General features: G+C 42.0%; 2 protein-coding genes and 1 pseudogene across 16 annotated transcripts in view; 2 read left to right on the plus strand and 1 right to left on the minus strand.

The window, feature by feature from the left end:
* Positions 1-41,884: 41,884 nt before the first annotated feature.
* On the minus strand, positions 41,885-168,636 carry mrpl23 (mitochondrial ribosomal protein L23). The gene is made up of 5 exons (XM_021564139.3): positions 168,496-168,636; positions 141,233-141,355; positions 128,045-128,127; positions 120,260-120,333; positions 41,885-42,728 (listed from the first exon to the last, which is right to left on the minus strand). The coding sequence occupies exons 1-5, from the start codon at positions 168,510-168,512 to the stop codon at positions 42,564-42,566; spliced, it is 462 nt and encodes a 153-aa protein (XP_021419814.1). The 5' UTR covers positions 168,513-168,636; the 3' UTR covers positions 41,885-42,563.
* LOC149985123 (uncharacterized) lies at positions 150,812-152,701 on the plus strand (annotated as a pseudogene). Its single transcript, XR_016483571.1, has one exon. The product of XR_016483571.1 is annotated as an uncharacterized LOC149985123 (transcript).
* A 24,949-nt stretch (positions 168,637-193,585) lies between the features above and the next one.
* The window catches only part of osbpl5 (oxysterol binding protein-like 5), a 107,563-nt gene continuing 12,790 nt past the window's right edge, over positions 193,586-288,358 (plus strand). For 2 of the 14 annotated variants that reach the window (XM_090201202.1, XM_090201268.1), the window contains exons 1-16: positions 193,620-193,869; positions 193,979-194,086; positions 201,877-202,085; positions 249,762-249,926; positions 250,448-250,521; positions 261,627-261,707; positions 262,323-262,424; positions 262,563-262,766; positions 263,862-263,946; positions 264,132-264,294; positions 275,161-275,356; positions 275,698-275,882; positions 276,174-276,255; positions 278,963-279,061; positions 285,065-285,161; positions 285,336-285,434. In XM_090201202.1, coding sequence (XP_090057328.1) covers positions 249,785-249,926; positions 250,448-250,521; positions 261,627-261,707; positions 262,323-262,424; positions 262,563-262,766; positions 263,862-263,946; positions 264,132-264,294; positions 275,161-275,356; positions 275,698-275,882; positions 276,174-276,255; positions 278,963-279,061; positions 285,065-285,161; positions 285,336-285,434 — 1,609 coding nt within the window. In that variant the 5' untranslated portion in view covers positions 193,620-193,869; positions 193,979-194,086; positions 201,877-202,085; positions 249,762-249,784. Of the gene's footprint in view, positions 193,870-193,912; positions 194,087-201,876; positions 202,086-209,588; positions 209,651-233,164; positions 233,442-248,058; positions 248,647-249,761; positions 249,927-250,447; positions 250,522-261,626; positions 261,708-262,322; positions 262,425-262,562; positions 262,767-263,861; positions 263,947-264,131; positions 264,295-273,288; positions 273,743-275,160; positions 275,357-275,697; positions 275,883-276,173; positions 276,256-278,962; positions 279,062-285,064; positions 285,162-285,335; positions 285,435-288,358 lie in introns of those variants that run through there. The other 12 variants (XM_090201181.1, XM_090201252.1, XM_090201226.1 and 9 more) reach the window with 9 other exon arrangements.

The raw sequence follows: 288,358 nt of genomic DNA on the forward strand, positions 1-288,358 counted from the left end.
TTGTTAAGTTTTACCACATTTACTGTAATGGTGATGCTATTTCTATCAAGTAGATCCAAGTCAGGTTAAAATAAGAGGAGAGGGAAGGAAACCACTCTCTGGAATGAGGCAACCCTATAATATTCTATATAATATGAATAATAAAATAATGTCCAACCACAGATCGAGTTGATGGTCAGTGTCACTGTCTCCAGTGACTGTAACTCCTTTTCGACTTTCTTTCAGATGTGGAAGGGTACATGTTGGCTGGACTTGTGCAGTTTTAGCTGGAAACATGCCTGTTGCTTGGATTTCAGATAACTCCAGTGATCTTCCATGATCAAGAAGGGTGGTTAAAGTCATGTCAGGTTGTCTCAGTGCTCTCCTGCGCAGCCTGCATGAGGTACAGCTTTGTATCAATTGTGCTTTGATCTCCATGTCAATATCTGCAAACTCACAGTTCTTTCCCAACATGCGAAGTCTGGAGTGGTAAGTATCTAGGTTCTGAGTGGCTTTTCTGAATATATACAATTGAAGTCGGAAGTTTACATACACTTTGGTTGGAGTCATAAAAAACTGTTTTTCAACTACTCCACAAATTTCTTGTTAACAAACTATAGTTTTGGCAAATTGGTTAGGACATCTACTGTGTGCATGACACAAGTACCTTTTCCAACAATTGTTTACAGAGAGATTATTTCACTTATAATTCACTGTATCACAATTCCAGTGGGTCAGAAGTTTACATACACTAAGTTGACTGTGCCTTTAAACAGCTTGGAAAATTCCAGAAAATGATGTCATGGCTTTAGAAGCTTCTGATAGGCTAATTGCCATATTTTGAGTCATTTGGAGGTGTGCCTGTGGATGTATTTCAAGGCCTACCTTCAAACTCAGTGCCTCTTTGCTTGACATCATGGGAAAATCAAAAGAAGTCAGCCAAGACCTCGAAAAAAAAATGTAGACCTCCACAAGTCTGGTTCATCCTTGGGAGCAATTTCCAAACCCCTGAAGGTACCACGTTCATCTGTACAAACAATAGTATGCAAGTATAAACACCATGGGACCACACAGCCGTCATACCGCTCAGGAAGGAGATGCGTTCTGTCTCCTAGAGATTAACGTACTTTGGTGTGAAAAGTGTAAATCAATCCCAGAACAACAGCAAAGGACCTTGTGAAGATGCTGGAGGAAACAGGTACAAAAGTATCTATATCCACAGTTAAACAAGTCCTATATCGAAACCACCATAAAAAAAGCCAGGCTACGGTTTGCAATTGCACATGGGGACAAAGATCGTACTTTTTGGAGAAATGTCCTCTTGTCTGATGAAATAAAAATAGAACTGTTTGGCCATAATGACCATCGCTATGTTTGGAGGAAAAAGGGGGAGGCTTGCAAGCCGCAGAACACCATCCCAACCGTGAAGCACGTGGGTGGCAGCATCATGTTGTGGGGGTGCTTTGCTGCACGAGGGACTGGTGTACTTCACAAAATAGATGGCATCATGAGGTAGGAACATTATGTGGATATATTGAAGCAACATCACAGGGCATCAGTCAGGAAGTTAAAGCTTGGTCGCAAATGGGTCTTCCAAATGGACAATGACGCAAAAGCGTACTTCCAAAGTTGCGGCAAAATGGCTTAAGGACAATAAAGTCAAGGTATTGGAGTGGCCATCACAAAGCCCTGACCTCAATCCCATAGAACATTTGTGGGCAGAACTGATCAAGTGTGTGGGAGCAAGGAGGCCTACAAACCTGATTCAGTTACACCAGCTCTGTCAAGAGGAATGGGCCAAAATTCACCCAACTTATTATGGGAAGCTTGTGGAAGGCTACTCAAATTTTAAAGGCAATGCTACCAAATACTAATTGAGAGTGTGTAAACTTCTGACCCACTGGGAATGTGATGAAAGAAATAAAAGCTGAAATAAATCATTCTCTCTACTATTATTCTGACAATTCACATTCTTAAAATAAAGTGGTGATCCTAACTGACCTAAGACAGGGAATTTTTACTAGAATTAAATGTCAGGAATTGTGAAAAAACGAGTTTGAATGTATTTGGCTAAGGTGTATGTAAACTTCCGACTTCAACTGTATACTTGGTAATGAATGTTATTTTGAAGCAAGGTTTTGTTTTGTGTCTGCATGATTTTCTGCCTCTACCTTGAGCTTGTTATAACTGTTGTGCACTTGTTCTCATGCTAGGTGCAACAACAGTGCTTTAAGCCTGAGCTAGGGTCACTCTCAGTATCAAAACGGTGCGATTGCTACATTGCCAACTGACGCCATTTCAATGTCCTTTTAGCTAGCTTCCAGCTTGTTAGCTTGCTAGCGGTAGCTTTCTACTCACAAGTGACAATCCTTTCCTTGACTTGTAGAAAAATCTGTCAAATGGTCGTTTTCTTGTTTTAATCTAGTTTGTAATCCTCGTCGCCACTGTAATATTCTCTATGTTCAATTTGAATAGTAAAATAATGTCCAGACAGATCGTGTTGATGGTCATTTATCTAGAAGCATTTCATGGCTCACACACACACACACACACACACACACACTTTCAGTGGTTGACTGACTACCACGAACTGTGGGACTAGGGATCCACCATGAGGTGCTGTATTCGTTAAGTGTTGTCATAAACAATTATCAGTCTTACTGCACTGTCGTGCCTAAGCATTACAAGCCCAACATTTTCTCTCTCTCTCTCTCTCTCTCTCTCTTTCTCTCTCTCTCTCTCTCTCTCTCTCTCTCTCTCTCTCTCACCACACAATATGTTTTGCAATGTTAAATCAACACTTAATTTAATTTGTTTTTAAATCTCAGAATACATATGGTCCCATGTGGCCCCACTTTTTACACAGAGTGTAAAAAGTACTCTGATTATAGTGTTACATTTTGAGATGTAACACACCTTAGTGAAATAAATACCACTGCATTATACTTGAGTGTCACATTGTTCATTTTATTTCACAATATTGTTGATCTAGAGTTAACTCCTTTTAGTGTTAAACAAAAACAGTTTTACAGTAAGTCATTTTGGGTGTTCTTTTAACACTGCATGGTGTAAAGCCCAATTTGCACATTTCCAATGGTGTCTTTTCTTTTCACTGAATTGTTACCAGCCATTACTGTATTCATTAATGACATAAACTTGGTTGTTGAATTATTTCCTTTTAAAAGCATGTGGCTTTCACCCAATGAGTACCTAGGTGAAAATTATCATACAAATTTTACTTTATGACAACACATGACATAATATAGTCCTTACAGTGGTGTTAGGAAACACATGGTTTACAAGCCACATCAGGCCTGCAAGTCATATCATGCTGGCTTAACCAGGAGAGAGAGGAGAGAGGTCACATTTCAGAGCATTCTCACCAACTTGAACAAAAGGACAAACTTTACACATTACTTACTATGCTACTTTATGATTTATAATGGCACACCGAATGTTTATAAATAGTGACACAGTGTGGATATTTAGGCACTGTCAGGAGGGAAAGACAGAATGAAAAAAAAATGAGAGAAAAAGACAGGCAACAGACTGAATCCGTCTGGAACTGAAAGATATTTGAAGCCAAAAATAATAATTCTACAAGGAGCTGTTACAACTGCAGGAGAATAGCTTCAAAAGCTTTGTCCAAATACTGGTAGATTCAAATATCAAAGAATGGACAATCTGACTAGAGATGTCCAGGACTTGAAGAACAGTCTGCATTTCTTCTCTAGTTGAAAAAGGACTGAAGCAACATGACAACTGTAAATCCATAAGAAACGACATCAGCACTGTCTGTGAATGTATTTAACAAAGTAAAAAAGTAAATCAAGGCACAATAACATCACTGTGGATGGAATTCCAGAGTCTCCACATGAATCCTGATCTGAGTCTGAGGAGAAAGTGAGGAAAATTATTGATGATAAGCTGCAGATGGATCATAATAAGATTGAGGTGGAGTGAGCCCACAGGACTGGAAAACGGCCCAGGTGACAGACCCCGGTCAATTGTAGGGCTGTTGCAGTGGCCATATTACCAGCACACCGGCAGTCATGAGTCATGAATGCAGTTGACTCACGGTAATCTCCTCAATGCGCTGATATGTTGGTAGTCCCCAACTCGCTAACATATGTCAGGTCACTAATGGCAGGTAGCCTGGCGGGTAGGAGCGTTGGGCAAGTAACCGAAAGGTTGCTGGATCGAATCCCTGACCTGACAAGGTAAAAATCTATCATTCTGCCCCTGAGCAAGGCAGTTGACCCACTGTGGATGTCGATTAAGTCAGCCCCTTGACTACTTTAAACATGTTGTTCTCCAGAACTGCTAGACCGATCAGCAACAAATTTGGCATATTGCATTCATGGATGCACATCTTCAAATGCAATATTTTCCAAGACTTGCTCAAACCAAATTGTCACAATAAGCCTATTTTTTAAGCTACTTTAATAACCAGAGCTGATAAAGCAGAAGAGGAGAAAGAGGTGCTGCTCTAGCAGGATGAGAGGGGCTGTACTGTGAGCGAGTGACACAGGGAGGAGGGAGAGAGAGACAGAGACACAACCAACCAAGCTGACTCGCTCTACAGTTGACTGATAGCTGCCATAGCTAGGTTATTTATTATCCAATATGATTATGTACTGTCTGTCTTGACTGCATCAAACCGGGAGAAGCTAGTTAAGCTAGGCTAATTGAGGCTGCAACACATACAGCCACCTTTTCATCCTACAAGTAACAACAACTCCATTCAGAATATTCAGTAGCAGCCTACCTGTTGACTCTTGGTCATTGGTCATCCTTTTAATTCCATCATTTAAATCCATCTTCCATTGATTAGATAGACAGTACCAGTCAAAATCTTGGACACACCTACTCATTCAAGGGTTCTTCTTTATTTTTTTTGTAGAATAATAGTGAAGACATCAAAACTATTGAATAACACATATGGAATTGTGTATTAATGAGAAAAGTGTTAAACAAATCAATATATATTTTGTTTTTAGATTATTCAAAGTAGCCACCCTTTGTCTTGATAACAGCTTTCCACACTCTTGGCATTGTCTGAACCAGCTTCACCTGGAATTATTTTCCAACAGTCTTGAAGGAGTTCCCACAAATGCTGATTATTTGTTGGCTGCTTTTCCTTCACTCTGAGGTCCAACTCATCCCAAACTATCACAATTGGGTTGAGGTTGGGTGATTATGGAGGCAAGGTCATCTGATTCAGCACTCCATCAGCCTATTTCTTGGTCAAATAGCCCTTTTGAACGGTACCCGATGTCACAGGAAGGTCAAAAAGATCATCAAGGACAACAACCAACCGAGCCACTGCCTGTTCACCCCGCTATCATCCAGAAGGCGAGGTCAGTACAGGTGCATCAAAGCAGGGACCGAGAGACTGAAAAACAGCTTCTATCTCAAGGCCAATTAGACTGTCAAACTGCCACCACTAACATTGAGTGGCTGTTGCCAACATACAGACTCAACTCCAGCCACTTTAATAATGGAAAAATTGATGTAATAAATAAATTGATGTAATAAATAATCATTAGCCACTTTAAACAATGCCACTTCATATCATGTTTACATACCCTACATTACTTATCTCATATGTATATATTGTACTCTATACCATCTACTGCATCTTGCCATCTTGATGTAATGTATCACTAGCCACTTTATTAAACAATGCCACTTTTATATGTTTACATACCCTACATTACTCATCTCATATGTATATACTGTACTCTATACCATCCACTGCATCTTGCCTATGCCGTTCTATACCATCACTCATTCATATATATATATATATTTTTTATGTATATTCATTCCTGTGTATAAGGTAGTTGTTGTGAAATTGTTAGGTTAGATTACTCGTTGCTGCATTGTCGGAACTAGAAGCACAAGAATTTCGCTACACTCGCATTAACATCTGCTAACCATGTTTATGTGACAAATAAAATTTGATTTGAAATCCACACATTTACTGGCAGCCTTTCTCCCTGAAACCGGAGACTCAAATACCTTTCTCACTTCTGCCATGAATTCCTCCAGATGACCACAAATGGCAGATTGTTGCTCCCAAACTGCCATAGCCCAGGAGAATGCCCTTCACGACATTAGCGTAATAATAGACTAATCTCCGATCTGTTTGAAGGAAACGAAGACGGCTGTAGCTCAAAAATAAGCGAGCACTGAGAAAGAAAACCCCCAGCAGGTACTAGGATTCCCCGAATATCGCTCCGGAGGAGCCGGGATAGGCTGTACAAACTCAACACACATAGGGGAAAAAGTACTGGGTGATTGGGGTTTTTCAGAGGTGGCAGGCAGCCTCTGAGCTAACTCCCTGATTTGCTCCATAATAGCCTTTAACCCATGGTCGTGGCATTCCGTCAAGGAACTGAGCCCTTCCAAAAACTCCCCATGTCTCCTAATGGTGGCTCCCTGCATGGAGACAGCGTGGCGGAGCTGTTCCAAGTCTGCTTGGTCTGTCATGGCCAGTTCCTACTATCAGGACACAAGGTGAGACCCAGATGCAGACACAGGAGGCAGATGGTTGGAGTCTTATAATGTTTAATAATCCAAAAGGGTAGGCAAGAGAATGGTCGTGGACAGGCAAAAAGGTCAAAACCAGATCAGAGTCCAGGAGGTACAGAGTGGCAGACCGGCTCATGGTCAAGGCAGGCAGAATGGTCAGGCAGGCAGGTACAAAGTCTAGAAATAGGCAAGGGTCAAAACCAGGAGGACTAAAACAAGGAGAATGCAAAAAGCAGGAGAACGTGAAAACCACTGGTTGACTTAGAAACATACAAGACAAACTGGCACAGAGAGACAGGAAACAGAGGGATAAATACACTGGGGAAAATAAGCGACATCAGGAGGGGGTGGAGAAAATAACAGGAACAGGTGAAACAGATCAGGGTGTGACAGACGTTCCTGTAAAACGCTAACACCACAACCATGTCTTACCAGGAGACTTACAGTACCAGAAAATATTTTGCAAAAGGACCAAACAGTTGGTGGTTAAGAAGCCCTGCATCACTTTCGGCAGTGTCTTATCCAGCTGGCCGTTCACCGCAGTCAGGACAAGGGTCTCAGCTTTCCCAGCCCACCATGCCGAACACCATTGCCAGTGTATTGAAACTGGATAAAAGACTAAGGCTGCGTTTTCACTGGCAGCCCAATTCTGATATTCTTTTGACCAATCATATCAGTTCTGAAAAATATGTGACGTGATTAAGACCAATTAGTGGGGGAAATATCAGAATTGGGCTGCCTGTGTAAACACAGCTAGTGTGGCTCAACAGTCTCCAACCCAGTTCCTGGAGTGCTGTTTTTTTGCGCCAACCCTAGTTGTAACTAATCTGGTTCAGTTTATCAACCAGCTAATTATTAGAATCAGGAGTGCTAAATTAGGGTTGGAGTGAAAACTTACATATGGTAAAAGTAACATACAAAACAATGTGTATGAACAGTATAGTACAGTTCAGTGTCTGAGTGTGTTTGAGGTGTAGATACACACAAGTGCAGAGAACTGTAGCTACAGATTGATACACCAGATAATGTGATCTCCCCAATGACTTTTTGTGATATCTTGTCTATATTAAGTCTTCTCTCATTGATCGAGACATGTGGGTGTCCACCCCAAAGTGCTGAATGTCATGACAGAGAAGTGCCTCGATCAATGAGAGAAGACCTGAAGTAGACAAGATGGCAGCCGGCTGATCAGGCTCCCATGTTCCGGTGGGATCAGCAGGCTTTCATGCCTCAGCTGGATTGTCAGGCTCCTATGCCTCAACAGGCTCGCCAGGCTCCCACACCTCTGCCGTTTCGTCGGGATTTTACCCACAAACGGCTTGTCCTGCGCCCGTTCCTGGGCCGGCCCATCAGGCTCGCCCAGGTGGGATGCCGGGTGGCGCCCCTAGGGGGGTGGGGCACTGTCACACCTGCTCCCGCTCTTCCCCCCTGGCGCTTGAGGGCGCCGGGCTCCACAGCATTACGTGCTCCTGACACCATCATTACGCACACCTGCTTCCCTCGTCACGCACATCAGCAATCATTTGGACTCACCTGGAATCAATCACCTGTTATTTCTTTCCCTATATCTGTCTCCCCACCTCTGTTCCCCGCTTCCGCATGAACTTTCGTATGTTGTTTTGTTACCCGTGTGCATACTCTGTTTCTGTCTTGTTCCTTGTCTGCTCCACATTAAATGTTTGACTCCCCATACCTGCTTCTCGACTTCAGCGTTGGTCCTTAAACCTGTATTTGGGGAGTTTCTCCCATTCTTCTCTGGAGATCCTCTCAAGCTCTGTCAGGTTGGATGGGGAGCGTTGTTGCACAGCTATTTTAAGGTCTCTCCAGAGATGTTTGATCCGGTGCAAGTCCGGGATCTGGCTGGGCCACTCAAGGACATTCAGAGACTTGTCCCGAAGCCACTCCTGCGTTGTCTTGGCTGTGTGCTTAGGGTTGTTGTCCTGTTGGAAGGCAAACTTTCTCCCAAGTCCTGAGTGCTATGGAGCAGATTTTCATAAAGGATCTCTCTATACTTTGTTCTGTTCATCTTTGCCTTGATCTTGACTAATCTTCCAGTCCCTCCAACTGAAAAACAACCCTACAGCATGATGCTGTAGGGTTTAACTAGGCAAGTCAGTTAAGAACAAATTCTTATTTTCAATGACGGCCTAGGAACAGTGGGTTAACTGCCTTGTTCAGTGGCAGAATGACAGATTTGTACCTTGTCAGCGTGGGGATTTGAACTTGCAACCTTTCGCTTACTAGCCCAACGCTCTAACCACTAAGCTACCCATGCTTCACTGTAGGGATAGTGCCAGGTTTCCTCCAGACGTAATGCTTGGCATTCAGGCCAAAGAGTTCAATATTGGTTTCATCAGACCAAAGAATCTTGTTTCTCATGGTTAGAGTCTTTAGGTGCCTTTTGGCAAACTCCAAGCGGGCTGTCATGTGCCTTTTTGTAATCTGGTGCGTGCTGATGGCAGGGAAGTCAGGAGCAGGAGAACAAACTTGGTATAAACGGAGTATTTAATGAAAACTCACAAACTCCAAAAACCAACGTATACAAAATAAAGAAAAGTGGGTAAATAAAACCCGTCGCACACCATAACAGACATAGCACCTATACATACAAAGAACAATGAACATGAGGTAAAACAGAGGGTTAAATACACAACATGCAATGATGGGATTGATTGATTGATTGATGTGAGACAAGATAAAACCAATGGAAAATTAATAATGGATCAGCGATGGCTAGAAGGTCAGTGACGTCGACCACCGCCCGAACAAGGAGAGGGACAAGTCGTGACAGTTCCGTGACAGCTCCGGCCGCGAGGCGCAGGGCGATCCGGATGGAGACGGTGGAAGTCTCGTAACATCGAAGGATCCAACATGTCCTCCACCGGAACCCAGCATCTCTCCTCCAGACCATACCCCTCTCAGTACATGAGGTGCTGAAGGTCCCTCGCCCATCATCTCGAATCCAGTATGGAAACCTGCCCACATCCTGGTTAACTCTCTCCACTTGCCTGTTACTCTCGGGGTGAAAACGTTCCATGAACGCCCTCCAGATCCTCGACGTGAACTGGGGACCCTGATCAGACACTATATCGTCAGTCAACCTGTAGTGCCGGAAGACGTGAGTAAACAGGGCCTCCGCAGTCTGTAGGGCCATAGGGAGACCGGGCAAAGGGAGGAGACGACAGGACTTAGAAAAACGATCCACAAAGACCAGGATCGTGGTGTTACCCTGTGATGGAGGAAGCTCCGTTTGGAAATCCACCGACAGGTGTGACCACGTCGGTTGTGGAACGGGTAAGGGTTGCCCACCTCTGGGCAGGTGCCTAGGAACCTTACATCGGGCGTACACCGAGCAGGAGGACACATCCCTCACGTCCTTAGCCAAAGTGGGCCACCAGTACTTCCCACTAAGACTATGACCGATCCCAGGATGACCAGAGGAGGGTGTCGTGTGTGCCCAATAGATCAGCCGGTCGCGGACAGGGGACGGAATGTACAGGCGGCCAGCTGGACACTGGAGGAGAGCGGGCTCTGTGAGTGACGCACACTCAATGTCCGCGTCAGGCTCCCACACTACCAGCGCCAACAGGCAAGAGGCGGGGAGTATGGCAGTGGGATCCATGGGCTGCTCCTCTTTGTCATACAGCCGGGACAATGCGTCTGCCTTAACGTTCTGGGAGCCTGTACTGTAAGAAAGGGTAAACACAAAACGGGTGAAAAACATGACCCACCTTGCCTGGGTTCAGTCTCCTCGCCTCCCGGATGTACTCCAGATTGAGGTGGTCAGTCCAGATGTGAAAAGGGTGTCTAGCCCCCTCAAGCCAATGTCTCCACGCCTTCAATGCTTTGACGACAGCCAACAGCTCCCGGTCCCCCACATCATAGTTTCGCTCCGCCGGGCTGAGCTTCTTTGTGGCGTACCCGAGCGCAGAGAGAGCACAACTCCTATCCCAGCCTCGGACGCGTCCACCTCCACTATGAACGCCAAAGAGGGATCCGGATGGGCCAACACAGGAACCGAGGTAAACAGAGCCCTCAGGTGCGTAAAAGCCCTGTCCGCCTCAGCCGACGACTGCAAACGCACCACAAAATTAAAAGGGCCTATTTACATAACAAATGTGAATTTGGAGGGCAAAAATGATTAAATATTAAATCATTATAGACCTCTCACTAAAGGCATCAGTCATACAAAAGTTAAACATAAATCTGAAATGGTTCTCTCGTAAAGTACTAACCCCATGTTCAAGAATGGCCTTTTTCCCTTTATTCGGATTACAACTGCTCACTTTCAGTTATTTGAAAACAAAATCATCTCCAAAATATTGTTATTTTTTATACAAGCCTTAGAAAGTTGGTTGCAATTTCAGTTTAATCCACCTGAAAAGACAGAACAAATAATACAACTAATATTGTGGTTAAACTCAAATAAACAAATGGATTCAAAAAAACATTTTTTTCGATAATCAAAAATAAAATAACAAGTATATCCTTTGTAAATTATATCATAGATAGGACTGGTGAAGTTATGTCACACATGCAGCTAACACAGCCATATGGAAATGTCAGCTCTACCCAAATTACAACCAACTAATTGCGGCATTACCACAAAAATGGAAGAGGCATGTGGAAGAAGGAAAAAGTAAGGAAATTGTCTTTCAGCCCTGCATTAAAGACCAAAAATAGTTAAAGAAAATTGTGATAAATAAATATATATACCAAATTCATTTGAGGACCAAAAAATTGACAGCTATGCCATATAAATTGCAAAATAGTTGGGAAGAGATTTTCGACGAACCGATTCCATGGCACATGGTTTATGAATTGACACGCAAAACAACGCCGTATTCAAATCTTCAAACTTTTCAATTTAAATTATTATACAAAATTCTTGCAACCAATAGAATGTTATATATATGGGGGATACAATCTTCCCAGCTCTGCAGATTTTGCTGCGAGGAGGAAGAGTCATTAGATAATTTTTTTGGTACTGTCCATATGTGGCTCATTTTTGGTCACAGGTCCAGGAATGGCTGAAGAATTGCAACATTTACCTAGAACTAGCACTGCAGATAGCAATATTGGGTGATTTGAAAAGCCATAGTCAATCAATCAATAATATGATAATTGTTTTATAAAAAATGTTTATCTTTAATTTACAATCTGTAGAAGCTATGAGAATAGAAAGGTTCAGTACTTTTGTGAAGCGTCACAGCACAGTTGAAAAATATATGGCAAATAGAAATCCAAAATGTATGATGTTGAGAGATAGATGGGAGGGGTTGAATGGAGCTGAAGGGTGGGACTAATAACAACAAGATAACAAATTTAAAACATACGGGGTCTGTAAAATGCATTTAGGTTAAAAAATGTTGTGATTTTTTTCAACTGTTCTGCCTGCGGCTATGGAACCCTGACCTGTTCACTGGACATGCTACCTGTCCCAGACCTGCTGCTTTCAACTCTCTAGAGACAGCAGGAGCGGTAGAGATACTCTCAATGATCGGCTATGAAAAGCCAAATGACATTTACTCCTGAGGTGCTGACCTGTTGCACCCTTGACAACTACTGTGATTATTATTATTTGACCATGCTGGTCATTTATGAACATCTTGGCCATGTTCTGTTATAAATCTCCACCCGGCACAGCCAGAAGAGGACTGGCCACCCCTTATAGCCTGGTTCCTCTCTAGGCTTCTTCCTAGGTTTTGGCCTTTCTAGGGAGTTTTTCCTAGCCACCTGCATTTCTTGCTGTTTGGGGTTTTAGGGCTTTTTGGGGTTTTAGGCTGGGTTTCTGTACAGCACTTTGAGATATCAGCTGATCTAAGAAGGGCTATATAAATAACTTTGATTTGATTTGAATAAATACTTGCAAAGTTATTTGTAATTCCAATTGGAATCCAGACAGATTTAGGATACAGTTGGATTTTTTATTCAACCGCAATCTGCATTCAGAATGACTGTCAGGGTTAGGTAACCTGATGGGACTTTGTTTGCTCTCCACAGTGTAAAACAATAACTCTGGTTATTAACAATAACAACTGGGGGTTCCTTTACACCATTAAATGTTAATTTCTCTCTTACAGAGTGAATTTAACTCCTGAATCAACACTATACATTTTACACTTAAAAATCCATGTTGGCCAATTTGCTGTGCAGTCTTTATTGGTACAGGGGAGCACCAACAACAAACGTCTGTAGACAATCAACAACCAATTTGCTAATGGGCGGGATGGGAGCTCAGCCAGACACTGTTCTTTTCCTTAATCTATCCTTGGCTCTGAACTTCTGCCTTTCGTACCACGTCTGTACATCTCATCACTTCTTCTCCCTCATCTCCTCCGCTATGGCTGAACGGAACAGCCAGGGTTCTGGATAATTTGATGGCCTAATAGTTGGGGGCGTATGGACAGGTAGTGGAACCATGTCGCCTTGCTATCTATTTAACACTATTCAACACCCAAACCCCCTCCCCCCAACAACAACAAGAACCACTTCTCTGTTTACTGTTGTGTAGTGGCCTCAATCCCAAATCTATCACTCAGTTTGTACAATGTGCAGATGTTTGTCATGAAGTTAGGGAGGTTTTGGGAATATGAGGCATCATTCCTGTAATGGGATAGGTTCTGTGAATGCGATCTATGGGCTCCCAGTGGTCAAAACACACTTGATATTTCTTCAATGCGCTTTCTGTAAATGCCCAACATTCTCTATTAAAGTCGTTAAATGGCAAATATCTAGCAACTTTGACATTAGAAAAGGTTAGGTGAACAGTAATGCAAAGATTAGAGTCTGTACACTAAAGAATTTCAGTTTAACTGTAAAAAACACCACCCCTCAAAGGGCTAACTATGGATTTTCTGTTGTGGAAAATAATAAATGATGAGATGGGGGGGTGGGTACTAGTAGAGTCCCTCCCAGCCCAACTGATATACAACCAGTACTAATATACAACCGGTACTAATCCTCCTTTTACACGAGCAGAGTGCAAATACAGTACGCATTTACTGGAAGAAAGTAAGGAAAGAAGGGAAGGAGAGAGGGAGATGAAAACATGTTTTTTGTGTGTATGTATGTATGTATGTGTGTGTGTGTGTGTGTGTGTGTTTAGTTCCAGAAGAAATGCTGTTCAAAAATGTGTCTGTGTATGTTCTTCAACAACTGCAGAGGATCCATTAGTGTATGTGGTCTTAAGACCAGTTTCCCGGACTAAACTATGTCTGTAAAACTGGCCCATCAAATTCTACAACAACAGCAGGGGTTCCATTTGTGTATGTGGTCTTAAGACCAGTTTCCCGGACTAAACTATGTCTGTAAAACTGGCCCATCAAATTCTACAACAACAGCAGAGGATCCATTAGTGTATGTGGTTTTAAGACCAGTTTCCTGGACTAAACTATGTCTGTAAAACTGGCCCATCAAATTCTACAACAACTGTAGCTGTAATAGTGCATTCTCTGTTCCTGAACAACATCAGCTCCAGAGCTAATGGCACCCTATTCCCTACAATAGGGTGACATTTGGGATGCACACCAGAACGGCCTAATGTTTCTGATCTCCATGAGGTGTGGCCACAGCAGCAGGCTTCCCGCACTGTGCTCTACCAGCTGAACCAACCTGGGCCCAATCCTGCTGCACCTACTGCCCATCCGGTATCCATTGTCTGCAATTAGTACTAAGGCTTTTCATTCCACTATAGAATATTGTGAAACAGCATATATACTGTGTGTATATATGTGTGTGTGTGTGTGTGTGTGTGTGTGTGTGTGTGTGTGTGTGTGTGTGTGTGTGTGTGTGTGTGTGTGTGTGTGTTCAGTGCCTTCAGAAAGTATTCACACCCCTGGACATTTTGTTGTGTGACAACGTGGGATTAAAACGACTGGGTCACGTCCATAGATACAGAACAAAAAGACTTAATGACTGGGTCGTATCCATCTCTGGCAACCAAACCAGCCAACTTGGGTAGCGACCCTAGATTTGTGTTGGGACTATATCTCGTGGAAGGATGAAATAGTATGAAGAAATTAATCTAAATAAAATGTTCTATGAAAATATGTCAATCATTATTTGAACATGTTGGTTACCCGTTGTATAAAAGTAAAAATGCCCTCGAAGACCGTGTTTGGAGGATATATTGACACAGTTTGACACCCGTGCCAATATACTGTATCCTCCAAACACCGGCTTCTTAAGTTTGAGGTTATTGTCCTGCTGAAAGGTGAATTCATCTCCCAGTGTCTGGTGGAAAGCAGACTGAACCAGGTTTTCCTCTAGGATTTTGCCTGTGCTCAGCTCCATTCCGTTTCTTTTTTATCCTGAAAAACTCCCCAATCCTTAATGATTACAAGCATACTCATAACATGATGCAGCCACCACTATACTTGAAAATATGGAAAGTGGTACTCAGTAATGTGTTGGATTTGCTGCAATACATAGCACTTTGTATATAGGACCAAAAAATGAATTGCTTTGCCACATCTTTGGCAGTATTGTTTCAGTGCCTTATTGTAAACAGGATGCATGTTTTGTAATATTTTTGTTCTGTGCAGGCTCCCTTCTTTTCACTCCATCATTTAGGTTAGTATTGTGGAGTAACTACAATGTTGTTGATCCATCTTCAGTTTTCTCCTATCACAGCCATTAAACTCTGTAACTGTTTAAAGTCACCATTGACCTCACGGTAAAATCCCTGAGCGGTTTCTGACAACTGAGTTTGTAGTGACTGGGTGTATTAATTAAAAGTGTAAAAAATAACTTCATCATGCTCAAAGGGATATTTAATGTCTGTTTATTTGTATTTTTACTCATCTGATCTCTGAGGCATTGGAAAACCTCCATGGTCTTTGTGGTTGATTCTGTGTTTGAAATTCACTGCTCGACTGAGGGAACTTATACATAATTGTATGTGTGGGGTACAGAGATGAGGTAGTCATTATCATTTGACATTATGGGGTATAGTGTGGAGACACTGTACATGTATATAGGTGTGTGCGTGTATGTCTGTATGCCACAGGAGGTTTGTGGCACCGTAATTGGTGAGGATGGGCTCGTGGTAATGGCTGGAGTGGAATTGGTGGAATGGTATCAAATACATCAAACACATGGTTTCATTATGTTTGATGCCATTCCATTTGCTCCGTTCCAGACATTATTTTGAGCTGTCCTCCACTCAGCAGCCTCCACTGCTGTACACGTGTGTGTGCATGTTTTTGTGAATTCTCCCCTTTTCAACACAGTACTTCATTTTATCTTTCTTTCTCTTTCTTGAGTGTAGAGCATCAGCACAAACCCATATGGCAGACCAGGGAACCATGAAAACAGTCCCCCCTTCGAACAGCACCAAATATTAAGAACAATCTGTCAAGATGCAGAGTAAGTCTTGGAGCAAACCTCAGCAGAAGAAGAAAATAAAAAACTGAAAAGAAAGAAAGAAAGAACGAAATAAAGGAAGAAAGAAATGTGGTTCTAACAGGGAGGGAGAGCAAAATCCCTCTGCTTGTGTCTGCCAACTTTCTTTGGTAGTGCGGAAATGAGAGCGTGCTAGATTCTCCCCTCCTGAGAAAAACACTAACCCCTCAAAGCGCAAATCAAACATACAATCCACGTCACAGGAAACCATTCTGAAGCGTAAAACCTCCCAATGGGAGCTACATTTAAATGCTGCGGGTATGGGCTGCCTTGCTCGCCCACTGCACCTCTCTCTCTCTCACCAGGCACCAACCGCAATCTGAACCATACCACATCACCTTTCAGAAACTCTCCTTCTCTCACACTCTCCTCTCTCTCACTCCCAAGGCACCAACCGCAACCCGAACCATACCATAGCACCATTCAGATGACACTCTCCTCTCTCTCTCCCTCATTCTCTTGGTTACTATCAACTGCACTGATTGTGTCTTTAACAATGGGATATTAAAGCAGCATATTACAATGAGAGAGAGGGAGGCTGCTGATTAGAGAGAGAGAGTGATTGGAATAGCTGACTCTGTGTCTGCCACCCATGCCCACCCAGCACTGAGCTACAGGGGCAGTAGCTGATGTACACACACACAAACACACTCACTCTCAAATGTAGATATGCACGCACACACACACACACACGCACACACGCACACACACACACACACACACACACACACACACACACGCACGCACGCATGCACACACACCACACACACACACACATATACCCATACACACATGCATAGACGCACACCTATGCATACTTCCTCTCTCTAACTCTCTCTCACACACACACTCACAGCTTAATCAGATTCTTGAGCCAGCCTTTACATAAGAACTCAAGTGAACCCCAACCATCCCCCTTATCCCCCCTATTCCAACCACATCCCTTCTACTCCCAGCCCCTCGCCTCTTCCTTCACCTCCTTTACCTTCCCTCTCCCCCGACATTAGAAAGACTGGGGGTCAGAAGGCCAGATCCCATGTAATCAAAGAGGTTTGTTTTGGCCCTCCAACCACTTCACCCCCCCTAACGTAAGGGCTGTGGAGAGGCTCTGCTGCCCCCTCGCCTGCCTCTCTGGGAAACCAAAACTTTCTTAAACACCTCTGAGGCCCTATCTGCCCTCCCAGGCCACACTAGTTGTGCCCCATATGGTATTGTGTCAGATCACCACGATAATGAGAGCTCAAAATGTACAGTATTTCCGTCTTAATGTACATTATTTAATGTCAGTTGAACATATGGATTCTTTAGTCATAGTAATAAAAAAAAATGCATGCTGAAAATAATAGTCTCTTTACTACACGAGCCCCGATAGGCTAAATGAGCTCTGGCCATACTAGTTGGGCCCCATTAGTTGAAATCAAGTCAAATTGGTCCAGTTCTGTTAGTTTAACTGTGTCTGTCTGTCTGTCTGCCTTTCTGTCTTGGATGTAAGTCAATGGACCTCCAAGCCTTAGACCTGCCCCAGATCCGTCAAAATCGGATGAGGATGGAGAGCATTTGCAGCTTTATCCGCCATTTTTATGTCGACAAGTGTTGAACTTTTAAATATAGTTAGTATACTAATCATCCGTTAGCTGTCCAATAGCCAATTATAAATGGTGAACACGTTCCTTGCCATTTTCCCAATATGGACAAACAAATCAATTTGTGTTGTATAGCTTCCCAAAGCAACCCATCCCACATTCTAAATGGATATAAAATGCACAGAGACGCATGCAGATGCATTTTTTCATATATTTTCATCCATCTCTTGAAAATGTAGAGCTTTCACCCAGGTCTCAAGTCACAAACATGCTGAAACACATACACACTTAAACATGTACGGTACACACAGTGAGAGGAAATGAAATCATCCATCCCTTGAGCCACATTGGTGATTTAATGTGCTTTTATTGTGCACCTTCACTGTATTGCTGAACTGTGTTGAGGTCAGGGTGACCGCGGAGGCAGACAGAGGTTGCGTCACAAAGTACACCCTATTCCCTACATAATTGGGTGTGAATTGGGATGCAGCCCAGAAAGGAGAGAGAGAACTCTCCCCTCCAATAGCTGACCGTTACCACGACGACCTCACTGTGGAGCCGTGAAGCAGTGCCGTGTGAGGTGAGCGGCAGCAGGTACACAGACTACACACAGAGACACACAACCACAACCACACACAGACACACACACACACACAGCAACAGGGATCAGCAAGTTATTGACTTGGCACAGCCTCAAACCAGCCTCTATGTTTCCACAGACCAGTGTGTGTGTATTTTTGTGTGCCTCATATTCTATCCAGACCAGCATCACACTGTAACCATTTGCATACAGTATCCCTTGGGCCAGATGGGTGGCCAGTCTCTAGTTGATTTCTGTTATAGCAATTGAACTCATTTAAGTTAATTTAACCAGCCTGTTTAACCAGCCTGCCAGTCCGTTGGTTATTCTCCTGCACATCAAAACAACCCCGTACTCCATAAGTTCCTCTCTCCCTCCATCCATCCTTTCCTCTCTCTCTCCGTCCTGCTCTTCTTAAGCATAATGATTAGTATTAGCATGTTTACCCTGCAAATGTATGTGTTGAGCAGCTGGCAGGGGTGGAGATCACCAAGTGTGTAAAAAGCATTGTTGATGGCAGATAAGTAGTGGTAGTAATATAGTGGTGGTGGTGGGGGAAACTCTCTACCTTTCGGCAAGAACGGCAGTGGGTGAACCTCACGTTGACCGTGGTAATTCATCCTACTTAAGTGACGTCACGACTCATGGAGGGCATAGGGTTAACGGAGTAGAACATATGTTTAACGCGGGACATCTCCAATGTATGCAGGGATGAAATACAACTCCACTTTGACTGCACAGTACAGTACTGAAGTGAGTTCAGCCCAGATCAAGGGACGTTATATCCAATATTGCATTAAGCTTCAATAATTCATTAGATGTTCCTTTCCACAAGGACTTAAAGGAAGTGCATGCAATAAGAGGCATATCATGTTACTTCTATTAGCTTGTACTATAGAGCTATATCTACGCATTGGGGAGCGTATGCAGATAGATACTCAGAATGCATATTCTCCACATACAGTACCATTCAAAAGTTTGGACACACCTACTCATTCAAGGGTTTTTCTTTGTTTTTGCTATTTTCTACATTGTAGAATAATAGTAAAGATACTAAAACTATGAAATAACACATAGTTATTGTGGGAACTCCTTCAAGACTGTTGGAAAAGCATTCTTCATGAAGCTGGTTGAGAGAATGCTAAGAGTGTGCAAAGCTGTCATCAAGGCAGCAAAGGGTGGCTACTTTGAAGAATCTCTCTATATTTTTATTTGTGAAACACTTTTTTGGTTACTATATAATTCCATATGTGTTATTTCATTGTTTTGATGTCTTCACTATTATTCTACAGTGCAGAAAATATAAAAAATAAAGAAAAACCCTGGAAAGACTAGATGTGTACAAACTTTTGACTGGTACTATATGTGGAGAATATGCATTCTGAGTATCTATCTGCATAAGCTCCCCAGTGTGTAGTGTGTAGATATGGTTGACCGAGAAGTGAAAACAAGTTCACTTTTACAGCGTGGACATGAGGAAGAGAGAAGAGGGTCGTTTCATTTGATTTCAATCACATTTTGACTGCACCCATTTTGATTTGTATGAATCTTTCAACACATAAGTGACCCGATTCAGGAAACTAGGCGTATGTCGCAAGTCACAACTTCACAGGAGAGCTGTTTGAACGTAAACAGTTTTTAAAAATCAAAATGCAGTTTTTGGCAGAAATGCCTTCTTGAACTTGTGAACTTTCATGTGCCTTAATATCAAACTTGCATGCCATCTGTAAATACGAATACAATTGTTAAATTACGAGCCTAGTTGGTTTAGCCACAGAAAAAGAGCAACCTTCCCGCTAGCCATGATTGGCTGAGATAATGGGCTGGACATACCAAGAGATGAGTTTGAATTGGTCTACCATATAGCACGTGTCTGTCTATTGGAGCTGGTCAGTATGTCAAGGTAATCGTATCAAACGCGACTTTTTGAACAACGTATCGTGTAGTAAAACTGCATAAACCGAATGTCAATTTAAAGTGTACTGTTAGCGAGCTAACGTTAGCTGGCTGGCTCACTAGCTAACATTATGTGTATGCTCTCCACTTTCTGGAGGATCGAGTTTTGAAATCAGTGGAATTCGAGTATGACAGCTAAGGAGATGGAGAAAACACCAGTCTAGATTACATCGTCAAACTAAGGCAACCATGCATGGCATCAGACAGGAGACGTGTCCAACTATAATGTATACTGGTAAGATAGTCTAGCTAGCTACCTTTTCAGATATTTCACGTTGGTTTCATTGGTTTCATTTCAAGTGTACTGTTAGCTAGCTAACGTTAGCTGGCTGGGTCGCTAGCTAATGTTATGATCTTACTCTCCGTATCTCAGAGACATTTGCTTGACTAACGTTAGTTATAGCCATAGTACATGGTTGGTAGTAACATAATTCATTGTGATTATAGTTAATTGTTTAGCTAGCTACATGTCTTAACAACAGACTGCACTCAAATTTTGACAAAGTATTTTCCTTTCAAGTGTACTCTTAGCTAGCTAACTAACGTTACGTCATGTGTTGGGATTCATTGTTTACCTAGCTAGCTACATTTCTTAACAAAATACTCTCGTTTTAGGGTGCCAGAGCGCAGAATAACTGAAGAATTTTTGAACGCTCAACACTCGTTGAATATGTCTGGTGTCAGTAAACGTCGGCAACCAAGCTTAATTCAATTGTTGCCAGCAGCACTGTTACAGTCACCAACACTCTGGATAACATGGAAACAGCCTAACCAGCTCTGCTAGGGTGAGTAAAATGGTCAGAGTGGGGTGTTCTCTCATTATGTGTCTGGAAGTAGCTAGCCAATGTTAGCCAGTTAGCTTGGGTGCTTGACTGTTGTTGTGAGGTCAGAGCTTTCGGAACAACCCCACTTATTGGCCAGAGCGTCTGAATTTACAAACGGACAATCTGACAGCCCAGTTGCAGTCACCAACTCTCTGGATAACATAACAGCCTAACCAGCTCTGCTAGGGAGAGAAATGTTCAGTGAACTGTTCTCTCTCTCTTAGAGTTCTGGAAGTAGCTGGCAAGTTAGTACAAAATGCACAGATCAACCCTTAAAGAGATGGGTGGAGCTAAGGCTTAAGAGGGTGTGAACAATCCTGAATGGGTGTAAACAAAGAAGGGCTCTCCAATAGTAGAACCAACACATTGAAAGATGTTTTTCTCAAAGTGAGTTTACAAATGGATCAACTTTCAAAGCAGAATTAATTTCCCATTGTTTCCTCAAATGCAGTGTATGATGTACCATTTTGAGTCTCTACTTTTATCCAATGTAAAAAACAGAAATTAAAATGTTGCTACATAAGACCGAATCCAGGTGGTGAGTCACATATTTGCCCATGGCAAAAGTGGTCAGAAAGTAACTTTTTGAACTTGAATGCCAAAACATTTAGGAGATGGAGGTGCTCGAGTTTGCATACCCCAACCTACCATGGAAAATATGAATGATTGAGGTTGATATAATTTAAAAGCTTAAAAAAAGAGTCATCTAACTATTTAATAATTTCTTGAAACAAGCATTTTTAATAATTAAAATCTACGGGATTGGTGTCCCTAAACCAAGACAGTTGTTGCTCAATATATGTGATAATGTGACTAGATTGAAGTTGTAAACGACAGCCAACTTTACGGGACATAGACATGTCTTATATGGGCAGAAAGCTTAAATTCGTATTAATCTAACTGCACTGTCGAATTTACAGTAGCTATTACAGCAACAACAACAAAAATCACACATTCACCTCTGAAGGTAAATAATGTTTGTCATCCTGAGAGTCCTAGAGATAAAATGTAGCATAGTTTTGTTTGATAAAATACATTTTTATATTCAAATGTAGGAACTGGATTCTACAGTTTGACTCCACTGCTGTCTCTGGCTCCACACCCACCCTGCTCGGCCATCTAGATGTGTGAAGGTTAGTGTACTTTCTGTAGGGAAGCTAATGATCCATCATGTATGACATTCCTGGGAGTGTGTAAACTTATATTTTTTATTACCATAGCATTTCTGTATGCTCTTTATAGTTATGTATAGAGGCAGCAGGTAGCCTAGTAGTTAGAGCATTGAGCCAGTAACCGAAAGGTTGCTGGATCGAATCCCCGAGCTGACAAGGTATAAATATGTCGTTCTGCCCCTGAACAAGGCAGTTAACCCAATGTTCCCTGGTAGGCCATCATTGTAAATAAGAATTTGTTCTTAACTGACTTGCCAAAGGTTGAATAAAAAAGTTTACTTGAAATTGTATAAATTGGTACACACCGCTCAACAACCACATCACACCAGTCATCTAACAGACTTCCATCCAGAGCGACGCACAGAAGCAACCAGGGTCAACATCCTGCTCAAGGGCACGTCGACAGATCTCCCACAAGGTCAAAAATGGGGATCCGAACCAGAAATCAATCAGCCATTGGCCCAAGCTTCCAACCGCCAGGCCATCAGCCCTCCAAGATTCCCCCCACAGTTCCCCAAGAGCTCCCCCTCAACCATTAAATACATTTAAAAAAAAACATTCCCCACCCCCAAGACCCCCACCAACAACCAACGAAATGAACAAAAGAGAGAAAGACAAAGGAAAACAGAAAACAACAATGCAAAAAACAAAAAGACAACAAAAATCATAACTATTTACACGTGTGTGTCCGTGTATATGCACGTGTGCATTTGAATGAGAGTGTGTGTATATGCATGTGTACAAACACCGGCACGGCATCAGCCTCAGGCAAACCGGCATTAGCTGTAACAACACTGCCCCTCAGTGTCATTCAAACTTACTATTTGTTAGGTTTTATTTTTGTAACTTCTATCTTTGACCCTCATTCTATTCTATCCCGCGCCCAGCAACTCCACTCCCACTTCTCTCCACTTCCACCTTCTTCGGGTTTCTACACACCGTCTATCTTTCAACTGTGCTGTGATGTTTAACATGACATTTTAATATATCTAATCTAATAGAATCCACAGATGGCGAGTTGAAGAAAAATACTTTCACTAAGAGTATTAGTATATTAGGAATTGACTGACCCTATCTCTCCAGATCTCCCAACAGTACTACTTCAAGGGTTAATTTTAGATCAATGTTCTGCATTTTCAGCCATTCCTGAACCTGAGACCAGAAACAGGCTACCTGAGGGCAATACCAAAATATATGGTCTATTGATTCTGTATCCTCACAACAACATCTGCAGAGCTTGTATTATCTTTTAACAGATCTAATGTGTTATATTATCCTACACTAATTTCACATTTCCACAAACTTCAAATGGTATCAAGAATATGCATATCCTTGCTTCAGGTCCTGAGCTACAGGCAGTAAGATTTGGGTATGTCATTTTAGGCAGAAATTGAAAAAAAGGGTTTGATCCTTAAGATCCTTAAATAAAAACTCTGATTATGTTCAATTTCGCATAGGTTGTAGCTTTGACCATATTTTACATCATCTGAAACAAATCAAATTGCATTTGTCACAATGCACCGAATACAACAGGTAGACCTTACCGTGAAATGCTTACTTACAAGCCCTTAACCAACAACACAGTTTTATGAAAAATAAGAGTTAAGAAAAATATGTACTAAATTAGCTACAGTAAAAAATAAAAGAGCAACAATAAAATAACAATAACGAGGCTATATACAGGGGGTACCGGTACCGAGTCAATGTGTGGGAGGTGTTTGTGTTGTGCCCGCCATCCGTTTAGACATGTTTTGGCTGATAAATGTACTAATATGTGGATAAGATTCAAATGTATACATTCAAACTGTTGAATGGGAATATCAGTTGTTTTAAATGATACTGTCAATCCTCCATAGGAAACTTATTGAAATCATAGAAATATAGATGAAGATAACGGAATAGACTTTCCCATTTAAGTAGGCATTCGACAGTGGGTGGACCAATGAACATCTTTGTGGTAGTAATTGGAAGTAAACATTTGAATTCAATTACATTCCAATGATGTACTAGCTAAATTGCAGTGGTCTGAAGCATGGGTTGGAACCCCAGAAAATTCCGAATCACTTCACTCTGAACAGAACCATACTTTTTTTTAACATTTCCATTCCACTGCTCCGACCAGCAAAAAAAGTTCTGAACCGGATCGAACAAAATAATTAACGGTTTATGTTGTTCCTTTCTATTCCTTTTTAAACCTCTGAAATCATTTTTTTTTTCTACATTTAGCTCGACATTAAATTACTTCACCAATAGATAGAGCAGCTTGCTATTGAGCGGTCAAGCTATGTACATGCATTGGTGTAGGGTGCGACATGTGACTGAAATTTTGCAGGTAAGGAAAGCGCTGGGCATCTTGTTGTTATGACATGCATTATCTGAATTAGGCCCAAATAACTATACCTATGGAGGAGCAACTGATATCAAGGAACTTTGAGTGTCTTTGAACTTCAGAGTTGACTTAACTAACGTTGGACCAGAGTTAGGCCTTGATCATGACTCTCAGTTCCATTACATTACACATAACGCCTAGAGTTTTCAAGAGCTAGGCCAGAGCTAGCTAACACGCTAGCTAGCCAACAAGCTTGTGTGTGCAGAGCTGCACCAGAATTTCTACCTTTTTGTAGTTAATAAATCGAATGTGAAATGTGATAACTATAGTATCCTTAACTAGCATTGAACAAGTTACTCCATTGTTCTCTAATAAAAAATATCTCTTCCTAATTTATGAATCACGCCTGTAATGTCAGTAGCTACAGTAGACTATACATACTTTGGAGGGAGGGGCATGTAGCCTATACACACACACAGGCAAAGATTTTCAGCTGGCAGGCAGGCAGACACTGGAATACGTTTCTGAGTGACAGTGAGTGCTTTGCATTGGCGCTTTGTTGCGTTTTTTTGTGGTTCTACTGCTTTTAAAATAATGTTTCTGTTCCCGGAACAGTATAGATCACTTTCTTCCTCAGTTCTAGTTCTGTTCTGGGAAAGGTTTTGTTATTTTCCGGTTTGCGGTTCTGTTCCCTGAACCGGTTACAACCCCTGGTCTGAAGGGATATGTCCATTCAATGAATTGTATTTTTATGATTGAAATGGCACCCATCCTGTATTCAAACGTATGCTGTGTCTTAATCAATGAATGGCACAACACAAACGCCTCAGATTATGTAAAATAGAGTCTAAACAGATGCTAAAATATTTTGTATTATTTTACGTTAAAGGTTAAAGGACGTATATATAAAAAAATATATATAATAGTTCAAGAAATGATAAAATACTTTGATTAACCCTGTTTGTAAGCTTTTAAGTGATGTCAAACTCAACCTGTTTTCCAGTGATGAAGACATGGATGTCTCATGGTAGGGTGGGTGGGGTGCTGTACGCAAAATGGGTCAACTTTGAGCACCTTTATTCCCTAAATGTTCTGGCATTCTGGTCTAAAAGTCACTTTCAGACCACTTCTGCCATAGGCAAATACATATGGAAAGTTTTGTTCAAATCTAAAGGGTGGAGGAAACTTTACAATAGAAAAATACTATGTTAAATGTTTAATTGGTTTGTCTTACAGTGTGGTCCAGAGCGTGCCTTCAGATTCAGTGTGAGGCTGATTAGGTTAGCATCAGGATACGGGGGACTAGGGGTGGCCCACTCTCTAGTAACGCTCCTTGAGCCTCCTCACAGTCCCAAAGTGTGCACATGTGAGAGAGCGAGAGAGAGCGAGAGAGAGAGAGCGAGAGCGAGAGAGAGAGAGACAGAGAGAGAGAGAGAAAGAGAGAGAGAGAGAGAGGGTGGGTGGGTAGGTAGGTGGGTAGGTGGGTGGGGAACTGACGGTACAGAAAACAGGATGCAGAGAAAGAATTTGGAGACAGTGCGATAGTATATGTACAGTAGAAGCATGCTTGTGTCCTGTGGGGCCATGCAGGTGTAGGTTACACACACAAACATGAACCAACATGCACGAACGAAAGAACTGCACGCACACAAACATGAACCAACATGCACGAACGAAAGAACTGCACGCACACAAACATGAACCAACATGCACGAACGAAAGAACTTCACGCACACAAACATGAACCAACATGCACGAACGAAAGAACTGCACGCACACAAACATGAGCCAACATGCATGAACGAAATAACTACACGAACGAAAGAACTGCACGCACACAAACATGCATGAATGAAGGAATGTGCACACACACACGCTTGTGTAAAGGAACATATGCACACACACACACACACACAAACTTGCGGGGTGACAGAGTGCACTGGCTGAGCTGAACCAATGGCAACCTGGGGGAAGCAGGAATGTGTATGGCCCTGGTCCAAGAGAGGCCAGCGGAATCCACAGCAGGCCACCGCCGTTGTCTTAGTGAACACTACTGACACACTCTAACCCAGTCTGTGTGTGTGTGTCTGTATGTGTGTGTGTGTGTGTGTGAGAGAGAGCGATCGAGAGATAAAGAAAGAGGGCTAGGGGGAGAGGGAGAGGAATTGTAACAGAATGTGCATGCTCCTTCAGTAGGCTTATGCACAATAGTCTGCGTGTCAGTGTTTGAGTGTGCGAGTTTCCCTTGACTGTGTGTCAGCGAGTGCAATTGTATAAGTCTGCATCTGCAAGTGAGTGTGTGTGTTTGTGTGCATGTGTGTGTTTGTGAGAGTCTGAGTAGACGATTGTGTGTGGGAGGCCCATGGTCTTTCTTAAGATTCGCCATGCAGCTAATAGCTATTAATAGTGGGGTAGTCCTCCGTGGCTGGCCAACACCCAACAGGCTGGGTCTCCTCTTACTGCCAGGATCCCACACCGCCTTGTCTCGAACACAAACACCCCATAGCCAGTACTAGGGCCAGGAGGGTTTTCCGATGGCCTTTACCTGGGTCATGTTCATTAGGGAATGCAATGTTGTATATGTTTTGCAATGGAACATGGACGTAGTCCCTCCATTTTTCTGTCCATTTTCTTACATTTGGTGCCAAATGAATAGGACCCTGGGCTCATGCTTGTGTGCAGCAATTTGGGGCATGACCATTGCTACACCCACATACACTGAGTGTAAAAAAAATTAGGAACACCTGCTCTTTCCATGGCATAGACTGACCAGGTGAAAGCTATGATCCCTTATTAAATCCACTTCAATCATTGTAGAAATTTGAAATAAGTATTTTTAAGCTTTGAAACAATTAAAACATGGGATTGTGTATTTGTGTCTTTCAAAGTGTGAATGGGCAAGACAAAATATTTAAGTGCCTTTGAACGGGGTATGATAGTAGGTGCCAGGCACATCGGTTTGAATGTGTCAAGAACTGCAACTCTGCTGTGGGAAGCATTGGAGTCAACATGGGCCAGCATCCCTGTGGAATGCATTTGACACCATGTTTTATTTATTTTTTATTTCACCTTTATTTAACCAGGTAGGCAAGTTGAGAACAAGTTCTCATTTACAATTGCGACCAGGCCAAGATAAATATGTAGAGTCCATGCCCGTGCCCTGACGAATTGAGGCGGTTCTGATGGGTAAATGGGGTGCAACTCAACATTAGGAAGGTGTTCCTAATGTTTTTCACACTCACTATACACACCCACACACACAAACACACTACCAATAGTCGTCAAAAGTAACAGTTGGACAATGGATGAACATACTCCAAAGATTTTTAATTGTATCAAATCCATCTAAATCACGGGTTACACATCTGTCACGCAGTCTTATGAACATTCTTGTGACTTCTCAGCCACATTGACTCCCAAAAGTTGAGTGATGACCGCAGTCATTCTTAATAGGGACTAATGATTGTTTTGTCTAAACTTTCTCTGTCTAGGCTACCTCTAATCATGTGCTGTCTAGACTGCCTCATTAATGAATAGATGATAAAGCAAACCTGACGAAACCCTACTGTATATGTTGATGTTGCTGGTCATTATTAGGGGTTCAAGCAGCGAAGCTGGCAAAACCCTACTGTATATGTTGATGTTGCTGGTCATTATTAGGGGTTCAAGCAGCGAAGCTGGCGAAACCCTACTGTATATGTTGATGTTGCTGGTCATTATTAGGGGTTCAAGCAGCGAACTAGGCGAAACCCTACTGTATATGTTGATGTTGCTGGTCATTATTAGGGGTTAAAGCAGTGAAGCTGGCGAAACCCTACTGTATATGTTGATGTTGCTGGTCATTATTAGGGGTTCAAGCAGCGAAGCTGGCGAAACCCTATGGTACACTACATGACCAAAAGTATGTGGACACATGCTTGTTTGAAACATCTCATTCCAAAAATCATGGGCATTAATATGGAGTTGGTCCCCCTTTGCTTCTGTAATAGCCTCCACTCAACTCTGGGAAGGTTTTCCATTAGATGTTGGAACATTGCTGCAGGGACATGCTTCCATTCAGCCACAAGAGCATTAATGAGGTCGGGCACTGATGTTGGGTGATTAGGCCTGGCTAGCAGTCAGTGTTCCAATTCATCCCAAAGATGTTTGATGGGGTTGAGGTCAGGGCTCTGTGCGGGCCAGTCAAGTTCCACACCAATCTCGACAAACAATTTCTGTATGGACCTCACTTTGTGCACGGGGGCATTGTCATGCTGAAACAGGAAACTGTTACCACAAATTTGGAAGCACAGAATCATCTATCAATCAATCAATCAAATTAATTTATAAAGCCCTTCTTACAACATCTGATGTCACAAAGTACTGTACAGAAACACAGCCTAAAACCCCAAACAGCAAGCAATGCAGGTGTAGAAGCTCGGTGGCTAGGAAAAACTTCCTAGAAAGGTCCGAACCTAGGAAGAAACCTAGAGAGGAAGTAGGCTATGAGGGGTGTCCAGTCCTCCTCTGGCTGTGCCGGGTGGAGATTATAACAGAACATAGCCAAGATGTTCAAATGTTCATAGATGACCAGCAGGGTCAAATAATAATAATCACAGTGGTTGTCGAGGGTGCAACCTCAGGAGTAAATTTCAGTTGGCTTTTCATAGCCAATCATTCAGAGTATCTCTCCCAGACCTGCTGTTTTCAACTCTCTAGAGATGGTAAAGGTAGCATGTCCTGAACAGGTCAGGGTTCCATAGCTGCAGGCGGAACAGTTGAAACTGGAGCAGCAGCATGACCAGGTGGACTGGTGAACGGACTGGCATGGTCCTAGGACTCAGGTCCACCGGGAGAGAGAAAGAGAGAGAGAAAAAAGAGAAAAAGAGAGAGAGAATCAGAGAGAGCATACTTAAATTCACAAAGGACACCAGATAAGACAGGAGAAATACTCCAGACGTAACAGACTGACCCTAGCCCCCCGACACAAACTTCTGCAGCATAAATATTGAAGGCTGAGACAGGAGGGGTCAGGAGACACTGTGGCCCTGTCCGACGATACCCCTGGACAGGGCCAAACAGGAAAGATATAACCCCACCCACTTTGCCAAAGCACAGCCCCCACACCACTAGAGGGATATCTTCAACCACCAACTTACCATTATTAGACAAGGCTGAGTATAGCCCACAAAGATCTCCCCCCCGGCACAACCCAAGGGGGGGCACCAAGCCGGACAGGGAGACCACGTCAGTGACTCAATCCACTCAAGTGACGCACCCCTCCTAGGGACAGCATGGAAGAGCATCAGTAGGCCAGTGACTCAGCCCCTGTAATAGGGTTAGAGGCAGAGAATCCCAGTGGAGAAAAGTGAACCAGCCAGGCAGAGACAGAAAGGGTGGTTCGTTGCTCCAGTGCCTTTCCGTTCACCTTCACACTCCTGGGCCAGACTATACTCAATCATAGGACCTACTGAAGAGATGAGTCTTCAATAAAGACATAAAGGTTGAGACCGAGTCTGCGTCTCTCACATGGATAGGCAGACTTTTCCATAAAAATGGAGCACTATAGGAGAAAGCCCTGCCTCCAGCGGGTTTGCTTAGAAATTCGAGGGACGGTTAGGAGACCTGCGTCTTGTGAACGTAGCGTACGTGTAGGTATGTACGGCAGGACCAAATCGGAAAGATAGGTAGGCGCAAGCCCATGTAATGCTTTGTAGGTTAGCAGTAAAACCTTGAAATCAGCCCTAGCCTTAACAAGAAGCCAGTGTAGAGGCTAGCACTGGAGTAATATGATCACATTTTTTGGTTCTAGTCAGGATTCTAGCAGCCGTATTTAGCAATAACTGAGGTTTATTTAGTGCTTTATCAGGGTAGCCGGAAAGTAGAGCATTGCAGCAGTCTAACCTAGAAGTGACAAAAGCATGGATTCCTTTTTCTGCATAATTCTTGGACAGAAAGCTTCAGATTTTTGCAATGTTACGTAGATGGAAAAAAGCTGCCCTTGAAACAGTCTTGACATGTTCGTCAAAAGAGAGATCAGGGTCCAGAGTAATGCCGAGGTCCTTCACAGTTTTATTTGAGACAACTGTACAACCACCAGATTAATTGTCAGATTCAACAGAAAATCGCTTTGTTTCTTGGTACCTAGAACTAGCATCTCTGTTTTGTCCGAGTTTAAAAGTAGAACATTTGCAGCCATCCACTTCCTTATATCTGAAACACAGGCTTCCAGGGAGGGCAATTTTGAGGCTTCACCACATTTCATTGAAATGTACAGCTGTGTGTCGTCCGCATAGCAGTGAAAGTTAACATTATGTTTCCGAATTACATCAACAAGAGGTAAAATATATAGTGAAAACAATAGTGGTCCTAAAACGGAGCCTTGAGGAACACCGAAATTTACCGTTGATTTGTCAGAGGACAAACCATCCACAGAGGTAAGATCTAAACCAGGCTAGAACTTGTCCGTGTAGACCAATTTTGGTTTCCAATCTCTCCAAAAGAATGTGGTGGTCAATGGTATCAAAAGCAGAACTAAGGTCTAGGAACACAAGGACAGATGCAGAGCCTCGGTCTGATGCCATTAAAAGGTAATTTACCACCTTCACAAGTGTAGTGTCAGTGCTATGATGAGGTCTAAAACCAGACGGAAGAATTTCGTATACATTGTTTGTCTTCAGGAAGGCAGTGACAGCTTTTTACATTATTTCGAGAGGAATTGGAGATTCGATATAGGCCGATAGTTTTTTTTATAGTTTCTGGGTCAAGGTTTGGCTTTTTCGAGAGAACCTTTTAGTGAGTTTTGTACACATCTGGTGGATAGAGAGACATTTATTATGGTCAACATAGGAGGGCCAAGCACAGGAAGCAGCTCTTTCAGTAGTTTAGTTGGAATAGGGGTCCAGTATGCAGCTTGAAGGTTTAGAGGCCATGATTATTTTCATCAATGTGTCAAGAGATATAGTGTTAAAAAACTTGAGTCTCTCCTTTGATCCAAGGTCCTGGCAGAGTTGTGCAGCCTCAGGACAACTGAGCTTTGGAGGACTACGCATATTACAAGAGGAGTCCATAATTTGCTTTCTAATGATCATGATCTTTTCCTCAAAGAAGTTCATGAATATATCACTGCTGAAGTGAAAGCCATCCTCTCTTGGGGAATGCTGCTTTTTAGTTAGCTTTGCGACAGTTTCAAATGTTTTTTGGGGATTGTTCTTATTTTCCTCAATTAAGTTGGAAAAATAGGATGATCGAGCAGCAGCGAGGGCTCTTCGATACTGCATGGCACTGTCTTTCCTAGCTAGTCAGAAGACTTCCAGTTTGGTGTAGCGCCATTTCCGTTCCAATTTTCTGTTTGCTTCAGAGCTCGGGTATGTTCTGTATACCAGGGAGCAAGTTTCTTATGACAAATGTTTTTAGGGGTGCAACTGCATCTAGGGTATTGTGCAAGGTTAAATTTAGTTCCTCAGTTAGGTGGTTAACTGATTTTTGTACTCTGACATCCTTGGGTAGGTGCAGGGAGTCTGGAAAGGCATTTAGGAATCTTTGGGTTGTCTGAGAATTTATAGCACGGCTTTTGTGTAAATAGGGGCGCTACTTTGTCACAATATGTTTAACACAATTATATGGGAAAGCCATCCATTCCTGGTGCTTCTCTCCATGCAAATGTTTTAAAAGCATTTCATATTTATTTTCGTGGGATCTCTATTTTAGTGATAATTTTTTGCCTGCGGATAATTTCTTCAGGGTTGTTGGGTCTAAGAAGGCTATATGATCCGTCCAACTGTTTAAATCTGATTTATATACATTTTCATAGCTTTTAAAATAGTCATTAATCACATTGTTGTTTCTAATTACTGCATTTGTATCTTTATCTTTTAAAATTATAATTGACTTGGCATGTGTTCGTTTTGTGAGAGCTGTGAGATATTTACCTGGTTTGTTTGCCATTAAGTAGTATGCTTTATTTGAGTTTAACCTGTAGTTTTGTTTTGTTGTCTCTCTTCAGAAGTAAAATATCATTATTTTGACCCATTTTTCTCCCCGTGATATCAAATTGGTAGTTACAGTCTAGTCCTTCGCTGCAACTCCACTACGGACTCGGGACAGGCAAAGATCGAGAGCCATGCGTCCTCCGAAACACGACCTTGTCAAGCCGCACTGCTTCTTGACACACTGCTTGCTTAAACCAAAAGCCAAGCTGCATCAATGTGTCGGAGGAAACACCAGCCTGCTGGCAACCCGAAGTCAGCTTGCAGGCGCCGAGCCCGCAACAAGGAGTCGCTAGAGCCCGATGGGACAAGGAAATCCCGGCCGGCCAAACCCTCCTAACCCGGGTGATGCTGGACCAATTCTGCGCCGCCTCATCGGTCTCCCGGTCACGGTCGGCTGTGACACAGCCTGGTGTTTCTAATATTTAGAATTTTGTGAAAAACACTTAAAACATTACTTCTTTGGCAGAGAACAACCGATCTTCACAAACCTTGATACGTGGCATCAATGGGCTAATGTCTCCCACTGCAACATTTTCAAGGCTAGTATGTTAAACAACATACTGGCCAAAAAACATTCACGTGGGAGTGGTCTGGCACACAAATGCCTATAGATCAGACAAGGATAATCGTATTTTAACAAAAATTGCTACACATGTTCCAAACCCTGTCAAGTCTCAACATATGTAAGCACATTTAGATTGACCACACGGAGGTGGTATACCCGGGCAGATGTTTATATCTCTTGATCTGTTCGACTGAGAGTGATGAAATGTGGCACACACTCAGCGAGGTGTCTAGCTAACCTGTAGAATATGTTTGAGTTTGGCCGCATGGTGGCGCTGTTGGACAGGACAAAACTTTCATGCAAGTTCATTAGCTCATAGAGGCCATGTTGTTTTAGCTAGACTCTTGGAAAATGCTATACAGTTGAAGTCGGAAGTTTACATACCCTTAGGTTGGCGTCATTAAAACTACTTTTTCAACCACTCCACACATTTCTTGTTGACAAACTATAGTTTGGCAAGTTGGTTAGGACATCTACTTTGTGCATGACACAAGTAATTTTTCCAACATTGTTTACAGACAGATTATTTCACGTATAATTCACTGTATCACAATTCCAGTGGGTCAGAAGTGTACATACACTAAGTTGACTGTGCCTTTAAACAGCTTGGAAAATTCCAGAAAATGATGTCATGGCTTTAGAAGCATCTGATAGGCTAATTGACATAATTTGAGTCAATTGGAGGTGTACCTGTGGATGTATTTCAAGGCCTACCTTCAAACTCAGTGCCTCTTTGCTTGACATCATGGGAAAATCAAAAGAAATCAGCCAAGACCTCAGAAAAAAATTGTGGACCTCCACAAGTCTGGTTCATCCTTGGGAGCAATTTCAAAATGCCTGAAGGTACCATGTTCATCTGTACAAACAATAGTAAGCAAGTATAAACACCATGGGACCACGCAGCTGTCATACCGCTCAGGAAGGAGACGCGTTCTGTCTCCTAGAGATTAACGTACTTTGGTGTGAAAAGTGCAAATCAATCCCAGAACAAAAGCAAAGGACCTTGTGAAGATGCTGGAGGAAACAGGTACAAAAGTATCCATATCCACAGTAAAACGAGTTCTATATCGACATAACCTGAAAGGCTGCTCAGCAAGGAAGAAGCCACTGCACCAAAACTGCCATAAAAAAGCCAGACTACGGTTTGCAACTGCACACGGGGAAAAAGAACGTACTTTTTGGAGAAATGTCCTCTGGTCTGATGAAACAAAAAAAGAACTGTTTGGCCATAATGAACATTAAGTTATGTTTGGAGGAAAAAGGGAGAGGCTTGCAAGCCGAAGAACACCATCCCAACCATGAAGCACGGGGTGGCAGCATCATGTTGTGGGGTGCTCTGCTGCAGGAGGGACTGGTGCACTTCACAAAATAGATGGCGTCATGTTATGTGGATATATTGAAACAACATCTCAAGACATCAGGCAGGCAGTTAACTTATTTGGGCTAGGGGGCAGTATTCGGAAGTTTGGATGAATGAGATGCCCAAAGTAAACTGCCTGTTACTCAGGTCCAGAAGCTAGGATATGCATATACACTCTAATGTTTCCCAAACTGTTAAAATAATGTCTGTGAGTATAACAGAACTGATATGGCAGGCGAAAACCCGAGGACAATCCATCCAGAATTTTTTCCTCCCAGCTCACCATTGATTACAATGGCTGGGAATGGGAATATAAAAGGAAGACCTCCCAAATTGCAGTTCCTAGGGTTTCCACTAGATGTCAACAGTCTTTAGAAAGAGTTTCAGGCTTGTTTTTTGAAAAATGAGCTAGAATTTGTAGTTTTGGTAAGTGGCTCCCATTTTGGCTGTAGTGTTTGTTGCGCATTCCGGTGAGGGCATGCACTTTGTTATTTATGTCGGGTAATGGTCTCCGGTATTCTTTGTCTTAAATTTTATAATTTATTTACATATTATGGTACCTGAGGATTGATTAGGAACGTTGTTTGATATGTTTGGAATAAGTTTATTGGTAACTTACGGGATTCATTTGTATGCATTTTGAACGAGGGAAACCGGTGGAGTACTGAGTCAAGCGCGCTATTGAAACATACTTTTTTGGTATATAAAGACGTACTTTATCGAACAAAAGGACCATTTGTTATGTAGCTGGGACCCTTGTGATTGCAACCAGATGAAGATCTTCATAGGTAAGTGATTTATTTTATCGCTATGTCTGACTTTCTCTGCTTGGTTGGAAAATGTATGTAATGCTCGTGTGCGGGGCGCTGTCCTCAGATAATCACATGGTGTGCTTTCGCCGTAAAGCATTTTTGAAATCTGACAAAGCGTATTAACAAGAAGTTAAGCTTTTAAATGATGTATGGCACTTGTATTTTCATGAACGTTTAATATTACGATTTCTGTTATTTGAATTTGGCTTTCTGCAATTTCCCTGGATGTTGTCGAGATGTGACGCTAGCGTCCCAAGAAGTCAAAGCTTGGTCGCAAATGGGTCTTCCAAATTGACAATAACCCCAAGCATATTTCCAAAGTTCTGGCAAAATGGCTTAAGGACAACCAAGTCAAGGTATTGGAGTGGCCATCACAAAACCCTGACCTCAATCACATAGAACATTTGTGGGCAGAACTGAAAAAGCGTGTGTGAGCAAGGTGGCCTACAAACCTGACTCTATTACACCAGCTCTGTCAGGAGGAATGGGCCAACATTCACCCAACTTATTGTGGGAAGCTTGTGGAAGGCTACCCAAAATGTTTGACCCAAGCTAAACAATTTAAAGGCAATGCTACCAAATACTAATTGAGTGTATGTAAACTTCTGACCCACTGGGAATGTGATGAAATAAATAAAGCTGAAATAAATAATTCTCTCTACTATTATTCTGACATTTCACATTCTTAAAACTTGTTAAAGATATTGGTTCCCATTTGGGAATCAACCCTCCCACGTTCAGCTGAAACGGTGGCGCATGGAACGCAAAAATATTCCTCAGAAATATTTAACCTCCACACATTAACAAGTCCAATAGCTCAAATGAAAGATAAACACCTTGTTCATCTAGCCAGCAAGTCAGATTTCTAAAATGTTTTACGGCGAAAACATAGCACATATATATGTCAAACCACCACCAGACACAGTTCATTTGAATAGCCAAAACATGCAATCAACAAACGCAGGATTAAAAAATAAATTGTTCACTAACCTTTTGAAAATCTTCATCAGATGACAGTAATAGGACATGTTACACAGTACATTTTTTTTTTCAATAATATGCCATTTATATCCATAAATGTCCATTTACATTGAGTTCACGTTCAGAAATTACTCAAAAATGTCCGCAGGAAATCTAGGTAGCGCGGCAAGATAACGTAAATAGACATCATAAACTTTGACTAAATATACATGTTCTACATATAGTTAGAAAGATACACTGCTTCTTTATGCAACCGCTTTGTTAGATTTATTTTTAACGTTACAGAAATCGCACACTATTCAATATGCTGAGACGGCGCTCAGATACAAGCTACATTTCTCCGTAATGTTGGAGTCAACAGAAACACAGATTTCAGCATAAATATTCCCTTACCTTCGATGGTCTTCGTTCAGAATGTTCTGGAAGGCTTCATACTTACCCAATACATCGTTTGGTTTCAAGTCTTGCGTCTTTGTCTTAGCTACTGCTAATAACATCAGCTGAAATGCACCCAAAATGTCCTCTGGTCCGGAAAAGTTGTGCATTAAAACTTCAAAATTACATATTATATGTCGACTAAACAGGTCAAACTAAGTGCAGAAGCAAGCTTTATGATGTTTTAAACACACAAAACAAACTTCAATTCAATCGGTCATCGTCTGTCCTTCTCTTGAGTGCTGGAACAAAGGAATGGCTGGGACCAATTCGCGCCACAACGCACAACATATTTTCTCATGGCACGCACTAATTTCACTCCCATAGGGCCAATTCTCGCGGGATTTGAACGATTTAAAGCTCTACTGAATGAGGACATCTAGTGGAAGACATATAAAGTCTCCCCAGAATCATAACTGGTTGGGAAGGGTGGGGGCGATGGCGTCAAAGTTGCTCCAACTTTCATGACCACAAAAACTAGTTTGGAAGAATGCCTGCCCTGTGAGTTCTGCTATACTTACAGACATAATTCCAACGGTTTTAGAAGCTTTAGAGTATATACATATATTAGCAATTTTTGACAGATTTTGTTTTCAGTTTACTAGGGGTACCCAATCTCTCCAAAGGGGGCATATGTCTGCCATATCCTTAACATAAAGTGTTGATCCTAACTGACCTAAGTCAGGGAATTTTTACTATGATTAAATGTCAGGAATTGTGAAAAACTGAGTTTACCATAATTTCTGGACTATTAAGTGCACCTGAATATAAGCCGCACCCACTGAATTTAAAAAAAAATATGTATTTTGTACATAAATAAGCCGCACATGTCTATAAGCCGCAGTTGCCTACCGGTACATTGAAACAAATGAACTTTACACAGCCTTTAAACAAAACACGGCTTGTAACAAAAATAAATAGGCTTTAACGAAACATGGCTTGTTACAAAAATTAATAGGCCTTTAAACGAAACACGGCTTGTAAACAAAAATAAATAGGCTTTTAAACGAAACATGGCTTGTTACAAAAATTAATAGGACTTTAAACGAAACACGGCTTGTAACAAAAATAAATAGGCTTTTAAACGAAACACGGCTTGTTACAAAAATAAATAGGCTTTAACGAAACACGGCTTGTAACAAAAATAAATAGGCTTTTAAACGAAACACAGCTTGTAACAAAAATAAATAGGCTTTTAAACGAAACACAGTTTGTAACAAAAATAAATAGGCTTTAACGAAACACGGCTTGTAACAAAAATAAATAGGCTTTTCAACTAAACACGGCTTGTAACAAAAATAAATAGGCTTTAACAAAAAAAAAAAAATAGCAGTAAACAGTAGCCTACCAAGAAAGTCATTGGTCACTATCTTCCTCCTCCTGTGCACTGAAACCACTGAAGTCATCTCCTTCGGTGTCGGAGTTGAATAGCCTCAGAATTGCTTCATCCGATGTTGGATCGTTTTCATTGTCGCTCTCGTCACTTTCATCCGGAGGCAAATTCCCCGCTGAGCTCATGCTGCCCTCTTCAACACGCAGCAGTCCAGCCTTTCGAAACCCGTTGATGATAGTGGATTTTTTGACAATGCTCCACGCTGTCAGGTCCCACTGGCAGACTTGACCATATTTCTCCCCATTTGTCATCCAAGCCTCCCACTGAACACGGAGCGCCACCTTAAATGCACGATTTACACTGATGTCGAGTGGCTGCAAATACTTTGTTGTGCCCCCCGGAATCACAGCTGGAATTGAGTTTGTCCTCTTCATGGCTTCTTTCACAGAATCTGTTATGTGGGCCCTCATGCTGTCCAACACGAGCAATGCCTTGTTCTTGTGAAAGAATCCTCCCGCTCGCTTGCCGTAACACTCCGTATGCCATTCATGCATTAGGCCTTCCGTCATCCATCTTTTCTTGCTGACTTTCACAACAATTCCTCTCGGGAATTTTTCTTTTGGCATCGTCATGCGTTTAAAAATCAACATCGGTGGAAGCTTTTCTCCCAATGCCGTGCAGCTCAGAACACAGGTGAAGTGCGTTTTTTCATGCCCAGTTGTTTTCAGCGTGACGGATGATTCGCCTTTCCTGTTGACAGTCCCAGTGAGAGGCAGGTCAAACGTCAGAGGAACCTCATCCATATTTATGATGTCGTGCTGGCCGATGGAATGCTCTGCTATCTTTGCATCGGTGAATTTGCGGAAGTTTTAAACTTTTTCCTCATAGTCGGGAGGGAGCTGCTGACACAGACTCGTACGTACCCTGATGGACAGGCCTTTACGTCTCATACATCTTAGACACCACGATGGTCCACCTCTAAAATTCTCAAACTTCATTGCGGTGGCGATTGTTTTGGCTTTCAATTGGATCTGCACAGTTGAAACACCTCGATAAAGTCCTTCTTTATATCCAAAAAAGTCATTGATTTCAGTAATCCACTCGTTCAACATGCATACAAACTAATCCAAAACGTTACCAGTACAGTTCGTCCAAACAAGTCAAACGATGTTTCTAATTTATCCTCAGGTACTCTAATATATAAATAAACTATAATATTTAAGACGGAGAATAGTATGTTCAATAGGGAAGATAAATAACAAAGCGCGTGCACCTCATTCACACGCCAACAAGACTACATTTCTAATGAGGGACACCTTGGAAAAACTACAGCTACTTGTTCGTTTTTCAAGAAACAAGCCTGAAACCCTTTATAAAGACTGGTGGAAGCCATAGGAACTGCAAACTGGGTCCTTTTTTTGTATATCCCATAGGCTAGCATTGAAAAGGCCTGTGAACCTCCAAAAGAATAATTCCGGATGGATCTTCCTCAGGTTTTTGCCTGCCATATCAGTTATGTTATACTCACATACATTATTTTAACAGGTTTAGAAACGTCAGAGTGTTTTCTATCCAATGCTACCAATTATATGCATATCCTAGCTTCTAGGCCTGAGTAAAAGGCAGTTTACATTGGGCACATCAGTCATCCGAAAATTCAGGATGCTGCCCCTAGCCCGAAGAGGTTTTAAACCTCTGCAACGCTGCTTTCAGCTTTAATTAACTGCTATTGTTGTCACGTTTTCTTGCATAATTCAACAAGTGTGTCATGCGAAGGATACCCAACCGATTTAAAATCAACACACCTTGCTCTAGATTACACCTATCGATACAAACTTTACATTTTTTGCAAAATCATTTTTGTAAGAGGCCTTCATTTAAGCGCATCTAATTTGTAAACATTTCTACTGTATTAAATTATAACTTCTTTATATATATAAAAAAAAGAACACTCACCAAAATAAAGTTCTATGTTTTGGTGATGTAAGTGTCGAGACGGTGCGTTAAATTCCTGACCAAGAGTCGGCTTGGTTATAGATGCAACGTAAAACCAATGTTTTCCATTGAGCCCATTCCAGCCATTACCAGGGTGTTTGACACGTCATTACAAGCCTCGTCAAAGTCGTAACTTAATAGGACAAAAACAAACGGCTCCAAAAGCAATTATAGTTTTATTACAAAGGCATAAGAACAGTTTAATGGTAAGTGTCACTGAGAATGCTAACAGTAACATATGACTAGTAAGTGTCGAAAGGAAACTAAATATCTCAAACCTGCCTTCTTGAATCAAATGCAGCCAAGGTAGGTTGAAAATCATGTTAGTTTGTATTCTGAGCAAGATGGTATTGTGTGTGTTTGAAACAAGAACACTTACACTCAGATGAACAAAGAGGTTTGAAGTTGTGTTTACTAAGCATCCAACTTGCTGTTTGCAAGGTTGCTTTCAATTACTCTGCAGTATTTTCAGGTATCACAAAATGAATTGCGGTTTTCAACCTTTCCAGTGGCATGTCGAAAGAGTCATACAGTAGCTGAGCGTCACAACTTATCTGTACAAAATATAATTGGTTAATTTATTTGACTTGATTATGTACACCTGGGACAATGGACATTCAGAATGGACATTTACAAAATGTTCAGATATAATGTATTGTGTAGATTAGACAAAGTATCATTCCAAAATGCTATAAATAGATTTTGAGAAATGTTGGTAAATGAGCTTTTATTGTTTAAAGAACTTATGAAAGAGATGTGTTTTTTTACCATCTAATCATGAAACGGGGTTGTACAAAGACATGTATTAATTTGAAATATATCACTTGATGGTTTCATTTCAGAGAAACAAATAATCATGTGTAGTTGCAAAACGCAACAACAGTTTAACTCAAAAAGCCTCTCTCAGTATCCTCCTCCCTCTCTTTCTCAAACACTATCCTCATTCCTCTGGCTTCCTCTTCCACTATACTCCATCTCTCTTTCTCTCTACTCCATCCTCCTATCTCATTCACACTGTTCTCTCTCTCTCACTCAGTATCAGGACTACCACGTCTTATGTGAAGGGGAGGGAAGAGAACATCAAACCCTCTACATGGCCCCACCCCCCCTAGCCTCCTGACAGGCAGGGAGAACACTATGTGAACAAACAGGGAAAGTAGTATTGCTGCAGACACTGCTGCACTGCTGCGGGAAATGCATTGTGCTCCCAGTGTTTTATTGGGTATGGGGAGGGAGGGGAGGAGGGAGGGAGACATAGTTGCTTGGCAAACACCAGAGCTAGATTTCCCAACTTTCATGTGGGGTCTCTTCAGGAGGTGAGGAGAGCAGAGGGGAATTTGGGCTTGCTCTCTCTTTCCCTCTCCAGCTGCTTCTCTGGACGACCAGGGAGGGATGAGGTGGAAGAAAAAGCGTGACAGAGAGAGAAAGAGATGGAGAAAGTTTTGTGAGGGCTTGTTTAGTTCTAAATCAAATAGTTTTATAGCTACGCAGGGGGTGTGTGGTTCCAGGCACAACACAATGGCCAACAGGATCAATATTGACATTCTCCCTGGCGATAGTCCGGTTGGCTCGGTGTGGTCAGAGGACTGAGGTATGAAGGACTGGAACCCACATGGACACGCTGCCATTTTGTGGTCACGGCTGGAGGACAGTTTCAGTAAGGTCCTGGGTTTATCCCACAATGGCAGTTCTTAGACAGCCTTGGGAGAGTATACCCCGGCTCTGTCCCAAACGGTATCCACCTCCTTATATAGTGCACTCATCTTGACCAGAGCCTTATGGGTGCACTACATGGAAAATAGGGTGCCGTTTGGGACGCAACCCTGACCCTCCCTTAAGGACCCTATTAAGGCCCTATTACCGTAAGTCGGCTTTCATCCTTCTGGTCCGTTGCCAGCTCGTAGCACAGCTCATTACTTTATCACAATAACTGGACCACTTTGGCACCACCGTGCTGTATGGGGCTGTGTGTGTGTGGAGCGTGGTACTGGAAGTGCCCAGTCCAAGGAAAAACACAGCAGTGGTAGACTAAAGAGAGTAAAGAGTAAATGTAACAGTAAGCAGAGGGTTGACAAGTTACTTTTTATTAGCTTTTCCTTGTACAGTAGTTCACAGTAAAACACTCACACAGACATATTGCGGTGAACTGAAAACACATTCCCACACAGTAGCCTTCTCCGTCAGGGAGAGGTGGACAACCCTCCTGTTTGAAAACTACTGGGGGTGCAGGGTTTTGTTCTAGCTCTGCTCTGACACAACTGATTTGACAGTTAATCAGCAGGATTCAGCTACTCTCATCAAAAGAGTGGCTTGTTGAATCGGGTGTGTTAGAGCAGGTTCAGAGCAAAATCCTGGATACCCATCAGTTCTCCAGGCCGAGGGTCGGTCAACACTGGTATAAGTGGTGTTACCTGACAATAGAGAACGTCTCAAATGTTGAAAAACTGTATTTTAATTATTTTCTGTTTTATTTCACCAATTAATATTATGTCTGAACAGCTATTGGTCACATGTTCCATTCTTACAATGACAGTAGCTAGGTTTCCATCCAATTGGCGACAGATTTTCATACGAATATTCTAAAATCTGCATAAAGAAAATATGCAAATTTACCCATCTGTGGTGTTTCCACCAAACGCACTTGTTGCAGATAAAAATCTGTACATGATGACACACAATATTAACACTCTCTCACAAACAAACCCACACACCAGCAGTGCATATCTCCTAACACACAAACTCTCTCTCTAGAGCCCGAACCACTCTGTGACCCCTCCCCTGCGAAGGTCCGGTTTCTGCCTCTGTTTCTCATCCTCCATGAACTTCTCCTGCATCTCCTCCACCGAGCCCTCGGCTGACTTCACATCCTTCTCTGTGAAGATGTCAGGGAACTCAAATGTCTGCTGCTGCGCCTGGAGACACAGAGGGAGAGAGTTAGAGACAGATTCACCTAGGGTGAATCTGAAATGGCAACTCGCCACCAACCCCTTTTCCCCTAAGCCCTTGGTCTCCACTCACTTAGCCGACAAGACACAAATGTTTGCGTGCTATAGACTGTAGACAGACTTTATCCAACTCCTTTCTCTATCACAAAAGCTATCGCTTATCTCTCCCTCACAGAAAGTCTCTCTCTCTCCCAGACACAGACAGTCTCTCTCTCCCAGACACAGACAGTCTCTCTCTCCCAGACACAGACAGTCTCTCTCTCTCCCAGACACAGACAGTCTCTCTCTCTCCCAGACACAGAGAGTCTCTCTCTCTCCCAGACAGTCTCTCTCTCACACACAGACAGTCTCTCTCTCTCTCTCTCTCTCTCTCTCTCTCTCCCAGACACAGACAGTCTCTCTCTCTCCCAGACACAGACAGTCTCTCTCTCTCCCAGACACAGACAGTCTCTCTCTCTCCCAGACACAGACAGCCTCTCTCTCTCCCAGACACAGACAGTCTATCTCACTCCAAGACACAGACAGTCTCTCTCTCTCCCAGACAGACAGTCTCTCTCTCTCCCAGACACAGACACTCTCCCTCCCAGACACAGACAGTCTCTCTCTCTCCCAGACACAGACAGTCTCTCTCACTCCAAGACACAGACAGTCTCTCTCTCTCCCAGACAGTCTCTCTCTCTCCCAGACACAGACAGTCTCTCTCTCTCCCAGACACAGACAGTCTCTCTCTCTCACAGACACAGACAGTCACTCTCTCTCTCAGACATCTCTCTCTCTCCCAGACACAGTCTCTCTCTCCCAGACAGTCTCACTCTCCCAGACACAGACAGTCTCTCTCTCTCCCAGACACAGACAGTCTCTCTCTCTCCCAGACACAGACAGTCTCTCTCTCTCCCAGACACAGACATCTCTCTCTCTCCCAGACACAGACAGTCTCTCTCTCTCCCAGACACAGACAGTCTCTCTCTCTCCCAGACACAGACAGTCTCTCTCTCTCCCAGACACAGACAGTCTCTCTCTCTCCCAGACACAGACAGTCTCTCTCTCTCCCAGACACAGACATCTCTCTCTCTCCGACACAGTCTCTCTCTCCCAGACAGTCTCACTCTCTCCCAGACACAGACAGTCTCTCTCTCTCCCAGACACAGACAGTCTCTCTCTCTCCCAGACACAGACAGTCTCTCTCTCTCCCAGACACAGACAGTCTCTCTCTCTCCCAGACACAGACAGTCTCTCTCTCTCCCAGACACAGACAGTCTCTCTCTCTCCCAGACACAGACAGTCTCTCTCTCTCACAGACACAGACAGTCACTCTCTCTCTCAGACATCTCTCTCTCTCCCAGACACAGTCTCTCTCTCCCAGACAGTCTCACTCTCTCCCAGACACAGACAGTCTCTCTCTCTCCCAGACACAGACAGTCTCTCTCTCTCCCAGACACAGACATCTCTCTCTCTCCCAGACACAGTCTCTCTCTCCCAGACAGTCTCTCTCTCTCCCAGACACAGACAGTCTCTCTCTCTCCCAGACACAGACAGTCTCTCTCTCTCACAGACACAGACAGTCACTCTCTCTCTCAGACATCTCTCTCTCTCCCAGACACAGTCTCTCTCTCCCAGACAGTCTCACTCTCTCCCAGACACAGACAGCCTCTCTCTCTCCCAGACACAGACAGTCTCTCTCTCTCCCAGACACAGACAGTCTCTCTCTCTCCCAGACACAGACAGTCTCTCTCCCAGACACAGACAGTCTCTCTCTCTCACAGACACAGACAGTCACTCTCTCTCTCAGACATCTCTCTCTCTCCCAGATAGTTTCTCTCTCCCAGACAGTTTCGCTCTCCCAGACAGTTTCTCTCTCACTCTCTCTCTGACAGTCTGTCTCTCAGACAGTCTCTCTCAGACAGTCTCTCTCTCATCTCTCTCTCACAGACAGTCTCTCTCTCTCACAGACATCTCTCTCTCTCTCACAGACAGTCTCTCTCTCACAGACAGTCTCTCTCACAGACAGTCAATTCAATTCTCTTTATTGGCATGACGCAAAAATGTACATATTGCCAAAGCTTACTTTGGATATTTACAATAAGATTCAAAATTGTCAACGGGACAACAGTAACAACAATAACCAAGGGTCAAAATAACCATACATTGAACAGTAACAATAAGCATACAGTAGGTGAAGGTTGATTGGTCTGTCAGACACTGTCCCTTACAGTGCCTTGCGAAAGTATTCGGCCCCCTTGAACTTTGCGACCTTTTGCCACATTTCAGGCTTCAAACATAAAGATATAAAACTGTATTTTTTTGTGAAGAATCAACAACAAGTGGGACACAATCATGAAGTGGAACGACATTTATTGGATATTTCAAACTTTTTTAACAAATCAAAAACTGAAAAATTGGGAGTGCAAAATTATTCAGCCCCTTTACTTTCAGTGCAGCAAACTCTCTCCAGAAGTTCAGTGAGGATCTCTGAATGATCCAATGTTGACCTAAATGACTAATGATGATAAATACAATCCACCTGTGTGTAATCAAGTCTCCGTATAAATGCACCTGCACTGTGATAGTCTCAGAGGTCCGTTAAAAGCGCAGAGAGCATCATGAAGAACAAGGAACACACCAGGCAGGTCCGAGATACTGTTGTGAAGAAGTTTAAAGCCGGATTTGGATACAAAAAGATTTCCCAAGCTTTAAACATTCCAAGGAGCACTGTGCAAGCGATAATATTGAAATGGAAGGAGTATCAGACCACTGCAAATCTACCAAAACCTGGCCGTCCCTCTAAACTTTCAGCTCATACAAGGAGAAGACTGATCAGAGATGCAGCCAAGAGGCCCATGATCACTCTGGATGAACTGCAGAGATCTACAGCTGAGGTGGGAGACTCTGTCCATAGGACAACAATCAGTCGTATATTGCACAAATCTGGCCTTTATGGAAGAGTGGCAAGAAGAAAGCCATTTCTTAAAGATATCCATAAAAAGTGTCATTTAAAGTTTGCCACAAGCCACCTGGGAGACACACCAAACATGTGGAAGAAGGTGCTCTGGTCAGATGAAACCAAAATTGAACTTTTTGGCAACAATGCAAAACGTTATGTTTGGCGTAAAAGCAACACAGCTCATCACCCTGAACACACCATCACCACTGTCAAACATGGTGGTGGCAGCATCATGGTTTGGGCCTGCTTTTCTTCAGCAGGGACAGGGAAGATGGTTAAAATTGATGGGAAGATGGATGGAGCCAAATACAGGACCATTCTGGAAGAAAACCTGATGGAGTCTGCAAAAGACCTGAGACTGGGACGGAGATTTGTCTTCCAACAAGACAATGATCCAAAACATAAAGCAAAATCTACAATGGAATGGTTCAAAAATAAACATATCCAGGTGTTAGAATGGCCAAAGTCAAAGTCCAGACCTGAATCCAATCGAGAATCTGTGGAAAGAACTGAAAACTGCTGTTCACAAATGCTCTCCATCCAACCTCACTGAGCTCGAGCTGTTTTGCAAGGAGGAATGTGAAAAATGTTCAGTCTCTCGATGTGCAAAACTGATAGAGACATACCCCAAGCGACTTACAGCTGTAATCGCAGCAAAAGGTGGCGCTACAAAGTATTAACTTAAGGGGGCTGAATAATTTTGCACGCCCAATTTTTCAGTTTTTGATTTGTTAAAAAAGTTTGAAATATCCAATAAATGTCGTTCCACTTCATGATTGTGTCCCACTTGTTGTTGATTCTTCACAAAAAAATACAGTTTTATATCTTTATGTTTGAAGCCTGAAATGTGGCAAAAGGTTGCATTTTGCTTTATGCTTGTGTTTCCCAATAAGTCAGACAGTATCTCTCTCTCTCTCTCTCTCTCTCTCTCTCTCGACAGTCTCTCTCTCCCACGACAGTCTCTCTCTCTCACGACAGACTCTCTCTCTCTCTCCCACGACAGTCTCTCTCCCACAGTCATCCTCTCTCTCCCACAGTCATCCTCTCTCTCCCACAGACATCCTCTCTCTCTCACAGACACCCTCTCTCTCACAAAATATATATATATATATATTATATAAATAAATGGTGGGACCAACAGCAATAATAATAGTAGTAGTGGACATGGGATTACCATTAACAACATCAATATTAATGAAAATAACAATACATTATGTCCACTACTATATAGTTTCAAATTCTTTGTATTGAATTATAATTTTGAGAAAGAAATATTCTCTTAGGTCTGAGTATTTGTCACAGTGTAATAGGAAATGCAGCTCTGTCTCTACCTCTCCCCTGGAGCAGAGTGAGCACAGCCTGTCCTCTCTGGGCAGCCAGGTTTGTCTGTGACGACCGGTGTCTATAGCCAGACTGTGCTCACTGAGTCTGTACCTAGTCAATGTTTTCCTCAGTTTTCTATCAGTCACAGTGGTCAGATAGTCTGCCACCATGTACTGTCTGTTTAGAGCCAAATAGCATTGAAGTTCACTTTGATTTTTTTGTTGTGTCTTTCCAATTGGTGATATATTTTTATTTTTATTTTGTGATGATTTGGTTGGGCCAGATTTTCTGAGTGCTGTCCTGAGGCTCTATGGGGTTGGTTTGGGTTGGTGAACTGAGCCTCAGAACCAGCTGGCTGAGGGGAATCTTCTCTTGTTTCATCTCTTGACATTGTAGAGTTGTGTGATGGAATGTTTTGGGGTCACTTGTTTTTAGATGGTTGTAAAATTGGCTCTTTTTTCTATTCGAATGAGGAGGGGGTATTGGCCCAATTCTGCTCTACATGCGTTATTTTGAGTTTTTCTTTGCACCTGCAATACAGTCTTGCAAAACTCAGCATGCAGTATTTCGATTGGATGTTTGTCCCATTTGGTAAATTCATTATTAGAGATTGGACCCCATACTACACTGCCATATAGAGCAATTGGTTCTATAACTGATTAAATTTTTTTTAGCCAGATTCTAATTGGGATTTTGATGTTCCTTTTAATGGCATAGAATGCTCTTCGTGCTTTGTCTCTCAGGTCATTCAACACCCATGTGAAAGCTACCTGTGTTGCTGATATTTAGTCCTACATATGTGTAGTTTTTGGTGTGTTCTAATAGAACTGTGTCCAAATATAATTTAGATTTGTCATCCTTATTTCCGGACCTTTTTTGGAATATCATTATATTTGTTGTTTTTTAGGTTAACGGTCAGAGCCCAGGTCTGACAGAACTTGTGAAGACGATCTAGGTGCTGCTGTAACTCCTCTTTAGTGGGAGAGAGAAGAAGTCTGTTTGCTTGTTGCCAATTTTAACCGCATATTTGTTTTTAGTGTACATTGATTTAATAAAATCATATGTTTCCCCCCCTATACCACTTTCTATTAGTTTATAAAAAATACCTTTGTGCCAAATTGAATCAAATAAGTAGATTTTGCCTTTGTTTTGGTTTACTTGTTGATCAATTAGAGTGTGGAGGGTGTAAATGTGGTCTGTTGTACAATCATTTTTTAGAAATCCAATCTGGCTTCTGCTCAGGACGTTGTGTTCGTCAAGAAAATGATGTAGTCTGCTATTTATAATACTGCAGAGAATTTTCCCCAAGTTGCTGTTAAAGCAAATTCCTCTGTAATTATTTGGGTCAAATTTGTCTCCATTTTTATAGATTGGTGTGATCAATCCCTGGTTCCAAATATCGGGGAAAATACCTGCAGTGAGGATAATGTTGAAGAGTTTGGGTATAGCCAATATGAATTTGTGGTCTGTATATTTGATCATTTCATTTAAAATACCATCAGCACCACAGGCTTTTTTGGGTTGGAGAGTGCATCGTTTTTCCAATAATTCTTCTTCTGTAATTGGGGTATCCACAGGATTCGGATAGTCTTTGACTGCTGATTCAAGGATTTGTTCTTGCATATCTTTTTGTTCTGGGCTCTTTGTTATATTGCTGTAGAGGTTTGCAAAGTGATTTCTCCACATATCCCCATTTTGGATAGCCAATTCCTCATGATGAGGTTAGTTTAATTTATTCCAATTCTCCCAGAAGTGTTTTGATTCTATGGATTCTTCAATTCCATCCAGCTGATTTCTAATGTGCTGTTCCTTTTTTGTTCTTAGGGTGTGTTTGTATTGCTTCAGACAGTCTCTCTCTCTCTGACAGTCTCTCTCTCTCACACACACACAGTCTCTCTCACACACAAAGTCTCACAGTCTCTCTCTCTCACACATACACACCCACAGAGAGTCCCTCTCTCACACACACACAGAGAGTCTCTCTCTCACACACACAGTCTCTCTCTTACACACAGTCTCCCTCTCACACACACACAGCCTCTCACACACACACACACACAGTCCCCCTCTCTCACACACACACACAGTCCCCCTCTCTCACACACACACACAGTCCCCCTCTCACACACACACACACAGTCCCCCTCTCACACACACACAGTCCCCCTCTCACACACACACAGTCCCCCTCTCACACACACACAGTCCCCCTCTCACACACACACAGTCTCCCTCTCACACACACACAGTCTCCCTCTCACACACACACACACAGTCTCCCTCTCACACACACACACACAGTCCCCCTCTCACACACACACACACACAGTCCCCCTCTCACACACACACACACAGTCCCCCTCTCACACACACACAGTCCCCCTCTCACACACACACAGTCTCCCTCTCTCACACACACAGTCCCCCTCTCACACACACACACAGTCTCCCTCTCACACCATCTCCCTCTCTCTCTCTCAGGGGCAGAGGGGGTTATATATTATTTAGTTGGTACGCTACACCAGCCCATCTCTGGTCCAGGATGCATTAGGCTGCAGGGCAGTCTGTTACATCTGTTACAGCTTAAAGTATCTAGCTTACCACACCTGCCTACCTGTGTGCCTGCAGTTAGGGCTGGGCAATATGGCCTACAAATCATAACATGTATGTGGCCAAATTTGTGGATTTGGCAATTTCAGCCACACCAGTTGCTGACAGGTGTATAGAATCAAGCACACAGAATGCAATCTCCATAGACAAACATTGGCAGCAGAATGGCCTTGCTGAAGAGCTCAGAGACTTTCAACCTGGCACCGTCATAGGATGCCACCTTTCCAACAAGTAATTTTGTCAAATTTATATTGTGAAGTGGAAACGTCTAGGAGCAACAACGGCAGGCCGCGAAGTGGTAGGCCACACAAGCTCACAGAATGGAACCGACGAGTGTTGAAACGCGTCCTTGGTTGCAACACTCACTACCGAGTTCCAAACTACCTCTGGAAGCAACGTCAGCACAATAACTGCTTATCGGCTGGAGTGGTGTCAAGCTCGCCGCCATTGGACTGGAGCAGTGGAAACGCGTTCTCTGGAGGGATGAAGTACGCTTCACCATCTGGCAGTCCAATGGATGAAACTGGGTTTGGCGGATGCCAGGAAAACACTACCTGCCCCAATGCAGAGTGCCAACAGTGAAGTTTGGTGGAGGACTAATGGCCTTAGTTCCAGTGAAGGGAAACCTTTACGCTGCAGCATACAATGACATTGTAGACAATTCTGTGCTTACAACTTTGTGACAACAGATTGGGGAAGGCCCTTTCCTGTTTCAGCATGACAATGCCCCTGTGCACAAAGCGAGGTCCACACAGAAATGGTTTGTTGAGATCGGTGTGGAAGAACTTGACTGGCCTGCACAGAGCCCTGACCTCAACTCCAGCTAACAACTTTGGGATGAATTGGAACGCCGACTGCGAGCCTGGCCTAATCGCCTAATATCAGTGCCCGACCTCACTAACGCTCGTGGCTGAATGGAAGCAAGTCCCTGCAGCAATGTTCCAACATCTAGCGAAGCCTTCCCAGAAGAGGCTGTTATAGCAGCAAAGGGGGGACCAACTCGATATTAATGCCCATGATTTTGGAATGAGACGTTTGACATGAAGGTGTCCACATACTTTTGGTGTTGTAGTGTATATCTCAATTTTGTTTACATTTTCTCAAAATAAGCCTTGTTTCACAATTTAAGGTTAATACACTGCATTTCAAAGAGTCAGGAATAACATAATGAATTCAGGACTTGCAAAATTATACGTAGGCTAAATATAAGCCTTCCACTACTAAAAAGTACTAGGGCCAAGTGAAGAGATTTTTTTTTTTTGCCAATATTTTGAGAATAAAGTCGAAATCAATTTCCTGAATAAAGTGGCAATATTCTGAGAATAACAACAAAGTTAATTTTGAGAGTAAAGTCAACATTTTCAGAATAAAGTCGCAGTTATATTTCAAGATTAAAGTATGGAATTTGCTTAACTGCATGTGCCTCCCTGCGCGCGCCACCATTGAAATGTCTGCAGTTAGATGACCTGGTGAAATTATACTTTAGAATTGGCTTTAGTAACAAAACCTCGCTCTTTTAGCACATAATAACCATATTATTATAAGTAGGCATATTAGGACCTGGAAGAGGTGGTGCCACAGATTATTTTCATAAAGAGGAACCACACGGACTCGGATTAGGTATTTCATCCAAGTCTGTGTGGTTACATACATAGGTAGACAGGTGGGTTGTGTGTGTATGTAGGTGTGTGTGTGTGTGGGGGAGGGGGGGGGGGGGGGGTCTAATACACTCGTTCAAACAGAAGTCACATGGTGTCCCCAAAGCAATACCATTGTAACGGCCATGGTGCGTTTTAAAACTGTGAAGAGAGATGGAGTTGGGTGCATCAGTTCCTGTCATGGTGCCCTTCGAATTCGCTACAATGGTATCCTCAATCCCCTGTGTACGCCAACACCTTGCAAAGTATATTTTAAAGAGTAACAGTTAGGCCAGCAGCCTATATGCCAAAACGAAAACTTACACATTTGTGCATAATGGCATGTTGTTTTATGTAAGGGAGGTGACCAAGGTGACCAAGAACCCGATGGTCACTCTGACAGAGCTCCAGAGTTCCTCTGTGGAGATGGGAGAACCTTCCAGAAAGACAAACATCTTTGCAGCACTCCACCAAATCGGGCCTTTATGGCAGAGTGGCCAGACGGAAGCCACCACTTAGTAAAAGGAACATGACAGCCCGCTTGGAGTTTGTGAAAAGGCACCTAAAGACTCTCAGACTATGAGAAACAAGATTCTCTGGTTTGATGAAACCAAGATTGAACCCTTTGGCCTGAATGCCAAGCTTCATGTTTGGAGGAAACCTGCCACCATCCCTACGGTGAAGCATGGTGGTGGCATCATCATGCTGTGGGGATGTTTTTCAGCAGCAGGGACTGAGAAACTAGTCAGGATCGAGGCAAAGATGAATGGAGCAAAGTACAGAGAAATCCTTGATGAAAATCTGCTCCAGAGCGCTCAGGACCTCAGACTGGGGCAAATCTCAATGTCCTTGAGTGGCCCAGACAGAGCCCAGACTTGGACCCGATCAAACATCTCTGGAGAGACCCGAAAACCTGACAGAGCTTGAGAGGATCTGCAGAGAAAAATTTGAGAAACTCCCCAAAATACAGGTGTGCCAAGCTTGTAGCATCATACTCAAGAAGACTCGAGACTGCAATATTTGCCAAAGGTGCTTCAAAAAAGTATTGAATAAAGGGTCTGAATACGTACGTAAATGTGATCAGTTTATTTATTTTTTATAAATTGGTAAAATGGGTATTGTGTTTAAATTGATGAGAAAAAACTATTTAATCCATTTCAGAATAAGGCGGCAATGTAACAAAATGTGGAAAAAGTAAAGGGGTCTGAAAACTGCACTTTAACTAAGCATTTACAGGCAATCCGTGTTGCCTTACAAGTGCTCTTTCACTACGAAAGGGATGAGAGCGCAGCTTAAATGCACTAAACATATTAAGCACTGAATGTCAGGATTACAGAGTGTATTATGCATCTATAAGCCAGAAACTGACACATCAAGTCCAAAATGGAAGGTATGGTGGAAATGATAAGATTGTTATAATGCTGTAATTGCAACAGAATAAGGGGTTGTTAGTATGTTCATCTGTGTGTTCTACTGAGGATGGGCATCTGGAAAATTGATGGTCTTTGGGATACCGCATTCCAGAGCATGAGTTAATGTTTCTGTTCTTTACGGTATCAGGGAGAGATGGCTCCGGTATGAAGTTGGGGGGACAGACACTGGTCTCTACACAATGAGTTCTCATGTTTTTACAGCAGATACTTATGATTCATAGCAGACAGTATCTTTCATGCAAATCTTAACCCTGTGACCCATTCCATACAACTGTTGTTTGTCATGAACATCCAGGAGGATGGACTTTGCTATAAAATGCTGTGGCTCAAACCAGCTGGTTGAGTTCTCAGTGATCACCTCCAGGGGTGGTTACTGACCAGCTCCATTACTGCAGTAAACCAGCTGGTTGAGTTCTCAGTGATCACCTCCAGGGGTGATTACCGACCAGCTGGTTGAAATCTCAGTGGTCACCTCCAGGGGTGGTTACCGACCAGCTGGTTGAGTTCTCAGTCGTCACGTCCAGGGGTGGTTACCGACCAGCTCCATTACTGCAATAAACCAGCTGGTTGAGTTCTCAGTGGTCACCTCCAGGGGTGGTTACCGACCAGCTCCATTACTGCAGTAAACCAGCTGGTTGAGTTCTCAGTGATCACCTCCAGGGGGGATTACTGACCAGCTCCATTACTGTAGTAAACCAGCTGGTTGAGTTCTCAGTGATCACCTCCAGGGGTGGTTACCGACCAGCTCCATTACTGTAGTAAACCAGCTGGTTGAGTTCTCAGTGATCACCTCCAGGGGGGATTACTGACCAGCTCCATTACTGCAGTAAACCAGCTGGTTGAGTTCTCAGTGATCATCTCCAGGGGTGGTTGCAATAATTCCACCACAATTTTGTCAACGAGGATGGGATGATGAACTTCATTTTTCCGCTTGTTCACAGTGAAATCCAGGTTAACCATGCACGGGGAGTTGCATTAGATGCAACCAGGGGAAAGCCACTCTCCACTATTTGGAGCAGATTGAATCCTCATCAGCTGAATGGATACATCATTTGGAACAGAATTAGATTAAGGGTGAGACTGGTTTCTTTCAATAATTGAACTTGAAAGTGCACAGAATTCATAGTACTAATTAGACATTAACTGAACATTTAAGGGAATGAAAGGCATGAAAAAAGAAAAATAATATACAAAACAACAAAAAAGCCCCTGTTGAGGGTACACTCAGAGCGAGGTCTTCCTTAAGAGGGCCACAACAGCTGGGGTAACTAGCAGGACTGAGTTGAGTTGATAAGTGTACTTAAGTGAGGTATCCTTGGACATGATTGTTAATTATCCAGTTGCGGGTTACCAAAAGTCCAAATCCATAGTACTGGTTTGATCAAGAGTAGGATTGGTGAGGTTAATGTGTTGAAAGAGGAACTACAGTGCAGGTGACGCCTTGCGAGGGCCTCCGACTTTGAAGTTCAAATTTTTAAGTGTATATAATTGATTTTAAAAAAATTACATGAGGTAAACAGGTATGCCCTGGGTTACTATTGTTAGGTGTAATTGTGCATGTTTTTAATATTCCTGGTATTTAGAAAATACGAGGTAAGATAGGATTTTTTGGGGCCATGTTACAAAGTTAGGTAAGAGACATGGGTACTCTGTAGGTAGTTTTGCACATTTGGATAGACAGACACTGGATATCCCAGTGTGGATAAAACAACCGGTTTTGGGACCACAAATTAGGCAATATTTTGATAATGGTATGGGTTTCCCTGTTCATACAGACATGGTTTGAAACCCTGTGTGGGTGATCATGAAGGCTCTGTGTGAGCCTGAGGTAAATAATAATTAGTAGATAAGTTAATGATATGCAATAGTTTAAAATAGTTAGGTACATATGTGAAAGCTATATACCAAAACCACCTATAGAAGTAAGAAAATATTCCTGCAGGTTATAAAAATATTGGATTTAGTGTGTTTGGGAACAGTACTGTGTGAATGTGATATGAGAGTTGTGTGAGTGTGTAAATAAGATAAACATTTGCATAATAAGATTATTGAAATTTGGTTAATAAATATTGATTTAATGATATTTTGAGGTTCAGTCCATCACTGGCCATCATAGAATATCTCGGGGTGGTATTGAGAGCGAGATGTTAGCAGCAAGTCTATTGTTTCTGGGAGCCTAGACTTTGCCGTAGTTTCTGGGAGGTTAGAGAACTGTTGAGGATCCCATGACTGGTCGGTCATTGTCCGGGAAACAAGATCATTTTTTTGGTCCTGGTGGTAGTATGTTTGGAGAGCTGCTTAGTAGCTGTGGAGGGTCCGTGAAAACGCCAATGGAATGGTTGATGTGAGTACAAAACAATTTCTTACGTTTTATATGGATTCTGTGAAGATATGAAAATATGATGAATTGTATGTGTGTATTATCTATTACTAGAGATTTGATAAAGTAATACTAGGAATATGAGATGCAACTTAAACAACCCATTCGTAGACATACGTAGGTTTTGAGTTGGTATCTTTAATGGATATTTTGATAAAACCGTCTACAAAGTCTGGGAAATTGTCACAGAAACTGATTGGAGTGTGTCCACTTTTGGTCAAAAGTTGGTTCTTCCCAGTTGTTGCTAGATTTATTTAATAAACCATTTTCCATAGAGTATATGTTGGAGGTTTAAATGGGAGACAGTGCTAAATGTCTTGGGAGGAGGAAGAGCCAGTGCTATAGCAGCCGGTCAAGTGGAGGAACCCATGCAATGAGTTATTGCTTTTATGCTTCTTGTTTTATGAAGAATGTATGCATTTTCTATGTGATTTAATGTTCTTCAATCTTGTAATTTTTTTAAAATTGAGAGAATTCTCAAAATGGGGGATTATGGTGGAAATTACAAGATTATGTTAAAATGCTGTTGCATCAAATGGTTGTTTTATGCAACAGAATAAGGGGTTGTTAGAATGCTCACCTGTGTGTTTTCTACTGGGGATGGGGCTCTGGAAGATTTACAATGTCTTTGGGGATTCCGCATTCCAGCGCATGAGTTAATGTTTCAGTTATGTTCAATACCGGGAGAGATGGCTCCAGTATGGAGTTGGGGGGCCAGACACTGGTTTCTACACAATGCGTTCTCATGTTTTTACATAATTAGTATCTTTCATGCAAATCTTAACCTTGTGACCCATTCCATACATCTGTTGTGTGTCATGTAGACTGAAGGAGGATGGACTTTGCTATAAAATGCTGTGGCTCAAACCAGCTCGTTGCGTTCTCAGTGATCACCTCCAGGGGTGATTACCGACCAGCTCTATTACTGCAGTAATTAAATATTAAAGTTGGATTGTTTTGGAGAAATCTAAAAGTCCCCCCTTTTGATCACAAAGGTTTAGCCCCAAAAAGGTTTAGCCCCCGCATAATTTGCAGTCTTTGTCTCATTGAAGACAATGACATCCTGTTTTATCAATTCTTTTACATTTAACATTTCAGTAATTTAACAGATGCTCTTATCCAGAGCGACTTACAGTAAGTGCATTCATCTCAATCTTAAGGTAGCTAGTTGAGACAACCACATCAATCATAGTAAGTAAAACTTCTTCAACTGCCTCAAAAAATCAACTATCTGCAAAGTAAGTACTATTAAGAAAAGACCTGCTTTCATTCTGCTGTCAAGAGGCAAGGATATGCAGCGTACCACATGCACAGAAATGCGCACGCTCGTACACACACTCCTCTCAATTATGTGTATCCTGGGACTGATAGTGAGGCAGAGTGAGGGGATGTGGTTAAATTGTGAGGTTCTTTAGAGGCACTCTGTACCTCTTCTCAAACTATCCTCTACACACATTCCAGTCTTTCCACACACAAACACGCACGCACACACTTACATACATGCTCCACTTTGCGCACAGAACCCAACAACCCAGGGCTCTACAGTGTGACCATTTAATTTGCATATGCACCTAAATACACTGCTCAAAAAAATAAAATAAAATAATAAAATAACACATCCTAGATCTGAATGAATGAAATATTCTTATTAAATACTTTTTTTTTTACATAGTTGAATGTGCTGACAACAAAATCACACACAAATCATCAATGGAAATCAAATGTATCAACCCATGGAGGTCTGGATTTGGAGTCACACTCAAAGTTAAAGTGGAAAACCACACTACAGGCTGATCCAACGTTGATGTAATGTCCTTAAAACAAGTCAAAATGAGGCTCAGTAGTGTGTGTGGCCTCCACGTGCCTGTATGACCTCCCTACAACGCCTGGGCATGCTCCTGATGAGGTGGTGGATGGTCTCCTGAGGGATCTCCTCCCAGACCTGGACTAAAGAATCCTCCAACTCCTGGACAGTCTGTGGTGCAACGTGGCGTTGGTGGATGGAGCGAGACATGATGCCTCATTTCCTGTCACAACTTGCAGACTTGTTTTCGAGTTGCTGTGCGTTTTGTTGCCAACCTGTTTTGCTACCTGACAAATTTACGGTTTTTACTTTTTAATTACCGTTTATATTTTTGTTTTTTCCTCCTCAACTTTTTCACTCCGGACGCTTTATCTGGACACGATTCGTCAGGACCTCCAACAGCCGAAGCTAAGAAGTAACATTAACATGATGCCTTCTAATTGCAGTCGCTGTACTCGCCTTACGGCGAGGATAGCTGTGCTACAAGCCCAGCTTCAGACGCAATCGCTAGGCAAGGGTAATTTCAGTGTAGGAAAGGATGAAACAGCGTCTGTGCCACCAGTAAGTTCAGATAGTAGTATACAGTGCCTTGCGAAAGTATTCGGCCCCCTTGAACTTTGCGACCTTTTGCCACATTTCAGGCTTCAAACATAAAGATACAAAACTGTATTTTTTTGTGAAGAATCAACAACAAGTGGGACACAATCATGAAGTGGAACGACATTTATTGGATATTTCAAACTTTTTTAACAAATCAAAAACTGAAAAATTGGGTGTGCAAAATTATTCAGCCCCCTTAAGTTAATACTTTGTAGCGCCACCTTTTGCTGCGATTACAGCTGTAAGTCGCTTGGGATATGTCTCTATCAGTTTTGCACATCGAGAGACTGACATTTTTTCCCATTCCTCCTTGCAAAACAGCTCGAGCTCAGTGAGGTTGGATGGAGAGCATTTGTGAACAGCAGTTTTCAGTTCTTTCCACAGATTCTCGATTGGATTTAGGTCTGGACATTCTAACACCTGGATATGATAATTTTTGAACCATTCCATTGTAGATTTTGCTTTATGTTTTGGATCATTGTCTTGTTGGAAGACAAATCTCCGTCCCAGTCTCAGGTCTTTTGCAGACTCCATCAGGTTTTCTTCCAGAATGGTCCTGTATTTGGCTCCATCCATCTTCCCATCAATTTTAACCATCTTCCCTGTCCCTGCTGAAGAAAAGCAGGCCCAAACCATGATGCTGCCACCACCATGTTTGACAGTGGGGATGGTGTGTTCAGGGTGATGAGCTGTTTACGCCAAACATAACATTTTGCAATGTTGCCAAAAAGTTCAATTTTGGTTTCATCTGACCAGAGCACCTTCTTCCACATGTTTGGTGTGTCTCCCAGGTGGCTTGTGGCAAACTTTAAACAACACTTTTTATGGATATCTTTAAGAAATGGCTTTCTTCTTGCCACTCTTCCATAAAGGCCAGATTTGTGCAATATACGACTGATTGTTGTCCTATGGACAGAGTCTCCCACCTCAGCTGTAGATCTCTGTAGTTCATCCAGAGTGATCATGGGCCTCTTGGCTGCATCTCTGATCAGTCTTCTCCTTGTATGAGCTGAAAGTTTAGAGGGACGGCCAGGTCTTGGTAGATTTGTAGTGGTCTGATACTCCTTCCATTTCAATATTATCGCTTGCACAGTGCTCCTTGGGATGTTTAAAGCTTGGGAAATCTTTTTGTATCCAAATCCGGCTTTAAACTTCTTCACAACAGTATCTCGGACCTGCCTGGTGTGTTCCTTGTTCTTCATGATGCTCTCTGCGCTTTTAACGGACCTCTGAGACTATCACAGTGCAGGTGCATTTATACGGAGACTTGATTACACACTGGTGGATTGTATTTATCATCATTTGTCATTTAGGTCAACATTGGATCATTCAGAGATCCTCACTGAACTTCTGGAGAGAGTTTGCTGCACTGAAAGTAAAGGGGCTGAATAATTTTGCACGCCCAATTTTTCAGTTTTTGATTTGTTAAAAAAGTTTGAAATATCCAATAAATGTCGTTCCACTTCATGATTGTGTCCCACTTGTTGTTGATTCTTCACAAAAAAAAATACAGTTTTATATCTTTATGTTTGAAGCCTGAAATGTGGCAAAAGGTCGCAAAGTTCAAGGGGGCCGAATACTTTCGCAAGGCACTGTAAATCCCCTGGCACAGTCCCCGCAGCCGGACAACTTTCTCACAGTTTCTGGAAGGAAATGCTGTAGGAACGCTCAACCGGTGTCGCTCATTCAGCCGACAGAAACTTTCAACCGGTTTTCCCCATTAAGCAGCGGGTCGGAGTCAGAGGCCGAGTCTTCTCTGGTCTCTGCTCCTCCCGTTACGGGGTCTGAGACGCCGAAGATTCCCACCATTAGCTCTGACAAATTGAAAACTCTAGTCATTGGCGACTCCATTACCTGCAGTATTAGACTTAAAACGAACCATCCAGCGATCATACACTGTTTACCGGGGGGCAGGGCTACCGACGTTAAGGCTAATCTGAAGATGGTGCTGGCTAAAGCTAAAACTGGCGAGTGTAGAGTGTATAGAGATAATGTTATCCACGTCGGCACCAACGATGTTAGGATGAAACAGTCAGAGATCACCAAGCGCAACATAGCTTCTGCGTGTAAATCAGCTAGAAAGATGTGTCGGCATCGAGTAATTGTCTCTGGCCCCCTCCCAGTTAGGGGGAGTGATGAGCTCTACAGCAGAGTCTCACAACTCAATCGCTGGTTGAAAACTGTTTTCTGCCCCTCCCAAAAGATAGAATTTGTAGATAATTGGCCCTCTTTCTGGGACCAAGCCTGACCTGCTGAGGAGTGACGGACTCCATCCTAGCTGGAGGGGTGCTCTCATTTTATCTACCAACATAGACAGGGCTCTAACTCCTCTAGCTCCACAATGAAATAGGGTGCAGGCCAGGCAGCAGGCTGTTAGCCAGCCTGCCAGCATAGTGGAGTCTGCCACTAGCACAGTCAGTGTAGTCAGCTCAGCTATCACCATTGAGACCGTGTCTGTGCCTCGACCTAGGTTGGGCAAAACTAAACATGGCGGTGTTCGCCTTAGCAATCTCACTAGGATAAAGACCACCTCCATTCCTGTCATTATTGAAAGAGATCATGATACCTCACTTCTCAAAATAGGGCTACTTAATGTTAGATCCCTTACTTCAAAGGCAATTATAGTCAATGAACTAATCACTGATCATAATCTTGATGTGATTGGCCTGACTGAAACATGGCTTAAGCCTGATGAATTTACTGTGTTAAATGAGGCCTCACCTCCTGGCTACACTAGTGACCATACCCCCCGTGCATCCCGCAAAGGCGGAGGTGTTGCTAACATTTACGATAGCAAATTTCAATTTACAAAAAAAAAATATGACGTTTTCGTCTTTTGAGCTTCTAGTCATGAAATCTATGCAGCCTACTCAATCACTTTTTATAGCTACTGTTTACAGGCCTCCTGGGCCATATACAGCGTTCCTCACTGAGTTCCCTGAATTCCTATCGGACCTTGTAGTCATAGCGGATAATATTCTAATCTTTGGTGACTTTAATATTCACATGGAAAAGTCCACAGACCCACTCCAAAAGGCTTTCGGAGCCATCATCGACTCAGTGGGTTTTGTCCAACATGTCTCTGGACCCACTCACTGTCACAGTCATACGCTGGACCTAGTTTTGTCCCATGGAATAAATGTTGTGGATCTTAATGTTTTTCCTCATAATCCTGGACTATCGGACAACCATTTTATTACGTTTGCAATTGCAACAAATAATCTGCTCAGACCCCAACCAAGGATCATCAAAAGTCGTGCTATAAATTCACAGACAACACAAAGATTCCTTGATGTCCTTCCAGATTCCCTCTGTCTACCCAAGGACGCCAGAGGACAAAAATCAGTTAACCACCTAACTGAGAAACTCAATTTAACCTTGCGCAATACCCTAGATGCAGTTGCACCCCTAAAAACTAAAAACATTTCTCATAAGAAACTAGCTCCCTGGTACACAGAAAATACCCGAGCTCTGAAGCAAGCTTCCAGAAAATTGGAACGGAAATGGCGCCACACCAAACTGGAAGTCTTCCGACTAGCTTGGAAAGACAGTACCGTGCAGTACCGAAGAGCCCTTACTGCTGCTCGATCATCCTATTTTTCTAACTTAATTGAGGAAAATAAGAACAATCCGAAATTCCTTTTTGATACTGTGGCAAAGCTAACTAAAAAGCAGCATTCCCCAAGAGAGGATGACGTTCACTTTAGCAGTGATAAATTCATGAACTTCTTTGAGGAAAAGATTATGATTATTTGATTATTAGAAAGCAAAGTTCGGACTCCTCCTTAAATCTGCGTATTCCTTCAAAACTCAGTTGTCCTGAGTCTGCACAACTCTTCCAGGACCTAGGATCAAGAGAGACGCTCAAGTGTTTTAGTACTATATCTCTTGACACAATGATGAAAATAATCATGGCCTCTAAACCTTCAAGCTGCATACTGGACCCTATTCCAACTAAACTACTGAAAGAGCTGCTTCCTGTGCTTGGACCTCCTATGTTGAACATAATAAACGGCTCTCTATCCACCGGATGTGTACCAAACTCACTAAAAGTGGCAGTAATAAAGCCTCTCTTGAAAAAGCCAGATGACACACAGCTGTACATTTCAATGAAACATGGTGAAGCCCCAAAATTGCCCTTGCTAGAAGAATGTGTTTCAGACATAAGGAAGTGGATGGCTGCAAACTTTCTACTTTTAAACTCGGACAAAACAGAGATGCTTGTTCTAGGTACCAAGAAACAAATAGATCTTCTGTTGAATCTGACAATTAATCTTAATGGTTGTACAGTCATCTCAAATAAAACTGTGAAGGACCTCGGCGTTACTCTGGACCCTGATCTCTCTTTTGAAGAACATATCAAGACTGTTTCAAGGACAGCTTTTTTCCATCTACGTAACATTGCAAAAATCAGAAACTTTCTGTCCAAAAATGATGCAGAAAAATGTATCCATGCTTTTGTCACTTCTAGGTTAGACTACTGCAATGCTCTACTTTCTGGCTACCCGGATAAAGCACTAAATAAACTTCAGATAGTGCTAAATACGGCTGCTAGAATCCTGACTAGAACCAAAAAATGTGATCATATTAATCCAGTGCTAGCCTCTCTACACTGGCTTCCTGTCAAAGCAAGGGCTGATTTCAAGGTTTTACTGCTAACCTACAAAGCATTACATGGGCTTGCTCCTACCTATCTCTCTGATTTGGTCCTGCCGTACATACCTACACGTACGCTACGGTCACAAGACGCAGGCCTCCTAATTGTCCCTAGAATTTCTAAGCAAACAGCTGGAGGCAGGGCTTTCTCCTATAGAGCTCCATTTTTATGGAACGGTCTGCCTACCCATGTCAGAGACGCAAACTCGGTCTCAGCCTTTAAGTCTTTACTGAAGACTCTTCAGTGGGTCATATGATTGAGTGTAGTCTGGCCCAGGAGTGGGAGGGTGAACGGAAAGGCTCTGGAGCAACGAACCGCCCTTGCTGTCTCTGCCTGGCCGGTTCCCCTCTTTCCACTGGGATTCTCTGCCTCTAACCCTATTACAGGGGCTGAGTCAGCCCTAGGACCATGCCCCAGGAATACCTGACATGATGACTCCTTGCTGTCCCCAGTCCACCTGACTGTGCTGCTGCTCCAGTTTCAACTGTTCTGCCTTAGTATTATTCGACCATGCTGGTCATTTATGAACATTTGAACATCTTGGCCATGTTCTGTTATAATCTCCACCCGGCACAGCCAGAAGAGGACTGGCCATCCCACATAGCCTGGTTCCTCTTTAGGTTTCTTCCTAGGTTTTGGCCTTTCTAGGGAGTTTTTCCTAGCCACCGTGTTTCTACACCTGCATTGCTTGCTGTTTGGGGTTTTAGGCTGGGTTTCTGTACAGCACTTTGAGATATCAGCTGATGTACGAAGGGCTATATAAAAAATAAAAAAAATTGATTTGATTTGATGTCCCAGATGTGCTCAATTGGATTCAGGTCTGGGGAACGGGCGGGCTAGGCCATAGCATCAATGCCTTCCTCTTGCAGGAACTGCTGACACACTCCAGCCACATGAGGTTGTCTTGCATTGTCTTGCATTAGGAGGAACCCAGGGCCAACCGCACCAGCATATGGTCTCACAAGGGTTCTGAGGATCTCATCTCGGTACCTAATGGCAGTCAGGCTACTTCTGGTGAGCACATGGAGGGCTGTGCGGCCCCCCAAAGAAATGCCACCCCACACCATGACTGACCCACCGCCAAACCGGTCATGGATGTTGCAGGCAGCAGAACGTTCTCCACGGCGTCTCCAGACTCTGTCACATGTGCTCAGTGTGAACCTGCTTTCATCTGTGAAGAGCACATCAGAGGGGAAATGGAGCATTTACATAGTACATTAACAGTACTTATACATATCCTCCTGAAAGGCAACAACACAGAATATTTTTATTTTATTTTAATTTTTGTATTAAGTTAACCTTTATTTAACTAGGCAAGTCAGTTAAGAACAAATTCTTATTTACAATGACAGCATACCCTGGCCAAACCCGGACGACGCTGGGCCAATTGCGCGCCACCCTATGGGACTCACAATCACGTCCTGATGTGATACAGCCTGGAATCGAACCAGGAACTGTAGTGACGGGTCTTGCACTGAGATGCAGTGCCTTAGACCGCAGCACCACTCGGGAGCCCATGTGAAGTATGTTGGTGGTGATCAGTGTGTATGTGTGTTTGGTACATCCTCTCTGAGAATGTTGGTCTCTCTGTCTCCAACCCCAAAATAGTGTGAAAAATGCATATATCACCACATTGTATGGGGTTTACTCCCAACGGGAGGACAACTGACCACTCATGTAGTCCAGGAAGGGAATTGACTTGCACCAAAACTCCCTGTATGTGTGTTCTTCATGAGAGCATAACACAAACCCAGCAATATATGACAACAAAAAACAGCAACATTAACCAAACAACCACAAAAAAAAGCATCCAGAACAGGGCAAAGGTATGGCTTCTGGCAATTGCCTGAGAGAAACAAGGACTGGCTGCAAATTCAGGAAGGAATTCGTGTGGTGAAGTTCTCACTCACGTAACAGTGAGTGAGCTGGTTAACAACCAAACAGACTAAATATCTGACCTGAATATCTAACTAACTAACTACTAAACATCATCACAGTCCACAGGGTTGTGTTTGTTAGGCAATAAATGGAAGAAAACAGACTGAAAAAGGGAGGGACTACCTGGATATTTTCTGTTTTTATCTGTTGTTTTTGTTGCGTGTCAACATGTCCCTGGTCTTCACAATATAACAAAACCATTGTAATATCTTTCAGACAGAAAACCAAGCGTCAAATAGCCTAGAAAAGAGAGCACAAACTAACAATGAGAGGCACCAAGCATACATCATTCACAACCTTAAAAAAAACAATGAGTATGACTGGAGAGGAACTGAGTGTTACCTTAAATCAACTTTCAAAAAACATTGCTTGAAGCTCCGGCCAACAACCTTTACGCATTGCATTCTTGTAACTATGCTAATATGGACTGGACTTGTAATTAGGATTGGATGGTATCCAGATTTTCATAACGTCATACCGTCCCTTCACTAATCCCGGGATTTACGTATTACCAGCATAGTACACAAGGGGCCACCAAAAACGCAAAAAAGCCCACTGGGCATCTATTACCAGAACACGAACAAAATTTGCACAAGCAATAGCGTATTTCCATGGAGGCTGCTAGCTAAAAATGCTTACGAACACAAACAAAAATAAATTGCCAAGACAGGCAAACCAGCACACTGAGTTCTTCATATAATGTCATTTTTGGTAAGTTAGAACATTTACAATCGAATGTGAATGAGAGACATTGTGCAAATAAACAACGCTTTGATGTATGCTTGTCTGAAGGAACAACAGCACTGGCTCTAGAGTTGCATTTGTACATGCCTAGATGCTCTGCTCGGAGAAGAAGGGGGAGCAGACATGCAGAGACTGATGAGAAAAAAAACTAAAGGAAATCAAGATAGTAGTGCATTCGTAAATCAAGGCCTTTCTTGAGTTGGGCTCTGGGATGGTGCAACTGATGAGAATCTGAGTCCATGGTTGTTGTTGGGGAAAGGGGTTGAGTGTGTATGTGTGTGTGGGTATCCCACAACTGTTGCGAGGGAGTAAAATATGTTAGGGACAATATAGGATGATTCACAATAATTGTTTGCTAATATAATATTTGCTTGCCATAATGTAATTTTGGTAACGGCAAGACTGGCGAGAGGTAAAAATCCTTTGCATAAATTGCCTACATTACAACAAATATTAATAGCTAATTATATATAATAAAAAATCGAGGTGAGGGCGATGGAAATGCATTTGGCTGATTGGTTAATCTGCTTCTGTTCTGTGGGTGGAACTGTGTGCTATTTTCGAAGGATGGGTCCTGGTCTCTCTGGGGCTATGGGATCCGGGTGGTCTGCCAGGCATTGGGATGACAACCACACACGGGACGAGGAGGGCTTTAAGCGGGTGGAATAGGGGGGGACCAATTGGAGGCTTACTTAATAGCAATGCAAATATCATGGTACAGCTATATAGACACTCAATCATCATGTTACTTTTTACTGGTACGTTTACAAACATATATTTTGGTAAATAGAATTGAAACTAGGTGGTCGACCGATTAATCGGAATGGCCGATTAATTAGGGTATTTTTGGGTGCAGATTTGCCGATTTTTAATTTAAATATTTGTTTTGTTTTGTTTTTAGACCTTTATTTAACTAGGCAAGTCAGTTAAGAACACATTCTTATTTTCAATGATGGCCTAGAAACGGTGGGTTAACTGCCTCGTTCAGGGGCAGAACAACAGATTTTCACATTGTCAGCTCGGGGGATCCAATCTTGCAACCTTACAGTTAATTAGTCCAACGCAAAAACGACCTGCCTCTCTCTCGTTGCACTCCACAAGGAGACTGCCTGTTACGCGAATGCAGTAAGCCAAGGTAAGTTGCTAGCTAGCATTAAACTTATCTTATAAAAAACAATCAATCATAATCACTAGTTATGGTTGATGAAGCAGGTACGTAAACATTCATTCAAACAGCACTTTCGTGTGTTTTGCCAGCAACTCTTCGTTGTGCGTCAAGCATTGCGCTGTTTATGACTTCAAGCCTATCAACTCCCGAGATGAGGCTGGTGTAACCGAAGTGAAATGGCTAGCTAGTTAGCGCTCGCAAATAGCGTTTCAAACGTCACTCTCTGAGCCTTCTAGTAGTTGTTCCCCTTGCTCTGCATGGGTAAAGCTGCTTCAATGGTGGTTGTTGTCGTTGTGTTGCTGGTTCGAGCCCAGGGAGGAGCGAGGAGAGGTACGGAAGCTATACTGTTACACTGTTATTAATAAAGTGCCTATAAGAACATCCAATAGTCAAAGGTTAATGAAATACAAATGGTATAGAGGGAAATAGTCCTATAATTCCTATAATAACTACAACCTAAAATTTCTTACCTGGGAATATTGAAGACTCATGTTAAAAGGAACCACCAGCTTTCATATGTTCTCATGTTCTGAGCAAGGAACTGAAACGTTAGCTTTCTTACATAGCACATATTGCACTTTTACTTTCTTCTCCAATTCTTTGTATTTGCATGATTTAAACCAAATTTAACATAATTAATTATTTACTTGAGGCTAAATTGATTTTATTGATGTATTATATTAAGTTAAAATAAGTGTTCATTCAGTATTGTTGTAACAGTAATTATTACAAATTTAAAACAAATCGGCCGAATAATCGGTATTGGCTTTTCTGGTCCTCCGATAATCGGTATTGGCGTTGAAAAATCATAATCGGTCGACCTCTAATTGAAACCTGTCTCATTATGGTAAGTGTAAACAGATCCTCAAGGTAGATGGATGATTTTAAATATGTTATTGGACAATAAACATATATGGCTTATTAACCTTTATGGTCCAAATAATGATGATCCAAGCATCTTTGAAAATATATATAAGAATTTATCAACTCTACAGGCAACACTGGACTCTATTATTATGGTGGGGGTACCTCTATGGACCGGAAAGGAAATCACACTACAAACTATCACCCTCAGGCACTTAAGAAATTAAGAATGTCATGGATATATTGGAATTGGTGGATAAAATACCCTGACCTAGTGAGATATACATGGCTGGGGCTTAATCAAGCTAGTCGTCTTGATTACTTTCTTATGCCATTCTCTCTGGCACCAAAAGTTTAAAAAGTGTTGATAGGGGACAGAATGCAGTCGGACCATCACATAATTGGCATATATATTACTATTACAGAATTTCCACGTGGGCGAGGAAATTGGAAATGTATCCAAGCCTACTGGGTGATTCCTTGTTTATAACAAGGACAGAATAATTTATAACTGACCTTTTCCCGACATAAAATACGTACAGCAGATCCCCCTATTGTATGGGACAGTTCTAATTGTGCCTTTAGAGGCCATGCAATTCAGTACTCATCTATAAAACTAAAGCAATTTAGATCAAGAGAGTCCATATTAACAAAGGAAATTGAAGGACTAACGGTACAGTTAGATAGCAATAAAAACTGTACCATAGAGGCAATAAGTTAAGAGGAAAAACAAAAAGAAATGGAGGAACTTATTCAAGAAAGATCCAGTGTATTATATATTATAGAAAATAAAGCGAACTGGATGGAATATGGGGAAAAATGCACCAAATTATTTTTCAATCTTCAACATAGAAATGGTACCAACATTTGTTTATTGAAACTTTTTACAAATTATGGAATCACACATGATTCACAAAATTATATTTTGAAAGAAGAAGTAAAGTACTTTAAGAATGTTTTCTTTTCAGTCTCCTCCATCTCCACTAACCGAAGCTAATTGATGGATTTTTTTTCTTCTATTGATAATGTAAAATTAACATCTGTACAGAAAGACTCATGTGAAGGTCAAATCACAGAGGAACTTCTTGATGCAATTAAAGCCTATGTTGGGAAAACTCCAGGGATGGATGGCATACCAGTGGAAGTACTTTTTTTTTATACTCAGAGGACCATTATTAGCATGTTTTAACCACTCCTATATAAACGGTAGATTATCAGACACGCAACAAGAAGGTCTGATTTCATTATTACTGAAACAGGATCCAAGTGGTATATATCAAATCCAAAATGGGAGGCCTCTTAAACTTCAGTGTTGTGATGCAAACATTCTAACTAAATGCTTGGCGCATAAAATTAAAAAGGCATTGTCAGATATTATTCATCCTAATCAGTTTTTTTTACATGGACGATACCTTGGAGATAATAGAATACTATGAAATATCGGGGAAACCAGGCCTGGTTTTCATAGCTAATTTTGAAAAGGTTTTTGATAAACTTACGACTGGAGTTTTATATCAATGCCTAGTTTATATATCAATGCCTATTTCAAGTCTGGAGAATCTCTTATAAAATGGGTTAAAGTTATGTATAGTAACCCTAGGTGTAAAATAGTAAATAACGGCTACATCTCAGAAAGTTGTAAAAACTGTCAAGAGGAGTAAAACAAGGTTGTCCACTATCAACATACCTATTTATTATTGCCATCAAAATGTTAGCTGTTAAAATTAAATCCAACAATAATATTAATGGATTAGAAATCCGTGGCTTAAAAACAAAGGTGTCATTGTACGCTGATGATTCACGTTTTCTTTTAAAACCACAATTAGAATCGCTACACAGCCACATAGAGGGTCTAGATACTTTTGGATTAAAAACCAATTATGATAAGTGTACTTACTATATTACGTATTAGATCACAAAAAATGCAACTTTACATTATCATGTAGTTTACCAATAAAATGGTTTGACGGGGATGTGGACATAATCAGTATAGAAATCCCGAACAAAATAAACGATCTCACTATAATACATTTTTATAGAAAGTTAGCAAAAATATATAAGATCTTGCTACCGTGGAAAGATCACCCAGATTAACTCTTTAGTCATATCACAGTTTACCTATTTGCTCATGGTTTTGCCTACACCTAGTGACCTGCTTTTCAAATTATATGAACAAAAAATATTCCATTTCATTTGGAATGGCAAGCCAAACAAAATTAAAAGGGCCTATTTATATAATGAATATGAATTCAGGGAGCAGAAATTATTAAATATTAAAGCATTAGACCTTTAACTGAAAGGCTTCAGTCATACAAAAGTTATACTTAAATCCAAACTGGTTCTCTAGTAAATTGGTAAGAATGTCTCTCCCCATGTTCAAGAAAGGCCCTTTTCCCTTTATTCAGATTACAACTGCTCACTTTCGGGTTGTTTGAAAATAAAATAATCTCCAAAATATCGTTATTTTTTAAACAAGCTTTAGAAAGTTAGTTGCAAATTTCAGTTTAATCCACCTGAAAAGACAGAACAAATAATACAACTAATATTGTGGTTAAACTCAAATATTGATTAAAAAAGGACATTTTTCAATAACATTTTTTTTAAGGTATAATTTTTGTAAATTATATCATAAATAGGACTGGTGGAGTTGTGTGATACATGCAGCTAACACAGACATATGGAAATGTCTGCTCTACCTAAAATTACAACCAACTAATTGCAGCATTACCAAAAAACCGGAAGAGGCAAGTAGAAGGGGGAAAAAGTAAGAAACTTGTCTGTCTGCCCTGCATTAAAGACCATAAATGGCTAAAGAAAATTGTGATGAATAAAAACATATACCAATTTCATTTAAGGACCAAAAAATTGGGACTAACAAGATAACCAATGTAAAACATACAGGGTTTGTAAAATGTATATAGGTTCAGACATTTTGTGAAATAGCACAGTTACAAATAGAAATCAAACTGGACGGACATCAGAAATAGAGGAAGGACAAAAAACAAACAAAATATAACTATTGTAAAATGTGTATAATATGTATAAACTGAAGATAGAAGCGTAAGTTATTGTTTATTCGTTTACTCCATTTGGGGAGGGGTGGTAGGGTTTGCGGGGAATAATAAAGGTATATTCAAAAAAAAAGTGTGTGTGTGTGTATATATATATAGTGGGGCAAAAAAGTATTTAGTCAGCCACCAATTGTGCAAGTTCTCCCACTGAAAAAGATGAGGCCTGTAATTTTCATCATAGGTACACTTCAACTATGACAGACAAATCAGATGTTTTTCCTACCAGAAAATCACACTGTAGGACGTTTAATGAATTTATTTGCAAATTATGGTGGAAAATAAGTATTTGGTCAATAACAAAAGGTTATCTCAATCATTTCTTATACACCCTTTGTTGGCAATGACAGAGGTCAAATGTTTTCTGTAAGTCTTCACAAGGTTTTCATACACTGTTGCTGGTATTTTGGCCCATTCCTCCATGCAGATCTCCTCTAGAGCAGTGATGTTTTGGGGCTGTTGCTGGGCAACACGGACTTTCAACTCCCTCCAAAGATTTTCTATGGGGTTGAGATCTGGAGACTGGCTAGGCCACTCCAGGACCTTGAAATGGTCCTTACGAAGCCACTCCTTTGTTGCCCGGGCGGTGTGTTTGGGATCATTGTCATGCTGAAAGACCCAGCCACGTTTCATCTTCAATGCCCTTGCATTGCCCCATTCATTCTTTCCTTTACACGGATCAGTCGTCCTGGTCCCTTTGCAGATAAACAGACCCAAAGCATGATGTTTCCACCCCCATGCTTCACAGTAGGTATGGTGTTCTTTGGATGCAACTCAGCATTCTTTGTCCTCCAAACACAACGAGTTGAGTTTTTACCAAAAAGTTATATTTTGGTTTCATCTGAAAATATGACATTCTCCCAATCTTCTTCTGGATCATCCAAATGGTCTCTAGCAAACTTCCAAAGGGTCTGGACATGTACTGGCTTAAGCAGGGGGACACATCTGGCACTGCAGGATTTGAGCCCCTGGCGGTGGTAGTGTGTTACTGATGGTAGGCTTTGTTACTTTGGTCCCAGCTCTCTGCAGGTCATTCACTAGGTCCCCCCGTGTGGTTCTGGGATTTTTGCTCACCGTTCCTTGTGATCATTTTGACCCCACGGGGTGAGATCTTGCGTGGAGCCCCAGATCAAGGGAGATTATCAGTGGTCTTGTATGTCTTCCATTTCTTAATAATTGCTCCCACAGTTGATTTCTTCAAACCAAGCTGCTTACCTATTGCAGATTCAGTCTTCCCAGCCTGGTGCAGGTCTACAATTTTGTTTCTGGTGTCCCTTGACAGCTCTTTGGTCTTGGCCATAGTGGAGTTTGGAGTGTGACTGTTTGAGGTTGTGGACAGGTGTCTTTTATACTGATAACAAGTTCAAACAGGTGCCATTAATACAGGTAACGAGTGGAGGACAGAGGAGCCTCTTAAAGAAGAAGTTACAGGTCTGTGAGAGCCAGAAATCTTGCTTGTTTGTAGGTGACCAAATACTTATTTTCCACCATAATTTTCCACCATGCATGTTTAATGCTTTTCGACCTGTCCCCAAATTAATGTCATTGGTTCAGAGTTTTTTTAAATATTTTAACCTGCGTGTCGTGATCGCGTTTGGTGTGGGGGGACAAAATACATATATGCACGATGGCACACACGCGCAGCCGGTTTGGGTTCCGTGCAAGAAATATCTTGCTTTGTTTTGTAAACGCAAATCTAAAATGCTTCTTATTTTAATTCCTGCTCGGCATCTTACTAATTTTTTGCTTTAGTTGCACTTCTCCACTCGGATGAGAATTCACAAAAAGGGCATTCTGTCAGCAGAAAGTCCTCAGACTAATGTGTATTTACTTTTCTCCGGTACTTTTCAGTGTAGCCTAATTTTCTCCGGTAAAATAAATTAACTTTAAAGAAAAACATTAGGAAATGTAGCTGGCTACATTCTTTCTATGATAAACATTAGAAATATGATGGCCAATTTGCAGAATACATTGATTTAATTTATGTGTGTGGCTGCCAGCGTTGCACTTCTGTTGTCATTTGATGAAAATGAAGCAATTGTCTTTTCTGTAAGGGAAAACTACAGTAGAATGACTTTCAAAATAAAATGCAATCCCTGTCAATATACAGCTGGACTCACTTGCTCCCTCCCATTTCTCCCGCTGTGCTATTTACATACAAACACGTGAATGAATCAACTGTTCTGGGGAACTACAGCAAGTTTCAAAAATGTGTAGTTCCTCATAATGTATAGTTCCTCAGCCATCTAGGAACTTAAAAACCTGCTGTGATTGTTGATACAGAATAAAATCTCTCTCTCGGTCTTTCACAGAGAGACAAGAAACACAGAGACAAATGACTCAGGACTGCACGGCCAGGCACGACTCCAAAACCATCATTAAGTTTGCCGATGACACAAAGTGGTAGGCCTGATCACCAACAACGAGACCGCATATAGGGAGGAAGTCAGAGACCTTGCCTTGTGGTGCCAGGACAACAACCTCTCCCTCAACGGGATCAAGACTAAGGAGAAGATTGTGGACTACAGGAAAAGGAGGGCCGAGCACGCCCCCATTCTCATCGACGGGGCTGTAGTGGAGCAGGTTGAGAGCTTTAAGTTCCTTGGTGTCCCCACATTACCAACAAACTAACATGGTCCAAGCACACCAAGACAGTCGTGAAGGGGGCACGACAAAACCTATTCCCCCTCAAGAGACTGAAAAGATTTGTCATGGGTCCTCAGATCCTCAAAAGGTTCTATAGCTGCAACAGTGCCTGGTATGGCAACTGCTCGGCCTCCAACCGCAAGTCACAACAGTACATTACTGGGGCCAAGCTTCCTGCCATCCAGGACTTCTATACCAGGCGATGTCAGAGGAAGTCCCAAAAAATTGTCAAAGACTCCAGCCACCGAGTCATAGAATGTTCTCTCTGCTACCGCACGGCAAGCGGTACCGGAGCGCCAGGTCTAGGTCCAAGAGGCTTCTAAACAGCTTCTACCCCCAAGCCATAAGACTACTGAACATCTAATCAAACGGCTACCCAGACTACTTACATTGTCCTCCGCCCCCTTTTTTACGCTGCTGATACTCTGTTATTATCTATGTAAAAGTCACTCTAATAACTCTACCTACATGTATATATTACCTCAATTACCTCGACTGACCGGTGCCCCGCACATTGACTCTGTACCGGTACCCCCTGTATATAGCCTCGCTATTGTTATTTACTGCTGCTCTTTAATTATTTGTTACTTTATTTCTTTAGGAATTTTTCTTAAAACTACATTGTTGGTTAAGGCTAGTGAATAAGCATTTCACTGTAAAGCCTAACCTGTTGTATACAGAGCATGTGACAAATAAAATTGATTTGATTTGACAGAGACTTTCCTTAAATTCTTGCTTTCTTTCTCTTTCAACTTAATCGTATTGATTTATGGATGACTTGACTTCAAAAACTGTGTGCGATTGTGCACACGCACACTGTCACTGAATGCACACTATTGGAAGGAACAGAACAATGCATTCAATGAGAGTTTAATAAAGACACACACCTTACAACAGTACTGGGCTTCCCTTCTCAATGGAAGGCAGAAAGGAAAGTCAAGCAGGGAACGCAAACGTTGTCAATGGGTTAATCCCAACCCTTCTCCCTTTCCTTACTTTTGTGTGTGTATGTGTCTTTATTAAACTCACATAGAATGCATTGTTCTGTTCCAGTAGTGTACATTCAGTGACAGTGTGTGTGTGTACGCACATATGCAGTCTGTTGGAGCCGAGTCATCCATGAATCAATGCGATGAAGTCGAAAGAGAGAGCACGCAAGAATTTAAGGACAAGAGAGAGAGGGAACAAATGAGAGAAAGTGAGAATCAGAGGGTGCTTCTCAGTATGCATACTACTGTGCTCGGAGTGCATTCTCTCAAGAAAACTCTTCCTGGCACCAGAGTGTGGAGAACGCATACATTTTACATTTGAGAAGCACTGCGCACTCCTGTGCTACGACATTACTTTTGACCTTTTAAAGTAAATTGAGTCATCAACATGTCAGCGGGGAAAATTATTATGTAACTGGCCTGATTCAAGACTGCAACAGCGGGACGATGCAATGAAAGCTGCTGTCGTGGCACTTTCTGTCAGTGGGTCTAACCAATGACTACAGGTGATCAGTTGTGGTTTGCTGATATTATCACGCAGTCAGCACTGGTCTCCGTATACACCGTCAGATTTTCTTTTTTGTAAGTGAGAGGGCGAGAATCTACCAATTCTTTGTGGCTAGCTATCTAGCCAGTTAGCCCTAATAACTTACTATAGAGTTGCGATCTACACACATTACAGTTGGTATTGTAGGCAGGTAAACATGCCACATGCCAGATAAACAGACTACTTATTAACGTATAAAATGTTATAGTCAGGCAACGTATAGCCACCACTGATTTAAAGCCATTTTTCGTAGTTGCGTCATATTTCTGTCCATTCTTTCATTGAAGCTTGCATCGATGCACGCCTCCAAAGGTGTACAAGTGGAGTACGCATCCGAGAAGTGCCCTCCGTGCTCCATTTTGCATACTTTGATTTGGATTCATTGCTCCAACTTGCGTGCTCAGAGCATGGAAGAATACATATTGAGAAACACCCAGTGTATCCGATTGACCTTTGGTTCTGCCCTGAGAAAAAATGCTGAACATGCAGACAGCCGGTCTTCAAAAACAGCAGCAGGAAGGGAATGGGGGGGAGAAAAGGAACAAATTCCTCGTTATGAACTGTAAAAGAATGTGTATCCAGCAGGCTTGGAATGCATGTTAAATCAATAAGTACCCAAAATGAAAGAGATAGCTGTTCTGGGGTGATGTGTTAAAGTTCCTTCGATGAAAACAGGAAAAGGTACTTATTGCACTGTAGGTTTGGGAGATGTCAACCTTTGTCCTATCGTGATTATGTATCCATAAAACATTGTGATACGATGCTATCGCCCCTATTTTTTTAATTCACATTATAACAAAAAAAACGCTGTTAAAATTACAGTTGGGCTATAGAGCAAAATGGAATGCAACTGGAGGAATCGTGACGAAAGAGAATGTTGTTGAAAGCCTGGGTAGAGGCTAAGTGCAGGAATTGGTCAATCTTTTCTACAATTCCATTCTTGTGGAGGAGCAGAACAGGTTTGTATGTGTGTCCGTCAGTCTGTGTGGTGCACACATTAATGGAGCAGTGACTGTCTGATGAGGAACGGGCTGCCTTACCGTAGTGTGCAAGGTTATAGGTTTACATCATGGGCTGGATAGAAGCAGTCTTCAGAACTGGATAATAATTGGTTAATTTGCCTCATAAAATTGAACAAATAAATATATATATCTCATTTAGCTGTGACTAAGCTTATGCTAGAGACTTTCATTCTTGTTATTATTTGAAAGCCTCAATTTTAGGACACCATCATTTGCAAATAAATTCATTAAAAATCCTACAATGTGATTTTCTGGATTTTTTTTTCTCATTTTGTCTGTCATAGTTGAAGTGTACCTATGATGGAAATTACAGGCCTCGCTCATCTTTTTAAGTGGGAGAACTTGCACAATTGGTGGCTGACTAAATACTTTTTTGCCCCACTGTACAAATATTGAACTATGTCACTTTTTTCCAGTGTCGGCGTCTGTTTTTTGTTTGTCTATACGAAACTAGTCTATCAAAAGTCGCTAGATCATTTAAAACGTCTCAAGCTAAATACACACTGCAATTCCAACGGCAAAAAGTCTTAGCTTTGATTTCAAACATCAAAATACAACAACTTGCCTAGCTAATAACTAAATGTTTGTTTCTGACTTTGGACTATGGACTTTTTTATGCTATGTTCAACAACAAATCAATGACCACGCAAAAAATCCAGCTGCATATTAAATGATGAGATTGGCCAGTCTGTTGGGTAATGGCACGGAGTACAAGGGGTGAAAGGTTAACCCCGGTAATGTTACAGATACAACAGACGAGACAGTTTAATGTAGTTTTAGAACAAAGTTTGCTTGATCGAAACAGGCTAGTTTTAGAATGTTTCATGTTGGCTGCTGGAGTTCTCAAAATTCAACAACTAAAATCTTAGCTGAAGACTTGCGATGAGACAGATCTGTGTAGCCAATCATATAACAGTGCACTGATGTTCTGTGTTTAGCTAAGCAGTTAGCTAGCTAGCCAAGCAGACAGCCCAACCCAAGAATAACCAAACTTCAATCTGACACCCACAGACAAGCTCAAAGCTAGCTAGCCAGTTAATATTCTCCAAAGGATTTGGTACCCTTGATAAAGATCAGAAAAAAAGGTAATGAAATAAATACAAATATTGAGCTATATTGTATGCTCCAAACAATACTTTATACTAATACAACTGCTCAGATAGAGATTTTTGATGAACAAGATATACCTTCTTACTCCAAAAAAAGATGGAATCAAAATGATTGTCACCCGTTTTCAATACCTTTCAATACACATCATTGCGATGATAACGGCACTGATTCTTCTTCTAAAATGTTTTATAAGATTGGAGAACATATTGGAAGGGATATTAGACCATTCCTCCATACATAATCTTTGCAGATTCTTGATATCCTTTGTCTGTCCTTTTGGACTGCCCTCATCAATTCTAACCACAGGTTTTCAATGGTGTTCCAAGTCTGGAGACAAATGTTGATTTTGTGGTCAATTAACTTTTTCTTTGATATTTGATATGTGCTTGAGGTTATTGTCTTGCAGGAAGATGCACTTGCAGCCAAGTTTCAGCTTCCTGGCAAAGGCAACCAGGTTTATGGCTGAAATGTCCTGGTACTGGGTAAAGTTCATGACGCCATTTGCCTTAACAATGCCCCAGGAGCAATGGAAGCCACATAGCTCATGCAATTAGTTTTGCATGTGTGCTTTTTTTGCCTGTTACTATGTGTATCCTTTGTGTTTCCTCTGTACATACTTCACACAAACATACAGTAACAGTCAAAAGTTTGAACACATCTACTCATTCAAGGGTTTTTCTTGAATGAGTAGATGTGTCCAAACTTTTGACTGTTACTGTATGTTTGTGTGAAGTGTGAAGCTATGTGGCTTCCATTGCTTTCTTTATTTGTACTATTCTCTACATTTTAGAATAATAGTGAAGACATCAAAACTATGAAACAACACATGAAATCATGTAGTAATCAAAAAAGTGTTAAACAAATCAAATGTTATATTTGACATTCTTCAAAGTAGCCACCCTTTGCCTTGATGACAGCTTTGCACACTCTTGGCATTCTCTCAAACAGCTTCATGAGGTAGTCTGAATGCATTTACATTAACAGGTGGTCCGACCGCAATCTGTCCCCTATCAAAACTTCTTTAAACTTTTGGTGCCAGAGATAATGACATAAGAAAGTACTCAAAATGACTAGCTTGATTGAGGTGCTGGTGTTTGTACAGTTAAAGTCGGAAGTTTACATACACTTAGGTTAGAGTCATTAAAACTCGTTTTTCAACCACTCCACAAATTTCTTCAAAACAAACTTTAGTCTTGGCAAGTCGGTTAGGACATCTACTTTGTGCATGATACAATACATTTATCCAACAAATTTTTACAGACAGATTATTTCACTGACAACTCCAGTTGGTCAGAAGTTCACATACACTAAGTTGACTGTCCCTTTAAACAGCTTGAAAAATTCACCCGGTTCAGGAGACGTCTTCACCATTTGGACAGCCTGTGTCCTATTAAAGCCAACCCAATCGTCCTAGATCCTCACCATGCAGTGTCGAAGCTCCTCATCAAGGATGTTGAGGAGCGCCTCCTACACCAAGGACCAGACAGAGTCTATGTAGAATTCCGCAGCCAGCACTGGGTCTTGCATGGGAGATGTTAAACACCATCAAATAATTTGTGTTGAGTGCCAGAAGTGGAGAGTACAGCCTATAGTGCCAATAATGGCTGACTTACCTCCCGCCCCACCTACGGTTGTACCAGACTCCTCTCTTCTCCATTCCTTGCTTTGAGCCTTCCTGGTATAGATAGGCCATCACCATGAGAAGCGCTGGAGAGTCATATTCAAGTGTCTCACGACCAGATGCATCCACTTGGATCTCCTGAATAGCTTGGATGTGGACACATTCCTCCTTGCCCTTAGACGGTATATCACACGCAGAAGGACTCCATCCAAATTTTCACTCGGACCAAGGGATGACCTTTCGTGGCGCCTTGAAAGAAGGAGCCACAGCTACAGAAGCACCGGAAGGACCATCAGTTCAAGCCTCCGAACGCTCCCCACCTTATTGGCATCTGAGAGCACGGATTCCAGTCTGTGGGATATTTCTCATCAGATGTGGCAGATCCAGACCCCATAAGACCGAACATGCTCCTCATGGGGCGGGGGGATGCCTCCTTACCACAAGCTACCTAAGCCTCTGAAACAATCAACAAACGTTGTTGGCGCCACACCCAAGTGTTAACAGATCACTTCTGGTCTCAGTTAATTCGTCACTACTTCCTGACCCTGCAAGCACGTCGACAGTGGAAGAGACCTACTAAAGATCTAGCCCAAGACACCGTGGTGATAATTGTAGATACACAGTTGCCATGGCAACCTGGCCAGTCAGATAAGTGTCTAAATTGATTCCCAGTGCAGATGGATGCATCAAGTCTGCTGAAGGTCAAGAACAATACTTACCTGACAATACTTACTGACCTGTTGCCCGCCTCATAGAGCTGCCAGCCATCCCGGATGAAAACAGCCAAAAGCAGCCAAGAAAGCATTGGGAATTCATGGGGTTGTACATTTTGGCCCTACTAAGGGGGCTGCTGAACAGAATTTCTTGATCGGTGGACACCTTCTACCTACCTCTATGGTCACGTGATGACAGACGGCACTCATGGCAGTGCCCTCTGTCAAACTCTATAGCCAGGTATTTAAACGGGCAGGTTGGAGGGTGCCTCCTTTCAATCCGTGCCTTTCAGACAAAGTTAAGGAGTTGAGCACGCCAACACCTCTCACAACAACAACCAGTATGTCATTGAATATGAGTACCAACTTCCTTTACTGCATACAAGAGGATTAAAAAAGAGGTCTTCCTCACCCCTCTACATGCTAATGGCCAAGCCAAGCAGCCATTATCATGTATCTGTTTCTTTGCTACATGTAGTTGGTAACTGACTTATATATGTTTGTTGTTTGCACATTTTGTGCAGTTGCATTATGATGTTAATTAGGCCTGCTTTATGGCTATGCTTGCTACTTTTATAGTATATATTGTTTGCTGCCACATGCCATGCTACATAGACACTGTTCATGTAGCCTGCTCTAGCTTTGGCCTACCATGCAGCATGCTATCGTAACCCCTCCTAACATTTGTTGTTAACTGCTGCTATACCCATTCATGCTTATCGCATTTGTAAATTGATATTGCCATTTGTACTCATCTAAGAGCACGGTTACACGTACACAATAATACTAATACTAGATTAGATTAATATAATAGTTAGTTTAAAAAGTTGACATGCTTTGCAAGAAGAAAGATTTCCCTAAATAATCCTGTTTACATGGAAACATCTGAAATCAGGCTACCTGATGGAACTTAATGCCGAAAATCACCAAACGAAACCGTTATTTTTGGGGTTTGGATACATAACATTATGTGAAAAATATTTCTAAGATGCATACTTTCAGTTTTTCCAAACTCACACTCTTGAATAAGTGGGATGCTTGCGTTACCGGTGCTGGCACATGTGCAGATCAAATACACCGCTGGAACGCCGATTAAGCAGTTTACATGTCCTAATAATTTGAAAGACTGCTCAGAAAATCTGGTGTTTCTGACATTACGCCGATTAAGGTAAGGTGTTTACATGACTATTTCCATACTCGGCCTACTGCCAATCAGTTTCATACCGAATTATTAGTGTGCATGTAAACATACTCTGTTATACAAATTAACAGCCAATTAATGATGCACGGTTGCTTTTATTGCCTGTTCTTATTTGGATCCTTTGTCTCTGTAAGAAAACCATACTGCATACAAACATACTCTACAGAGCCCCCACCTGATCCATCCCATTCAAGACACTTTCATGTCCACTGTCTGTAAACCCTTCCACGCCATGTCTCCATTACATGAAAAAAATATATAAAGACTCTTAAACTGAACTGCATCTCTGACTCTGCCTGCTCTCTAATCACCATAACCCTCACTGAAACCTTCATTCATATTTTACAGTAGTGACAGAGTTCTTTTCTGCTTAAGCAACCTTATTTTGCAGCCAAACCACCACAGGTGGGCGTGGCCAAAGAGCTCTATTTTCATGTCATGCAACAAATGTAAACGCCTGGCGTTTGAGAAACGGCATTGGAACTTGGGATTGTAAACCGGTGCCTTGGTCAGGTGACATGAAAAAGAGCCCTTTAAAGATATTGACACTGTGGTGAAACCAAACATGAGCTTGTTAAGAGAGATCAGTGTTTCACAGTGTGGTCGACCCCATTCTGCCCACCACTTGACGGTGAGTTTCGGTGTGTGAGAGAGACTGGCAGAGACTTAAAGGCAGGTTCCAAGGATTTAGTACAGAGGGTAGCTAAATACCCCCACAGTTAGCGGCAACGACACACACCCAGACACAGATGCACGCATGTGCATAGTTTCTGCAATGTGTGTAGCAGGGTTTCCTGCTTTTTGAGAAATGAGAAGCCAATAAATTACATTTGCACCGGACAATTGTCTGAAAAAAAGAATCCCTTTGCGAAATAATGCTTATTAGCCTATTCATTGATGGAAAAACCAGTCAATGTAAATAGATTTGACCGGTCATGCTTATCGGTCAATAGGTTCATTTGCATAATTTAATGACATTTTTTTTCCGTTAGTCATTATGATGCGAGAGCTGCTACTACAGCGCCTGTTGCTGCTGCAGTGAAACATAAGCCCAATAATTGTGCAACAATTCTAAATGCAATTACGTGTTAGACTGCTTAGATGGCCACGATTAAAAATAGCTACTTTTTGTATTTCTCAACTGGTAATTGAAGTGCGCTTCCCATTCAAGTACAGGTTTCAGCGCATCACACACCATTTTGCAATGTGAGGTGGCGGCAGTATGCATTGTGAAAACATATACTTAATTGTGTGAAACCTTCACATTTTACTTCATATGGTGAGGCATGTCTTACCTTGCTTCAAAGTAGCAAAGCCAAAAAACATTTATAGAAATATGGAGGCAATTATTTTAGACTTCTATAGGCCATTGAAACATGTAGCCTATTCATCTCATGTTATTTTGGTTTTCAAATCAACTTTCTTTCATTGTCCAGTAGCTAAAGGGCACACCACTAATCACATGAGCAACCAATGCTAGTTGTTGCATCTTTAGATCTCCCATCTTTCTGTATTTCTAATGGATATTTTCATATCTGTCATATGAAACCGATCGCATGTGCCTAATTGCATTACTGTCTGCCAAGTGCGCATTGCTGTGCGGCTATAATGTAAAGAAATAATAGTTATTTATGCTAAACATTCTGATCTGTTGCATCAGCCTTGATGCTTTTTAAAGTTATTTTGATGTACTGGTTGTATGAATTTGGGATCTATCGTCCCACAAATGTCCCAAAGTCTGTTTGAAATAGGCTCTTTCTTTCTCACACAGAATGAAAATGGTAGGGGGGGTCTGTTTGCGTAACATTGGAAGTCTATTAACAAGTTCTTTAACAGGCGAGGCAGAGGGAATGAGAGGAGAGGAAATGCAGGCAACTGATTGTAAACAGCTCTTGCTGCAAACCCCCTGGGTGGGCCTCACACACACTTCTCTTCCCTCAGATGCCTGACCAGAGCTTCTGACGCAAACGATTGCAGAGACAGTCCAGGAGAGAAAGGAGGAGAAAGAGAGGGGGAGGGTGAGAGAAGTGAGAAATTAATTGAGGGGTTGTGGGGGAGAAGTGAGGGGTAAAGGAAAAACAATTAGGAAGGACTGAGGAAAAAAATAATTGAGACAGAGAGAGAATTTTGAAAGGGAGGGGGGCAGAATAGAAATGGAGAGAAAGAAGCGTGGTAAGAAAAGAAAAGGACCGACCAGGAAAGAGAGTCCCAGATAAGGGAACAGAGATGTAGGGAGCAGCTAGACAGCGAGAAAATAGAGCGAAGATTTCAGTTTCAAGTTAATATCACATGCACATTGAAATGCCTTTCTCACAAGCTCTAAGGAGGAGACCATTGTTAGGGACCTATAAAATGTGCGTTGTGGAGCACGTGGACAGAATCCAGACAAAAATATTCAAAAATGTATTTAATTTAGTAGGAAATCAACTAAATGCACTGAACTTATTAGAAAAGTAATTAATTTGCCCTACATTATGATGAAGACGTGATTCATATTTTCCTTAAACTTTCTGAAGAGGCAACGCAACAGGAATGCCCGTCTGTGTGTGTGCGTTTGTCGACCACTGTGTAGCCGTTAGCGATTATGCAAATTTTATGACAACGGTATATGGCTTTCCCAAAAACCTTCTCAATTGAATGTTAAAGGCCACTTTTCAACCGTGTTTTCATTATCTCCAGCACAATGCCAGTGTCAACATACCGTGCCGTCAGAAAGTACTCACACCCCTTTTTCCACATTTTGTTGTTACAAAGTGGGACTGAAATGGATTTACACAATCCTCTGTAATGTCAAAGTGGAAGAAAATGTATATACTGAACAAAAAATATAAACGCAACATGTAAAGTGTTGGTCCCACATTTCATGAGCTGAACTAAAAGATCCCAGGAATGTTCAATACGCATAACAAATATATTTCTCTCAAATTCTGTTCACAAATTTGATTACTTCCCTGTTGTAGTCCCGTGTAGCTCAGTTGGTAGAGTATAGGCTTACAGCAGCAGGGTTGTGGGTTCGTTTCCCACTGGGGACCAGTAATAAAAAAGTATTCAAAATGTCTGCACTACTGTAAGTCACTCTGGATGAGATTGTCTGCGAAATGACTAAAATGTAATGACTAAAATACAAATGTTAGTGAGCAATTCTCCTTTACCAAGATAATCCGTCCACCTAACAGGTGTGGCATATCAAGAAGCCGATTAAAACACATGGTCATTACACAGGTGCACCTAGTGCTGGGGACAATGAAAGTCTACTCTAATGAGCAGTTTTGTCACACAACACAATGCCACAGATGTCTGAAGTTGAGGGCATGTGCAATTGGTATGCTGTTGTCAGATAATTTAATGTTCATTTCTCTACCATAAGCCACCTCTCCATCGTCATTTTTGAGAATTTGGCAGTACGTCCAACTGGCCTCACAACCGCAGACCACGTGTAACCACGCCAGCTCAGGACCTCCACATCTGGCTTGCAGGATCGCCTGACAGCTGATGAAATTGTGGGTTTGCACAACTGAAGAATCTCTGCACACACGGTCAGAAACTGTCTCAGGGAAGAGTATCAGCGTACTCGTCGTCCTCACCAGGGTCTTGACCTGACTGCAGTTTGGTGATGTAAAAGGCTTCAGTGGGCAAATGCTATGCTTCAACGGCCACTGGCATGCTGGAAAAGTCTGCTCTTCACAGATGGATCCCGGTTTCAACTGTACCAGGCAGGTGGCAGACAGCGTGTATGGCGTCGTGTGGGTGCGAGCAGTTTGCAAATGCCAACGTTATGAAGAGTGTCCCATGATGGTGCATTTTAACGATTTGAATGCACAGAGATACCGTGACAAGATCCTGAGGTCTATTGTCGTGCTATTCATCCGCCGCCATCACCTCATGTTTCAGCATGATAATGCACAGCCCTTATGTCTCAAGGATCTAAAAATGTCAGCTCTTCCATGGCCTGCATACTCACCAGACATGTCACCCATTGAGCATGTTTGGAATGATCTGGATCGACGTGTACGACAGAGTGTTCCAGTTCCCGCCAATATCCAGCAACTTGACCCAGCCATTGAAGAAGAGTGGGACAACATTCCACAGGTCACAATCAACAGCCTGATCAACTGTTCAACCAAATGGTGGTCACACCAGATACTGACTGTTTTTTTGATCCACTCCCTTACCATATTTTTAAGGTATCTATGACCAACAGATGCATACCTGTATTCCCAGTCATGTGAAATCCATAGATTAGGGCCTGCTGCATTTATTTCATTTGACAGATTTCCTTATATAACTCATAACAAAGAAGGGGTTGAATACTTATTGAGTCAAGACATTTCAGCTTTTAATTTTCTATTCATTTATTTAAAAAAAAAACATAATTCCACTTCAACATTATTGGCTATTGTGTGTAGGCCAGTGATACAACAATCCATTTATTCCATTTTAAAATTCAGACTAACAACAATATGCGGAAAAATTTAAGGGGTGTGAATACTTCCTGAAGGCACTGTAGTTCTGTCAGAGTGTTCATTGGGTTCTTGGTCACCTCCCTGACCAAGGTCCTTCTTGCCCGGTTGCTCGGACAGCAAGCTCTATGCAGTCTTGGTAGTTCCATATTTTTTCTATTTCCAAATGATGAAGACCCCTGTGCTCTTAGAAACTTTCAACACTCTAAAAATGGTTTTATACCCCTCCCCAGATATATGCCTCATCACATCTCAGAGACCTACGAACAGTTCCTTTGACTTTAGGGTATAGTTTCTGCTCTGACATGAACTGTCGACTGTAGGACCTTACATAGACAAGGTACGTCTCTTTCTAAATCATGTCCAAATAATTGAATTGGCAACAGGTGGACTCCAATCAAGTTGGAGTGACACCAAGGATGATCAAAGTAAATTGGATGCACCTGAGCTCAATTTGTAGTGTCATTGCAAAGGGCTGTGAATGCGTATGAAAATGTCATCTTCTGTAATTCATTTTCAATAAATTATCAGAAAAAAAGGTGAGAAAAAAAAATCGACTTCATCCATTTTGAATCCAGGCTGTAACAACAACATGGGAAATAGATCAAGGGGTATGAACACTTTCTGATGGCACTGTATGCCTAGCTGGCAGTGTAATATCATGATTATTTGCATCAATCCAGTGGGCTTCTGTTTTGGAAACTCTGCAATCACATGGGACAGAAACATCACTAACCAAACAGCAGCCTCTGGCTGGTGCGCAGTTGAATTAAAGGGTAACTACACCAATTTTTTTTTAAATAAATTCAGTTGTTTTTCTGTTAAAACATTTTTTATTTTGAGAACGAAAACCTGAACTGGGAAAAATGGAAAACAAAACAGACAATTTAATTTGTGGATTTTTTTTTTAATCAGGCAAAAAATAAAACATTTTATAGGCCCTAAATTGTGATAAAAATTGGATTGATGATATCAGATCTCTGTGTGAGTCAGATAGCATGAACTCAGTCATACAGGGGTAGAGAGAAGCGGTAGAAAAAAAAGTATGGGAGAGAGGACAGACTGACTATCTGGAGAGGGGGAGGGTGAAAGGTGAGAAGAGAGGGAGGGACCTTTATTTTACCAGGGGAGTCATACTGACACCAAAGTCTCCATTACAGAAGAGCCCTGAATTACAAAAATAAGTCAGTCATAAAAACACACATTCATAAGGTCCTCAAATCAGGTCTAATCTAAAACTATCACTTCATAAAATGAGAGGGAAAGACACACGGCGAGAGCAGACTACTAGCATCCGGCGTGCTGTAGACCTATTCAGGTCATGACCTTGTGCTGCCACACACACACACACAAATTACGCTCAATTTCTTTGATTGGCTGCCAATCGCTACCGCGGCCTCCAAACAAATCTGGTTTGCATTGGCCAGCATGTGCATGCATGTGTATTGGCGCATGTGTGTGTGTGAAGAGCATATACATGTGTATCTTGACATGACACCAAATAAGGCAGTCCAGAAAAAGGGAACATTTGCTGGCCAAACAACAGAGGTGCCCCTAAACAACCGTAGCACGGACTTCAACTGAACCTGGGCTTACAGATGACTCAGCAAAAATAACAGGATTGCCAGATGATTGAAGAAAAAAAACATTACAAAAGTTAGGAGGTAGCTCAAACTTTTTGCTTGTGGACACAAGTTGCTGGTGGGGTCCCAATAGTTGGCTTATTCAGGGGGTATTCAACCGGGGATCCGGTACCACAGGGGGTCCTCAAAAATATATTTTGAATGCAAAAAAAGGTTTTGGCCCATTTAGTGACATCTCCAGGTAGTAAATTAATTAATAGCAGGGATACATAACACACTGTCGTTGTTAGAATCTTAATATCACATACAGAACTGGAGTTACAACCCTTTTTTTTTAATGGATTCCCCCCGGCAGCCCCTCCTTCCAACAGTAGGGCCTGCTCCGCTCCTTCTCCCAACATGGTGTTGTGCCCAGTTGATAATCACCCCAATAATTGCCTCGAAACTGAACCTAAACTATACCGAAATTAATTTCACACGTAAAAAAGCAAACTATTCATAATTATGTAATCACCTAATGTGGATGAACAGGGCAGGCTTTTCTACTGTATTGATCTATTCCAATTATAATCTAAAAATGTTATGTACCTATATCAGTCCATCGAAGGGGTCTTATTAGTCTACTCTACAAATCCAATCCTATTTTATTAGGTCACATGCTTCATAAACAAGTGTAGACTAACAGTGAAATGCTTACTTACAGGCCCTTCCCAACAACGCAGAGAGAAAGAAAATAGAAAAGTAAAAAGTACAAGTACCCGACCTCAACCAAATTGAGATGGTTTGAGATGAGTCGGACCGCAGAGTGAAGGAAAAGCAGCCAACAAGTGTTCAACATATGTAGGAACTCCTTCAAGATCACGGGAAAAGTATTCCAGGTGAAGCTGGTTGAGAGAATGCCAAGAGTGTGAAAAGCTGTCATCAAGGCAAAGGGTGGCTATTTGAAGAATGTGTTTAACAGGTTTTTGGTTACTACATGATTCCATATGTGTTATTTCATAGTTGTGATGTCTTCACTATTATTCTATAATGTAGAAAATAGTACAAATAAAGAAAAACCCTTGAATGAGTAGGTGTTCTAAAATGTTTGACTGGTAGTGTGCGTGCGCACACACATATATATTTAAAAAAAGTTATATTTCCCTTTATTACCCTCCACCCCTCTTCCAATTGGAGCAAACCAGTGAACAACAACGCTTAGGCCTGTATTTCCAGCTTATACATACTATATACATTTTTACTCCTGTTCTTCCTCTACCCTCAACCTCTCCCATCTATTTCTGATGTCCGTCCGGTTTGATTTACATTTGCCATATCTTTCAAACTGTGCTCTTTCACAAAAGTTCTTAACCTATGTACATTTACATTAGTTATCTTGTTATTAGTCTTGCAAATTCAGTAAAGCAGGGCCTATCTTCAATGAATAGGCTAGGATATTCTACACGCAACAGAACAAAGACTGAACACACTCGCATCATTAGCGAGGGATCCCAATTTCGTAAAAGGCATTTACGAAACATTTGTGGGAAAGGATCCCTTTCTTGCCTTTGTACTGTGTCCAATTATGTTTTACCATGTTATATGCTGCTATGATGTTGTGCTATTGCCATGTTGTTGACACGTGGCGTTGCTACCATGCTGTGTTGTCTTAGGTCTCTCTTTATGTAGTGTATTGGACCTGCATTGGACCTGCATTGCCCCTCGCTGTTACACACACAACCAGCTTCCATTTCCTCATTCAAAAGGGGATTTATGGCTGATTTAAGATGAAATCGTCAACAATCTTATTTTATTTGGCACTTAATACTACACAAATTGTTTTACTTCTTAAGATGGGAAAACATGTTTTTTTAATAAGTTGATCATGTGTTCTTTATGACAGAATGTTTAAATTTTGTGAAATGAAACGTAGATACACATCTCAAAAGGCACCGAATCGGTGGAACGACCCAATTACAGTCATTGGAGTATCTGCTATAGCACCCGTGAATAGGTCACCATTGCGACAAGTGGCGCTGCCTGTTGGTAAGCTTTTTTGACTTGCACATTAATATTTGCCTAAACATGGCTAACCTTTGTTTAACCTCTCTTGGGTAGGGGGCAGTATTTTCACCCCCGGATGAAAAGCGTGTCCAAAGTAAACTGCCTGTTACTCAGGCCCAGAAGCTAGGATATGCATATAAATGGTTGTTTTGAATAGAAAAAAACTCTAAAAAGTTGCTAAAACTGTTAAAATAATGTCTGTGAGTATAACAGAACTGATATGGCAGGCGAAACCCCGAAGACAAACCATCCAGGGGAGAAAAGAAAATTGAGGTCATAGGATTTTTCAATAGTTTTCTATGGAATGCCCTTATTATTAGGAACCTGGTTGCAGTTTCTATGGCTTCCACTAGATGTCAACAGTCTTTAGAAATTGTTCGATGTTTCTCTTTTGAGAAATGAAGAATTAGTCCTATTCATTGTAAGTGTCACTTCAGGTGGACTCTACTGTTTTGGTGCGCGTGAACTGGAGCGCACTTCATGTTGTTTTTATCCGGTATTAGAAACAGTTTATTCCATCGTAAATTTTATCAATTATTTATGTTTTAGGGTACCTGAGGTTGGATTAGGAACGTTGTTTGAAATGTTTGGACCAAGTTTACAGGTAACTTATTAGATACTTTGTAGGCATGTTGGGCGAAACAGGTGTATTTCTGAATCAAACGCGCCAAATAAATGGACATTTTTGGGACATAAATAAGGACATCATCGAACAAAAGGACCATTTGTGATGTTTCTGAGACATTTTGGAGTGCAAACAGAAGAAGATTTTCAAAAGGTAAGGTCTTTTTTATATCGCTATTTCTGACTTTTGTGGCGCACCTACCTGGTTGAAATATGATTTTCATGTGTTTGTATGCGGGGCGCTGTCCTCAGATAATCGCATGGTTTGCTTTTGCCGTAAAGCCTTTTTGAAATTTGACACAGCGGCTGGATTAAGAAAAAGTTCAGCTTTAATTTGATGTATAACACATATTTTCAAGAATGTTAAATATTTGAATATGGTATTTTTTTTATTTCGCGCTCTGCAGGATGTTGGCCAGGTGGGACGGTCCATAAGAAGTTAACCTGCTAAACAGTTGCTATTAGCATAAATATGTTTAGTTACCTTTCTAGCTAAAAGGCTGTTATAGTTTACAATTCCTCTTCCAATTATAATGTGGAGAGTAGGGATTCATATTTTAAGTTACACGTTTTAAAGTTTCCTCCACATTGCCAGCACCACTGTGTAAAGATTTCACAGCAAGTGAAACTGATATTTAGTAATGATTGCCTAAGTTTTATCGGCAATGACGTGGTGAATTGCGAAACAGGCCGCTCATAAGTTCCAAGCGTTGTCATGTTCCTCAATTAATTCAGGCCTCGGCTTTCTCAACACAGAGCGCATTCTGTATGCAGAGAGCACACTGCAAGTAAGCTATAGCGTTGTCGAATCATACAGACTTTGTAACGGCAGTCAAACAAAAGTCAAATGACCAAAGTTGTTAAACTTGCTAGATAACCTCCAATGAATGACAGAATATCTCCTATTTGGCAAAATGACATTGATGATTATGCAGGTCAGCTCATGAACAACGGGGAGATGGAGAGGAAATATTTAAATATCAAGGTATCTTAACAGGGTCCATTGTTACATTTTTTTAATATATGTTTTAAATGTATCTATATCTACGCTCATACTGTTTGTTGATCACACATTCTCTACCGAATCGCTAATATGGGCAGCAATATGAGACAGCGCAGCGGGGGAAATGTTCTAGTGGTATTTCGACATGCATAGGCAAGAAGACATGGTTTGATAATGCAACCTATGTATTACAGAATAAAATGTGGATTTTTCATGCGAGACAGGAGTCAGGGTTTTGGGTTTAGTGGGATTGGGACAATGGGAAATAAGCCTCTATATAAGGCTATATAACGTGAGTCAATAGAGAAATAAGCAAACTAATAAATTAGCTACCACTTCCACCTGTCCAGCCAGAGATCAATTAGCCAAATATATAGACCGATTCAGTGAAACAAAATTTAATTGATTGATTATCAGACAGGCTTTTGGTTGTGAGTCGGACAGGCTACTATGCGAGTGAAGTGCAAGCAGACTTGTATAAAAGCCTAGCAAAATGTTTTGATTAGCGAATATATGAGGAAACTAGAATAAATATGATAATTAGCACTCACCTCAATTTCGCTAACATTTCCCCAGTCTAAATTGTTACCAAATATCCAAACGGAGATTCAGTGTAAACAAAAATCTGACATTGATTGATTCATCTAGATAAGTCCCCCACGCTTGTGCTGAAATGATAATCTAGGTGACCAGGCAAGACTATTGCTTTCATTTAGTACAACGGTTCGATATAACTATGGGAGAGTCAGTATAAGCAAGAATTTGATGCATGCCTTCAATTGCATTAGCCTACTTTATTCCAATATTCTTGTCATTCAGTTGATCATAACTAAAAGGTGAGTTTCTCTCTGCGCTTTTTATAGGCCCAATGACTGTATTACTCATCTCCTTACTCTGCTGCCGCCTGCCTATACCGCGTTGTTCTCAACACCAGTTTAAAAAAAAAAAATGGGGGTTTAATTTATGTGATGTCAGACCAGGCCTGGGCTCGCACTTCAGCTCACCGGGCTTGGGTCAGCCCGGGATAGGATTGTCAGTTCTGATGAGAATTCTAAGCTGCATTCGGGTCTCATATGCAGTCTGACAGTGTCAATTATGCGTGTGCTTTGAATTTATGATGACTTTGTGTGAATTAAATATGCTAGGCTAAAGGCTTCCATGTGACAACCTGTTTGGATAATGTGCTATTTAAGTTTTTGCTTATCTGCTGTGGAATTGCATTAGTGCGACATTGGTGGAAAAAGTTGTAGTTTCCCAGGTCTTGCATTCAATTTTTGCGGGAAATGTGAAGTGGTCCCAGGACAGTGTTATAGTGGTTCTGGTTACTAGTGTTAATCACAAGTGAGGTCAAAATAATGAACAACTATCTAACCAATTCATTTTAAAATGTTGATTACTTCACTTTGCCATTATCATTCACCTGATGATAAGAGATGATAAGAGAAGGCGTGTTAATTCATAATTTTTTGGGGTGTGGGTTCCTGGGTGTTGGTTTGCCTGGGAGGGGTCCTCCTGGGCAAGAAAAGGACCCAGGTCAAGTTCACACAGCTGTTGTCAAGTTACCTTTAGGGACTGCTCAGCCTCACCAAATCCTGAACTTAACCATGAAGGGGAAAAATAACTAACCTTAGATCAGTGTCATGGGGTGACTGACTGCCTGAGACAAAGCTAAGATCAGGAGCAGTTCTGGAGATCTGCTGGCTCAGACAATCTGACATCATTCTATAGTCACACACACACACAGAGTACCCCCCTCCAACACAAACCTCAACTACTTCGCAGATAGAGTTCAGTGTGTAAAATCGGAGGGCCTGTTGTCCGGACCTCTGGCAGTCTCTATGGGGGTACCACAGGGTTCAGGCCAACTCTTTTCTCTGTATATATCAAGGATGTCGCTCTTGCTGCTGGTGTTTCTTTGATCCACCTCTACACAGACGACACCATTCTGTATACTTCTGGACCTTCTTTGGACACTGTGTTAACTAACCTCCAAACGAGCTTCAATGCCATACAACACTCCTTCGTGGCCTCAAACTGCTCTTAAACGCTAGCAAAACAAAATGCATGCTTTCAACCGTTCGCTGCCCGCACCCGCCCACCCGACTCTGGACGGTTCTGACCTAGAATACGTGGACAACTACAAATACCTAGGTGTCTGGCTAGACTGTAAACTCTCCTTCCAGACTCATATCAAACAGCTCCAATCCAAAGTTAAATCTAGAATCAGCTTTCTATTTCGCTACAAAGCCTCCTTCACTCGCTGCCAAACTTACCTTAGTAAAACTGCCTATCCTACCGATCCTCGACTTTGGCGACGTCATCTACAAAATAGCCTCCAATACTCTACTCAGCAAACTTGATGCAGTCTATCACAGTGCCATCCTTTTTGGTACGAAAGCGCCTAGTCGGCTGGCCCTCGCTACATATTCATCGCCAGACCCACTGGCTCCAGGTCCTCTATAAATCTATGCTAGGTAAATCTCAGCTCACTGATCATGATAACAACACCCACCCGTAGCACACGTTCCAGCTGGTATATCTTTTTTATTTTTTTTATTCTTTTTTTTTTACCTTTATTTAACCAGGCAAGTCAGTTAAGAACAAATTCTTATTTTCAATGACGGCCTAGGAACAGGGGATTTGAACTTGCAACCTTCCGGTTACTAGTCCAATGCTCTAACCACTAGGCTAACCTGCCGCCCCATATCTCACTGGTCATCCCCAAAGCCAACACCCCCTTTGGCCGCCTTTCCTTCGAGTTCTCTGCTGCCAAAGACTGGAACGAATTGCAAAAATCGCTGAAGCTGGAGACTTACATTTCCCTCACTAACTTTAAACATCAGCTATCTGAGTAAATAGCCCACCCAATCTACCTACCTCATCCCCATATTGTTTTTATTTACTTTGCTGCTCTTTGCACACCAATATCACCACTTACACACCATCATCTGCACATCTATCACTCCAGTGTTAATCTGCTAAATTGTAATTACTTTGCAACTGTGGCCTATTTATTGCCATACCTCCTCACGCCATTTGCACACAATGTATATAGACTTTCTTTTTTTTCTATTGTGTTATTCACTGTATGCTTGTTTATTCCATGTAACTCTGTGTTGTTGTTTCTGTCGCACTGCTTTGCTTTATCTTGGCAAGGTCGCAATTGTAAATGAGAACTTGTTCTCAACTAGCCTACCTGGTTAAATAAAGGTGACATAAAAATAAAAAAAATAAATGGTCCCCCTCCCATGCACACACAAATACACACACGTCTCACGTACAATCACTTCCTGGTCTTTCTGCCTAGTGACAGACGACAGGCAGAGCTGTGGGCATGTCTGAGCATGTCTAAGCCCCTGGCTAAGCCTGAGCTGTATATGACTATTTCTGGAGACTGCTACTGGAACCCGTTAACAGAGAACACAGAGGCTCATCACAGTATAAAAGACACACACAATCTCTGCCTATCCTGTCCTACCATATGACTGGACCACAGTAGAGGAGAAAACCAACAAAACATGACGCCACCCTGCCACTCTACAACCAGGACCTCCATTTGAATGCTGTGTCTGAGGATGACCTGCAGCATCATCAAGGACCCCACACACACCCCAGCCACGAGCTGTTCTCTCACTTACTGTCGAGCAGACAGTATCGGAGCATGAGGTCTGATGCAAATAGGAGTTTCTATCTACAAGCAGTTTCTATTTACAAGTCATCAGACTGCTGAACACTTGAACTGGACTGACCACCTGCTCTGATTCTACACACCTTAGATCACATGCACACACACCCTCACAGACATGCTGTACACCCCCCCACACACACACACACACACATACACACTCATGCTGCACACACACAATCACACACGTGCTGCTATTAGACACTTATTATACTGCTCAGTTTATACACTGCCCCCCCATCCCCAAAACATGTGTAAATATTGGACTATAAATTGTGTCTTCCTGTATTATACTTATGCTAAAATGTCTATTCCATTCTACTGAGCCATTTCATTTCTTAGTCTCATCTTTTATTATTTCTTATTATTGTTGCATTGTCGAGAAGGAACCTGCAAGTAAGCATTTGGTTGGACGATGCATACCAACGTGTATACCATACATACCACTAATGAAACACGAAACTAACCTTCACCCCGTCTAGCACTGATCGGGGGTGAAATTTCATACGTTCGGCTTCCCCTCCCACAATCCTAACCTTACCGATTATTAGGGAAAATGCTAAACTGACCCAAGATCAGCGTCTAAGTGAAACTTAACCCTACTCGTCTAGCCCCAGCCGCACACCTAGTTCCCCATTCCTCCTTTTACTCCTCCGACCCCCCTCTGCCCTCCACCTCTTCACAGAGGAATGCAGGGACCAGCTGCTTGGAAAAAAGGAAGCTTCACCAAAACAGGAAATGCATCAGCGGTCCTATCAGAGAGCTTTATCAGGGACACTGCCGTCCCAATGTAAACACACACACGCACACACACACACTGGGTGGCGCCTGCTGGTTATTGGCTCTGCAGTGTCATTGGGGGTCAAGAGGTCAGACACAATCAGGGGTTTATGGTAGGGAGTCGTTGTCATGGTTATCTAAACGAAGGGGATGTGGAGGAAATGGGGGAGGAAACGAGGGAGGAGAAAGAGGGGAATCAGAGGAGACATGGAGGGAGGATCAATCGGGCTGTACGGTACATGAGTGTGTGTCGCTTGGCGTGTGTGTTTACCCAAATGCGCGCGCGTGTGTGTGTGTACGTATGCTGATGTTTGAGGGTTTTTGTGCATGTATGTGTTACTGTGTAGTATGTGAGATTCAAACCAGATGCCAGAGACCCTGTTCTGTTCTCCATAATTCATGTTCTGCTCTCCTGAGCTCATATGAAACCCGCAGCTCCACATTCATAGCCTTGGCAGGAAGACGGATTTCGACTAAATAGACACACACAGAAAGTTTCTCCCTTTACCAGGCCCATTTCATATAGAAACAAACATGTGTATGAAGCCTGTATCTAGCATGCCAACACATCCAGTAACATGCCCATGCATACCAACACATGTAGGCCTGCAAACAGTATACACCTAAAGGAGTTAGAGCATGGAGTGTATGGGGGTGCAGAGAAATAAGAGAAAATAAGAGGTAAAAACAAAAAAAAATCAAAATCTGAATTATTGCTGATTTGGGGGAGAGAAAGAGGGAGGCAGAGAGGAGGGCAGAGGGCAGAGAAAGAGAAACAGAGAAGGAAGGAAGGCCAAAAACCTGCATTTGTCTGACAAGGTGAAATGGAGGAAGAGAGGGCGGCTTGGCGAGGAGTGGATACAAATAGTCTAACATAATAAAATTCCAAAGATAAGCAGGATTTCCCCTTCGCCCAGAACCCCTGAATCAGCACCTCCGCTTCCAGAGAGCCAGTGCCTGGTCCCACAGTGGAGAGCAGGAATGAAGGGGGGGGGGGGGGGGGGGGGGGGGGGATTCGTCCAGAGAGCCAGTGCCTGGTGCCACAGTGGAGAGCAGGAATGAAGGGGGGGGATTCGTCCAGAGAGCCAGTGCCTGGTCCCACAATGGAGAGCAGGAATGAAGAAGGGGGGGATTCGTCCAGAGAGCCAGTGCCTGGTCCCACAGTGGAGAGCAGGAATGAAGGGGGGAGGGTTCATCCAGAGAGCCAGTGCCTGGTCCCACAGTGGAGAGCAGGAATGAAGGGGGGGATTCGTCCAGAGAGCCAGTACCTGGTCCCACACAGTGGAGAGCAGGAATGAAGGGGGGGAGATTCGTCCAAAGAGCCAGTGCCTGGTCCCACAGTGGAGAGCAGCAATGAAGGGGGGGGAGGGATTCGTCCAGAGAGCCAGTGCCTGGTTCCACAGTGGAGAGCAGGAATGAAAGGGGGGATTCGTCCAGAGAGCCAGTGCCTGGTGCCACAGTGGAGAGCAGGAATGAAGGGGGGGGGATTCGTCCAGAGAGCCAGTGCCTGGTCCCACAATGGAGAGCAGGAATGAAGAAGGGGGGGATTCGTCCAGAGAGCCAGTGCCTGGTCCCACAGTGGAGAGCAGGAATGAAGGGGGGAGGGTTCATCCAGAGAGCCAGTGCCTGGTCCCACAGTGGAGAGCAGGAATGAAGGGGGGGATTCGTCCAGAGAGCCAGTACCTGGTCCCACACAGTGGAGAGCAGGAATGAAGGGGGGGAGATTCGTCCAAAGAGCCAGTGCCTGGTCCCACAGTGGAGAGCAGCAATGAAGGGGGGGGAGGGATTCGTCCAGAGAGCCAGTGCCTGGTTCCACAGTGGAGAGCAGGAATGAAAGGGGGGATTCGTCCAGAGAGCCAGTGCCTGGTCCCACAGTGGAGAGCAGGAATGAAGGTAGGGATTCGTCCAGAGAGCAAGTGCCTGGTCCCACAGTGGAGAGCAGGAATGAAGGTAGGGATTCGTCCAGAGAGCCAGTGCCTGGTCCCACAGTGGAGAGCAGGAATGAAGGGGGGGATTCGTCAAGAGAGCCAGTGCCTGGTCCCACAGTGGAGAGCAGGAATGAAGGAGGGGATACGTCCAGAGAGCAAGTGCCTGGTCCCACAGTGGAGAGCAGGAATGAAGGGGGGGGATTCGTCCAGAGAGCCAGTGCTTGGTCCCACAGTGGAGAGCAGGAATGAAGGGGGGGATTCTTCCTGATTTGGGCTGGACAGGGGGAGAATCTTAATTGCATAATCCTCTCTCTTCACCTCCTTCTTAAAACAAAGAAGAAGAAAAATTCAGAGGGGAGGGACCTCTGGCTTTCTCATCCAATGGGTTTTGAGAAGGAGGTGAGGAGAGAGGACGCGAGGAGTATGCAATTGAGATTCTCCCAGGGACAGATGGGGAAAATGCTGCCCCCTCCTGCACCCCTCACTCTCTCTTACACACATACAGACACACATAAACACGTACAGACACACATACAGAAACACACACACACGTACAGACACACACGTAGAGAAGCTGGGGCTCATGTTGAGCAACAGGCAGTCAATAACAGGACTGGAGGGGATAAGCCAGAGAGTTACAGCAACTTGGACAAGAGCTAGAGAGAGGGAGGAAGGGCCAGCAGCACAGCAAAACGTTGCCATCTAGTGTCGATCAGATAAGAGTCTGTCTCTTTGTGTGTGTGTGTCTGTCTCTGTGTGCGTGTCTCTGTGTGTGTGTGTGTGTGTCTGTCTGTCTCTCTGTGTGTGTATGTGTGTCTCTGTGTATGTGTCTGTCTGTCTGTGTGTGTGTCTCTCTCTCTCTATGTGTGTGTGTGTGTGTGTGTGTGTGTGTGTGTGTGTGTCTCTCTCTCTCTGTGTGTAAGTGCGTCTCCATCTCTCTCTGTGTGTGTCTCTATCTGTGTGTCTGTGTGTGTGTGTGTGTGTGGCTCTCTTTGTGTACGTGTCTCTGTGTGTGCGGGTGTCTCTTTGTGTCTGTGTGTCTCCATCTGTGTGTGTGTGTGTGCATATGTCTCTCTCTGTGTCTCTCTGTGTGTAAGTGTGTCTCTCTTTGTGTGTGTCTCTCTCTCTGTGTGTGTGTTTCTCTCTCGGTGTGTCTCCCTCTGTGTGTGTAAGCGTGTATCTCTCGGTCTGTGTGTGTCTATCTGTGTGTGTTTCTTTCTGTGTGTGTGTGTGAGTGTTTCTTTCTCTGTGTGTGTGTGTTTCTTTCTCTCTCTGTGTGTGTGTTTTTCTCTCTGTGTGTGTTTCTTTCTCTCTGTATGTGTTTTTCTCTCTGTGTGTGTGTTTCCTTCTCTCTGTGTGTGTTTCTTTCTCTCTGTGTGTGTGTTTCTGTGTCCCTGTGTGTCTCTCTGCCTGTGTGTGTGTTTCTTTCTCTCTGTGTGGGTGTTTGTGTGTGTCAAGGTGTGTTTGTGTGTGTCTCTCTCTCTCTCTCTCTCTCGCTCTCTCTCTCTCTCTGTGTGTGTCTCTCTTTGTGTATGTGTCTCTTTGTGTCTGTGTGTGTGTCTCTCTGTGTGTGTGTGTGTGTGTCTCCATCTCTGTGTGTGTCTATCTGTTTGTGTCTGTGTGTGTATCTCTCTCAGTGTGTGTGTGTCTCTCTGTGTGTGTGTCTGTGTTTCTCTCTCGGTGTGTCCCCCTCTCTGTGTGTGTGTGTGTGTGTGTGTTTGTCTCTCTCAGTGTGTGTGTGTGTATCTCTGTGTGTGTAAGTGTGTATCTGTGTGTGTGTGTCTGTGTTTCTATCTCAGTGTGTCCCCCTCTGTGTGTGTGTGTGTCTGTGTTTCTATCTCAGTGTGTCCCCCCCTGTGTGTGTGTGTGTGTGTCTCTCTGTGTGTGTGCCTGTGTGTTTGTGTGTGTGTGTGTGTTTCTTTCTCTGTGTGTGTGTTTCTGTGTTTATTTCTGTGTGTGTGTGTGTGTCTCCATCTCTGTGTGTGTCTATCTGTTTGTGTCTGTGTGTGTGTCTCTCTGTGTGCGTGTGTGTGTATCTCTCTCAGTGTGTGTGTGTCTCTCTGTGTGTGTGTCTGTGTTTCTCTCTCGGTGTGTCCCCCTCTCTGTGTGTGTGTGTGTGTTTGTCTCTCTCAGTGTGTGTGTGTATCTCTGTGTGTGTAAGTGTGTGTGTATGTGTGTGTGCCTGTGTCCCTGTGTGTTTGTGTGTGTGTGTGTGTCTGTGTCTCTCTGTATGTGTGTGTGTTGTTTTCTCTGTGTGTGTGTTTCTTTCTCTCTGTGTGTGTTTCTTTCTCTCTGTGTGTGTTTCTGTGTTTATTTCTGTGTGTGTGTGTGTTTCTTTCTCTCTGTGTATGTGTTTTTCTCTCTATGTGTGTGTTTCCTTCTCTCTGTGTGTGTGTTTCTTTCTCTCTGTGTGTGTGTTTCTTTCTCTCTGTGTGTGTGTTTCTTTCTCTGTGTGTGTGTTTCTTTCTCTGTGTGTGTGTGTTTCTTTCTCTCTGTGTGTGTGTTTCTTTCTCTGTGTGTGTGTGTTTCTTTCTCTCTGTGTGTGTGTTTCTTTCTCTGTGTGAGTGTTTCTTTCTCTCTCTCTCTGTGTGAGTGTTTCTTTCTCTCTCTCTGTGTGTGTTTCTTTCTCTCTGTGTGTTTCTTTCTCTCTCTCTGTGTGTTTCTTTCTCTCTCTCTGTGTGCTTCTTCCTCTCTCTCTGTGTGCTTCTTTCTCTCTCTGTGTGTGTTTCTTTCTCTCTCTCTGTGTGTTTCTTTCTCTCTCTCTCTGTGTTTCTTTCTCTCTCTCTGTGTGTTTCTTTCTCTCTCTCTGTGTGTTTCTTTCTCTCTCTCTGTGTGTTTCTCTCTCTCTCTGTGTTTTTTTCTCTCTCTCTCTGTGTGTTTTTTTCTCTCTGTATGTGTCTTTCTCTGTGTGTGTGTTTCTTTCTCTCTGTGTGTGTTTCTCTCTCTCTGTGTGTGTGTGTTTCTCTCTCTCTGTGTTTCTCTCTCTGTGTTTCTCTCTCTGTGTTTCTCTCTCTCTCTGTGTGTTTCTCTCTCTCTCTGTGTGTTTCTCTCTCTGTGTGTGTGTGTTCCTCTCTCTCTCTGTGTGTGTGTTTCTCTCTCTCTCTGTGTGTTTCTCTCTCTCTCTGTGTGTGTTTCTCTCTCTCTGTGTGTGTGTTTCTCTCTCTCTGTGTTTCTCTCTCTCTGTGTTTCTCTCTCTCTCTGTGTGTTTCTCTCTCTCTCTGTGTGTTTCTCTCTGTGTGTGTGTGTGTTCCTCTATCTCTCTGTGTGTGTGTTTCTCTCTCTCTCTGTGTGTTTCTCTCTCTCTCTCTCTGTGTTTCTCTCTCTCTCTGTGTGTTTCTCTCTCTCTCTGTGTGTTTCTCTCTCTCTCTGTGTGTGTTTCTTTCTCTGTGTGTGTGTGTGTTTCTCTCTGTGTGTGTGTTTCTCTCTGTGTGTGTGTTTCTCTCTCTCTCTCTGTGTGTGTTTCTCTCTCTCTGTGTGTGTGTTTATCTCTCTCTCTGTGTCTGTGTCCCTGTGTGTTTGTGTGACTCTCTCTCTCTGTGTGTGTATGTATCTTTCTATGTGTGTGTGTGTGTGTTTCTCTCTCTCTCTCTGTGTGTGTTTCTCTCTCTCTCTCTGTGTGTGTTTCTCTCTGTGTGTGTTTCTCTCTCTCTCTGTGTCTGTGTCCCTGTGTGTTTGTGTGCCTCTCTCTCTGTGTGTGTATGTATCTTTCTATGTGTGTGTGTGTGTGTGTTTCTCTCTCTCTCTCTGTGTGTGTGTTTCTCTCTCTCTCTGTGTTTCTCTCTCTCTCTGTGTGTGTTTCTTTCTCTCTCTCTCTCTGTGTGTTTCTTTCTCTCTGTGTCTGTGTCCCTGTGTGTTTGTGTGCCTCTCTCTCTCTCTCTGTGTGTATGTTTCTTTCTGTGTGTGTGTGTCTCTCTGTGTGTCTCTCTCTCTCTGTGTGTGTGTTTCTTTCTGTGTGTGTGTGTGTGTGTGTGTGTGTGTGTCTGTGACCCTGTGTGTGTGTGTCTGTATCTCTGTGCGTGTCTCTCTCTCTCTCTGTCACTGTGTGTTTCTTTCTCTGTGTGTGCGTGTGTCTGTGTGTGTGTGTCTCTGTGTGTGTGTGTGTGTGTCTCTCTTTCTTTCTCTTTCTGTGCGTGTGTGAAGGTGTGTGTGTGTGTGAAGGTGTGTTTCTGTGTGTGGGTCCCTGTGTGTGTGTGTCTCTGTGTGTGTGTCTCTGTCTATGTGTGTGTCTCTGTCTATGTGTGTGTCGCTCTCTCTGTGTGTGCGTTTCTTTCTCTTTCTGTGTGTGTGTGTATGTATGTGTGTGTGTGTGTGTGTGTGTGTATGTATGTGTGTGTGTGTGTGTCTCTATGTGTATGTGTGTCTCTCTGTGTCTCTGTTTCTTTCTCTCTGTGTGTGTGTCAAGGTGTGATTGTGTGTGTCCCCCTGTGTGTTTGTGTGTGTGTGTGTGTGTGTGTGTCTCTCTCTCAGTGTGTATGTGTGTCTCTGTGTGTGTCTCTCCCTCTCTCTGTGTGTGTGTGTGTGTGTCTCTGTGTTTGTGTGTCTTTCCTTCTCGGTGTGTGTGTCTCTGTGTGTGCGTCTCTGTATGTCTGTGTGTCTCTCTCGGTGTGTGTGTGTTTCTCTGTGTGCATGTCTGTGTGTGTGTGGGTCTCCCCTCTCTGTGTGTGTGGGTCTCCCCCTCTTTGTGTGTAAGTGTCTCCCCCTTTCTGTGTGTGTAAGTGTGTCTCCCCCTCTCTGTGTGTGTAAGTGTGTGTCTCTGTGTGTGTTTGTGTCTCTCTGTGTGTGCATGTCTCCCCCTCTCTCTGTGTGTAAGTGTGAGTCTCCCCCTCTCTTTGTGTGTAAGTGTGGGTCTCCCCCTCTCTTTGTGTGTAAGTGTGGGTCTCCCCCTCTCTTTGTGTGTAAGTGTGTGTCTCCCCCTCTCTCTGTGTGTAAGTGGGTCTCCCCCTCTCTCTGTGTGTGTAAGTGGGTCTCCCCCTCTCTGTTTGTGTAAGTGGGTCTCCCCCTTTCTGTGTGTGTAAGTGGGTCTCCCCCTCTCTCTGTGTGTGTAAGTGGGTCTCCCCCTCTCTCTGTGTGTGTAAGTGGGTCTCCCCCTCTCTCTGTGTGTGTAAGTGGGTCTCCCCCTCTCTCTGTGTGTGTAAGTGGGTCTCCCCCTCTCTGTGTGTGTAAGTGGGTCTCCCCCTCTCTGTGTGTGTAAGTGGGTCTCCCCCTCTCTGTGTGTGTATTTAAACCTCTAATATCTATACTACTGCCACCATTACCACTAGTAGTAGTTATACCTATAATATCTCTACTACTGCCATTACCACTAGTAGTAGTTATACCTCTAATATCTCTACTACTGCCATTACCACTAGTAACATTTATACCTAATATCTCTACTACCACCATTACCATGAGTAGCATTTATACCTAATATCTCTACTACCACCATTACCATGAGTAGCATTTATACCTAATATCTCTACTACCACCATTACCATGAGTAGCATTTATACCTAATATCTCTACTACTACCACCATTACCATGAGAAGCCTTTATACCTAATAGCTCTACTACTACCATTATTACCATGAGTAGCATTTACACCTCTAATATCTCTACCACCACCACTATTACCATGAGTAGCATTTACATCTCTAATATCTCTACTACCACCACCATTACCACTAGTAGTAGTTATACCTCTAATATCTGTACTACTACTACCACCATGAGTAGCAGTTATACATTTAATATCTCTACTACTGCCATTACCTTGAGTAGCAGTTATACCTCTAATATCTCTACTACTACCACAATTACCATGAGTAGCATTTACACCTCTAATATCTATACTACTACTACCACCATTACCATGAGTAGCAGTTATACCTCTAATATCTCTACTACTACTACCACCATTACCATGAGTAGCATTTATACCTCTAATATCTCTACTACTACTACTACCACCATTACCATGAGTAGCAGTTATACCTCTAATAGCTCTACTACTGCCACCATTACCATGAGTAGCAGTTATACCTCTAATATCTCTACTACTACCACTATTACCATGAGTAGCATTTATACCTCTAATATCTGTACTACTACCACCATTACCATGAGTAGCAGTTATACCTCTAATATCTCTACTACTACCACCATTACCATGAGTAGCAGTGATACCTAAGATCTCTACTACTGCCACCATTACCATGAGTAGCATTTATACCTAATATCTCTACTACTACCACCATAACCACTAGTATCATTTATACCTCTAATATCTCTAATACCACCATTACCATGAGTAGCAATTATACCTAATATCTCTACTACTACCACCATTACCATGAGTAGCATTTACATCTCTAATATCTCTACTACCACCACCATTACCACTAGTAGTAGTTATACCTCTAATATCTGTACTACTACTACCACCATGAGTAGCAGTTATACCTTTAATATCTCTACTACTGCCATTACCATGAGTAGCAGTTATACCTCTAATATCTGTACTACTACTACCACCATTACCATGAGTAGCAGTTATACATTTAATATCTCTACTACCACCACCATTACCACTAGTAGTAGTTATACCTCTAATATCTCTACTACTGCCACAATTACCATGAGTAGCATTTAAATCTAATATCTCTACTACTACCACCATAACCAATAGTATCATTTATACCTCTAATATCTCTACTACCACCACCATTACCATGAGTAGCATTTATACCTAATATCTCTACTACTACCACCATTACCATGAGTAGCATTTATACCTAATATCTCTACTGCCACCATTATCATGAGTAGCAGTTATACCACTAATATCTCTACTACTACCACCATTACCATGAGTAGCATTTATACCTCTAATATCTCTACTACTACCACCATTAACACTAGTAGAATTTATACCTCTAATATCTGTACTACTACTACCACCATTACAACGAGTAGCAGTTATACCTCTAATATCTCTACTACTGCCACCATTACCATGAGTAGCATTTATACCTAACATCTCTACTACTACCACCATAACCACTAGTATCATTTATACCTCTAATATCTCTACTACCACCACCATTACCATGAGTAGCATGTATACCTAATATCTCTACTACTGCCACCATTACCATGAGTAGCAGTTATACCTAATATCTCTACTGCCACCATTATCATGAGTAGCAGTTATACCACTAATATCTCTACTACTACCACCATTACCATGAGTAGCAGTTATACCTCTAATATCTCTACTACTACCACCATTACCATGAGTAGCATTTATACCTAATATCTCTACTACCTCCATTACCATGAGTAGCATTTATACCTAATATCTCTACTACTACCACCATTACCATGAGTAGCATTTATACCTTTAATATCTCTACTACCACCACCATTACCACTAGTAGTAGTTATACCTCTAATATCTCTACTACTACCACCATTACCATGAGTAGCATTTATACCTAATATCTCTACTACTACCTCCATTACCATGAGTAGCATTTATACCTAATATCTCTACTACTACCACCATTACCATGAGTAGCATTTATACCTTTAATATCTCTACTACCACCACCATTACCACTAGTAGTAGTTATACCTCTAATATCTCTACTACCACCACCATTACCATGAGTAGCATTTATACCTAATATATCTACTGCCACCATTACCATGAGTAGAATTTATACCTCTAATATCTCTACTACCACCACCATTACCATGAGTAGCATTTATACCTAATATCTCTACTGCCACCATTACCATGAGTAGAATTTATACCTCTAATATCTCTACTACTGCCACCATTACCATAAGTAGCATTTATACCTCTAATATCTCTACTACCACCACCATTACCATGAGTAGCATTTATACCTAATATCTCTACTGCCACCATTACCACTAGGGTTTAGGGCCATATGAACGAGTGGCTGTGTGTGTAGGGCCGTGTGAGTGTGTTGGAGTGGCTGTGTGTGTTGGGCCATGTGTGTGTGTTGGAGTGGCTGTGTGTGTAGGGAGTCAGTGTAAAGATTGAAATCAAAGTGAAATAAAGATAAATATCTACACAAACTATCAGAGTTTATCAGTCGTATTGCTTGGGGTTAGGAGCTGTTCAACAGCCTTTTGGTGTCAGACTTGATGCACCGGTACCTCTTGTGGTGCGGCAGCAGAAAAAAAGGGTCTATGGCTTGGGATGCTGGAGTATGACCATTTTACAGGCCTTCTTTTCTCACCGCCTGATGTTGGGGTCCTGGGTGGAGCCCAGTGATGTACTGGGCTGTCCGCACAACCCTCTGTAGCGCCATCCAATCCAGGGCGGTGCTATTCCCATACCAAGAGGTGATGCATCCAGTCAATAAGCTTGCAATGGTACAGCTGTAGAACCTTTTCACAATTTGAGGACCCATGCCAAACTTTTTCAAACTCCTGAGGTGGAAGAGGCTCCTTCTTCACGACTGTGCGTGTGTCTTTGGACCATTTGAAGTCTTTAGTGATTTGGACACTGAGGATCTTGAAGCTTTCTACCTGCTCCACTGCCACCACGTCAATGTTTTTATTCATTTAACCTTTACTTAACTAGGCAAGTCAGTTAAGAACAAATTCTTATTTACAATGGCCAATTGAGCGTTGCCCTATGGGACTCCCAACCAGGGCCGGATGTGATACAGCCTGGATTCAAACCAGGGACTGTAGTGACACCTCAGGTACAGAGATGCAGTGCCTTAGACCTCTGTGCCACTCGGGATGTGGATGAGGGCGTGCTCGTCTCGTCGCCCCCCCCCCCGCCCCCCGTTTCCTGTAGCCCACGATCAGCTCCTTGGTCTTGCTGACGTTGTGAGAGGGGTCATTGCTCCGGCACCACACTGCCGGGTCACTGACCTCTTCCTTGTAGGCTAACTCATAGTCACCGGTGATCAGGCCTACCACCGTCATGTCGTCAGCAAACGCAGTCATCAAACGAGCAACAGAACAATATCGGAATAAGGTGGTATCATATTGCACAGGCTCCAACGCTCACCGCACGGATTACAAAGGAAGACCCGAACGTGATCTGCCAAACAATGCCTCTCTACCAGACGAACTCAACAACATCTTGCCGGGTGTGAGGGCAGTCAGCCACCCAGAGGATTGGGTGATCTCGCTCTCCGAGGCCGACGTGAGAAGGGTCTTTAAATCAGGTCAACACCCGCAAAGCCGCGGGCCCTGACGGTATTCCAGGGCGCGTTCTCAGAGAATGTGCAGAACAGCTGGCTGGCATTTTCACAGTCATTTTCAACCTCTCCTTGTCCCAGTCTGTAATCCCCACATGTTTTAAGATGACCACAATAATTCCTGTTCCTAAGAACTCTAAGGGTTCATGCCACAATGACTACCAGCCTGTAGCACTCACTTCTGTAATCATGAAGTGCTTTGAGAGGCTGGTTATAGCACACATTAACCCCACCATCCCAGACACCCTAGACCCACTTCCATTTGCATACCGCCCCAACAGATCCAAAGATGACGCAATCTCAATTGCTCTCCACACTGCACTCACCCACCTAGATAAGAGGAATACCTATGTGAGAATGTGGTTCATTGACGACAGTGTTCAATACCATAATACCCTCCAAGCGCATCACTAAGCTAAGGCTCCGCGGACTGATTACCTCCTTCTCCAACTGGATCCTGGACTTCCTGACGGGCCGGCCCCAGGTGATGAGGGTAGGCAACAACACATCCATCAAGATGGGGGCCCCTCAGGGGTGGGTGCTTAGTCCCCTCCTGTACGCCCTGTTCAACCACAACTGTGTGGCTGCGCACGACCTGGCAGTGTGGTGCCAGAGCAACAACCTCTCCCTCAATGTCAGCAAGACAAAGGAGCTGATTGTGGACTACAAGAAACAGAGGTCAGAGCACGTCCCCATTCACATAGACTGGACTGTAGTGGAGTGGGTCGAAAGCTTCAAGTTCCTCTGTGTCCACATCCCTAAGGATCTATCATGGTCCAAACCCACCAACACAGTCGTGAAGAGTGGCTGCATAGCCGCTTGGATTCTTTACCATCATGTTTTAAATAACTTGTAGAGAGCGAGATAGAGAGAGAAAAGACTCTAGAAAAAAATATTAAAAGCAACCAGAACTCGATTGAAAACAAGGCTCACTAGATTTTATCAGCATATCGAATGCACGACCCTGGCTGGCAAAACCCTGGATCATTCTTATTCTAACTTCCGAGACACATATAAAGCCCTCCCCCACCCTCCTTTCGGAAAATCTGACCACGACTCGATTTTGTTGCTCCCAGCCTACAGACATCAGACCAACCGGATTCCACGATTGCTTCGATCATGTGGACCGGGATATGTTCCAAATAGCATCGGACAATAACATTGATGAATACGCTGATTCGGTGAGCGAGTTTATTAGCAAGTGCATTGGTGATGTTGTACCCAGAGCGTCTATTAAAACATTCCCCAACCAGAAACCGTGGAATGATGGCAGCATTCGCGCAAAACTGAAAGTGCGAACCACTGCTTTTAATCAGGGCACAGTGACCGGAAACATGACCGAATACAAACAGTGTAGCTATTCCTTCCGGAAGGCAATCAAACAAGCTAAGTGTCAGTATAGAGACAAAGTAGAGTCGCAATTCAACAGATCAGACACAAGAGGTATGTGGCAGGGTCTACAGTCAATCACGGACAACAAAAGGAAAAGCAGCCCAATAGAGGACCACGATGTCTTGATCCCAGACAAACTAAAACAACTTCTTTGCTCGCTTTGAGGACAATACAGGGCCAATGACACAGCCCGCTACCAAAACCTGCGAGCTCAACCTTCGATGCAGCCAACATGAGTAAAACATTTAAACCCTCGCAGGGCTGCCGGCCCAGACGGCATCCACAGCCGCATCCTCAGACCAGCTGGCTGCGCAGACCAGCTGGCTGGTGAGTTTACGGACATATTCAATCAATCATTATCCCAGTCTGCTGTTCCCACATGCTTCAAGAGGGCCACCATGGTTCCTGTTCCCAAGAAAGCGAAGGTAACTGAGCTAAATGACTATCGCTCCAAAGCACTCACTTCCGTCATCATGAAGTGCTTTGAGAGAATAGTCAAGGACCATATCACCCCGACCCTACCGGTCACGATAGACCCAATCCAAATTGCTTATCCCCGCCAATAGGTTCACAGACGACGCAATCACACTGCCCTAACCCATCTGGACAAGAGGAATACCTATTTAAGAATGCTGTTCATCGACTACAGCTCAGCATTTAAACACCATAGTACCCTCCAAACTCGTCATTAAGCTCTACCCCAGTGTTGATGATCAGCGAGGTGGAGATGTAGTTACCTACCTACCTTACCACCTGGGGGCCAGACCCTGGGTCTTGACCCCGCCCTGTGCAACTGGGTCCTGGACTTCCTGACGGGTCACCCAGTCAGTGTTGAGGATCAGCGTGGCAGATGTGTTGTTGTCTACTCTTACCACCTGGGGGTGGCCCAAATCTGGTACAAAATATTGAATAGTGTAATTTTACCAATACAAAGCACTGGAAACCCAAGAGCTGATCTCTGAAAAGAGTCCCCCCCCCCCCCCCCCAGAGACAGATCCTGACCAAATACAGGCTTAGTGACCATCAAGTGGCTATAGAAAAAGGGAGACACAAAAATATGGCTACCCAAAGAAGAGAGCCTGTGGTCACTGCATGACAGGGGAGGTAGAAACGGAGATGTGCTTTTTCCTCTACCTTGAGAAAAATAAACAAATAAGATAATGTTTTTTTTCAAGAGAATATCTCAAACTTCTGTGCATTTACTAATGACATAAAGCTGGGAATTATTCTGGGTGTGAGAAAAAAACGCAAATATTCCCGCCAGATCTGTACAGTCCTGGACAAAAATATTGGTATCCTTGCAATTTTTTGAAGAAAATCATAATTTTGCCTGAAAATACATTGAAATTGACCAAAGGATTTGGTCTCCACAATTCATTACTTCACTGTTAATATTACAGAACATTTGTTTTTGATTCACAACTTAATATATTCATTTAAATCAGAAAATAAACAGAAATGGCATTGACAAAATGATTGACATCTTAAACTTAATATTTTGTAGCACAGCCTTTGGTCAAAATAACTGCAATCAAGTGCTTCCTAAAGCCATTGATGAGCTTCCTGCACCTCTGTACTGGCAGTTTGGCCCACTCCTCTTGTGCAAACTGCTACAGTTCTCTCAGATTTGAAGGGTGCCTTCGCCCAACTGCTGTTTTCAGATCTCTCCACAAGTTTTCAATGGGATTCCGTCCAGAGTTTTGTCTTGAACCATTCCTGGGTGATTTTTTGAAGTGTGTTTAGGGTCATTGTCCTGATGGAAGACCCATGACCTTTGACAGAGACCCAGCTTTCTGACACTGGGTCTGACATTGCGCTCCAAAATGTCTTGGCATTCTCCTGATTTCATGATGCCATGCACACGTTCAAGGCACCCAGTGCCAGAGGCAGCAAAGCAACCCCTAAACATCAAATCAAGTCACATACACGTGGTTAGCAGATGTTAATGCGAGTGTAGCGAAATGCTTGTGCTTCTAGTTCCGACCATGCACTAATATCTAACAAGTAATCTAACAATTTCACAACAACTACCAAATACCAACTACCTAATAGTGTAAAGGAATAAATAAGAATATGTACATATAAATATATGGATGAGCGATGGCCGAACGGCATAGGCAAGATGCAGTAGATGGTATAGAGTACAGTATATACATATGAGATGAGTAATGTAGGTTATGTAAACATTATATAAAGTGGCATTGTTTAAAGTGACTAGTGACACATTTATTACATCCAATTTTGTATTATTAAAGTGGCTAGAGAGTTGAGTCAGTATGTTGGCAGCAGCCACTCAATGTCAGTGATGGCTGTTTAACACTTCTTGATGCACCCATCCCGTTAGCGGGATCATTTTCGTCAACATCCGCTGAATTGCAGAGCACCAAATTCAAATTAAATTACTAAAAATATTAAAATTTCATGAAATCACAAGTGCAATATAGCAAAACACAGTTTAGCTTGTTGTTAATCCACCTGGCGTGTCAGATTTCAATACAGCTTTTCGGCGAAAGAATACCAATCATTTATGTAAGGACATCTCTCTCAGTAGACAAAACATTACAAACAGCTAGCAGCAAAGTAGATTGGTCACGAAAGTCAGAAAAGCAATACAATGAATCGCTAACCTTTGATGATCTTCGGATGTTGGCACTCACAAGACTCCCAGTTACACAATAAATGTTCCTTTTGTTCCATAAAGATTATTTTTATATCCAAAATACCTCCATTTGGTTGGCGCGTTTTGTTCAGAAATCCACATGCTCGAGCGGTCACGACATAGCAGACGAAAATTCCAAATAGTATCCGTAAAGTTCATAGAAACATGTGAAATGTTTTTTATAATCAATCTTCAGGTTGTTTTTACAATATATAATCGATAATATTTCAACCGGGACTGTAGTTTCTTCAATAGGAGAGAGAGAGAAATGTCTGCTCAAAGCTGTTGCGCATGCAAAACGCTGCTGGCACCCAGCCATACAATGACGCAATGTGATCTTTCTCGCTCATTTTTCAAAATAAAAGCCTGAAACTATGTCTAAAGACTGTTCACACCATGGGGAAGCCATAGGAAAAGGAATCTGGTTGATATCCCTTTAAATGGAGGAAAATCAGGCAATGGAATAGAGAGCTTTCAGGAAAAACAGCACTTCCGGGTTGGATTTTCATCAGGTTTTCGCCTGCAATATCAGTTCTGTTATACTCAGACAATATTTTGACCGTTTTGGAAAATTTAGAGTGTTTTCTATCATAATCTGACAATTAAATGCATATTCTAGATTCTGGGCCTGAGAAAAAGGCAGTTTCAATTGGGTACGTTTTTCATCCAAACATCAAAATACTGCCCCCTAAACTCAACAGGCCTTGAGATAGAAGCTGTTTTTCAGTCTCTCGGTCCCTGTTTGATGCACCTCTACTGACCTCGCCTTCTGGATGATAGCGGGATGAACAGGCAGTGGCTCGGGTGGTTGTTGTCCTTGATGATCTTTTTGGTTTTCCTGTGACATCGGGTGGTGTAGGTGTCCTGGAGGGCAGGTAGTTTGCCCCTGGTGATACGTTGTGCAGACCTCACTACCCTCTGGAGAGTTTTACGGTTGTAGGCGGGGCAGTTGCCCTCGATTGTGCATCTGTAAAAGCATGTGAGTGTTTTTGGTGAAAGCAACATTTCTTCAGCCTCCTGAGGTTGAAGAGGCGCTGCTGCGCCTTCTTCACCACGCTGTCTGTGTGGGTGGACCATTTCAGTTTGTCCGTGATGTGTACGCCGAGGAACTTACAACTTTCCACCTTCCTCCACTTCTGTCCCGTCGATGTAGATAGGGGCTGCTCCCTCTGCTGTTTCCTGAAGTCCACGATCTCCTTTGTTTTGTTGATGTTGCGTGTGAGTTTATTTTCCTGACACCACACTCCGAGGGCCCTCACATCTTCCCTATGGGCCGTCTTGTCGTTGTTGGTAATCAAGCCTACCACTGTAGTGTCATCTGCAAACTTGATGATTGAGTTGGAGGCGTGCATGGCCACGAAGTCGTGGGTGAACAGGGAGTACAGGAGAGGGCTGAGAACGGACCCTTGTGGGGCCCCAGTGTTGAGGATCAGCGGGATGGAAATGTTGTTTCCTACCCTCGCCACCTGGGGGCGGCCCGTCAGGAAGTCCAGGACCCAGTTGCACAGGGCGGGGTCTCAAGCGTAAGAGTTTGGAGGGTACTATGGTGTTAAATGCTGAGCTGTAGTCGATGAACAGCATTCTTACATAGGTGAACTGAACCACCTCCATGTTTGACTGTAGTGAAGTTGTTCTTTTCTTTGAAGGCTTCATTTTGTTATCTGTAAGCATAGAGATGGGTGTGCTTTCCCAAAAAGCTCTAATTTGGTCTCATCTGTCCACAGGACATTCTCCCAGAATGATTTTGGCTAATTGCAGTCAGGCATTCTTATATCTCTCTGTCAGCAGTGGGGTCCTCCTGGGTCTCCTACCATATATCTCCCTTTCATTAAGTTGGAGACGGATGGTGCGAGTTGAAACTACCGTACCTTGTGTCAGCTTGAATCTGTGGCAGTTGATTGAGGTGCTTTCTCCACCGTTGGAACAATCCTTCACTGCAATCTTCCATCAAGTTCTCTCTTGCGGCCACGTCCAGTGAGGTTGGCTACAGTGGCATGGGCCTTAAACGTCTTGATAATATTACGTACGGTGGAAACAGGAACACCAAGGTCTCTGGAGATGGACTTGTAGCCTTGATATTGTCCATGCTTGAGCTACAATCGTGTCTGACCTCCTCAGATAATTCTCTGGCTTTCTTTCTTTTCTCCGTGTTCATCCATGCTCACACAGTGACACAAAACAGGAGATTGAGTCATTATCTCTGTTCAAACTGGTTGAATGTGTGATGTTTATATTGCAGGCACCTGCAACTTACGACAGACAGGTGAATTCAATTCCAAAGTAAATGAGAATCACCTGCATGAAATCTAATTATATCTAACTACTTCTAGAAGATGCCAATAATATTGTCCTTGCCATTTTAGGATTTCTTTGTGGAATAAGATAACATATAGTAAATTATTCCGAATTTTTGGTTTTGTTCAACTGCAAACCAAAAAACATGCATATGTTGATACCAAAATATGTTTTAATTTCAACACTTTTCTGGAATAAATGGCGCATTATTTGAAAAAAGTGCAAGTGTGCCGAAATGTTTGGCCACGACTGTATATAATTGCCATAGCCTGAGGGGCATCCAATGAGCATTAACTCCCTGAAGTATTTACATGCTATGTAACTTACAAGTGATACATAGTGGAACCGTCATCCATGTACATTTTGTTTATTTTTATTTTATTTATTTTTTATTCATAAATTTATTTTTATTTAATTGTTGTACCTGTATACTGTATGTACTGTTTATTATTATTATTAATTATTATAATTACTGAAACTGTATTTCATTATGCTCATTGCTTTGTACTGTATTTACTGAAATGCTGTACCACTACACTGATTTCAGAATATCTACTAATTGTATTTCATTCCAACAAAGCTATCTGAATTTGAATTTGACAGAGAGAGAGAGAGACATTCCTTGACCACATGTAAACATTATAAAACAATTATCATTTCCCCACATTTAAAAAAAAAACGTATTCAAGGTTTCAAATACCTCTCTGATGAGGAAAGGCTACCCGTCCTGTTGGGGAAGGACGCAGAGAGCTGTGGGTTGGCAGAGAACTACATTGCTGCCTGAAATAAGATGAGGGACAGTGTCTGACAGACCAACCTGCACATGTCCTCTATGCCATAATATTGTTATTGTCCATTGTATGGCTATTTTTACCCCTGATTATTGTTGTTACGGATTATCCTTTTGACAATGTTCATATTTTCAAAGTACGCATCTGGCAACATGTACATTGTTAAGTAATACTAATAAAGCACATGTAATTTAATAAAATGTTATTTAATAAAATTGAGACGAGAGAGACAGAGACAGAGAGACAGAGAGACAGAGAGAGAGAGACAGAGAGACAGACACAGACAGACACAGAGAGACAGACACAAACAGACACAGACAGAGAGAGAGACAGAGCCACACAGACAGACAGAGAGCCACACAGACAGAGAGCCACACAGACAGAGAGCCACACAGACAGAGAGCCACACAGACAGAGAGCCACACAGACAGAGAGCCACACAGACAGAGACAGACAGACAGAGACAGACAGACAGACACAGACAGACAGACACAGACAGACAGGCCAGACAGGCCAGACGGGGGGGGGGGAACACAAGGGGGAAGTGAGTGAGCTTGTAATGGGAAAGAAAGAAGCAAGAAGGAAAGCTAGAGCCCTTCCATAATTCTGCTGGAATATTAGCCGATGGAGGGAGGAAGAGGAGGAGGAGGAGGAGGGGGGATAGGGGAACCGCTGTGAGCATCGGGCCTCTGAACACTCCCCCACATGTGGTGTCAATTAGGAACAATCTTGTTTTCTACCCACCACTGCAGAGAAAGGAGGGTTTTTGAGTAGTGTGTGTACGTGCATTTGTGTTTTTTGGTCTGCAGACCTGCCAGAGAAACAGGCTAGATATTCCTTTTATATCAATGTCTAACTTTGAGCACACGTAGACTCAGCCTTTCGGCTGTTCACACGAAGACCAGCAGGCCTTCAAACGAGCACAATCACACTAATATATGACAGAAGAAAAGCGTGGATGACACACATCGGCTCAAGGGCTCACCATGCTGCTGACTGTACATACAAAGGTGAATGCGCACCGAGTTAAGTGCTGATAGAATCATTTTTAAAGTGCATAAAAGTTGGTCTAATTTACTGGAAAGTCTAAGTGAGACTTTGTCCTCGTGTTTCTTGGCTATTACATTGTTTTGTTCACAAGCTCGGTTGCTAGTGAAGAGATGCCGTTTACTACTAGTCAGATCCAAAATCACAAGTGACATGACTTGAGTGGCCCGTTACCACGGTAACCTCCCCTTCTTAAAGAGTCAGCTGAACATTTTCTCATCTCATAAAAATGTTGTCAAAAGTCTCAGGTCAAACATTTTTATGAGATGTAGCAATATAGCACATTACTTCTTACTAATAGCGGTCTGTTTTAGAAACATTACAATGCATATCAAAACATCTGTTTTTTATCTACCTGCAACAGTGTCTGATGAACAAACTTTCATTTTAGGCCCTTATCAGGGATTCCGTTAGCCGGTAATTGCCGGATGTTGGCTGCTTAAGCTGATAAATCAAATGGTAGCCGGGGCTTCGGTTTCAGCACCATTCCCTCACTCCTTTTACGCCATCTTACGTGCATGTGCCTGCTGCTGAGTAGAGAGCGCAAAAGAGGAGCCTTGGCATGACCAAATGCAGGCTACTGTGCAACTCGCTAATCAGGTAGGAAGCAATTACTACATTTGGATGGATTTATTTTCATCGTATTTATAATCATTCATTTTATCGTCATTATTAATGTTTATCATTGTTTTTGAAACTCCACTGTTGGTTACGGGCTTGTAAGTAAGCATTTCACTGTGAGGTTGTATTCTGTGCATGTGACTAATAAAATATGATTTGATTATTATTGCAGGCCTATTTATTAATTAATCTAAACCAGTTCTTTAAAAATGTCAAATGTGTTTTATTTCATTCCGTTTCCATTTTCATTGGCTAAATTAAGTTCAATTTGTCTTTTTAATTGTGCAGGCCTGTAGTAAAATAAATATAATTATTGTCTTATTGCTGTCATTTGTTAGGTAAAGTAAGCACTAGCCTTTCTTGGTAATTGCTGCAATATAGCCTGTTCAAAACTTGAGTGACGGTTTAAACCAGTCCTTATGTGTTTTTTATTTTTATTTATTCTGTTGAGCCAATTTAAGTTACAACTGTAATGTTGCATTTGCCTCAATAGGAGATCCTGCTCGTATTTTCCCTATAAATAATGGCTTGACTTATTTTCGATATTACCCTAACGATGTTTACAAACTTTCGTGAAGGTGTGGTGTGACTATTAGCCTATTATACAGCATGCGTATGATATGAATGCAGTGCACGCCGGCGCTCCAACTGACTCCGAAAGTTCAACTTGAGGTGAGGAAGAACGTGTCAGGCCTACCAAAGTTACTCCTATAATCTAACAATATAATGCCTATTTTTATAAAAACGCACAAAGTAGGCCTCCCGAGTGGCGCAGCGGACTAAGGCGCTGCATCGCAGTGCTTGAGGCATCACACCTGGGATCGGGTTCGATCCCAGGCTGCGTCACAGCCGGCCGTGACCGGGATAAGGTTCGGCCGTAGGGGAGTTGCAGCGCTGGGACAAGTCTGTAACTACCAATTCTCAATATCACGAAATTGGGGAGAAAAAGGGGGGTAAAAGTACATATGTTAAAATATTAATAGGCCTATTGGAGAGTGGAGGCCTACGGTGCTCAACTCTCCGACAGCTGAACCGAGACGGACAATTGCTTTAGGAAAGTGAAAACCAATAAAATAATAGGCTATAAAGTTTTGCATATGCTACACACCGAAACACAACGAATGTAGTATTAGTAATTTGTTATATTCTTAGGGATATGTAAATGTGGCTCATATGGCCAATAACTCTTGTTTAATGATGGTGCTGGCTGCCTGGGTGGATGCCGTAACAGGTTGCACACCCAATGCAAATGGATGACCGGTACATTTCTCAAATCGAGATCTTGGGACTTGAGATGGCTCTTCATGTTTGTGCAGTTAGATTTGTGAAGAAGTGCATGTTAAGTGTCAAATGAAAACATCTGCAGTTCTATCTGCATAAACCCATTTGAACTTGGCACTACAAGGTTCTATCTGCAAACCAATCACGAACCTGAACAAATAGACGGACCAATCAGAACACATCTTTGCCATCTCTCTAAGTACGGTTAAAACCTCTTAGGGCCATCAGGAAATGGAAATGCGCAACGCAAAATGCTAATAGTACTCGATAAAACTCAAACTTTCATTAAAACACACATGCAGGGTACTGAATTAAAGCTACACTCGTTGTGAATCTAGCCAACATGTCAGATTTTTAAAATGCTTTTCGGCGAAAGCATGAGAAGCTATTATCTGATAGCATACAACCCCCCGAAATACCTGAAGGGGACGTAAACAAAATAATTAGCGTAGCCGGCACTACACAAAACGCAGAAATAAAATATAAAACATTCATTACCTTTGACGAGCATCTTTGTTGGCACTCCTATATGTCCCATAAACATCACAATTGGGTCTTTTTTTCGATTAAATCCGTCCATGTATACCCAAAATGTCCATTTATATAGCCCGTCTGATCCAGGAAAAAACTGCTTTCCAAAACGCAACGTCATTTTTTTTAATTAAAAAAGTTGCCTATAAACTTTGACAAAACACTTCAAACTACTTTTGTAACCCAACTTTAGGTATTTGTAAACGTTAATAATCGATCAAATTGATCACGGGGCGATCTGTATTCAATAGCAACTACTCTTGAAATCATGGTCCATATTCTCTCTTCCATAAACTTCCTCCTGTGTACTGGATGACAGGAAGTGCCTATTTCTCATTTCACCAAGGATTAATTTCAACCCAATTGCCAGTACTGGCGACATCGTGTGGAAGCTGTAGGAACTGTAAACTGGCCGCTATCTATTTTCCCTTGCCATAGACAATTCAGAGACTGGCGGATGGATACTTTTTTTTTTTTTTTTGTGACCAGGTTTTTCTTGGGATTTTGCCTGCTATTCACGTTCTGTTATAGACACAGACATTTAACCAGTTTTAGAAACTTCAGAGTGTTTTCTATCCACACATACTAATCATATGCATATACTATATTCCTGGCATGAGTAGCAGGACGTTGAAATGTTGCGCGATTTTTAACAAAATGTTGAAAAAAGTCACCCGATCTTTAACAGGTTTTAAGACTAGTCTAGCCAGAAATAATGGCTCGCAAGCTAAAAAACAAGACTGTCAGAAATCTTAAAGTAAATGATCACATTGTTGTTCAGTGACGACAGGTATTTGTCGGAAGATAATTTCTTAATGTATTTGATGATGGGTTCGGACAATCTTGGTAAAACCGTTCTATCATTCATGCATTCAAATAGCTACAGTTTTCTGTATAATTCAGAAGTGTCAGATAGAATTGCTAAACCTAGATTGACATTTCATTGCCATGAAGTTTAATGTGGGTACTTTGGGTACCTTTAAGGTGAGGACCTTGATGGGTTATTAAATAAGAATTCACTACAGAATTGTTGAGATCTGGGATGTGAACATTTAGAGGTTCAATATCTCAGAACTACAGTATGCTTCAGATACAGCCTTAAGAGTCCTAAGGTCACAAAATGTCTGATTAATGAAAATCTTCAAATGAAAATCACCTGTCCGGTGCCAAATGTTTCTAAGAGAAACTCTGGTGTAACTGTATGTGTGTGTGTGTATGTACAGTGGGGCAAAAAAGTATTTAGTCAGCTACCAATTGTGCAAGTTCTCCCACTTAAAAAGATGAGAGGCCTGTAATTTTCATCATATGTACACTTCAACTGTGACAGACAAAATCAGAAAAAAAAATCCAGAAAATCACATTGTAGGATTTTTTATTTATTTATTTGCAAATTATTGTGGAAAATAAGTATTTGGTCAATAACAAAAGTTTCTCAATACTTTGTTATATACCCTTTGTTGGCAATGACAAGAGGTCAAAAGTTTCTGTAAGTCTTCACAAGGTTTTCACACACTGATGCTGGTATTTTGGCCCATTCCTCCATGCAAATCTGCTCTAGAGAAGTGATGTTTTGGAGCTGGGCAACACGGACTTTCAACTCCCTCCAAAGATTTTCTATGGGGTTGAGATCTGGTGACTGGCTAGGCCACTCCAGGACCTTGAAATGCTTCTTACGAAGCCACTCCTTCGTTGCACGGGCGGTGTGTTTGGGATCATTGTCATGCTGAAAGACCCAGCCATGTTTCATCTTCAATGCCCTTGCTGATGGAAGGAGGTTTTCACTCAAAATCTTACGATACATGGCCCCATTCATTCTTTCCTTTACACGGATCAGTCGCCCTGGTCCCTTGCAGAAAAACAGCCCCAAAGCATGATGTTTCCACCCCCATGCTTCACAGTAGGTATGGTGTTCTTTGGATGCAACTCAGCATTCTTTGTCCTCCAAACACGACGAGTTGAGTTTTTACCAAAAAGTTATATTTTGGTTTCATCTGACCATATGACATTCTCCCAATCTTCTTCTGGATCATCCAAATGCTCTCTAGCAAACTTCAGACGTGCCTGGACATGTACTGGCTTAAGCAGGGGGACACGTCTGGCACTGCAGGATTTGAGTCCCTGGCGGCTTAGTGTGTTACTGATGGTAGGCTTTGTTACTTTGGTCCCAGCTCTCTGCAGGTCATTCACTAGGTCCCCCCGTGTGGTTCTGGTATTTTTGCTCACAGTTCTTGTGATCATTTTGACCCCACTGGGTGAGATCTTGCGTGAAGCCCCAGATCGAGGGAGATTATCAGGGTTCTTGTATGTCTTCCTTTTCCTAATAATTGCTCCCACAGTTGATTTCTTCAAACCAAGCTGCTTAGCTATTGCAGATTCAGTCTTCCCAGCCTGGTGCAGGTCTACAATTGTGTTTCTGGTGTCCTTTGACAGCTCTTTGGTCTTGGCCATAGTGGAGTTTGGAGTGTGACTGTTTGAGGTTGTGGACAGGTGTCTTTTATACTGATAACAAGTTCAAACAGGTGCCATTAATACAGGTAACGAATGGAGGACAGAGGAGCCGAAATCTTGCTTGTTTGTAGGTGACCAAATACTTATTTTCCACCATAATTTGCAAATAATCTCATTAAAAATCCTACAATGTGATTTTCTGGATTTTTTTTCTCATTTTGTCTGTCATAGTTGAAGTGTACCTGTGATGAAAATTACAGGCCTCTCATCTTTTTAAGTGGGAGAACTTGCACAATTGGTGGCTGACTAAATACTATTTTGCCCCACTGTATATGTGTGTGTATGTATGTGTGTGTGTGTGTGTGTGTGTGTGTGTGTGTGTGTGTGTGTGTGTGTGTGTGTGTGTTTGCTGGGAATTAAGGATGTTTTATTGCCCCGTCATGCATACTCACACGGCTGATTATGCTGTGGGACTGGTTGCGAGGCAGACGCGTCACTGGACACACACGCTGTCACACACACACTCTCTCTATCTCTCTCTCTCTCTCTCTCTCTCTCAGGAAGTTCTGCTTGTTTCAGACAGACAAGAGGAAGTCTCCCCTCTAAAAGATTCATGGGCGTGCTTCAATTATGTATCCCCTTTCAAATTGTCCTGTTTAGACAACGTAAATTATTCATTCCTTCGTTGGTTCCCAGATTGATGGTTCTCTGTGCTGCCTGTGACAGAGGGAGTGATAAACCAGCATCTACACCACTGTTGATTTACAATCTACTATCCCCCATACTATCAAGCAATGTCAATCTACAATCCTCCATTGGTCAGCTTCTCATTCTGTGCAAGAAAGAAATAGCCTATTCCAAACAGACAGACAGTTGTTGGAGGATAGATCCCAAATCCGTGCAATCCATATGAATAGGCTACATTAAAAAAAATGAAAATAAAGTGTCGATAAACTATTATTTCTTCACATTAAACAACATGTCCGAATGTTCGTTCCATAATGCAATTAGGCACTGTACATACCAGACGTTTTATGTGACAGAAATTAAAATAGCAGTTTGAAATGTAGAAAGAGGGGAGATAAAGATGCAACAACTGGCATGGGTTGATAATGACTAGGATAGGGCCTTTGGCTACTGGACTATGAAATAAAGCTGATGTGAAAACCAATAGAACAATTGCATATGGAAGTCTTTATAAAATAATTGCCTCCACGTTTCTATGGTGGGATTTTGGCTACTTTGAAGCAAGGTAAGAAATGCCTCATAACATAAAGTTTTACTTCAAGGTTTCAAAAAATTAAGGACGTGTTTTTAAAATGCCTACTGCCTCCAGCTCATTGCAAAGCGGTGTGTGAAGTGCTAAGTCTGCCTACCGTTGCCTATGCACTTGAATGACGAATGGGAAGTAGTCATCAATAACAAGCTGAGAAAAAAAAAGTTATTATTTTTAATCGTGGCCATCAAAGCGGTTTTAAAATCTGATTGCATATAGAATTGTTGCGCAATGATTGGGCTTATAAAATCATGTTTCACTCCAGCAGCACACAGGAGCAGAAAGCGCTGGGCCAGTTAGTCCAGACGATAACCTTACCTCTGGCTCTATACTTCCTGTAATAAGTCTGGCATGTAACTAGAGACAACTTTTTGACCCCTGGGCCGGCCGGCCGGCCAGACAGGGAGAGAGAGAAAAGCAGGGCTAGTCTGTGTGTAGGAGTCTATGTCGAAGCACCAGGTGTGTGTGTGTGCGCGCATGGGAGGGGTGGGGGTGGGAATAGACACACTGAAAACAGGGCTGGGACTTAAGGTACTGAGCCACAATAAGGTGAGGGGGTTTGAGTGCTCTCCCCTTCAAAGCTTATCTGCCTTGGGGCACTCTTGGGGAAAAAAAAGTCCTCACCCTCCTCACCCCTCTTACAGTCCCTCAACCTCCCAAAGACTAGCCTCTACAAAAGACAAAAGAGGGCTTAGAGGGGCAAAAGCACCCTGTCCTACTGGCTGTTCTCTTTAATAACCCCCCACCCCCACCCCAATAAAAGTGTGTGTGAGCTAGAGAGTGTGTGTGCGCGCCATAACTCACCAGCTGAACGTAGGCCACTTTATAATCTGGTCTCTTCACTTTCTGGTTGAGGTGGTTTCTCTTCTTATTCGTACCTGTGAGATGAAGCGAGAGAGAAAACGAGAGAGAAAGCGAGAGAGACAGAGCGAGAGAGCGCTGAGGTTGGTAAAAAGTATCAACCAAGTAGAATCGAGGAGATAGTTCCCTACTTAAGCTAATTGTTGTCTTTTGTAATGGCAAAACATGCCAACGACTAGAGGTTTGGCTAAAGTAGAAATGTAGAAGGTGCCTGTGTGGTTGTAAAATAGAGCAGACCCTGGTCCTGTTGACTGAGGAATGCAGGTGAACCTCTTACTTCCCCAGTTGGTGGTAATGACCTCATGCCTATCAGAGAGAGAAAAACAACCACAACCAAAAGAGAGGGACTGTTGCTGTAGATTAGAGTAAGCTTCATCTAATATGGAAGGATGTTGCATCTTGCTGTTGATGACGCAGTGCGTCAATGTTTAAACTGTAGGCCTATAAACTATTAGCAGAACTATGGAAGAGTATTTCGTTTTTTTTAGTAGGATCGCCAATTAAGTGGCTACTGTTCCTGGGGCCCAAACAGGAAACAAAAACACAACAAATAAAATATATAAAACACTACATAATACAACGTAAAAAAACAATACAAAATACATAAAAATGTCTCTCTTCGTAGTCCCCGTCATGCCGTAAGGTGTTCTTTAAAAAAAGAAAATGCTAGCTTGAGTTACCTGGGGTGGCAGAGTTCCATGTAGTCATGGCTCTATTTAATAGTGTGTGTTTCCCAGCCTCTGTTCTGGGACCTGGGGACTTTGAAGACACCTCTGGCTACATGTCTGGCATGGTGCCGATGAGGGTCCGAACTGTGAGCCAACTGACAGACATTTCAGTACCTTTAACCCATCAGCACCTTCGCACAAAGACCAATAGTCATGCAGTCAGTCTCTCCTCAGCTTTGACCCAGGAGAGACTGACATGCATACCACTGACATTTGTCCTCCGTGTACATCTAAATGCAGCACTGTTCTGGGCCAACTGCAATTTTCCTATGTCCTTTGGCGCACATGACCACACATCTGGGCAGTAGTCCAGAAGTGACAAAACTAGGGCCTGTAGGACCTGGCTGGTTGATTTACATGTCATGAACGCAGAGCAACGCCCTACCACGGACAGACCACTTACCATTTTAGCAACCATTGAATCTTTATGTTTTGACTATGACAGCTTGCTATCTAGGGTTAGTCTACACTTACTCAATTGCCACATTATTCAGTAATAGATCTAGATGAAGTTTAGGGTTGAGTTAGTGATTTGTCCTAAAAACAATGTTTTTAGTTTGAGATATTTATCACCAGCCTATTGCAATTTACAATTCTAAAACTGACTGGAGCTCTAAGTTAAGGATGTTAGAAGAAGTGTACCTATTAAACCCACCAAAATGTCTGGACATTTCAAACATATACTGCCATAATTTCTGTAAGAAACATGGAGAGAAAATTTAAGATTACTTTCTCATGTGAAGTATTATGACATTACATAAAACATTGTTTTATAAGATACACAAATATTTGATAAAATGTGTAAAGTCCAAACTGGGCTTCATGGGTACCGAATGCACCATTTAAGCCCATGGGTGTTCTAAATATGCCCACCTCGTAAATCATTTCTAAACTTAAAAAAAACTTGCAAATTTACATTTCTGATGTAAAATGTGATTCTATTAATCTAAAGTTATAAACTGATCATGACTATTCATCATCAAAGTATCACTGATAACGGGGGGGGTCCAATCGTATCCACAGAGTGAACTTAGGTGTTTGTTCTTGCCAACCATTACACACCAGATTCAACTAGAGACTTCAATCAAGACATGATTAGATGAATCAGGTGTGTTATTGCTTGGTTAAAAACAACAAAAAAAACTCACCAACACTGGCCCTAAGTGGGATGAGAAGCCATTTACAAAGACCATAAAACACAACTTTCAATGACTTATCTGAAGCTGATTCACAATTGCTGTACTGCTATTCTTGTTAATTAGTTCAACAATGCCCCCACCCAAACAATGCCCCCACCACGTCCAATAGTCATATTCTTGTCCTTCATTTGTTTGCATTTTTGTCACCTACTTGTAGGTCTTCTGTTCCAGATATCACTGAACCCTGATCTTATTCTTCTCTCTCTGCATCAACGACTAGTTGTCAACTCCAAGACGTTTGGAGTGGGTACAGAGGTTTCTAATTGTTGCTAATCTGGGTAAAGGCACCATGGCTAGACGAATAAAATGCACAACTGTAATTTGTGTGTGTTTTAATCTAATTATGAACAAATTAACAATGTATGCTCATGTTAATTGAATAGTAGCCTACCCTTTAAGTCCTCCGGAGATAAAAATGTCAAATTAACAACAACAAAAATATATATACATACAGTGCCTTGCGAAAGTATTCGGCCCCCTTGAACTTTGCGACCTTTTGCCACATTTCAGGCTTCAAACATAAAGATATAAAACTGTATTTTTTTGTGAAGAATCAACAAGTGGGACACAATCATGAAGTGGAACGACATTTATTGGATATTTCAAACTTTTTTAACAAATCAAAAACTGAAAAATTGGGCGTGCAAAATTATTCAGCCCCTTTACTTTCAGTGCAGCAAACTCTCTCCAGAAGTTCAGTGAGGATCTCTGAATGATCCAATGTTGACCTAAATGACTAATGATGATAAATACAATCCACCTGTGTGTAATCAAGTCTCTGTATAAATGCACCTGCACTGTGATAGTCTCAGAGGTCCGTTAAAAGCGCAGAGAGCATCATGAAGAACAAGGAACACACCAGGCAGGTCCGAGATACTGTTGTGAAGAAGTTTAAAGACGGATTTGGATACAAAAAGATTTCCCAAGCTTTAAACATCCCAAGGAGCACTGTGCAAGCGATAATATTGAAATGGAAGGAGTATCAGACCACTGCAAATCTACCAAGACCTGGCCGTCCCTCTAAACTTTCAGCTCATACAAGGAGAAGACTGATCAGAGATGCAGCCAAGAGGCCCATGATCACTCTGGGTGAACTGCAGAGATCTACAGCTGAGGTGGGAGACTCTGTCCATAGGACAACAATCAGTCGTAAATTGCACAAATCTGGCCTTTATGGAAGAGTGGCAAGAAGAAAGCCATTTCTTAAAGATATCCATAAAAAGTGTTGTTTAAAGTTTGCCACAAGCCACCTGGGAGACACACCAAACATGTGGAAGAAGGTGCTCTGGTCAGATGAAACCAAAATGGAACTTTTTGGAAACAATGCAAAATGTTATGTTTGGCGTAAAAGCAACACAGCTCATCACCCTGAACACACCATCCCCACTGTCAAACATGGTGGTGGCAGCATCATGGTTTGGGCCTGCTTTTCTTCAGCAGGGACAGGGAAGATGGTTCAAATTGATGGGAAGATGGATGGAGCCAAATACAGGACCATTCTGGAAGAAAACCTGATGGAGTCTGCAAAAGACCTGAGACTGGGACGGAGATTTGTCTTCCAACAAGACAATGATCCAAAACATAAAGCAAAATCTACAAGTCAAAGTCCAGACCTGAATCAAATCGAGAATCTGTGGAAAGAACTGAAAACTGCTGTTCACAAATGCTCTCCATCCAACCTCACTGAGCTCGAGCTGTTTTGCAAGGAGGAATGGGAAAAAATGTCAGTCTCTCGATGTGCAAAACTGATAGAGACATACCCCAAGCGACTTACAGCTGTAATCGCAGCAAAAGGTGGCGCTACAAAGTATTAACTTAAGGGGGCTGAATAATTTTGCACGCCAAATTTTTTAGTTTTTGGTTTGTTAAAAAAGTTTGAAATATCCAATAAATGTCGTTCCACTTCATGATTGTGTCCCACTTGTTGTTGATTCTTCACAAAAAAATACAGTTTTATATCTTTATGTTTGAAGCCTGAAATGTGGCAAAAGGTCGCAAAGTTCAAGGGGGCCGAATACTTTCGCAAGGCACTGTATATATTTAAAACAATGCAAGGTTAACTTAACACTCTGACGTTTCCAAAACTGCAAAGATATTGTCTGTGAGTGCCACAGACTGATGTTACAGGCGAAACTCAGATAAAAATCCAACCAGGAAGTGCCGCAGTTTTTGAAACCGCCTCATGTCAATGACTCCTTATATGGCTGTGAATGAGCTACGAATGAGCTTACGTTTTCCACGTATTCCCCAAGGTGTCTACAGCATTGTGACGTCTTTTTAGGCATTTCCATTGAAGAATGGCTGTAAGGGACCATATATAGCATGTGTTCACATGGTGTCTCCCGCAGAAAATCTTGCGTAAAATACTGAGTTAGCCATTTTTCCAATCGCTTCTTATGAGAAACCAATTGCCTCGACGGATATATTATCGAATATATATGTTAAAAACACCTTGAGGATGGATCCTAAACAACGTTTGCCGTGTTTCTGTCGATACTATTGAGCAAATTTTGAAAAAAGTTTGGCGTTATAGTTGTAGCATTTTCCGGTCAATTTCTCAGCCATGAAGAAATGGGTGCTATTTCACCTACAAAAATAATATTTTTGGAAAAAAGAAACATTTGCTATCTAACTGGGAGTCTCCCGAGTGAAAGCATCTGAAGTTCTTCAAAGGTAAATTATTTAATTTGGTTGCTTTTCTTATTTTCGTGAAAATGTTGCCTGCTGCCAGCAGAGCCTAGCATAGCATTATGCCATGATAAACTTACACAAATGCTTGTCTAGCGTTGGCTGTAACGCATATTTTGAAAATCTGAGATGACAGTGTAGTTAACGAAAGGCTAAGCTTGTGTTTGCATATATTTATTTCATTTGCGATTTTCATGAATAGGAAAAGTTTCTAGGGGTATTTATGTCCGCTGCGTTATGCTAATGCATTTGAGGCTATGATTACGCTCCCGGATACGGGATTGCTCGTCGCAAGAGGTTAACAGTCAAATAAGACAATGCATTAAAAAAAATAAGCTGTGAATGCCTAAAATCTATTATCTTGGTGTAGTTAACCAAGTTATTACTACTGTGTGACTGAAATGAAGGCACAACTGCTAGCATGGACACCCCATATTCCAATTGTCAAGAAATAGTAAATAATGCCAATGAAATATGCTATCATGTGCATATATCAGTACATTCATCTCTTCATTTTACATAGAGTATGATCACTTATCTGAAAAGGTACATAAAATATGATTCTCAGCATCGCCACAACTTTTTTTGCCGCTTTGAAATTGAAAAACTCATGAAACATCTGACTAATGGATAACAACCAGATGAATTGGTTGAAACATTAAAACAGCAGAATTTTTTTCTTTCTTTGGATCAAAAGATTGAAGTGGGCCTAATAGGTACATTTACCCTGTCTTTTACTGTCATAGCTGAAGTGTATACGATTGAGTCGTCAGCGTACATAGACACGCAGGCTTTATGAAAATAAACAGCCCAAGTAGGCTGCCCTGCGGGACACCACACTCAACTGGATTTGCATTAGAGAGGCTTTTATTAAAGAGAACCCTCTGTGTTCTATTAGATAGGTAACTCTCAATCCATAATAAGGCAGATGATGTAAATCCACAACACCTACATTTTTCAGCAATAGGTTATGATCAATGATAGCAAAAGCTGCACTGAAATCTAACAAAACAGCTCTCACAAAATTCTTATCAATAAAAGCTGACCAAAGCAAATTCCCATGTTCTCACAAACACAAAAGAACAACTAAACATCCCAACAAGCCATTTGTGGGCTTTTGCACATTTAGAACTCCTGTTTAAACATTAGCCTGATCTTCCAGCCAACAGGCAACTGATAACTTCCGTTACCATGGGAACAATTTATGACATGAAAAACGAGGGAAACATTCCGCTGCAGTGAGTCATTTGTGTGTGTATCTGTGTGTGTAATGATCACCAGCCAGGCAGCCCACAGCTCAAGAAAAGCCCTTACCGGGGTCGTAAAACACCCCCATCACAAACCCCTACCTATGTGGAGGCCCCCCGTGTGGGTGTGAAAGACAGGTGAGAGTAAGTGTAGGGGGGGACCTTCGCCCCCAACTCAGAGTAAGGTGATTAGGTAGGCTAAGTCCCCATGATGGTGTTGTTTGTCATACCCCAAGTTGCACCACTACATTCACCCCATCCTAACACACAAAGGCGCATGCATGCACACACAAACTATTTTTTTGAAGGGTGATTGTGGTTTGGCAGCCGACTACCACGTTACAAATCCCAAAGCCGGAGGGGTAGCCATGGCAACGCCTTCCAAAATACCCGAGCCCGTCTGCCGCCCAGGGAGAGAGAGAAGAAAGGGGTCATTTGCGTCCCTCTCTCTCTCGTTCCCCTCTTTAGGCTGCCAATGGCATGGAACCCCTGACGCAGGCAGGGATACCTTCTCTGACGCACCTCGGGATCGCCTGGGCCCCCCTCGCCAGCTCAGTTATTTTTTCTTTCCTTCTCTCGCTCTCCCCTTTCTTTCCCCCCCTTGCCTTTAACGCAGCTCTCGTAAAGAGAGGTCTAATGGGTTCTTTTCCATATTACGTAGGCTTGGCGTCTCGCTGTCTCCCTCTGCCGCTCTCTCTCTCTGGGGTTCTCTCTCTCTCCGTCTTTCTCTGCCCCAAAGAGAGATGGGGCTCCTCTTGGCCCTCCAAGCCCAGCAGCACGCCTTCCTTCGCTGGCCCTCCCTGCATCACCACAATCACTCCGGTCTCCAGGCCTCTCTTTCTGCTGCTCTCACTTTTTCTCTCTCCCTTTTTCTCTCTCCCTCCCTCCCTCCAGCCAGGAGCTAGCAAATTCGTAGCCCCGTAAAAGAGCCTCTAAACAGCCCAAGCTAACCCTAACTGTTTCCTCCCCCATGAAATGCCAAGAGAATCATTTAGTCAAATCATATAACCCCTCTCTGTGGCTTTGTGATCATCTAAACTTTAAAAGAAGGGGAGAATGGGAGAGAGGGATGGATGGAGCGAGGGGTAAGGTTGTGTAACCCTGCTTGGCCCACTTTTAGGCCCTTGAGAAAAGTGTGTGTGTGTGTGTGTGTGTGTGTGTGTGTGTGTGTGTGTGTGTGTACGCGCGCGTGATTGTGTTACGCCTTCGAGCAGGAGGACGAGTGCAGGGGCACCTTGGGACAGCTGTAGGCCGGAGTGCTACAGCAGCAGATTCTGTGATAAGCAGCTGTGGTGGAAAGTCCAGCCAGGCACGCTAACCGCAATCACCGCTAACTGCTAAACAACTCCTGCTTATCAATGGATACTCGATAGCTAAACATGCTAACGACCGCAAAAACACTTTTGTCACTGCTCGTCAATGGATAAAAAGATTACCTAAATAGCTAACAACAAAAAAAATATTTTCCTCACTGCAATAGGTTAATATGCTAACAACCTAAAACCCGCTCTTCTTAACAAATAAAAATAATACCTCTATAGCTAACTGCTAAGAACACTCCTCTCACTGTTAATGAATTAATAAATGGGGTTAGCAAAACGTGCTACCCACTGCAAAACATACCATTTTACAAATGATCAAAGTTATTATCCCCAAGGTGAAAATGGTCTTGGATTGTGCTCAAAATAAACTTGTCATTCTTTTTATTTTTTTAAACTTCGGTCAGAGAGCTTTGTTTTGTGTTATCCGCAATGATGTGATGTGTGGTTTAAATGGTCATAAAAATGCACAAAATAAATCTACCAACCAATCATTTAAATACGTATTTTCCCTAAATTGACATATGGTATGTTTAATGGTACTCACAGTATTGTATCCTTGTGCGGACAGCTCCCACTGGAACGTTGTAAATCTTCTCCAGGTAGTTCCTCACATCACATTTGGTCATTCTGTCCACAAGTCATGAACAGGCAAAGAGAGAGGAGCCCGAGGGGGAGAGAAAATAAATCAACAGTGTTAGTATATGGAAGATAACGCCCAGGTGAAGTGGCCTACTTCTACAGACCAAACATCAGTTTCACAACAAGTAGAGCGATATGGTCCACAGATGTAGGACAGACTTCTTTTTTGACATATAGCTTAGGCCTACACAAAGCAAACTCTTAATGTAGACCTGGGTATTCTTCCTTAGGGTACATTAAGGAAAAACAAACAGTCCCGTTTTCTTCGATTTTGTGCCTACTGAACAAGACCCATAAGGAACTACTGGCCCCACTCATTTACATTACAATGCTAACAGTCTCACATGATAGAAACCTGGGTGTTTATGACGTTGCATAGGCTAGTTTGAATACACTACATTAAGCCACCATTTCACCAGTAGTGGTCCAAACAAAGTGGAAACACAATGGTCCTTAGAGTGCAGTGCAGTCAGTGTTCGCCAAAACCCCAGCTTCTTATTTTTTACTTTAGTTTATTCAGTAAATATTTTCTTCACTCTTTCATGAACTGAAATGATTGATTAAGGGCTTGTAAGTAAGCATTTCACTGTAAGGTTGTTGTACTCGGCGCATGTGACAAATACAATTGTATTTATCTCCAAATCAACATGGATCTCTTTCAGGGAGGGGAAGACATAGGGACTGAAACGTCTTCGGGCTAGAATAGCAGAGCAGTCCGAGTCAAGGGACAATGGCAATTCAGAAAAAGAAAAAAAAAAAAAGTGTGAACAAACACATTTAGGATAATTTATTTATGGGGACCCAGAACAGTCTCCTTCGAGATGCAACACACAGATGCGCCTCCGTTTCCATTCCTCCTTCCCCTAATCCCTCCATCCTGTGTGTGTGCCAGAGGTTAGTGAAGCAGAGTAGAGTGGAATTAGGAGAGGAGAGAAAGAGAAGCGAGGCAGAGAAAGAGGGGTTAGAGAAGGAGAGAGAGAAAGAGTGGGTTAGAGAGTGGGAGAGAGGGCACTTGAGAAGACGAGGGAGAGAAAGTGTGTGATTGTGTGATCGAGAGGATTTCCTAGAAAGCGGAGGGAGAGAAAGTGTGTGAGTGGAGAGGGGGGGGGGGGGGGTTGGGGAATAGAGTCCTCTCAGGGTCATTAGAGTGAGAACACTGATCCTGATTAAAGAGAGGAACATTCTCTTAATCCCTGCTGTCACACACTCCAATTATCCTCCTGCCACACACGCACACACTCACCCACTCAGAGCGGCAAGGAATTTCACTCAAGCAACAGCGCCCCCTCTGATAGACAAGATAAAACAACAAACTCATACGAGTGCAGCGATAAAGGTAGACGATAGAAAGAGTCAACACTCCACAAACCAAACTGACAAAAGGGTGCAGTGACTCAGAGCTCAAGCCTACTGCTCAAGTAATGCAGTCCTCACGACAACATCGCCGGAGACTCCAGGAAGAAGGAGCCGTAACCTCACACCTTTCTTCACCACTCCCAGGAAAGAACAAATACCTGTCTTAAGGCAGCTGTCAAGGCTGAATGCATCATCACCTCAGATGCTGCTATATTTATACACAAACACACGGCATTCCCCCACAGTAACACTATCCCACGGATGACGGAAGCTTTCCACCCAGGCAAAAGAGAAGGGCATCAGATAACGTCGGGGATGGTCGGAGTATGTGGAGCAGGTTGGAGACGTCGGGGACATTGGCATGCCAGGCTTTTTATGGATCAAAAAAGGGCTGAGGAGGTGGGTTTGGCAAAAGGGGAGTGGCAGGGGCATGGCAATGGCCGCGGTGGGCCCGGCAGCACGGCTGAATATTAGAGACTATTTTAGAGGCCCTCATCTTGGTGGTGTAAAGACATTTTTGCATGTTTAAGCCCATTTACTGCAATTCTACAAATTTCTCCATGGAGCTGAGAGAAAATGTTGCCATTTGAAAGCAAATTCTCTCAGATTCTACATACTCTGCCATGGAGCTGAAAGCAGTTTTAAAGCTAATTTCCTGCAATTCTAGGCACTGTTTGGACTTAGGCGTCCCAAAAAAATGCTTAGGCTGCCCGCCCAAGGATTTTTTTAAATCCCTGTGTTAGGCCTCGGGGGGATTAAAAAAGTTGTATTATTTCGTATTGTTTTGGCCATAAATCTGATATTAAAGTTGAGTCAACGGGAAATGGAGGCGAGTGTAATCGATGCAGCTTCCTGTGAGAGAACAGAAGGGAACATTGTGAACTTTGGGTCTTTGTCTCATGGTCTTTGTTTCCTACTAGAGTAACATATTTTGGTGGATAGATAACAGTTCAGCTATATCAAATATGGCAGTGGAATTTTGCTCTGCCCTGAGTACCTCTGAAATACCCCCTCATGTGCATTTCATCGGTAGGCCTATGATCTCATGAGTCTTCAAGTACCCCCTGTGGAAAGGCCTAGTACCCCTGGTTGGGAACCACTGAGTTAGGGGATTAGTCTTAGATGGGGAGGTAGGGATGCAAAACTCCTGGTAATTTCCCAAACTTTTCAGAAAATGTTCAGAGACTTTAGTTTGGAGAAATGTGAATGTGAGATGGAGGTCACGTGTTGCCTACACATGAAATTCAGCAATTACATTTATATAAGCAAGTTGTTTTCTATTGGATACTTTATTTTTAGTAAATATGGTAAGCTGCTGGCATTGTGATGACTGGTCTAATTTATGAACGAAGCCAGAGAGTGGATATGTCCATTTCATACAACTACACCTAGAAGTCCAGCATCCCGGAGTCGCCTCTTCACTGTTGACACTGTTGACATTGGTGTTTTGCGGGTACTATTTAATGAAGCTGCCAGTTGAGGACTTGTGAGGTGTCCGTTTCTCAAACTAGACACTCTAATGTACTTGTCTTCTTGCACAGTTGTGCACTGGGGCCTCCCACTCCTCCTTCTATTCTGGTTAGAGTCAGTTTGCACTGTTCTGTGAAGGGAGTATTACACAGCATTGTACGAGATCGTCAGTTTCTTGGCAATTTCTCACATTGTATAGCCTTCATTTCTCAGAACAAGAATAGACTGATGAGTTTCTGAAGAAAGGTCTTTGTTTCTGGCCATTTTGAGCCTGTAAATCGAACCAACAAATGCTGATGCTCCAGATACTCAACTAGTCTAAAGGCCAGTTTTATTGCTTCTTTAATCAACGCGACACTTTTCAGCTGTGCTAACATAAATTGCAAAAGGGGTTTCTAATGATCAAATAGCCTTTTAAAATGATAAACTTGGATTAGCTAACACAACGTGCCATTGGAACACAGGAGTGATGGTTGCTGATAATGTGCCTCTGTACGCCTATGTAGACACTCCAATAGACATCAGCAGATTCTAGCTACAATAGTAATTTACAACATTAATGTCTACACTGTATTTCTAACAATTTTTATGTTATTTTAAAAGGGACAGAAAATGTGCTGTTCTTTAAAAAACAAGGATATTTCTAAGTGACCCCAAACTTTTGAACGGTAGTGTACATATTACCTCAAATACCCCTGCACATTGATTATGTACCGGTACTTCCTGTACATAGGCTCTTTTTTTGTTTACCATATCCTTTTTATATTTAGCTTGTGAAAGGCTACCCGAAACGTTTGACCAAAGTTATACAATTTAACAGACAATGCTACGAAATACTAATTGAGTGTATGTAAAAACTTCTGCTCCACTGGGAATGTAATGAAAGAAATAAAAGGTTAAATAAATCACTCTATTATTCAGACATTTCACATTCTTAAAATAAAAGTGGTGATCCTAACTGACCTTAAACAGGGACATCCTACTAGGACTAAATGTCAGGAATTGTGAAAACTGAGTATAAATGTATTTGGCTAAGGTGTATGTAAACTTCCGACTTCAACTGTATATAATTGGTCCACGGTAACGGCCTTTATCCTGTCAGGGAACGGGATTCCGCTAGCAGAACCCCTCGCCAACAGCCAGTGAAATTGCAGGGCGCCAAATTCAAACATAAATCAAATAATTCAAATACAAGTATTAGGCACCATTTTAAAGATAAACTTCTCGTTAATCCAACCACAGTGTCCGATTTCAAAAAGGCTTTACAGCGAAAGCAAACCAAATGATTATGTTAGGTCACCACCAAGTCACAGGAAAACACAGCTATTTTTTCCAGCAAGAGAGGAGTCAAAAATCTGAAAAATAGATAAAATTAAATCACTAACCTTTGATGATCTTCATCAAATGACACTCATAGGACTTCATGTTACACAATACATGTGTGTTTTGTTCGATAAAGTGTATATTTATATCCAAAAATCTCATTTTACATTGGCGTGTTATGTTCAGTAGTTCCAAAACATGCAGTGATTTTGCAGAGAGCCACGTCAATTTACAGAAATACTCATAATAAACATTGATTAAAGATACAACTATTATTCATGGAACTTTAGATAAACTTCTCCTTAATGCAACCGCTGTGTCAGATTTTTAACAACTTCACGGAAAAAGCATATCATGCAATAATCTGAGTATGGCACTCAGAGACCAAAACAGCCAAGCAACTATCCGCCATGTTGTGCAGTCAACATTACTCAGAAATAGCATTATAAATATTCCCATACCTTTGATGATCTTCATCAGAATGCACTCCCAGGAATCCCAGTTCCACAATAAATGTTTGATTTGTTCGCTAAAGTTTATCATTTATGACCAAATAACTCCTTTTGTTAGGGCGTTTGGTAAACAAATCCAAACACGCGTGCAAGTCCAGCCGAAAGGTCGGACGAAAAGTAAAAAAAGTTATATTACAGGTCGTAGAAACATGTCAAACGATGTATAGAATCAATCTTTAGGATATTTTTAACATAAATCTTCAATAATGTTCCAACCGGAGAATTCCTTTGTAGAAAAGCAATGGAACGCGAGGAAACTCTCACATGACCACGTGTCACGAGCTCGTAGCAATCTGCCAGACATCTGGCTCAATCCCCTCTCATTCAGCCCCCCTTCACAGTAGAAGGTTCAAAAGACTGTTGACATCTAGTGGAATTCTTAGGAGGTGCAAAATGACCCCACCGACACTGTATATTGGAATGGCAATGTTGATAAACTACAAACCTCAGATTTCCGACTTCCTGGTTGGATTTTTCTTAGGTTTTCGCCTACCATATGATTTCTGTTATACTCACAGACATCATTCAAACAGTTTTAGAAACTGTTTGAAGTGTTTTCTGTCCAATACTACTAATAATATGCATATATTAGCATCTGGGACTGAGTAGCAGGCAGTTTACTCTGGGCACGCTTTTCATCCAAGTGAAAATGCTGCCCCCTAGCCCAAACAGGTTATTTCACTCTCAGAAAACAGGAAGGCCTTGGTCGGAAATCAAAGGATACCGGTTAAGGTATTAAACCCTAAACTACATCCCTCAAGTACTTCTACTGTACACCTTTTCTTTCTGTCTCCATCTATCTAGTTATCCATCTCTCTCTCTTGTTTTCTACTGGTTACTACTGTGGGGATGTTTTTAAGCGGCAGGGACTGGGAGATAAGTCAGGATCTAGGCAAAGATGAACAGAGCACAGTACAGAGAGATCTTTGATGAAAACCTGCTCCAGAACGCTCAGGACCTCAGACTGGGGCGAAGGTTCACCTTCCAACAGGACAACGACCATAAAGCACACAGCCAAGACAAGACTGGCTGCGGGAGCATCGCTCCCCATCGAACGTGACAGAACTTGAGAGGATCTGCAGAGAAGAATGGGAGAAACTCCCCAAATACAGGTGTGCCAAGCTTGGAGCATCATTCGCAACAAGACTCAATACTGTAATCGCTACCAAAGGTGCTTCAACAAAGTACTGTTTAAAGGGACTGAATTAGACGTCAACCAATTATGATTTTTCAACGCCGATACCGATGCCGATTATTGGAGGACCCAAAAGGCCGAAAGTGTTCAATTCAGTATTGTTGTAAATGTCATTATTACAAATAAACAAATGTATTAAATAATATATATTTAAAAAAATAATTTAAGAAAAATCCGCTTTTTTTTGGTCCTCCAATAAATCGATATCAGCATTGAACAATCATAATCGATCGCCCTCTAGTCTGAATACTTTCCGAAGGCACTGTACATTGTATAATTTACTAATGGTCCTTAACTAGCCCCATAGGGATATTGAATATCAAACCAAATTGAACACGGGCATTACAATCAGGTCAAGTGCAGCTGAGATCTGAATGATCTTGGGTGCTGCAAGATGTGGGCATGTGGGTCGGATTAAAATAAACCCAACCCAAGGAAAACTGTTACGGTATCACTTCATTCCGCGATACCATTTTTCTATCATCTCGCAAATCTTCGTTTTGGACAAGACGGACATTGTGACTAAAATTATCTTATTTACACTTTGTAGTGAATTTTGACACGAATAAATGTGTAGGCCATTTTCAAAATGAGAAGTTGCTTCATAGGAGAAGTTTCTTTTTAAAAGGGGCAGTTGAACATTTGTCTCACTAAGTGAATCAAATATCTGAGGGTACATTGTGCTTGACTAAGCATGGATCACCCCAAAAACCTTTTATTCATGAACTTTGTCATTATTTATCATTAAAACACTATTACTCAAAATACTTTAATTGTGCTCAAAAATGTATTTTTGTAAATGTGCTCCTTGTTCCCTGCACACACACACACACACACACACAGTCTTAACCGTGACCAACACAATAAACAGGGCACAACTCAAAAACATGAAATACCAAGAGACTAACGGAGGGTTTGTACAGAGGGAAGACATGAAACCTGAGATGAGGAGAGAAAGTTAACAGTTGATAGATGACATTAGGGATGTCCTGCTTGAGGAGAAAGGCAGCAGTTCACACTTCATGCTATTATATAAAAGGTAAGAGGGTAACAAGGTCTCCACACACACACACACACACAGAGAGATGTGGAAAACTCAACAGTTTAAAATATTATGCTGAGTCATCATTTAGGAGGATACATGAAACAGCGAAGGCGAGGCACGAAATGATTTGTAGTGACATTTCCTACAGAGAAAACTGCAAATAAGCTATGAGAGAAGTCATGAAGTCTGCAGACAAGATGAAAAGCAGTGGCACTACAAAACCTTTTTTGGGAGCGCAAAGCAGCCAATTGAGGTGGATTTAATGAAGAGGTCCACCTGCATTATCTCTAGTTTAATATATATAAACTACTACGCTCAATCGTTTAACTTTCAGTTTTTGTCACTACATTACTACATCATTTAGCTATTTGATTTAGAATTTTAGGACCCTTTTAGGTATCAAAAAATATTTTTGAATTATTATTTGATAAAAATATTGATTTTGCCCATTACTACTAAAGCCCATAGAAACGCATGAAAAACACATAAATGGTAAATGGCAAAAAGGACAGTCCAAAAATAAGTGTCTGTCCTAAATCTAGGAGATTACACATTATCGTCGTGTTCGTCCCATTAGTATGTAGCCAAAACGGTTCGGACGCTACCAAACAGAAGTTGGCACATTAACATTACTGAGTTCAGACGAGTTTCCTGACACTTGTGGGGGTCGTAGAGAAAAACGGAGAACACCATTGTGTGTGAGAGTCTCCTCATTTCATAGACTGGTCATAATAGTTTCTAGGCCAAACCGTTCGGTTGCTACAAATGTTTTTGTGAGAATACAGTTTTTTCGGGATGTCTCATGGTCTGACAAACACTGCTCTAGCTCTGCCACCTTTCACCGCAGATGCGGAAGTCGCGGATTGAGGATTTCGGTGCAATGAGACCGTTCAAATGCAAAAAAATAAAAATAAATTCTAGCTTAAACTGACAGATTTTGATAGGGATTGTTATGTAATTTAGATTGATGCACAGGTAGTTCTATTAAGATTAAATACCATAAACTAAATGTGATTTCTGTCTTTCTGAGAGACTCTGGATGGTGGAACCAAAGAGATGAAGCAGAGCATGTAACCATGGCAACCTCCTGGCAAAACAACAACACTGTTATTTTGTTCAACAGGTAGAATACATGATCCCAAGTTCACAGAATTAATCGTAAAGATCCTATAAAATTACTAGAGGAGCTATGTCATAAACCCTCAAAGTTCCAGAATTAGGTGAATATGGCAGCCATATTGGTCAGGGAGAAACCAGTGTAATTGGCATGAATGGCAGTGCAGGCATATTCCGATCAGAAATTGTGCAGTAAAATTGTCAACTTAAAATATTGTCATAATTATGAATACAGTTTATACAGGTTTTATACCGATGTTATGTATAAACCTCTAAAATAGTGAATATGTAAACTGACCACAAATGTTAAAAATGTTGCGTTCGTGGAAATGCTATGATCACATACAATATCAGTACAACTTGTCTAAGTCCTTTCATCAACTGATTTCAGCCAGTGTATGGCTGTGGATTGACTGCATTGTTCGAATGGAATTCTGGCATATTGGCAGTTAATTTGAAACATTTATGGAATAATTCCTCTAAAACTGTCTGGCTGGCTAGCTAACAGACATACAGTGCAGCTACATACTTCAAATTCCTTATTTTACACAATATCTTATCACAGCACTGGCAAACCATAGTTGACCAACTCCCTGACCAAAATTGCTGACCTTTATCCTACCATAAGAAGGTTCATGTCCATTATAGTATTCTAATTCCTAATTATACGGAACACATACTGTATTGTCTATGTTGTGAGCAACAGACATTTATCTCAATCCCCCCACCCCACCCCAAAGAAACTCTCATATTGAACTGCACAAGACAAGAGTCCACTAAGTGTGTGTGTGTGTGTGTGTGTGTGTGTGTGTGTGTGTGTGTGTATATCCTGAAATCTGAAGCCAGTCACTGTTGTCTTACACAATAATGTGTATGCAAACCTAGAAACCCAACGATGGCGCTGGAGAAAAAGGAAGAGATACTTCAAGACCACAAAATGACTCAACGAACACTCAAAATGACAAGAGAAACCAAACGACCTCAGCACTAAGGAAGCGAGAGAGAGAGAAACACTCCCCGGTTGTTTTGAGCCAGTGAAAGTGCCAAGGAAGGATTAGGAGACGGCTGTGTAGTTTGAGAAATGTTTGCAGAGCATTTGGGAAGTGTATAATAATAAAGCGAGGAGCAGAGAGAACGAGTTGAGTTCCGTCCTGTGAGTCCACAGAACAAAAAAGGACCTATATGGGTGTGTGTTGATTTCAGGTCCCAGGTGCTTGGCAGACAAAGCAAACCTTGTGTTCGTCCTGAGAAAAACTAAATTAAAGCACCCAAGAAAGGCTCACTACAAAAACGCTACTACCTACGGCCACAATCACAATCAACACTTTATTGTAGTGACGGCACAGTAGTCACAGGGTTTCCGTTAGAAGGTAATAGCCGGCTTACGGCTGGTAAAAAAAAGTAAAAGCTGATATTGGGGGGGGGGGGGGGGGGGGGGGGAACCCATTGCGAAATAATGCATTTTAGCCTAATAATGAAATACCAGTTGATGTAGTGCAAGAGCTGCCAAAAACAGCTCAAACAGGTGTTTGTTTCTGCTGGAGTGAAACGTGCTTTAATAAGCCCATACAGTGTGCAACATTTTTTTTAAGAAATCGCATGTAAAAAAAATAAATAAATAAAAACGGCCACAATTATAAAGGAAACATTTAATTGTTCGAATCCAGAACGTTTTACTGCATGTCTTACCTTGCTTCAAAGTAGCCTAGCCAAAATCCAACCAAACGTGCAGGTTTTTATTTTCGAAAAACGTACATATGCTATTGAAACCATTAGCCGTTTCCTCTCATGTTCTATTGGTTTTCAAATAAACGTTCTTTAATTGTCCAGTAGCCAAAAGCACATTCCTAGTCATATTAGCAACCCACCATGCTAGTTGTTGTATATTTACATGTCCCTCTTTCAAAATTATGAATGGACATTCATCTCTGTCACATGAAACCGCTCACAAGGATATTTCCCCACTAATTCGATTATGAAACAAACATTCGCGCGTAGCCTACTGCCTTGCGCGCATTGCTGCGCTTATAACTTCAAGAATAGTTTACCCCTAAAAAATAAATATTGTTTAGCACCATTTTAACATTCTGATCTGTTGCATGAGCCTCATTGCTTTTTTAAAATGTTGGATGTAGGCATGTTGTATGAATTTTGGATCCATAATCCCACAACTGTCCCAGGGTCTGTTTGGAATAGGCTACTTCTTTCTTGCACAGAACGACAAGCTGACCAATAGAATAGGTCAACTTTTCTATTTGGGAAAGTAGATTGACATAGACACGTTATATGACTGGAAACAGCAGAATATTTTTTTAATACAACAAAAATGACAGGGTAGCCAACTCTGCTGACACTGACAAACATATCAATAAAAACTATTTTGTGTGATCATTTATTAGGCCTTGGAAAAAGGGGAGACAAATACAACGATGGTAATCTAACCCGGAATCAAATCAAATGTTATTTGTCACATGCAACGAATACAACAGGTGTAGAGACCATACAGTGAAATGATTACTTACAAGCCCTTAAATCAACAATGCAGATAAGAAAAATACCTACAAAAAATAAGAAATAAACAAATAATTAAAGAGCAGCAGTAAAATAACAATTGCGAGACTATATACAGGTGGTAGCGGTACAGAGTCAATGTGCGGAGGTACTGGTTAGTCGAGTTAATATATGTGGGTAGAGTTATTAAAGTAACTTATGCATAGATAATAACAGAGATTATCAGCAGTGTAAAGGGGGGGCAGAGGGCAATGTAAGCAGTCTGGGTAGCCATTTGATTAGATGTTCAGCAGTCTTATGGCTTGGGGGTAGAAGCTGTTTAGAAGCCTCTTGGACCTAGACTTGCGGCTCCGGTACCGCTTGCCATGCGGATGCAGAGAGAACAGCCTTTGCCAATTTTTGGGTCATTCCACTGACACCGCCTGGTATGGGGGTCCTGGATGGCAGAAAGCTTGGCCACAGTGATCTACTGGGCCGTACACACTACCCTCTGTAGTGCCTTGCGGTCGGAGGCTGAGCAGTTTCCATACCAGTCAGGATGCTCTCGATGTTGCAGCTGTAGAACCTTTTGAGGATCTGAGGTTTGGAACATTATAGTTTGTTGGTGATGTGGACACCAAGGAACTTGAAGTTCTCAACCTGCTCCACTACAGCCCCATCGATGAGAATGGGGCGTGCTCGGTCCTCCTTTTCCTGTAGTCCACAATCATCTCCTTAGTCTTGACCACGTTGAGGGAGAGGTTGTTGTCCTGACACCACACGGCCAGGACTCTGACCTCGTCCCTATAGGCTGTCTCGTCGTTGTCAACAGCTTACCACTGTTGTCATCGGCAAACTTAGCGATGGTGATGGAGTCGTGCCTGACTGTGCAGTCATGAGTGAACAGGGAGTACAGGAAGAGGAAAGTAAAAAACAGTAAATATGCACACTCACCTGGGATATGACCGATCTCCGCTGGTGCCAATACCTTTTGCTCAATTAAGTTGAGAATTTTGATAATGAAAAGACTCCAGTCTGTCTTCTCTTTACAGAAATAGTCATTTGTTTTCCAAAAACTGTTTTTCCACTTCTGACTGTAGGCTATGCGATTTAAAACAATCCACAGCTTCTTTGATCCTCTGTGGTCAAATCATGCTTTCTGGTGTAGTAGCCTATTTTGAAGGATTTTATTTATTTCTGTATAGTACACTAATTAGGCTATACAATTTTGGCATTTTAATGCAATTTACTTTAGGGAAGCTTCCTAGCCTTGTGGATGCTCCGCCTATGTATCTTCAAATTCCAGTAAGAATTATGCACGCCGTTGCATTCGAGCTGCATGTTCTGTTAAGATGAAATACCATAAACTAAATGTGATTTCAGTCATTCTGAGAACCGTAGGTGGACGCCCTAATCAGGTCACGAAACCAATGCATATGGGTCTGGTAAATGTCTGAAATGTCCTGTAAATAAAAGATGCTGCCGGTCAATTGTCCGGCGCCACTTTTTCCAAATGGAAACCCTGAGTAGCCATCAATATCATGGACATTAGGTGATCCGGGGAGGGTATAGATGTGTGTGTGTGTGTGTGTGTGTGTGTGTGTGTGTGTGTGTGTGTGTGTGTGTGTGTGTGTCTGTCTGAAGGGGATCAACAAGGTGTAGTAAAACACACTTTTTTTTTTTGGTGGAGGCACAGCAAAGGCCCCAGGGGAAGAAAAAAAACAAATAAAAAAACATTTCACGCACACACAGACCAGCCTTTTAAAACAGGCACCCTGGAGTCTGGGGCGGGAACCCAGTACATGAATGAATAGATTAGAAATAAGACCCTGCAAAGACTGGGATTGATACTCCACTTGAAGCATCAATTTAAATTCAGTGGAGTCATTGGACTGTCTGATGGTCGAAGCAACAGATGACTTGTGACCCACTTCTTGGACCGAGACAATGTCATTGTGGCAAGAAATGTAATGCCAACAAGACCCCAATAAAACGATAGTACATCTCTCAACTCTTTGTATCTACAGCTCTGGATGGTAATAGTCGTTCCCTATACATGCTTGATGTCCTGTTTAAGTTGTGCGAATGTCGATGAACTGAGCTAGCATAGCAATAAAGCAAACACTCAGAGTTAGAACAAGTTCCCCTTGAAAATATATCTGACCCTGAATCAATAGTTTGGGGAAGCCACTACCTACTCAGTTCTGTTCTTCTCATGCTTAGTCAATCAGCTCAGTACTGGGGTCAGAGGAACAACCTGAAGCCGATGGCTGCCATTCATTTCTTTAGGTTAGCACTCCATCTGGTGGCCAGGATGCAGACCAGCACTTGTTCACTCCACCTCATGGAAATGGACTGGTGTAAGAAATAGAGTGAAGACTCTTACACACCTGTCTAATGCTTTGAAATCTATGAGGGGACGGGGTACATGTACACTAAGTAAAAGGAAGGGAAAGGGAATTAGGTTCTGAGCTGGGGTCTGATTATCAACCCTTCTCCCCCTCAGTGTGCACTCATTCGTTTGGACACACATTTAATTTACAACTCACAGTGCTGTTACAGGTCATTAAAAAAAAACAGACTTACTCCATGGGGATTCTGAACTGCACTGTGTCCTGAGGCTGCTCCTTCCCTGGTCGGACCAGAGTCAGGGAGAATGGCGGCCGGAAGATCCTCAGTTGGGGGTTCCCGATCTGGTACAGCGGGTATCTGTATGGAAAACAGGAGACTGGGTTGAAGGAGAGTCCAAGCACACTTTCCCAGACCCCTACTCATGGACTAAATATAGGTGATCAATGGAAAGTGTTTTTAGTCCAAGAACAGTTTTAATAATCTGGCTCCAAGAAGCAGGAGCCAAACAGTTTACAATCAATGCTTATTTTACACTTTTTGTGGCTATAGCAATGCTTTTGGCCAACACAGTCTTCTGAACATAACAGATTAACAGTGAGAGTAGAACGTGAGCAGGTGCAGTCAGTACAATATAGGGAAGGAGACTAAAGTCATTGGACCCATGTCAATGGGGTGCATTTCAATAGTCCTGGTCCTCCACTCTTCTCCAGTCCTAGGTGCATGACAGGTGAAAATGTGTCAAGGAGTCTCTAGCTTTCGAGTTAAAGAAAGTCTGTTCAATCAATTTGCCAATATCAAATACAAATATTTTAACTAGCCAACTGTCCCTTAGCCCGACTACCCATCCACATCAAACTAGCTTTTCTTCTGCACAATGAATCTGGGTTTGCTGCTCGGAGCACATCTCTGAAGCCTCTGAGCATATGTCAATCCTGCTATAGGACTCATTGCGGCTAGCCTATAGATTACGACCTTACAGTCGACATAAACAAACGTTGTGTCATAAGCTGATGTAAGTAAAAAGGGCTTTATAAACACACTTGATTAATTGATTTTCCCTCATGCTATCAGCAGGTTACAGGAAGTTGAATTTAAGACTAACTTCACTAGGGTAGGGGGCACTATTTTCACTTCTGGATGAAAAGTGTGCCCAAAGTAAACTGCATGCTACTCAGGCCCAGATGCTAGGATATGAATATAATTGGTAGATTTGGATAGAAAACACCAAAGTTTCCAAAACTGTTAAAATAATGTAATATACAGAACTGATTTTGCAGGCGAAAACCTGAGAAAAATCCATTGAGGAAGTGGGATTTTTGTTATATGTTTGTAGTTTTCTATTGAATGCCATTACAGTATCCATTGACTTAGGACACTAATTGCACTTCCTATGGCTTCCACTAGATGTAGATGGCAACAGTCTTTATAAATTGTTTCAGGCTTGTATTCTGAAAAATGAGGGCGTAAGACCACTCTGAATGAGTGGACACTGTCGTGTCCCATGCGCACGACCGAGAGCGCACCTTTCTTGGTTACCTTTTATATTGAGGACGTTATTGTCCGGTTGAAATATTATCGATTATTTAGGCTAAAAACAACCTGAGGATTGATTATAAACATTGTTCAAAATGTTTCTACGAACTTTACGGATACTATTTAGATTTTTCGTCTGCCTGTTGTGACTGCATTTGAGCCTGTGGATTACTGAACAAAATGGAGGTTTTTGGATATAAACAGGGACTTTATCGAACAAAACGAACATAGGAGTCTTGTGAGTGCAACCATATGAAGATCTTCAAAGGTAAGTGATTAATCTTATTTATATTTCTGACTTGTGTAACTCCTCTACTTGGCTGGTAACTGTTTGTAATGATTTGTCTGCTGGGCGCTGTTCTCACATAATCGCATGGTATGCTTTCGCCGTGAAGCCTTTTTGAAATCTGACACCGTGGTTGGATTAACAAGAAGTTCATCATTAACCGGTGTATAACACTTGCAAGTTTAATACATTTTTATAATGAGTATTTGTTTTTTGAATTTGGCGTTCTGCAATTTGACTGGATGCTGGGCAGGTGGGACGCTACAGTCCCACATACCCTAGTGAGGTTAAGACCTTTGGCAGCGATTACAGCCTCAAGTCTTATTTGGCATGATGCTACATGCTTGGCACACCTGTATCTGGGGAATTTCTCCCCTTCTTCTCTGTAGATCCTCTCAAACACTGTCAGGTTGGATGGGGGGGGGGGGGTGGGGGGGGGGGGTTCACAGCACAGACACTTTCAGGTCTGTCCAGAGATGTTCGATCTGGTTCAAGTCCAGGATCTGGCTGGGCCACTCAAGGACATTCAGAGACTTGTCCCAAAGCCACTCCGGCGTTGTCTTGGCTGTGTGCTTAGGTGAACCTTCGCCCCAGTCAGAGGTCATGAGCTCCCTGGAGCAGGTTTTCATCAAGGATATCTCTGTACTTTAGAAAGATGAACTGACCCTTGATCCCAACTCGTTTCCCAGTCCCTGCCCCTGAAAGACATCCCGACAGCATGATGCTGTTACCACCATGCCTTTTACTGAGATGCGTCCTCCGTCTGGCCACTCCACTATCAATGCCTGATTGGTGGAGTGCTGCAGAGATGGTTGTCCTTCTGGAAAGTTCTCCCAACTCCACAGAGGAACTCCGGAGCTCTGTCAGAGTGACCATCGGGTTCTGGGTCACCTCCCTGACCAAGGCCCTTCTCCCCCGTTTGCTCAGTTTGGCCAGCTTTAGGAAGAGTCTTGGTCGTTCCAAATTTCTTCCATTTAAGAATGATGTAGGTCTCTGTGTTCTTGGGGACCTTCAATGATGCAGAACATTTTTTGTACCCTTCCCCAGATCTTTGCCTTGTGGGACCTTATATAGACAGGTGTGTGTCTTTCCAAACCATGTCCAATCAATTGAATTTACCACAGGTGGAAAAAGCTCAAGAATGATCAATGGAAACAGGATACACAAGCTCAATTTTGAGTCTCATAGCAAAGGGAGCATTCAAATTGCTATCAATAAAATACAATTGTGTTCGTTGTCCATAGCTTATGGCTGACCATAGCATAACCCCACCACTACATGTTCATAATATTGTAATCAGCAAACCGCTCGCCCACACGACGCCATACATGCGTTCTGCCATCTTCCCGGTACAGAAGTGGCCATATAAAATGAGCATTTGCCCACTGAAAGCGATTACGACAACTGCAGTCAGGTCAAAACTCTGGTGAGGATGACAATCATGCAGATGAGCTTCCCTGAGACAGGTGCTGACAGTTTGGGCAGAAATTATTTGGTTGTGCAAACCAGTTTCAGCAGCTGTCCGGGTGACTGGTCTCAAACAATCCTGCAGGTGAAGAAGCCGGATGTGGAGGTCTTGGGTTGGCATGGTTACATGTGTTCTGCGGTTGTGAGGCCGGTTGGACGTACTGCCAAATTATCTAAAACAATGTTGGAGGTGGCTTATTGTAAAGAAATGAACATTCCATTCTCTGGCAACAGCTCTGGTGGACATTCCTGCAGTCAGCATTCCAATTACAAACGTCCTCAAAACCTGAGACATCTGTAGTGTTGTGTGAAAAAAGTGCACATTTTAGAGTGGCATTTTTATTGTCCCCAACACAAGCTGAACCTGTGTAATGATCATGCAGTTTAATCAGCTTACTGAAATGCAACTAGGGTTGCAAAAGGTCGGAAATTTTCCATGGGAAGTTAAGCCTGGGAATTTGGGGAATTTCGCTTAAAATTCATCAAAAAAGATAGCTTATAACAAGTGAACCTTTTTTGTGGGATATACATAAGGCCATTCTAGGTCTTGTGGCATATTTTGGTTAAACAATCCCCAATTCAATGGAATTGCAACCCTCAGCATGCACAGTGCAATCTTCCATCAAATGTGCAGTGTATTCTTCCATCAAATGTACAGATGATTCTCAAGATCTTGCACACTAATGAGATGCTAGAGCCCACACTACTACACTGTCTGAGCCAAGGACTACATGCTTTCTGGTAAATTGTGATTACAATCAAATCAAATTTTATGTCACATGCGCCGAATAGACATTACAGTGAAATGCTTACAAGCCCTTGACCAAAATGCAGTTTTAAGAAAAAACCTAAAATACCAATACTAGTTGGGGTGAATATATTTTCTAGGACATACATTATTTTTTTTAACTAGTAAATATTAGCCTACAGAAAAGTGTGTTCAAATCATTTCTAACTTGTTATCTTCTTATGGCTGCAGGGGCAGTATTGAGTAGCTTGGATGAAAGGTGCCCAGAGTAAACTGCCTGCTCTTCAGTCATAGTTGCTAATATTTGCATATTATTATTGGATAGAAAACACTCTGAAGTTTCTAAAACTGTTTGAATTATGTCTGTGAGTATAACATAACTCATATGGTAGGCAAAAACCTGAGAAATTCCACTTCCTGTTTGGATTTTTTCTGGTGCTGGTAGATTTTCAAACAAGCTTCCATTGAAATTACAGCGAGATATGGATGAGTTTTCACTTCCTACAGCTTCCACTAGATGTCAACAGTCAATAGAACTTTGTTTGATGACTCTAATGTGAAGGGGGTCCGAAGGAGAAAGGAATGAGTAACCACTGCCATGAGGTGACCATGAGGTGACCATGCACGTTCACGTGAGAGGCAGCTCCGTTCCATCGCTCATTTGAAGTCGATGTAATTCTCCAGTTGGAAAGTTATTCGAGATGTATGTTAACAACATTCTGAAGATTGATTCAATACATCGTTTGACATGTTTCTACTGACTGTTACGGAACTTTTGGACTTTGTCATAGTGGACGCGCTTTGTGACTTTGGAATTGTTTACCAAACGCGCTAACCAAAGTAGCTAATTGGACATAAATAACGGACATTATTGAACAAATCAAGCATTTATTGTGGACCTGGGATTCCTAGGACCTCATTCTGATGAAGTTCATCAAAGGTAAGGAAACATTTATCATGTATTTTCTGGTTTCTGTTGACTCCAACATGGCGGCTAATTTTACGATTGTTCTGAGCGCCGTCTCAGATTATTGCATGGGTTTCTTTTCCGTAAAGTTTTTTTGAAATCTGACACAGCGGTTGCATTAAGGAGAGGTATATCTATAATTCCAAGTGTATAACTTGTATTATCATCAACATTTATGATGAGTATTTCTGTTGAATGATGTGGCTATGCAAAAATCACTGGATGTTTTTGGAACTAGTGAATGTAACGCGCCAATGTAAACTCAGATTTTCTGATATAAATATTAACTTTATCAAACAAAACATGCATGTATTGTGTAACATGAAGTCGTATGAGTGTCATCTGATGAAGATTATCAAAGGTTAGTGATTAATTTTATCTCTATTTGTGTTTTTTCTCTCTCTCTTTGGCTGGTAAAATTGGCTGTGTATTTTAGTGAGTTGTTGGTGAGCTAACATAATCGTTTGTGGTGCTTTCCCCGTAAATCCTATTTGAAATCGGACACTGTGGTGAGATTAACAACAAGACTACCTTGAGAACTATATAAATTACATATATGTTTGAGGAATTTTAATTATGAGATTTCTGTTCTTTTGAATATGGCGCCCTGTACCATCACTGGTTGTAGTTATATCGCTCCCGGTAACGGGATCTCAGCCATAACAAGTTAACAATTTCTGCAAATTGGGTATTAGCTTGTGGGTTTAGCTTGCTTGAGCCTACTATCTGAGGAGTGTTCATTCACCTGTTTCCATACATGTTTCATTTTTAAAAAATGTATCTAACAAAGGAGTTGTTTAATCTAACTGCTTAACGATTTATCTGTACATGGAATTGTATTTGGGTTTATTTTAACTAATTTTTTACAAATCTTTACAGGAAAATGCCACGAGCACTATTTGATGTGTGGAGACATTTCACTGCAGCTAATGTAGAAGGAAATACAGTGCCAAATCATATGTGAAGAATGCAACAAAGATGCAGAATCTTCTGGCCAAGTGCATAAAGTCCCCTCAGCGCTCACAACAAGCAACCTCTGACAAAAGCCCCCTTTACTTCTATTTTAGGTATAAATGATGAATCTGTCACCTTATCGATAGCGACAGCTCATGGTCCTACTGGAATCAGACATTTCTTTTTACTCAATGGAGGAACGTAGTCAGAGAAATGCTGATGAATGTTTGCTCGAGCTGTGTATGCAACTGGTTCACCTCTGATGCTTACAGGCAATGTGTATTGGAAGATATTTCTGAATGTTCTTCACCCAGCATACACCCCTCCAACCAGACATGTATTATCTACTAATTTGCTGGATGAGTTCAACAGAGTTCAAGTAAATCATAGAGAAAGCAGACTGTATTGCAATCATCTCTGATTGGTGGTCAAATGTTCGTGGCCAAGGAAAATTAACTACATCATCTACACACCTCATCCAGTGTTCTACAAGAGCACAGACAAGGGACAACAGACACACCGGTCTCTACATTTCAGATGAGCTGAAGGCAGTCATCATAACCTTGGACCACAGAAGGTACTTGCACTGGTGACAGAATATGATGCAAACATGAAGGCTGCTTGGTCTAAAGTTGAGTCCTACCCTTACATCACATCCATTGGCTGTGCTGCTCATGCATTGAATCTGCTCCTCAAGGACGTCATGACACTGAAAACAATGGATACACTCTACAAGAGAGCCAAGGAAATTGTTAGCTATTTGAAGGGTCATCATATAGCAGCAAAGTGAGAAGAACAAGACCACGACATTGAAGCTGCACAGCAACACCCGTTGAGGTGGTGTTGTCATCATGTTTGACAGCCTCCTGGAGGAGAAAGAGTCTCTCCAAGAAATGGCCATATCAGTCTGCCAATATGGACAGCCCCATCAAGAGGATCCTCCTGGATGATGTATTTTGAGTGGTAAGAGTGGTAAGCAGCCTGAAACTCCTGAAACCTATAGCAGTAGCCATTGCACGGATTGAGGGAGACAATGCCATCCTGTCTGATGTTAAGACTTTGCTTGCAGATGTAAGAGAAGATATCCATACTTTCCTGCCCACTTCACTGTTGCTCCAAGCAGAGGAAACTGCAGTTCTGAAATACATCAAAAAGCATGAAGACTTCTGCCTGAAGCCCATACACTCCGCAGCGTACATGTTGGACCCCAAGTATGCTGGCAAGAGCATCCTGTCTGGTGCAGAGCTCAACAAGGCCTATGGTGTCATCACTACTGTGTCTCACCACCTTGGGCCTGGATGAAGGCAAGGTTCTTGGCAGTCTGGCAAAGTACACTTCCAAGTAAGGGCTTTGGGATGGAGATGCAATATGGCAGTCGTGCCAACATATCTCATCAGCCACCTGGTGAAGGGACTTTGTGGATCTGAAGCTCTTTACCCCGTTGCCTACATCATCCTCCAAATCCCAACAACATCAGTCGCCTCAAAGCGCAACTGGTCCTTGTTTGGGAACACACACCAAAGCATGCAACAGGCTGACCAATACAAGGGTTGAAAAATTGGTGGCCATCCGGGCAAATTTGAGGCTTTTTGAGCCCGACAACGAGCCATCGTTGACAGTGACAGTGAAGAGGAGGCCTGAGAGTCAGATGTTCAAGGGGTGGACATTGAGGAGGTCCAGGGAGAAGACATGGAAGCCTGAGAGGAAGACAGCCTAGAAACTGAAGCTTTGGTTATCATTTAATGTATGTTGAAAATATTTTTGGGAGATGTGATGGATCATTGGGGATCATTCAATACTCCCTTTCGTTGTTCAGTGAATTCATCCCACGTGAAGAGTCAACTACTTTAATTAAAGTTAAATTCGTAACTAAATAGTTTAAAATTTATATTGGAAGGATTTAATAATTTACAATTATGTCTACCTATCATAAGGTAAAAGGTTTATGTTTCTGTCTCCATATGATACGATAGATTAAAAAACAAGAGCTGGCGCACTGCCAGAAAAAAATAGTTTGTGTGGAGGTGCTAACTAACGGCGAATAAACTATCAACATAAAGTCGCACACTCCATGTATAAACTCCCAGCAATTTAATGTGTTTGTACCAACACTTCGGCATCACTGGGCCTTTCTCATGGTAATGTCATGAATACTTGAACCAGGTTATGAAAGCAAGCAGTGCAATTAGTGCAACCAATGACAATAGTGAGGGGTGTGTCAATGATTTAAGTTAATTAAAATGAATGAGTTAAACTGTTAAAAAAAATAGTATATGGCATATTAAATATATTAGGCTATTGTTATCATATAGAAATATCATGGACTATTATACATCATATTAGCATCAATCAACATACATTATTGTTTCACTCAATTTCACATAATAATTTTGTATTTCATTACATGTAATCTTTTGGTTCAACCTTAATGTATAATGAGCATCGTCAACAGGGGGAACATATTAGGTGTACGCTAATAAGCTGTAGAAAGAATATATACATTTATAAGACTTGTTCATAAAATAAATAATTATTCATAAGGGCTTGAGACCAAAGTCAATATTCAGACCACTAGGGGACAATGTTTTTAGACAGGATATCCAGTAAGCCTCCCTTTGTAGTGGTAGGATCTCGATGTCACCTCATCTCCTTGGTAGAGCAACATGCTCAATGCCTGTGTATTTAAGGGAGAAGTTGGAATGGTTAAATTCTACTATCTCCTCCCTCAAATACACTGCTCAAACAAATAAAAGGGAACACTTAAACAACACAATGTAACTCCAAGTCAATCACACTTCTGTGAAATCAAACTGTCCACTTAGGAAGCAACACTGATTGACAAATTTCACATGCTCTTGTGCAAATGGAATAGACAACAGGTGGAAATTATAGGCAATTAGCAAGACACCTCCAATAAATGGAGTGGTTCTGCAGGTGGTAACTACAGACCACTTCTCAGTTCCTATGCTTCCTGGCTGATGTTTTGGTCGCTTTTGAATGCTGGCGGTGCTTTCACTAGTGGTAGCATGAGACGGAGTCTACAACCCACACAAGTGGCTCAGGTAGAACAGCTCATCCAGGATGGCACATCAATGCGAGCTGTGGCAAGAAGGTTTGCTGTGTCTGTCAGCGTAGTGTCCAGAGCATGGAGGCGCTACCAGGAGACAGGTCAGTACATCAGGAGACGTGGAGGAGGCCGTAGGAGGGCAACAACCCAGCAGCAGGACCGATACCTCTGCCTTTGTGCAAGAAGGAGCAGGAGGAGCACTGCCAGAGCCCTGCAAAATGACCTCCAGCAGGCCACAAATGTGCATGTGTCTGCTCAAACGGTCAGAAACAGACTCCATGAGGGTGGTATGACGTCCACAAGTGGGGGTTGTGCTTACAGCCCAACACCGTGCAGGACGTTTGGCATTTGCCAGAGAACACCAAGATTGGCAAATTCGCCACTGGCGCCCTGTGCTCTTCACAGATGAAAGCAGGTTCACACTGAGCACGTGACAGACGTAAGAGTCTGGAGACGCCGTGGAGAACGTTCTGCTGCCTGCAACATCCTCCAGCATGACCGGTTTGGCGGTGGGTCAGTCATGGTGTGGGGTGGCATTTCTTTGGGGGGCCGCACAGCTCCATGTGCTCGCCAGAGGTAGCCTGACTGCCATTAGGTACCGAGATGAGATCCTCAGACCCTTTGTGAGGCCATATGCTGGTGCGGTTGGCCCTGGGTTCCTCCTAATGCAAGACAATGCTAGACCTCATGTGGCTAGAGTGTGTCAGCAGTTCCTGCAAGAGGAAGGCATTGATGCTATGGACTGGCCCACCCGTTCCCCAGACCTGAATCCAATTGAGCACATCTGGGACATCATGTCTCGCTCCATCCACCAACAGTCTCCATCTGCCACTGTGAGTCTGTTGCACCACAGACTGTCCAGGAGTTGGCGGATGCTTTAGTCCAGGTCTGGGAGGAGATCCCTCAGGAGACCATCCACCACCTCATCAGGAGCATGCCCAGGCGTTGTAGGGAGGTTATACAGGCATGTGGAGGCCACACACACTACTGAGCCTCATTTTGACTTGTTTTAAGGACATTACATCAAAGTTGGATCAACCTGTAGTGTGGTTTTCCACTTTAATTTTGAGTGTGACTCCAAATCCAGACCTCCATGGGTTGATACATTTGATTTCCATTGATAATTTTTGTGCGATTTTGTTGACACCACATTCAACTATGTAAAGAAAAAAGTATTTAATAAGAATATTTCATTCATTCAGATCTAGGATGTGTTATTTTAGTCTTCCCTTTATTTTTTTGAGCAGTGTACAAAATTGTGAAATTGAACGAAACAATAATATATGTTGATGCTAATATGATGTGCAATATTCCATTATGTTTCTATATGATAGCAATAGCATAATATATTTAAAATGCCATATACTAACAGTTTGACTAATTCATTTTTATTAACTTAAATCCTTACGACACACCCCTCACTATTGTCATTGGTTGCACTATTTGTCTACATTACCCTGAGAAAGGCACAGTGATGCCGAAAAGTTGGTAAATACCAATTCAATTGGTGGGAGTTTATACATGGTGTGTGCGACTTTCTTTAATTTGATAGTTTAAAAGTCCATATGATATGGTAAAAAACACAGCAAACAAAGAAACGTCCCTTTTTCAGGACCCTGTCCTTCAAAGATAATTAGTAAAAATACAAATAGCTTCACAGATCTTCATTATAAAGGGTTTAAACACCGTTTCCCATGCTTGCTCTATGAACCATAAACAATTAATGAACATGCACATGTGGAACGGTCGTTAAGACACTAACAGCTTACTGTTAAGGTCAGGCAATTAAGGTCACAGTTATGAAAAGTTAAGACACTAAAGAGGCCTTTCTACTGACTCTGAAAAACACCAAAAGAAAGATGCCCAGGGTCCCTGCTCATCTGCGTGAACGTGCCTTAGGCATGCTGCAAGGAGGCATGAGGACTGCAGATGTGACCAGGGCAATACATAGCAATGATCGTACTGTGAGACCTCGAAGACAGCGCTACATGGAGACAGGACGAACAGCTGATCGTCCTCACAGTGGCAGACCAAGTGTAACAACACTTGCAAAGGATCAGTACATCCAAACATCACACCTGCGGGACAGGTACAGGATGGCAACAACAACTGCCCGAGTTACACCAGGAAAGCACAATCCCTCCATCAGTGCTCAGACTGTCCGCAATAGGCTGAGAGAGGCTGGACTGAGGGCTTGTAGGTCTGTTGTATAAAGGCATGTCCTCACCAGACATCACCGGCAACAACATCACCTATGGGCACAAACCCATCGTCGCTGGACCAGACAGGACTGGCAAAAAGTGCTCTTCACTGACGAGTCGCAGTTTTGTCTCACCAAGGGTGAATAGCGTTTATCGTCGAAGGAATGAGCGTTACACCGAGGCCTGTACTCTGGAGCGGGATTGATTTGGAGGTGGAGGGTCAGTCATGGTCTGTGGCGGTGTGTCATAGCATCATCGGACTGAGCTTGTTGTCATTGCAGGCAATCTCAACGCTGTACGTTACAGGGAAGACATCCTCCTCCCTCATGTGGTACCCTTCCTGCAGGTTCATCCTGACATAACCCTCCAGTATGACAACACCACCAGCCATACTGCTCGTTCTGTGCGGGATTTCCTGCAAGACAGGAATGTCAGTGTTCTGTCATGGCCAGCAAAGAGCCCGGATCTCAATCCCATTGAGCACGTCTGGGACCTGTTGGATCGGAGAGTGAGGGCTAGGGCCATTCTCCCCCAGAAATGTCCGGGAACTTGCAGGTGCCTTGGTGGAAGAGTGGGGTAAAATCTGACTGCAGTACTTAAGGCAGCTGGTGGACACACAAGATACTGACTGTTACTTTAGATTTTGACTCCACCCCCTTTGTTCAGGGACACGTTATTCAATTTCTATTAGTCACATGTCTGTGGAACTTGTTCAGTTTATGTCTCAGTTGTTGAATCTTATGTCACACAAATATTTACACGTTAAGTTTGCTGAAAATAAACACAGTTGACGGTGAGAGAATGTTTATTTTTTTGATGAGTTTATATCCAATGCAAAAAACATCACATTTAAATGGTATTAATATTAATTCCCATATATTCCCGTGGAAAGTTTCTACCTCTGAATATTCCCCAAAATGTGCAACCCTATATGCCACACCTGTCAGGTGGATGGATTACCTTGGAAAAGGAGAAATGCTCACCAACAGGGATGAAAACCAATTTGTGCACAACATTTGAGAGACATACAGTTTTTGTACATATGGAAAACATTTGGGATCTTTTATTTCAGCTCATGAAACCAGCACTTACTTTACTTGTGTTTATATTTTTGTTCAGTATAGCTAACTATTAATTTAATTTGCGCTCACACTCAAAACAGAATTCCAACAGCAGAATTATAGTCAGTGTACAAAACATTTGGAAAACATTCCTAATATTGAATTGCAGCCCCTTTTGCCCTCAAAACAGCCTCAATTCGTCGAGGCATGAACTCTACAAGGTGTCGAAAGCGTTCCACAGGGATGCTGGCCCATGTTGACTCCAATTCTTCCCACAGTTGTGTCAAGTTGGCTGGATGTCCTTTGGGTGGTGGACCATTCTTGATACACATGGGAAACAGTTTATCGTTGCAGTTCTTGACACACTCTAACCGGTGCACCTGGCACTTAATACCACACCCAGTTCAAAGGGACTTAAATCTTTTGTCTTGCCCATTCACCCTTTGAATGGCACACATACACAATCCATGTCTCAATTGTCTCAAGGCTTAACAATCCTTCTTTAACCCGTCTCTCCCTATTCATCTACGCTGATTGAAGTGGATTTAACAAGTGAGATCAATAAGGGATCATATCTTTCACCTGGTCAGTCTGTCATGGAAATAGCAGGTGTTCCTTATGTTTTAAATACTCAGGGTATCTGAAAAATACTTAGAGTATTACAAATGTAGCTGCACACAATAACAAAGTCAATATCCGCATGTGAAGTAGATGGTTAGAATAAAATCCCCTAAACAAACTGCACTATCAATTTAGGAGTCTACAATCTCACCATGTTGTACCTGCAGATCGATGTGCCTCGCAGAGTGGAGTCTGACATTCGCAACGGCACCATGTAATGAACCCTGGACTGAAGAGGCAGACACAAAGGAGAAATGTGGTGGGCCCTCTTAAATTACACATTTCTAAAAGGTAGGAATATCACAAAAATATGATCAACGGTTTATCTGACAGAAGAAAAGCTCTTGCATTAGGACATCGCCAGTATTGAAATCTGACATGTATGATAGACGTTTTCGCAATCTCCTCGAGCGTGGTTGATGACAAGCTATATTGAATACATTTTGTTGATCAAAGGGTCGTGAAACGTTCATATAGACATAAAGGGGAACCAATAGTATTGATTCAGGTAGGAAAAATAATAATAAAAATAATATTTTGGAGTTGCGAGGTTTTCATCCAACAGCGACAGTATAATAATATAAATCTATGTAATTGAAGTGATCTGGTAAAATGTAAGTTACTTTCTTCAGAAATTACTTGAGTAAGAATACAGCCAACAGTAGCACATTAATACCCACCTATGGGGAGTGGGAGTGAGTCAGACACGAAACAGGGAAAGGGAATATACTTTCATTGCAGTGTCGTGTCTTTGGCTATGCCAGATTAAGTGATATGACATGCTATTCTATAAAATAATTTCTCCGTAATTAATATTACCTGATTGAGCTAATCAACCCCTCCTGTCTCAGCCTCCAGTATTTATGCTGCAGTAGTTTATGTGTCGGGGGGGCTGGGGTCAGTTTGTTATATCTGGAGTTACTACTCTGAGCTGCACTTAGGTAGGTTAGTGGTAGATGGAAGGCCGTGTTGCCCAACCGAGTCCTTTGTCCCTTGAAGAATATCTCTGCTGGTAAATTGAATACGTTGTAGTAACGTCGTTGTGTGGTAGACGGAATACTCTGTCTGTTCCTTCCTAACCCTCATTTGCAGCAGCTGTTGCTAACTCAACGGCTTGGAGGTATCACTTCTGTAGTGAACAAGAGTTCAAAGTTCATACCATTCGTAACCAAAGCTCACACTGATGTGTGCTTCGTTCTGTAGTTATTATCTGAACCATTCTGACATCGGACCGTTGTCCTAACAGGATGTTATATTGTCATCAAGGGCTTATATAAGAAGGGAGAGGAGGGCGTGTTTGAAAAGTTTTATAGCCCATGTCCCTTCACAGGGGCGGGCCACTGATTGAGCAGAAAACCCAAATCTCACATTTTAGAAGCTAAAATCACATTTCATCCCATCACGAATAATTTCATATTCAAACATTTAAATTGAACAACAATTCCATGTGAATCCGATAACTCTGATGTGTAGACTTTCCACTGTAGAGTTGGTCATCTTATCATTGATGAGAATGTCTCAGATGACAACCGAACTGACAACATATTCATTAAGTACCACCGCATACGTTCAGTTGGTTGGATTACCAGAAAAAAGTTAATTCCCCACCCTCTGATGTTCCCAGAATCTCTATGTTAACCAAGGGATTGCAAATGTAACATCAGTAGGGTAGAGAGGGGAAAAAACCTACCCCCCAGGCCAACGTCATGACAGCAGTAAGCAGGTTAATGCACATTACTGTTAACCAAATAATGGTTTTTGGAACAAAAACATCTGCAGAAACATTGTGTACCCTAATCACCAAAATGATCGACATTAGCAAAATTCCTTCGGTATGAGGGCAATGTCGGTAATTTTCAGTATCATCCCAGCTATAGTTAGTGTTGTCTATCAAATTGTATAGGCTTATTAGCCTACTTTACGCTCCTCTATCTTCAACGGCCTGACTTGCAGAGAAGTTAGTTATTGAAGTTGTTGGGTCCCATTCTACATCCTGATATTACCAGGTTCTGACTACTGGATATTAAGCAAGAAGAGGACCACAACCCAAAGCATGGGTTGTGGTCCTACCTGAACCAAGGACTTCTTACATGGTAATTTGGGTGAACTATGAATGTTTGTTTACATCCCCATTAGTAAGAATTTCTCCTTTGCCAAGATAATCCATCCACCTGACAGGTGTGACAAATCAAGAAGCTGATTAAACAGCATGATCATTACACAACTGCATCTTGTGCTGGGGACAAAAGGTTCACTCTAAAATGTGAACTTTTGTCACAACACAATGCCACAGATGTTTCAAGCGTGCAATTGGCATGCCGACTGAAGGAATGTCCATCAGAGAAGCATGGAATTCAAATGAGGAGATGGACAGATGAGAGAGGGAGAAGAGAGAAAATCTCCATTTAGGAGAAATGAGTAGACCTGTACCACCAACGTGACGACCAAATGCTCTTGGACTAGGAGAGAAAACATGGTCAGATGAAGAAAGAGCAGCTGGACTAACAGTGTTCTCTGGGGTGATCCATGTCTCCATCAGGGTCAAAAAGTTAGGCTGAGAAGAACTCAGCGTTCTTGACCACAGATAGCATTTGGAACTGCCTGCCAGAGACCCGGAAATACAGTGTATTCGGAAAGTATTCAGAACCCTTGACTTTATGCACTTCGTTACATTACAGCCTTATTCTAAAACCGATTTAAACATGTTTTTTTCATCATTAATCTGTACACAATAGCCCATAATGACAACAAGAAAAATAGGTTTAGAAATGTTAGAAAATGTATTACAAATACATTTTAAAGACCCTTTACTCAGCTCTTTGTTCAATCACCTTTGGCAGCAATTAAGACTTGAGTCTTCTTAGGTATGATGCTACAAGCTTGGCACACCTGTATTTAGGGGGTTTCTCCCATTCTTTCTCCCAGATCCTCTCAGAGGGCTTCGTCCTAAGCCCTATACTACAAAATCAGGTTTAAGGAGTTGGCGAGGTAACTTCGGTCAACTCTGGGTACAACTTAATCTGGAAACCAGACGTTGAATAGCATTTCAGGCAGATTTTTATCTTGTGCGCATGCTTTAAGTGAGAGAAATCTGAAAGTACTACTAGAGCTTTGAAAAGTTGATGTAATTACACTTTCCTGTGGATATATACTCACATTCCTACCTGCAAAAGTACCAACCGCACAGACAACTGGAAAAGTACATTCAAATATATTTGTATCACCTTTCCTGATTGAAATGCTCATTTCTGCCCAACATTGAATTCAACGCAATGTTTCCAGGCAAGGTTCAACTCAGGATAACTGGTACAATGAAAGTGGCTCACCATTTAGCTAGGTATATTTCTATGGCAACGAATCCTTCAGAACTAACCTAATCTGAATTAGGTCCACAGAACTATACCTAGGAGGAGAGCAGCTTCTATGCAGGGACTTTGAATGTCGTTTGAGGTAGATAGCTAACAAGCTTGTGTGTGCAAAGCGGCATCATAAAACACATTACCTTTTTGTAGTTAATAAACCTAAACGTGAAAATGTGATAAATAGACCAATCATTCTTCACACAATGAGTGCTTATTTTGTCAATCAGAAATTAGGCAAGCTATTATAATTTTACAACCAGAAAATGGCAGAGCTATTTCTGCATATTAAAACTTCAAGTAGCATTGAACAAGTTAATCCTTTCTTCTCTAGCCTTATCTTCTGAATAACGCACAGTAGCCAAGTGTTGCACATTATACAGGTAATATGATGGTACCAAAACGTCATGAAACTTATGATAACATTTTAGAATACCGTAGTACCGTTTCGTATGATACTAACAACTTTTTCAGCCCTATCGATCCAAAGAACCTGTGGGCGCCTGTTAAATTTTTTTATAAAGTCAGCTTTGTATTAAAAAAACAAATATGTTTAATTTAAGCAACAGCCACTAGTCTCTTGTACGCGCAGGTCCAATACCCACTTCACTTTCAGGCACATATCACGTGGCAGCTGTAATCAGCATCCACTACCAGCCACACTCATCTGCTTCTCTCTGTCTATTCCGGAGAAATGTTTATACATTGTATCATTTCATTGCCTGTTTTAACTATGAGCACAGACCAGTCTGAGTAAACTTTGCAAGTTCACTGTCATGCAGTCAACACCACTTTGTGACAGGCATGCTTGCAGCTTTATAGCAAGGGAAACGACTTGTATCTAGCCAAAACAGTTGTTTTTTAAATGACCCATATTACTGGAGATGCCTGTTTTTCTTTCTTTCTATGTTGATTCCCACGCGTTTCATATAATTTCACAAACCATGTCGCGGGCAGTTTTAAACTAATCCCAGGTCACTAATTATTGGTCTGAAAACTAACAACGTTGTTCAGTCATGTTACCCGCAGTTGAAGAAGTCAGAAGTTTACATACACCTTAGCCAAATACATTTAAACTCAGTTTTTCACAATTCCTGACATTTAGTCCTAGTAAACATTCCCCGTCTTACTTAGGTCAGTTAGGATCATCACTTTATTTTAAGAATGTGAAATGTCAGAATAATAGTAGAGAGAATTATTAATTTCAGCTTTTATTTTTTTCACCACATTTCCAGTGGGTCAGAAGTTTACATACACTCAATTAGTATTTGGTAGCATTGCCTTTAAATTGTTTAACTTGGGTCAAACGTCATTTTGGGTAGCCTTCCACAAGCTTCCCACAATAAGTTGGGTGAATTTTGGCCCATTCCTCCTGACAGAACTGGTGTAACTGAGTCAGGTTTGTAGGCGTCCTTACTCGCACACACGCTTTTTCAGTTCTGCCGACATATTTTCTATAGGATTGAGGTCAGGGCTTTGTGATGGCCACTCCAATACCTTGACTTTGTTGTCCTTAGGCCACTTTTATTTTTCTCAAAAAAAGCACGATCTTTGTCTCAATGTGTAATTGCAAACCATAGTCTGGTTTTTTTATGGCGGTTTTGGAGCCGTGGCTTCTTCCTTGCTGAGTGGCCTTTCAGGTTATGTTGATATAGGACTCGTTATACAGTGGATACATACAGATACTTTTGTACCCGTTTCCTCCAGCATCTTCACAAGGTCCTTTGCTGTCGTTCTGGGATTGATTTGCACTTTTCGCACCAAAGTACTTCATCTCTAGGAGACAGATCAAGTCTCCTTCCTGAGCGGTATGACGGCTGCGTGGTCCCATTATGTTTATACTTGCGTACTATTATTTGTACAGATGAACATGGTACCTTCAGGCGTTTGGAAATTGCTCCCAAGTATGAACCAGACTTGTGGAGGTCTACAATTAATAAATCAGGTCTTGGCTGATTTATTTTGATTTTCCCATGATGTCAAGCAAAGAGGCACTGAGTTTGAAGGGAGGCCTAGAAATACATCCACAGGTACACCACCTATTGACTCAAATGATGTCAATTAGCCTATCAAAAGCTTCTAAAGCCATGACATTTTCTGTAATTTTCCAAGTTGTTTAAAGGTATTGTTAACTTGGTGTTTGTAAACGTCTGACCTACTGGAATTGTGATACAGTGAATTATAAGTGAAATAATCTGTCTGTAAACAATTGTTGGAAAAATGACTTGTGTCATGCCCAAAGTAGATGTCCTAACCGACTTGCCAAAACTATAGTTTGTTAACAAGAATTTTGTGGAGTGGTTGAATGACTCCAACACAAGTGTATGTAAACTTCTGACTTCAACTGTAGATAGCTAACAACCTGGTAACTTGACAGTAGGTGTCGGCAAATTTGATTGGCACAGGAAGAAAGAAAAAGGGTCTGCTACTCATGAAATGTGCTTCAAAAAGGTAGGATTCATAGTAGAAGTTAATTAGGGACGATTTCATGTTTTCTAAACAATCGGTAATCGGCATTTCTGGACGCCGATTATATTGCAATCCATGAGGAGACTGCGTGGCAGGCTGACCACCTGTTACGTGAGTGCAGGCAGCAAGGAGCCATGGTAAGTTGCTAGCTAGCATTAAACTTATCATATAAAAAAAAAACTTTAAATAATCACTAGTTAAACTAGCAATATCATCAACCATGTGTAGTTAACTAGCTTCAATCTTTGCAAAGAGCTGCTGGCAAACGCAGGACATTGCTGTTTGAATGAATGCTTACGAGCCTGCTGCTGCCTACCACAGCTCAGTCAGACTGCTCTATCAAATCATAGACTTAATTATAATACAATAAACACACAGTAAGCATACACTCGTAAGCATTCATTCAACCAGCCCTTTCGTGCGTTTTGCCAGCAGCTCTTCGCAAGCACAGCTCTGTTTATGACTTCAAGCCCATCAGCCTAATGGCTGGTGTAACCGATGTGAAATGGCTAGTTAGCGGGGTGCCCACGAATAGCGTTTCAAACGTCACTCGCTCTGAGACTTGGAGTAGTTATTCCCCTTGCTCTGCAAGGGCCGCGGCTTTTGTGGAGCGATGGGTAACGCTGCTTCAAGTGTGGCTATTGTCAATGTGTTCCTGGTTTGAGCCCAGGTAGGGGTGAGGAGAGGGAAAGAAGCTATACTGTTACACTGGCAATACTATAGTGCCTATAAGAACACCCAATAGTCAAAGGTATATGAAATACAAATGGTATAGAGAGAAATAGTCATATGAATACTATATTAACTACAACCTAAGTCTCATGTTAAAAGGAACCACCAACTTTCATATATGTTCTCATGTTCTGAGCAAGGAACTCAAACGTTAGCTTTTTTACATGGCACATATTGCACTTTTACTTCTCCAACACTTTGTTTTTGCATTATTTAAACCAAATTGAATGTTGCTTTATTTATTTGAGGCTAACTTGATTTTTATTGATGTATTATATTAAGTTAAAATAAGTGTTAATTCAGTTGCGGTTTTGTCTAACCATGGGTGATGGTCAGATGTGTGTTTATCTTCGAAGGAATGAGAGTTACACCGAGGCATGTACTCTGGAGCGGGATCGATTTGGAGGTGCACGGTCAGTCATGGTCTGTGGCGGTGTGTCACAGCATCATCTGACTGAGCTTGTTGTCATTGCAGGCAATCTCAACGCTGTACGTTACAGGGAAGACATCACCCTCCCTCATGTGGCACCCTTCCTGCAGGCTAATCCTGACATAACCCTCCAGCATGACAATGCCACCAGCCATACTGCTTGTCCTGTGCGTGATTTCCTGCAAGACAGGAATGTCAGTGTTCTGCCATGGCCAGCAAAGAGCCCGGATCTCAAGCCCATTGAGTATGCCTGAGACCTCTTGGATCAGAGGGTGAGGGCTAGGGCTATTTCCCACAGAAATGTCCGGGAACTTGCAGGTGCCTTGGTGGAAGAGTGGGGTAACATCTCACTGCAAGAACTGGCAAATCTGGTGAGGTCCATGAGGAGATGCATGCAGTACTTAATTAACTTCTTAGGGCTGCAATCCCGTTAACGGGATTGATATGACAACAGCCAGTGAAAGTGCAGAGCACCAAATTCAAACAGAAATCTCATTATTAAAATTCCTCAAACATACATGTATCTTATACCATTTAAAGGTAATCTTGTTGTTAATCCCACCAATGTGTCCGATTTCAAATAGGTTTTACAGCGAAAGCACCACAGCGAAAGCACCAAACAATTATGTTAAGTCACCACCAAGTCACAGAAAAATTCTGCCATTTTTCCAGCCAAAGAGAGGAGTCACAAAAAGCACAAAAAGAGATAATGAATCACTAACCTTTGATGATCTTCATCAGTTGACACTCATAGGACTTCATGTTACACAATACATACATGTTTTGTTCGATAAAGTGCATATTTATATTTTAAAATCTCAGTATACATTGGCGTGTTACGTTCACTAGTTCCAAAACCATCCGGTGATATTGCAGAGAGCCACATCATTTTACAGAAATACTCATTATAAATGTCGAGGACATTACAATTGTTAGACAACAGCAACAGCTGTGTCAAATTTCAAAAAAGCTTTACGGAAAAAGCAAACCATGCAATAATCTGAGTACAGCTTTCAGACAACAAAGCAGCCAAAAAGATATCTGCCATATTGGGAAGTCAACATTAGTCAAAAAATAGCATTATAAATATTCACTTACCTTTGATGATCTTCGTCAGAATGCACTCCCAGGAATCCCAGTTCCACATTAAATGTTTGTTTTAGTTGGATAATGTCCATCATTTATGTCCAAAGAGCTACTTTTGTTAGCACGTTTGGTAAACAAATCCAAAGTCATGAAGCACGTTCCCTAGTTTTGCCTGCCATATGAGTTCTTTATACTCACAGACATCATTCAAACAGTTTTAGAAACTTCAGAGTGTTTTCTATCCAATAATAATAATAATAATAATAATATGCATATATTAGCAACTGGGACTGAGGAGCAGGCCGTTTACTTTGGGCACCTTTCATCCAAGCTACTCAATACTGCCCCTGCAGCCATAAGAAGTTAATGCAGCTGGTGGCCATACCAGATACAGACTGTTACTTTTCATTTTGACCCCCCCTTTGTTCAGGGACACATTATTCCATTTCCGTTATTCACATGTCTGTGGAACTTCTTCAGGTTGTGTGTCAGTTGTTGAATATTTTTATGTTCATACAAATATTTACACATTAAGTTATCTGAAAATAAACGCAGTTGACAGTTGCTGAGTTTATAACATTCTATTGGTTGCAAGAATTATGCATAATAATTTTAAATGAAAAACTAAGTTTTGAATCCAGCGCTGTTTTGGGTATCACTTCATAAACCATGTGCCATGGAATCGGTACATTGAAAATCTCCTCCCAACTATTTTTTAGCCTGTATGGCACAGCTGTCAATTTTGGGGTCCTTAAATTAAACTAGTATACAATACCGCTCAAAAGTGTGGGTGGGGTCACTTAGAAATGTCCTTGTTCTTGAAAGAAAAGCAAAAGAAATTCCATTAAAAGAACATAAATACAGTGTAGACATTGTTAATGTTGTAAATGACTATTGTAAGCTAGAAACGGCAAACATTTTTGAGAATATCTACATAGGCGTACAGAGGCCCATAATCAGCAACCATCACTTCTGGCTTTCAATGGCACGTTGTGTTAGACGATCCAAGTTTATAATTTTAAGGCTAAATGATCATTAGAAAACCCTTTTGCAATTATGCTAGCACAGCTGAAAACTGTTCTGCTGATTAAAGAGGCAATAAAACTGGCCTTCTTTAGCCTAGTTGAATATATGCATTTCTGGGTTCGATTATAGGCTCAAAATGCGAAATGGCCAAAAACAAAGACTTTCTTCTGAAACGCGTCAGTCTATTCTTGTTCTGAGAAATGAAGGCTATTCTATGTGAGAAATTGCCAAGAAACTGAAGATCTCGTACAACGCTGTGTACTATTCCCTTCACAGAACAGTTCAAACTGGCACTAACCAGAATAGAAAGAGGAGTGTGAGGCCCTGGAGCACAACTGAACAAGAGGACAAGTACATTAGTGTCTAGTTTGAGAAACAAATGCCTCACAAGTCCTCAAATGGCAGCTTCATTAAATAGCACCCGCAAAACACCAGGCTCAACCAGAGGTCGACTGATTTTGATTTTAACGCCGATACCGATACCGATTATTGGAGGACCAAAAAAGCCAATACCAATTAATCGGGCGATTCTTTATTTTTTGTTGTTGTAATAATGACAATTACAACAATACTGAATGAACACTTATTTTAACTTAATATAATACATTAATAAAATCAATTTAGCCTCAAATAAATAATGAAACATGTTCAATTTGGTTTAAATAAGGCAAAAACAAAGTGTTGGAGAAGAAAGTAAAAGTGCAGTATGTGCTATGTAAGAAAGCTAACGTTTCAGTTCCTTGCTCAGAACATGAGAACATATGAAAGCTGGTGGTTCCTTTTAACATGAGTCCAATATTCCCAGGTAAGAAGTTTTAGGTTGTAGTTATTATAGGAATTATAGGACTATTTCTCTCTATACCATTTGTATTTCATTAACCTTTGACTATTGGATGTTCTTATAGGCACTTTAGTATTGCCAGTGTAACAGTATAGCTTCCGTCCCTCTCCTCGCTCCTCCCTGGGCTCAAACCAGCAACACAACAGCCACCATCGAAGCAGAGTTACCCATGCAGAGCAAGGGGAACAACTACTAGAAGACTCAGAGCGGGTGACATTTGAAACACTATTAGCGTGAGCTAACAAGCTAGCCATTTCACTTCGGATACACCAGCCTCATCTCGGGAGTTGATAGGATTGAAGTCATAAACAGCGCAATGCTTGACACACAACGAAGAGCTGCTGGCAAAACGCACTAAAGTGCTGTTTGAATGAATGTTTACGCGCCTGCTTCTGCCTACCACCGCTCAGTCAGATACTTGTATGCTTGTATGCCAAGTCAGATTATATGCAACGCAGGACACGCTAGATAATATCTAGTAATATCATCAACCATGTGTAGTTAACTAGTGATTATGATTGATTGTTTTTTATAAGGTAAGTTTCATGCAAGCTAGCAACTTATCTTGGCTTACTGCATTCGCGTAACAGGCAGTCTCCTTGTGGAGTGCAACGAGAGAGAGGCAGGTCGTTATTGCGTTGGACTAGTTAACTGTAAGGTTGCAAGATTGGATCCCCCGAGCTGACAATGTGAAAATCTGTTGTTCTGCCCCTGAACAAGGCAGTTAACCCACCATTCCTAGGCCGTCATTGAAAATAAGAATGTGTTCTTAAATGACTTGCCTAGTTAAATAAAAGGTATTAAAAAATAATAATAATTTTTAAAAATTAAAAATTAAAAAATAAATAAATAAATAAAATAAAAAAATCGGCACATCGGCGCCCAAAAATACTGATTTCCGATTTTATGAAAACTTGAAATCGGCCCTAATTAAATCGGCCATTCCGATTAATCGGTCGACCTCTAGTCTCAACATCAACAGTGAAGAGGCGACTCGGATGCTGGCCTTCTGGGCAGAGTTCCTCTGTCCAGTGTGTGTTCTTTTGCCCATCTTCATCTTTTATTTTTATTGGCCAGTCTGAGATATGGCTTTTTCTTTGCAACTCTGCCTAGAAGGCCAGCATCCCGGAGTCACCTCTACACTGTTGATGTTGAGACTGGTGTTTTGCGGGTACAATTTAATGAAGCTGCAAGTTGAGGACTTGTGAGCCATCTGTTTCTCATTATTCACTTTGAACTGGACTGTGTGTTTACAGGCAGGAGCAACAGCTCGACGTTAGATCATTAGAACACATTCGCCAAAAAATACACCTGAATTGATTTCTGCAAAAATGTAAATACCACTAAGACATATGCTCAAAATGGACTACAGCCATTCAAGTTCAGAATCACTAGCTAGCAAAGTGATTCACATTTCTTGCTAGCTAAACAAACGTCCCCTGTAGCTCTAGCTGTAGCCACCAAAAACAATGACTCCTCCAATGACATGACATCCTCCCAGCAACTAGCTAGCCAACGCTAGCTTGCTAAAAAAAAAATAGCTACATAAAAAGGATACGCTAGCCCAAAGTTGTCAAACTCAAATCAGTGCACAGGGGCCACATTGAAAAAAATTACAAATTTGCAGGCCAAACATAGATGCATGCTTTTTTTGTATATAGGCATAGGCTGCGCCACAAACTGCCATTGTATTATTTGAAAAAGATGACCCTTTATAATATCCACTTATGTACATAGGATGCTCTATATAATATGTTAAAACAAAAGAGATACAGTGCAGTTAGAGAGTATTCAGACCCCTTGACTATTACAAATAAACAGAAATATCATACTTACATAAGTATTCAGACCCTTTGCAATGAGACATCGAAACTGAGATCAGGTGCATCCTGTTTCCATTCATCATCCTTGAAATGTTTCTACAACTTGGTTGGAGTCTACCCGTGGTAAGTTAAATTGATTCGACATGATTTGGAAAGGCACACACCTGTCTATATAAGGTCCCACAGTTGACAGTGTATGTCAGAGCAACAAAAAAACAAGCCATATGGTCAAAGCAATTGTCCGTAGAGCTCCGAGGCAGGATTGTGTCAAGGCACAGATCTGGGAAAGGGTACAAAAAAAATGTCTGCAGCATTGAAGGTCAACAAAAACACAGTGGCCACCATCATTCTTAAATGGAAGAAGTCTGGAACCACCAAGACTCTTCATAGAATTGGCCGCCCAGCCAAACTGAGCAATCGGGGGAGAAGCGCCTGGTCAGGAAGGTGACTAAGAACCCGATCACTCTGACAGAGCTCCAAAGTTCCTCTGTGGAGATGGGAGAATCTTCCAGAAGGACAACCATCTCTGCAGCACTCCACCAATCAGGCCTATATGATAGAGTGGCCAGTAAAAGGCACATAACAGCCCGCTTGGAGTTTGCTTGAGACCAAGATTGAACTCTTTTGGCCTGAGTGCCAAGGGTCACATCTGGAGGAAACCCGGCACCATCCCTACGGTGAAGCACAAGAGTGGCCGCATCATGCTGTAGGGATGTTTTTCAGCGGCAGAAACTGGGATCGAAGGAAAGATGAACGGAGCAAAGTACAGAGAGATCCTTGATGAAAACCTGCTCCAGAGCGCTCACGACCTCACACTGAGGCAAAGGTTCACCTTCCAACAGGACAACGGCCCAAAACACACAGCCAAGACAATGCGGGAGTGGATTCGGGACAAGTCTTTGAATGTCCTTGAGTGGCCCAGCAAAGACCCCGGACTTGAACCCGATTGAACATCTCTGGAGAGACCTGAAAATAGCTGTGCAGCAATGCTCCCCATCCAACCTGGAAGAGATTGAGAGGATCTGCAGAGAACCTCCTCAAATACAGGTGTGCCAAGCTTGTAGCATCATACCAAAGAAGACTCCAGGCTGTAATCGCTGCCAATGGAGCTTCAACAAATCATAGAGTAAAAGGTCTGAATACTTATACTTATGTAAATGTTATTTCAGTTAGTTGTTTCTAAAAACCTGTTTCTGCTTTGTCATTATGTGTAGATTAAGGGGGGAAAACAATGTAATTCCATTTTAGAATAAGGCTGTAACATAATAAAATGTGGAAAAACTCATGAGTTCTGAATACTTTCCCAATGCACTGTATACTTGCTTGTGACTTGTAGTGCAGCACATCATGGGCGATATGGTAGCTGGCCAAAATGAATTGACAACACAAATCATTGCACGGGCCAAATAGAAAAGTACAGCATCATGCCTTGAGCACAGACAGAACAATGAGACAGACATTTCACCAGATGTATAAATGTGAAGCATTCGCTTAGCGTTTCCACTCACTACCAAATACTGTAGCGAGAAGAAGTCCACTGGCAAGCACCATGAGAAGATGGAATGAGATGGATTTTGGCTAACATTTTCTCAAAGATGAAACTTTTGATCTCAATACAGTTCTGTTCCCAAAACTAGAATATGTTATGAACAGAGTGGACTAAGTTTTGTAGACTTTACCTTTTGCAAAAGTGTATATAATCTGTTGTTTATGCTGCAGAAGCAAATTGAGTCATTGCACATGAGCTAGAACGGGCCAATAGGATCTCACTAGCACGTGCTTGGCTCTGCCCACCTCCTTGCTTCTCCCGCCCACTTTGACTAATTTGTTCCAATTGGAAACGAGAGGCTGTGGTCTATCTTGGTTTAGTGATACAAATCTTTGCCTTGAGTAACACTCAGCCTATTAGCCACGTTATGACAGACTTGTGATCATTGCACTTGCTAGTTTGATTGTATTGACATTCCCACACTTTTTTTTCTTCAGAATATTGAGTCATTGAAACAGTGCATCCCGAATGGATGGTGCTGCAAACAATGTACCAGGCCATCTCTGATACAACCTGAGAGCAATATTTTTTGGACTGCCAAGAAATGTATTGGTGAAATATATGAATCATGCATTGAACAGCATCCATCTATTCTGCCAACAACTCCTTACTGTACATTTGTATTTAAAATGTAACCTTTCTTTACCTAGGTAAGTTAGTTAAGAACTCATTCTTATTTTCAATGATGGCTTAAGAACAGTGCCTTGTTCAGGGACAGAACGACAGATTTGTACCTTGTCAGCTCGGGGATTCCGGTCCAGCAACACTTCGGTTACTGGCCCAACGCTCTAATCACTAGGCTACCTGCCGCACATGGATTTTTTGTCAAATATTATTTATTTTTAAAACCTCTTATAAAGTTGGTTTTGTAGCATAAACTGGGAATTTGATACTATTGGCTGACATGAGTGTCTTAATATACTCAAAGCAGTTGTCAGCAGACGCTGTCAGTTCCACTTTAACTCGTGGAGTTGAGGTTAATCAGCAAAGCAACACAGTTTGACAAGTAAGCAACTAACTAGCTAAATAAATATAGTTAGTTGGGAAGATAGTTTAGTTTTCTGTAGATCAAGAAAGCTAACGTTACTTGCCTCTGTCTATGGTCTTTTTACAACAATAACTGGCGATTTAGCTAGCTACGGTATTAGATACCTTTACAGTTACGGCAGCTAACTAACTAGCCTACATCTAAAGATAACGTTTGCTACGTGAGCAGACTGATTTTTCTGAAGGCGACTTGAAGAACAGTGCCATTAAATATAATAACTGCAACTTACATTAATCTTCTTGCCATGGTTGTAGCCCTGTGTTTTGATAAATAAACTGGCTGTGTGTGTTATATTTTCAAGGACTTCCTAAAAGCTTCTCCACAGCGACAATAAAGAAGTACTTCCAGGTCACGTAATATCGAAAATGTTCAAAGTAAAAGTCCCCAATTTAAAAGTAGAAAAGTTGAATTAATCTGTATTTATTCATGATCTATACAGTACCTGTCAAAAGTTTCTTTATTTTACTATTTTCTACATTGAAGATTAATAGTGAAGAAGTCAACACTATGAAATAATACATATGGAATCATGTAGTAACCAAAAAAATCCTAAACAAATCCAAATATATGTTATATTTGAGATTCTTCAAAGTAGCCACTCTTACATTGATGATAGCTTTGCACAAGCATGGCAGTCTATCAACCAGCTACATGAGGTGGTAACCTGGAATGCATTTCAGTTAACAGGTGTGCCATGTTAAAAGTTAATGTGTGGAATTTCTTTCCTTCTTAATATGCTTGAGCCAATCAGTTGTGTTGTGACAAGGTAGGGGTGGTATAAATAAGATAGCACTATTTGGTAAAAGTCCAAGTCCATATTATAGCAAGAACAGCTCAAATAAGCAAAGAGAAACAACAGTCCATCATTACTTTAATCATAAACTTTGAAAGTTTCTTCAAGTGCTGTCACAAAAACCATCAAGCGCTATGATGAAACTGGCTCTCATGAGGACCACCACAGGAAAGGAAGACCCAGAGTTACCTCATGAATCTGGTCTTCATAGTCGAACTGCTGCAAAGAAACCACTACTAAAGGACACCAAAAATAAGATACTTTCTTGGGCCAAGAAACACAAGCAATGGACATTAGACTGGTGTTAATCTGCCTTTTGGTCTGATTTGAGATTTTTGGTTCCAACCGCCGAGATGCAGAGTAGGTGAACGGATGATCTCTGCATGTGTGGTTCCCACCTTGAAGCACGGAGGAGGAGGTGTGATGGTGTGCGGGTGCTTTGCTGGTGACACTGATTTATTTAAAATTCAAGGCACACTTAACCAGCATGGTTACCACAGCATTCTGCAGCGATACGCCATCCCATCTGGTTTGCACTTAGTGTGACTATAATTTGTTTTTCAACAGGACAATGACCCAACACACCTCCAGGCTGTCTAAGGGCTATTTGAAGAAGAAGCAGAGTGATGGAGTGCTGCATCAGATGACCTGGCCTCCACAATCACCCGACCTCAACCCGATAGAGATGGTTTGGGATGAGTTGGACCACAGATTCCTTCAAGACTGTTGGAAAAGCAATCCAGGTGAAGCTAGTTGAGAGAATGCCAAGTGTGTGCAAAGATGTCATCAAAGGGTGGCTACTTTGAAGAATGTCAAATATAAAATATATTTTGATTTGTTGAACAGTTTTTTGGTTACTACATGATTCCATGTGTTATTTTGTAGTTTTAATGTCTTCACAAGAAAATAGTACAAATAAAGAAAAACCCTTGAATGAGTAGGTGTGTCCAAACTTTTGACAGGTACTTTATATATTTATTTCTTTATAAAAGTTTGGGGTCACTTACAAATGTCCTTATTTTTTTAAGAAAAACAGACTAGAAGGCCAGTATCCCGGAGTCGCCAGTTGAGGACTTGTGAGGCATCTGTTTTTCAAACTAGACACTCTAATGTACTTGTCCTCTTGCTCAGCTGTGCACCAGGGCCTCCCACTCCTCTTTATATTCTGGTTAGAATCAGTTGGCGCTGTTCTGTGAAGGGAGTAGCTGTTTGTACCTGTTTCCTCCAGCATCTTCACAAGGTCCTTTGCTGTGGTTCTGGGATTGATTTGCACTTTTCACACCAAAGTATGTTCATCTCTAGGAGACAGAACGCGTCTCCTTCCTGAGCGGTATGATGGCTGCGTGGTCCCATGGTGTTTATACTTGCATACTATTGTTTGTAAAGATGAACGTGGTACCTTCAGGCATTTGGAAATTACTCCCAAGGATGAACCAGACTTGTGAAGGTCTACCATTTTTTTTCTGAGGTCTTGGCTGATTTCTTTTGATTTTCTCATGATGTCAAGCAAAGAGGCACTGAGTTTGAGGGAGACCTTAGTAATACATCCACAAGTCGGATCAAATTATGTCAATTAGCCTATCAGAAGCTTCTAAAGCCATGACATCATTTTCTGGAAATTTCCAAGCTGTTTAAAGGCACAGTCAATTCAGTGTAAACTTCTGACCCACTGGAATTGTGATACAGTGAATTATAAGTAAAATGATCTGTCTGTAAACAATTGTTGGAAAAGTACTTGTGTCATGCACAAAGTAGATGTCCCAACCAACTTGCCAAAACTATAGTTTGTTAACAAGAAATTTGTGGAGTGGTTGAACAACGAGTTTTAATGACTCCAACCTAAGTGTATGTAATCTTCCGACTTCAACTGTAAGTAGACATTCCAGCTACAATAGTAATTTACAACATGAACAATGTCTACACTGTATTTAGATACATTTGATGTTATTTTAATGGACAAAAAAATGTGCTTTTCTTTCCAAAACAAGGACAATTGTAGGTGACCCCAAACTTTTGAACGGTAGTGTATATATATATATTGTGGTATCCCAGGAGGTCTACCCCGGGGGATGGTAATAGAGGGGAGGTACGTGAGGCGACGTTGGCTCCTTCTGCTGGGAATACGGGAGCTGGGCACCCCAACACGGACAGCTAAGTGGAGGTAATTAGAGGAAAGTGCCAACCAGCCGTGGAGGCTAAATAAAGGGAGCACGGTGACACACCGCGAAGGAGAACGGGGAGAGACCGACACCCAACTAAAGTAAAGAAGAAGGACCAAGCCAAACCTAAGGGATTTTCGTTGTTATTTTTGTTGTTATGTTTGTATATGTTATGTGTCTTAGTAAAGTTGTTTTTGCAGACTAAAGCCTCCCTGTCTCGGTGTCAATCTCTGCACTCTCAACCCAACACCCTATGGTTTACCACAATATATATGTATTGTCTAAACATTAACAATTATTAATATTTTCTCATATATAAGTGACATTTGCATTACATTTGGGTTCAAAATGTTTTGCCAAATAAATGCCCCAATGCAATACACTGTATATGAAATACATATTGGCTTATAGAGAGAAAGTATTCTTGTTGCCGAAGTAGGTCTAGCGAAGACAGCTATTGAACATGGCTGATGAAAAAAATGTATTCATGCAGTTGAAATGATTATGAGATGGAGTTCTGTCGGGATACCACCGGAGAGCTAGCAAAGCTGGGAGAACATTAATATTGGGACGGAAATGTGGATTTCGGAGGCGGAATGGAGGTGAAAAGAGGTTGAAGAGAATGAGCAAAACAGAGGTTGAACTTGAAGCTGATCAAGATGGTGATAAAAAAAAAAGATCAAGTACAAATCGAGTGAGCTGTCCTCCATACCGAGTTCTGGAGGTGAAATGGAAGTGAATGAGAGAGATTTCAGTGAGGTGGAAGGTGGAACTCGGAGCCCGAGCCTGACATTGGTTATGGACATGGTTATGATAAAGATGAGTTTGGCCACAGTGGGAGTGGGATTCTTGGAGAAAGTGGATCCAGGCCTTTTGGCTGATCCATATTTGTTATCAGGTTGGGTGGGAAAGATGTTAGATACTGTTAAACTGATGAAGGTAACCCGAAGTGGATTTGTGATGTTTGTTTGTGTTTCTTCCGCCCAGAGTGAGCAGGCTCTCTGTGCCACGCAACTCGGGTCAATATCTGTTTCTTGCTTTGCTCTTAGGAACAGGGCACCATTGAAAGGACTGATTTCTGGGGTAGTGTTATGTGTGGAGGTGGAGCAATTGAAGTTCAAGATCCCTGGTGTTTGTGAGCCTGCCGCTCCCAGTCAGGAGCATGGTGACGCAGAGGTGACACAGTCTGTCCTTTTGAGTTTTGAAAGAGAGTGTTTACCCCGACAAAGTCATCTTAGGCTATATCAGTTGTCCTGTTAGATATTTTGTGCTGGACCAACTGCGGTGTTTCAGGTGGCATGTTTATGGTCATGTTGCAGGAGTGTAGGAGGGAAATTCCAATATATGTGAAGTGTGCAGCAGGGCATAAGACAGGTAGTTTTGGTGCAAAAAGTTGTATGTGTCAAATGTAGGGGTGCCCGTGTTGCTGGGGATTGGAAGTGTCCGGTGCGAGAGAGGAAGGTTGAGGTGGCCAGGATCTGAGTAGTGCAGAAGGTGTAGAGAAGGATGGCGAAAGGCCTGTTTTGGCTGCATGCTGTTCACTGACAGATTTACCACACGTTCCCTACCGTAGGCAATGCCTTGTTATGGGCTACACACAATCCAAGCTAGGCTATCAAAAAAAAAAGCTATTGATCCTCTGTGGCAAAATTATAGGCCTAGTGCTGGTGTAGTATTCAGATTTATTTGATTTATTTCTGAACAGATGGCAGTAATTCTATAACTTTGGCAAATTTATTTCAATTCATCAGTGGTGCTGCAGCACCACCAACACCCTTCCCATGGCCATGATTCTATAAGGAAATAAATTAAGTACAACGCTGGAAGTTGGTAGTTGGTAGTTGCAGGCTCATGTCTATCAGAGCAGAGAGAGGGAAAGAGATCATACCAAGTGAATCTCATTCTGATAGAGATACTGGCATGCTTCTCTCTCGCACCACAGCAACTATAAGGAGTTGGTCCCCAGCCTAAAATGTTGCGCAAATCATAAACCCGGGCTGGCCCAACCCGAGTCAATTCTGGGAATGTCAGGCACGGACTGAAAATCTACATTTTCACATAAGGCTACATTTTTTTTAGGTGGCAGGATAATTACAGAGGAGGCAATTCGATTTAACTGTGATTGCTTTTATTCCAATTTTTACATTGCAAACCGTGAAAACGTGGTTTCATGCCACGAGGTACCGGATCCTGGCAAATAGGTAACGGAAGGAAACAGTCCAAAATGGAGAGGTGCCGGATCCTGTTCCAGGAAGATCCTGCTCAAATGAAGCACTGACAAATATTTTGTCTTGCCGATTCACCCTCTGAATGGCACACATACACAATCCATGTCTCAATTGTTTCAAGGCTTTAAAATCCTTCTTTAACCTGTCTCCTCCCCTTCATCTACACTGATTGAAGTGGATTTAACAAGTGACATTAAAAAGGGATCATAGCTTTTACCTGGATTCACCTGGTCAGACTATGCCATGGAAAGGACAGGTGTTCATAATGTTTGGTGTTATTTCACGGGGTTCTGAGGTCTATTGATGCTTTCAAGACAACTAGGAAGTTGGGGGGGAAACAAGATCTAATCATGACGTCAGTGATCTTCAGGTCGGAAAGTCGGAGCTCTGGAAGGATGCCAGAGTTTCCGACTTCGAATTCCGAGTTGGATGACCGTTCAAAACTATTTCTCCATGTTTGAGCTAGTTTTTTCTGCGTTCCCAGTTGTCTTGAGCGCTCTGAAGTCGGAAGTCAGAGATTTCCGAGTTCCCACTTCACAGTTGTTTTGAACGGGGCAGATATGCCCAGCAACACTTTTTACTCCAACAACTCCATTGGTCCCAAAGCAATACACTATAGTCCAATAAATTACATATTGGCTAGCCTCTTGCAAAGTTCATGGCAAAAAATTGTTATGGGTGGGAACCTGGTGTAAATCAATGACGCCTCACAACACATCAAACCAATCAAATACCTTGCTTGGGTGGAGTTCCAATCGTACTCACTAGAATCAAATCAAATTGTATTAGTCGCATACTTCGTAAACAACAGGTGTAGACTAACAGTGAAATGCTTACAGGTCATTCCTTGATTAAAAAAAGTGTACTTTACCCCTTTTTGTGATATCCAATTGGAAGTTACAGTCTTGACCCATCGCTGCAACTCTCGTATGTACTCGGGAAAGGCGAAGATCAAGAGCCATGCATCCTCTGAAACATGACCCTGCCAAGCCGCACTGCTTCTTGACACACTGCTCACTTAACCCGGAAGCCAGCCACACTCCCCTCAATCGGAGGAAACACGGTCAGCTTGCAGGCACCCTTCCCGCCACAAGGGGTCACTAGAGCATGATGGGACAAAGAAATCCCGGCTGGCCAAACCCTCCCCTCTCCCAGATGACACTGGGCCAATTGTGCGCAGCCTCATGGGTCTCCCGGTCATGGCCGGCAGTGACACAGCCTGGGATCGAACCCGGGGCTGTAGTGACGTCTCAAGCACTGCGATCCAGTGCCTTAGACCGCTGCGCCTCTCGGAAGGTTACGGGCCCTTCCGTACAATGCAGAGAGAAAGAAAGAAGGATAGAAAAGTAAAACACGTAATAATAAATACACAATGGGTAACGATAACTTGGCTATATACATATGGAGTACCAGTACCGATTCGATTTGCAGAAGTACAAGGTAATTCAGGTAGATATGTACATATAACTAGGAATAAAATTACAGATAATAAACTGTAGCAGCAGTGTATGTGATGAGACAAAAAATGTAGATAGTCCTGGGAGCTATTTAGTTAAAATGTTTACTAACTATTTAACAATCATACGTCTTGGGGGTAGAAGCTGTTCAATGTGCTGTTGGTTCCAGACTTACTGCATCGGTACTGCTTGCTGTGCAGAGAGAACAGTCTATGACATGGGTGGCTGGAGATTTTTTAGGACCATCATCTGACACCGCCTGGTATAGTGTTCTGGATGGCAGCCCCAGTGATGTACTGGGCTTTACGCCCTACTCTCTATAGCGCCTTACGGTTGGTTGGATGCCAAGCAGTTTCCATACCAACCGGTGATGCAGCCAGTCAAGATGCTCTCAATGGTGCAGCTGTAGAAGTTTTTGAGGAACTGAGGCCCTGTCATGCCAAATGCCCGGCCTAATAGTGTCCCCCGCTACATCACAATGGGATTCGATGAGTCCTAGATTCTGTTGCTAGGGCTGTTGCTAGAACTTGCAACATTCTGAACTGGCAGTTCTAGTTTTATTTCACCCCATAAACGCTCACCCAGTCCGCGCCAAATTATTACCTCAGAATTGATCTCCAAGGGCTGTGTTTTTGACATTAGAGAAGCTTACATTAAATAAATCCCTTTGAGTTGCATTAGATAGATAGCTCTGAATCCACAATATGGCAGAGGTTGAAAAGCCATAACACATATGTTTTTTTCAACAACAGGTTATGGTCCATAATATCAAATGCTGCACTGAAATCTCACAGTACATCTCCCACAATCTTCTTATTATCAATTTATTTTATCCAATCATCAGTCATTTGTGTCAGTGCAGTACATGTTGATTGCCCTTCTCTATAAACATGCTGAAAGTTTGTTGTCAATTTGTTTACAGAAAAATAGCATTGTATTTGGTCAAACACAATGTTTTTCCAACAGTTTGCTAAGAGCTGGAAACAATATATATGTCTGCTGTTAGAACCAGTAAAGACTGCTTTACAACTCTTGGGTAGTGGAATTACTTTGGCTTCACTCCAGGCCTGAGGACAAAGACTTTCCTCTAGGCTCAGATTAAAAATATGACAGATAGGAGTGGCTATAGAGTCATCTACCATCCTCAGTAGCTTTCCATCTAAGTTGTCAATGCCAGGAGGTTTGTCATTATTGATGAATAACAATCATTTTTTCATTACTAGTTTTTCTATGCATGAATACGATTGCTCACTGTTCGTTGTTGGCTTTCCCTGCCTAAGTTTGCCCACTTTACCAATGAAATAATAATTCAAATAATTGGCAACATCAAATGGTTTTGTGATGAATTAGCCATCTGATTTGATGAAATATGGAGTTGAATTTGTCTTTCTGGCCATAATTTGTTTTAAATGTTTTTTTCCATCATTTATTGATCTTGGATTCATAATACAGTTTCTTATTTTTTGTTGTTGAGTTTAGTCACAAAATGTCTCAATTTGCAGTAAGTCAGCCAGTCAGGTGTGCAGCCAGACTTATTAGCCACTCCTTTTGCCCATCTCTTTCAACCATACAGTTTTTCAATTCCTCATCAATCCATGGAGCCTTAACAGTTCCAATAGTCCGTTTCTTAACAGGTGCATGTTTATCAATAATTGGAAGAAGCAATTTCATAAATTCATCAAGTGCAGCAAATGGATGCCCCTCATTAATCACATCAGACAAACAAATATTTTTTAACATCATCCACATAAGAGTCCTTTGAATGATCTTTTGTACACTATTTTGTAATCACTGCATCCGATGGGTACGGATACAGCTTTAGAACACAGTTATACAGTATTATTCAAAATGTGACATGTTTGTATGTAGCTTGGCATCCCTCGATGAGATTTTCTTTTATCTCTCCAACCAGGTCGAAGTACGATAGAGACACAACTGATCTCGACAAGAGGCAAAACATTCAGAGAAATTATTAGGAAATGGAAGACATACAAGACCACTGATATTCTCCCTTGATCTGGGGCTCCACACAAGATCTCACCCCGTGGGGTCAAAATGATCACAAGCACGGTGAGCAAAAATCCCAGAACCACACAGGGGGACCTAGTGAATGACCTACAGAGAGCTGGGACCAAAGTAATAAAGCCTACCATCAGTAACACACTACGCCGCCAGGGACTCAAATCCTGCAGTGCCAGACATGTCCCCCTGCTTAAGCCAGTACATGTCCAGGCCCGTCTGAAGTTTTCTAGAGAGCATTTGGATGATCCAGAAGAATATTGGGAGAATGTCATATGGTCAGATGAAACCAAAATATAACTTTTTGGTAAAAACTCAACCCGTCGTGTTTGGAGGACAAAGAATGCTGAGTTGCGTCCAAAGAACACCATACCTACTATGAAGCATGGGGGTGGAAACATCATGCTTTGGGTCTGTTTATCTGCAAAGGGACCAGGACGACTGATCCGTGTAAAGGAAAGCATGAATGGGGCCATGTATCGTGTATCGTGTATCGATTTTGAGTGAAAACCATCAACGAGGGCATTGAAGATGAAACGTGGCTGGGTCTTTCAGCATGACAATGATCCCAAACACACCGCCCAGGCAACAAAGGAGTGGCCTAGCCAGTCTCCAGATCTCAACCCCATAGAAAATCTTTGGAGGGAGTTGAAAGTCTGTGTTATCCAGCAACAGCCCCAAAACATCACTGCCTTAGAGGAGATCTGGATTGGAGGAATGGGCCAAAGTACCTGCAACAGTGTGTGAAAACCTTGTGAAGACTTACAGAAAACATTTGACCTGTCATTGCCAACAAAGGGTATACAACAAGTATTGAGATAAACTTTTGTTATTGACCAAATACTTATTTTCCACCATAATTTGCAAATAAATTCATAAAAAAATCCTACAATGTGATTTTCTGGATTTTTTTTTCTCATTTTGTCTGTCATAGTTGAAGTGTACTTATGATGAAAATTACAGGCCTCCCTCATATTTTTAAGTGGGAGAACTTGCACAATTGGTGGCTTACTAAATACTTTTTTGCCCCACTGTAGATGATAGATCCTTAATGATGTGGACACTGAGGAACACGATCTCTCGACCCGCTCCACTACAGCCCTGTCGAAGTGAATGCGGACGTGCTCTGCCCTCTACTTCCTGTAGTCCACAATCAGCTCATTTGTCTTGTTGAGGGAGAGGTTGTTGTTCTGGCCCCCACTGCCAGGTCTCTGACCTCCTCCTCATAGGCTGTCTCATCGTTGTTGATGATCATGCCTACCACGTCATGTTGTCTGACAACTTAATGATGGTGTTGGAGTCGTGTGCGGCCACACAGTTGTGAGTGAACAGGGAGTACAGGAGGGGACTAAGAAGGCAACCCTGAGGGGCCACCGTGTTGAGGGTCAGAGTGGCGGATGTGTTGTTGCCTACCCTCACCAACTAGGGGTGACAGATCAAGAAGTCCAGGATCCAGTTGCAGAGTTTGTGGGGGTAAATAGACAGCTATGAAAAATATAGATAAACTCTCTTGGTAAATAGTATGGTCTACAGCTTATCATTAAGTATTCTAACTCAGGTGAGCAGAACCTCGAGACTAATATTAGAGGTTGCGCACCAGCTGTTCTGTCCTGCCGATGCATAGAAAAGCCAGGTAGATGAATATTATCCATGTCCTCCGTGAAACATAGGATATTACAGTTTCAGGTCCCGTTGACAGGATAGTCTCGAACGGAGTTCATCCAGTTTATTATCCAGGGATTATACGTTCTCCAATAGAATGGAAGGTAGAGGCGGTGTATGTCCTCGTCAACGTAGATTAGTGTTATGGGTGCAACAGTGTGTGAGGATGGCCTGACAATCTCAGATTAAAACCCCATCAAAATATGTTGATATACAGTGCCTTGCAAAAGTATTCGGCCCCTTTGAACTTTGCGACCTTTTGCCACATTTCAGGCTTCAAACATAAAGATATAAAACTGTATTTTTTTGTGAAGAATCAACAACAAGTGGGACACAATCATGAAGTGGAACGACATTTATTGGATATTTCAAACTTTTTTAACAAATCAAAAACTGAAAAATTGGGCGTGCAAAATTATTCAGCCCCCTTAAGTTAATACTTTGTAGCACCACCTTTTGCTGCGATTACAGCTGTAAGTCGCTTGGGGTATGTCTCTATCAGTTTTGCACATCGAGAGACTGACATTTTTTCCCATTCCTCCTTGCAAAACAGCTCGAGCTCAGTGAGGTTGGATGGAGAGCATTTGTGAACAGCAGTTTTCAGTTCTTTCCACAGATTCTCGATTGGATTCAGGTCTGGACTTTGACTTGGCCATTCTAACACCTAGATATGTTTATTTTTGAACCATTCCATTGTAGATTTTGCTTTATGTTTTGGATCATTGTCTTGTTGGAAGACAAATCTCCGTCCCAGTCTCAGGTCTTTTGCAGACTCCATCAGGTTTTCTTCCAGAATTGTCCTGTATTTGGCTCCATCCATCTTCCCATCAATTTTAACCATCTTCCCTGTCCCTGCTGAAGAAAAGCAGGCCCAAACCATGATGCTGCCACCACCATGTTTGACAGTGGGCATGGTGTGTTCAGGGTGATGAGCTGTGTTGCTTTTACGCCAAACATAACGTTTTGCATTGTTGCCAAAAAGTTCAATTTTGGTTTCATCTGACCAGAGCACCTTCTTCCACATGTTTGGTGTGTCTCCCAGGTGGCTTGTGGCAAACTTTAAACAACACTTTTTATGGACATCTTTAAGAAATGGCTTTCTTCTTGCCACTCTTCCATAAAGGCCAGATTTGTGCAATATACGACTGATTGTTGTCCTATGGACATAGTCTCCCACCTCAGCTGTAGATCTCTGCAGTTCATCCAGAGTGATCATGGGCCTCTTGGCTGCATCTCTGATCAGTCTTCTCCTTGTATGAGCTGAAAGTTTAGAGGGACGGCCAGGTCTTGGTAGATTTGCAGTGGTCTGATACTCCTTCCATTTCAATATTATCGCTTGCACAGTGCTCCTTGGGATGTTTAAAGCTTGGGAAATCTTTTGTATCCAAATCCGGCTTTAAACTTCTTCACAACAGTATCTCGGACCTGCCTGGTGTGTTCCTTGTTCTTCATGATGCTCTCTGCACTTTTGACGGACCTCTGAGACTATCACAGTGCAGGTGCATTTATACGGAGACTTGATTACACACAAGTGGATTGTATTTATCATCATTAGTCATTTAGGTCAACATTGGATCATTCAGAGATCCTCACTGAACTTCTGGAGAGAGTTTGCTGCACTGAAAGTAAAGGGGCTGAATAATTTTGCACGCCCAATTTTTCAGTTTTTGATTTGTTAAAAAAGTTTGTAATATCCAATAAATGTTGTTCCACTTCATGATTGTGTCCCACTTGTTGTTGATTCTTCACAAAAAAATACAGTTTTATATCTTTATGTTTGAAGCCTGAATACTTTCGCAAGGCACTGTATGTAGGCAATGCACTATAGGCCCATGAATTACATATTGGCTTATAGAGAGAACTAAAAGTTAAGAGTCATAAAAAATGGGGGGAAATTAAATAAATGTTTGAAAATATCATGCTCTTTCAATGGCAATACATTACGTTATGCAGCATATTGAAAAATGTGATTTCCAATTTTGGGAAATTGATAAAAACTGAAATTGATAAAACTGTGCAATGGCCAATTGGAAAACCCATTGTTACTAAACGTAGTATCAACAAATCTTAGGAATATATGGGACAAGGAAACATTCAAGGTCTTAATTAGATTGAGGATCAGGTTTAGTTGACCAACCCTTTAAGCCCGTCAACCATATGTAATAAGATAGGAGATGACGAGCAAATCAAATCAAACTTTATTAGTCACATGCACCAAATACAAAAAGTGTAGACTTTACCGTGAAATGTAAATTGTCCAGTGGCAATTTTTATGAATTTTTCAGCAGTCTAATGGCTTGGGGGGGTAGAAGTTGTTGAGGAGTCTTTTGGTCCTAGACTTGGCGGTCCAGTACAGGACTTCATAAACTTAAGTTAGTGCAACAAAGTAAAAAACAATAAACTAATTAATAAATCAATCAAACAGAGTGGTGAGGAGAAATGCAGTGAAACTTAAGTATGGTGACGAATGGGTCACACAGCATAAGAAACCCAAAACACTTGTTTCTGTAAATCATCAAATAACAGTAAATGAGCAATGCTAGCATGTAATATCTGTGCAAATAGGTGTCAGTTTGATTGTGTTGGCCTATCTCCAAATAGTCAAAATGATGTAGAATCTGCTACGTTTCTATGCAACTCAGAATCATGTCGAGTTCAAGTACAGCCATTGCATAATGTATTTAGTCTTAAAGGGGACTGTGACACATTCTATTGCTAGTGACAACATGGAGAAATTTAACAAAATGGTAGAAGAAATATGTAAATGAACACAAAACCTATTGCCTGTGGAGAGTTTAAAGGAGGGAACGTCAACTGCTCGAAGTCCCTCAGACTGCCAACTTAATATGCAAAATATACACACTTTTGGGGATAAAGAACCTGCTTCTTTTCTTCATCCTGATGTAGCCAATAGTTGACATGATGCAGTGTCAGTGGTGCAGCCCCATCAAGCCGGAGACACCAATGATATTGGGAATGAATACTACCACTTAGAGACAGATAGTTGTGGTAGACGTTTATCAGATGAGGAAATCGTAAGCTCTATGAAAACTGAATCAGCAGCATGCAACTGGAGAGGTTGACATCGAAATAAGCGAGGATACACTGAAGTGTGTTTTGTAAGGTTGAGGCAAATTTAGGAGGGTTCAGGTTTACCACTAAACCAGGTCTACAGACCCTAATGAGTAATTCACAGAGTTGTAAAATACTTCAGTTAAAATACTTGAAAGTACTTAAGTAGTTTTTTGGGTATCTGTACTTTACATTACAATTTATATTTTTTTACAACTTTTACTTCACTACATTTCTAAAGAAAAGCATGCACTGTTTCCTCCATACATTTTCCCTGACACCCAAAAGTACTCATTACCTTTAGAATGCTTAGCAAGACAGGAAAGTATTCCAATTCATGCACTCATCAAGAGAACATCCCTGGTCATCCCTACTGCCCCTGATCTGGCGGACTCACAAAACACTAATGCTTCGTTTGTAAATTATGAGTGTTGGAGTGTGCCCCTGGCTATCCACGAATAAAACAATAAAACGGGGCCATCTGGTTTGCTTAATATAAGGAATTGTAAATGATTTATACTTTTACTCTTGATTCTTAAGTATATTTTAGCAATTAAATCAAATCAAATCAAAATCAAATCAAATTTTATTTGTCACATACACATGGTTAGCAGATGTTAATGCGAGTGTAGCGAAATGCTTGTGCTTCTAGTTCCGACAATGCAGTAATAAAAAGTAATCTAACTAACAATTCCAAAACTACTGTCTTGTACACAGTGTAAGGGGATAAAGAATATGTACATAAGGATATATGAATGAGTGATGATACAGAGCAGCATAGGCAAGATACAGTAGATGGTATCGAGTACAGTATGTACAAATGAGATGAGTATGTAAACAAAGTGGCATAGTTTAAAGTGGCTAGTGATACATGTATTACATAAGGATACAGTCGATGATATAGAGTACAGTATATACGTATGCATATGAGATGAATAATGTAGGGTAAGTAACATTATATAAGGTAGCATTGTTTAAAGTGGCTAGTGATATATTTACATCATTTCCCATCAATTCCGATTGTTAAAGTGGCTGGAGTTGAGTCAGTGTCAGTGTGTTGGCAGCAGCCACTCAGTGTTAGTGGTGGCTGTTTAACAGTCTGATGGCCTTGAGATAGAAGCTGTTTTTCAGTCTCTCGGTCCCAGCTTTGATGCACCTGTACTGACCTCGCCTTCTGGATGATAGCAGGGTGAACAGGCAGTGGCTCGGGTGGTTGATGTCCTTGATGATCTTTATGGCCTTCCTGTGACATCGGGTGGTGTAGGTGTCCTGGAGGGCAGGTAGTTTGCCCCCGGTGATGCGTTGTGCAGACCTCACTACCCTCTGGAGAGCCTTACGGTTGAGGGCGGAGCAGTTGCCATACCAGGCGGTGATACAGCCCGCCAGGATGCTCTCGATTGTGCATCTGTAGAAGTTTGTGAGTGCTTTTGGTGACAAGCCGAATTTCTTCAGCCTCCTGAGGTTGAAGAGGCGCTGCTGCGCCTTCTTCACGATGCTGTCTGTGTGAGTGGACCAATTCAGTTTGTCTGTGATGTGTATGCCGAGGAACTTAAAACTTGCTACCCTCTCCACTACTGTTCCATCGATGTGGATAGGGGGGTGTTCCCTCTGCTGTTTCCTGAAGTCCACAATCATCTCCTTAGTTTTGTTGACGTTGAGTGTGAGGTTATTTTCCTGACACCACACTCCGAGGGCCCTCACCTCCTCCCTGTAGGCCGTCTCGTCGTTGTTGGTAATCAAGCCTACCACTGTTGTGTCGTCCGCAAACTTGATGATTGAGTTGGAGGCGTGCGTGGCCACGCAGTCGTGGGTGAACAGGGAGTACAGGAGAGGGCTCCGAACGCACCCTTTTGGGGCCCCAGTGTTGAGGATCAGCGGGGAGGAGATGTTGTTGCCTACCCTCACCACCTGGGGGCGGCCCGTCAGGAAGTCCAGTACCCAGTTGCACAGGGCGGGGTCGAGACCCAGGGTCTCGAGCTTGATGACGAGCTTGGAGGGTACTATGGTGTTGAATGCCGAGCTGTAGTCGATGAACAGCATTCTCACATAGGTATTCCTCTTGTCCAGATGGGTTAGGGCAGTGTGCAGTGTGGTTGAGATTGCATCGTCTGTGGACCTATTTGGGCGGTAAGCAAATTGGAGTGGGTCTAGGGTGTCAGGTAGGGTGGAGGTGACCATTACATTTGACCATTTGACCATTACATTTACTTTGATACTTAAGTACTGTATATTTTAAACCAAATACTTTTACTCAAGTAGTATTTTACTGGGTGACTTTCACTTTTACTTGAATAACTTTCTATTAAAGTGTCTATACTTTTACTCAAGTATGACAATTGGGTACTTTTTCCACCACTGCTAATCCCAACTCCGCTTTTACTTCGACACATAGAAAATTGTTTTCTCTATAAACCAATATGTAATTTATAGGTGTAACAGTATAATTTTAGACCGTCCCCTCGCCCATACCCGGGCGCGAACTAGGGACCTTCTGCACACATCAACAACTGACACCTACGAAGCATCGTTACCCATCGCTCCACAAAACCCGCGGCCCTTGCAGAGCAAGGGGAACTACTACTTCAAGGTCTCAGAGCAAGTGACGTCACTGATTGAAACTCTATTTAGCGCCCACGCTAACTAAGCTAGCCGTTTCACATCCGTTACACTCACCCCCCTTTTGACCTTCCTCCTTTTTCCGCAGCAACCAGTAATCCGGGTCAACAGCATCAATGTAACAGTATAATTTTAGACCGTCCCCTCGCCCATACCCGGGCGCGAACTAGGGACCTTCTGCACACATCAACAACTGACACTGACGTCACTGATTGAAACGCTATTTAGCGCCCACGCTAACTAAGCTAGCCGTTTCACATCCGTTACATAGGCCAGTATTGCATTGCATTGCAGTCAATGGAGTTGGTGGACTATAAAGTGCTGCTGGGTATTTAGACCACAGTACCCCATGAAATAACACCACATATAGACTCTATGTAATACATGGTGGAGCACATTGAGAAATGGTTGGAGCTTCAGTAAATTAATGTTAAAAAACATACCATATTCTACAGACTCTACTGATCTACCACTAAAGTAGTAATTTTCTTTAGTTACGTAATTCTTACATTATGCACTATGCTAAGCTGCAAAAATGTTTGATTTATTTTCATACACATAGCGTTTTACCGCAGACTTTTATTTTGAAGGCAAACTCGGAAAACCGAAAGTCTTAATGCTGCTACCATGACGCAATTGTTTGTGCCGTGACGCTAATCGACACGTGCTTTTGCTCCCGTCAGTGCTAGACAGACTCTTTGGGACAGTTCCTAACCTTAACTTAACCCTTACAAAACCCATTTCTACATTTCAACTTCAATGGAGTAGGACGTCTAAACCTAACCCTTACATAACCAATTTTGTACATTTCAACTTCAATGGAGCAGGGAAGTCCCAAGGATTCAGAATAGCACAGGCCCTCCTTCATCTAGCACACGTGTGGAACACTTCCGGGATACAGCTGCGCAATGCGCATATGCTTAACCTTAAACCTAACCTTAACCACACATTGCTTACCTTATTCTTAACCTTGAATTAAAGCAAATTTTTGTTTTCATGAATTTTTACAATATAGCCAATATTAACTTTGTGGTTGTGCTCTCTAGTGGAAACCTTGTAGAAGCCTGTAGTCAGAGAGGAAAAGGCGAACCGCTAGGTTCTACTCCACCCACAACCTGTCCACAAAAATCCTACTTGAGACTTATTTGATCGAATAGAAGTTTCCTAATGGTTAGATTGTTAAGAACGTACTGATATAAGTGGACGCACGTGACATTTCAGCGTTGTGCCTGTTGTCAAAGAGATAGATGGGACTCATCATGGATATAGAGAGAGTAGTAATCAATCACGTTTTATTTATATAACCCTTCTTAGATCAGCTGATATCTCAAAGTGCTGTACAGATACCCATCCTAAAACCCCAAACAGCAAGAAATGCAGGTGTAGAAGCACGATGGCTAGGAAAAACTCCCTAGAAAGGCCAAAACCTAGGAAGAAACCTAGAGAGGAACCAGGCTATGAGGGGTGGCCAGTCCTCTTCTGGCCGTGCCGGGTGGAGATTAAGTAATGAAGTCTTTTTGTAGGCACTAGCTCCGCCATGGTTCGTTACAGGGCTGGCGATTATATGGGGGCAATAGGGGGCCCACCTCACTGTACCTCTTTGCCCGTCCAAATAAAATATAGAAATATTGATAATTTATTTGACCAAGACGCTCGCCCACAGAAAGATGCACCAATCTCAGATAAAGCATCCGAGTCTCAGTATGTGTAGACCATGTATCTGATGCTGTCTGGACCAAAATAGTATGGCATGTCATAGTACTGTATTTCTGGCCAGACAGCATCAGATACATTGGCTACATATAGTTTCGCTCACTCAGATGCTATCTCAGGTGAGAGAGTTTCAGCTGAGAGGAAGGGGCAAAGCGAGAGGGCTCACTCTCGCCAAAATCTGTCCATAATAAGTCCAATTCGTTTCTATGTGCATATATGCAAACCTAACCTTGTCGCTTGCCTTCCCGCCTTTGGAATGACGCCTATTGTTAGGATGGAGACATGCTCATCTCATCTGGTTTCAGCCTCTTGCGAATTGGAAAGGAAAGTTGGCGCTGATTTACATTGCATTTACATTTTAGTCATTTATCAGACGCTCTTATACAGAGCGACTTGCAGTAGTGAGTGCATGCATTTTCATACTTGTTTTACGTACAGTGCACTGTTAGGATGCTGGCTTTCCCTAAAGTAAATTGATGTTTTGCCCAAATTATATAATTACTCTTGTCTAAATAAAACATTCAAAATACTTCACCAGAGAGCATGACTTTCCACAGAGGAAGATATGGCGTGTTTCTCTCCAGAATGCATGCCCTCAGCGTTCCAGAATGCACTCAGCTGTTTCATTCTATGAATTGCTTGCCCTTTGATAGTTTATTTTTGATCAATTCCTCATTATATATGTCACCAGTAGGCCTAGTAAATGTGCTTGCAATCCCCCGTCATTTGATTACATCAATATCTGTTAATACATGTATTAATTACAGTCATTTACCTGGCCTGCTGCGTGCTAATGCTCACTTGGATACTGAGCCCTCTCATCTTTGAAGCGTCCTCTGAAGCCTCCTCCTGCTGTTCAAAGACCATTCACTGGCATTTTCTACAAAAACTTTGCCTTCAGAAATAAATGTCTCCCAAGTGGGTGTGACACCTACTCCCATTGCCTGCTGCACTGCTGCTTGGCATCCACCTGGCGATCTCTTCACTGTCTGCCCTGGCCTGTCTCCTCCTGTGTGGTACAGGTACCTCCACCACACTCCCCCCTCTCTCTCGAGCTTTCGCTCGCCTCCAGCACTCATGAACTGTTGGGACTAGGGACTGAACTTTCAATGGCTAGTCTCAAGTCGTTATATATGTTGTTGTTTTCTTGTGCATTTTGCTATTTGCCTCATGACTCCTACATACTTTGTTGACTACAAACTTTCTTTACCCATCCGTGGGACAGACTATGTTTGTTCCCACACTCGGGACTCTGACTCTCTATTGGTTACACAGATTTTTGGCCTCCCATCCTATTCTAACATCTTTTGCCGGCTTTGTATTCATGTTACCTGATGAAATTGCTGTGCAATATGATGTTACCATCTGATGGACATTCAGATGTCATAAATCAGCACTGCAGAGCTCTCCCTGTCCTCTGCTGTGCCTTGATTGTTTTACTGTTGATGATATCTGGATATGTGCATGTACATCCTGGCCCATCTACTGTTGCTAGCCCCAATTCTGACTTGTGCTCTGATATCTGCTTCACTGATTTCTGCTCTCGTAAAAGCCTGGGTTTTCTGCACGTTAACACTAGAAGCTTATTAACTAAAATGGATCAATTCAAAGTGTGGGTTCACAGCTCCAATCCAGATGTGTTGGTCATTACTGAGATGTGGTAAAGAAAGAGTGTTTTGAATACTGATGTTAACCTTTCTGGTTATAACCTTTTTCGGCAAGACAGATCTTCCAAAGGTGAGGGAGTGGCAATCTTTACCAAGGTGTTTACCAAGCACCTTCAGTGCTCGATTGTCTCCACCAAGTCTGTCCCCAAACAATTTGATTTGCTGGTTTTAAGCATTAAACATTCAAATAGCTCTTTGTTGCTGGGTGTTGTCGTCCTCCATCAGCACAGGCCTGTACCCTACCTGCCTTAAGCTCTCACCTGGCCCCTTACACTAAGTCTGAATTTGTCCTGCTAGGTGACCTAAACTGGGACATGCTTAAACCACCTGACCAAGTCCTAAAGCAATGGGACTCCCTAAATCTTTCTCAGATTATCACCAATCCCACAAGTGTCCAACAAGCTTTCTGTAACCTTAACCTTGTTCTGAACACCTACAAAACAAAGCTCATGTGGTTTTGTAAGAAGAATGCCCCTCTTCCCACAGGTGTTATTACTACCTCTGAGGGTTTAGCGCTTGAGGTAGTCACCTCATACAAGTACTTGGTTAGATTGGCTAGACGGTGCACTGTCCTTCTCTCAGCACATATCAAAGCTGCAGGCTAAAGTTAAATCTAGACTTGGTTTCGTCTGTCAAAATCACTCCTCTTTCTCCCCAGCTGCCAAACTAACTCTGATTCAGATGACCATCCTACCTATGCAAGATTACAGAGACATAATTTATAGATCGGCAGGTAAGGGTGCACTCGAGTGACTAGATGTTCTTTACCATTCGGCCATCAGATTTGCCACCAATGCTCCTTATAGGACAGCATTCTATACTTCTCTGTAAACTGGTCATCTCTGTATACCCGTCACAAGACCCACTGGTTGATGCTTGTTTATAAAGCCCTCTTAGGCCTCACTCCCCCCTATCTGAGATACCTACTGCAGCCCTCATCCTCCACATACAACACCTGTTCTGCCAGTCACATTCTGTTAAAGGTCCCCAAAGCACACAAATCCCTGGGTGGCTCCTCTTTTCAGTTCGTTGCAGCCAGCGACTGGAATGAGCTGCAACAAACACTCAGACTGGACAGTTTTATCTCTTTATTCAAAACTACATCATGGACACTCTTACTGACAGTTGTGGATGCTGTGCGTGATGTATTGTTGTCTTTACCTTCTTGACCTTTGTGCTGTTGTCTGTGCCCAATAATGTTTGTACCATGACTTGTGCTGCTACCATGTTGTGTTGCTACCATGTTGTTGTTATGTGTTGCTGCCTTGCTATGTTGTTGTCTTAGGTCTCTCTTTATGTAGGGTTGTGTTGTCTCTCTTGTTGTGATGTGTGTTTTGTCCTATTTATATTGTATTTATTTTAATCCCGTCGCCGCAGAAGACCTTTTGACTGAGTGAGTTATTTACTCTGAAAAATAAGAAACTAACACTGTATAGTACATATACTTTTCTGTTACTAACACTTGAACAGAGATATAAATTAATGTGTAGGGTTGAAATCTTTAAAAAAATACATATTTAAGTACATACAGTGCCTTTGGACAGTATTCAGACCCCTTGACTTTTTCTATGTTTTGTTATTTACAGCCTTATTCTACAATGGATTAAACAAAGAAAAATCCACAGCAATCTACACACAATACCCAATGACAAAGCAAAAACAGGTTTTTACATTTTTACAAAAAATAGATACGTTATTTACATACAGTTGAAGTCGGAAGTTTACATACACCTTAGCCAAATACATTTCAACTCCGTTCTTCACAATTCCTGACATTTAATCCTAGTAAAAATTCCCTGTTTTAGGTCAGATAGGATCAACACTTTATTTTAAGAATGTGAAATGTCAGAATAAAAGTAGAGAGAAGGATTTATTTCAGATTGTATTTCTTTCATCACATTCCCAGTGGGTCAAAAGTTGACATACATTCAATTTGGTAGCATTGCCTTTAAATAGTTTAACTTGGGTCAAATGTTTCAGGTAGCCTTCCACAAGCTTCCCACAATAAGTTGGGTGAATTTTGGCCCATTCCTCCTAACAGAGCTGGTGTAACTGAGTCAGGTTTGTAGGCCCTCTTTGCTCGCACACACTTTTTCAGTTCTGCTCACAGATTTTCTATTGGATTGAGGTCAGGGCTTTGTGATGGCCACTCCAATACCTTAACTTTGTTGGCCACAACTTTGGAAGTATGCTTTGGGACATTGTCCATTTGGAAGACCCATTTGCGACCAAGATCTAACTTCCTGACTGATGTCTTGAGATGTTGCTTCAATATATCCACATCATTTTCTTTCCTCATGATGCCATCTATTTTGTGAAGTGCACCAGTCCCTCCTGCAGCAAAGCACCCCCACAACATGATGCTGCCAGCCCCATGCTTCATGGCTGGGATGGTGTTCTTAGGCTTGCAAGCCTCCCCCTTTTTGCTCCAAACATAACGATGGTCATTATGGCCAAACAGTTCTATTTTTGTTTCATCAGACCAGAGGACATTTCTCCAAAAAGTACAATCTTTGTCCCCATGTGCAGATGCAAACCGTAGTCTGGCTATTTTATGGCGGTTTTTGAACTGTGGCTTTTTCCTTGCTGAGGGGCATTTCAGGTCATGTCGATATAGGACTCGTTTTACTGTGGACATAGATACTTTTGCGCCTGTTTCCTCCAGCATCTTCACATGGTCCTTTGCTGTCGTTCTGGGATTGATTTGCACTTTTCACACCAAAGTACGTTAATCTCTAGGAGACAGAACAAGTCTCTTTCCTGAGCGGTATGACGGCTGTGTGGTCCCATGGTGTTTATACTTGCGTACTATTGTTTGTACAGATGAACGTGGTACCTACAGGCGTTTGGAAATTGCTCCCAAGCATGAACCAGACTTATGGAGGTCTACAATTTTTTTTCTGAGGTCTTGACTGATTCTTTAAATGTTCCCATGATGTCAAGCAAAGAGGCACTGAGTTTTAAGGTAGGCCATGAAATACATCCACAGGTACACCTCCAATTGACTCTAAATATGTCAATTAGCCTATCAGAAGCTTCTAAAGCCATGACATAATTTTCTGGAATTTTCCAAGCTGTTGAAAGCACAGTCAACTTCGTGTATGTAAACTACTGACCCACTGGAATTGTGATACAGTGAAATAATCTGTCTGTAAACAATGGTTGGAAAAATTACTTGTCACGCACAAAGTAGATGTCATAACAGAATTTCCAAAACTATAGTTTGTTATTATGAAATTTGTAGTGTTTGAAAAACTAGTTTTAATGACTCCAACCTAAGTGTATGTAAACTTCTGACTTCAACTGTACATCTCTCTAGGACAAGGTGAACCATTTCCGTGTTTAACCGCTAGATTTGATGCTTTCATGGGTATTATGACTCATACTGTGGTACTCTATCTAACAATGCACTGTAACATTGGTCAGCCAACAGTGTGTTAGATACCACCCACAGACATTAGATTGACACCCACTCATTACAATATTGGATAAAGAAATACAGAAAGAAAGAAATTAAGAAATATATAAATTAATTAAAGTTGGAATAATTAGATAATGCATACAATACCAGTCAAAAGTTTGGACACACCTACTCATTCACGGGTTTTTCTTTATTTTTCCTATTTTCTAAATTGTAGAACAGTACTGAAGACATTAAAACAATGAAATAACACATGGAATCATGTAGTAACCAAAAAAGTGTTGAATAAATCAAAATATATTATAGATATTAGATTCTTCAAAGTAGCCACCCTTTGCCTTGATGACAGCTTTGCACACACTTGGCATTCTCTCACCCATCTTCACCTGGAATGCTTTTCCAACAGTCTTGGTGGAGTTCCTACATATACTGAGCACTTGTTGGCTGCTTTTCCTTCACTCTGCGGTCCAACTCATCCCAAACCATCTCAATTGGGTTGAGGTCGGGTGATTGTGGAGGCCTTCTTGTCTGATGCAGCACCCCATCACTCTCCTTCTTCGTCAAATAGCCCTTACACAGCCTGGAGGTGTGTTGGATCATTGTCCTGTTGAAAAACAAATGATAGGTTCACTAAGCGCAATACAGAGGGGATGGCGTATCGCTGCAGACTGCTGTCGTAGTTATGCTGGTTAAGTGTGCCTTGAATTCTAAATAAATCAGTGACACCAGCAAAGTACCCACACATCACACCTCCTCCTCCATGCTACACGGTGGGAACCACACATGCGGAAATCATCTGTTCACTTACTCTGCGTCTCACAGACACAGCAGCTGGAACCAAAAATCTTTAAAATCAGACCAAAGGACATATTTCCACCGGTCTAATGTCCATTGCCCGTGTTTCTTGGCCCAAGTAAGGCTTATCTTATTGGTGTCCTTCTGTAGGGGTTTCTTTGCAGCAATTCGACAATGAAAGCCTCATTCCTGCAGTCTCCTCTGAACAGTTGACGTTGATGTGTCTGTTCCTTGAACTCCGTGAAGCATTTATTTGGGCTGCAATTTCTGAGGCTGGTAACTCTAATGAACTTAACCTCTGCAGCAGAAGTAACTCTGGGTCGTCCTTTCCTGTGGCGGTCCTCATGAGAGCCAGTTTCATTATAGCCCTTGATGTTTTTGAACACTGCACTTGAAGAAACGTTCAAAGTTCTTGAAAGGTTTTGCATTGACTGACCTTCATATCTTAAAGTAATGATGAACTGTCATTTTTCTTTGCTTATTTGAGCTGTTCTTGCTATAATATTGGCTTGGTCTTTCACCAAATAGGGCTATCTTCTGCATACCACCCCTACTTGTCACAACACAACTGATTGGCTCAAACGAACCTCTTCAGGATCTGTCGGTCCCCCACAGGACGGTTGAGCTAACATAGGCAAATGTGATTAGCATGAGGTTGTAAGTACAAGAACATTTCCCAGGACATGGACATATCTGATATTGGCAGAAATCTTCAATTATTGTTAACTTAACTGCACTGTCCAATTTCCAGTAGCTATTACAGTGTAAGAAGACCATGCTATTGTTTGAGGTGCGTGGACAGTTAAGAACTTGAAAATGTATTAATAAACCAATTAGGCAACCAATTTGGGCAGTCTTCATACAAAATTTAACAGAAATGCAATAGTTCATTGGCTCAGTCTAAAACTTTGCACTGCTGCCATCTAGTGGCAAATCTAAATTGCACCTGGGCTGGAATAATACATTGTGGCCTTTCTCTTGCATTTCAAAGATGATGGTACGTTATCTTTTACCATATCTAATGTGTTGTATTCTTCGACATTAATTTCACATTTCCACAAACTTCAAAGTTGCTTCTTTCAAATGGTATGAATAATATGTAATTCTTTGCTTCAAGTCCTGAGCTACAGATTAGATTTGGGTATGTCATTTTCGGCAAAAATTGAAAAAAAGGGCGGATCCTTAATGAAGAAGGAAAGAAATTCCACAAATAAACTTTTAAGGCGGCACACCCGTTAATTGAAATGCATTCCAGGTGACTACCTCATGAAGCTGGCTGAGAGAATGCCAAGAGTGTGCAAAGATATAATCAAGTCGAAGGGTGGCTACTTTGAAGAATCCAAAATATATTTTGATTTGTGTAACACATTTTTGGTTACTACATGATTCCATATGTGTTATTTCATCATTTTGATGCATTCACTATTATTCTACAATGTAGAAAATTGTCAAAATAAAGAAAAACCCTTGAATGAGTAGGTGTATCCAAACTTTTGACTGGTACTGTAGATAACGAAATACATACAGGCATGTAGAGAACATTTATCAATTTTAGTCAGTATTTTTGTATTTCCATGCTCATTTATTTAATTATGCATGGATGTATTTATTAATTCATCAACTTGTGTGTGTATTTATTTAAAATAATGTAAGGTTTAGTCATCCATAAAGGGGGCGTATCATTCAATACAAGCCGTCACGCAACGTAGCAAACGTTGAACTGAACAGGGTTGTGTTCAGGACGACAAAACAGTGCAACTTTCAACTCAACGGAAACGGTACTGTTCTTAACTGACTGGCTTCGTTAAGTAAATAATAAAAATAACAGTATGTTCAAGAACATACAATAAGAACGTTTTGGCGAAACGTGTAGTTCGCCACATCGTTCCACAACGTGGCAAAAATGAAATCGAACTGAACCGGTCACACCCATAATGATGATCGGGCAACAGCCACCAAACCGGAGCTAAGTAACGTTACCTCAAAGATTGTTGAAGAACGGTGCGCACCTTTTTGGGAAACTTGTCGTTTAGTACAAACCGTCACGTAACGAAGCAAACGTTGAAGTGAACTGAACTAACCCATGAACCACCTCTCTCTGCCATTGCAGTCATATCAACATACGGGAAAATGCGATGAGAAGTCGTGCTGGTGTACCGGTATCCGACTTTGAATGCCAAGTGTGAGACATCGAATTGCGTGATCGGTGGCGTAACAGGTATGGCTCGTTTGTTTACAATGTTTGTAGCTGTTCATTTCAGAAAAATCAACATTTGCAGCACATGTCGTTCTTCTCCCAGTAGCTAGCGGTTACATTTGCTAGCTTATCAAGCTAAGGTTACGCCACATTTATAAGGGAGTAGCTATATATCTTTAAGGTCCACGGCACTTCAAAGGGTGCTGAAATAGTTTCAACATGTAACGTTAGTTAGTTAACGTTAAACTAGCTAGCATTTTAGCTACGCTAACGTAGCTAGCTAACATGGGTAACGCCAGATTTACAGGTAGCTGCCAAAATAAAGGAAACACCAACATAAAGTGTCTTAATAGGGTATTGGGGCACCACAGCTTCAAGGCACCTGGGACTAGATTGTACAAGTGTGAATCTCCATTGGAGGGATCCGATACATTCCTTAATTGGTGACTTGTTGTTGTTATGGTGTTAGAAAACGCTGTCTCAGCTCTTATTCCAGAATCTTCACACGTGTTCAGTTGGGTTGAGATCAGGTGACCGAGACGACCATGGCACATGGTTTTACGTCGTTCATGCTCATCGAACCAGTCAGTGACCTGTGGATGGGGGCAGAACTATGGTAGCCAAAATATGGCATGCCCAGCATTTTTATACATGACCCCAAGCATGATGGAATGGTTAATTGCTTAATAAACGTAGGATCCACACCTGTGTGGAAGCACCTGCTTTCAATGTACTTTGTCCCCCTTGTTTCCTCAGGCGTTTCCGTTATGTTTGCAGCTAAATGTATATTGAAGATATTAGCTAGATAACTAAATTAGCTACATGGGGATTCAAGTCAAAATAAATGCTAGCTGGCTACAGGGGTTGTGTAATTTATTTTGAGAGAACTAATGTTACTGTCCCCACTACAACAAATACATGTAATTTTGTCCTTGAAACCTTATTTAGGTACTGCAGAATTCAAACCTATTCAGACCCCTTGACTTTTTATCACATTTTGTTACCCTTGTTCTAAAACGGATATAAAAAATACATTCCTCATCAATTTACACACAATACCCAAAAATGACAAAGTGAAAACAGATTAGTGGACATTTTTGCACATTTATTACAAATTAAAATCATACCTTATTTATATAAGTATTCAGACCCTTTGCTATGGGACTTGAAATTGAGCTCAGGTGCATCCTGTCTCCATTGATCATCCTTGAGATGTCTCTACAACTTGATTGGAGTCCACCTGTGGTAAATTAAATTGATTAGACATAATGTGGAAAGGCACACACCTGTCTATATAAGGTCCCACAGTTGACAGTGCATGTCAGAGCAAAAACAACCAAGCCATGAGGTCAAAGGAATTGTCCATAGAGCTCCGCGACAGGATTGTGTCGAGGCACAGATCTTGGGAAGTAAACCCGTCTGAGATCTGCCCAGAGGCGCATGCCTACCAGACGAGGTCAATGCCTTCTTTGCTTGCCTCAAGGCAAGCAACACTGAACCATGTGTGCGGACACCTGCTGTTCCAGATGACTATATGATCCCTCTCTCCGTAGCCTGTATGTGTAAGACCTTTTTTTAAATAGGTCAATATTCACAAGACTGATTGCCAAGACACATACTTGGAGCATGTTCTGGCAAGTATCTTCAACCTGGCTGGTCCTGGTAGTAGACCTGAACACCGACAATGATGAGACAGCCTATAGGGAGGAGGTCAGAGATGTCGTGTGGTGCCAGGACAACAACCTCTCCCTCAATGTGATGAAGACAAAGGAGTTGATTGTGGACTACAGGAAAAGGACAGAGCACGCCCCCATTCTCATCGATTGGCCTACAGTGGAGCAGGTTGAGAGCTTCAAGTTCTTTGGTGCCCACATTACCAACAAACTATTGTGGTCCAAACACACCGAGACAGTCGTGAATAGGGCACAACAAAACCTATTCCTCCTCAGGAGATTGAAAAGATTTGGCAGTAGTCCCTGCTGCTGAAAAACATCCCCACAGTATGATGCTGCCACCACCATGCTTCACCTTAGGGATGGTGCCAGGTTTTTTCCAGATGTGAAGCTTTGCATTCAGGCCGATGAGTTCAATCTCGGTATCATCAGAACAGGGAATCTTGTTTCTCACGTTCTGAGATGCTTTAGGTACCTTTTGGCAAACTCCAAGTGGGCTTTCATGTGCCTTTTTACTGAGGAGTGGCTTCCGTCTGGCCACTCTACCATAAAGGCCTGATTGGTGGAGTGCTGCAGAAATGGTTGTCCTTCTGGAAGGTTCTCCTATCCCCATAGAGGAACTCTGGAGCTCTGTCAGAGTGACCGTCGTGTTCTTGGTTACCTCCCTGACCAAGGCCCTTGTTCCCCGATTGCTCAGTTTGGTCGGGCGGCCAGCTCTAAGAAGAGTCTTGGTGGTTCCAAACTTCTTCCATTGAAGAATGATGGAGGCCACTGTGTTCTTGAAGACCTTCAATGCTGCAGGCATTTTTTTTTGGTACCCTTCCCCAAATCTGTACCTCGACACAATCCTGTCTCGGGGCTCTATGGATAATTCCTTTGACCTAATTGCTTGGTTTTTGCTCTGACATGCACTCTCAACTGTGGGGCCTTATATAGACAGGTGTGTGCCTTTCAAAATCATGTCCAATCAATTGAATTTACCGCAAGTGGACTCCAATCAAGTTGTAGAAACAACTAAAAGGTTATCAATGGAGGAAAAAAATGTTTTTAGTCAATTTTAGAATAAGGCTGTAACGTAACAATGTGGGAAATGTGAATGGGTCTGAATACTTTCCGGATGCACTGGAACTCCCTTGGACAAGATGACTTTTAGCAATATATTTGGCTCTATTTACTCTGATTTGAAAATGCTACTTGGCATTAAAGTAGACATCATGCAAAACTACAAATCCCTGCAAGCACCTGCACGTCATCTCTAGCTGGCACCATTGCTAACAGGTATAGTGTCAAATTTAAAACTTGCCCAAGACGGTTCTCAGAATTGTCCATTTAAATAAATGTAGCCAATTTGTTAATTACTACATTTTGCTAACATTAGTTAATCCAGAGATGCTTACCTTTGCCTCGATTCATCAGTATTTTATGGGTAAATACAGGCGAATATATTGATAATTGACCTTGTCCTAGAAAGAGTTACACGGTTATCAAAATGGCACGCAAGGTTGAGTGTACACGAAACAGGTGCTTCTAAAATCCCCTAAGGTGAAAAATGAATGGTGTAAAATTATTGAAACCATTTCCCTGTTTGACTGCTAGGTTTTATGGGTATTATGACTTGTATTGTGGTGCTTTTATACGAGGAGAGGAAAGGGTGGAGGAGAATAGCTTTCTCACGGTGGTGTTTCTGAAATTGATATCTCCCGTCCTTTTCACTCAACCCTCAAGCTTGGCATTTCAGCTGGATTTAACCCTCAATGGCTTTCAACTTTACAGGTTTTATTTTTACAATAGGTTAAATAAATATTCATTAATTTAAATCATGTGAGAATGTTTAGCTGAAATGCCAGTACCTGGTTCACTGCAACATTTGTCTCTATTTCAGCACCTCATCAGTGCATGTAGACTTGTCCCTTTAGTGACCATGTCATTTCTCCAGACCATGCCGTTCCCTGTTCTCTCTCTTGGCACCATGTTGTATGCTGTACTAATCTCTTGGTTTCGCTGTTTAGCCAGTTTGTGTTTGAGCGGATATATGTGGAGAGAAATGGGTCGTTGTCATCATTTGACACACTTTCACCATTTACAGATTTTGAGCATGGGTGAGAAGTGTCAGGGAATATTATGAAAGTGATTATGAACAAGTCGAGGTTTTCGGCCAATTCTGTCATGGTTTGTCCACTGTTTTTCCACATTGAGCAATCTGAAGGTAGCCTATTTGTATAATTTTCTGAGTAGTAGGGAGTAGTGTTGTCTCACAATACCAGCATTTGGACATCGATACCAGGTTTAGTGTAGCGACACTTGATACCAAAACAATAACAAGGCAGAAAAAGAAAGTGACGAGACAGACTGGGATGTTGTTTTTAATCAATTATCGCAATTTTTACAAAATAGAAAAAACATTCTATATCGACAGCAATGCTTACACCACATCAGGGAACCACTTTGGGAGGTCTGAGGTAAAATCAAAGACATTTAGATTTGAGTGTGGCTGTTTAATTCAAATGCACGCACACGCACTGTTTTGGTTAGCAGTGTTTCTGTAGCGTACAGTTGAAGTCGGAGGTTTACATACACTCAGGTTGGAGTCATTAAAACTCATTTTTCAACCACTACAAATTTCATGTTAACAAACTATAGTCTTGGCAAGTCTGTTAGGACATCTACAAGTCATGTTTCCAACAATTGTTTACAGACAGATTATTTCACTTAATTCACTGGGTCAGAAGTTTACATACAAAGTTGACTGCCTCTAAACAGCTTGGAAAATTCCAGAAAATTATGTCATGGCACAATTTGAGTCAATTGGAGATGTACCGGTGGATGTATTTCAAGGGCTTCCTTCAAACCCAGTGCTTCTTTGCTTGACATCATGGAAAAATCAAAAGAAATCAGCCAAGACCCCAGAAAAAACATTGTAGACCTCCACAAGTCTGGTTCATCCTTGGGAGCAATTTCCATACGCCTGAAGGTACCACGTTCATCTGTACAAACAATAGCACGCAAGTATATGGGACCATGCTGCCGTCATACCGCTCAGGAAGGAGACGTGTTCTGTCTGCTAGAGATGAACATATTCTGGTGTGAAAAGTGCAAATCAATCCCAGATCAACAGCAAAGGACCTTGTGAAGATGCTGGAGGAAACGGGTACAAAAGTAACTATATCCACTGCAAAATGAGTCCTATGTTGACATAACCTGAAAGGCCGCTCAGCAAGGAAGAATCCACTGCTCCAAAACCGCCATAAAAAAGCCAGACTACGGTTTGCAACTGCACATGGGGACAAAGATCATACTTTTTGGAGAAATATCCACTGGTCTGATGAAACAAAAATAGGAACTGTTTGGCCATAATGACCATTGTTATGTTTGGAGGAAAAAGGGGGGTGCTTGCAAGCCTAAGAACACCATCCCAACCGTGAAGCACGGGGCTGGCAGCATCATGTTGTGGGGGTGCTTTGCCGCAGGAGGGACTGGTGCACTTCACAAAATAGATGACATCACGAGGAAAGAAAATTACGTGGATATATTGAAGCAACATCTCAAGACATCAGTCAGGAAGTTAAAGCTTGGTCGCAAATGGGTCTTCCAAATGCACAATGACCCCATGCATACTTCCAAAGTTGTTGCAAAATGGCTTAAGCACAACAAAGTCAAGGTATTGGAGTGGCCGTGACAAAGCCCTGACCTCAATCCCATAGAAAATGTGTGGTCAGAACTGAGAAAGCATGTGCGAGCAAGGAGGCCTACAAATCTGACTCAGTTACACCAGCTCTGTCAGGAGGAATGGGCCAAAATTCACTCAATTTATTGTGGGAAGGGAATTGTGAAACTGAGTTTAAATAAATTTGACTAGGGTGTATGTAAACTTCTGACTTCAACTGTAGATGTGATGGACTTTTTTTTTTTTAAAGCCAATGTCCACTGGATTGATGCAAACGCTCATGATTCTGCAGGTGCGCTAGGCATAGGCTACTTTGTAGTTAACTTTTTAATTGAGACAGTTTTTGGGAAAGCCTTTCCGTTCTTCCGAATACGGTTATAATTAGCAGCGCTAAGGGTGGACATACACACACTACACACAGACAGGGTTATTCCCATGCCTTCAGAAAGTTGCAGGGAATCACTGATGCATTCTGTTCATGTCATATGATGGACTATTAATTTGTCCAAGTTTAAGTTCAATGCATTTAGTTCATTTCCAGACGTGAGACACATTTGATAGACAAACTAAAAGTAACAATTCTAGTACTGAAACATGTTTCATGTTGTAGTATCGAAAAAGTATCGACGTTTCGGTCTAACGTGAAACCTTCTGTAGAGAGGGTGTGTGGATATTAGAGGTGTCACACAGAACAGGAACAGCGGAAAGTGCCAGTCAGTGGTGGGTCAGATTACCTAAAGGGGAACTTGTGACACCTGCTTGCACTTTGGCATGTATTAGGGAGACCTCTGGTTTCAGCATGTGACTGGTCCACTGGGAAGGCCTCAATCACCTGACTATAGCCATTATATACAGGTGGAGGATGTGAACATACTTACATGTTATGTCATCGATCTTATATATTCTATTATTATTGATCTGAACTGCAGACACAGTTCACCATGATGGACCAATTGAACCCATGTCCACTGTAATACCACAAGGTGATCTCTTAAACCATAAATGCAGGCTCAAATCATCAGTATGGGCAAAGGATCACACGCACAGTTGATGTCAATTGTCATGTCCCTCCCTAGAATTGTGGGCATTTGATTGACTTGCTGACTAACCAACTACAGTTTTCTGGAGGATGGCAACTGTTGTTAAACAAGCTTGAGTCTGCCGCCAAGACGAGCTCTCATTTCAAATGCATGGCAGCCTATGGCAAAATGAAATGGTTCAATCATTAAACAGTGGATTTGGGGTACTTCCAAAATGATTTCCTGAAATACAGAACCTGTGAATGTAATCATTTTTTCATTTGAAGTGATACAGGTAGCCTAGTGGTTAAGCGCATTGGGCCGGTAACCAAGAGGTTGCTAGTTCGTATCCCCGAGCAGACTAGGTGAAAAATCTGTCTGTACCCTTGAGCAATGCACTTAACCCGTATTGCTCCTGTAAGTCACTCTGGATAAGAGCATCTGCTAAATGACAGTACCAGTCAAAAGTTGGTTAAGCAGCCAGCAAGTGCTCAGCATATGCGGGAAGTCCTTCAAGACTGTTGGAAAAGCAGGTGAAGCTGTTTGAGAGAATGCCAAGAGTGTGCAAAGCTGTCAAGGCAAAAGGTAGCTACTTTGAAGAACCTTAAATAGTGTTAAATCAAAATATATTGTACATTTAAGATTGCATTTCAGGTGTGCCTTGTTAAAAGTTAATTTGTGGAATTTCTTTCCTTCTTAATTCATTTGAGCCAATCAGTTGTGTTGTGACAAGGGTAGGGGTGGTATACAGAAAATAGCCCTATTTGGTAAAATACCAAGTCCATATTATGGCAAGAACACCTCAAATAAGTAAAGAGAAATGACAGTCTATCACTACTTGAAGGTCCGGAACATTTCAAGAACTTTGAACGTTTCTTCAAGTGCAGCCGCAAAAACCATCAAGCACTAGGACGAAACTTGCTCTCATGAGGACAGTCACAGGAAAGGAAGACCCAGAGTTACCTCTGTTGCAGAGGGTAAGTTCATTAGAGTTACCAGCCTCAGAAATTGCAGCCCAAATAAATGTTTCACAGAGTTCAAGTAATAGACACAACATCAATTGTTCAGAGGAGACTGCGTGAATCAGGCCTTCATTGTCAAATTGCTGCAAAGAAACCACTACTAAAGGACACCAATAAGATTTAGAGACTTGCTTGGGCCAAGAAACACGAGCAATGGATGTTAGATCTGTGGAAATCTGTCTTTTGGTCTGGAGTCCAAATTGGAGATGTCTTTGTGAGACGCGGTGTAGGTGAACGGATGATCTCCGCATGTGTATTTCCCACTGTGAAGCATGGAGGTTTGATGGTGTGGGGATGCTTTGCTGGTGACACTGTCTGTGTTTCATTTAGAATTCAAGGCACACTTAACCAGCAAGGCTACCACAGAATTCTGCAGTGATACACCATCCCATCTGGTTTGCGTTTAGTGGGACTATCATTTTTTTTTCAACAGGACATTGACCTCCAAGCTGTTTAAGGGCTATTTGACCAAGGTTGAGAGTGATAGAGTGCTGCATCAGATGACCTGGCCTCCACAATCACCCGACTTCAACCCATTTGAGATTGTTTGGGATGAGTTGGACCACAGAGTGGAGGAAAAGCCCCCAACAAGTGCTCAGCATATGTGTGAACTCCTTCAAGACTGTTGGAAAAGTATTCCAGGTGAAGGTGGTTGAGAGAATGCCTAGTGTGCAATGCTGTCATCAAGGCAAAGGGTGGCTACTTTGAACAATCTAAAATCTATTTTGATTTGTGTAACACCGTTTTGGTTACTACATGATTCCATATGTGTTATTTCATAGTTTTGATGTCTTCACTATTATTCTACAATGTAGAAAAATAAAGAAAAACCCTTGAATGAGTATTTATTCTAAATCTTTTTACTGATGGTGTATTTTGGAGTAGGATGTCCTTAAAAAAAAAATGTATTCACCAAAAGTAACCTCAGTAGTTCTACTGAAAAATTCCTATTTGAAACAATGCATTCCGTACAACTAAAATAAAATAGGCTATTTACTAGTTTACCACGCTAATTCTACTCTGTCAATTTACCTACATTTTGTGAATGTAAAACATGTGTAGGCCTACTGTTACAAATGTATTCCAATTTATCTAGGCCTAATACATTTATTACAGCTGGTCTTAATAAAGTGGGGTAATTTCTTATCAAACTATGTTCAGCTTGTTCGTTGCACTTGGCTAATCAGTTATTAGTGTGATTCACTTTTAACCCAGTCTGTGGCTATTGTGGGGAAAGTTTTTTTTTTCTCTTGGTTTTAATTGCTCAGTAGTTTAGTAAACATTTCAAATGCCTTTTTCAGACACCTTGTTGTAGCCTATGCAAAGGAGAAGTATCATTGAATTTGAAGCCCATTTCCTATTCTTGATGTGTATTTGTGTCTCAACTCCAGCTCAGCGCTGGTAGATGCTGTGGCCTACTTTTTCCCTGGGCAGAATAGAGCTGCACTGCATCACAGCTGCATACTTGGGCTTCAGTTAAAGCAGTGTTTGGAATTGCATTAAAACTTGTACGCTTTTAGTTGAGTTAGAGCTCCTTGCTCCATATTTTTCTCTACTCTGTTTTCTCCACACTTAAGCTGTGCTTTTTCCTGATGAATCAGGAATCCTTGATTTTATGACCTTAGGGAAATCTGTATCCCTTGTATGCCTATAGCACAAGTAAGCCGGCCTGATTGGGAAGCCTCCCTCTATGTTTTCAAAGGATTTTGCAAACCTGGCTGTGACATTATGCAGCAAACTGTGATTTTGTGATTGGGTTTATGTTAAGGGGGGGTCAAAGACAAATGCGAAGGAGGCCTTGCCAAAACGACTCAGGAACCACATTGGAACTCTCAATAAAGTTGAGGGCTGAAGTATAGGAGATGAGCGATCCGCAATGGGTTAGAAGAGGGTCTGGGTATTAGTGCCTGTCACGTGCTCTTTTCATTCATCTCTCATATAGGGAGCTAAGATAGTCATAGACTGGTGGCCACAAAGCCAATGAGCGCATGTTCAGGACTTGCCTTAAGCGCTCACTGGAGCAGTCTGTGTGGTTACCTAGCAGCGATCTCTTCATAACTTCTGCATGTGAGGTGAGAGGAGGTATATTAGGAACTCAGTCAAACAGTGTGTTTGCTCGCTCACATATGTTCCCTTTCCTTACTTAAATAAAGGGCAGAGGCTGCGGATTCCAAGGTAACTGTTCCCCCCATCCCTTTTCCTCAGAGCTGAATATCCAAATCACTTTCTGTGCATGTGTATATCCCTAACGTACAAATGTTTGGTCACCCTCCCTTCAAATTACTTGCTGTCAATTGTGAAACGTCCATGCAGCATCTGCATGCCAGCCATTTGATCTCAATCAGTTTCATGGAAATATGCATTTAGATGTTCTTAAATTATACAGCATTTTGAATTATGTACAGAAAGCGAATTTGAGCAGTGTTGTAGTTTAAATCAAAGCACATATTTTGCCTAGTGGCCCGCGCTGTTGAGTTTTGGCAACATGTGAGGAAAAATGATCCAATTCCGAGGTGCGTATTAAAGATATTGGAAGAACTGTCCACATTTACTTTGTCAGCCAACAAGATGAGTAGGCCTAACAAACCGCAAAAGCATCCCCCATAGTACAAAAGTTGACCTACTCTGTGCAAAAAATAAATATTCAGAGCATAGTCTAGGACTTTTAATACAACAATTTACAACTTTTTTACGCGATGAGGCTGACGCAACAGATCAGAACGTTTAGCTTCAAATGTGTACGAAGTATTAGGCCATCTTCACATTATAAGCGCAACAATGCGCACATGGCAGTAGACTATAAGTGCAAACTTTCCATTAGCGGGAAAACACTTATCAAAAGTGATCGCAAATGTGATTATACATGTCATGCTTTTATTATAAAGGTGCATTTTTATGGAAAATGATCTTCCCCAAACTTGAAACTCACGCGCTGCGTATGCATGCCAGTTAGGCTTTACACCCCTTGTAAAGCATATTAATGTGCTTCATTTTAAGAAGTTATTTGGCCACTTTAGTGAGGTGTGCGACTGATTTGAGAAAGGCATTGTTTCTTGCCTTATGCTGGGCATCATTCACAAGTGATAATGTATCATTTACAAGTGGTGGGACTAATATTTTATCATTGTTGAGTTAATACTGTCTTCACATATACTAAATAATATGTGTGAAATTTGTTTTGATTTAGAATGGACCATTTGTCATGCACCTGTCTAGAAACGCGCTGGGGGGAAAAAATACATGTAATCTCTGCACTTAAATAGTTTACAAGCCCTGCCACATTTGATGAGCATCCAAGCAGGCGTAGTGGGATTCAAACCTCGTCCTGTATTGACACTTTGCCTGTTTGATGGCTCGTCGGAGGTCACAGTGGGATTGCTATTTGTGTGTGTGTGTGTATATATATATATTTTTTTTTAGCCCTTTCTCTCCCCAATTTCATGGTATCCAATTGGTAGTTAGTCTTGTCTCATCGCTGCAACTCCTGTACGGACTCAGGAGTGGCGAAGGTCGAGGGGCGTGCATCGGGACGGCAGGGTAGCCTAGTGGTTAGAGCGTTGGACTAGTAACCGAAAGGTTGCAAGTTCGAATCCCCGAGCTGACAAGGTACAAATCTGTCATTCTGCCCCTGAACAGGCAGTTAACCCACTGTTCCTAGGCCATCATTGAAATTAAGAATTTGTTCTCAACTGACTTGCCTAGTTAAATAAAGGTAAATAAAGGTAAAAAAAAAAATCAGAAACCAAGCCACACTGCTTCTTGACACGATGCCTGCCTAACCCGGAAGCCAGCCACACCAACGTGTCGGAGGAAACACCGTACACCTGGCGACAGTGTCAGCGTGCACTGCGCCCGGCCCGCCACAGGAGTCGCTAGTTCGCGATGGAGCAAGAACATCGCTGCCGGCCAAACCCAGATGACGCTGGGCCAATTGTACGCCGCCCCATGGGTCTCCCATGGGTCAAACCCATAATCTTTAGTGGCACAGCTAGCACTGCGATGCAGTGCCTTAGACCACTGTGCCACTAGGGATTCCTTACAAGCATCTGGGTTAGGGTCCCACACCTTAAAAGGGGCAGCTCTAGCCTACAGCTCAGTGTGGCTGATACCTGTAATCCATGTTTTTCTCTCTACTTTTCTCTCTGATCCTATCAAGGATCTCTGTACTTTGTGCTGCTCATCTTTCCCTCGATCCTGACTAGTCTCCCAGTCCCTGCCGCAAAAACATCCCCACAGCATGATGCTGCCACCACCATGCTTCACCGTAGGGATGGTGCCATGTTTCTTCCAGACGTGACACTTGGCTTTCAGGCCAAAAAGTTCCATCTTGGTTTCATCAGACCAGAGAATCATGTTTTTCATGGTCTGAGAGTCTTTAGGTGCCTTTTGGCAAACTCCAAGCTGACTGTCATGTGCCTTTTACTGAGGAGTGGCTTCCCTCTGGCCACTCTACCATAAAGGCCTGATTGGTGAAGTGCTTCAGCCCCTCTCAAAATTAGTTTAATTAAAATAACTTGTCCTTCATCAGTGAAATACCACAAGGTCAGTGTTTGTTTATAATCCTTTTCAAAATTATAGGCCTTTTCAAAACTACTGATTAAAGGTCAACCCCCTTTTTAGAAACAATTTCACTGGTTTTTTAAAATGACCTTTGTGGCGTCAATAAGAGACCGAAAAAAAGAATCTAGTGTCACTCTGACTACAGTGTGAATCTGATAACTTTGTTCATAAAGTCAATATTTACAAAACTGAGTTTTGTACAAGAGTTTGTCATGACTTACTGGTAGGTTGGGTATGAATTACAGTCATGCCCACTTGCCCAGTGCTAACACTTGAGAAGCAGCTGGGCTGATTGTGCTCTATCAGCTGTATGCTCTATCCAATCACAGCAGCCAGAACCTCCAGACAGTGAGAGACCTGCCCATTACGCAGCGTTGGACTTGTTTTAATAAGAGAATACAAAAATAAAATGAACACTCTGCAAACTACAGATAATGCCCCATAATGACAAAGATAAAATAGGTTTAGATTTTTTTTAAATGTATTAAAAATGAAATTAATACCTTATTTACATAAATATTCAGGGACTCTGCTATGCGACTCGAAATTGAGCTCAGGTGAATCCTGTTTTCATTGATCATCCTTGAGATGTTTCTACAACTTGGAGTCCACCTGTGGTAAATTCAATTGATTGGACATGATTTGGAAAGGCACGCACCTGTCTATATAAGGTCCCACAGTTGACAGTGCATGTTAGAGCAAAAAACGAGCCATGAGGTGAAAGGAATTATCCGTAGAGCTCCGAGACACAGAGCTCTAGGGAACCCCCTAGAGCTGGCCGCTTGGCTGAACTGAGCAATCGGTGGAGAAGGGCCTTGGTAAGGGAGGTGACCAAAAACCCGATGGTCACTCTGACAGAGGGACAGATTTCCTCTGTGGAGATGGGAGAACCTTCCATAAGGACAACTGTCTCTGCAGCACTCCACCAATTAGGCCTTTATTGTGGAGTGGCCAGACGGAAGCCACTCCTCAGTAAAAGGCACATGACATCCCTTTTGGGTTTGCCAAAAGGCATCTAAAGGACTCTCAGACCATCTTTGGTCTGATTAAACCAAGATTGAACTCTTTGCCCTGAATGCCAAGTGTCACATCTGGAGGAAATATGGCACTATCGCTAAGGTGAAGCATGGTGGTGGCAGCATCATGCTGTGTGGATGTTTTTCAGGGCAGGGACTGGGAGACTTGTCAGGATCAAGTCAAAAATGTATAGAGATCCTTGATGAAAACCTGCTCCAGAACACTCAGGACCTCAGGACCTCAGACTGGGGTCCATTCACTTTCCAACAGGACAATGACCCTAAGCACACAGCCAAGACAACGCAGTAATGACTTCGGGTCAAGTCTCTGAATGTACTTGAGTGGCCCAGCCAGAGTTACGGTTCCCATCCATCCTGATGGAGCTTGAGAGGATCTGCAGAGAAGAATGTCAGAAACTCCCCAAATACAGGTGTGCCAAACCTGTAGCGTCAAACCGAAGAATACTCTAGGCTGTAATCGCTACCAATGGTGCTTCAACAAAGTACTGAGTAACGGGTCTGAATACTTATGTAAATGTGATTTTTTTTAAATTAGCTTAAATAAAAAAAAAACTGTTTTTGCTTTGTCATTATGAGGTATTGTGTGTAGGTTGATGAAAGACAGATTACAGCCTTATTCAAAAAAAGAAAAATGTAAGGGGTCTGAATACTTTCCGAATGCACTTTAACCACCAACGCTTGATAAATATTGCATAAACAATTTTAAAGCATGAATAAATAATCATGGAAATATATCCATGTAAAAACACAAGTTATTTGTTTAGTCAAGGATATTTTAGTATGATTTTTAGTGATGCACAATATATCGGTGAACATAACGGAATCTGCCGAAATTAGCTAAAAATGCCAACATCGGTTTCAGCCGATGTCTAGTTTAACACTGATGTCAAAGCTTACGTACATACCTATATAACGTAGGTGCATGACGTAATGATGCTATGTATAATTTCGCGCTACACGTGCAACACAGCATTCCTAACCTAGCCCACAATGTCTGCTGTGTGGATCGAGCAGTCAACAAGTCGAGCAGTCATTTGAAAGAGGAAGAACATTTTGGCAAGACAACGCAAAGGTGAAATCCATTAACGCCAAGATAATGAAATTCATTGCCCTTGACGTTGGCTTTCGTCAACAGTGCACATGTTGCCCTATCGGAGTTACACAGTAATAGCGTCACTGCTATTAGCTTCATGACATACTATGGAACGCCGTTTGGGTCTTTGCGTGTTAAAAAAGATATGCGTCAAATAACGCTATTTGAGGCGTTAAATATGCTTTTAATTTGACACGTCAAATAACACAGTTCTATTATAGAATGTTGTGTGTTCTGAATTTGCACGTGCAAGCCAAGCACCACCATTACTATCAGTAGCACTGTCAAAGCTGTAGAAAAAAGTATGCAAACACCGACCACGAACAATGTGTTTACAATACTGCATTGGTAATAAAGCATTATTTGTTATTATTCGCAACTTCTGGGGTAGCTAGCTTTCAGCAACCTGAAAACAATGACCAGTAGAAACTGCAGTCATTTTCAATATTCTTAGCAATGGTTTAGGAATCCTTGTGAGTAAGTATTAGCTAAGTAGCCACTTGTTGTTCGCCTGTTGAAATGGAACTGCAGCTTATGAAAATAAATAGCTAGCCAGCTACTTAGCTTTGGGCAACAGGGTTAATGTTATAAGTAGCCAGCTAGCTTCATCTGGCTAGTGAGACTCGACCGGATGGGGTTATGTTTTGTGAAGCTAGCCACAATAAGGATTATGCACAATAGTGGAATTTGCAGTTTTCCTTCAAAATAAAAGTACCTCGTTGAAAGTGATGCAGAAGGTTAAAATTGGTGGAATCATGCCATATTTAGATTTGATAATGTTAAACAAGGCTGGAATGTGAAGCAATGAAATGGGTTACCAGTCTACTCGGTGACACCCACAGAACACAACTGTGAAGAGTTTACCCAAATATTAGCGTTCTAGCTCTTATCGCAGGACTGTGACTGTGTGAATTCACCTCCCCAGTCAGCTTATTGTGTGTACTGACATTCACATTGCATTCTACAGATTTACCTAAGGATTGGGTATCATTCTACTCAATACCCAATGCTTTATTATAGACAGAAATATTGATCAGTATGCAACATTTCTGGAATTGTTTTATTTCAGCTCATGAAACATAGGACCAACACTTTACAATTATTGACTGGGTAACCCCTGAAGTATTCCTGCCAAAACATGGACTAGCCTATTTCAGTGGACTATTTCAAGGTTTCTTCATTCAGAATAAAAGGCTGCTGAGGCATTTGGACCAAGTCAAATCAGACGTGCTGAATCTGTACTGTGGTTTTCATCACTAACAGGGTAAACGGGCAGCTTGATCTACCCAGGGAGACATAAATGCTTCCTGTCTCTGCTCCTTCAGGACAACTGGGTGGGGCTCAGGAGTTGGTTTTGTGATATGGAGGGTGTGTGTCTGTGGGAGGGATGTGCAGCCTCTGACTGTGATTCATAAGGAGCATGTGATTCAGAATTAAACTTCTCTCTCTCCCAAGGTAAGGCAGACTGTTCTTACGTAGGCTTCTGGATGTGGTATCCTGTGCTGCTCAGGTGAAAGGTAAGCTTAGCTCACTGCTACAATCAGTCTGTGTGTTAGCTAGCAGTAGTGAGAATGTAGTTTTTGTGCCACACACATACACACCTGTTTACCTGGTATAAAGTAGTGGCAGTGTGGTGTTGCTTAACAGAGCTAGTTTCTGGGCCAAGCTGATGGCAGCAAAACTCTTGTTTCAGTATGGCACGTATGTTTTATGAGGGTGAGTCATGTTTGAGCACAGGCAGAAATTGGAAATGGGGCATGTCCCAAAAGGTGCATAGTACATTTTATTATCTTTATATGGCGCAAGTTTTTAATGGTCTTTTGCTGCATTTCACATAGGCCTAAAGTGTTTTACCTATTGTCATTTGTACCAAAATGTAAATCATTAAACCTAAATCAGTAAACCTTCACCTAACCTATTGATTTGGCTTAGTTATTCTCTCCTGAGGAGGACATTGCCACATGAGTGAACTGACTACAGGTCAGTTGTGTCCTCTGAAATAAAGCAGGGAACCGCTGAAGACTGAATGAACTAGGAGCCTCAGGCAAGGGTGTGAGACTTTTGGGTTGGTTGAAGGGAGTAGATGTTTGGGAGGTTGTTCTGGGACAGATGGTTATAATGATACCCCGGGCTGCTATAGAAAGCACAGCAACACAGTTTGCCTGCAGGAAACGTTTACATTTTATACATAAGAAAAACCCTATAATGAAAAGGTGAGGTGATTTAGACGTATTTGTATTCTCTCATTAGCACAGTGGATGATGGCTTTTCTGGTCGTTTCCTAGTTGTATCATCGTGATCCACGTTGAGCATGTGAACAAACCGCTGTGGAAATATTCAGCCGTTATTGGGATTGAGATGCGTATTTGTTCTGTTTTTAAGTTCAACATTTTATTTAGCAAGTCGCAAACTACAGCAAACACACTCTGAAATACTTGATGTTAACCGATTAAAATCTCCAGCTCCGAATTATATTCACAAGACAATGTGCGGCACTTATAAATAATGCATATAAATAACACAACCTATTCCATAAATAGATATACAAGAGACTGATTAAGCAGTAATGGCAAGCTCTATGCCCTAACACACAAAGACAGAATGTCGGACAGGCTGAAATGGTAGGTAAGTGGCCATGTAGCAAGCGATTTGCTCTCTCTTATCAGGCAGGAAGCATGTTTACATTCTGCCTCTCCCATGTTTGTCTTGGCAAGTGAAAGTCCTGCCAACGGTTATGAGATTTAACTGTAAATTACACGTCAACTAGGCCTAGTTTACGCTTAGAACACTTATGCACAGCTGAGATTATTCTGAGGGCTGGGTCCTGTCCAAAAACTACCGCCTCACCATCGAGAGCGTTCTGACCCGTTGCATCACGGCCTGGTACGGGAATATCGCCAACCACCACCATAAGGCCATCCAGCGGGTGGTGAAGACGGCCCAGTACATCAGTGGGACCGTGCTACCATCCATCCAGGACATATAGTCAAAGCTGTGTCTGAGGATGACCTGCAGCATCATCAAGGACCCCACACACCCCAGCCACTAGCTGTTCACTTCCTTACCGTTGGGCAGTTTGTATCGACGCATGAGTTCTGATACCAACAGGCTCCCAGACCATTTTTTAAATCAACAAGCAATCAGACTGCTGAACACTTCAGCTGGACTGATCACTAGCCCTGATTCTCTGCCCCTTAGCTCATGCGCGCACACACTCATGCTACCCACATGTCACAACTGCTGCTATCAGACTCTTATTATGATTGCTAAATTCTGCAAATCTTAACACTTGCACCACTTTCCACCTTTCCCAAAACATGTGTAAATATTGGACTATAAATTGTGCCTGTATTCCTGTACTATACTTTTGCAAAAAGGTTTATTCTACCGAGCCATTTACTTTATATTCATATTATTTTATTATTTCTTGTTGCATTTTTTAACCGTGTTGATTTGTCTCTTCTGTATGTAGTGATGAGTACCCAATACTCCCTATAAGTATGTTTAAGGTCTGAGTGAACTCTCAAATCTCTTAATGATTTACCCAAATGTATAACTGATAAAAGATACCTTATTTTAAAGTGTAAATTAATCATTCATAAATGCGTTACCAACATTTATAGCTCCTGAAAAGATACACTACATGACCAAAAGTATGTGGATATCTCGTCGAACATCTCATGGTCCCCCTTTGCTGCTATAACAGCCTCCACTCTTCTGGGAAGGCTTTCCACTAGATGTTGGAACATTGCTACAGGGACTTGCTTCCATTCAGCCACAAAGCGTATTCGTGAGGTCGAGCACTGAGGTTGGGTGATTAGGCCTGGCTCTCAGTCGGCACTCCAATTCCTCCCAAAGGTGTTTGATGGGGTTGAGGTCAGGGCTCTGTTCCGGCCAGTCAAGTTCTTCCACACCAATCTCGACAAACCATTTCTATATGGCCCTCGCTTTGTGCACTGGGGCATTGTCATGCTGAAACACCAAACGGCCTTCCCCAAACTGTTGCCACAAAGTTGAAAGCACAGAATTTTCTACAATGTCATTGTATGCTGAAGAGTTAAGATTTCCCTTCACTGGAACTAAGGGGCCTAGCCCGAAAGCATGACAAAAAAGCCCCAGACCATTATTCATCCTCCAACAAACTTTACAGTTGACACTACGCATTTGGGCAGGTAGCATTCTCCTGGGACCTGCCAAACACAGCTTTGTCCGTCGGACTGCCAGATGGTGTGTGATTCATCACTCCAGAGAACGCGTTTCCACTCTCCAGAGTTCAATGTCAGCGAGTTTTACACCACTCCAGCCAACGCTTGGCATTGCGCATGGTGATCTTCAGCTTGTGTTCGGGTGCTCAGCCATGGAAACCCATTTAATGAAGCAGTTATTGTGCTGACATTGCTTCCAAAAGGCAGTTTGGAACTCGTAGTGAGTGTTGCAATCAAGGACAGACAATTTTTTGGGAGCGACGCGCTTCAGTACTCGGTCCCATTCTGGGAGCTTGTGTGGCCTACCATTTCGCGGCTGAGCCGTTGTTGCTCCTACACATTTCCACTTCACATTAACAGCACTTACAGTTGACCGGGGCAGCTCTAGCAGGGCACACATTTGACGAACTGACTTGTTGGAAAGGTGGCATCCTATGATGGTGTCACTTTGAAAGCCAATGAGCTCTTCAGTAAGGTCATTCTTCTACAGCCAATGTTTGTCTATGGAGATTGCATGGCTGTGTGCTAGATTTGATACACTTGTCATTAACGGGTGTGGCTGAAATAGCCAAATCCACTAATTTGAAGAAGTGTAGACATACAAAAAAGTATCATCTGTAGCCTATCATTGGTTTAGTGAGTAGCCTTGCTAATTCAGATAAACGGGGTCTTTTTCTCCCCTTTTTAACATTTATAAGTCAGAATAGAAATTGACAACAGATTAACTGTTTGAAATGCAACAGGGTCTCATGGTCCCCTTCTGTCTTAATCTGTTTATTTCTTGTTATGCATTTTCCCATCCTGGAGTCTGAGACCTTTAGAGGAATCTGGGGGAGGATATATGAATTGTTTGCATATACTGTACACTAGATACCTCTACTATCATTATCATTGTCATGATTTATACCATTTAGGCTTAGCTAGTTATTTACTGCTAGCTCATAATAATAGGTAGCTAGTGTTTAACATTACTTGCTAACACATAACTAGCCATCAACATGTTTGCTAATACGCTAACTAGCTTGTCTTAAAATTGGAACAATTATTGTGCTGACAACAGATGTTAGCTAACTTACCAGCTTTCTAGATAGACAGTACCTGGGTTCAAAGGTTAGCTAGCTAGCTAGAGTGCAAATGCAAAAAAGCTGGCTAAACCAAATTGCATGGAAATTCTGTCATGTCGACGTTAGCTAGCTGGCAGCTAACATTTGCTAGCTTGCGAAGCTAACTAGCCATTAAATGTGATCTTCTTAGCTAGCTAAATATATCATGCCAAAGATTATTGTGGAGGATGTGGGGATGGCACAGTACATTATTCTAAGACGTGCTTCTGAAATTGTATATTGTTATATTAAATCAGAACAATGGTGCAAGTTGCACCTCTGCTCTTTCTCCCGCATTGGATAGCCATCGCTGTCCGGGGTTCTGAAACATCAGTGCGCTGTTGAATTGTCGCCTTTTCCTAGACCATATTGCCATTTGCATAATAGCAGTTACCCAGCATATTGGTGTTGAGAACAATGCGATGGAGGCAGTAGTGGCGTTAAGAGACGAGAAAACAGCCCTTGCCTTTAATGTCTAAGAAAAGTGAGGAGAGAGGAAACCACAACCTAATAATAATCAACAGCCTAAATGTTAAATGTGCCTGGCTTTGTAAATCATCCATATACAATGCATGCAGACATTTTGTTACAATTCATACATGTTGTTACATCACAGCCTTATTCTAAACTGGATTGAAAATAATGACAAAGCGAGAATAGATTTTTAGAACTTTTTGCAAATGTATTAAAAATAAAAAATACTGTTTTCAGACCCTTTGCTATGAGACTCAAGATTTGAGCTCGGGTGCATCCCGTTTCCGTTGATCATCCTTGAGATGTTTCTACAACTTGATTGGAGTCCACCTGTGGTAAATTCAATGGATTGGACATGATTTGGAAAGGCAGACACCTGTAAGGTCCCACAGTTGTCAGAGCAAAAACCAAGCCATGTCCGTGGAGCTTTGAGACAGGATGGTGTCGAGGGACAGATCTGGGGAAGGGTACCAAAACATGTCTGTGGTTTTGGAACCACCAAGACTCTTCCTAGAGCTTGCCGCCCAATCAAACTGAGCAGTCAGGGGAGAAGGGCCTTGGTCAGGGAGGTAACCAAGAACACGCTGGTCACTGACAGAGCTCGAGAGCTCCTCTATGGAGATGGGAGAACCTTCCAGAAGGATATCCATCTCTGCAGCACTCCACCAATCAGGCCTTTATGGTAGAGCGGCCAGACAGAAGCCACTCCTCAGTAAAAGGCACAACAGCTTGGAGTTTGCCAAAAGGCACCTAAAGGACTCTGACCAAGATTCTCTGGTCTATTGAAACCAAGCCTGAATGCCAAGCATCACATCTGGAGGAAACCTGGCACCATCCCTACAGTGAAGCATGGTGGTGGCAGCATGATTCTGTGGGGATATTTTTCAGAGGCAGGGACTGGGAGTCTAGTCAGGGTCGAGGGAAAGATGAACGGAGCAAAGAGCCTTGATGAAAACCCTGGTCCAGAGCGTTCAGGACCTCAGACTGGGGCAAAGGTTCACCTTCCAACAGGACAATGACCCTAAGCACACTGTCCTTGTATGGTCCAGCTAGAGCTCTGACTGGAACCCGGTTGATCATCTCTGGAGAGACTTGAAAATAACTGTGCAGTGACGCTGCCCATCCAACCTGACAGAGTTTGAGAGGATCTGCAGAAAATAATGCAATAAACTACCAAAATACAGCTGTGCCAAGCTTTTAGGGACATACACAAGAAGACTTGAGGCTGTAATTGCTGCCAAAGGTACTACAACAAAGTACTGAGTAAAGGGTCTGAATAATTCTCTACATGTATATTGAGGAATGTTTTTTATTTTTTATAAAAAATAAAAAAAAAACATCTATTTTAGAGTAAGGCTGCAACGTAAGAAATTGTGGAAAAAGTCCAGGGGTCTGAATTAGAGGTCGACCGATTAATCGGAATGGCCGATTTTAATTAGGGCCGATTTTCAAGTTTTCATAACAATCTTAAATCGGTATTTTTGGACACCGATTTGAATTATTATTATTATTTTTTAAAACACCTTTATTTAATCTTTATTTAACTAGGCAAGTCAGTTAAGAACATATTCTTATTTTCAATGGCCTAGGAACGGTGGGTTACCTGCCTCGTTCAGGGGCAGAACGACAGATTTTCACCTTGTCAGCTCGGGGGATCCAATCTTGCAACCGTACAGTTTAGTCCAACGCTCTAACCACCTGCCTCTCATTGCACTCCACGAGGAGACTGGCTGTTACGCAAATGCAGTAAGCCAAAGTAAGTTGCTACTTGCATTAAACTTATCTTATAAAAAACAATCAATCAATCATAATCACTAGTTAACTACACATGGTTGATGATATTACTAGTTTATCTAGTGTGGCCTGCGTTGCATATAATCGATGCAGTGCGTATCGTTGCTCCAATGTGTACCTAACCATCAATACACAGAAGTGTAGATATTTTTAAACCTGCATATTTAGCTAAAATAAATCCAGGTTAGCAGGCAATATTAACCAGGTGAAATTGTGTCACTTCTCTTGCGTTCATTGCACGCAGAGTCAGTGTATATGCAACAGTTTGGGCCGCCTAATTTGACGTAATTATGATTATTATTTTTTTTTTTACCTTTTATTTAACTAGGCAAGTCAGTTAAGAACAAGTGCCTGTTCAGGGGCAGAACGACAGATTTGTACCTTGTCAGCTTGGGGATTTGAACTTGCAACCTTTCGGTTACCAGTCCAACGCTCTAACCACTAGGCTACCCTGCCGCCCCATATTGAAGGTTGTGCAATGTAACAGGAATATTTAGATAAAATACGGAACGGTTCCGTATTTCACTGAAATAATAAACGTCTTGTTTTCGAGATGATAGTTTCCGGATTAGGCCATATTAATGACCGAAGGCTCGTATTTCTGTCTGTTATCATGTTCTAACTAAGTATGATTTGATAGAGCAGTCTGACTGAGCGGTGGTAGGCAGCAGCATTAATTCAAACAGCACTTTTGTGCGTTTTGCCAGCAACTCCTCGTTGTGCGTCAAGTATTGCACTGTTTATGACTTCAAGTCAACTCCTGAGATTAGGCTGGTGTAACCAATGTGAAACGGCTAGCTAGTTAGCGGGGTGCGCGCTAATAGCGTTTCAAACGTTACTCTCTCTGAGACTTGGAGTGGTTCTTCCCCTTGCTCTGCATGGGTAACGCTTCTTCGAGAGCGGCTGTTGTCGTTGTGTTCCTGGTTCGAACCCAGGGAGGAAGAGGGACGGAAGCTATACTGTTACACTGGCAATACTATAGAACCTATAAGAACATCCAATAGTCAAAGGTTAATGAAATACAAATGGTATAGAGAGAAATAGTCAAATAATTCCTATAATAACTACAACCTAAAACTTCTTACCTTGGAATATTGAAGACTCATGTTAAAAGGAACCACCAGCTTTCATATGTTCTCATGTTCTGAGCAAGGAACTTAAACGTTAGCTTTCCTACATGGCACATATTGCACTTTTACTTTCTTCTCCAACACTTTGTTTTTGCATTATTTAAACTAAATTGCATTATTTAAACTAAATTGAACATGTTTCATTATTTATTTGAGGCTAAATTGATTTTATTGATGTATTATATTAAGTTAAAATAAGTGTTCATTCAGTATTGTTGCAATTGTCATTATTACAAATACATTTTTCGAAAATCGGCCGATTTAATCGGTATCTGCTTTTTTTTTGGTCCTCCAATAATCGGTATCGGTGTTGAAAAATCATAATCGGTCGACCTCTAGTCTGAATGCACTGTATGCCTGCCCATACTATAACCCCACCGCCACCATGGGGCACTCTGTTCACAACGTTGACATCAGCAAACCACTTGCCAATCATGTGGTCTGCGGTTGTGAGGCCATTTGAACGTACTGCCACATTTTCTAAAACGATGTGGAATGATTGTGCCTCCAAAAAATTAAGTGTATTTCAACTTTACATGGACATGTAAATTCACTCACAGGAGACGATGAAGAAGCATCATGCTCTACTTCCATGAAAATAAATCTGACTGCAGCCAGCCGGAGCTTACAAAAATATCACAGGTACCAAGTGGCGGAACAGACGGCAGGCTGACAAACAAGCACTGTGTCCCAGTCAAATCAAATTGTATTAGTCACATGCGCCGAATACAACAGGTGTAGACCGTACAGTGAAATGCTGAATACAACTGGTGTAGACCTTACAGTGAAATGCTTACTTACGAGCCCCTAACCAACAATGCAGTTTAAAAAAATGCAGATAAGAATAAGAAATAAAATAACAAGTAAGTAAAGAGCAGCAGTAAAATAACAATAGCGAGACTGCATACAGGGGGGTACCGGTACAGAGTCAATGTGCAGGGGCACCAGTTAGTCGAGGTAATATGTACAGTTGAAGTTTTAACTTTACATACACTTAGGTTGGAGTCATTAAATCCAATTTTTCAACCACTACAAATTTCTTCTTAACAAACTAAAGTTTTGGCAAGTAGATTGGGACATGTACTTTGTGCATGACACAAAGTTGCATGACACACAGTTGTTTACAGACAGATTATTTCACTTATAATTCACTGTATCACAATTCCAGTGGGTCAGAAGTTTACATACACGAAGTTGACTGTGCCTTTTAAACAGCTTGGAAAATTCCAGAAAATTATGTCATGGCTTTAGAAGCTTCTGATGGGCTAATTGACACATTTTGAGTCAATTGGAGGTGTACCTGTGGATGTATTTCAAGGCCTACCTTCAAACGCAGTGCCTCTTTGCTTGACATCATGGGAAAATCTAAAGAATCAGTCTAGACCTCAGAAAAAAAAATTGGTCCCACAAGTCTGATTCATCCTTGGGACCACGCAGCCATCATACCGCTCAGGAAGGAGGCGCGTTGTGAAAATCAATCCCAGAAAAACAGCAAAGGACCTTGTGAAGATGCTGGAGGAAACAGGTACAAAAGTATCTATGTCCACAGTAAAACAAGTCCTATATCGACATAACCTGAAAGGCCGCTCAACAAGGAAGAAGCCACTGCTCCAAAACCGCTATAAAAAACCAGACTACGGTTTGCGATTGCACATGGGGACAAAGATTGTACTTTTTGGAGAAATATCCTCTGGTCTGATGAAACAAAAATAGAACTGTTTAGTCATAATGTCCATCGTTGTGTTTGGAGGAAAAAGGGGGAGGCTTGCAAGCCTAAGAATCATGGGGCTGGTGAATCATGGGGCTGACAGCATCATGTTGTGGGGGTGCTTTGCTGCAGGAGGGACTGGTGCACTTCACAAAATCAATGGCATCGTGAGGAAGGGGAATTATGTGGATATATTGAAGCAACATCTCAAGACATCATTCAGGACGTTAAAGCTTGGTCGTAAATGGGTCTTCCAAATGGACAACGACTCCAAGCATACTTCCATAGTTGTGGTAAAATGGCTTAAGGACAACAAAGTCAAGGTATTGGAGTGGCCATCACAAAGCCCTGACCTCAATCACATGGAAAATGTGTGGGCAGAACTGAGAAAGCGTGTGCGAGCAAGGCCTACAAACCTGACGCAGTTACACCAGCTCTGTCTGGAGGAATGGGTCAAAATACACCCAACTTATTGTGGAAGATTGTGGAAGGCTACCCAAAACGTTTGACCCAAGCTAAACAATTTAAAGGCAATGCTACCAAATACTAATTGAGTGTATGCAAACTTCTGACCCACTGGGAATGTGATGAAAGAATATCTGAAATAAATAATTCTCTGCTATTATTCTGACATTTCACATACTTAAAATAAAGTGGTGATCCTTACTGACCTAAAACAGGGAATTTTTACTAGGATTAAATGTCAGGAATGGTGAAAAACTGAGTTTAAATGTGTTTGGCTAAGGTCTATGTAAACTTCCGACTTCAACTGTAAATGTAGGTAGTTATTAAAGTGACTGTGCATAGATGGTAACAACAGAGACTAGCAGCAGCGTAAAAGAGGGGGGTTGCAAATAGTCTAGGCAACCCTTTGATTATATGTTCAGGAGTCTTGTGGCTTGGGGGTAGAAGCTGTTTAGAAGCTTCTTGGACATAGACTTGGCGCTCTGGTACCGCTTTCCAATCGGTAGCAGAGATAACAGTCTTTGACTATCGTGGCTGGAGTCTTTGACAATTTTTAGGGCCTTCCTCTGACACCGCCTGGTATAGCGGTCCTGGGTGGCAGGAAGCTTGGCCCGAGTGATGTACTGGCTGTTTGCACCACCCTCTGTAGTACCTTGTGGTTGAATCCCGGTCAGTTGTCATACCAGGCATTGATGCAACCAGTCAGCTCTCGATGGTGCAGCTGTATAATGTTTGAGGATCTGAGGACCCATACCGAATCTTTTCAGTCTCCTGAGGGGGAATAGGTTTTGTTGTGCCCTCTTCACGGCTGTCTTGGTGTGCTTGAAACATGATAGTTTGTTGGTGATGTGGACACCAAGGAACTTGAAGCTTTCAACCTGCTCCGCTGTAGCCCCGTCTTGTGGTCCACAATCATCTCCTTTGTCTTTGTCACTCATGGCCGTGCAGTCATGAGTGAACAGGGAGTACGGGAGGGGAATGAGCACTCACCCCTGAGGGGACCCTGTGTTGAGGATCAGCGTTGCGGATGTGTTATTACCTTTACACTTGCACCCTGGGGGTGGCCCGTCAAGGAGTCCTGAATCCAGTTGCAGTGGGATTTGTTTAGTCCCAGGGTCCTTAGCTTAGTGATGAGCACTATGGTGTTGAATGCTGAGCTGTAGTCAATAAATAGTATTCACACATAGGTGTTCTTTTTGTACAGGTGGGAAAGAGCAGTGTGGATTGCAGTAGAGATTGCATAATCTGTGTATCTGTTTGGGGGGTATGCAAATTGGTGTTGGTCTAGGGTTTCTGGGATAATGGTGTTGATGTGAGCCATGACTAGCCTTTCAAAGCACTTCATGGCTACAGATGTGAGTGCTACAGGTTGGTAGTCATTAAGGCAGGTTACCTTAGTGTTCTTTGGCACAGGCACTATTTTGGTCTGCTTAAAACATGTTGGTATTACAGATTCGGACTTGTGAATGTTGACCTGTTTGAAGGTCTTCCTCACAGCGGCTGCGGAGAGCGTGATCACAGTCTTCCGGAACAGCTGGTGCTCTCATGCATGTTTCAGTGTTATTTCCCTCGAAGCGAGCATATGTAGTTTAGCTTGTCTGGTAGGCTTGTGTCACTGGGCAGCTCTCGGGTGTGCTTCCCTTTTGTAGTCTAATAGTTTGCAAGCCCTGCCACATCCGAGGAGCGTCAGAGCCGGTGTAGTACGATTCGATCTTAGTCCTGTATTGACACTTTCTTATAAGCTACTTGGTTAGAGTCCCGCTCCTTGTAAGCGGCAGCTCAAGCCTTTAGCTCAGTACAGATGTTGCCTGTAATCCATGGCTTCTGGTTGGGGTATGTACGTACTGTCAATTTGGGGACGATTTCATCGATGCACTTATTGATGAATCCAATGACTGATGTGGTGTTCTCGTCCATCGAAGGAATCCCGGAACATATTCCAGTCTGTGCTAGCAAAACTGTAGCTGTAGCTTAGTATCTGCTTCGTCTAACCACTTTTTAAAATGTATCTAGTCATTGGTGCTTCCTGTTTAATTTTAGCTTGTAAGCAGGAATCTGGTTGATAGAATTGTCATATTTGCCAAATGGAGGGCGAGGGAGAGCTGTGTTTGTGTGGAGTAAATGTGGTCTGGAGTTTATTTTATTTTATTCACTCTGGCTGCACATTTAACATGTTGATGGAAATTTGGTATAACGGATTTAAGTTTCCCTGCGTTAAAATCCCTCGCTACTAGGAGTGCCGCCTTTGGGTGAGTTTACTTGTTTGCTTATGGCGGAATACAGCTCATACAATGCTGTCTTAGTGCCAGCCTCTGACTGGTGGTATGTAAACAGCTATGAGAAATACAGATAAACTCTCTAGGTAGATGGTGTGGTCTACAGCTTATCATGAGATACTCTACCTCAGGTGAGTAATGGCTCAAGACTTCCTAAGATATTGTGCACCAGCTGCTATTTACAAAAATACATAGTCCGCCACCCCTTGTCTTACCAGATGCCGCTGTTCTATCCTGTCGGCATAGTGTATAACCAGCCAGCTGTATGTTGATAGTGTCGTCGTTCAGCCACGACCTCATGATTCATAAGATATTACAGTTTTGAATGTCCCGTTGGTTGTTTAATCTTCCTCATAGGTTATCTATTTTATTATCCAAAGATCGCACGTTTGGTAGCAGAATGGAAGGAAGTGGAGCCCTTCCTCTGGCCCCTTTTTCTCTGCCTCCTCTTTACGCAAATCACGGGGATCTGGGCCTATAAACATTTATGTCCATTCAGAAACACATCAGTATATCATTCGCGCTGGGCTCGTCAGACTCGTTAAAGGAGAAAAAGGATTCTGCCAGTCCAGGAATCGCAGTCCTGATGTCTGCGACATTATGTTCAAAATAAGTCAAAATAATTTACAAACAACTCAAATAAATTAACAAAAAAACACAATCGGTTGGGGACACATAGAATGTCAGCCTTCTTCTCCGGCGCCATTGTTAGTCAATGTTCGCTTTGTGACTGACAGGCGCCTGTCCTATCAATAAATCACAAGATGCATATTGTTACTTACAGTGGGGAAGGCTATACAGACCTTTCTGACTTCCGAATTTAAATTTTTAAATGAAAAGAAGCCTAGTTAATATTTTAAATGAAAGAAGTAGTCTCCTGACAATGAGTTTGTTTTCTGCTATTAAGCCGACTGCTGGAGCTTATTGAAAACACGACTCCCGTCATGCAGGGCTCTCTAGGATGTTATGTTAACTTTCATTTTCTGTGGGTGACCTCCTTAGTGACTCTGGCTTCCTGCTGAAATGCTCTCTGGCGGGGTGTCCCTGCTGCTCTTATATATATATATATATATACATACACACACACACACACACACACACACACACACACACACACACACACACACACACACACACACACACAGTGGGGCAAAAATGTATTTAGTCAGCCACCAATTGTGCAAGTTCTCCCACTTAAAAAGATGAGAGAGGCCTGTAATTTTCATCATAGGTACACTTCAACTATGACAGACAAAATGAGAGACTAAAAAATCCAGAAAATCACATTGTAGGATTTTGAATGCATTTATTTGCAAATTATGGTGGAAAATAAGTATTTGGTCACCTACAAACAAGCAAGATTTCCGGCTCTCACAGACCTGTAACTTCTTTAAGAGGCTCCTCTGTCCTCCACTCGTTACCTGTATTAATGGCACCTGTTTGAACTTGTTATCAGTATAAAAGACACCTGTCCACAACCTGACGCCTCTATCACTGAGATGCAGTGTCTTAGACCGCTGCGCCACTCGTGAGCGTGTATACATTTCTATAATGCGGCAGGTAGCCTAGTGGTTAGAGCGTTGGACTAGTAACTGAAAGGTACAAATCTGTCGTTCTGCCCCTGAACAGGCAGTTAACCCACTGTTCCTGGGCCGTCTTAAAAAATAAGAATTTGTTGTTAACTGACTTGCCTAGTTAAATAAAGGTAAAATAAATAAAGTAAGTAGATAGACCCCGTATAAATTTTAATTTGGCTTAAATTATTTGATCATTTGTCATAACTCCAATCCTTCTATATGACAGCAAAGTTAGTGTCCCTTTTACAATCATGGGGTAAAAGCCCCGCTGAAATTTTACACCTGGAATTTATCAGAATTAGTTTTTCCCCACAAAAGGGCTTTATTACAGTCAGAAATTATCCTCAGTTTCATCAGCTGTCCGAGTGGCAGGTCTCAGACGATCCCGCAGGGGAAGAAGCCAGATGTGGAGGTCCTGGGCTGGCGTGGTCTGCAGATGTGAGGCAGGTTCGATGTACTGTCAAGTTCTCTAAAACGATGTTGGAGGCAGCTTATGGTAAAGAAATGAAGATTAAATTCTCTGACAAACGCTTTAGTGGACGTTCCTGCAGACAGCATACCAATTGCATGCTCCCTCAACTTGAGATATCTGTGGCATTGTGTTGTGACATAACTGCACATTTTAGTGGCCTTTTTCCCCCAGCACAAGGTGCGCCTTTGTAATGTAACGTTCGTGCTGTTTAATCAGCTTCTTGATATGCCACACCTGTCAGGTGTTGGGAAAAATCTGAGAGAAATAAGCTATTTGTTCGTTAGGTCCCACATTTATTTAGGATCATGAAACATGATTTAGGATCATGAAACACTTTACACTTTGTTTATTTTTGTTCGGTATATACATTTTGCCGTAGTGTGTAGAGAAACATTTGTAGTTTTTAACATGATCTCTGAGTGAGAGGGGAAAAAATTGATGGTGGCCCCCTTGGTGGGTAATTCGACCAAGATTACTACACATTTTTAGATAGCTGGCTGCTAGACTAATTTACATATCTAAAAAATGTTAGCTGTTACGGCTAATTGAGTGTCTGTTAGTGACTGACATAATAAGAAATAAACTGCTGATTCACAACCAAATTTAGAAATTGCAATTTGTTTATTCTACTATTCCTAACTCTCAAATTGGTTTCGATGGAGTCCTTTTTTTCACATCTAAACTGCAGAGAATGATTCACTTCCAGGCACACTTTTATTTTTTATTTGTATTAATTTGAACCATTTATTGTCAGTATCTAGGTTTCCATCCAGTTGGTGACAGATTTTCACGCTAATATTCAAAAATATGCATCATCATATTATACTTTTTTTGCTTAAGTTTTTATGTACTGAATAAAAAAAATCTAAAGTTGAATGTGTTTCCAACGCATTCAGCTTTTCAGATAGTTTTGTCACAAACTGTTACGTTAAATAGCAAATGTGCCTACTCTGGTCTTGGAACATGCTCTAGCCAACAGCTCCCAGATACAGTACCGGTCAAAAGTTTGGACACACCTGATCATTCAAGGGTTTTTCTTTATTTTTACTATTTTCTACATTGTAGAATAATAGTGAAGACATCAAACTATGAAATAACACACATGGAATCATGTAGTAACCATTTATAGTTGAGATTCTTCAAAGTAGCCACCCTTTGCCTTGATGACAGCTTTGAACACTCTTGGCATTCTCTGAAACAGCTTCATGAGGTAGTCACTTGGAATGCATTTCAATTAACAGGTGTGCCTTGTTAAGTTCATTTGTGCCTCAAACAGATTAAAGAAAGAAATTCCAATCAGTTGTTGTGACAAGGTAGGGGTGGTATACAAAAACCAAGTCCATAATATGGAAAGAGCAGCACAAATAAGCAAGAGAAACGACAGTACATCATTACTTTTAAGACATGAAGGTCAGTAAATCCGGAAAATGTCAAGAACTTATAAAGTTTCTTCAAGTGCAGTTGCAAAAACCATCAAGATCTATGATGAAACTGCCTCTCATGAGGACCGCCACATGAAAGGAAGACCCAGAGTTACTGCTGCTGCAGAGGTTAAGTTCATTAGATTTACCAGCCTCAGAAATTGCAGCCCAAATAAATGCTTCAGAGTTCAAGTAACAGACACATCTCAACATCAACTGTTCAGAGGAGACCGCGTGAATCAGGCCTTCATGGTCGAGTTGCTGCAAAGAAACCACTATTAAAGGACACCAATAATAAGAAGAGACTTGCTTGGGCCAAGAAACATGATCAATGAACATTAGACCGGTGGAAATCTGCCCTTTTTGTTCTGTAGTCCAAATGTTGAGATTTTTGTTTCCAACCTCCGTGTCTCACAAAGACTGGAGAAACTGTGATTTATTTAGAATTCAAGGCACACTTAACCAGCATGGTTACCACAGCATTCTGCAGCGATACGCCATCCCATCTGGTTTGAGCTTAGTCCCACTATCATTTGTTTTTCAACAGGACAATGACCCAGAACCTCTAGACTGTGTAAGGGTTATTTGACCAAGAAGGAGAGTGATTGAGTGCTGCATCAGATGACCTGGCCTCAACAGTCACCCGACCTCAACCCAGTTGAGATGGTTTGGGATGAGTCGGACCGCAGAGTGAAGGAAAAGCAGCCAACAAGTGCTCAGCATATGCGGGAACCCCTTTCAAGATGGTTGGAAAAGCATTCCAGATGAAGCTGGTTTAGAGAATGCCAAGAGTGTGCAAAGCTGTCATCAAGGCAAAGGGTGACTATTTTAAGATTCCCAAAATATAAAATAATTTTTTATATTTATATTTATTTTTTTAATATATTTTTTGACGGTTTCTACATGATTTCTAATGTTTTAACAGCTTTGATGTCTTCACTATTATTGTACTATGTAGATCAATCAAACCCCTTGAATGAGTAGGTGTGTCGACCCTTTGACTGGTACTGTTCATGATGAGATTATTATGGTTAAGTGCGAGAGTGTTTGTTTTTCAAGCATCGATCCTCATGTCATCAGAATAAGACCATAGTTTTTTATTTTATTGGAAAGGCGCATCAAGATCACGTGCACTTTCTTTTTGACCTAGATAAGTATCACCAAATTTCAAAACTGCAAACATATTGGAATCACTGGCAGACTCTCAGCTAAGAACTTTTAAAAACTTCAAATGACAGTATATTGTGAATGTGCACCAGTCTGTTTTAGACCCGTTTCAGCAGCTACGCTTGTCTTTAATTATGTGTTAAACTGCTTTGATCATAGGAATCACTGTGCTGCCATATTTATAGACCTATCCAAGGCCTTTGATTCTGTCAACCATCCCCTACTCATTCAAAGGTTGTCTGAAATGGGTCTCAACCAGGTGTCTTGCAAGTGGTTTGGGAACTATCTGTCAGACAGGGCACTGTTATATATTACTAAAGGTGTCCCTCAGGTCGATTTTGGGACCTTTCCTCTTCACTATTTTTTTGGTCTAATTGCAAAATCCTGTAACGTTAATCTGTATGCAGATGACAGCATTATGTACGCTATTGGCCCTACTGCTGACCAGGCTATGTTAACATAGCTGCAATCTGATTTTGTTTCCTTGCAGACAGCCCTTGTTTAATTGGTACGTCATGCGGGGGAAAAACATTATGTATACTGTATATACAAAAGTATGTGGACACCCCTTCAAATGTAGTGCTTTCGACTATTTCAGCTACACACGTTGCTGAAAGGTGTATAAAGTTGAGCACACAGCCATGCAATATCCATAGACAAACATTGGCTTTAGAAAAATGACCTTACTGAAGAGCTCAATGATTTTCAACGTGGCACCATCATAGGATGCCATCTTTCCAACAAGTCAGTTTGTCCAATTTATTCCCTGCTAGAGCTGCCCCAGCACAGCACTGTTTATGACTACAAGCCTATCAGCCTAATGGCTGGTGTAACCGATGTGAAATGGCTAACTAGTTAGTGGGGTGCGCGCTAATAGCGTTTCAAACGTCACTCTCTCCGAGACTTGCAGTAGTTATTACCCTTGCTCTGCAAGGGCCGCGGCTTTTGTGGAGCGATGGGTAACGCTGCTTCGATTGTGGCTGTTGTCGATGTGTTCCTGGTTCGAGCCCAGGTAGGGGCGAGGAGAGGGATGGAAGCTATACTGTTACACTGGCAATACTATAGTGCCTATAAGAACATCCAATAGTCAAAGGTATATGAAATACAAAAGGTATAGAGTGATTATGATTTATTGATTGTTTTTTATAAGATTAGTGTAATGCTAGCTAGCAACTTACCTTGGCTTCTACTGCATTCGCTTAACAGGCAGTCTCCTTGTTGAGTGCAATGTAATCAGGTGGTTTGAGCGTTGGACTAGTTAACTGTAAGGTTGCAAGATTGGATCCCCCGAGCTGACAAGGTGAAAATCTGTCGTTCTGGCCGTCATTGAAAATAAGAATGTGTTTTTGACTGACTTGCCAAGTTAAATAAAGGTATAAAGAAATAATATATATATATATATATATATATATATATATATATATATATATATATATATATATATATATATATATATATATTGTTATGAAATCTTGAAATCGGCCCTAATTAATAGGCCATTCCGATTTAATCGGTCGACCTCTAGACAATACCCCCGTGCACAAAGTTAGGTACATACAGAAATTGTTTGTCAAGATCGGTGTGGAAGAACTTGACTGGCATGTACAGAGCCCTGACCTCAACTCCATCAAACACCTTTGGGATGAATTGGAACGCCTACTAAGAGCCAGGCCTAATCGCCCAACATCAGTTGCCGACCTCATTAATGCTCTTGTGGCTGAATGGCAGCAAGTCCTCGCAGCAATGTTCCAACATCTAGAGGAAAGCCCTTCCAGAAGATTGGAGGCTGTTATAGCAGCAAAGGGACCAATTCCATATTTTATGATTTTCGACTAGTGTTAGTGCTAGGTGTTCACATACTTTTGGTCATGTAGCGTATGTTTTTTTCAAATTCTCGTAGAATTATTTCAGTTTACACATTATTATATATAGTTTGTTGTTCTTTTTACCCCTTTTTCTCCCCAATTTTGTGATATCCAAATGATAGTTAGTCTTGTCCCATCGCTGCAACTCCCGTACGGACTCGGGAGAGGCAAAGATCGAGGGCCATGCGTCCTCCAAAACACGAACCCGCCACACTGCTTCTTGACACACTGCTTGCTTAACCCGGATTGCAGCTGGCTGCGACACAGCCCGGGATCGAACCTGGGTCTGTAGTGACGCACGAAGCACTGTGATGCAGTGCCTTAGACCGCTGCGCTACTCGGGAGGCCTAAATAATTTGACATTTGAAAACATAGATGAGCTAGTTAAGAAGCTTAGATTTTAAAGTAGGCTTCTTTTCTAGAACTAGATCATGCCTCCCTGAACGGCAGGAAGTAGGTTGTACTGGCAACCTTCCTGCCAGCTCTTGATTATGGTGACACCATTTATCAGAATGCAGCAGCCACTACTCTAAAACCCTTGGATACAGTGTAGCATAGCGTGCTTCGCTTTATCACAGGTGACCGGTTTAATACTCATCGCTGTATATTTTATCAGAAGGTCGGACATCTCTACATTCCTGTATATTACTTGTTGTTTACACAGCTGTGCTGCACAAGCTTCCAACGTACCTCACTTCCCTGTTGAATTGTAAAAATATGAGGCACGAAACCCGCTCACAGGGTTTCTTATCTCTTGATGTCCCTAGTGTCTCTACCAACCTAGGTAGATCATCCATTAGTTTTAACGCCCCCCCATGTTCAGAATCATTTGCAATCGTCATTACATCTTGAATCCCTGGAGCCAAAAGGGCAGTTTAGAACACTGATAGGGAATGAATTCACTGAGGTTTTATTTGGGTTGAAATGTAGTGTATCTGTGTCTTGTATTTTCTTTGTTTAGCTGTTTTATTGAATTATGTTGATTGTTTGTTCTCCGAGCACTATTGAGAATTAGACCCTGGTTGGAGTCCCCTGAAATAAATAAACGTTAAATAAAATGATTCAGTGACCGTAGCCTGACAATAGAGACAGGACGCCATAGAAAATCATGGAAGGTTAGCGAAGAAAGACTGTTTAAGCACTGTTTCTCTTTCTCTCTCTCTCGCTCTCACTTCCATGGGGTTATTCAGTCATTCCTGCGAGGCCAATTCACATCTTAGGTACTGCATTTGACCTATAACCTTGACGTCGAGTCAGTTTTAGGCTTTGTAATCCAGTCGGTCAATGCTTGGTTCTACTTAATGTTAAATGTCTAATGTGTGGGGAGTTGAAGAGGCCCATTTACAGAGCAAAAACTGAAAGCTCTCTTTTGAAAGGGCTCTTTTAATGAGTGGAATGCTAAAATGTTAATTCAGTCAAGGGCGCATTTATAGTTTGGTTTGAGAGAGGGGCTTTTTGTGTATTTGTCCATGCGTGTGTTTGTGTTTGATCTGATATCTCTCGAACAGCTACATGAAAACCAGTCATTCCAATTCCCTCAGTGGTCTCTAAATGGGTGACAACCACAATTAGTGAAATGGAGACCTTCCTGGTGACAGTCCTTCTCATGGGAATAGTAAAGAAGAACTCCCTAAGAGAATACTGGAGCACAGATCCTATGTTTGCAGCTTCCTTCTTTGCCACCCTCTTTTCCCAAGACCGCTTTCTAGTTCAATGCGATGCCAGCATTTCATCAACAATGCTACTGCCAACCTAAATGACCCACTACACAAAATAAGAAATGTTCTTACCAGCCTAACATCAGCATTTGGTCAGGTCTTTGTGCCATACAAGGAAAGGAAAGGGGGATACCTAGTCAGTTGTACAACAGAATGCCTTCTGAAACGTGAAACGTGTCTTGCGCATTTAATCCAACCACTCTGAATCAGCGAGGTGCTGGGGTCTACCTTAATCGACCTATGCGTTGATGATTCCTTGATGTTGTGGAAGGTTAGGCTGGGGTTAACTACATTATCAAAAGTATGTGGACACCTCGTCGAACATCTCATTCCAAAATCATGGGCATTTATATGGAGTTGTTCCCCCTTTGCTGCTATAACAGCCTCCACTCTTCTGGGAAGGCTTTCCACTAGATGTTGGAACATCGCTACAGAGACTTCCATTCAGCCACAAGAGTATTAGTGAGGTCGGGCACTGATGTTGCGCAATCAGGCCTGGCTCGCAGTTTGCGTTTCAATTCATCGCAAAGGTGTTCAATGGGGTTGAGGTCAGGCAGGCCAGTCAAGTTCTTCCACACCAATCTCGACAAACCATTTCTGTATGAACAGTTCTTGTGCTGACATTACTTCCAGAGGTAGTTTGGAACTCAGTAGTGAGTTTTGCAACCTAGAACAGGCAAAAAACTTTTTTTTTTATGCGCTTACTATATGGCTGTGTACTCAATTTTATACACTGGTCAGCAACAGGTGTGGTTGAAATAGCAAAATCCACTATTTTGAAGGTGTGTCCACTACCATTAAAAGGTTTGGACACACCTACTCATTCAAGGGTTTTTCTTTATGTTTTACTATTTTCTGCATTTTAGAATCATAGTGATGACATCAGAACTATGAAATAACACATATGGAATTATGTAGTAACTAAAAAAGTGTTTAACAAATCAAAATATATTTTAGATTCTTCAAAGTAGCCATCCTTTGCCTTGATGACGTCTTTGCACACTCTTGGCATTCTCAACCAGCTTCACCTGGAATGCTTTTCCAACAGTCTTGAAGGAGTTCCCACATATGCTGAGCACTTGTTGGCTGCTTTTTCTTCTCTGCGGTCCAACTCATGCCAAACCATCTCAACTGGGTTGAGGTTGGGTGATCGTGGAGGCCAATCATACCTGATTGGCTCAAACGCAATAAAAAGGAAATAAATTCCACAAATGACCTTTTAACAAGGCACACCTGTTAATTGAAATGCATTCCAGGTGACTACCTCATGAAGTTGGTTGAGAGAATGCCAAGAGTGTGCAAAGCTGTCATGGCTACTTTGAAGAATCAAATCATCTCAAATCTAAACCATATTTTGATTTTGTTAAAAAAAAAAGAGTTTTTAAAACATGATTCCATGTGCATTATTTCATAGTTTTGATATCTTCACTATTCTTCGACAATGTAGAAAATATTAAAAATAAAGAAAAACCCTTGAATGAGTAGGTGTGTCCAAACTTTTGACTGGTACTGTATATAATTAGTATCTATATATTATTTGTTGTTTGAAATTAGCAGCAGCACTACAGAACCATCGCTACACCCCGGGCACATTAGACTCCACATTCCTCACTTGCTAAATCTGTAAATAAAAGGGAAATTACACAAAATTATAAATTTGTTAGTTTTCTTCCAGACAAGACATTGGTGATATGATTTAAGCATTGACATTGACTCAGAACATAATTGTTTAGTTTTTTTTAGCAATTGTAATACAACTGAGAACACCATTTGAACACCATATAAAACCTAATTTGGGATTTAAAAAAAAAAAACTTTTCTATGGCTCCCTTCAGAGTTGTTTATTAACCATCATTCAGGGGAGAAAATAAGAACGTGCCCATTTGAAAGCTGTGATATTTTTGGGGATTGTTATACGTAATGTTTTTTTAAGTAGCTCTCGTGCTAGAAATGTGTGTTGATCTAAAATAGTATCTAGACCTATTAGTTTATAAAGTAGTATCCAGACATTTATTCTATCTTTCAGCTGTAAATTTTAGTCTAGTACTAATGTAGGCCTACTACTGTGTTTAGCCTTCACCGGCCCCTTTTGAAGTGTCGAGTCCTGCTTTAGTAAGCGCATAATTGGCTAGAATATCCCTTATGTTGATATACTGCCAAGATAATTGTAGAATCCAGGAAACTGCAGAGCTAAATTCTATATTGCCTTTAAAATCAAACCTTTATGGGCTTACTGTTGGCCTTTGTCATGATGACGTGTGTGTGTGTGTGTGTGTGTGTGTGTGTGTGTGTGTAGTGGTGGGCAACCCCAGACAACTGATCCCAGGCCAGATTTGTCATTATGCACTGTGCAGACCAGTTCGGGTTAAATGTAGAAGTGGAGAGTTCTGAATAATCTGAAACCAGCTTTTACAAGCAGACATGATGGGTCTGAAGCCATTTAATCATGGATAATGCCTTAAGAATACCCTGAAGAATGCAATTGGCTATGCAAAAGGGCCATCTTGCGTAGTTGTGTCAAGTTACAAATTGTGGGGCTGCGCACATATATTTTTGCTACGCAAGTACGCAAAACTGCATTTTTTGTTGCGTACTTGCATAGGGGATAAATTTGGCTTTAGACACATTGTAGCTCATAAACAACCCAACTTCCTTTTTCTTAGACATAACTGTCCCATCCCGGTGTGTCCCATGACAGTCACTGAGGTGGCTGGGTTCAGGTTGTGACCGACATCCTCTACAGCTCGTAGCTATCAGATGACCACCCACACAAAGGGCTGAACATGCACTCTTCATCACCCTGACCCAATTAGGCTACTCACTCACTTTCCCCTAGCAGCAGTTTAAAACATTCATGAGTGTATCTTGTTTTTGTTGAACAGCCGTATTTATCTGGACCTGTAAGTAGATCCTCACTATCTGCCTTCCTAAGTGAGGTTTAGTGTGGGAGCTAGTGTTTCATGGAGGTTCTCGTGGTCATAGGTCAGTGTGTTTTTCTCTATGTAGGCTTGCTGTCCTCCCTCAGCTCAAACTGCAGACGATATTCTATGTGTGTGTGTGTGTGTGTGTGTGTGCTTTCCATAGTCTCAAAATACTTCCTCTTCCGGTCTCTTTTTTTTTTTGGCAGTTGCCTATAAACACAGGACAGGACTATTGAAAGCCAATAGTCCTGGGCTTTGTGAAATGACACACTGGTTTTGCTCCTTGAAACGGAACGCAGCACTAAAGTGGCCATTTCAAATCGTTAAGCTACTACCCTTGCTGTTTTTCTATGACAGTAGCATTATTACGATGCTCTTAGAGTCCGTCATGCAATTCCATTGCAGCTACATTATGTGGACGCCATAGAACAGTAGGACATGACCAGCCGTAGAAATCAAATCAATGGTTGTCTTTTCCCTCCCTGCTCAAACTCTCATTCTGTGTAGGTAGGTCTATATGGCTCTGTCAGAGAAGGCATGTGTGTCAGACAGAGAGGTCAGCTCTCTGAAGAGCTAGGCTATAACCTGCCATGTTCTCCCCTCACACACAAGTCTAATCAACCACAAGCTCAAAACTCCTCCTGCAGCTTGCCAGTGGCTGCTCCTCCACCACTCATTATTCCCTTATTTTTAGCTTGGAGGTTTTTAGACCAGAAAAACATTGGTTGTCATGATATAACGGTAGCTGTATTGGAATTGCTGCAGAGTGAGAGGGTGGGAGAGATTCTCATTTACTCAGCCGTAATGCATAATTGAAACAGCTAAAATTAGCAGACTCGTTTCATTTAAAACATTTTTTTATAGTTGTAACTTTTCTCCCAGGAGTGCAAGGGGTATAGCCTAATGGAGGGGAATGGCATTTACAGCTAGGCTACATTCAGAGTAGGGTAAATGGACAATGCTACGGGCTATCTGTTATGTGTGGACTGACTGGGGTTCATTCTTCTGCCATGTGAGTACTAGTTTTAAATTCATCTGCTTCTTTTTCCTCATTGAGCTCCCCATTTCTGTTGTTGTGGGAGAATGCCATACGGTTGGGCACTTATCCCCAGCCACTTTGAAGATGATATCCAAAGCATGGCGTCTGTTTGAATGCACAAAACGTTAGTCCAGGCCTGGATATGTAGCCACACCGTTTATTGGGATGATGACGATTATAATCACTGGCTCTGGAAGGACGTGTTCGCCCTCTCATTAACACTGAAACAATGGAGGCAGCTATAGGAACGGTCACTCATTCGCAGGGCTGGGTCATTTTCCCTCCATCACTATTGTCTGTGAAGGAGGTTCTTATGACCTCTACTGTGTGCTTCCTTTCTCCTTCAAGACTTTAAATGAAGCCTAAGTCACCTAGAAACCATCTTTGACACAACAGTCCCAAACAGTGTTTTGGTGAATCTCTTTATCCATCATGCCCCTTGCTACACTTGAGCCGACTCTCTGTCTGTGGCCATGTGCCCTTCATCTAGTCTCCCTGTACACTCCTTCCTCCCATCCCCCACCCATACATCAGTCCCTTTCTTCCCAGCATTAGTAATCCCTGTGTTTATTATCCCTGTGTTTTATTTATGTGTCAGTCTTCGGGAGACACCCTGCAGCCACTGACTACCTACAGGGTTGTTTGTTACCGGCTTGCATTTAGAGGGCACAAGCAGCAGACACCTTTCACAAGGAATAGTGCACAGGCCTAGTTGTGGCCCAGTTTTGTTGGTAAGGGCAGGAAAAAACACTGATAGTGCTACGTAAGAAAAGGGAGTGGGTACTTCGCCTCTCAGTCAAGAAAGGAAGTTAAGCAAAGTGGAAAAAACATATCATGCGATCTTGTTTGCTTAAGCCTTTGCTGCATGTGCCTTTTTAATAAGGTCAGTCAAGAAACTAACTACGTGTGTGTCTACCCTGCATGGTGACTGGCCTCCTGTGAAGGGCGTCCAGGAGACACGTGTCAACCACACTAGTGTAATTCTGAACGAAACTAAAGTACTGTAGTTTGTGACTGTCCTTGATTCTCAGAGGGGGATGGCCGGGAGCTAAAGACAGATGGAAAGAAAGTGTGAGAGAAGTAAAGCTTGCCAGTTAAATGAGCAGCAGAAGTGACACCATACACTTCAAAGTCATGGCTGCAGGCTCAACGTGGAATAATGGCGTGACTCACATTTAGCGAACGGGCACAGCTGTTCTGACAGCGACTGTAATAGACTCCTGGACTGAAGTCATTCTAAAAGACCCACTGTGCTGTTTTTTTCACTCACAGCTTTGCTGGAGCGGCCTCTGAAAAAAGGCCTCCGTTTTCCTTTGAACGTCCAATGTCCCACAGCCTTTCACCAGTCCTGGTTCCCTCCTTGGCATTGTAAAACACTCTCTCTATCAGTAGCTCATATTCTACATTTTCTGGTTATTATAAACCAGACTTCAAAAATTATATCCAAGTGTTTATCAAAGTTAGCTGGCCAACTGATTGACTCTCTCTGTAAAGTCCCTGGCCGTGGTTCAGCATGGAACATGTTTGGCAGGGCCCAGCGCCACAGGCTCAGCCTCAGTCACTCATTTCTGAGCCTGTCCCTGGCCTAGAGCATACCTGCAGATAGATCTAGACACCCTAGATCTGCTATGCATTACTGCAGCTCTATCATGCATTACTGCAGTCTGCAGCTCTACATAACGATGCGTGCATTTGATGGCATTTCACTGCTGAAGTCGGAGTAGGCTATTGCAGTTATGCTGGTCATGTCCTACTGTTCAGTTGACTATTGGTAAGTACACTAAGGATAAGTGTAGTAGCCAAATCAACTGCATTTCTCTTTCTTGAGCTATACACGCCATGTACGGGAGTGGACGGTATGTCCTGACTTTGGCCTCAGCACGATTGCACCACTAAATGACAGCATTGATGATAGGATTTTACTCAGTCGACGTTGGAGCATTTCTGTCACGCGGGTCAAAATGAAAAGTCTACATGGCATTTTTTTGTCTGTAGGTCCTTTCAGGTTTCATATTTCATGCCATGTTTACCAAAGGCAGTCAGTAATACGTCAGTTTAACCACAGGTAGACAGAAAAAAAGTATATACAGTGCATTTGGGAAATATTCAGACCCCTTCAATTTTTCCAAATTTTGTTATGTTAAAGCCTTATTCTAAAATGTATAATTATTTTTTCCCCCTCATCAATCTATAGACAAAACCCCATAATGACAAAGCAAAAACAGGTGTTTAGAAATTGTTCCTAATTTATAAAAATAAATGATATCACATTTACATAAGTATTCAGACCCTTTACTCTGTACTTTGTTGAAGCACCTTTGGCAGTGATTACAGCATCGAGGCTTGTGTATGATGCTACAAGCTTGGCACACTTGTATTTGGGGAGATTCTCGTTCTTCTCTGCATATCCTCTCAAGCTCTGTCAGGTTGGATGGGGAGCGTCACTGCACAGCTATTTTCAGACCTCTCCAGAGAGGCTGAGCCACTCAAGGACATTCAGAGACTCGTCCCAAAGCCACTCATGCATTGTTTTGGCTGTGTGCTTAGGGTCGTTGTCCTGTTGGAAGGTGAACCTTTGCCCCAGTCTGAGCTCCTGAGTGCTCTGAAGCAAGATCTCATCAAGAATCTCTCTGTACTTTGCTCCATTCTCCTTTCCCTCGATCCTGACTAGTCTCCCAGTCTCTGCCTCTGAAAAGCATCCCCACTACATGATGCTGCCACAATGCTTCACCGTAGGGTTGTTGCCAGTTTTCCTCCAGACGTCATGCTTGGCACTCAGGCCAAAGAGTTCAATCTTGGTTTCATCAGACCAGAGAATCTTGTTTCTCATGGTCTGAGAGTCCTTTTGGTGCTTTTTGGAAAACTATAAACTATAAAACTCCAAGCGGGCTGTCATGTGCCTTTTGACTGAGTGGCTTTCGTCTGGCTACTCTACTAGAGGTCGACCGATTAATCAGAATGGCCGGTATCCTTTCTCATTGCGAACTAATTTGCCAGATATGTATGTAATTATGACATAACATTGAAGGTTGTGCAATGTAACAGCAATATTGCACTTTTACTTTCTTCTCCAACACTGTGTTTTTGCATTATTTAAACCAAATTGTGCATGTTTCATTATTTATTTGAGGCTTAATTTATTTATTTTATTGATGTATTATATTAAGTTAAAATAATTGTTCATTCAGTATTGTTGTAAATGTCATTATTACAAAGAAATATTAAAAAATCGGCCGATTTAATCGGCATCTGCTTTTTTTGGTCTTCCAATAATCGGAATCGGCCATAAAGGCCTGATTGGTGGAGTGCTGCTGAGATGGTTGTCCTTCTGGAAGGCTCTGTCAGAGTGATCATCGGGTTCTTGGTCACCTCCCTGACCAAGCCCCTTCTCCCCTGATTTGCTCTGTTTGGCTGGGCTGGGCAGCTGTAGGAAGTGTATTGGTGGTTCCAAACTTTTTACATTTAAGAAAGGTGGAGGCCACTGTTCTTGGGGACCTTCAATGCTGCAGACATGTTTTGGTACCCTTCCCCAGATCTGTGCCTCGACACAATCCGGTCTCGGAGCTCTACGGATAATTCCTTTGACCTCATGGCTTGGTTTTTGCTCTGACATGCACTGTCAAATGTGGGTCCTTATATAGACAGGTGTGTGCCTTTCCAAATCATGTCCAGTCAATTGAATTTACCACAGGATAATCAATGGAAACAGGATTCACCTGAGCTCAATTTCAAGTCTCATAACACAGGTTCTGAATACTTATGTAAATAAGGTATTTGTTTTTTTTATTTTTATGCATTTGCTAACATTTCTAAAAACATTTTTACTTTTTCATTGTGGGGTATTGTGTGTGGATTGAGATTATTATTTTTTAAAATTCATTTTAGAATAAGGCTGTAACATAACTGTGGAAAAAGTCAAGGGGTCTGAATACTTTCCGATTGCACTGTAAGTATGTTTTCAAAATGTATACTTTTTCTAGCTCATTGCAAAGTGGTTTGTGAAGCACTGATGGAGCCTGTCTTCCGTTGCCTATTGCTGCGTTCATTTCCTAGTCAGAACTAGGAATCTCTGAATTCTTTCGATTTGCTAACTGGTTTTAGTTATACATGTGCCACATTCAATCAGTTGGCAAGTTGAACATTTCAGCGTTTCGTAGTTCTGACAAGCATGTGAACGTGGCATATACATTTGCTGTTTGAGATGCTGTAGCATCAGCTCTCGTGCTGTCTGGCAGGTTTTCCGCTCAAAGGCTCTGTACCTACAGTATATGCTGTAAATGAGATGCATAACTAATATAATAGACACGCACCAATATGTGACAAACCATTTTTTGTAAGAAAAACAAATTCAAGAAAGATAGATTGGGACAGACATTCCCATTCTGCCCAATTAGTCTAGTCCAGTCCTGGGATTTGTGTCCCTGTATGGCCTTGTCTTCATCAGGACTGAGTGGAGCTGTGTCCCTGTACGGCCTTGTCTTCATCAGGACTGAGTGGAGCTTAAAATATAGCAGCCTCTCTAGTGATTGTGATTGTTGTTCTCAGCTAGCCTACCCACTCAGGCACTGACAGAGGGCTCTGCTCCAGTGGCCTCTTACTGTTCCCCATGAGAGCTCCCCAAAATACCCCTGATCAGTCACACACACACACACACACACACACCAACCAGCATCTAGAATAGCCCATGCACCCCAGCACCCCTTTCCCAACCAGCATCTAGAATAGCCCATGCACCCCACCACCCCTTTCCCAACCAGCATCTTGAATAGCCCATGCACCCCACCACCCCTTTTCCAACCAGCATCTAGAATAGCCCATGCACCCCACCACCCCTTTCCCAACCAGCATCTAGAATAGCCCATGCACCCCACCACCCCTTTCCCAACCAGCATCTAGAATAGCCCATGCACCCCACCACCCCTTTCCCAACCAGCATCTAGAATAGCCCATGCACCCCACCACCCCTTTCCCAACCAGCATCTAGAATAGCCCATGCACCCCACCACCCCTTTCCCAACCAGTATCTAGAACAGCCCATGCATCCCACCACCCCTTTCCCAACCAGTATCTAGAATAGCCCATGCACCCCACCACCCCTTTCCCAACCGCCATCTAGAATAGCCCATGCACCCCACCACCCCTTTCCCAACCAGCCAGCGTTTCAAATAGAAATACGCAGTTCATGCTCTAGCTCCTGCTGAGCACTCTCAGTATAACATAGAGCTGTCATTCTGCAGCCGGAAGCACACGTACACATATGATGTTCTCTCTTTCTTAAAATAGACCTGGCTAAGCCACCCTATTGTGACGAGTTAGCTAATCCACCCTATTGTGACGAGTTAGCTAATCCACCCTATTGTGACGAGTTAGCTAATCCACCCTATTGTGACGAGCTAGCTAATCCACCCCATTGTGACGAGTTAGCTAAACCACCCTATTGTGACGAGTTAGCTAAACCACCCTATTGTGACGAGTTAGCTAATCCATCCTACGTGTTAGCTAAACCACCCCATTGTGACGAGTTAGCTAAACCACCCTATTGTGACGAGTTAGCTAAACCACCCTATTGTGACGAGTTAGCTAAACCACCCTATTGTGACGAGTTAGCTAAACCACCCTATTGTGACGAGTTAGTTAAACCACCCTATTGTTACGAGTTAGCTAATCCATCCTACGTGTTAGCTAAACCACCCCATTGTGACGAGTTAGCTAAACCACCCTATTGTGACGAGTTAGCTAAACCACCCTATTGTGACGAGTTAGCTAAACCACCCTATTGTGACGAGTTAGTTAAACCACCCTATTGTTACGAGTTAGCTAAACCACCCTATTGTGACAAGTTAGCTAATCCACCCTATTGTGACGAGTTAGCTAATCCACCCTATCCCCTATAAAGTACACTGCTTTTGACCATAGTTCATAGGCCCTGGTAAAAACAGACTATGTAGGGAATACGGTGCACTTTGGGAAGTAGTCAGTAATTGATCCCATCTCCTTTTATAGCCCTCTGAAATGCTATACAGCTGTATACATCTTTGGGAGAGGTTTATGTTGGACAGGGGTGTCAAATATATGGCCTGCGGTTTTGACAAAAAAATTTAAAATTAGTGATGGGGAGAAATCGAACAGTTACATATCGCAATATTATTTTGGACAATGTTATATGAATACTTTTATTCCAAGTACCACATTCTTTTCCTAGATACCTTTTGGCTAGCGCTAGTCGGCTGTACCTGCTCTAAAACTCCGGTATTTTTTTATCCTATAGCTTGTTCTCCATCTTCTTTTTTTAATAGTGAGCCAACATGTTTTCAGCACTTAGAACTAGTTTAGTAAATTCATGAATCATGCTCTCTTGTCTCTCTGCAGCAGACATATTGTGAGCAATATCTTTGCAACGTCAAATTGAAATTAAATCGCAGTATCGAATCGCATTACATATAGAATGTTGAGAATCGCAATACATATCGTATCGGCACCTAACTATTGTGAGGTCCCTGGCATTTCCCAGTCTTAGTAGAAATGATCATGAACCTACATTCATACCGTTTCTTGACTGTGTCCAGCACGCTAATAATCATTGAAAGGAAAGCTAGTCAGTCAGGGAGCATCGAATATTCCCAAAACAATGGATAGAGGACCACTTTTTTGCTAATTTTGACGGCGAGGGAAATATGAAAAATGTTCAGTGCGGCCTTCCGGACCTCCGTTGAAGACAGAATGCGGCCCCGGGGCCAACATGAGTTTGACACCCCTGATGTCGGCCCATCTCTCCTCTGCTTCTACTACCTTCTGGTAATAGGAAGAGCCAGCATCTCCTCACCCCTCTCCTGAATAGGTCCACATTCTGCAAATGTAATATGCATTTGTTTCTCTTAGCTCTCCATATCGTGATGTGTGTGTCTTTTGAGATGGGCTATCTGTTGTGTGGGGATGCACATGCATGCATCACCATTACATTGTAGTTCTTTAGCAGACACATATCAAGAGCCATTTACAGAACGTTCATTCATCTGAAGATGGTTGGGTAAGGCAACTTGCATGACGACGGAGGCTGAATTCCTCTGCTCTGTTCGCTGAATACTGTTACTTCAGTCTGAGACTGCCTTCGTTGGAAGTCGTTTGTGGTGACCTCAAAATGGGACTCTCAGAACAGTTAATGTGTTTGGATCCTAGAAATCGCCGGGTAGCTACTCGGATCCAGACTCATTGCAGAGAAAAAACTAACGTCCGTGGGCGTGGCGGAGCAAGGAGTTTGGGTAGCCAGGCTATGAAATGTAACCAAGATACATGATGCAGAAAGCCACTAAAATAAAGTATCTGTCAAACCTTGGCTTTAGCCTGCCTGGATGGTAGATGGGCAGATTTTGCACCAGGCAAGCTCAATCAAGCCCAGCTAAAGTATTTGAAATCATTTCAAATAGTCTTTGAACCCAGTCTGGTTTGTATGTGTGAGGATGTGACTGCAGCCCAGCCAATGCAGTATGTAGGTCATCTGGGCAGCCAGAAATCCTGATGTCGGAGGAATGAGGGGGAGGTGAGAGAGAGGGATGGATAGTGAGAGAGGGGGAGGATGGAGGGAGAGGGAGAGAGGAGATCAAGAGGAGCTTAATCTGTGCCATCATGTAGAAACAGCTGGCTCACCAGTCAATCTTATCATCTCCCTCTCAAAACTCAAACACACACACATATTGCAGAGCTGCTAGTCATCTGTTGTCAGGGTGTGCCAGACTGTACTTTCCCTAACAGCGGTGTGGTGTTGTGATGGTCATAGGACTGACAGACAGCGGGGACAATAGGTCAGGGGATCAGCTGCTTTTTAAATGTTTATTTAACCTTTTATTTAACTAGGCAGGTCAGTAGAGAACAAATTCTTATTTTACAATGATGGCCTACCACGGCGAAACCTCCCACCACCCGGACGGCGCTGGACCAATTGTGCGCCGCCCTGTGGGGCTCCCGATCACGGCCGGTTGTGATACAGCCTGGGATCGAACCAGGGTCTGTAGTGAGGCCACTAGCACTGAGATGCTGCGCCACTCGGGAGTTAAAGGAAGTGCCCAACATGGGGCACGAACCCACGACCCTGAGAATAAGAGTCTCATGCTCTACTGACTCACCACTCTCAACTGTTTTTGTATTTTGGCGTTTATCCTACCAGACCACTCAAAATTGTGTGGACAATGGAGCCTATTTCGAGTCGTTCACAATTCACATTTGTTGCAAAATTCCCTATATAGTGCCCTATGGGTCAAAAGTAGTAGTAGGAAGTAGGGTGCCATTAGGGACAAATCCATTGCCATCATAGTCCTGCTAGTGGTGTGTGCCGTTTGGGAGCCGTTTGTTAGCCATTGAATAGCCTGTACCTAGACTACTAATGTATTATTTTTTGGGGGGCGTGGGGATCGAAGATTGGATCTGACATGGATGCACATTTTTTAACTAAATGCCTGGAGCCCCGGCTGCAATGTCAGACTAACATTCAGCCATTTCGGCTATGTTATCATGACAAAGTAGGCCTATATATTATGGACAGGGAAGGGAGAATTACTGTTTGTCAGCAGCAGAACAGATTCAAGTCAAGTAAAGACTAGTTAGATTGTTTGTTTGGACAGCTACAGTGCCTTGCAAAAGTATTCGGCCCCCTTGAACTTTGCGACCTTTTGCCACATTTCAGGGTTCAAACATAAAGATATAAAACTGTATTTTTTTGTGAAGAATCAACAACAAGTGGGACACAATCATGAAGTGGAACGACATTTATTGGATATTTCTAACTTTTTTAACAAATCAAAAACTGAAAAATTGGGCGTGCAAAATTATTCAGCCCCTTTACTTTCAGTGCAGCAAACTCTCTCCAGAAGTTCAGTGAGGATCTCTGAATGATCCAATGTTGACCTAAATGACTAATGATGATAAATACAATCCACCTGTGTGTAATCAAGTCTCCGTATAAATGCACCTGCACTGTGATAGTCTCAGAGGTCCGTTAAAAGCGCAGAGCTCATCATGAAGAACAAGGAACACACCAGGCAGGTCCGAGATACTGTTGTGAAGAAGTTTAAAGCCGGATTTGGATACAAAAAGATTTCCCAAGCTTTAAACATCCCAAGGAGCACTGTGCAAGCGATAATATTGAAATGGAAGGAGTATCAGACCACTGCAAATCTACCAAGACCTGGCCGTCCCTCTAAACTTTCAGCTCATACAAGGAGAAGACTGATCAGAGATGCAGCCAAGAGGCCCATGATCACTCTGGATGAACTGCAGAGATCTACAGCTGAGGTGGGAGACTCTGTCCATAGGACAACAATCAGTCGTATATTGCACAAATCTGGCCTTTATGGAAGAGTGGCAAGAAGAAAGCCATTTCTTAAAGATATCCATAAAAAGTGTTGTTTAAAGTTTGCCACAAGCCACCTGGGAGACACACCAAACATGTGGAAGAAGGTTCTCTGGTCAGATGGAACCAAAATGGAACTTTTTGGCAACAATGCAAAACGTTATGTTTGGCGTAAAAGCAACACAGCTCATCACCCTGAACACACCATCCCCACTGTCAAACATGGTGGTGACAGCATCATGGTTTGGGCCTGCTTTTCTTCAGCAGGGACAGGGAAGGTGGTTAAAATTGATGGGAAGATGGATGGAGCCAAATACAGGACCATTCTGGAAGAAAACCTGATGGAGTCTGCAAAAGACCTGAGACTGGGACGGAGATTTGTCTTCCAACAAGACAATGATCCAAAACATAAAGCAAAATCTACAATGGAATGGTTCAAAAATAAACATATCCAGGTGTTAGAATGGCCAAGTTTTATATCTTTATGTTTGAAGCCTGAAATGTGGCAAAAGGTCGCAAAGTTCAAGGGGGCCGATTACTTTTGCAAGGCACTCTAACTAGCTGATTCATCTAGGCTACATTCACTATGATCAGCTGATAGCCCACACCAGTAGTGGTTGCTTGCTTAGCCTATCATAATTAATCATATATTTCATTGTCACACACCGGACAGGTGCAATGAAATGTGTTGTTTTACAGGGTCAGCCATAGTTGTACAGTGCCCCTGGAGCAAATTAGAGTTAAGTGCCTTGCTCAAGGAAACATCGAAAGATTTTTCACCTTGACCTACTACTATGTGTGATGAGTGATTTTGTAGAAAAGTAAAGGGGCAATCTGCAGTTGCTACATACATTAAAAATCAAATCAAATTTGATTTGTCACATACACATGGTTAGCAGATGTTAATGCGAGTGTAGCGAAATGCTTGTGCTTCTAGTTCTGACAATGCAGTAAAAACCAACAAGTAATCTAACTAACAATTCCAAAACTACTGTCTTATACACAGTGTAAGGGGATAAAGAATATGTACATAAAAATATATATGAATGGGTGATGGTACAGAGCAGCATAGGCAAGATACAGTAGATGGTATCGAGTACAGTATATACATATGAGATGAGTATGTAAACAAAGTGGCATAGTTAAAGTGGCTAGTGATACATGTATTACATAAGGATGCAGTAGATGATATAGAGTACAGTATATACGTATACATATGAGATGAATAATGTAGGGTAAGTAAACATTATATTAGGTAGCATTGTTTAAAGTGGCTAGTGATATATTTTACATCATTTCCCATCAATTCCCATTATTAAAGTGGCTGGAGTTGAGTCAGTGTGTTGGCAGCAGCCACTCAATGTTAGTGGTGGCTGTTTAACAGTCTGATGGCCTTGAGATTGAAGCTGTTTTTCAGTCTCTCGGTCCCAGCTTTGATGCACCTGTACTGACCTCGCCTTCTGGATGAAAGCGGGGTGAACAGGCAGTGGCTCGGGTGGTTGTTGTCCTTGATGATCTTTATGACCTTCCTGTAACATCGGGTGGTGTAGGTGTCCTGGAGGGCAGGTAGTTTGCCCCCGGTGATGCGTTGTGCAGATCTCACTACCCTCTGGAGAGCCTTACGGTTGTGGGCGGAGCTGTTGCCGTACCAGGCGGTGATACAGCCACGCCAGGATGCTCTCGATTGTGCATCTGTAGAAGTTTGAGTGCTTTTGGTGACAAGCTGAATTTCTTCAGCCTCCTGAGGTTGAAGAGGCGCTGCTGCGCCTTCTTCACAATGCTGTCTGTGTGAGTGGACCAATTCAGTCTGTGATGTGTATGCCGAGGAACTTAAAACTTACTACCCTCTCCACTACTGTTCCATCGATGTGGATAGGGGGGTGTTCCCTCTGCTGTTTCCTGAAGCCCACAATCATCTCCTTAGTTTTGTTGACGTTGAGTGTGAGGTTATTTTCCTGACACCACACTCCGAGGGCCCTCACCTCCTCCCTGTAGGCCGTCTCGTCGTTGTTGGTAATCAAGCCTACCACTGTTGTGTCGTCCGCAAACTTGATGATTGAGTTGGAGGTGTGCGTGGCCACACAGTCATGGGTGAACAGGGAGTACAGGAGAGGGCTCAGAACGCACCCTTGTTGGGCCCCAGTGTTGAGGATCAGCGGGGTGGAGATGTTGTTGCCTACCCTCACCACCTGGGTGCGGCCCGTCAGGAAGTCCAGTACCCAGTTGCACAGGGCAGGGTTTTCGTTGCATGACGTGTCAGTGGCACTGTATTGTCCTCAAAGCGGGCAAAAAAGTTATTTAGTCTGCCTGGGAGCAAGACATCCTGGTCCGTGACTGGGCTGGTTTTCTTCTTGTAGTCCGTGATTGACTGTAGACCCTGCCACATGCCTCTTGTGTCTGAGCCGTTGAATTGAGATTCTACTTTGTCTCTATACTGACGCTTAGCTTGTTTGATAGACTTGCGGAGGGAATAGCTGCACTGTTTGTATTCGGTCATGTTACCAGTCACCTTGCCCTGATTAAAAGCAGTGGTTCGCGCTTTCAGTTTCACGCGAATGCTGCCATCAATCCACGTTTTCTGGTTAGGGAATGTTTTAATCGTTGCTATGGGAACGACATCTTCAACGCACGTTCTAATGAACTCGCACACCGAATCAGCGTATTCGTCAATGTTGTTATCTGACGCAATACGAAACATATCCCAGTCCACGTGATGGAAGCAGTCTTGGAGTGTGGAATCAGCTTGGTCGGACCAGCGTTGGACTTGCGTGGGAGCTTCTTGTTTTAGTTTCTGTCTGTAGGCAGGGATCAGCAAAATGGAGTCGTGGTCAGCTTTTCCGAAAGGAGGGTGGGGCAGGGCCTTATATGCGTCGCAGAAGTTAGAATAACAATGATCCAAGGTTTTTCCAGCCCTGGTTGCGCAATCGATATGCTGATACAATTTAGGGAGTCTTGTTTTCAGATTAGCCTTGTTAAAATCCCCAGCTACAATTTTTGACTGATACATTAACGATATGTACCCATTAATTATTGAGGAATATCACTTATAAATGCCTCATGAGTTTAGCTCAACTGTCGTAACCCATCAGAGCCCCAAATATACGCTTGTTTTACTTCAGTGTTTGTAAACCATGTAAATTGGAGGCCACTGTGTTCTTGGGGACCTTCAATGGTGTAGACATTTTCTGGTATCCTTCCCCAGATCTGCCTCGACACAATCCTGCCTCGGAGCTCTACAGACAATTCCTTGAACCTCAAGGCTTGGTTTTTGCTCTGACATGCACTGTCAACTGTGGGCCCTTTTATACAGTGGGGAAGAAAAGTATTTAGTCAGCCACCAATTGTGCAAGTTCTCCAACTTAAAAAGATGAGAGAGGCCTGTAATTTTCATCATAGGTACACTTCAACTAAAAAATCCAGAAAATCACATTGTAGGATTTTTTATGAATTTATTTGCAAATTATGGTGGAAAATAAGTCTCTCTTTGAGGGATTGGAAAACCTCCCTGGTCTTTGTGGGTGAATCTGTTTCTGAAATTCACTGCTTGACTGCGGGACCTTTGAGATAATTGTTTCTGTGTGGTCCAGAGATGATTTAGCCATTTCATAAAATCATGTTAAACACTGTTATTGCACACAGAGTGAGTCCATGCAACTTATTATGTGACTTGTTTAGCAAAATTGTACTCCTGACCTGATTTTAGGCTTGCCACAACAAAGGGGTTGAACACTTATTGGCTCAAGACATAGTTTTTCATTTCTAAATCATTTTGAAAAATGTCTCAAAATAATTCCGCTTTGACATTATGGGGTATTTAAAGTCAGGCTGTAACACAACAACATGTGGGAAAAGTCCAGAGGTGTGAATACTTTCTGAAGGCTCTGTATGTATAGACTGCATTTGGATTACTGTTACAATGACATTTGGGTTGTTATGATTGGATTCGTTATTCCATTTATTTTGTATTTTGATTATTAATGTACGTGTTTGACATTTTACTGCGTTGTTTTTGGAGCAAGTAACATAAGCATTTCGCTGCGTCCACTATAACACCTGCTAAACTGTGTACGTGACCAGTAAACTTTGATTTGATGTGATTGGCTGATTGTTACCGTGTAGAAACAATGGATCATATGACTCGAAACGTCAAACTGTAGCTATGCATTCTAAGAATAGTTCAGTCTCTCCTCTCCCCTCCTATTTGACACTATTGATAGGAAGTCTCTTTGGCACTATTGATAGTTGACGATCCCATCTCCCACGTGTCCTCCTTTCTCTGTCCCTCCGATTGTGAGCAGTGCGAGTATTAATGGTACGGTTGGAACACGGTGCCTAACTGTGCCTGTCCCAAAGTACTTGGACGTTTAATTGTCTGTTCCTTCCTGTGGCGGAGGTCCAGCTGTGTCTTTCCTTCGCTGCAGTCGTCTCCATTACACACCCAGGCAGACTAGAGTTACTGCAGCAAAATGCCAGACGCTGTCCCCTCACACTCAAAACATATATAGAAGCTAATACAGAACCTATAACTCAGCGCACGTATAACGCATCATAGGCTATGCTATGTGACTATGCAAGTGTGTAAGAGTGCATGTCATCGTCAGTACTCACGGCCTCCTCTCTTTCCTGTTCATCTAACGCTACTCTTGAGGGTAGAGGGTCGTCTTACTGTGGTGAAGAAACTCCTGTGATGTTATTCAAACATCTCCAGTCGTGTGTGTGTGTGTGTAAAAGGTTTTGCAGGACCCAGGCCTTAACTGAACCGTTGATTCACTGTAATTGTGGGTCTGGGATTGGGAGATGTGTGCTCATTTACTGTTTTCTGCCCCCGGAGGGGTGTGTGTGTGTATGTGTTAGAGAGAGCTGGGATTGGTCGGTATAGCATTTTTTTCCCCCCACTGTACCATGAGCTTGTATAATCCCCCTTAACAAGGAAAAGCAGACGGACACAGCCACGAAACACACACAAACAATAATACCCCTGCCCTCCAACTGTTTTTGCCTGTCGAGATTGGGTCTGCCAAAAGGTCTCGGCGTCTGGGCTGGTATGGGAAGTGGGTCTGTCCTCTCTGTCTGACGCTGGCCTGCCGCCGTGTCTGTGGGCTGTTGTGTAACAATGGAAATAACAGGCACTCTGCTGCTGCTCTGCAACCCACCCTACACACTCTCTCTCGCTCTCTCCTCTGTCACATACACACACTGCAGCAGCAGCGGGAGACTATTTATAGACCAACCCAGCTAGGGGAAATTTGGGGGAAGGCTAAATTCTCCCACCCTTTCATTTGCTCTCCCTCTCTCGATGTCCCTCCTCTTCCTCAAGTCTTTCTCTCTCTCTCCCCTCTGCCTCACACACACTAAAACGCATTCATTTATATGCTAAGGTTTGAACAGCAGAAAAAGCAGTTGTGTGATGGTCTAGCTCAAAAGCTGTGTCGTCAGGCAGTTGCGCCTTATATATCTACATTATAGATCACATTTCTACTCTGAATGCGTTGTAGCTGTGGCCTTTCATGGCGTCTTTTCTCAACAACTGTGCCCTCATTCAGAGAGCGACAGGAGCGAGAGAGACCGAGAAAGAGTGGGATGTGAAGGGGCAGAGAGGAAGTGCAGATAGCGGATGGGCGTGTGAGTGGATTGAGAGATTAAGTGGTAGTAGAGGGCACCTTTTCTTTGAGGAAGAGGAGAAAGAGCGAGCCATGACCGGCTTGAATTGTACGTCTCCAGCGAGCCTCGGCCTATGTATAATGATCTCACTGAATCCCCATAGATCAGTGCTCTTCGACCCGTCGTGGAACGCCACATGAAGGAAGAAAGAAGAGCAGCAAGGGAGGGGCTGGAGTGAGTGAGCTCGTGTCTGTCCCATTGTGCTCTCTATACTTCCCTTTCTATGTTCACAGCAAATCTAGGCTAAGGTGGAAGCAATACCACCACACTGCCCAAGCCTCGTCGGCTGATCCGAACCTTTCAGATCTGAAAACATTAAATGTTTAGGGCCAAGGGGAAGCGGTAGGGAGTGGAGTGATAGAGGGAGTAGTACGTTGTTTCATTCATTATCGACACACGTGCAGACCTCGCTATCCCTAGGGATGCAACTGCTGCTCCTACATAACATCACATTTTTACATTTGAGTCATTTAGCAGGCGCTCTTATCCAGAGCGAATTTCAGAAGCAATTAGGGTTAAGTGCCATCGACCAGATTTTTTTTCACCTAGTCGGCTCGGTGATTCGAACCAGCGACCTTTTGCTCTTAACCGCTAGGCTACCTGCCGCCCCTACGTCACAGTTAAAGCCAAACAAAGGAGTGGGTCATATTTATGGACCAACCCTATTTGGGCGTTAAGGGCCAGACCCTGGCCCAGTTAACTCTGTGTCTTGTGCAGGCTGAGGTCTGCCTTTCCTCTCTAAACATGGTGAGCCTGGTGACTGTCATGCTCTGTGTGGAGTGGCAATGATGTCAGCAAATCGGTGACGGAGAGCCTGTCTGTCACAGACTGGCAATTGTATAGATGGTCGGTCGCATAGACTGGCATTGTGACACGGCCACATTGTGTGGACAGGCTGATGTAGCATAGCTGAAAGTCCAGAACAGTGAGGTGGGAGGAAGCATCATGAGGGAGAGAGAGAAACTGTAGAAATAGATATAAAAGAGACTAAAAGACGGGAAGGGCACTACACGTAAAAGCTGACTTTTTAAATATGAAACAGGACCGAAGGTGATGTTTTGGGTATCAGTTTGTTTGTTGTACTCGTGTAGTGGTTTAGAAAATGACAAACCTTTTAGTTGAGTATTTGATCGAAATCTAATGGTCTGGATTACTCATCATGCGGTGCTTTACTATTTTTCACCATTTTAGTATTTACAACTTTTAGTATTTACAACATACTAGGCTGTTGTTGTAATCTGGATTGGGCAGAGTGAGTAACAAGTCTCTCCTCTCTCCACTCCCCCCAGAGGAAGAGTAGGCAGCAGACAGGATGAAGGAGGAGAACTTGTTTCATCGGAGGATGTCTCTGTCTCCCAATGCCACATCTCCCTCCCCTCCTAAGATCGACCACCGCTCTCTGACCCGCAACATGTCTTATGGAGGAGAAAGCGAGCTCTTCCCGCTCAGCCCAGGTAAGGCTGGTGTATTTTCACTAGTAATCAAACTCACCAAAACGGGGAGGAACTACCTAAACTTGTTTGCTACGTTTGTACACTAATGAATACACCCCTTGATATATACTCCACCAGACATTTCCGTAACTACCTTGTGACTTCACCACGCACCGCACAGAGATTTTAATGCATGCACTAGGTTATACCTTTACACTAGCGCCAGGGACGTATTGTTAAGAAGAATGTTTGATGAAGTATAAACCCTAAGGGTCACCTTTCAGTCCCAGCAGATTACCACTAGAAATGACTGTAAACCAGTCTATCCAGGGATTGACATTAAGCTCTTCCAGGCTTTTGCCTGTCTGGCAAGTCGAGAGCATTTTTTCCTTTCAGAAACATTTTAGTTACTTGCCCAGTTTTTAGGGGAATGACATTCAGAGCATGCACAAATTGCAGTTGTCTGTTTGTCCCAATGCCTGACTGTTTACCACACATGATCTGTCTGCTCTGTCTGATTTGTGTATGTTTCCTGTTTGCAGGTATGGAGGCAGAAGGGAATGGTCTGTCCATGATGAGTGACGAGCTCAGCCCCGCCCAGTCGCCTAGCAGCAAGGTAAGAAGACCGCTTCTGATTGGACCTCTGTGTAACAATATCAGGTGGGTTTCCCGATATTGATGGATCTTTAGGATTAGTGATCAGTTTTGCCAGTTTTCCCAAACCACCTTGTTAATCACATCACATGCTTGCTGTTCTGGGATCAGCCTCCTCTACCCAAATGTCAATCTTTTTTCTTTTTTTTTTGTATTGTATTTTTCTCCCCTGCTTCGTGATATTGGTAGTTGCAGTCTTGTCCCATTGCTGCAACTGCCCTACGGACTCAGGGCGAAGGTCGAGAGCCATGCTTCCAAGCTTCTTGACACACTGCTCGTTTAACCCGGAAGCCAGCCTCAACAATGTGACGGAGGAAACACCGCGCCCGGGCCCACCACAAGGAGTCGATAGAGCGCGATGGGACAAGTAAAGCCCCCCGACTAAATCCTCCCCTAACACAGACGATGCTCGGCCAATTGTGCACCGCCTAATTGGTCTCCCGGTCACGGCCGGCTGTGACACAGCCTGGGATCAAACCCGGGTCTGTGGTGATGCCTCAAGCACAGCGATGCAGTGCCTTAGATCGCTGCGCCACTCAGGAGGCCTCCAAATTCCAATCTTAATACAATGGAGACACTGGAGCAGTTCTGGAAAAACTGCTTTGTCATATGCCAATATTGAGGCGCTCGCTTTTAATGTGTACTGAACAAAAATATAAACTCAACATGCAACAATTTCCAAAACTATAAAACTGTATTTTTTTGTGAAGAATCAACATCAAGTGGGACACAATCATGAAGTGGAACGACATTTATTGGATATTTCAAACTTTTTTAACAAATCAAAAACTGAAAAATTGTGCGTGCAAAATTATTCAGCCCCTTTACTTTCAGTGCAGCAAACTCTCTCCAGAAGTTCAGTGAGGATCTCTGAATGATCCAATGTTGACCTAAATGACTAATGATGATAAATACAATCCACCTGTGTGTAATCAAGTCTCCGTATAAATGCACCTGCACTGTGATAGTCTCAGAGGTCTGTTAAAAGCGCAGAGAGCATCATGAAGAACAAGGAACACACCAGGCAGGTCCGAGATACTGTTGTGAAGAAGTTTAAAGCCGGATTTGGATACAAATAGATTTCCCAAGCTTTAAACATCCCAAGGAGCACTGTGCAAGCGATAATATTGAAATGGAAGGAGTATCAGACCACTGCAAATCTACCAAGACCTGGCCGTCCCTCTAAACTTTCAGCTCATACAAGGAGAAGACTGATCAGAGATGCAGCCAAGAGGCCCATGATCACTCTGGATGAACTGCAGAGATCTACAGCTGAGGTGGGAGACTGTCAATAGGACAACAATCAGTCGTATATTGCACAAATCTGGCCTTTATGGAAGAGTGGCAAGAAGAAAGCCATTTCTTAAAGATATCCATAAAAAGTGTTGTTTAAAGTTTGCCACAAGCCACCTGGGAGACACACCAAACATGTGGAAGAAGGTGCTCTGGTCAGAAGAAACCAAAATTGAACTTTTTGGCAACAATGCAAAACGTTATGTTTGGCGTAAAAGCAACACAGCTGAACACACCATCCCCACTGTCAAACATGGTGGTGGCAGCATCATGGTTTGGGCCTGCTTTTCTTCAGCAGGGACAGGGAAGATGGTTAAAATTGGTGGGAAGATGGATGGAGCCAAATACAGGACCGTTCTGGAAGAAAACCTGGAGGAGTCTGCAAAAGACCTGAGACTGGGACGGAGATTTGTCTTCCAACAAGACAATGATCCAAAACATAAAGCAAAATCTACAATGGAATGGTTCAAAAATAAACATATCCAGGTGTTAGAATGGCCAAGTCAAAGTACAGACCTGAATCCAATCGAGAATCTGTGGAAAGAACTGAAAACTGCTGTTCACAAATGCTCTCCATCCAACCTCACTGAGCTCGAGCTGTTTTGCAAGGAGGAATGGGAAAACATTTCAGTCTCTCGATGTGCAAAACTGATAGAGACATACCCCAAGCGACTTACAGCTGTAATCGCAGCAAAAGGTGGCGCTACAAAGTATTAACTTAAGGGGGCTGAATAATTTTGCACGCTCAATTTTTCAGTTTTTGATTTGTTAAAAAAGTTTGAAATATCCAATAAATGTCGTTCCACTTCATGATTGTGTCCCACTTGATGTTGATTCTTCACAAAAAAATACAGTTTTATATCTTTGTTTGAAGCCTGAAATGTGGCAAAAGGTCGCAAAGTTCAAGGGGGCCGAATACTTTCGCAAGGCACTGTATTACAAAAGTGTATAAATAAGACTTATTAAACACGTCTGTAAAATCACAAAGAGGACATAGCAAGTTTTCATTAATCATTGGGCACATCGTATGAGTCATCTTAAATAGGCACATAATTCATGTTCAAATTCACAACATAACATACATAGGCATTTCATCATTAAGTCCTTTAGGAAATAATGTCTGGAGGGTGAGTATTATTGATATCACCTCCCCCTGTCTGATATCTTAACTTTCTCATTTCTCTGGGAATACAAATATGCATTTGTTGTTCACAGATGGCTTAGAAAAAGGTGGCGTTGTTTATCGGAAAACTGGTCAGTATCTCGTGTGACCATTGACCTCATGCAGGGCGACACAACTCTTTTTGTATAGAGTTGATCAGGCTGTTTATTGTGACCTGTGGAATGTTGTCCCACTGCTCTTCAATGGCTGTTTGAAGTTGCTGGATATTGGCGGGGTCGTACACATTGATCCAGAGCATCCCAAATTAGTGCAATGGGTGACATTTCTGAGGACAGATCCTTGCGACATGGGACCGTGCATTATCATGCTAAAACATGAGGTGATGGCGCCAGATGAATGGAACTGCACGGTATCTCTGTGGATTCAGATTGCCATCAATAAAATGCAATTGTTTATTGTCCGTAGCTTATGCCTGCTCATACCATAACCCCACTGCCACCATGGGCACTCGGCTCACAACATTGACAACAACAAATCCCTCGCCCACACAACGCCATACATGTGGTACTGCCAAATTCTGTAAAATGACGTTGGAGGCGGCTTATGGTAGAGAAATTAACATTAAATTATTTGGCAAAAGCTCTGGTGGACATTCCTGCAGTCAGCATGCTAATTGCATTCTCCCTCTGTGGCATTGTGTTGTCACAAAACTGCACATTTTAGAGCAGCATTCTATTGTTCCCCAGCACAAGGTGCACCTGTGTAATGATCATTCTGTTTAATCAACTTCTTGTTATGCCACAACTGTCAGGTGTATGGATTATCTTGGCAATGGAGAAATGCTAATTTACAGAGATGTAAACAAATTTGTGCACAACATTTTAGAGAATCAAGCTGTTTGTGCTTATGGAACATTTCTGGGATCTTTTATTTCAGCTTTACAAACATGGGACCAACACTTTACATGTTGCGTTTACATTTTTGTTCAGTGTACAGTAGGTGCAAAGCTTTTCATGAACCTCAACACACAAGTTTGTTTAGACAATTTAGAAATAGGCCTACATATACAATGTTTTAAAATAAATATTATGTTATTAGAATTCCCGATTTTATAATTCACACGCCATGCTTGTTTCAGAAAGTGACTAATTTTATTAAGGGCTATTCATCGTTTAGTCTAACCAATGTAGGTGGCATTCACTGATTCTAGGCTATATCCGTCATACATTGCATCAGCGCAAAACACAGCACTTATTCCGAGCATTTCTTTTCTGTCATGACTCGTCAATGATAGCAGTTCCCGTCGATCATTAAGCGTTTCCAGCAGCACGGTGGCCAGGTTAAGGTCATGTCCTCCCCCATTGCCCCCGACACACATACATACACACACAGATGGGTGTATGGAGCGATTCTGAACTACATTGAAAATCTATGCGGCTTTGACCGATCTCCCACCCAACACCCCTCGTAACTCCAGAGACAATAGTGGACTCAACACAACACAGTCACACACAGCACTCTACCTAACACTATAAAACACTCCTGAGTGCCAGTGTGTGAAGGCTCACTTCAGAAATACAGCGTGGATGTGATTCATGCATAAACACCAGGCATAGTCTAATAGAAAGTCCAATAGGGGTTAAAATGATTGCCGCTACTTTTTTCAAAACCTTGCGATAACACTGATCCTTTTTCTAGAATGTTTCATGAGATTGAAGAACACATTGGGGGGGGGGATCTTAGGCCGTTTTTCCATACAGAATCTTTCCAGATCCTTGATATCCATCATCTGGTCATATGGACTGCCCTCTTCCATTCAAACCACAGGTTTTCAATGGGGTTCAAGTTCGGAGATTGATATAGGCATTGCAAAATGTTGATTTTGTGGTCAATTAACAATTTTTTTGTGGATTTTGATGTGTGCTTGGGGTTATTGTGGTGCTGGAAGATGCACTTGCGTGGCAGAGGCAACCAGGTTTTTGTCTTGAGGTAACTGTCCAGTGTTTCCAGATTTGATGAAATATGACCTATGATGAATTAAAATGAGTGAAATAGTTTCACTTCCAAAAAATGGTAACGGTAATTAAGTATGTTTTAAGTAGCTTTACCATTTCCTCATAGAACAGGACGTCATGTTGGCTCACTGGCAAGCTGGCCAATCAGCGGTCTACTCTATTTTTAATGACCGGTATACAGTGCATTAAACTATTCAGACCCCTTCACTTTTTCCACATTTTGTTACGTCACAGCCTTACTCTAAAAATTATTCGATTCTTTTCCCCCCTCAATCTACACACAATATCCCATAATGACGAATAAACTGTTTTTCAGAAGTTCTTGCAAATGTATATACAGTACCAGTCAAACGTTTGGACACACCTACTCATTCAAGTGTTTTTCTTTGTTTGACTATTTTCTATGTTTGTAGAATAATAGTGATGACATCAAAACTATGAAATAACACATATGGAATCATGTAGCAACCACAAAAGTGAGATTTTTATAAGTAGCCACCCTTTTCCTTGACGACAGCTTTACACAGTCTTGGCATTCTCTCAACCTGCTTCATGAGGAATGCTTTTCCAACAGTCTTAAAGGAGTTCCCTCATACACTAACGTTCAAAAGTTTGGGGTCACAGAAATGTCCTTGTTTTTGAAAGAAATTCACGTTTTTTCCTCCATTAAAATAACATCAAATTGATCAGAAATACAGTGTAGACATTGTTAATGTTATAAATGACTATTGTAGCTGGAAACGGCTGATTTTTAATGGAATATCTACATAGGCGTACATTATCAGCAACCATCACTCCTGTGTTCCAATGGTACGTTGTGTTAGCTAATCCAAGTTTAGCATTTTAAAAGGCTAAATGATCATTAGAAAACCCTTTTGCAATTATGTTAGCAGAGCTGAAAACTGTTGTCCTGATTCAAGAAGCAATAAAACTGGCCTTCTTTAGACTAGTTGAGTATCTGGAGCATCAGCATTTGTGGGTTCGATTACAGGCTCAAAATGGTCAGAAACAAAGGACTTTCTTCTGAAACTCGTCAATCTATTCTTGTTCTGAGAAATGAAGGCTGTTCCATGTGAGAAATGTTCAAGAAACTGAAGATCTCATACAACGCTGTGTACTACTCCCTTCACAGAACAGCGCAAACTGGCACTAACCAGACTAGAAAGAGGAGTGGGAGGCCCTGGTGCACAACTGAGCAAAAAGCAAGGACATTTCTAAGTGACCCTAAACCTTTGAGCGGTAGTGAGTTGGACCGCATAGTGAAGGAAAAGCAGCTAACAAGTACTCAGCATATGTGGGAACTTCTTAGAAAAGCATTCCAGATGAAGCTGGTTGAGAGAATGCCAAGAGTGTGCAAAGCTGTCAAGGCAAAGGGTAGCTACTTTGAAGAATCTCAAAAATACAATATATTTTTTATTTGTTGAACACTTTTTTTGGTTACTACATGATCCCATATGTGTTATTTCATAGTTTTGAAGTCTTCACTAGCCTTCTACAATTCTACCAATGCCATGTTTCCTCCAGACGTGACTCTTGGCATTCAGGCCAAACAGTTCAATCTTGGTTTCAACAGACCAGAGAATCTTGTTTATCATGGTCTGAGAGTCCTTTCGGTGCCTTTTGGAAAACTATAAACTATAAAATATCATTTCCACATTTTTTTGTCGCGTACAATGTAGCTTAGTATTTGTTTTAAAGTATTTTTTTGCTCATCTTTATCAAGGGTGCCAATCATTTTTGACCTCACTCTATATGTGTGAAACCCTGCTTAGGGGAACGGAAACCTGTGCACTGAATTTCTGCTGAACTTATTCCAAAAGTAGCTGGCATATACAGTGCCTTCAGAAAGTATTCACACCAGCTTGACTTTTCCCACATTTTGTTGTTACAGCCTTTTAAATGAATTAAATTTAGATGTTTTATGTCACTGGCCTTCACACTACCCCATACTGTCAAGTGGGGTTATGTTTTTTGAAATATTTACAAATTAATAAAAAATGAAAAGTTGAAATGTCTTGAGTCAATAAGTATTCAACACCTTTGTTGTGGCAAGCCTAAATAAGTTCAGGAGCAAACATTTGCTTAACAATTCACATAATAAGTTGCATGGAATCACTGTGTGCAATAATAGTGTTTAACATTTTTTAATTAATACCTCATAACTGTACCTCACACATTTAATTATCTGTAAGGTCCCTCAGTCGAGCAGTGAATTTCAAACACCCATTTAACCACAAAGACCAGGGAGGTTTTCCAATGCCTCACAAATAAGAGCACCTATTGGTAGATGGATAACAAAAAAAATAATAATATCCCTTTGGGCATGGTGAAGTTATTTTATTACACATTGATGGTGTATCAGTACACCCAGTCACTACAAACTCAGTTGCCAGAGAGGTAGGAAGCCACTCAGGGATTTCACCATAAGGCCAATGGTGACTTTAAAACCGGTAGAGTTAATGACTGTGATAGGATAAACTGAGGATGGATCAACAACATTGTAGTTACTCCACAATACTAATCAAATTGATAGAGTTAAAAGAAGGCCTGTACAGAATTAAAAAAATATTCCAAAACATGCCTCCTGTTTGCAACAACTTACTAAAGTAATACTGCAAAAAATGTGGCAAAGCAATTCACTTTGTCCTAAATACAAAGTGTTATGTTTGGGGCAAATCCAATACAACATTACTGAGTACCACTCTCCATATTTTCAAGCATGGTGGTGGCTGCATCATGTTATGGGTATGCTTGTAATTATGAAGGACTGGGAATGGAGCTAATCACAGGCAAAATCCTAGAAGAAAACTTGGTTGTCCGCTTTCCATCAGACACTGCGATACGAATTCACCTTTCAGCAGGACAATAAACAAAAATGCAAGGCCAAATCTGTCGAGTTGCTTACCGTGAATGTTCCTGAATGGCCAAGTTAAAGTTTTGTCTTAAAAAATGAAAATTGTTGTTTTAGCCATGATCACCAACAAATTTGACAGAGCTTGAAGAATTTTAAAATAATAATGGGAAAATGTTGCTCAATCCAGGTGTGTAAAGCTTTTAGACTTACCCAGAAAGACCCACAGCTGTAATGACAATTAAATCCATTTTAATCCCACGTTGTAACACAACGTAATGTTGATAAACATCAAGGGGCGTTAATACTTTGTAAAGGCACTGTATGACATCCCAAATGGCACCCTATTACCAACATGGTGCTCTGCTTTTGACCAGAGCCCTACGGTTATATTGCTGTGTGGTATAACTCAACGTGCAGGCCAGTACAGTAGAGCATTTTCCTATTGATCAGTGTCAGGAGTGGATGGGTCTGTGTACGGACGCTACACTAAGACTTCACTGTACTCCTGTTTCAGACAGAACCAAAGATCCATTGCCTTTCACCCTTGGCAAAACGGGCTATAAAATACATGTATTTGCTGTTTATCCTCTTGGTCTTTCATTAAAAAAATCTCATCTTTAATTTAAGTAAATATGATTGAAAAAAATAAATGCGAAATAAATTCAATACATATTTTTCTCCAAAACATGTGTGCCACAATTATTGGCACCCCTAGAAATTCTTATGAGAAGAATCTAAATGCAGTATATTCCCATTCATATCTTACATTTTTTAAGTTCACCTGAGTGTTTAGGAATACTTAAGTGGTAAGCCATGACTTCCTGTTTCACTGGGGTATAAATATGAGATGACAAACAGGCCAAGTTCCCATGGTCAACCATCACTATGGGAAAGACCTGAGAATACAGTAATGATGTGCGACAAAAGGTTGTTGAGATGCGCAAATCAGGAAATGGCTATGAGAAAATAGCTCAGCGGTTGAAAATGCCTATTTTCACTATCAGGACAATAATTAAGAAGTTTAAAGCAACTGGAGATGTTAACAACTGGACTGGAAGAGGACGTGTGTCTATATTGACCCCACACACAGTGAGGAGGATGGTTCGAGTGGTCAAAACATCTCCAAGGATCACAGCTGGAGAATTGCAGACGTTAGTTGGGTCTTGGGGTCAGAAAGTCTCAAACTATGATCAGATGCCACCTACATAACCACAAGTTGTTTGGGAGGGTTGCCATAAAAAAGCCTTTGCTGTCATCAAACAACAAACTTTACTGGAACTTTCAATAGGACCGGGTTCTATGGTCAGATGAGACCAAAATTAAGCTTTTTGGAAACAAACACCAGAGGTGGGTTTGGCGTAGACAGACAGATATCCATGCAGAAAGGTACCTCATCTCCACTGTGAATTATGGTGGTGGATTTTTGATGTTGGCCTGTTTTTCTACCAAAGGCCCTGGACAACTTGTTAGGATACAGTTGAAGTCAGAAGTTTACATACACTTAGGTTGGAGTCATTGAAACTCGTTTTTCAACCACTCCACACATTTTTTGTTAACAAACTATAGTTTTGGCAAGTCGGCTACTTTGTGCATGACACAAGTAATTTTTCCAACAATTGTTTACAGATTATTTCACTTATAATTCACTGTATCACAATTCCAGTGTGTCAGAAGTTTACATACAATAAGTTGACTGTGCCTTTAAACAGCTTGGAAAATTCCAGAAAATGTCATGGCTTTAGAAGCTTCTGATGGGTTAATTGACATAATTTGAGTCAATTGGAGGTGTACCTGTGGATGTATTTCAAGGCCTACCTTCAAACTCGGTGCCTCTTTGCTTGAGATCATGGGAAAATCAAAAGAAATCAGCCAAGACCCCAGAAAAAATAATGTAGACCTCCACAAGTCTGGTTCATCATTGGGAGCAATTTCCAAACGCATGAAGGTACCAAGGTCATCTGTACAAACAATAGTACGCAAGTATAAACACCATGGGACCATGCAGCCGTCATACCGCTCAGGAAGGAGATGTGTTCTGTCTCCTAGAGATGAACGTACGGTGGTGAGAAAAGTGAAAATCAATCCCAGAACAACAGCAAAGGACCTTGTGAAGATGCTGGAGGAAACAGGTACAAAAGTATCTGTATCCTCATTAAAATGAGTCCTATATCGACATAACCTGAAAGGTTGCTCAGCCATGAAGAAGCCAATGCCCCAAAAACGCCATAAACAAGCCAGACTACGGTTTGCAACTGGGGACAAAGAACAAAACTTTTTGGTGAAATGTCCTCTGGTCTGATGAAACAAAAATAGAACTGTTTGGCCATAATGACCATCGTTATTTTTGGAGGAAAAAGGGGGAGGCTTGCAAGCTGAAGAACACCATCCCAAATGTGAAGCACAGGGGTGGCAGCATCATGTTGTGGGGGTGCTTTGCTGCAGGAGGGACTGGTACACTTCACAAAATTGATGGTATCATCAGGAAAGATAATTATGTGGATATATTGAAGCAACATCTCAAGACGTCAGTCAGTGAGTTAAAGCTTGGTCGCAAATGGGTCTTCCAAATGGACAGTGACCCCAAGCATATTTCCAAAGTTGTGGCAAAATGGCCTAAGGACAACAAAGTCAAGGTATTGGAGTGGCCATCACAAAGCCCTGACCTCAATCCTATAGAAGATTTGTGGGCAGAACTGAAAAGGTGTCTGCGAGCAAGGAACAAACCTGACTCCATTACACCAGCTCTGTCAGGAGGAATGGGCCTGTGGAAGGCTACCTGAAACTTTTGACCCAAGTTAAACAATTTAAAGGCAATGCTACCAAATTCTAATTGAGTGTATGTAAACTTCTGACCCACTGGAAATGTGATGGAAAGAAATAAAAACTGAAATAAATCATTCTCTCTACTATTATTCTGACATTTCACATTCTTAAAATAAAGTGGTGATCCCAACTGACCTAAAACAGGGAATATTTACTAGGATTAAATGGCAGGAATTGTGAAAAACTGAGTATAAATGTATTTGACTAAGGTGTATGTAAACTTCCAACTTCAACTATATATAGTATCATGGACTCCATCAAGTACCAGCAGATATTAAATCAAAACCTGACTGCCTCTGCTAGGAAGCTTAAACTGAGCCGTGGTTGGATCTTCCAGCAGGACAATGAACCAATGCACACCTCAAAATCAACACAAAAATGATTCACTGACCACAGAATCAAGGTTTTGCCATTGACGTCCCATGGCATAAACCCCATAGAAAACCTGTGGCATGAGCTGAAGAGGAGAGTTCACAAGTGTGGACCTTGGAATCTGGAGAGATTCTGTATGGAGGAGTGGTCTCCGATACCTTGCCGTGTGTTCTCCAACCTCATTATGCATTTTAGGAGAAGCTGTTATCTCGGCAGAGGGAGGTTGCACAAGTGTTGAATGAGGGGGTGCTAATAATTGGTGCACACTCATATTTGAGAAATATTTGTTTTATGTTTAATGTATTTTTTCTTTCAATTATTTTACTTGAATTAAAAGTTAGATTTTTGTGAATATTTATAATTTTTTTACAGCTTGTTTTGCTCATTTTCACCAAGGATGCCAATATTAGTGGGCACTGTATCATGGCTGTACTCTGTTCAGGTCAGACACTGAAGAAATGTGTGTGTTATTTAAATGTTATCTATGAATGGGATAGACCAGAGTGTTATGAGGCTGTTTATAGGTGAGGTCACAAGAGGAGTGTGTCTCATTGACTCTCTCATCTGTCCATCTCTCCCTCCTTCAGTCTGAGTCCAGGATGTTCAATAACGGTCTGGAGGACTGCTCCTCCCCCACAGAGAAGCTGGCCCGGAAGGAGTCTCTCAAGGTAACTCATCACTCCCTGGCCGGGAAGGGGTCACAGAGAGGGGATGTCTTGCAGGAAAAATATTGATGGGCATTTAACATGGTTGGGGGAAAATATTTAGATTTGCATATATTTAGATCAGCGTCTCCCAATTGGTTCCTCTGGGACCCCTAGGTCAGCACATTTTGGTTTCAGCCAGGCATTAGCGCACCTGATTCAACAAAGGAGAGCGGTGTGGTTAGTTGAATAAGCCTAGTTTGTACAGGGCTGGAATGTGAATGTGCTGTCCTAAATGTCCACAAGGAATGGATTGGGAGACATGTATCTGCCTAACATACAACTACTAATGAAAAGGAATCGAGGTTGCGTCAAGAAAAGGTTTAGAAGCACGAGCTCTGGTCCTTTGTGTAATTCACAGAATGGAATATCGTCCTCTTTTTTTATTATCATTAGTTAACGTACACTGCTGCCCTAACTTGAGGCACATAATAAATACACGTCTGCCTGTGTGTATGTATGACTTGTGTTTGACTGTACCTCCCCCTAGTGCGTATCTGACTACTTGTTTTGTCTTGTTCATTTGCAAGTCACAAAACAATGACTCATCCTAAAAGATTCCGTCTGTGTGCGCTGCAGGTCCAGAAGAAGAATTACAGACAGGAGAAGAAGCGGGCAGCCAAAGAACTGTCAAGCGCTCTGAAGGACCCCAGTGTTGTCATCACGGCTAACTGGCTAAAGGTAATTTGGGAATATCTACTCACCCACTGTTGCTTTCCAGGGATGTTTTTTCCCTATATTACCATGACACATTAAAACGTGTCGTACACACTCATAATGTAATAGTATTGAGGCCGCCTCCACTCTCAATCCTGGTAGATCCGTGGTTCGCTAAAGAGCTGGACCAAGCTGTGGTGTGCCCTGAAGCCGGGGGTCCTGCTGATCTATAAGACCCCTAAATCGGACCACTGGGTGGGCACCCTCCTGCTCAACGCGTGCAAGCTGATTGAGAGGCCCTCCAAGAAGGACGGCTTCTGCTTCAAGCTCTACCACCCGCTGGACAAGTCCATCTGGGCTGTTAAGGTCAGACACGGAGCGCTCATCAATGACAGAGTTCACTGTTGCTCTAGATCTGGATTACTTTGTTATTATTGTCAGCTTCATAATATTCCACATGTTCTTTTGTCTGTTAGTTTCTGTCTCATGACATGAGTGCATGGAGAGGGCCTGGTTGGATGTACTTGATTTCTGCTTTTGTGTTTTGTGTGCTCTGCTGTACTTTACAGATGGCTTATGTAGCATTTGTAATGCTGGCTTCAGAACTCTTGGGTTGTGTTGTCTCATCTTGTTACAATTGTTGAATAATTATACTGAACAAAAATATGAAAGGAGCATGCAACAATTTAAAAAGTCATAAAAAAGTCAAGGACATTTGTGGTTAAAAAGTCAAGGACATTTAAATAAATCAATTAATTAGGCCCTCATCTATGGATTTCACATGACTTGGCAGGGTTGCAGCCATGGGTGGGCCTGGGCCAAGCCAGTCAGAATGAGTTTTTCCCTACAGAAGGGATTTATTGCAGACAGAAATACACCTTGGGCTGGCATGGTTACACCTGGCCTGCGGTTGTGAGGCCAATTGGACGTACTGCCAATTCTCGAAAAATGACGTTGGATGCAACTTATGGTAGAGAAATGTACATAAAATACTCTGGCAACAGCTCTGGTGGACATTCCTGCAGTCAGCAGGCCAATTGCACACTCCCTCAAAACTTGAGACATCTATGGCATTGTGTTGTGTGACAAAACTGCACTGTTTAGAGTGGCCTTTTATTGTCCCCAGCACAAGGTGCACATATGTAATGACCATGCTGTTTAATTAACTTCTTGATATGCCACACCTGTCAGGTGGATGGATGATCTTGGTAAAGGAGAAATGCTCACTAAAAGGGATGTTAACAAATTTGGGCACATCATTTTACTAAGCTTTTTGTGCATATGAAGCATTTCTGGGATGTTTTATTTCAGCTCATGAAACATGGTACCAGCACTTTACATATTGCGTTCATATTTTTGTTCACTGTACGTTATTCACGGCAGTATAAAGATTGTCAATGTAGTGATACTATTAAGCATGAGGAAGGGTAATGTTAACCCCTCTGTCATTGGTGTCCTAAGGGTCCTAAAGGGGAAAATGTTGGCTCCATCACTCAACCTCTACCCAGCAACTACCTGATCTTCAGAGCTGCGTCAGAGTCTGACGGTGAGAAGTTTTTTTGCTTGCTTGCGTGTGTGTGCGTGCTCGCCTTCACGCTATAATGAGACACAACGACCCTAGTGGTATTAGAGCTGTGTGTCTGTCTGAGTGGCTGTACAATCGGTGTATACGTGCAAGCACCTCTTGGTGTCTGACAACCTTTGACCCCTGACCCCCTCTCTCCACCCCAGGTCGGTGTTGGATGGATGCTCTGGAGCTGGCTCTGAGCTGCTCCAGCCTCTACAAGCTGACAGCTAAAGCAGGGAGAGACGGAGACCTCAGCACCTCCTCGGAGTCCTCCCATATACTACAGCTACTGCAGTCTACTGCCCTCACTGATGCTGAGCTACTACAGTAAGTAGCACATACTATAGTCAACTGCTCTCAGTAGCTATGTTTCCATTAACTTGTCCAGTGATTTTTTTGGGTTGTTGTTGTTGACATTTTATGTTTGCATAGACAATAGATGTGACATTTGCCTGCTAGGGTGCGTATCCATTTATCTATCTTGTGTCTATGAAAATAGCTGGACGTAATGACGTCACATAAACAAAAAACCTAGTGTGGAATAAAAATGTAGTGTTTCCATTACCCATTTAGGCAAATTGCACATGAACACATTGGTGACAGCCTGTATTCCCTCCCTCCCTCCTATCTGTTTCATGTGTCAGGTAGCCCGTGAAAGGGGCGGCAGGGTAGCCTAGTGGTTAGAGCATTGGGCTAGTAACCGGAAGGTTGCAAGTTCAAATCCCAGAGCTGACAAGGTACAAATCTGTCGTTCTGCCCCTGAACAGGCAGTTAACCCACTGTTCCTAGGCCGTCATTGAAAATAAGAATTTGTTCTTAACTGACTTGCCTGGTTAAATAAAGGTTAAATAAAAAAATAAAAAAAATAAAAAAAGCCAGAATGGACAGAATGCAATAATTGACTAATATTTCCCATATTCGAATAGTTCTCATGTGCCAACGTATCGCCAAGGTCCGTGCCATGTTTTTACATTTTTTTAAACATTTTATTTAACCTTTTATTTAACTAGGCAAGTCAGTTAAGAACAAATTCTTATTTACAATGACGGCCTACCGGAAGGCAAAAGGCCCCCTGCGGTGACGGGGATTAAAAATAAAGTAAAAATATAGGACAAAACTCATCACGACAAGAGAGACCCCACAACATGGCACAAGCATTATTGGGCACAGACAACAGCACATAAGGCAAGAAGGTAGAGACAACAATACATCACGCGAAGCAGCCTTAACTGTCACATGGTGAAACTTGCACTCCTGTAGATCTGTAATAATTGGATAGAGAAACTTGCCAGTCAACCAGAATAGCAAGGGGACGCAATACAGGCATTCTTGAAAGTCAGGACAATTCTTCTCCTGCAAAGAAACAGAAAAAAATTCTAGTTGAAAAGTATTATGCAAGCAGTAGGCACTTGGAATTAAATGTGGAGTGGAGCTTATAATTACATAATATCATGCCCCGCCTCGCGTACCTTCAAAAGTATTCGGCGAGCATCATTTATTTGAAGAACACAGTTTATCATCATCATCATCATTTGTCGCACTAAAGAAAGTTCACCAAAATAAAAATCTACCCCTGTCGAATGGATAACAATGTTGTTGATCTTGAGAAAATGTATCCTATATCTGTCAATGAAAACCTGCATAGTGACATTGGGCTACTACAATGAGTAGCACACACGCATGCACAGACGTAGGCACTGGTGGCTAGTGTTGCACGTTATACCGACACTTCTGTACTTTTTTCGATACTTAAAAACAAATGGTTCGGTACTACAAGTTTTGTTATGTTCCGGTTCTTCTGTCAGATGTGTTTCACGTGATTGAGAGGATCAAGTCTATCACAGCCCCTTTATAGCACGAAGAGCAGTGCCTGCTCCACTTACTCATTCGTTGCTAGTGCTGTCTGGTCTGCATTGTTGGCTCCCTAGTCATGCTGCACAGAAGAGTCAACACACTTGAACACGACATGTAGAAATGTCAAAACTTTTCATTACTGTTCGCAAAACAATGTCTATACAGGCTAGAACACTTACAATGCAAGACAATACCGGTAGCTTCCAGCTTTAATTGTAGGCTAACGTTCTTTGCGGGCTTACAGCTGAGTTCACTACCGTAGTACTTAGTTTGTCATAATATGCAAAGCGTAACGCAAAATATGCTGATTGTCACCAAAAACGTTAATTCACTTATTCTCCCTCGCCCTCAAAAACTCCATTTTTTTTGTCTCTCTTCCTCCCGTCTGGTTTCCACTAGATTCCACAGCCATATTCTTCCTTGCTAATGGCAGTATTACTTTCTTAAAGAGACGGCACACTCTTTTATAAAATAAGAGATGGCTTCTTCGATGCAAATGTTGTTGATCAGTACAATAAACAACAAACTCAACATTCTACAATGTTGAAGATTTTACTGAGTTACAGTTCATGTAAAGAAATCAGTCAATGTAAATAATTTCATCAGACCCTAATCTATGGAGTTCACATGACCGCGTAAACAGATATGCATCTGTTGGTCACAGATACCTTAAACAAAAGGTAGGGGTGAGGATCAGAAAACCAGTCAGTATCTGGTGTGACCACCATTTTGGCTCATGCAGCATGACACATCTCCTTCGCATAGAGTTGATTAAGCTGTTGATTGTGGCCTGTGGAATGTTGTGACAGATGATTGGCACGACAATAGGTCTCAGGATCTCATTACGGTGCATTCAAATCACCATCGGTAAAATGCAATTGTGTTCATTGTCCATAGCTTATGCCTGCCCATACCATAACTCCACCGCCATGGGGGACTTTGTTTACAATGTTGACATAGGCAAACCGCTCACCCACACAAAGCCATACACGCTGCCTGCCACCTGCCTGGTACAGTTGAAACCGGGATTCATCTGTGATAAGCATATTTCTCCAGCGTGCCAGTCGCCATCGAAGTTGGTTTCAACTCCAATTGCAGTCAGACCCTGGTGAGGAGGACGAGCATGCAGATAAGCTTCCCTGAGACGATTTCTGACCGTTTGTGCAGAAATTCTTCAGTTGTGCAAACCCACAGTTTGATCAGTTGTCTGGGTGGCTGGTCTCAGGAGATCCCGTAGGTGAAGTGTGGAGGTCCTGGACTTGTGAGGCTGGTTGGACGTATTGCCAAATTCTCTAAAATTATGTTTGAAGCGGCTTATGGTAGAGAAATTAACGTTCAATCCACTGCAACAGCTCTGGTGGATATTCCTGCAGTCAGAATGCCATTTGCACACTCCCTCAACTTGAGACATCTCTAGCATTGTGTTGTGTGACTAAACTTCACAAGTGGCCTTTTATTTTCCCCAGCACAAGGTGCACCTGTGTAATGATCATGCTGTTTGATTAACTTCTTGATATCTTGGCAAAGGATAAATGCTCACTAATAGGGATGTAAACAAATTGATGCACAACATTTGAGAGAGAAGCTTTTTGTGTGTATGGAACATTTCTGGGATATTTTATTTCAGCTCATGAAACATGGGACCAACACTTTGCATGTTGCGTTGATATTTTTGTTCAGTGTAATATGTTCTCTGAGCAGTTGCCATTAAAATAAGTCCTAAATGGAAGAGATTGTTTCTCATCTGTATCCCCGTGAAATCAGCTAAAACAAACTCAATAACTTAATGCATGCATTCACCTGTATTGTGAATAGACTTAGGCTACATCTTGATTTACAGTTTATCAATAGAGATGTACCATTCAAATAAGTAATTACCATTGTTTTGTAGTTAGATTGGTAAAAACAACTTCAAATTGATTCGTTACTGCGTTATTGCTGTCTCTAAGAAATGTACATACAAGTGTTCAAATCTAATGACATTGAGCTCTGAAGATGCCCAATGATTGAACAGAGCGCTGAGAGCAGTAGCTGAGTTTCTGTCTGGATCAAGTGCCATTCTGTGACTCTGTCTAATATGCTTTTTTTTTGTGGTCTAGTTTTGGTATTGAGTATTGTGATACTAAACCTGGTATCCAAGTCCAAATTCTGGCATCGTGAAAACACAACAGGTGGCGCAGTCAACAACGGCTGCTTTATTTATTTCAACACAGATGTCGTATGGGATTTCGGCACAAACATAATTATATGATATAGGATCCACATAAAGTGTATCGGCCTATGGAGTTGCTTATAAATTGCTTTTAACATGTTAGCCCCAAGGTTTTACACCGTATTTACTGAAATGTACACTTGACACGCATGCCACAACACTATACTGCATGTCAGTGCCTTTCTGCTTCTTATGCGGGGAATCCTAAGAGAAAGAACTAATTGTGACTGCAGGATCTGGTGCATGGTCCTTGCTCAATGACCAACGTTTCTGGGGTTGTCCTTTCCAGGAGTACCCTCTGATCATTTGGGTGATTATCAGTCTGGTCGTCCCAGGTGTTGAAAGTCGGAATCATAAGGATGTTGAAAAATAACATCTCTGGGTTTCTTATCACCTTTGAGGAAATGACCTGCTGTTGTTGCAATTGCATCGTAAGGATTCTTAGTGCCACCTGCTATCTTGGTAATTTATTCAGGATAATCACTATATGTGTAATAAATCACTGCTTATTTATTGAAAACCTATATTTATTTTGGATCATTTATCATTTAATATATTTTGGATCATTTATTCCTATGAGCCTCTGTTTGTCCATTAAAATACTTAGTCTGATTGTGTGGACGTTACGAAACACATTTGAAGATATTTACATACACAGCCCTGATTGGCTGATAGGATGGTCTATAGTCCACCCACTTACCCAGAACAACAGTCATTTGGTTTATTTTAATCAGTTCATGATGTGGGCCAAAGGTCTCATCCCAACTGAACAGGCTGAAAGTCCAGGCATTTTTTTCAAACTGCTCTTACACAAAAATGGCATTATTGTTTTCACAACTTCAAATCAACATCAAATTATATTTTTCACATGTGCCAAATGTGTTTCGGAACGTCCACCTTACAGTGAAACGCTTACTTACAAGCCCTTAACCAACAATGTAGAAGTTAAGTACAAAATAGAAAAATAAAAGTAACAAGTAATTAAACAGCAGCAGTAAAATAGCAATAGCGAAGCGATATACAGGGGGTACCGGTACAGAGTCAATGTTAAGAATCCTTTTGGACCTAGACTTGGTGCTCCGGTACCGCTTGCCGTGTTGTAGCAGAGAAAACAGTCTATGACTAGGGTGGCTGGAGTCTTTGACAATTTTTAGGGCCTTCCTCTGACACCGCCTGGTATAGAGGTCCTGGATGGCAGGAAGCTTGGCCCCAGTGATGTACTGGGCCGTTTTCACTACCCTCTCCAGCACCTTGTGGTCGGAGGCGGAGCAGTTACCATACCAGGCAGTGATGCAACCAGTCAGGATGCCCTCAATGGTGCAGCTGTAGAATCTTTTGAGGATCTGAGGACCCATGCCAAATCTTTTCAGTCCCCTTAGGGGGAATAGGTTTTGTCGTGCCCTCTTCACGACTGTGTTGGTGTGTTTGGTCCCTGTGCCAAAGAACACTAAGGTAACCTGCCTAAATGACTACCGATCCGTAACACTCACGTCTGTAGCCATGAAGTGCTTTGAAATGCATGGCTCACATCAACACCATTATCCCAGAAACCCTAGACCAAGTCCAATTTGCATACCGCCCCAACAGATCCACAGATGATGCAATCTCTACTGCACTCAACACTACCCTTTCCAACTTGGACAAAAGGAACACCTATTTGACAATGCTATTTATTGACTACAGCTCAGTTTTCAACACCATAGTGACCTCAAAGCTCATCACTAAGCTAAGGATCCTGGGACTAAACACCTTCTGCAACTGGATCCTGGACTTCCTGAAAGGCCGCCTCCAGGTGGTAAGGGTAGGCAACAACACATCTGCCACGCTGATCCTCAACACGGGGGACCCACAGGGGTGCGTGCTCAGTCCCCTCCTGTACTCCCTGTTCACTCATGACTGCATGGCCAGGCACGACTTCAACACCATCAAGTTTGCCGATGACGCAACAGTGGTAGGCTTGATCACCAACAACGAGACAGGCCTATAGGGAGGAGGTCGTGTGGTGCCAGGACTACAACCTCTCCCTCAATGTGATCCAGACAAAGGAGATGACTGTGGACGACAGGAAAAGGAGAATTCATTACCAGAGAATTATCAACAAAAGTGCGAGATTATTTTTCTCAAACAGCAGCCAAGCATCGATCATCATGTCACCAGAATAAGACCCTCAATATTTATTGAAAGGAGCATCAAGCTCGTCACCATGCACATTCACCACCTGGTGAAGTTCATCATTATTTCGTCTGTAGCCTAATAAACTGCATGCTTTCCCATGATGTCATGATATTTTTTATCCAACATGTACTTTACATGCATTAAAAGGTTGGATGGAAATCTGATTGATGTCAAGCCATTTTGAAGATGCTGGAATTATATTTTGGACGACCGTGTACATGCCTACAGGAGACTTTTGAAGTAGCCTAATCAGATTAAAACATTGAGTGGTTGAGTTTATGCCACATAGAAAATGTGATAAATACTTTTTAAAGGTTAGATGACAAATACAGTATTTAAGCTATATTGAAGCATTAGGTTCTAGGTGTGTGAGGAATATCTGGTCGGATTGGAGAAGAGGCAGAGGGCCTGTTAAGTTTTCCTGAATAGCTAGGCCTACCAGAAGCATATGTGGCCACATTATTATATACTGACCAAAAATATAAACGCAACATGTAAAGTGTTGGTCCCATGTTTCATAAGCTGAAATAAAAGATCCCAGAAATGTTTCATACGAATAGAAAGCTTATTTCTCTCAAATGTTGTGCTCAGATTTTTTAAATTTATTTTACCTTTATTTAACTAGGCAAGTCAGTTAAGAACAAATTCTTATTTTCAATGACGGCCTAGGAACAGTGGGTTAACTGCCTGTTGTTGTTTACATCCCTGTTAGTGAGCATTTCTCCTTTGCCAAGATAGACCACATCTGTCAGGTGGATGGATTATCAAGAATCTGATTAAACAGCATGATCATTACACATGTGCACCTTGTGCTGGGGACAATAAAATGCCACTCAAATCTGCAGCTTTGTCACACAGCACAATGCCACAGATGTTGCCAGAGAATTGAATGTTCATTTCTTTACCATAAGCTCTGCCAATGTCGTTTTAGAGAATTTGGCTGTACGTTCAACCAGCCTCATGACCGCAGACCACGTGTAACCACGCCAGCCCAGGACCTCCACATCCGGCTTCTTCACCTGCGGGATCATCTGAGACCAGCCACCCCACCAGCTGATGAAACTGAGGAGTATTTCTGTCTGTATTAAAGCCCTTTTGTGGGGGAAAACAAATTCTGATTGGCTAGGCTTGGCTCCCCAGTGGGTGGTCCTGGCTCCCAAGTAGGTGGGCCTATACCCTCCCAGGCTCACCCATGGCTGTGCCCCTGCCCATTCACATGAAATCCATAGATTAGGGCCTTCCTCAGTAAAATCGCTGAAATTGTTGCATGTTGCGTTTTATATTTTTGTTACGTACAGGATGACTTGGGAGAATCATGATCCGCAACAAACGGCGTATCTCACTATCAGAAGTAAAAATACAGTCAGACTGGCCTGCTACTGTGCCTTTCTAGACCTTATAAACTGTAAAGAGTTGACAGACCCACAACTGATCCAATTGGAATGAAACATTGAAATCACAGGGCTTTTGTGCCATTTATTCATATTACATTTTCACTGCAGCCAGGAGTAGCATTTGAAAACAATAATGCAATTATTCATTGCATGGTGGTGTTGCTCGCACTTACTCACATGATATCTTTGAATTTACTGCAGACAATAGTCTTCATTTATTGCATTTATAAGTTATTAGAATTAGAGGAATTATAAGGATAATTTTCATTTTCCCATCTTTATATTAGAAAGTCTAGGTTTTATATGCCTGAACAAAGAAGCATCCTTTTGTTTGTAACTTGCAATCCGAAGTGCCACACTGCCATCAACTCTATGTGCAGTAAAGCCTGCGGTGAGCATGTGTCTGAAAATAGCCCCTCTCTCGCTATGGCTAAGGGCTGTTCTTAGGCACGACGCAACACAGAGTTATATTGACCTGAGGTATAGTTGAACAATAAGCCACATCGGGGGTTTGTGGTATATGGCCTATATAACATGGCTAAGGGCTGTTCTTAGGCACGACGCAACGCGGAGTTATATTGACCTGTGGTATGATTAGGCAATAAGGCACGAGGGGTTGTGGTATATGGCCAATATACCACGGCTAAGGGCTGTTCTGAGGCGCAACGCAGAGTGCCTTGATACAGCCCTTAGTTGTGGTATATTGGCCATATACCACAAACCCCCGATGTGCCTTATTGCCATTATAAACTTGTTACCAATCTAATTATAACAATAAATACCTTGGTATACGGTCTGATATACCATGGCTTTCAGCCAATCAGCATTTAGGGCTCGAATCACCAGGTTAATAATAAAAGATAGTGCATAAAGGAAATACCACCTTGACATAGGGGAGGCGCATGCAAGCAGGGTGGAATAAATGATATAGTAAAAGCTGCAAAAGAATGAATGTAAACCTGAAGGAAAAAAGACTCAACCCTCCCCAAGCAAAATCATTATAATTGGGAGCTAAAAAAAGCTATCTTCCAGTCTTAAATTCTAAGTTGAAACAGATCTACTGTGATTTTGTCGCATCATTGTCTAAATTAGATTGAAGTATATAATGACATGTTATAACTCGTCATTTAATAGGATCTCTGTGGATTCAAGTATGTGTAGGCTATTTTGGGAAGTTGACAATCGTTTGCTGACCTCAAAGAGTAGTTAAGATTGGGGGAATACAATCCCTTAGTCAGCTCGCAGTAAAATACACAATACCATTTAGAATAAAACTCAGAGTATAAAAAATCTACTTGAATTTCTTTGTTTTGGGGGTTATAACAAAGAGAGGGCACACCTGCTGATTCAAAGATGAGTATGGTCATTAAATAGGGCACCTGAGCAGTGACATATTCAATAAGGTGTGCCTAAATAGTGGTCACATTTTCATTGGGTTTCAATGGAGTTGTCATGCCAAATAATGTCAGGGCAAAATGTTCATTGATTTCGCTAAGTAATTGAGAGTCATGGTGTATGTTTGTGTGCGTTTTCTAGAATCCTCCATTTAGACTGCACTCTCTAGCCCCTCCCTGTTTGTGCCCCTCTCTCCTTTCAGCCAATCACAACAGCCCCTGTGGGTCATGTGACAGGAGGCAGACACTCAGGAATAAATATTTTACCAACCAGTGAAGCAGACCCCCCCCCACACTGTTACACACCGGAGATCCTGTATATAATGACCAGATACTCATGTTTCCGCCCTAACAATGGGAGTCGTTGTTCCAAAGGGGAAAGGCAGGCAGGCGACAAGCTTAGGTCCAAAATAAGCCCATATAAATGCATTGTGCTTAATTTGGACAGATTTTGGTGAGAGTGAATCCTCTTGCTTCGCCTCTTCCTTTCTGTTCACACACACACACACACACACACACACACACACACATACATTCTCACACATATCCAGGAAGCAGGCGTGGCAGAGAAGACAGGAAAACAAATCCCTACGCTTTAGTCGCTGATTTGTGAAAATAACAGACATGTGCCTTTTTACTTAGAGAGGAGAGGGGAAGGGCTTTTTGTGCCTGTGGATGTATTTTATACAAATCGCTTGTTGTTGTGCTTAAGTGGAATCTGGAGGATAATTGCCGTTTGTTACAAGGTAAGAAAGGCCATGCGTCCCAAGTTTATGGCATACGGTGTAATGTATTTGTGTAATATTTCCAATTGGCTGGTGAGGTAGAACATATGACTTTTGATATGCGTGGCCTTTGAGGCCTTACAGTTTCAGTGTGTACTGTGTGGAAAACCGGCGTGTGCCTGTGAGAAGGAGGCTGTATGTGTTTCTGTCCATCTGTCCACTGGAGAGCCACACACAAAGGTCTGCTGTTAATGGCTCCAATCTAACAGCCATTAAGGTCCTCTTTAGCCGGCTACCTTTTTCTCTATTTTATGGACTGATGCTTTTCTACTCGCTGGTTAAGGTTAAGTCTGGTAGTTGTTCACAAAATGTGTTCTTTTGAATGGCAGAATGTAAGGGAATATGGTTCTCATTCAGTACCACACATAGCTGGGGCACGCTGTGAATATTGTGGGATATGTATTTCTTATATCCGGGGCTCTATCGTTCTTGGGCTCTGTGTCCTGTGTCTGTGCAACTGTGCATGTGCGTGTCATCCTCTGAGTGACATCATTATTGACAGTGACATTCATGCCACTGAAAGTGTGGGGTGCGGTGGGGGATGTGGTTGCTCAGGCAGCCATGTTGTACAAATTAAATCAAATGTTATTTGTCACATGTGCCGAATACAACAGGAGTAGACCTTACAGTGAAATGCTGACAGATGTTGGACATGCGTCCTGTCCTTTGACATTAGGCCCTACCCCTCTATCTCGTACCCAGGTGAGGAGAGGGTGACTCATAATGATGACTGGAATGAAGTGACTGGTATCAAACACAAGGAAACCATGTTTGATGTGTCAATGCCATTCCATTCCAGCCATTAGTATGAGCCCGTCCTCCACAGTTAAGGTGGAGGACTGTGATCTAGTCTCTGTCTGCTGGTCTCTGTGTAATCATATCCAGCTCTCTCACAATATGGAGAAGGAAAAACACTTTAGGAGTGAGAATATGTGAATTAGAGTTCAGAGCAGGATGACCTGCTCAATGCCTTTTTATCCAATTCTTCCAGAGAATCATGTCACTTGGCCTGCTTTCAAGCTAAGCTTGCGTGTGCTGCAAGTGACCATTAATTGCACAGGTATTAAAACTGAAGTGTCGGGAGCTGAGGCTGTTGTTTTCAACACCGGTGCAAAATTCAGTTTTATTCATCTTTCTTGACTTTGTTCTGAGGCAGAGGTACGCCCCTGAAACTGGTAACTGGAAGTTATTCAGTTTAAATCAAATTCTGCTACAGTTTTATTAATGAAATATGCAAACCCAATAGCTTACCAATGTGCAGATGGACATGAAGTTAATAAATAACAGCGTTGTACCATCACATATCTGTAACAGACACAAACTTTATTAATGTGTGCTCCTGCTAATTAAACCATATCTGCGTGTTTCCCCTCTTTAAGGTTGGCCAACCAACAGATGGAGAATGACGGCTACTCTGAGAAATCAGAGCACGATGCCCAGGAGGATTGGGACAACGGGGCCAATGAGAACGGAGGTCGGCTGACGGAGGAGAGCGACATGGACCAATCGGACGAGCTGTCTCCGGGGCTGCAGGCCACATCCTACGTCGAGCAGAGCCAGGAGGAGATGGCCGAGGTGAAACACGACAGGACATCACTCACAGACGGCTAACATACACTGACAGGTTATTAGGGGTTCAGCATGTTACAAAGCCTGTAGCTAGCCAGTGATGATTTATTCTAAATCTATCAAATTTATTGGTGAACATCAGGGGCCACATGAAATGTGACGTGGGGCCGGCTTTGACCGCCGGGCAGCTACGTGATTCTCAGGACTGTAGGGTAAAGACAAAAAGAGACATGATGACTATTTATCGTAGGAATGGGGAATACGTTTTCCTCCACTGAAAGGAGTCTATTCGAATGAATCAAAACTTACATTTTCCAACCTTGCTTCTGTGTGTCCCTTTCTCCCAGGCTGGTGAGGCGTCCCAGGTGGAGACGGTGTCTGAGGAGAACAAGGGTCTGATCTGGACCCTGCTAAAGCAGCTGCGGCCTGGCATGGACCTGTCTAAAGTGGTCTTGCCCACCTTCATCCTGGAGCCACGCTCTTTCCTGGACAAACTATCAGACTACTACTACCACGCTAATCTGCTGTCGGAGTATGTCAATACTAGACTAGTAGTACACTTGTAGCTCAACTATTACCGCCATTACTTTATCTCTACTATGTCACTACCACTATACCAATCTACTGTATGAGATAGTAGATACACTAACTGAATAAAGCTCTGTGTCCATCTCTCCCTTTCCCTCCCTCTCTCTCTCTCTCTCTCTCTCTCTCTCTCTCTCTCTCTCTCTCTCTCTCTCTCTCTCTCTCTCTCTCTCTCTCTCGCACTCTCTGTTTTTTTCTTCTATGTCCTCTCTCGCTCTTGCTCTCTCTCTGGTCCCAGGGCTGCGAGGGAGGAGAGTCCATATGGCAGAATAAAGCAGGTCGTGCGCTGGTACCTGTCTGGCTTCTACAAGAAGCCCAAGGTAAACTTGCCTGTTCTTTAAGGGTAATAATACAAAGTGACACTCCCCTATTTCTGGGGTTGGCTGGAGGAGTCATTGTAGTTCTGAGTGACTGGTTTGACTTCCATTCTACGATTGTACCACTGTATGAACATACAACCAATATTCAAGCCAAAATTTAAAAAACAAAAATTCCGTAGTGTTAACTCTGTGGGTTGTGAAATGGGAGATTGCGGAGTTAGGTTAGTTATTTCATTTCTGTAGGGTCTTGGTAAAGAATTTATACCATAGATGGTCAAATAATAAAAATCTACTTCACTCCCATATAGGCTAGATTTGAGTCATTGTTCTTTCAGGCTGATATACTCTATCTTATATACGTTAGCCTGGGGACGAGGTTAGAGTGGCTCTGGTGTAACTGCCACAGGGACTCCCAGAATTACAGGTTCAGCTGGTTTCCAAGCCAGGTATACCTGATACACACAGCAACACAGACACGTGATAGGGTGTGGCAAACAGAGGTAGAGCAACGCTTAATTTTAATGTGTCACTCTTTTATTCTTTCATTTTGTATTTGCCTGTTAATCTATTTTGTAGTGCTGACCCCAATTAGTTGACTGGTCGATTGTTTGGTAGTTAGGCTGTTGGACGACCGAGATTTGTTTTAGTTGAGCAGTAACGCATTATTTACATACAGACAGACATATATACATACATACACTAACGTTCAAAAGTTTGGGGTCACATAGAAATGTCCTTGTTTTTGAAAGAAAAACACATTAAATTAATCAGAAATACATCAAATTAATCAGACATAGACATTGTTAAGTGTAGACATTGTTAATGTTGTAAATTACTATTGTAGCTGGAAACGGCCGATTAATGGAATATCTACATAGGCGTAAAGAGGCCCATTATCAGCAACCATCACTCCTGTGTTCCAATGGCACGTTGTGTTAGCTAATCCAAGTTTATAATTTTAAAGGGCTAATTGATCATTAGAAAACCCTTTTGCAATTATGTTAGAACAGCTGAAAACTGTTGTTTCTGATTAAATAAGCAACAAAACTGGCCTTCTTCAGACTAGTTGAGTATCAGGAGCACCAGCATTTGTGGGTTCGATTACAGGCTCAATGGCCAGAAACAAATAACTTTTTTCAGTCTATTCTTCTTCTGAGAAATGAAGGCTATTCCATGCGAGAAATTGCCAAGAAACTGAAGATCTCGTACAACGCTGTGTACTATTCCCTCCACTGAACAGCACAAACTGTCTCAAACCAGAATAGAAAGATGAGTGGGACGCCCCGGTGCACAACTTACCAAGAGGACAATACATTAGAGTGTCTAGTTTGAGAAACAGACGCCTCACAAGTCCTCAACTGGCAGCTTCATTAAATAGTACCTGCAAAACACCAATGTCAACAGTGAAGAGGTGACTCCAGGATGCTGGACAAAAATATATACACACACACATAGTAAATGTGCCCATTTGGGGGATCTGATAGTATTTTTGATTGGCTGAACGCACCACCACTAATAACCTGTGGAGCTTTTCAAGGTAATGTTTTCTTCACCTCAAACAGTAAGCAAACAAAGTATGTTTTTATATCCATTGAGAATTACAATAGTTCCTCAATGTATTTAAAAAATATATTTTCAGGTCTCTCCCTTTCGACAACCACACAGCATGAAAGGGAAAAATGTCATGCTCTGATTCTTATCAGTGCTGGACTTGGACTGAAATAGGTTCTGGTACTCATTTTGGGTGCTAGTAGTGTTTATATTTAGGTGCAGGAGCGCCACAATAATAGATAAGCGATAATATTCTATAGGGGGATCAGTAAGTTCGCTAGCTTCGGGCCAGACCCAAGTTAATAGTTGATACAATGTTTCAAGTTCGTTGCAAACAGGCCAATGTGATTTATAGAATATTTATTTTTATCAGGATATTTTATACCTGCAGGTAGTTTATTTGTTGGCTATTTTTACATAGTTGGCAATAGAAGTTACTTTTTAGGTTCGTATCATTTTCATTTAGATTTGGATAGAATTTTGATTAACCACATGACAATGATTTTTGAGATATGAAGACGTTATTATAAATTAAATGAAACTGTTTCATGAAAATGTGCATATGAAAACCATAACTGGCACGCAGATCAGGAGAAATGGTAGGATAAATTGGTATTCAACATGAGACTCTTCGTGTAATCGATTACCGGCAACTTCAGGAGAGTAATGGCAGAATCTGCTAAAGCCAACAGGAGCGGGAGGAGAATAGTTGGGTCAGCTTAATTTTTTTTCTTCTTCTGGAGCCCTCTTGAGGCATTTGTCATAAGCTTATAGCATCAGACAAGCTCAGTGCATGTAGTTGATTTTATTAAAACACAGTATGTCTATATATGGAAAAATACACCTTTACATTTTTTTGCCCAATCGATTGGTCGAAAGAACAGGCAACTTTCTGTCGTTGAATATTTTTTGTTTAGTTTAGTTTGACAGTCCTACTATTTTGTATGATATACTGTTTGGAATGAGTGCATTCATGTGATAGATATTAACAGTATGTATGTGTGTCTGTGCTTGGGTGTGTCTGTATTCATCATTGTGTCCATGCAGCTATGATTATTTGTGTTTGAATCCTTTGATTTGATGATTTTTATGAAGTATGGCTGTGTGCATGTATGTGATAGATTTTAACAGTAGTGGATGGGTGTGCGTGTTACAGGGACTGAAGAAGCCCTATAACCCCATCCTAGGAGAGACGTTTCGCTGTTGCTGGCTCCACCCTCAGACAGACAGCTGCACCTTTTACATCGCAGAGCAGGTGAGACGACCCATATACTTCTTACACACACACAGCAAGTGTGTACCGCTGTCTCTGTCATACCTCTGCAGGTCTTTGGGTCTAGAAGCTAGCTAAACCCTATCTATTGTGCAAATGGCTGCCTCAGACCTGAGGCCATGTTAGTGGCAGATCTACATGCTTCGTCCCCAGACTTCAGCTGCCTCTTAACCAAACTCATTGACAGCCCTACTGCTTAATATTACTGTTGTGTATCTGAAATACCAGTATTGGACAAGTCCAAGTAGTAGTCCTACGTCCCCGTGTCACACTGTTTTCTTCTGGTTCTCAACTGGTTTTGCCTGGGGACCCAAATTTGACAATGACAATTGATGATTACATTTTGTAATGTCGTATTGCAGCTGCCTTGTTGGGCAGGCTTCACATGCAAATAGACTCAATGTGTCTCAATGGGCTACTATTATGATATTAAAAAAATGAACAGTAACACACACTAGTCCAATAATGTTAACACTAACACACACCAGTCCAATAATGTTAATGAACAGGAACACACACCAGTCCAATAACGTTAATTAACAGTAACACACACCAGTCCAATAACGTTAATGAACAGGAACACACACCAGTCCAATAATGTTAATGAACAGTAACACACACTAGTCCAATAGTGTTAACAGTAACACACACCAGTCCAATAATGTTAATGAACAGTAACACACACCAGTCCAATAATGTTATTGAACAGTAACACACACCAGTCCAATAATGTTAAGGAACAGTAACACACACCAGTCCAATAATGCTAATGAACAGTAACACACACTAGTCCAATCGTGTTAAGGAACAGTAACACACACCAGTCCAATAATGTTAACAGTAACACACACCAGTCCAATAATGTTAATCAACAGTAACACACACCAGTCCAATAATGTTAATGAACAGTAACACACACCAGTGTTTGTTATGGCTGCGATCCCTGTACAGGGACCAAAATCAGCAGAAATTTCAGAGCGCCAACTGTAGTACTCGATAAAACTCAAACTTTCATTAAAACACACATGCAGGGTACTCAATTAAAGCTACACTCGTTGTGAATCTAGCCAACATGTCAGATTTGTAAAATGCTTTTCGGCGAAAGCATGAGAAGCTATTATCTGATAGCATGCACCCCCGAAATACCTGAACAAGACGCAAACAAACGAATTAGCGTAGCCGGCGCTACACAAAACACAGAAATAAAATATAAAACATTCATTACCTTTGACGAGCTTCTTTGTTGGCACTCCTATATCTCCCATAAACATCACAATTGGGTCTTTTTCCCGATTAAATCCGTCAAAGTATACCCAAAATGTCGATTTATGAAGCCCGTCTGATCCAGGAAAAAGCGCCTTTCCAAAACGCAACGTCATTGTATAAAATTACTAAAAGTTGCCTATAAACTTTTATAAATCACTTCAAACTACTTTTGTAAACCTACTTTAGGTATTAATAAACGTTAATAATCGATAAAATTGATCACGGGGCGATCTTTATTCTATAGCAGCAAGTCTTGAAATCATCGTCCATATTTTCCCTTTCATAACTTCCTTCGGTGGACCCCAAGACAGGAAGTGCCTATTCGTCATAACACCAAGGATAAACTACTAATAAAATGCCAGTACTGGCGACATCATGTGGAAGCTGTAGGCATTGTATCTATTTTCCCTTGCCGTAGACAATACATAGACTGGCGGATGAATATTTTTGTTTTTGTTTTTTGTGAACAGTTTTCCTCTGGATTTTTACTCCTAAACACGTTCAAGCCACATACATGATTTAACCAGTTTTAGAGACTTCAGAGTGTTTTCTATCCACACATACTAATCATATGCATATACTATATTCCTGCCATGAGTAGCAGTACATTGAAATGTTGCGCGATTTTTAACAAAAAACTGCGAAAATTCGCAGCATCTTAAACAGGCTAAAATAGAAAAAAACAATCATTAAGAATTCTACATCATCAGTTACCACATCAGTTACCATGTGAATAATTTCTCAACCTTAAAGTTTTAATAAAGGTGTAAGTTTTTAACCAGTTCAAATGGTAGGTAGCCTTGTGGTTAGTCCGTTGGACTTGTAACTGAAAGGTTGCAAGATCAAATCCCAGAGTTGACATGGTTTAAATCTGTCATTCTGCCCCTGAATAAGGCAGTTAACCCACTGTTCCTAGGCGTCAACGTAAATAAGAATTTGTTCTTAACTGACTTGCCCAGTTAAATAAAGGTAAAATAACATGTTAAATAATGTAATATTAATGTCAGAATTATTTAACAATAAAAATTGAACAATAATTAATGAACCTGTTTATTCATGGTAGTGCGGTCTATCAGTGGGAAAGCTGAGGGTGTTTTTTCAGTTTGGTAAGTTTGTTGAAGTATGGGGTGATGGTTGACAGGGCAACTCGGAGGTCACGCTGCCTGTCCAGTTTGTTTCTGCTTTTAGTTTTCAGCATGGCCATAGCAGAGAAACAATTTTCACACTAATATGTAGCATGTTTTCCACTTTCCGGATGATAACGATATACTGTACTTTTTAAAAGAAGTGAAAGTGCCTTTCTCAGCCCAGCTGCAATTATTTTTCCGGTGTGGTCGTCCGGGAAACAAGAGGTCTAAAGGCATTTGCTTTGCAACTTCCAGTTGTCCGTCAATGTAATGAATCATGAGGCTATTGTATGGCTCTGTGGTCCGGCTTGACCATAAGTCTTCAGTGGTAGAGAAGAATGCAGCGTTACGGATTTCCCTGGCAACTCCGTCACGACATTCTGTGTAGAGTTCTGTCAGACATGTTTTGCTGAAGTATTTACGGCTCGGGATCTCATCTTGGTTCTAGAGTTCGCATCAACTTTGTGAAACCGTCTTTCTCCACAGTTTGAATTGGTTCTACGTCTTTCGCTATGTGATACATAATTGCACTCGTTATCTCATTCCACTTGCTCTTCTTGTCATAGGCAGGACCACTGACGAATGATTCCTTGAATGATAGCTGAGTGCGGGTCTGGCTTGGAGATGTCTTGCTCCAGGGGTTTGCTGCACGCATTCTGGTAGATACTTCACAGGGTTTTCAGGTGGTGAAACAGTTTGCTGGTGTTTCCACGTTCTATGTAAGAGTGACTGCTAAATGACTAAAATGTAAATGGTTCCACATCGCACTCGGTGCTCTCGCCAGGACCCACTTTACTACACCGTAGTGCGTTCCCGTCATGGCAGCTGCCCCATCAGTGGTCACACCGACGCACCCATCTCAGGCCAACCCCACGGAGCCCAGGTACATATCCATTGTGTTAAAGACATACTCTGTGGTGGTGGTGGGCAAATCAACTCCCTAATGTTATTTTCCCAGACGTGTCTGACATTGACGTGGTTAGCCACATCTGTGGATTCATCAAGCTGCCGTGCGTAATGGCCATTTGCACTGATGCGCACTGTCTGGTGCGTTATGTCTTCAGACAGCGTTATGTCTTCAGACAGTCCTGGATTCTCCTCCCTAATGGTGTCATTGAATAGGGGTTAAGTTTGTTGGCGGCTTACTCTCCCAAGATTTCAGTGCACATATCAATCACAGCAGAGAGAATGAGATCCTCTGCGCTGGTGTGTTTTTTTTTTGCACTTAGCAATGCGCTGGGCCACAAGGCGATGCGCGAAGTGCTTTTTCTTGTACCGTGCATACGTTCTTCAGTGAATCTTGTGAGGCCTCCAGATATTGATATTTTCTTGAAGAAAAGAAAAGTCAGCTGTCTTTGTTTCTTGGATGCTTGATGTCCAGGTGCCTTTTCATTTTGGAGGGTCTACACCCACCCTGCCTTTTCTATATATGTAAAACCATATTTGATTAAGTCGGGGTCGTATTTTCTCTTCTTGACAGGGACCAGGTTGTCTGCCTTGATGTTGACATTGAAAGCAGCGGAAGATGAAGAGGGAGCTGCACGTTTTATAAACGTGTCCATGATTTTACTCTGACAGCTAGCCTACATGACTTAAGTGAAAGCTAACTATCCACATGTGCAATGACTGCAGAACATAGTTAGCTGTCAATCAAGCTACAGTTGCAAGAAAAAGTTTGTGAACCCTTTGGATTTACCTGGATTTCTGCATTGATTACTCATAAAATCTGGTCTGATCTTCATCGAAGTCACAATAATAGACAAACACAATCTGACTAAACTAATAACACACAGTTGTACTTTTCACATTTTATTGAAGACATTGAGTGACATTTATTGAAGACATTCACAGTGCAGGCTGGGAAAAGTAAGTGATCCTATGTTAAGGACTTCTCCAAAAGCTATTTGGAGTCAAGTGTTTCAATTAAGGAGATGAGATTGGAGGTGTGGGTTGCACAGGCACCCTGCCCTGCGATATGAAGGGAAACAAATCCTGGTTACTGACAAATACTGTATGTTCTTCTCCAGAAAGATTGGTTAGTGTGAACCATGCCTCAATCCCAACAACTTTCACAGGACCTTAGAAGACACATTATAGAGATGCACGTAGCTGGAAAAGGTTACAAAAGCATTGCTAAAGACCTTGGTGTTTATCAATCCATGGTAAGACAAACGGTCTACAAATGGAGAAGATTCAGGACTGTTGCTACTCTCCCTCGGAGTGGGTGTCCTGAAAAGATCACTCCAAGAGCACAAAGGGAAAAGAAAGTCTGTGTTCATGTGTCCACTATCAGAAAAACACTGAACAACTATGGTGTTCATGGAAGGACACCACGAAGGAAACCACTGCTGTCTAAAAAAAAACATTGCGGCATGTCTCAGGTTTGCCCAAGACCACCAGGATGTTCCACAACGCTTCTGGGAAAATGTGCTGTGGACAGATGAGACAAAAGTTGAACTTTTTGGGAAAAATGCACAATGCTATGTGTGGAGGAAAAAGGGCACTGCACACAACACCAAAACCTCATCCTAACTGTGAAGCATGGTGGAGGGAGCATCATGGTTTGGGGCTGCCTCAGGGCCTGGACGCCTTGCAATCATTGAGGGAACAATGAATTCAAAAGTGTATCAAGACATTTTACAGGAGAATATCAGGGCAGCAGTTCATGACCTCAAGCTTAAGAGAGTTTGGGTGATGCGACAAGACAATGACCCAAAGCACACAAGTAAATCAACTAAAGAATGGTTGAAAAGAAAGATTTGTGTTTTGGAATGGCCGTCATAGTCCTGACCTTAACCCAATTGTGATGCTGTGGCATGTCCTGAAGAGGGCTGTGCAATCAAGACAACCCAGAAATATTGATGAACTGAAACAGATTTGTAGGGAGGAATGGTTCAAAATGTTGTGCAAGTTTTATACGCAGCTACAGGAAACGTTTGGTGGAGGTTGTTGCTGCTAACGGAGGATCTAGAAGTTACTAAATTCAAGGGTTGACTGACTTTTACCAGCCTGCACTGTGAATGATTACTCACCGTCTTCAATAAAAATGTGAAAACTGTTTGTGTGTTATTAGTTTAGTCAGATTGTGTTTGTCTATTATTGTGACTTAGATGAAGATCAGACCACATTTTATGAGCAATCAATGCAGAAATCCAGGTAATTCCAAAGGGTTCACAAACGTTTTCTTGCAACTGTAGCTTTCAGAAAAATATCTGTATTATCTGATTGGATGTGTCACATTTAAAACAAAATGTTGCAGAATTACTTTTTTATTGGATCAGTGTGTATGTCGAGAAATGTCAGTTCATTGGATCAGTGTGTGTGTGTGGGGGGGGCGAGAATGTTATTGTATTGGTCATTGAGTGTGTGCAGCGCAAGAACCCTCAGAGTTCGAACATAACTAGCCATTTTACTACTGCGGACTCGCTGCACGTGTAAAGTGAACAACAATAAGCGGTGCACATGTTTTAGATATTATTTTATACAAGTTGTGCGACCCCTTAAAATCCTCCAGCGGCCCCCATGGGGGTCGCGACTTCCCCAGTTGAGAATCACTGCCCTAAATAACACACTCCCTATCTTTCTATCTCAGATCTCCCACCACCCACCAATCTCTGCCTTCTACGTCTGCAACAAGAAGGACGGCTTCTATATCAGCGGCAGCATCTTGGCCAAGTCCAAGTTTTACGGTACGCTGGCTTATCTGCACACCACAATCTTTGTTCTTGTGTAGTCAATCTGTTATGTCGGGAATTACATTTTCTATCTACTTTATGCCTAAAGGTGTCTATGAAACAGATCTTTACAGCATGAACAGATCTGGGACCAGGTTGATCGGTGTAAATTCTAATGTCCTATTCCAGGTAACTCTCTGTCTGCCATACTGGATGGCAGGGCCAGATTGATGCTGCTGGGCAGGGATGAGGAGTACGTCATCACCATGCCTTACGCCCACTGTAAAGGTACTACTTTTTAAAAATCCATAAACGGTCTTTCTGGAATCTAAATATCTCTGGTTTTCTGAGCAACTCTAACATTGAATCCTTAATTGCTGCATCCATTTTTGGGCTTATGTATATTCATATCATTAATTAAAAAAAATACAAAAATTTACATGAGCTTAGTTCAACATTCGTACCCCATCAGAACCCAATACAAGTAAATCTAAACAAATACTGTATAGCAGGGGTGTCAAACAAATTTTGCCCGGGGGGGCTAATTCAGTCTACAACATTTCCTGTGCGTAAATATTTGCAAAGGATAGTCCTCTATTCATCGTTTTTGGAATTGTCAATACTCCCTGACTGTCTAGCTTTAAATTTCTGTGATTTATTAGCGAGCTGGACACATTCAAGAAACTATAAGACTGTAGGTCCGTTATCATTTCTACACAGTGTCGATTTGGTTTCAGTCATTTGAAAAATTCAGTGCATTCGGAAAGTATTCAGACCCCTTAACTTTTTCCACATTTTGTTATGTTACAGCCCTATTCAAAAATTGATGAAAACACATATTTTATTTAATCAATCTACACATAATAACCCATAATGAAAAAGCAAAAACGTTTTTTTTTATGGTTAGGTACATTGGAGCAAGGACAGTCCTTTTTTTGCAAATATGCACCGTAGGACACGCCAGATAAACTAGTAATATCATCAACCATGTGTAGTTAACTAGTGATTATGATTGATTGATTGTTTTTTATAAGATAAGTTTAATGCTAGCTAGCAACTTACCTTGGCTTCTTACTGCATTCACGTAACAGGCAGGCTCCTCGCAGAGTGCAATGTAATCAGGTTGTTAGAGCGTTGGACTAGGTTGCTGTAAGGTTGCAAGATTGAATCCCCGAGCTGAGGTAAAAATCTGTCGTTCTGCCACAGTTAACCCACCGTTCCTAGGCCATCATTGAAAATAAGAATGTGTTCTTAACTGACTTGCCTAGTTAAATAAAGATGAAATAAAGGTGTAAAAATGTTTTTGTCCAAATCGGTGTCCAAAAATACCGATTTCCGATTGTTAGGAAAACTTGAAATCGGCCCTTCCGATTAATCGGTCGACCTCCAGTCTGAATACTCTCTGAAGGCACTGTATATTGAGTTTTTTTTGCTCAAACCACCCGCAGGCCAGATTTGTGCCTACACAGACTGGCCTCAAAACATGGTTAAAACTATCATCTTGTTAGCATGGATGCTCAGTCCTTGCATCCATAGCTCTGTCTCTGAATTTGAGTGGCTACATTTCTCCATGCCCATCCTTCAAATTTTACCAGAACAGGCGGGTTGACCGCTTTGCTATTGTTTCAACAAGGATTGTAGTTTTAACACTAGAACTGCTGTGCCTCGATGGATTCCTCTTCAGGTCATTCTGACTGCAGCATTCTAACAGTGTAATTAATATAGTTCATATATGCTATTGTAAAAATAATTTGTGTTTATGAAGGCCTTGGGTGACATTAGAATATGATTTTTTTATTTTATTTCAATAACAGTAGCATTAGTTTGTTACTGTAGGCTATATATAAAAACTGAAAAACACATACGCCAACATTCGTTTTAAAAACAAAATATTAGTGGATGGCCTTTGTTACAACTATGAAACAGGAAGCATATGTGTTGGAATAAGGTAACAGCTGCTTTTTATAATGAAAAAATGTAAATACCCCAACCACCAAGACGTACGGTCAAATGATGAAAATATCATTATAAGCACCAAGTGGCCTTGCTAAATAGTGAATCTCAGCACAAAATAAATAATGGCATTATAATAAAAGTGTTTATTTGACAGCAGCCAAAATAGTTAATAATTGTCTGCTTATGCTTACATGGTGTGCGTTGTCACGCAATTACGTCAGTTGGATCTCATTTAGCTGTTATCCATTGTCCTAACAGTTGGCACAATTTTTTGTAAACTTTCACTTGCTTTGACTTGCTTTGTTTGGTTGTAGTGTGAAATAGTCCCCAGTTTTCTCTTTATTGTGTTCCTGTTGTCTTGTCATTCTTCAGCACCATTGTGGAATACAAAGGCTGTGCAGGTGTCTTATTTTTCGCAGATGGAGGGAGCTCCCGTCTCACTTTGTTCATGGTGCTGGCCAGACTTGTTTTCTTTGCAAGCAAATTGTTAGCCGATGAGAGGGAAGTTAAGAAAAAGTCCATGGTGACATTTCTCCCCTTGCCAACATAAGGTTCCATAAGTCCCATCACCACATTCTCCAACACTCTCTCACCTGCTGCCCAATATCGACATTTTACAAGATATTGAATTGTTCAGCAAGTACAATTACGCACGCTCCCACTGTGTAGCCTAATCAGAGTAGGCCAGAGTAGAATGATAAGACTGCTTTGATTCATACTGTTTTAAAGATTATAATTACAATCGATCAATGCAATAGAATGGCCCGCCATGTAATTCATTCACAATTGGTGATTACATAATTATACATTGCTCACGTCCCTTCACTCATCAACTTACCTTTTCTCCCCATTATACTTCATTTATTTAATCTGTTATGTGTGTGAAATTAGTTTAGGTTCCGTTTCGAGGGAATTATCTGGGTGATGATCAGCTGGGCACTGCATATTCCAGTGTCAGGAGAAGGAGACAAGGAGAAAGAGGGACAACTGGGGAAAACCATTCAAATAATGACATGCCCTCTTAAAACTGGTTATAACTCCAGTTCTGTTTGTAATATTAAGATTCTAACAACGACAGTGTGCTGTAAACTTATTTAGGAAAAGTCAATGACGGAGTGGGGCATTCATGAAAAAAATTGGCTGCTTTAGTGGTTCTAGGCTTGTCTTTTCTGATCTGCTTATTCCAGTGCCTGCGTAATGGTCTTTGTCGTACTTTCATAATACAGTTGAAGTCGGAAGTTTACATACTTAGGTTG

This window comes from Oncorhynchus mykiss, chromosome 2, assembly GCF_057628025.1.
Source record: "Oncorhynchus mykiss isolate SJ-2025 chromosome 2, ASM5762802v1, whole genome shotgun sequence".
Classification (NCBI taxonomy): Eukaryota; Metazoa; Chordata; class Actinopteri; order Salmoniformes; family Salmonidae; genus Oncorhynchus; species Oncorhynchus mykiss.

Excerpts from the sequence above, each read along its gene's own strand:
- mrpl23 (XM_021564139.3), bottom strand. Across the intron at positions 128,128-141,232 it reads CAGTTCAGAATCCCCATGGA|AATGACCAAATGTGATGTGA; the intron begins GTAAGTCTGTTT and ends ACTTGTGGACAG. Across the intron at positions 120,334-128,044 it reads CCGCACAAGGATACAATACT|GTACGAATAAGAAGAGAAAC; the intron begins GTGAGTACCATT and ends TTCATCTCACAG.